This window comes from Mesoplodon bidens, assembly GCF_964165515.1.
Source record: "Mesoplodon bidens genome assembly, chromosome: 17".
In the NCBI taxonomy this organism is placed as follows: Eukaryota; Metazoa; Chordata; class Mammalia; order Artiodactyla; family Ziphiidae; genus Mesoplodon; species Mesoplodon bidens.
In genome coordinates this window covers 17,101,929-17,390,286 of record NC_138174.1, presented here as the reverse complement: position 1 = coordinate 17,390,286, position 288,358 = coordinate 17,101,929, and the positions used below count along the sequence as shown (strand labels likewise).

The window sequence follows — 288,358 nt, the reverse complement described above, 5'->3', positions numbered from 1 at the left end:
GTGCTTTTCACTATACCACATAGTTTATAGCATGTTTGCATGTAGAGAAATATGGTTTACAGCCACTTCAGAACCATGTCCTGCCATGCAGCCAGCCACACCAGGACCCAGTCTCACCTGCCAACAGGCTGGCAGCCACCACATGTAGCAGGGCCTGGCAGCTAATTGGCCGAGGGTCAGCCCCACCTACCAACAAGCCCACAATAGTCAGGCCCACCACAACAGAGGGGCCCATGCAGCCCACTCCTAGAGAATATAGCTCTGTTGACCAGGGGAGAGTGTGCTGCTAGGTCCCAGAGGACATCTTCTACATAAGGCCACTTCTCCAAGATGAGAAATGTAACTGACCTATCTAATACGTACCTACCTAATACATAGAAATAAACAGAACTGGGCAAAATTAGGAGAAAAGATAATGTTCCAAATGAAGGAACAGGATAAAGTCCCAGAAGAAGAACCAAGTGAAGTGGAAATAAGCAATCTATCCAATAAAGAAGTCAAGGTAGTGGTTATAAAGGTGCTCAATGTACTTGGGAAAAGAATGGATGAACATAGTAAGAAGTTTTATAAAGAGTTAGAAAATATAAGGAAGGGCCAAACAAAGCTCAAGAATACAATAACTGAAATAAATAAGATACTAGAAAGAATCAGCAGTAGATTAGATGATTAGATTAGATGATACAGAGGAATGGATCAGCAAACCGGAAGACAGAGTATTGGAAATCACTGAAGCTGAACAGAAAAAAGAAAAATGATTAAAAAAAATGAGGATAGTTTAAGAGACCTCATCAACATCAGGTGTACTAACATTTGCATTATAGGGGTCCCAGAAGGAGAAGAGAAAGAGAAAGGGGCAGAAAACTTATTTGAAGAAATAGTAGCTGAAAACTTCCCTAACCTGGGAAAGAAAACAGACATCCAGGTCCAGGAACCACAGAGAGTCCCAAACAAGATGAACCTGAAGAGGATCACACCAAGACACATTATCATTAAAAAGACAAAAATTAAAGATAAAGAGAGAACCTTAAAAGCAGCAAGAGAAAAGCAACTAATTACATACAAGGAACTCCCATAAGGCTATCAGGTGACTTTTCACCAGAAACCTTATGGGCCAGAAAATTTAAAGTGATGAAAAGGAAAAATCTACAACTAAGAATACTCTACCAGGCAAGGCTATCATTCATATTTGAAGGAGAGATAAAGAGTTTTACAGACAAGCAAAAGCTAAGAGTTCAGCACATTAAACATGCTTTACAAGAAATGTTAAAGGGACTTCTTTAAGTAAAAGAGACCATAACTAGAAATACGAAAAGCACAAAAGGAAAAATCTCATTGGTAAAGGCAAATATACAGTAAAGGTAGTAGATCACTCACTTATAAAGCTAGTAGAAGGGTTAAAAGGCAGAAGTAGTAAAATCATCACTATCTATAATAAGTAGTTAAGGGATACACAGAACAAGAATATGTAAAATATGATGTTAAACATAGTAAACATGGAGGGAGGGAGTAAAAATGCAGGATTATTAAAATGCATTCAGACTTAAGAGATTATCAATTTAAAATAATTATATATGTATGTGTGTTGCTATATATGAACCTCATAACCACAAACCAAAAATCTAAAATATATACATACAGAAAAAAGAGAAAGGAATCCAAGCCACATTAAAGATAGTAATCAAAAGAAGAGAGCAAAAAAAGAAGAAAGAAACAAGAAAGAACTACGAAAACAACAAAATGGCAATAAGTACATACCTATAGATAATTACTTTAAATGCAAATGGACTAAATTTCACATCAAAAGACATGGAGTGGCTGAATGAATAAAAAACAAGACCCATGTATATGCTACCTACAAGAGACTCACTTCAGATCTAAAGATAAACACAGACTGAAAGTGAGGGGATGAAAAAAGATATGAAAATGGAAACAAAAAGAAATCTAGGATAGCAATACTTATATTAGACAAAATAGACCTGAAAACAAAGACTGTAACAAGAGACAAAGAAGGATATTACATAATGATAAAGGGATCAATCCAACAATAATATATAAAAATTGTAAATATATATTCACCCAACAAAGGAGCACCTACGTACATAAAGTAAATATTAACAAATATTAAGGGAAAAATTTATAGTAACACAATAATGGTAGGAGACATTAACACAGCACTTACATCAATGAACAGGACAGACAGAAAATCAGTAAGGAAACACTGGCCTTGTATGACACATTAGACCCCATTAACTTCATAGATGTATAAGCATCCAAAAGCAGCAGAATACACTTTCTTTTCAAGTGCACATGGACCATTCTCCAGGATAGATCACATGCTAGGCCACAAAACAAGTTTCAATAAATTTAAGATTGAAATATGTCACGTATCTATTCAACCACAATAGTATGAGACTAGAAATCAACTACAAGAAAAAAACTGCAAAAAATACCACCATGTGGGGGCTAAACAATATGCTACTAAACAACCAAAAGTCACTGAAGAAATCAAAGTAGAAATAAAAAAATACCTGGAGATAAATGAAAACAATAACACAACAATCCAAAATCTAACTGCAGCAAAGCAGTTTTAAGAGGGAAGTTTATAGTGATATAAACCTACCTCAGGAAACAATAAAAATCTCAAATCAACAATCCAGACTTTCACCTCAAGGAACTAGAAAAGGAACAAACAAAACCCAAAGTTAGTGGAAGGAGAGAAATCATAAAGATCAGAGCAGAAATAAATGAAATAGAGACTAAAACTAGAAAAGATCAATGAAACTAAGAGCTGATTCTTTGAGAAGAAAAACAAAATTGATAAACCTTTATCCAGACTCATCAAGAAAAAAAGAGAGAGGGTTGAGATAAATAAAATAATAAGTGAAAGAGGAGAAGTTAATACTAACACCACAGAAATACAAAGGATCATAAGAGATTACTATGAACAATTATGCACCAATAAAATGGACACCCTAGAAGAAATGGGTAAATTCCTATAAATGTACAGTCTCCCATGACTAAATCAGGAAGAAATAGAAAATATGAACAGACTGATTACTAGTAATGAAATTGAATCACTAATAAAAAAATTCCCAGGAAACAAAAGCCAGGACCAGATGACTTCACAGGTGAATTCTACCAGACGTTAAAAGACTTAACACTTATTCTTTTCAAACTCTTCCAAAAAATTGAAGAAGGAACACTTCTGAACTCATTCTGTGAGCCCAGAATTCCCCTGATCCCAAAACCAGACAAAGATACTGCCCCCCCACCACTGAAATATTACTTATCCATAAAAAAGAATGAAAACTTGACATTAGTGACATGTATGGACCTAGAGGGTATTATGCTAAGGTGAAATATGTCAGAGAAAGACAAATACCCTATGATTTCTACTGTATGGAATCTAAAAAACAAAACAAATGAACAAAGATAACAAAACAGAAACAGACTCATTGACACAGAGAACAAACTGGTGGTTGCCAGAGGGAGGGGGGATCAGTGAAATAGGTAAGAAAGATTAAGACAAATTTCCAGTTATAAAATAAAGTTACAGGGATGTCATGTACTGTATAGGAAATATAGTCAATACTATTGTAATAACTTTGCATGGTGATGGATGGTAGCTTGATTTATCCTGGTGATCATTTTGTAATGTGTAAAAATATCAAATCACTAGGTTGTACACCTGAAACTAATATAATATTGTAAGTAAATCAATTATACTTCAATAAAAAAGGAAAAAAAACAAAGTACTGACACATGCTACAACATGGATGAACCTTGAAAACATTGTGCTAAGTGAAAGAAGCCAGACACAAAAGACTACATATTGTATGGTTCCATTTGTATGAAATACCCAGAATTTACAAATCTATAAAGACAGAAAGTAAATTACTGGTTGCTTACACCTGGGGAGGGGATGGGAGAATAAGAAGGTGATAGTTAAAGGGTGATGAAAATATTCTAAATTTGATTGTGGTGAGGGTTACAAAACCCTGTGAATATTCTTAAAAATCATTGAATTGTGCACTTTAAATGGTTGAATTGTATGGTATGTGAATTATAGCTCAATAAAGCTGTTACCAAGACAACACACACACACACACACACACACACACATGACAATAGGACTGCACTAGACCTGATTTGCTTTTGGGGTAGTGGTGGTGTCTTTTACTCTGATTCCTGGGAATCATTGTGTCTCTTCCCTGCTCAGTATGTGAGCCATTCTAATAAAAGTTTTTGACCTGTGGTGTTTACAGATGGCGTTAGTTCTTTGGTTTAATCTTCCAAGGTAATGTCTACATCTTCAAAGGGATTTTTCAGAATTTTATTCCAAAGGGGAACGTGATATGGGAATTTCAGGCTGTTCAGGAGAATGGAAGAAGTAGTTTGTGGATAAGGGACTTTCAAGCCACAAAGTCATTCTTGGCTTCTACTTTGAAGAAAGCATTCTCGGGGTAGGGCTGCTGATGGTACATCCTCTTGCAAAAGGTGGTCTTTATTATTCAGAACACAGGAATTCCCCTTACTCTACAAGTCTGTGTTCCTTGATGACCATAAATTTAGTTTAATGAAATCTTTTTGTGCATTTTCAGAAACCTCCAAAGTTTGGATTATGTTAGGGTGTCAGCTTTTTTACATGCTGAAGCTGAGTTGGGATTGGGCGATGGCCCTGAAACAATATCTTTATCTCTGTTAGCACCAGGCTGTCAGTCTTCAGATCCACTGTTCACAGCCACATGGACCACTGAGAAGGTTCACATCTTAGTATGGTTTGGTGGCCCTGTCTGGGCATCCACTGAGTTCTACCCACTGGTTCTTGCAGTGTGTCTGAGGTGTGCTCCCATAAGGGGCCCTGGACTTGCAGAAATTATTTTTGCAGCCAGAGAATTTATAATTTGCAACATATGGCGAGTCATTTTTAGCAGCTTTCCTTCTTTCTTTTGCATTTTCCCACACCCACTCCCACTTACTGTTGGCTGCCCTCCCAGTACCTTCTCACCACTAGGGACTTATATTAATAGGCAGATTTCTGTAGGCTCTGCGAGAGCCACAATTGCATTATTTGTCTCTTGTTTTCTTTTAATTATCATTTTTCACATTACTGTTCCTTTATGCTTATAGATTACACATTAAATAAGAGTCAAGGATACAGACATTGGGCCAGGAAGAGGAATCTACATGTCTTGACTGCTGTAGGATGGGCGGGGGACAGAGCGGCATGGTAGGGGTGAAAGTTGCAGTCTTTGGCTTCTACAGAGAGGCAGTGTGGAATGGAGGGCTGGGGTGAGAGGCTGAGTGATAGAGATGAAAGAGCATGGTGTTTTGGAGTTGCACAGACCCTAACTGGAATGCTAACTCATCCACTGATTGGCTGTGTGATTTGGGGCAAGTTACCTGAAGTCTTCAGCTTCAGTTACCTTTGCCTTGTCTTGTCACATGAACTTGCAAGGTTGTTATGATAATCAAACAAGGTGATGAATATGAATATACTTAGTGGCACATATAAAGCACTTCATAAATACTATTTTCCCTTTCCTTTCATTAAGAGAGAATGAGAGGGCTTCCCTGGTGGCGCAGTGGTTGAGAGTCTGCCTGCCGATGCAGGGGACACGGGTTTGTGCCCCGGTCGGGAAGATCCCACATGCCGTGGAGCGGCTGGGCCCGTGATCCATGGCCGCTGAGCCTGCATGTCCGGAGCCTGTGCTCCGCAACGGGAGAGGCCACAACAGTGAGAGGCCCGTGTACTGCAAAAAAAAAAAAAAAAAAAAAAAAAAAAAAAGAGAGAGAATGAGAAAAAAAAAGCCAAAGACATGAAAATCCCCATGTTCTATTAATAACAGTCCCCATTTTTCTTTTCCATAATATTTTCATAATGCTTTAAACCATGTGGGTAATTGTTTCAACATTTAATTTTTCCACTGAATTATTTAACTGCATTTATGACAAGCACGTATTTATTTTGAGTATGTCAGTGGAACCATTAATTTATTATAATGGATTTACAACATGCCCAGATATTTTTTCACTATTATCTTTGTGGTGATAGAAAACTATGCAGCCTCCCATAGATTTATCTTGCTTCAATCACACTTTAATCAAAATGAATTCCTGAAAAGTCTAGATAAGAGTCCCCCAAGAGCAAAGGAGTAAGAAGATTTTCTCCAAAAACTGTATTTAAGCCTGATAGTTTATCAGTCCGGATGACTCCCACTTTTGTCCTCAAGTTTTAGCAGAGGAAGCTTTGTGGGCATTTTATCTCGGGAGGGGGCATAGTGATGGAAGAGAAGTAATGAGATTAGAAATTTCTTTTTCTAAAGAAAATGGTTATTTTGCACATCTGGAGAGTGGTCCAGTCGTTTGTTTGGTTCCCAGATGCTTCTGCAGCCCACACTTCTGTAAAGATTCTCTGCCTGGCATGTCTTCATTGCCTTCAAAGGGATTTCTTTTTGAGCAAGGTAATAAAGTTCATTTCCACAGCCTTCCCTGATTGATGCCTCCAGACTGGACCGCCAGTCCTGATGGGCAGATGAGTACTGAATTCCCCATTTAGCACTCTCAGGCTTTAAACATTCAGAATGACAGTACATAAAACACATGCCTTTCATCACGTTTATTTTCCCATCAGCTCGTGGCTTGAGAGTTTAGGTTAACCTTTCAGTTATAACCAGGGTTTGAAACGAACAATGAAAGCTTCCTAACAGCTCTTTCTTGAAATTTGTTCCTTATTAAATTTTAAAAATTTTCCTTTATTTATTGGCAGGGGGTGGGAGGCACTGAGGTGTGAGGCTTGGTCATGAGGCTTAGTTGCAAAAGAGGATTGTAAGCATAGGTAGTTGCAGATTAAAAATATGTTAGCAATTAGTGTTTTCCACCTAATGGTTTAAAACTGAAAAAAAAAACCTCCAGCCCTTAAAGGTATTACAAAATAAGGACAGGCTGAACAATCTTGCATTAAAAAAAGAAAATCTCAGTCTGGGAAAAGCTTTGCCCTTCTCATTCTTAGCCATAATTAAGATGAGGCAATAACTATTTAAATTTGTGTGCACAATGATACAAATTTCTCCATGAAAAATTTACAAAAGCTGCTAAATAAACACGTGGAGAATGTATTATTTACTAATCCTAACCTCAGCTATCAAACACACAATTTAGATCTACCTGTTCTATAAATCAAACATTCCCCAGAAGGAACACTGACAGCTATGTTTAGAGCTTGAAATGGGCCTGTTTATTTTAGGATGAGATAAAGATCGACATTAAAAGGTTATTAACCAATATTTATTGCCCTTTCTATGGACTTTACCTAAGAATGGTTTAATACTTAAAATTTGAGGAGGTAATTTGAATGGTGCTAGCTTTTTTTGATAGTTATTAATGCTTTGTCACAAATGTTTCATTTCTATAAATATATGATTTCAAATGGTTTATCATATTTTTTAATCTAACTGTATGTCTTAGGTACAAAATGTTTATTTTATGAGAGTGTAACTTCATGAAAATCAAGGATAAATGTGGTTTTATTTATAAAAATTTGCTTTTCCCCCAACAGCTTTGAGTTCTACTTCTGCATATTTTATTCACTCCCAACTAGGGTGGGGAATGAGGAAAGAAAAACTGGCCTTCTGGGTTCTTGAAGATGAAAGCTACCACTTGTGTGAGGGTTTTTTCCCCACTCAAGCTAGGAGGGACTTTACCAGCAAAGGCCCAGGACACCACTGACAGCATAGAATACCCTTCTGTGGTTCTTCCATGAGACTACAGCTGGAAGCAGGCCCAAGGGCACACTAACCCTGTCCACTCTGTGTCCTGGTCAGACACCTGGCTTTTTCAAGCCTCCAGAGTAAACTCCCAGGAGATCCACAGTGAAACCACAGGCTGGGAGTAAGACCACAACCTACATGCAAAATGGTCTTCACAGATCATGTATGTACACAAATCTGAAAGCTTAGGGAAAGAACAAAATAAAAGGCAAGCATGCAGGCAGTTTTCATCAAGCTAAAGCTTCTAGATGTATTCTAAGTCAGCCTGAGCTAGCGAAGTGATTGGGCCACTAAAACAATTTATTAAAAAATTTTTAACATCTTTATTGGAGTATAATTGCTTTACAATGGCGTGTTAGTTTCTGCTTTATAACAAATTGAATCAGCTATACATATACATATATCCCCATATCTCTTCCCTCTTGCGTCTCCCTCCTACCCTCCCTATCCCACACCTGTAGGTGGTCACAAAGCACTGAGCTGATCTCCCTATGCTATGCGGCTGCTTCCCACTAGCTATCTATTTTACATTTGGTAGTATATATAACTCCATGTCACACTCTCACTTCTTCCCAGCTTACCCTTCCCCATCCCTGTGTCCTCAACTCCATTCTCTACGTCTGCGTCTTTATTCCTGTCCTGCCCCTAGGTTCTTCATAACCACATTTTTTTTTTAGATTCCATATATATGTGTTAGCATATGGTATTTGTTTTTCTCTTTCTGACTTACTTCACTCTGCATGACAGACTCTAGGTCCATCCACCTCACTACAAATAACTCAATTTTGTTTCTTTTTACGGCTGAATAATATTCCATTGTATATATATGCCATATATTCTTTATCCATTCATCTGTCGATGGACACTTAGGTTGCTTCCATATCCTGGCTATTGTAAATAGAGCTGCAGTGAACATTGTGGTACATGACTCTTTTTGAATTATGGTTTTCTCAGGGTATATGCTCAGTAGTGGGATTGCTGGCTTGTATGGTAGCTCTATTTCTAGTTTTTTAAGGAACCTCCATACTGTTCTCCATAGTGGCTGTATCAATTTACATTCCCACTAACAGTGCAAGTGGGTTTCCTTTTCTCCACACCCTCTCCAGCATTTAGACTTTGATGTTGGCCACTCTGACTGGTGTGAGGGGATACCTCACTGTAGTTCTGATTTGCATTTCTCTAATGATTAATGATGTTGAGCATTCTTTCATGTGTTTGTTGGCAATCTATATATCTTCTTTGGAGAAATGTTTATTTAGGTCTTCTGCACATTTTTGGATTGGGTTGTTTGTTCTTTGATATTGAGCTGTATGAGCTGCTTGTAAATTTTGGAGATTAATCCTTTGTCAGTTACTTCATTTGCAAATATTTTCTCCCATTCTGAGGGTTCTCTTTTCATCTTTATTATGGTTTCCTTTGCTGTGCAAAAACTTTTAAGTTTCATTAGGTCCCATTTGTTTATTTTTGTTTTTATTTCCATTTCTCTAGGAGGTGGGTCAAAAAGGGACTTGCTGTGATTTATGTCATAGAGTGTTCTTCCTATGTTTTCCTCTAAGAGTTTTATAGTGTCTGGCCTTCCATTTAGGTCTTTAAACCATTTTGAGTTTATTTTTGTGTATGGTGTTAGGGAGTGTTCTAATTTCATTCTTTTACATGTACCTGTCCAGTTTTCCCAGCACCACTTATTGAAGAGGCTGTCTTTTCTCCATTGTATATTCTTGCCTCCTTTATCAAAAGTAAGGTGACCATATGTGCGTGGGTTCATCTCTGGGCTTTCTATCCTGTTCCATTTATCTATATTTCAGTTTTTGTACCAGTATCATATTGTCTTGATTACTGTAGCTTTGTAGTATAGTCTGAAGTCAGGGAATTTGCTTCCTTCAGCTCCGTTTTTCTTTCTCAAGATTGCTTTGGCTATTCGGGGTCTTTCGTGTTTCCATACAAACTGAAATTTTTTTTCTAGTTCTGTGAAAAATGCCATTGGTAGTTTGATAGGGATTGCATTGAATCTGTAGATTGCTTTGGGTAGTATATTCATTTTCACAACGTTGATTCTTCCAATCCAAAAATATGGTATATCTCTCCATCTGTTTGTATCCTCTTTAATTTCTTTCATTTAGTGTGTTATAGTTTTCTGCATACAGGTCTTTTGTCTCCTTAGGTACATTTATTCCTAGGTATTTTATTCTTTTTGTTGCAATGGTAAATGGGACTGTTTCCTTAATTTCTCTTTCAGATTTTTCATCATTAGTGTATAGGAATGCAAGAGATTTCTGTGCATTAATTTTGTATCCTGCTACTTTACCAAATTCATTGATTAGCTCTAGTAATTTTCTGGTAGAGTCTTTAGGATTCTCTATGTATTGTATCATGTCATCTGCAAAGAGTGACAGCTTTACTTCTTCTTTTCTGATTTGGATTCCTTTTATTTCTTTTTCTTCTCTGCTTGCTGTGGCTAAAACTTCCAAAACTATGTTGAATCATAGTGGTGAGAGTGGGCAACCTTGTCTTGTTCCTGATCTTAGTGGAAATGGTTTCAGTTTTTCACCATTGTGAATGATGTTGGCTGTGGGTTTGTCATATATGGCCTTTATTATGTTGAGGTAAGTTCCTTCTATGCCTACTTTCTGGAGGATTTTTATCATAAACTGGTGTTGAATTTTTTCAAAAGCTTTTTCTGCAACTATTGAGTTTATCATATGGTTTTTCTCCTTCAGTTTGTTAATATGGTGTATCACATTGATTGATTTGTGTATATTGAAGAATCCTTGCATTCCTGGGATAAACCCCACTTGATCATGGTGTATGATCTTTTTAATGTGCTGTTGGATTCTGTTTGGTAGTATTGTTTTGAGGATTTTTGCATCTATGTTCATCAGTGATATTGGCCTGTAGTTTTCTTTCTTTGTGACATTTTTGTCTGGTTTTGGTATCAGGGAGATGGTGGCCTTGTAGAATGAGTTTGGGAGTGTTCCTCCCTCTGCTATCTTCTGGAAGAGTTTGAGAAGGAGAGGTGTTAGCTCTTCTCTAATGTTTGATAGAATTTGCCTCTGAAGCCATCTGTTCCTGGGCATTTGTTTGTTGGAAGATTTTTAATCACAGTCTCAATTTCAGTGCTTGTGATTGGTGTGTTTATATTTTCTGTTTCTTCCTGGTTCAGTCTTGGAAGGCTGTGCTTTTGTAACAATTTGTCCATTTCTTCCAGGTTGTCCATTTTATTGGCATATAGTTGCTTGTAGTAATCTCTCATGATGCTTTGTATTTCTTCAGTGTCAGTTGTTACATCTCCTTTTTCATTTCTAATTCTATCGATTTGAGTCTTCTCCCTTTTTTTCTTGTTGAGTCTGGCTAGCGGTTTATCAATTTTCTTTAACCTCTCAAAGAACCAGCTTTTAGTTTTATTGATCTTTGCTATTGTTTCCTTCATTTCTTTTTCATTTATTTCTGATCTGATCTTTATGATTTCTTTTCTTCTGCTTACTTTGGGGTTTTTTGTTCTTCTTTCTCTAATTGCTTTAGGTGTAAGGTTAGGTTGTTTATTTGAGATTTTTCTTGAGGTAGGACTGTATTGCTTTAAACTTCCCTCTGAGAACTGCTTTTGTTGCATCCCATAGGTTTTGGGTCATTGTGTTTTCATTGTTATTTGTTTCTAGGTATTTTTGGATTTCCTCTTTGATTTCTTCAGTGATCTCTTGGTTATTTAGTAGCATATTGTTTAGCATCCATGTGTCTGTATTTTTTATAGTTTTTTGTTCCTGTAATTGATATCTAGTCTCATAACATTGTTGTCAGAAAAGATATTTGATACAATTTCAATTTTCTTAAATTTACCAGGGCTTGATTTGTGACCCAAGATATGATCTATCCTGGAGAATATTCCATGAGCTCTTGAGAAGAAAGTGTATTCTGTTGTTTTTGTATGGAATGTCCTATAAATATCAATTAAGTCCATATTGTTTAATGTATTATTTAAAGCTTGTGTTTCCTTATTTATTTTCATTTTGGATGATCTGTCCATTGGTGAAAGTGGGGTTTTAAAGTCCCCTACTATGACTGTGTTACTGTCAGTTTCCCCTTTTATTGCTGTTAGCATTTGCCTTTTGTATTGAGGTGCTCCTATGTTGGGTGCATAAATATTTACAATTGTTATACTTCTTGGATTGATCCCTTGATCATTATGTAGTGTCCTTCTTTGTCTCTTGTAATAGTCTTTATTTTAAAGTCTATTTTGTCTGATATGAGCATTGCTACTCCAGCTTTCTTTTCATTTCCATTTGCATGGAATATCTTTTTGCATCCCCTCACTTTCAGTCTGTTTGTGTCCCTAGGTCTTAAGTGGGTCTCTTATAGAGAGCATATATATGGGTCTTGTTTTTGTATCCATTCAGCCAGTCTATGTCGTTTGGTTGGAACATTTAATCCATTTACATTTAAGCTAATTATCAATAGGTGTGTTTCTATTACCATTTTCTTAATTGTTTTGGGTTTTTTACTGTAGGTCTTTTCCTCCTCTTTGTTTCCTACCTCGAGAAGTTCCTTTAGCATTTGTTGTAAAGTTGGTATGGTGGTGTTGAATTCTCTTAGCTTTTGCTTGTCTGTAAAGCTTTTAATTTCTCCATCAAATCTGAATGAGATCCTTGCTGGGTAGAGTAATCTTGGTTGTAGGTTTTTCCCTTTCATTACTTTAAATATTTCCTGCCACTCCCTTCTGGCTTGCAGAGTTCCTGCTGAAAGATCAGCTCTTAAACTTATGGGGCTTGTATGTTATTTGTTGTTTTTCCCTTGCTGCTTTTAATATCTTTTCTTTGTATTTAATTTTTGATAGCTTGGTTAATACATGCCTTGGCTTGTTTCTCCTTGGATTTATCCTGTATGGGACTCTGTGCTTCCTGCACTTAATTGACTATTTCCTTTCCCATATTAGGTAAGTTTTCAACTATAATCTCTTAAAATATTTTCTCAGTCCCTTTCTTTTTCTCTTCTTCTTCTGAGACCCCTATAATTCAAATGTTGTTGCATTTAATGTTGTCCCAGAGGTCTCTAAGACTGTCCTCAATTCTTTTCATTCTTTTTTCTTTATTCTGCTCTGCAGTAGTTATTTCCACTATTTTATCTTCCAAGTCACTTATCCGTTCTTTTGCCTCAGTTATTCTGCTATTGATTCTGTCTAGAGAATTTTTAATTTCATTTATTGTGTTGTTCATCATTGTTCGTTTGCTCTGTAGTTCTTCTAGGTCCTTGTTAAATGTTTCTTGTATTTTCTCCATTCAATTTCCAAGATTTTGGATCATCTTTACTATCATTACTCTGTATTCTTGTTCAGGTAGACTGCCTATTTCTTCTTCATTTGTTTGGTCTGGTGGGCTTTTACCTTGCTCCTTCATCTGCTGTGTGTTTCTCTGTCTTTTCATTTTGCATAACTTACTGTGTTTGGGTTCTCCTTTTTGCAGGCTGCATGTTCACAGTTCCCATTGTTTTTAGTGTCTGCTCCCATTGGGTAAGATTGGTTCACTGGGTTGTGTAGGCTTCCTGGTGGAGGCAACTAGTGTCTGTGTTCTGGTGGATGAGGCTGGATCTTGTCTTTCTCGTGGGCAGGACCCTGTCTGGTGGTGTGTTTTGGGGTGTCTATGACCTTATTATGATTTTAGGCAGCCTGTCTGCTAATGGGTGGGTTTGTGCTTCTGTCTTGCTACTTGTTTGGCAAAGGGTGTCCAGCACTGTAGCTTGCTAGTTGTTGAGTGGAGCTGGGTCTTAGTGTTGAGATGGAGATCTCTGGGAGAGCTCTCGCCATTTGATATTATATGGAGCCAGGAGGTCTCTGGTGGACCAATGTCCTGAACTCGGCTCTCCCACCTTAGAGGCACAGGCCTGACATGTGGCCGGAGCACCTAGACCCTCTCAGCCACAAGGCTCAGAAGAAAAGGGAGAAAAAAAGAAAGAAAGAAGGAAAAAAATAAAATAACCTAAAGATATTAAAATTAAAAAATAATTATTAAAAATAAAAAAATGAAAAAGTACTAAAAAAAGAAAGAAGAGAGCACCCAAACCAAAAAACAAATCCACCAATGAAAACAAACGCTAAAAACTATACCAAGGGCTTCCCTGGTGGCGCAGTGGTTGAGAGTCCGCCTGCCGATGCAGGGGACACGGGTTCGTGCCCCGGTCTGGGAGGATCCCACATGCCGCAGAGCGGCTGGGCCCGTGAGCCATGGCTGCTGGGCCTGCGCATCCGGAGCCTGTGCTCTGCAAGGGGAGAGGCCACAACAGTGAGAGGCCCGCCTACCGCAAAAAAAAAAAAAAAAAAAAAAAAAAAAAAAAAAAAAAAACTATACCAAAAAAAACCCCGAAAAAACCAAACAAAACGGACAGACAGAACCCTGGGACAAATGGTAAAAGCCAAGCTATACAGACAAAATCAGACAAAGAAGCAGTCACATACACACTCACAAAAAGAGAAAAAGGAAAAAATACAATATATCATTTCTCCCAAAGTCCACCACCTCAATTTTGGGATGATACGTTGTCTATTCAGGTATTCCAGAGATGCAGCGTACATCAAGTTGACTGTGGAGATTTAATCTGCTGCTCCTGAGGCTGCTGGGAGAGATTTCCCTTTCTCTTATTTGTTTGCACCACTCCTGGGGTTCAGCTTTGGGTTTGGCCCCGCCTCTGCATGTAGGTCGCCTGAGGGCGTCTCTTGCCTATCCAGACAGGAGGGGGTTAAAGCAGCGGCTGCTTCGGGGGCTCTGGTTCACTCAGGCCGGGGGTTGGGAGGGGTATGGAATGCGGGGTGAGCCTGCGGCGGCAGAGGCCAGCATGAGGTTGCAACAGCCTGAGGTGCGCCGTATGTTCTCCTGGGGAAGTTGTCCCTGGATCACGGGACCCTGGTAGTGGCGGGCTGCACGGGCTCCCGGGAGGGGAGGTGTGGATAGTGGTACCTCTGTTTGCTCACAGGCTTCTTGGTGGCTGTAGCAGCAGCCTTAGTGTCTCATGCCCGTCTCTGGTGTCCGCGCTGATAGCCGCGGCTCGCGCCTGTCTCTGGAGCTCCTTTAAGCAGTGCTCTTAATTCCCTCTCCTCGCGCACCAGGAAACAGAGGCAAGAAAATGTCTCTTGCCTCTTCGGCAGCTCCAGACTTTTCCCTGGACTCCCTCCCAGCTAGCTGTGGTGCGCTAGCCCCCTTTAGGCTGTGTTCACGCTGCCAACCCCAGTCCTCTCCCTGGGATCCGACCTCCGAAGCCTGAGCCTCAGCTCCCAGCCCCTGCCCGCCCAGGCGGGTGAGCAGAAAAGCCTCTTGGGCTGGTGAGTGCCGGGCGGCACCGATCCTCTGTGCAGGAATCTCTCCGCTTTGCCCTCCGCACCCCTGTTGCTGCGCTCTCCTCCATGGCTCTGAAGCTTCCCCTCCCTCCGCCACCCGCAGTCTCCACCCGCGAAGGGGCTTCCTAGTGAGTGGAAACTTTTCCTCCTTCACAGCTCCCTCCCAGAGGTGCAGGTCCCGTCCCTATCCTTTTGTCTCTGTTTATTCTTTTTTCTTTTGCCCTACCCAGGTACATGGGGGAGTTTCTTGCCTTTTGGGAGGTCTGAGGCTTCTGCCAGCGTCCAGTAGGTGTTCTGTAGGAGTTGTTCCACATGTAGATGTTATTTCTGATGTATTTATGGGGAGGAAGGTGATCTCCACGTCTTACTCCTCTGCCGTCTTGAAGGTCTTGGCAATTTATATTTTCATAGGAGTTTCTTTTGAAAAGTCAAAATTCCAAATCATTGCTGAAGGCAGTCTAGGGAGCCTAATGGTTCTGTCAACAAATTGTAAAACACTGTAAGCAGTCAGTGTAAGCATGTAAAACAAAGTGCTTTTTGAATTATATCTGGATCTTCAAAAACAGGGTTTTCTTGGGGGGGTGGGGTCAGGGAATATTCTTCCATTTTGTTTCAGTGGGCAAGGAGAAAAGAAATGTTGTCCAAGATACCTAAAGATGGAAGGAAAGGGGGAGGGAATGGTTAAGGACATGGAACTGCAGCTGCCTTGAGGAAAGGGAAACATTAATAAATTGTTATAATAAGTCCATATTATAAATAAATAATTGTAATAATTACAATATAATAGTATAATAAAATAACATAAGAAAATAAATTATATATGTATACATCTTTGTATGACTTTCTCCTATATACACCTATATCCAAAAATGGTTTGAGATGGATTATCTTTATCCAGGCCAGTCTTGGAGTAGGGTAGGACATGGATGACCAACAGGGGTCACAGTCTGATGCTGTTCTTTTCTACCCAGAGGCCAATAATTGGACTGAATGATGAGTCCAGGCCTGAGGTGGGGGTGAGGGTCGGGGGTGGGGAGATGAAGGAGATGGTACCACCTGCTGTTACTAAAGGTGCTCAATTACTAGCCCCACAGAGTTGGTGTGTGTGTTGGGCAACGTAAGATAGGGTGGTTGGTGGTAACCAGCTTCCTCCTTCTCTCCCTCCACACATTCTCCTGGGACTTTAAGCTGCCATTTTTGACAGTGGCTCACCTTTTCTTGTTCTTCCTCCCTGTAGAATATCTCTACCTTCTGTTTATTGTTGTTTTCTCTGGTTAAAATTTTGACTCCATCGAATGAGATTGGTCTTAATGTTCATTCACATGAGATGGTACCTGTATTTGCCTATGTGTGCATGTTTGGATGGACACACTCACATATGTTTGCGTTTGTGTTGGGGAAAGACACACCTAGTGATTTGCTCTGTATTCGACATCCTTTAGAGAGAATGCTGATTGTTTCCTAGCTTAAATTTATCAAGGAAGTAAAATAAACTAAATAATATTTATCAAGAAAACAAACAGATGTTGTTTTCTCTTTTATAACTTGTCATCAATCTTCTCTCATTAGGAGCTGGAATAAAGTCATGAGAATTTGTTCTTGTCTTGCATTACTGATAAGGAGAGTCATAACAAAAATGCTACCCTTAATTTTTATAGTATATAAATTATACTATATTTGTATACAGTATTGCATTCAGTAGAGGTCTTTGAGAATCTCATACCTTAATCCAAAGGAATAACTCTTATAGTAGAAATGTTAGGCTAAGTGAAGGGGCTTTCAGCATCCTTCAAATCACACATAGTAGTTATCACCTGCTGGCTCCAAGAAACTGGTGTGATTTTTTTTTGAGAGAATGCTTGTCATGTTGAATTTGAGCTGTCTGTGAGACATTCAGATGAATATGTGGATGGATAATTAGAAGTATAGTTTTGAAACTTGAGGGTCAGAGGTGTGAAATTTGGGAGTCATTGGTCTGTGAGTGGTAGTTGAAGTTGTGGACATATGTAAGATTACTGGAGGAGAAATGAGGAAAGAAGCTATCTAGGACAGGCTAGGACAGAAGTGTGAGCTGCACCAGTGTGTGGGCTATACTCTTAGTGACCTTGCAATCTTCTTAGGCTGATAGCACATATACAAGAACTTATTGCATAGCACTGCAAGTTTAAGGGATGAAGTTTAGTGGAAAGTTAAGGCAGGCTGTTTAAATGTTGCTGAAAATAAATTCATTAGATTGCCTCTTTCATGCAAAGATGGAAGTTAATAGAAGTCAACCTACGAAAAATTTACTAACTGTAAAGAACTGTGTTCCATGCCAATGGAGAAAAATCACAGATGAATTAGAACAGTTCTTACTCCCAAGAAGTGAGGGAGACAGATGTGGAAACATCTAACTGTAATATAAGGATGAATGAAATAAGAGCTATAATAGTTGAATGAAGTGGGAACTTAACAGAAAGAACAATTAATTTCAAAGCGGGTTTGAGGGATGTTTCACAAAAGAAGAAGGATGACTAAGCTACAAAAGGCAAAGAAGTGAGGGGTGAGACTCAGTGTGACAGCCCCTGTCATGCCCAGGCAGGAGGCACCACAGGGTTGAACAGGGCTGACCCTGCTGGTGGAACACTGAATATTCGGGAGTTATCTGGTCACTCACCATGTGCAACTTCTCTACCCTCCACATCCCAGACCCTACACAAGAAAACAAGAGCCTCCAAAATACAAAGCCCTCTTCCTAACCAGCAGTTAGGAAGTTAACAGTGCCTTCCCATGATACTCTCAAGCAGTTAAAAATGGGTACTTAACAGTTTCCCACACATCGGAGAGAAAACCCCAAGCAAACAGTGCACTTCACATAATATTCCTATTGAAATATAGTGGGAATCACTTTAATAGCACTGAGAAAATTTCAGCAAGATATAGTCTGTTTAAAAGATAAAAAAGGGGCTTCCCTGGTGGCGCAGTGGTTGAGAGTCCGCCTGCCGAGACAGGGGACATGGCTTCGTGCCCCGGTCCGGGAAGATCCCACATGCCGCGGAGCAGCTGGGCCCGTGAGCCATAGCCGCTGAGCCTGCGCGTCCGGAGCCTGTGCTCCGCAACGGGAGGGGCCACAACAGTGAGAGTCCCGCGTACGGCCAAAAAAAAAAAAAAAAAGATAAAAAAGTATTGCTTTAGTGTTACCAGTCCTCCCGAGTCTGGCCCCAACAAGGGTCCTTCTGCCTGGTGTCACGCAAGCCAATAGAATGAGGCAGTGTTCGGTTCAGAAACAAAGGAAAGCTTTCTTCTTTGATTAAAGAATGGAGAGACGGGAGCTTGCACACTAGAGCACACCTTCTCTCCATGGGCGGGGCTGCTTTATACAGTCTCGTCAGCTGGCGGGTGGGGCACAGAGGAAGCGGAGTTCTCGCGGGGCTACCGCAGCTGTGCTGCTCACGGGGCAGATCCAGTGCCGGGGTCAGCGTCTCTGCGCACCGCCCACCTGCGCCGTCTTGAATCGTGGTGTCCGGTGCAGCTCTGCACACGGCCCGCCCAGCTGAGGTGGAGACGCAGCCATTTTGCTCCAGGAACGCTGGTCTGAAGTGCTGAGTGAAAGACCTCTACACACGGTACCCTATAGGCAAGTGAGGTTAGTTCCATCTTATTTTTCCCAGGGACGCCAGTGGGCTCTGCCGGTGCCATTAGTATCTGAAAAAGAGCAAACAATAATAGACCAAAGCCGGCCAGTTTGAGGGGAGTTTATTCTGATGGAGACAAGTGCCTGGAAGCATAACCACTCGGTTTTTGAAGGAGAAGGAACAAAAATGAAAGAGAAAGGTACTACTTTTCTTACACGTCAGTCTTTCCCTGGTACACTCGGCGCTGTCAGTTCATTTCTGAGGTCTTCATGTGTGAAGAACTTTGCAGGGTGGATGCTGAAGTTTAGCCTTTACTTCATCTCTTTGTTATGTGAGATTTATTTTAAGTGATTCTCTCAGTCTTATATATGGTTCTTGCCTCTTTGTTATGCCTTGAGTTAGTACTTGGGCTAAGTTGGAAGTTCACCTCAGCAAAGTCTTGATTTCTTTTCATGCTCTCTCCACAAAAGTGAAAAGCTAGTTCGGGGCTTCCCTGGTGGCGCAGTGGTTGGGGGTCCGCCTGCCGATGCAGGGGACACGGGTTCGTGCCCCGGTCCGGGAGGATCCCACATGCCACGGAGCGGCTGGGCCCGTGAGTCGTGGCTGCTGAGCCTGTGCGTCCGGAGCCTGTGCTCCGCAGCGGGAGAGGCCGCAGCAGTGAGAGGCCCGCGTGCCGCAAAAAAAAAAAAAAAAAAAGTTAGTTCGTTTGCTGGCCTAACAAAAGAAGCGCTCAGGGTATGATATAAATATAAGTAGGATATCCTTTCCTCTCTGAAGCCTCTTTGGCTGTCTTAGACATAATACCTCCTGTCATTTTACTACTTCTTAGTCCGTTCGGGCTGCTATAACAAAATACCATAGACTGGGTGGCTTATAAAAAACAGAAATTTATTTCTTTTAGTTCTGGAGTCTGGAAATCTGGGATCATGGTGCCAACATGGCTGGGTGAGGGCCCAGGTCACAAACATTTTGTATCTTCACATAGGGGAAAGGGTGAGCTAGCTCTCTGGGGCCTCTTTTTTTTCTTTTTTCTTTTCTTTTTTTTTTTTTTTGGCGGTACTCGGGTCTCTCACTGTTGGGGCCCCTCCCGTTGCGGAGCACAGGCTCCGGACACGCAGGCTCAGCGGCCATGGCTCACAGGCCCAGCCGCTCCGCGGCATGTGGGATCTTCCCGGACCTGGGCACGAACCCGTGTCCCCTGCATCAGCAGGCGGACTCTCAACCACTGCGCCACCAGGGAAGCCCTCTGGGGCCTCTTTTAAAGGACACTAATCCCAGTCATAAGGTCTCCCTCCCAACCCCTGCCCCCAACATAGTCACCTCCCTAAGGCCCCACCTCGTAATGCCGTCACCTTAGGTATTAGGTTTTCAACATATGAATTTTGTCGGGGGACACAAACATTCACACCACAGCATGTACCTTCTAAATACAACTACTGTGTATCACGATGGATAATAAGAATTCAGATATTGACATCATTGTCTCCTCCATTGAACTGTGAGTGACAGGAGGGCAGGAACTGTCTTGTTAAGTAGTGTCAGCACCACACACGGTGCAAGGCACATGGTATAAGCTCCGTAAACACTTTTCAAACTGAATGTATGAGTATTATAGAAATGATTGCATCCTAAAAATTCTATTTGGATTCTCCGAAGCCATTCTTTTCTATATGGGTCAAATTGCTGAAGAAAATTTGTGAATACAAATTATGTTCCTGAACACATTCTACTCCTAGATAAGACAATGCCAAAGATGGCTTGGAAGAACTATAATATAGTGGGGAAAATCAGTGGTCTAGGTATAACTGGGTCTTAGCCCTGGCTTTGCACTATAAACCTTGTAATGGTGGGCTTTCTGCAAGTGTTGTTGCCATTTTTAAAATCATACCATGGCACCCAATCAGTATTGCAACCTGCTTGGGGGTATGCTCAGTGAAGACAAAGTAGGATTATTTTATCCTGTGGTCTGGGCTTTTGTGAATTTATTTATTAATGCAGTCTCAGAATCTCCCTCTCTCCTAATTTTTTAGAGTCGGCATGATGTATTACTGCATTTTAAGAAGCTTCTGGTTAATTAGAATTTTTAGATTATTCAAATGGGACAGCTGGTAATATTCTACAATTTTGAAATTTATTTTTGGGACCTGAAAAGGTCTTTACAGTAACTCTTAAGTTTGTTTTAGCTTAACATTTGACTAGTTGTGTTACATTTGAATACTGATTCTGTATTTAAACATATTAGTTATCTTGCTCATTTCCAGGTCATCTGTAGATCTGATAAATGTACTTGCTAAGTGTTCATATAAATCATTAGCTTAAACTATTAACTAGAACAGATTTAAGGACAGAGGCCTGTAGTACTCTGTCAGAGACTTTCTTCCATGTTGCTAACAAGTGATTAATTAACAGTCTGAATATACTTAACTATAACTAGCTGTAAATCTATTCTACTGAACTATCATTCAATCATATGCTTATAAAGATTCTACTTCCTGCTTGACCCTAAAATTTCAGAGGACTCACGAGGTTGGGATGATTTTAATTTCTACTACCTGAAAGTCCAAAACAAATCTAAATGTGGACTCCCCCCTACCACTCACACGGGAGCAACCAAGATTCCCACGGGGGCCCTGGAGCCCCTCCCTGCCCCCAGTAGAGGTTTTACAAGTTTGAAGCTGTTTGTTCAGAGATGGATCTTAAAATTGGTATATGTAGGCCCTTGAAAAGCTCAACTATCTAGTTCTGTCCAGTGATTTTTTTTTTCCTTGTAGGAAAGATCCTTTTATTGGGGTGGACACAGAGCACACACTAGTCCATGATAAAATAACTTAGAAGAAATATCTTGAAGGGCTGACTTCTCCCCCTTACGCACTCTCGGAGCAAGGTCTGAGCACAGAATAGGTTCCGGTGGAACTCAAGATGAGGCAAAGTCTTTAAGACCCCACCTGGCAGGTGAGAGCCAGGAGAGGGGCCCCTGCCACCCAGCCACTGCAGGGCCCCATCCTGAGACCTTTGCAGACTCGCTCCAGTTTTCCAGAGGAGAACTGTGGGGCATGAGCAGGGGGAACTGGAACCGGGGAGGTGAATAAAAATGTTGTTTTTTGAAAAGGCATCTACCGACATCACACTACTGGGTCTGACGTCCTCTTTAACCATTGCTTGGTACATTTTACAGCATAAATAAAAACTCAAGGAAAATAAATACGTCGGCTCCTATGAGGTTGGAAGTTGGAGGTTGGAGCAAAATTGGCTTTAGGGCAAATTAGAAAGTAGACTGTAATTACTCTCCCAGTTTGGGACAACTTTCCCTTTTTCTGTGACACATATTTTTGCTACTGGAGGTTGGTTAGTCTTCCTGGTTTCTCCCAGCTTCCCTTGCTCTGTCTCTCACCAGCCTGGACACACCCTCTTCTCTGAGATTCCTCTTTCCTGTTCAGATTGTCACTCTATGGTGACCATTGCATGCTGCTAGGTAATGGAATGGAGATATCTGCTTGCATGAGTGCAACTCTCTCTCTCTCTCTCTCTCTCTCTCTCACTCACACACACACACACACACACACACACACGTCAGTGATGAGCCAGGAAACCTCTGGTCTCCCAGCTACACACAATTTCGGAGAGCTACTTTTCTGACTAGTGTCTATACCACCGTGCTTGGCCCAATTTACTGTTGTGGATGAAAGAGCAGGGCCAGTGTCATGGGCAGGTGAAACATGGCCCCATATTCAGAAGGGCCCTGCATTGTTTGAAGGCTGTGCTGTTGCCATCTTTAAATTCTTAATTCTTTTTGAACAAGTAACTCTGCATTTTTATTTTTCACTGGGCACCACAGATTCTGTAACTAGTCCTGATAAAGGGTTAAGTGTCCTGCTGCATGATGTACCTGTGTCCTATAGCTGGGGAATCTGTTCTCCATGCCCGCAGCTGCTCACAGAATCTACTTCACATTTATTTTCTAGCTGCATATTTTCCAATAAACCATCTTTTAAAATGATTAATGGGTGTTTTCTAAGAAAACGATTTCACCCAGGCATTCATCTAATGGAACTATTTGTTTTACTATGCTGAGGTCGCAGTGGTCTCCAATCTTGACTTTATTTAATTTTTATGTCTGTATGTTCTCTAAATTAAAAAAAAACCCAATCAGAACAAGTCTGTGTACCAGACAAGAGGAGATGTAACATATATCTGGGATTCAACGAAGATTTAATTGGTACATACTATGTGCTGGACCCTGTTCTGGAGGCTGGAGATGGAGCAGAGAATGAGAGCATCCCTGATGTTGTACAGACTACATTCTAGTGAGTGGAGACAGACAATACGCTGTTAAATGAATACGTAATAAACTAGTAAACACATAATCAAGTGTGATAATTTCAGGTACAGATAAGTGCTAAGCAGAAGGTTAAATTGGGTCATATGTTAGAGAGTGACTAAAGGTGGCTTTAGCTTTGTGGTCTGAACAGGCCTCTCTGAGGAGGTGACTTCTGAATTGAGACCTAAATGATTTACAGTGTAAGTTTCAAGTTTTGGTAAAGCTTTAAAATGTTAACTGTAACTCATACATTGTTCACTGTTTCAGTGAACTGTGAAATCCATTTAATATTTGTTCAAAGGGGAATGGTATGTGTTCTCAGTGAAAACAAACATGTCTCCAGAAGGCATCAATCCTGAACTCTGTGGATGGAGCCTTAGAATGGTTCTACTCCAGGGAATTTCCGTGTTCAGTGGCAAGTTCTGCTTTATTTCACTTTGTCGTCAAGGCTTTTGGCCTTGTTTACGTGCCCCATATGTGGGGAGCACTTTATTAGCAGTTGTTTGTAGTTTTAGAGGAAGTAGAAGTTACAGAACCCACCCTTCCAATTTACTGGAGAAGGCAGGGCAGAACCAAGGAAAGGTAAATAAAAGCACAAAGCACAGAAATCCAGGCATCACCAGTGACAGCTGTACATGCCCAAGGGCCACAAGGGATGCTAGAGTCACTGGGACCAGATAGGATCACTCACCATGTACACTGATTTTTCCTACACTGTTTCAAGCTAACCTTTTCCCCAGCTTCTCCATTTCAGAACTCCAGATTTTTCCCTTCTTTAGGTTGGGTAGGTGTAGTAACAAAATTTTAGGTCTTCCCATAGCTCCATGTTATTAAACTTTTCTGTGGAAAATAATAAAGTTTGGGGATTAGAGATAAAAAAGAGGAGGAGGAGGCATCTTTCTTTACCTGATGGCCATGTTACCATAATGGTTTTCTTCTTGTTTGACCAATTTTGACAGTGAGACATCTTTGGCGAGACTTATGAAGCATTTGCAAATTGTTGCAAAACTCCAGTCCTCCAAGCTGCTGGATTTTTTTCCTGTTTAATTTTGTGGCTTTGTGACAGAATTATAAGGAAGTAGAAGTTAGATTTTGCTTTTGAAAAAAGGAATAGTTTTATTCACACGTGCACACATTTGAAAAAAGTAGTGTGGAGGGTCTGACCGAGATACTCTAAACCAAACTGTTAAGAATGTTAATGGAATTAAATGGGAGGATGCACCTGTTTTATAAGAGGTGCTGGAAAATGGACTGTCTGTCACCAGTACTGGATATTCAAGGATGGAGACAGGAGGATAAAAGAATTGTGGTGTGTAAAATGAACAGGAGATTTTCATTCTGAAGAAATAAGATAGAGTAGGTCAGGAGTGTTATTTGTCTTGTCTCAGATGGGGGACATCACGAGGTAAAGCCAGAAATGTCTCAGAGACTTACAGAGGTGATCTTTAAGGCGTACGACACCATCATTTTCTTGCTCTGGACTCAAAAGAATGGTCAGTGTTGAGAACAGTCACCTCTGAGAGTAACTTGGATTTCAGGTTTCTCCCTTCCACCAGTCTATGGTGATATGAAAAAACTAGAGGTGGCTTTTCACCAGTAATAAAAAAGAAAGATCTCTTACATTTATTTCTTCAAGGACAGGTTTATACTTCTGCTTTTCTGCTTATTAGGACAAAGATGATGAACGGCGGTTTCCAGATATATTTCTGAAAAAGATGAATAAGAGAGCTGTGTTTGATTGACCCTCCTATTCCTTGTAGCAGGTGATTGAATGGGAAGTAAAGGGAGATGTGGATCATAGAATGAGCCATGTGAGCAGTTGCTTTTACCATCCCTGTGTTGCATGTATTGTGCTTGTATGTGTGTTTAATCTAGGATGTTAACTATGCTTAACCTAGGATTTAATCTAGTGGAATTTCAAAATTAAGCCTTCAACAATATATGTGAATAAATCATCCTTCAAATGAGTTTTCTAATTTACAAATTTTAAGTTTGCTTTCTTTGGCATTATAGCTGGACTGTTATACCCCAAATGCAGATCCAAGCTTGTTACCTCCCTGATTATGGTCCTGATGTGGCTGGTCCCCAAGCTCCTAAGCAACAGGATATGAGCCCTTTGTGCATTGCTTTCTCTCTGTCTCCACAGCCTCATTTCCTGCCCGCTCCCCACTTCACACTTGACCTCTTATACTCTAGTGATCCTTTCACACTCTGTGCTGCTCTACATTTCACAACAATCCTTCTCTCTGGAATATGCTTCCTGTTTTCCTCTACTTGGCTGACTCTTACTGGATAAGCCATCATTCTCTCCAGAAAGTCTTCGCTTAAAATATGGGCCCCTTCTCTAGGTTCTTTGGCTTCTGGTTTACTACTGAATATATTAAAATTTTTGTTTCAGATGTAATTTGACCTTTTAGCCTATAAACATCTTATGGGAGGAGACTATGCCTTATTCATTTTTGCATACATTGAATGCAATGCCAAACACATAATATGTGCTTAGTGTTTGCCAGCCACTTCTTAATATTAGGCACTCAACTCAACTAGTATTTCAGTTACTTCCTAGTTAGTAGTAAGATTGAACTGAAAAAATGCAAGAAAGTTTCATAATGATAAGTGGTTAATAGCAGTTATGTCAGGAAGTGAGTAACAGATTATTTTTTCCTCTCAGTGGTAAGGTTGCAGTATTTTTAATGAGTTTAGGTTAATCCACCACCCATGTAAAGTATACACACACACACACACACACACACATATAGCATGTGCAGTAGGGATCACAGGTAATACTTAGAAGTAAGGGCTATGAGAATTGGGAAAGGTCCTTAGATGTCTTCCAGGCTAATCATCTGTGGTACAGGAGTCCTTTTATAATATTTCTGACAAATAGTCATGTAATTTCCACCTAAACACCTCTTGGTAATGGCCCCTTTTTATCTCACTAGGCAGCTCATTTCATTTTGGGGCCATTTTAATTTTCATAAAACTCTATACTAACCCAAGTCTCCTTTCTTATAACTCCTATCTATTGGTCCTAATTCTTCCTATTGAAGAAAAGGAAGATATGGTAAATCTGGTCTTTCTTCTTCCTTTGTAGACATTATTGGTGAATCATCAGGTGTCCCACAGAACTTCTCTCCAGGTTAAGTTTCCTTAAGTCTGGAAGTTGCTCTTCATATTTTGGGGATTCTGTTCCCCTCACCATGCCAGTCACTTTACTCTGCTGTGCTTCAGGTTTTCCAGAAGTAAGCATGTTAGTCCAGGTTCCCTTATCAGTACAAATTTGAGTAGTACTCTGCTGGCAAACATTAGACTGAACACTGTATTTTGATTCCTGACGCCTGAGATTACATTAACTTTTTTGGTAACCATGACACTTTGCTGACACTAATGGAACTTTCAATCAATGAAATCCTTTAGGATTGTCCTCATACTGTTGCTAAGCCTTTTTGGGATCTGGTCTTCTGAATGATGCTTATGTCTTCTGAATGATGCTACCCAAGAAACTTTCATATCCACAAACAGTGACCAACTACTGATAATGTGTGTAGACCAAAACCAGGATGAGACAATGCCCATGCCTGAAGGTCTAAAAAGTACTTTCTAATAGTTTTTATTTTATTTATTTATTTTCCTTTAGGCATGGAGACAGAGATTGTAAAGTCATCAAACCATTTAAAAACTAAGATTTCCAGAATTTATCTATTCAAATCAGTATTGCTCTTTAAATCAGTGACCTTGCAAGATTATGTACTTAGTCCAATGATGTCTCATTATTTGAGTTATTAGGACAATAAAATATTTTTCAATTACCTACTCTGTGCTTAGTGCTCAACTAATTTTTTAAACTTCTACCTTTGAATAGTTTTTAAAGCCAGTGAATGAACCACACAGGAAAATATTCTATTTTCAGTGGAGGTTTTTTTTTTTAATCCCAAAGTTCTAGTTCAGCCAACTTGGTTCCCTAGGACCTTTAATAATCTCCAAAAATCAAATGTACTCAAAAATGACAATTTAACAGATTAACAAACATCCCCATGCAGGCCCCTGGAGCAACTGACTGCTGGGATGGCCAAAAAAAGCTTCACCAAGGCCTTGCCGGCACCTTCTCTATTTAAAAACAGGACTCCTAGAAAATCTGTCTGGAGATCCTAGCTCCTGCCAAAAAAGATTTTTTTCCTCCTCTAGTCTCAGACCAATTACCAAATAAAGCACTCTACAGAGAACCCAAATGAAATATTACTCTACCTAGTTGGTCAGAAAAGTAATTAAACCAACCTGCCATGGTGAGCAGGCCTCTAGCCACTGTTACAGTTAAAGCAACTGCTGTGGATTCCAACTCAGATGAAAGCTGGTGTTAGACAGGTCTGTGCATTTCACAACTACAGTCCTTAGCAGTGGTAGCAAAGGACCCTGTCTTAGATTCAGAAAGGCAGCTCACAGCCCTTGTGGGTATGGTTTGAGCTAACATTACAAAGCAAAAATTAAAAAAACCCACACATTAAGTATGGCTGGTGATGGTTGTTCAGAGAACTGAGAGAAACGGATTTAATTTAATCCTAACTGAATCTAGGATTTGTTTGCTCTTAAGAGTTGGAGTGATCCCAAACTCATTCTATGAGGCCACCATTACCCTGATACCCAAACCAGACGAAGATACTACAAAAAAAGAAAATTACAGACCAATATCACAGATGAATATAGATGCAAAAATTCTCAACAAAATGCTAGCAAACAGAATCCAACAGCACATGAAAAGGATCATACACCATGATCAAGTGGGATTTATCCCAGGGATGCAAGGATTCTTCAATATATGCAAATCAGTCAATGTGATACACCATATTAACAAATTGAAGAAAAAAAATATGATCATCTCAGTAGATGCAGAAAACGCCTTTGACAGAATTCAACACCCACTTATGATAAAAACTCTCCAGAAAGTAGGCATAGAGGGAACCTACCTCACATAATAAAGGCCATATATGACAAACACACAGCAAATACCATTCTCAATGGTGAAAAACTGAAAGCATTTCCTCTAAGATCAGGAAAAAGACAAGGATGTCCACTCTCACCACTATTATTCAACATAGTTTTGGAAGTCCTAGCCACAGCAATCAGAGAATAAAAAGTAATAGAAGGAATACAAATTGGAAAAGAAGAAGCAAAACTGTCACTGTTGGCAGATGACATGATACTATACATAGATAATCCTAAAGATGCCACCAGAAAACTACTAGAGGTAATCAATGAATTTGGTAAAGTTGCAGGATACAAAATTAATGCACAGAAATCTCTTGCATTCCTATACACTAACAACAAAAAATCAGAAAGAGAAATTAAGGAAACAATCCCATTCACCATTGCAACAAAAAGAATAAAATACCTAGGAATAAACCTACCTAAGGAGGTAAAAGACCTGTACTCAGAAAACTATAAGACACTGATGAAAGAGATCAAAGATGACACAAACAGATGGAGAGATATACCATGTTCATGGATTGGAAGAATCAGTATTGTGAAAATGACTATACTACCCAAAGCAATCTACAGATTCAATACAATCCCTATCAAATTACCAATGGCATTTTTTACAGAACTGGAACAAAAAATCTTAAAATTTGTATGGAGACACAAAAGACCCTAAATAGCCAAAGCAGTCTTGAGGGAAAAAGATGAGCTGGAGGAATCAGACTCCCTGCCTTCAGACTATACTACAAAGCTACAGTAATCAAGACAATATGGTACTGACACAAAAACAGAAGTATAGATCAATGGAAAAGGATAGAAAGCCCAGAGATAAACCCACACACCTATGGTCAACTATTCTATGACAAAGGAGGCAAGGATATACAATGGAGAAAAGACAGTCTCTTCAATAAATGGAGCCAGTGGGAAAAGTGGACAGCTACATGTAAAAGAATGAAATTAGAACACTGTAACAGCATACACAAAAATAAACTCAAAATGGAATAAAGACCTAAATGTAAGACCCGACACTATAAAACTCTTAGAGGAAAACATAGGAAGAACAGTCTTTGACATAAATCACAGCAAGATCTTTTTTGACCCACCTCCTAGAGTAATGGAAATAAAAACAAAAATAAATAAATGGGACCTAATGAAACTTAAAAGCTTTTGCACAGCAAAGGAAACTATAAACAAGAAGAAAAGAGAACCCTCAGAATGGGAGAAAATATTTGCAAACGAATCAACAGACAAAGGATTAATCTCCAAAATATATAAGCAGCTCATGCAGCTCAAAATCACAGAAACAAATAACCCAATCAACAAATGGGAAGAAGACCTAAATAGACATTTCTCCAAAGAAGACATACAGATGGCCAAGAGGCACATGAAAAGCTGCTCAACATCACTAATTATTAGAGAAATGCAAATCAAAACTACAATGAAGTATCACCTCACACTGGTTAGAATGGGCAGCATCAGAAAATCTACAAACAACAAATGCTGGAGAGGGTGTGGAGAAAAGGGAACCCCCTTGCACTGTTGGTGGGGATGTAAATTGATACAGCCACTAGAGAGAACAGTATGGAATTTCCTTTAAAAATGAAAAATAGAATTACCATATGACCCAGCAATCCCACCACTGGGCATATACCCAGAGAAAATCATAATTCAAAAAGACACATGCACCCCAATGTTCACTGCAGCACTATTTACAATAGCCAGGTCATGGAAGCAACCTAAATGCCCATTGACAGATGAATGGATAAAGAAGATGTGGTACATATATACAATGGAATATTACTCAGCCATAAAAAGGAATGAAATTGGGTCATTTGTAGAGATGTAGATGGACCCAGAGACTGTCCTACAGAGTGAAGTAGGTCAGAAAGAGAAAATCAAATATCGATTATTAACACATGTATGTGGAATCTAGAAAAATGGTACCGATGAACCGGTTGCAAGGCAGAAACAGGTATACAGATGTAGAGAACAAACGTATGGACACCAAGGGGGGAAAGTTTGTGGGGGGGTGGTGGGATGAAATGAGAGATTGGGATTGACATATATACACTAATATGTATAAAATAGTTAACTAATAAGAACCTGTTGTATAAAAATAAGTTGCACACAAGCACAACTTTTTTTAAACTAAAGATAGCTTTTGCTCTTATCAGCCAATACTTCTGGGCTTTGTTAACATCATCAAGTTCGGGAAGTATACGACTCCTCTTACTACTAAAAATCCCTAGGTGTCCTGTAACCTACAGTCAGTATTCAGGACAATCTGAATTTCTGTAATTTCTTTTATTTACCAGATTTTGCTGAAATTCTGCAAAACTACAGAGTATCTTCAGTGTTTGAAAAATGAAGCAACACACATTTTGTTTCAGATGGCAAACTGAACAAATTAGATATAACTCGTCCTACGGCACTGCATAAAATTTGGTTAAAAAGTATGTTCAATCCTTCTCAGATTATTAGGAAATAAACAAAAATGAAAAAAGAAGAAGAAATGTCAAGATGCCTAGCTGAAACAAGGACCATATTTCAATTAATAATAATAATAATAATTGTGCTGTTCTAATATGTTATGTTACAGCATAATGAGACCATGGATTTTTTTTTAGCTGGGAAAATTGGCCATAGATCAGCAGTACTTAAGAAGTTAGTCGGAGTAACATAATTTTAAAAACTAGTGAAGTAAGGATTTTAATGCTTTCAAAAAGATTAATACTAATAGCTTGTATGCACATAGCACTGTGAAATTTATGAAGCATTTTCACATTTCAATAAAGGATTTTGTGGAGGAGGTGGCCGAGCTCAGATGTTTAAGTGGTAGGACCTGGATTTGCTGTTCTGTGTGCTACCCATTATTGATTCATTAAAACTCACTCAGTCAATCCAAGTCTTCCTGATTGAATGGATTTATGAAAGCCTGGATATTGTGTTCATTTGTGGCATGTAGATTCTTGATCCTAATGGTGACACAAGTATTTGTAATGTACATGATATATTAAAATTTTTTTCCAGGTGTATTTCCATCTGTTGTAAATCTTGATATTTGGGGGGTTTCCTACTTATTGAGATGATGAGCTCAATCGACCAATGAAAGAGGCTTTTCTGAATATCTGAAGCCTATCAAGAATATGGTCCGGTGGGCTCAGATCATTCAGTTTCCTCCTGAAGTGTTCAGAAGATTCCTGTTCTGCCTCTGTAGGCTGATCCAAGGGTCTTGCTGCCCTCGGGTGGGAGGAAGATATTATGCAGAGAGCAGTACACAGAGCTTGCCCTTCCAGTCTGGGATGATTATGGGAATAAGGAAAAGTTAGATGTCAGCGTCCTTGTTTCTCTTCTTCCAGGGCCCAATGTGGGATAGGGAAGGGGATGGAGCTTTAGAAAGTGTCATTCATACTGGGATGAGGGAGCCAAAGAAACCCTTTGCTCCTTTGGACTAGTGTGGTGAAGACTGAAGCCCTGCAGGAAAAATGCAGCTGTGGGCTTGGTACCGTGACCAGTGTGGCATATGAGCAAATGGTGTTGGGAACCTAAGTCAGCAATTCTGGATCCCCTGGGCCTATGCATGGTACATAGAGGACTTTTAAGTTACTTTATGCCCATGGAGGGGAGGTTGAGATACTGAGGGTCCTGGTGAACTAACAGAGGTCCTGATAGAGGACAGAATTCATTTTTGGTGAGATCTTAAAGATGAGGATAAACAGCTTAAATCATGGGTTCCAGCAGTGAGCCCTAGCATGTGACCTCAAATGGCCAGGCAGACTCATTTGCACCTCTGTGGTCACCAGTTCAGGGAGAAGCTCAGTCCAGCCACTCCGCAGAATCTAGATGACCCCATATGGCTCTGAGGACCCGCTTTCCCTCTCTGTCAAATAATCATGTATGATCATTGCTGTTCCCTCCAACAAGCCATCATCTTGGATTGGAGAATGAGGAGGGAGAGGAGATTTTACCAAAATAAATCAAGCAGTTAATTAAAGGGACTGCAGTAATTGTTGCATTGAATTAAGTTTGCTGGATTGGAAAGACCTTTAATTTTTTCCCAGGCTTGCTCTAGAGGATAGGGGCTTATGAGCGTGATCATATGGGTTACGGAATGAAAGTAGAAATTCCTGAATTTTATCAAAGCTAAGATGCCATTGATTAATAGAAGAACCGTTATTTTATGAATTACTAAGAAAAAATAGAGCTACTATATCAGTCAGTGTTCAACTAGAGAAGCAGAACTAGTAGGAGATATATATTAAGAGATTTATTACGAGGAATTGGCTTTTTTTTTTTTTTTTTTTTTTTTTTTTGCGGTACGCGGGCCTCTCACTGCTGTGGCCTCTCCCGTTGCGGAGCACAGGCTCCGGACACACAGGCTCCGCGGCCATGGCTCGCGGGCCCAGCCGCTCCGCGGCATGTGGGATCTTCCGGGATCGGGGCACGAACCCGTGTCCCCTGCATCAGCAGGCGGACTCTCAACCACTGCGCCACCAGGGAAGCCCGAGGAATTGGCTTTTGAGATTGTGGGTATTAGGGAAGTTTAGGAAGAGCAGGATGCAAAACCTGGGCATGAACTGAAGCTGCTGTCCACAGGCAAAATTCCTTCATCAGGGAAGTCTCAGCTTTGTTCTTAAGGCCTTTCAACAGATTGAATCAGTCCCACCCAGATTATCTAAAATAATCTTTACTTAAAGTTAACTGATTTTGTAAATAAGTTCAACTGTATTATTTTTTTTAGATTCCTATACACTTCACTTTCTCTGTCTGACTTACTTCACTCAGTATGACAATCTCTAGGTGCATCCAAGTTGCTACAAGTGGCATTATTTCATTCTTTTTAAGAGCTGAGTAATATTCCATTATATATATGTACCACATCTTCTTTATCCATTTCTCTATTGATGGACATTTAGTTTGCTTCCATGTCTTGGCTATTGTAAACAGTGCTTCAACGAACATTGGGGTGCATGTATACTTTTGGACCATGTTGTTCTCTGGATATACCCGGGAGTGGGATTGCAGGATCATATAGTAGCTCTATTTTTAGTTTTTTTTTTTTTTTTTTTTTTTTTTTTGCTGTACGCGGGCCTCTCACTGCTGTGGCCTCTCCCGTTGCGGAGCACAGGCTCCGGAAACACAGGCTCCGCGGCCATGGCTCGCGGGCCCAGCCGCTCCGCGGCATGTGGGATCTTCCGGGATAGGGGCACGAACCCGCGTCCCCTGCATCGGCAGGCGGACACTCAACCACTGCGCCACCAGGGAAGCCCTATTTTTAGTTTTTTAAGGGACATCCATTCTGTTCTCCATAGTGGCTGTACCAATTTACATGCCCACCAACACGTAACGTGGTGGGAGAGCTGTGTAAGAGAGAGCATGTGTAGGAGAGCTCCCTTCTCTCCACACCCTCTCCAACATTTATTGTTTGTAGACTTTTTGATGATGGCCATTCTGACCGGTGTGAGGTGATACCTTATTGTAGTTTTGATTTGCATTTCTTTAATAATTAGCAATATTGAACATCTTTTCATGTGCCTCTTGGTCACCTGTATGTCTTCTTTGGAGAAATGTCTACTTAGATCTTCTGCCCATTTTTTTGATTGGGTTGTTTGTTTTGATGATATTAAGCTTCGTGTGCTGTTTGTAAATTTGGCGACTAATCCGTTGTTGGTCACATCATTTGCAAATATTTTCTCCCATTCTGTGGGTTGTCTTTTCATTTTGTTTATGATTTTCTTTGCTGTGCAAAAGCTTTTGAGTTTAATTATGTCCCATTTGTTTATTTTTTAAATTTCCATTACTCTGGGAGATGGATTGAAAAAGATATTGCTGCAGTTTATGCCAGAGAGTGTTCTGTCTATGTTTTCCTCTAAGGGTTTTATAGTGTCTGGTCTCACATTTAGGTCTTTAATCCATTTTGAGCTTATTTTTGTGTATGGTGTTAAAGAATGTTCTAATTTCATTTTTACAAAACAGAAAGAGACTCAGAGACTTAGAGAAGGAATTTATGGTTAACAGGGGGAAAAGTAGGGGGAAGGGATTGTTAGAGAGTATGGGATTGACATGTACGCACTGCTATATTTAAAATGGATAACCAACAGGGACCTACTGTGTAGCACAGGGAACTCTCCTCAATATTCTGTAACAACCTAAATGGGAAAAGAATTTGAGAAAGAATAGATACATGTATAGGTATAACTGAATCATTTTGCTGTGCACCTGAAACTAACACAACATTGTTAATAAACTCTACTCCAATATAAAATAAAAAGTTAAAAAAAGATAGAAATGAGCTTATTTTTTAAAAAAGTTTACAAAAAAAACTCAACTGATTGTGTATGTTAATCACATCTATAAAATACCTTATAGTAATACCTAGATTAATGTTTGAGTGAATAGCTGAGGACCGTAACCTAGTCAAGTTGATGCATAAAACTGACCATCACAGCTACCAGTTAAACTATGGCAGGTTATGGTATGGCATATCTCAATTTTAGAGATGTTAAAATACAAAAAAATTTACATTTTAAACTCTATGAAATATGGTACATTTTCTAGGTAAGTAAATTTAGAACTCTGCTACATAATTTCATTTAGTAACTCTGGAGATTAGTAGTGATTTTGTAACACTATAATAGCTTGTAATTCTAGAGATTAGTGGTGATTTTTGACTACTCATTTGCAAACAGGAAATCTGAGATACAAAGAAGGGGAGGGTCCCTTCAGGCAGGGCTAGATTTAGGAAGCAGTTTTCCCCCTCACTGTTCTTTGAGTCTAGATCTCACCATTTTATAAGAATCACATTCAAAACAAATTGGTGAAATGTGAATTTTGATTCCCAAACTGGTGTCCCTGATCACCTGACTGTTCCAAAAGGTATAAAAACAATTTTAAGGAGCCAAATGGAAAGTGTACACTTAATCTGAGGCCAAGTGTCATGGGCTAAATAAGATGTTAAGTTGCTTTGCTTTTGGCTAGAGTTCTTTCTAGTCCCTTGGGGCACTTTGTTGTCATATACTGATCAGAAGCTCTGATTACCAATCAAATGGGGGTAATGTAGATCACTTACCTTTCTGCACTCAAATTCATCGTCCACCTTTCCTTGCTCTGCTCTGTATCATAGGGAATTATATTTCCCAGGTTTACTTGCAAATTTACTTATGAGTAAGTTCAGCTAATGGAAGACATCAGAGAAAGTCTAGAGGGTGGAAGAGGGGGAGAAACCAGGGATCTTTCCCTTCTGCTCTGCCTTGGGCTGTGCCTCCTTCATTGGCTGTGTTTTCTCAGTGGCTCTAACGTCCACTGGACAGTCCCTCCCTTTATGGTCCTGTCCCACTAGGCAGCCTCCACTGTGGTTCAGGTACCTGCTGGATGCCCGCAGCTTTCAACTCTTAACAGCAACACCCCCTCTTATTGTTTCTTCAGCCATAGGAATGGCCGTGGCTTTCTGCTCTTGCTGTGTTCTGGGTTGTCTCACCATTTCCTGGGTGCTCCTTCAGCTCTCCTATCATCTGTGCAGTAAATTCCTTATGTTGAATCCTCTCTGTTTGGAATACCTTGAGTGGTTTCTGTTTTCCTCACTGGACCCTAAATGATGCATAGATTTTTTTTATTATTAATTACAATGGGAAAAATAAATCAGTTATTCCTTTAGAGATACAAATTTGGGTAGATCCATCATTCTAAGGATGGCTTCCAAGAGGAAAAATACAAGAAAGAAGAAAAGGTCCTTGGTAGTGGAAGGGTTGGGAACCCCCGTGAAGTGGGGGCATATGAGATAGTGCTGAAGGGAGGCTTGGGAGCCACCATTTCCATATGAGGAAAACAAGCCCCAGAGAAATAGGGGGACTTGTCCATGGTCACTCAGTGACTTGGTGAATGAATAACCAGAACCAGCACTTAGTTGCTTCTACATTTTGCATAGTAGAATTGTAAGGGCATTTACAATCAGAGAGAGCCAGTTAGAACCCCAGCTCTACTGCTCATTTGCTCTGTGACTTTGGGCAAGTCACATACTATCTCTGATTCTCAGTTTTCTCATCTCTAAAATGGAGATAAACTTCACAGGGTTTGTGAAACTGAAAGCGGTTACTGTAAACATACTTGGCAGAGTGCTTGGGCAGAGTAGTTACTAAATATGATATCTTTCCTTCCTCCCAAGCATGATTTTTCTTTAACACTATCCAGTAATAATAAAAATTTCCAAGAAGGTGTTTTTTAAAAAAACTTTCTTAAATTTTCTCTTTTTCTTTTACTGACTTGCAACAAATTTAAGTAAAGGAGCCAACAAAATGCTTCAATAATGTAATTCAATGCTTTAAAAAAATACTTGCACTTGTGTTCTGAACATCCTTCTCCATGCTATCTTTAGTTGCTGTTTGACCCTTAAGACATCAGAGTGACAATTACATCTATATGAAGTTATAGTTGCTGTCGACCTGCTGTATGACAGTTGGCGATCAGTAATCACTTAGGCCTGCTTTCCTTCGTTTTCTGATTGATTACAGATGAGAAATAGATCTTGTTACCCCAAAAATGATTCTTTCAGATATCTGCTCCTATGCGCCCATAAGCTGGACATTCCCATGCTTTGGCCCAGTTGGAAAGCTGAGCTGTATGAAAAGATGTCGGCTCCATAGTCACAAGTGCTCCAGTCCCAATCTTGTCATCTACTGCTGCAGGGGTGAAAAGAAGGAGTTATACTCCTCAAACTTCTTCTCTTTTGAGATCCTACTGGATTAGAGAACATCTGAAAGAGCAAGGTTGCTTTTGCTTTCAGAAGGCCAGTGCCTGGAGCACAGGGAGCCATCTCCTCTTCCACCACCCCTGCTTGCCTACCAATCCCATGTTTTGGAGAGTGTGATTGCACTAATCTCTTATTTATTGCCTTTGAATATTGTTGTCACTCATATATTGCACCTTGATATTCTTGGTTGCATATGGGAGCTTCTTCATTTTGAAGTGAGATTGGATTTAGGAGGTTATGGTTTTTCTCACAGTTTCCTTATGTGTGACTATGATGCAAAGCAGGCAGTGAGCTGGCTTAAAGCTTTAGAACGGAGCAGAGCTATGGAAACAGATCTTCCCCTGGTTAATGCTTTAGATTTGCTGTTATTGAAAAAATGGATGAAATAGGCTGAGGAGGGTAGGTTATGGAGTCCATTCTTGCCTAACCAAGGCCACTAGAAAAGCTGGTGGATATGGTTATGTTTAGAGGGTTAATCAGAGGGTTTAAATTCTATGCAGACTGCATTTCAACTCTCCATTTTAAAATGCTCTTTATTTTTTGCTTGCAGAGTACCAGAAACAGGGGCCTCAGGAAAAGCAGTTCTGTGCATGACCTGGGGGTGATGGGACACCTCTATTTATGGCAAATGGCTTTGACTTCTGTGGGATTGGGTCATATTGTTACAGCTGCAAGACTAAAAAGGATTTGAATGATTATATTTTGACTAGTATTCTTCCTACACTTTAAAGAAACAGGGAAACTTTAGTTTCTCTCTTTCTCTCACTCAGTCTTTCTTTACTTTTCCCTCATTCCATCTCTCTTCCACTTCCTCCAAATCCCCTTTTTGGAGATGTGTTGCAGTAGTCTTTTCTTAATTGTCATGGAATATCGTGTGCCACTCAGAGTGTGCACCTTGGTATTCTCAGCTATTAGATATGGAGAACTTCTTCACTTTGAAGTGAGTTTGAGTTTAGAAGATGATTGCTTTCCTTGTGGTTTCCTTTCAGGCAACTCCATTGTATGTGATAATGATGCAAAGCAGGCAGAGGATTGACTTAAGGCTTTAGGGTGGGCCAGAACTATGGAAACATATTCTTCTTTAGTTGTTACTATAAGTGGGCATACTTCATTGCCAGCCCAATGACACAACTGATTGTTGTCAACAAAGACAAAGAGTAAACAAAAGAGAATGACAAGGTAGCATATAGTTAAGAACAGAAAGAGAAACAGTCAGTGTCTGTAATCATTAGATGCCAAGAACATGTCTAAGCATCCTGACTTTCCATCATAGTTATTATTTTTGTTTGAAAAAACTGGTCATTGCAGTTCAGTGTACTTTATACTCAGTAGTAGTAAAGAGAACTTACATTTACCCATGTTTGCAATTTACCAGACACTGTACTGAGCACTTTATTTCCATTATCTTATTTGAGCCTTGCAATAACACTTTGAGATAAAAATTTATACTAGTACATGGATCACGTGTTTATCACACATGCACACACACACATATATGCAGGCACACATATGTTCCCAAGCCCCTGTTGGAATTTTTCAGTTCAAATAACTGGGATGGTAGTGAAATGGCCCCAATTTTAAGCCTATTAAGCTACTAAGGAATTTGGTTCTGACATGGCCACCTCTCAATACAACCATCTCTCCCATTCATACAATTAAAAACACTGGACAAAATACAAGCCAAAAAACCACCACAAAAACATGCTATTTGAGGATTCTGAAAACTGAATCAAAGCAGACAGATTGTTGAGGAGGGGCAACACATGGATAAATCACCACATGGTGGTGAGATTCCCTTTTCTCCCTCTTCTTTCTTACAGCTTTACCCCAAGGTTGGGTACCATTATGGAACAGTGAGGGAGTGATCGCAGTATAGGCAGATAAAATTGTAATGGAAAACCAGTCCTTCTGGCTATAGAAACCAGGAAAAGGAGCCCTTGGGGGCTGGAGGCTGAGAGGAAAATACTAGAGTGGAGAGGACCAGAAGACGGATCCCTAATTCTGTATATGAATCTGCACGTCTCAGACTCATTCTTGAAGTACAAATGGGAGTGACAGACTCAACCAGCATAGCAGGGGCTTTGATGACTAAACTGAAGTTTGCACCAGTGCCCGTAGATGGCAAGATAGAACCTGCAATGTGAGCCTAAGCAATTGATTGCTACTGAAACAAAAACATCAACATTGTCCAGACAATGATAACAGGACGCAGTGTCTACAAAATATAACATTCGTAATGCCCAGATACATTTCAAAAGTTACATAAATATTTAAAAAAACCAAGAAAACGTATCCACATCTTTGCCCCAACAGAAAAGATAATCGGCAAAAGCCAAAGTCAATGTGACTAGATGTTGGAGTCATCAGACAGGCTTTAAAGCAGCTCTTATAACTGTGTGCCATGAGGTAAGGAAAACATGCTTGAAACACATGGAAAAAAAGGAGCTCTTAACAGGGAAATAGAAAGAGAACCAAATGGATATTTTAGAACTAAAAAATAATATAATGGAAAACGTAGAACTGAAAAAATACAATTTCTGAAAACTGGATGGACTCAATAGCAAAATGGAAATGATAGAGAAAAGAGTCAGTGAGCTTGAGGGTAGATCAATAGAAGTTATCCAATCTGAAGAACAGAGAAAAAAATTGAAGGAAAAAGAAAGAACATAACTTTAGGGCTCTGTGGGACAATATCAGTATGTGTGACTGTAGTCCCAGAAGGCAAGGATAAAGAGACTGAGATAAAAAAAAATTGAAGAAATAATGGCCAAAATACTCCCCAAATTTGGTGAAAAATGTAATTTATAGATTCAGGAAGCTCAGTGAACCCTAAATAGGAGAAAAATTAAAAAACAGTATGTTAGAACTCATCAAACTCAAACTTCTAAAAACCAATGATAAATTAAAAAATCTAGAAAGAAGCTAGAGAAAAATAGCACATTATGTACAGGAGAATACAACTTCAAATGACTGTAGATTTCTAATCAGAAGCTAAGGGAGGCCAGAAGATATTAGAACAGCATAATGTGCTCAAAGAAAACAACTGTTAACCTGGAATTCAACATCCAATGAAAATGTCTTTTAGGAATGAAAGCAAAATAAAGGCATTCTCAGATGAAGAAAATTTAAGAGAATTTATCCCCAGGAGATGAACATTTCAAGAAATGCTAAGATAAATTCTTCACACTGAGGAAAATGATACTAGAGGGAAGCTTGACTCTTTAAGAATGAGAGAAGAACAACAGGAATGGTAAATGTTTTTCTTCCCTGTACTTATGTATGACCACTGAAAAGAAAATTTATAACATTTTGAAGGGATATATATACATATGAAGACACAATACATATGACAACTTTATCGTATAGGTCAGTTAAGGTGGTAAAGGGCATATGTGGTTGCGAGACTTCTACATTTTACATTAGTGGTGTCATATTAATTCTATGTAGAATTAGAAGATCAGGTATGTATATTGTAATCACTAAGAACAAAAAAATTACAACAAAATAACTCCAAAATGAACAAATAAAACGAGATATAGCCAAAAAGCCAATGACAGGTTAAAATAGAATACTAAAAAATATTCAAATAATCCAAAAGAAGGCAAGAGAAACGGAGCAGGTGTAAGAAGATTACCACAGCAATAACAACAACAGAGACAAACAGAATACAAATTAAAAAATGGTGCATCTAAATTCAGCCACAGCAATAATTTCATTAAACGTTAATGGCTTAATACTCCATTAAAAGACAGAGATTGACAGAGTGAATAAAAAAAGCAAGACTCTGCTATATGCTGCCTCTAAAAAATACACTTTAAATATAAGGACACAAAAAGGTTGAAAGTAAATACATGGTAAAAGACACATTATACAAACAGCAAACATTACAAGATTGGAGTGGCTATTTAAAATTTTTTTTAAAATTAATTTTATTGGAGTATAGTTGCTTTACAATGTTGTGTTAGTTTCTACTGTACAGCAAAATGAATCAGCTATACATATACATATATCCCCTCTTTTTTGGATTTCCTTCCCATTTGGGTCACCACAGTGCATTAAGTAGAGTTCCCTGTGCTATACAGTATGTTCTTACTAGTTATCTATTTTATACAAAGTATCAATAGTGTATTGTGCCAATCCCAATCTCCAAATTCCTCCCACCCCTCCTTCCCCCTTGGTATCCATACATTTGTTCTCTATGTCTGTGTCTCTATTTCTGCTTTGCCAGTAAGATCATCTATACAGTTTTTCTAATTCCACATATATGCATTAATATTGATATAGCCACTATGGAGAACAGTATGGAGGGTTCCTTAAAAAACTAAAAATAGAACTACCATATGACCCAGCAATCCCACTACTGGGCACATACCCAGAGAGAACCATAATTCCAAAAGACACATGCACCCCAGTGTTCATTGCAGCATTATTTACAATAGCCAGGTCATGGAAGCAACCTAAATGCCCATCAACAGACGAATGGATAAAGAAGATGTGGTACATATATACAATGGAATGCTACTCAGCCACAAAAAGGAATGAAATTGGGTCATTTGTAGAGTCGTGGGTGGACCTAGAGACTGTCATATAGAGTGAAGTACGTCAGAAAGAAAAACAAATGTCTTATTAACGCATATATGTGGAATCTAGAAAAATGGTACAGATGAACCAGTTTGCAAGGCAGAAATAGAGATACAGATATACAGAACAAACGTATGGACACCAAGGGGGGAAAGTGTGGGGGTGGGTGGTGGGATGAATCTGGAGATTGGGGTTGATATATATACACTAATATGTATGAGATAGATAACTAATAAGAACCTGCTGTATTAAAAAAATAAATAAAATAAAATTACAAAAACCCCCCAACAACTTATGGTTACCAAAGGGGAAATATGGTGGTGGTGGTGGGGAATAAATCAGGAGCTTGGGATGAACATACACACAGTAGTATATGTAAGATAGACAACCAAGAAGGAACACAGGGAACTCTACACAATATTCTGTGATAACCTATATGAAAAAATAATATCAAAAAGAATGAATATTTGTATATGTATAACTGAATCACTTTGATGTACACCTGAAACTAACACAACATTGTAAATCAACTACAAAAATTTTTTTAAAATGTTTAAATTTTAAAAAATAATAAATAAAAGAAGATGTGGTACATATATACAATGGAATATTACTCAGCCACAAAAAAGGAACAAAACTGGATCATTTGTAGAGAGGTGGATGGACCTAAGAGTGTCATACAGAGTGGCTATTTTAATATCAGAAAAAATATACTTCAAGGCAAAGAGTATTTCTAGAGATAAAATGGGAAGAATATCAGAATGATAAAAGGGTCATTTCCTCAGGAAGACTTTTCAATTTTATGTGTGTATGCACTTAATAAGAGAGCCTAAAAATACATGCAGTAAAGATTGACCAAACTGTAGGGAGAAAAAGAAGTTCCACAATTGTGATAGAAGATTTTAATATTCTCTCTCAGCATTTGATAGAACAAGTACACAAAAAATCTGTAAGGATACAGTTATGTTTAACAACACTATCAACCTTCCTGATTTAATTGACATTTATAAAACACAACATTCAACCACAGCAGAATACACATTCCTTTCAAGTGCATATAACATTCACCAAGATGAAGTGATTGATAATGACCAAAAACCGGGTTATGGGCCATAAAAAGCATACTTCTAAACATTTCAAAGACAAATGACGAGAAATTAGAGAGTATTTTCACTGAATGATAGTGTAAATACACAAAGTTTGTGAGACAGAGCTAAAACTAGTCTAAAGCTGGTACATCAGAGTGAAAACTATGGTTTTAAGTGCTTCTGTTAGAAAAGAGGAAAGACTTAATATCAATGACTCAAGGTCCCACCTTAAGAAACTAAAAAATGACAAGCAAAGCCAGCCTAAAGTAGAAAGAAGTGAATAATAAAGAACATCAATAAATAAATAAATAAATACCAGACAGGTAATAGAGAACATCAACAAAGACAAAAGATGTGTTTTTGAAACCCTGAACAAAACTGACAGATCTCTAGTAGGATGGTCAAGGAAAAAGGAGAGTCAAAACCATTTACCAATATCAGAAATAAAAGGGTTCTAACCACAGGCTCTAGAACAGGGTAATAAGAGAATACTATGAATAACTTTATACCATCAAATATGACAACTTAAAGTGGACATATTTTTTGAAAAATGCAACTTACTAAAATTGATGCAAGAAAAAATAAAAAATTCTGAATAGTGCTATATCTATTAAAGAAATCAATTTTGTTACAAAAAAATTTTCTCCAAAAGAAGTTGTAGAGGTCTTGAACATCTTTTGTAAGATTTAGTCATAGACATTTTATGATATGATATTACTGTGAATGGGATTATTATTTATTTGTTTGCTTAAAATAAAAAAATTATTTTTCCAGCTTTAACAAGATGATGTAATTGACATTTAACATTGTGTAAGTTTAATATGTACAATGTAATGACTCTCTCTCTCTGTCTCATGATTACCACAACAAGGTTAGTTAACACATCTGTCTCATTACATAGTTACAATTTTTTGGTGTGTGGTGGGAACTTTAAAAGCCTACTCTTTAGTAACTTTCAAATATACAATACAGTATAGTTAACGTTGTACATTACATCCACAGAATGTATTCGTTTTATATCTGGAAGTTTGTACTCTTTGACCATCTTCACCCATTTCTCCCATCCTCCACCCACCCACCCACCCACCCACTCCACCACGACCAATCTGTTCTGTCTCTATGAGTTTAGTTTTTTTAGATTCCACATATAAGTGAGATCATACAGTACTTGTCTTTCTCTGTCTGACTTATTTCACTTAGCATAATGCTCTCAAGATTCATCCATGTTGTCTCAAATGGCAGGATTTCCTTCTTTATTATGGCTGAATAATATTCAGCTATATATCTATGCCTATACCTATACCTACATACATATATAGCATATCACATTTTCTTTATCCATTCATCTGTTAATGTACACTTAGATTGTTTCCATGTCTTGGCTATTGGAAATAATGCTGCAGTGAGCAGTGTGGTCTAGATATCTCTGAGACAGTGATTTCATTCCTTTCAGGCCAGAAGTAAAATTGCTGGATCATAGGGTAGTTCTATTTTTAATTTCCTGGGTAACCTCCATACTATTTTCCATAGTAGTTGTACCAATCGATATTCCCATCAACAGTGCACAAGGGTTCCCTTTTCTCTTCATCCTTGTCAGCACTTATCTCTTGTCTTCTTGATAATAACCATTTTAACAAGTGTGAGGTGATATTGTTTTGATTCTTCATTTCACTGATGATTAGTGATGTTGAGTACCTTTTCATGTACCTGTTGTCCATTTAAATATATTCTTTGGAAAAATGTCTATTCAGGACATTTTCCCAATTTAAAAATGGATTATTATTATTATTTTCTGCTATTGAGTTCTATGAAATCTGTGTATATTTTTGAATATTAACCCCTTACCATTGAAAATATTTTCTGCCATTCTGTAGGTTGCCTTTTCATTTTTTTGATAGTTTCCTTGCTATGCAGAAGATTTTAGTTTGATGTTTGTTTCTTTTTCTTTTTTTTAGAAAAAAAGATTTGATGTTTATTTGTTTATTTTTCTTTTGTTGCTTGTGCTTTGGGAGTCATATCCATAAAATAATTGCCAAGAACAATGTCAAGGAGCGTTCCCCCTATATTTTCTTCTAGGAGTTATTGTTTCAGGTCTTACATTTAAGTCTTTACTCCATTTTAAATTAATTTTTGTGAGTGGTGTAAGGTAGGGGTCCAGCTTCATTCTTTTGCATGTGAATATCGAGTTTCCCTAGCACCATTTATTTAAGAGACTCTTTTCTCCATTGAGAATTCTTGGCTCCCTTGTCAAAAATTATTTGACCATATATTCATGGGTTTATTTCTAGGTTCATGATTCTGTTCCATTGATCATGTGTCTGTTTTTATGCCAGTACCATACTCTTTTGATTACTATAGCTTTGTAATATAGTTTGAAATCAGGAAGTGTGATGCCTCTAGCTTCGTTCTTCTTTCTCTAGATTGCTTTAGCTATATGGTGTCTTCTGTGGTTCCATACAAATCTTGGGATTATTTGTTCTAGTTCTGTGAATAATGCCATTGGAATTTTGATAGGGATTGCATTGAATCTGTAGATTGCTTTGGGCAGTATGGACATTTTAACAATGTTAATTCTTCCAATCTGTGAGCATGGAATATCTTTCCATTTATTTGTGACTTCTTCAATTCCTTTCATCATTGTCTTATAGTTTTAAGTATACAGATACTTCATCTCTTTGGTTAAATTTGCTCATAGGTATTTTATTCTTTTTGATGCAGTTCTGAATGGAATTTTTTAAAAATTTCTCTTTCTGAGAGTTCATTATTAGTATATAGAAATGCAACTTATTTTTGTATATTGATTTTGTATCCTGCAACTTTACTGAATTCATTTATTAATTCTAACAGTTATTATTATTATTTTTTGGTGGGAGTCTTTAGGGTTTTCTATCTAATATCATGCCATCTGCAAATAGAGACCATTTTAGTTCTTTCTTTCTGATTTGGATGCCTTTTATTTTTTCTTATGTTACTGTTATGGCAAGGAATCCCAGTGCTATGTTAAATAAAAGTGGCAAGAGTGGGTATGCTTGTTTGTTCCTGATTTTAGAGGAAAAGCTTTCAATCTTTCATCATGGAGTATGATGCCAGCTGTGGGCGTGTTCTATATGGACTTTATTATGTTGAGGTATGTTCCCTCTACACTCACTTTGTTGAGAGATCATGGATGAATGTTGAATTTGTCAAATGCTTTTTCTGTGTCTATTGAGATGATCATATGATTTTTATCCTTCATTTTGTTAATGGGGTGTATCAAATTGATTGATTTGCACATGTTGAACCATTCTTGCATCCTGGGAATATATCCCACTTGATCATGGTGTATGATCCTTTTCCATGTGTCATTGAATTAAGTTTGCTAATAATTTGTTGAGGATTTTTACATCTATGTTTATCAGGTATATTGGCTTGTAATTTTCTTTTCTTGCAGTGTCTTTGTCCAGTTTTGGTATCAGGGTAATGCTGGTCTTGTAAAATGAGTTTGGAAGGGTTCTCTCTCCTATTTTTTGGAAGAGTTTGAGAAGAATTAGTAATAATTCTTTAAATGTTTGGTAGAATTCACCAGTGAAACCATTTGGTCATGGATTTTTATTTGTTGGGAGATTTTTGATTACTGATTCAATCTTTTTACTAGTAATTTGTCTGTTGAGATTTTCTTTCTTCATGATTAAGTCTAGGTAGACTGTATGTTTCTGGAATTTATCCATTTCTTCTAGGTTGTCTAATTTGTTGGCATATAGTTGTTCATAGCAGTGTTTAGAGATCCTTTGTATTTCTGTGATATCAGTTGTAATGTCTCCTCTTTCACTTATAATTCTATTTATTTAGGTCCTCTCTCTTTTTTCTTTGGTGAGTCTAGCTAAAGTTTTGTCAACTTTGTTTTTCTCTTTGAAGAACCAACTCTTGGTTTTGTTATCTTGTCTATTGTTTTCCTATTCTTTATTTTATTTATTTCGGCTCTAATCTTTACTATTTCCTTTCTGCTACTAACTTTGGTTTTAGTTTGTTCTTCTTTTTCTGGTTCCTTGAGGTCTAAAGTTAGGTTGTTTTTTGAAATCTTTAGTTTTTGATATATGTGTTTATCACTACAAACTTCCCTCTTAGAACTGTGTTTGCTGTGTTTTTAGTTTTGGTATGTCATGTTTCCATTTTTATTTATCTCAAGACATTTTTTGATTTCCCTTTTTCCCTTTTCTTCCCCTATTCTTCTTTGATTCACTGGTTGCTCAAGAATATGTTGTTTGATTTCCATGTATTTGTTAATTTTCCAGCTTTCTTCCTGTTATTGATCTGTATTTTCATTCCACTGTAGTCAGAAAAGATATTTGATATAATTTCTATCTTCTTGAATTCATTGAGACTAGTTTTGTGGCCTAACATATGATCTATCATGGAGAATATTCCATGTGCACTTGAGAAGAATGTATATTTTTCTGCTTTTGGATGGAAAGTTCTGAAAATGTCTCTTAAAGTCCATCTGGTCTATTGTGTTGTTTAAGACCAATGTTTCCTTATTGATTTTCTGTTTGGATATCTACTCATTGATGAAAGTGGGACATTAAAGTCACCTACTACTATTGTATTGCTGTTTATTTTTCCCTTTATGTCTGTTAATATTTGCTTTATATATTTAGGTGCTCCTGTGTTGGATGTATACATATTTACAAACGTTATATCTTCTTGTTGGATTGACCAATTTATCATTATATAATGACCTTCTTTGTCTTTTACTACAGTCCTTGTCTTAAATTATACTTTGCTTATTATAAGTATAGCTTATGCTTTTGGTTTCCATTTGCATGGAATATCTTTTTTCAGTCTTTCATTTTTAGTTGCTATGTGTCCTTAAAGCTGAAGTGAGTCTCTCTTGTAAGCAACATATATATATATATTTTTAATTTAATCCATGCAGCCACTCTATGTCTTTTGATGAAAGAATTTAGTCATTTACATTTAAAGTAATTATTGATAGGTATGGACTAATTGTCATTTTGTTCACTGTTTTCTGGCAGTTTTGTAATTTTTTTGTTCCTTCTTCTCTTGCTGTCTTTGTGATTTGATAGTTTCTTTAATGATATGCCTAGATTTCATTCTCTTTCTCTTTTGTGTATCTACTATAAGGTTTTGCTTTTTGGTTACCGTGAGGCTTACTTAAAACAACTCATATTCATAACAGTGTATTTTAAGTCAATAACAACTTAAGTTCGAATGCAGTCTAATACTCTATATTGTGTAAATGTCACAATTTACGTATTTTTTATCTTGTGTGTACATTAACACATTATTGTAGTTATAGTTATTTTTTACTGCTTTTGTGTTTTAACCTTCACATTAGATTTATAAGTGATTAACTCACTTTTGTTACAACATTATTCTGATTTTAACTGTATATTAACCTTTACCGGTGAGATGTATACTTTCATATGTTTTCCTGTTACTAATTAAAGCCCTGTTATTTCAGCTTATAGAAATCCCTGTAACATTTCTTATAAGGCTGTCTAGTGGTGATGAACTCCTTCAGTATTTGGTTGTCTGGAAAACTGCTTATCTATCCTTCAATTCTGAAGTACAACTTTGTTGTGTAGAGTATTTTTGGTTGGCAGTTTTATTTTCCTTGAGCACTTTGAATGTATTATGCCACTCTCCTTTGGCCTATAAAATTTCTGCTGTAAAATCTTCTGATAGTCCTGTGGGGGCCCTTGTATATAATGAGTTGTTTTTCTCTTGCTGCTTTAAAGAATCTCTTCTTAAAAAGGGAGGGGGGAAGGGCAATATGGGGTTAGGGGAAAAGAGAGTTAATATGGGATTATATGAAATCATGTATGTGAAACTTTTGAAAATTGTAAAACACTATAGAATTTAAGGAATCATTTAATAAAAAATCTCTTCTTTAATTTTGACAATTTAATTGTGATACGTCTTGGCATGGGTCTCTTTAGATTCATTGTATTTGGAACTTTCTGGGCTTCCTGGATCTGGATATCTGTTTTCTTTCCCAGGTTAGGGAATTTTTCAGCTATTATTTCTTCAAATAAGTTTTCTGCCCCTTTCTGTCTTCTCCTTCTGGGATCCTGATAATGTGAATATTGGTCCACTTGATGATATCCCATAGGTCCCTTAAACTCTCTTCAGTCTTTCTTCATTCTTTTTTTCTTTTTGCTGCTCTGAATGGATGAATTCCACTACCCTGTCGTTGAGTTTGCTGATCCTTTTTTGTGCCTCATCTAGTCTGCTGTTAAGCCCCTCTATTGAATTTCCCAGTTCAGTTATTATATTCTTCAGCTCTGTGATTTCTCTTTGGTACTTTCTGTCTACTTCCTCTGCACTGAGCCCTGGGGGTGGGGGGATAGGTGGTTAAGAACTATTTCTTTCTCTGCTACCATCCTGTTGAGCCTGTGAACACAAGCCCCACTTGCCATGCTGTCGAGGCATTGCCAGGCTATCAAGGAATATGTCCTCTGGGCAGCAGCCATAAAAGCTGGGGCACCACATGTACACACAAGCTCCTTATTCAGAGACACCGCTGAGCTGGAGTAGACAGAGGGAAAGCACAATGTTAGAGTCTCCGCCTCCCTGGTCTCTGCAGAGGATTGCAGTCAGCTTCTAGATGTGTGTTGAATTAGAAGCCTACCCCTCAGGCCCCAGCTTTTAATATAAGCACACAGGCCTCTTTCAGGGAAAGGCTGGGTGTTTCTGTTTGCTGCCTCTGCATTGTGGCCTGGAGTTATAGCCAGTAAGAACTGTTTCTGTTGGTTACAGTCCCAAGGACCCATGAATGTAAGCCCTACTGGCTACCAGAGCCAGGAGATCAAGATGAGTCCTCTGGGCAGCAGCCACAAAAACTGAGGTGCCAGACCTGTGCACAAGCTCTTTTCCAGGAGATATCAATGACTTGGAGTGAGGCAGACGGAAAGTGGAAAGTTGATGCCTGCTGTCCTCTGTGGTCTCTGGAGATTATTGCAGTCAGGTCCCTAGATGTGCTTTAAATTAGAAGGCTACAGCTTTTTTTTTTTTTTTTTTTTTAATCTTTACTGAGGTATAATTGCTTTACATTGTTGTGTTAGTTGCTGCTGTATAGCAAAATGAATCAGCTATATGTATACATATATCCCCATATTCCTTCCATCTTGCCTATCCCTCCCACCCTCCCTATCCTACCCGTCTAGGTGGTCACATAGCATGGAGCTGATCTCCCTGTGCTATGTGGCTGCTTCCCGCTAGCTATCTACCTTACACTTGGTAGTGTATATATGGCCATGCCGCTCTCACTTCATCCCAGCTTACCCTTACCCCTCACTGTGTCCTCAAGTGCATTCTCTACATCTGTATCTTTATTCCTGTCCTGCCCCTAGGTTTTTCAGAACCTCTTTTTTTTTTTTTAGATTCCATATATATATATGTTAGCATACGATATACCACATCTTCTTTATCCATTCGTCTGTTGATGGGCACTTAGGTTGCTTCCATGACCTGGCTATTGTAAATAGTACCACAATGAACACTGGGGGTGCTTGTATCTTTTTGAATTATGGTTTCTCTGGGTATATGGATTGCTGGGTCATATGGTAATTCTATTTTTAGTTTTTTAAGGAACTTCCATACTGTTCTTCATAGACGCAAGAGGGAAGGGATATGGGAAGAGATGTATATGTATGACTGATTCACTTTGTTATAAAGCAGAAACTAATAAAAAAAAGTGCTTGTAAATATTTGAATGATTATATAATGTTAAAGAATTCACTCACCTGCTGGTGCAAAGTTTCTCTTTGATGGTGACCAAGAATTCTAAAGAGATCATGGTTTAAAAAGCCTGTGTCAGAAAGTACATATAGTTAATTTATCCATAAAACCTTATATGACAAAATTATGTTCAAAGGAGCAAACTTAGATTTCACATTAAAAACCTGAAAAGATCTTATTTGGAAGTTTTAAGTATTTCAGTACTTATTATCTTCCCTAATACTTTTAGTTTATTTTCAGATCATAAATATATAATACAAGGAAACTCTAAGGATTTTCCTCCAGATGTCCTCCAGTTTACCCCATTGTGCCATTTTCTCTGAGCAGCATGGCATGACAATGTGGGGAAACAGTGATTTAAAGATGAGTGCATCATGTAGTCGTTGGCTACCTATCTTGTTGTCAAGTCTCCAGTGAACTGTCTAGTATCTTGCCTTCATCAGCTTAACCCATTGCCAAGAATTCTTTATGTCTGTTCTTTGTATTATGAACAAATTTTGCTCTAAAGCTCTTATGTTCTTGTAAATCAAAGTAGGTGTTAGGGTGTATGAATGCAGAGATTGTGGATAACAAATGTGAGTTTCTTAATTCATTCCAGCCTCAGCTCTACCCTTGGAAAAACAGCTCAAGCCACATGGCCCTTAGAGTGAAAGATCACTGCTGATCAAGAACAAAATTCTTTTCCCACTAGCTGTTTTTTCAGAGGCTCCTCTTGTAGTAAATGGAGGTGGTTGCCTTGCAACCAGAACTCAGAGCTCTCCTGGCCCTGAAAGAGATGGCATTTGGCTGGTGGCATATGCTTCCTTTCCAAAGTTACTAGAGTAACTTTGGGGCTTCTCCTTGGGGCTGGAGAAGTTGTATGGTGGAAATTACAGGCATCTTTCTGCCTGAAGTAAATTACTTCATACTGGACTTCAAGTTCTTAGGCCCAACTTTTTAGGTTCTAAAATTGGTAAAGGTAAATTTAATAAATTACTATTTCTTATGACCAATAAACACTCAACCCTGGATTGCACGGTTTTATGATGACCTTAGCTCTGGCACTATGATATAGCAAAAAGAGCACAACCTTTGGAACCAGGCAGGCTTAAGTTCAAATCCTAACTCTGTCACTTAGTAATTGGCCTTAACCTCTCTAAGTCTCAATTTCCCCACCGGTGTAATGGAAAAGTACTTTATAACTCATGTAATTGTGACACAAATTAAAATGGGAAAACATATGGCCAGCACCCAGTTTAATGCTTGGCACATAGTATTCAGTAAATGATGGGTATTATTGTTATTATATCCTATAATTACATTCAAAAGGACAAATATTCAGACTAAGGTTGCTAGCAGCTTGAGTGAGGGATAGCTCATTTAACTTTTGTGCTCATTGAAGACTTAAATGTTAATTACATCACCTCAGAACTAAGTCAGAACTACTTCTTTCTTCTCCCTCTTACCCTGAGGTGGGGGTAGGAGGCAGTTGACTAACTTTCTGTGAGTTAAAAACTAAATGGAGATTTTTAAAAATGAGAATGCTAATAGTGGTTCTCTCGGCTAGTGGAATCCCAGGTGCTTTTTTGTTTCTCCTTTTCACTTTTTCTGTATTATTCTGAAGTCTGTAAAAACTAACCTTTTTTCGTTTTGTAAACATAATCCAGAACAACCAAAGTAAACGAGTTTTACAATGTAAAGATTTCTTTTATTTCACTGAAAACGCACTGGCAGCTGGACACATCCCACCCCACTGCGCTCTCCCCAACCAGGAGTTGTGTGCTGCAAAAATCTCCGTCATCCCTCCATCCCTTGTTCCTTTCAAGTGGTGGCTGGAGCAGCCCTGATAATGGTGCTGGAAAGGTTTTCTCTTTTTCCTCCAGGCAGGAGGGAACACGATCCGCATGGCAGGTGATCAGTGAAAAGCAGCAGCAAAACAATATGGTTAATGTTAAAACATAAAGCAAAATAAAAGAAAAAACCTAATGCAGGTTTAAGAATCTGGGAGACCAACTAGAAAAGAGAGGAAAGGAAGCGGGAGGTGGGGTGGGGGTGGTGGAAGCAGGATGGATAAAACTACGGTTACAACAAGAAGGAAATGGAAAATAAATAAAGGAAATTCCTTAACCCAGAGTAAGCCCCTTGAGGGAGTTTCGTTAGAGTGGGTGGTGGGGGGATGGATAAAATTCATATAGGACTGTATAATTTGTTGGGGATTTCTCTAAAATCAATTAAAAAAGAACAGCTTAGAAGAATTCAGGTAGGACTCATTTGAGTTTATTTCCCTCTCTGGCAGTCTACACTTTCTGAATGTGTGGATTTATGAGTTTTAAATCATTTGTTTCCAGTCCCACTGAGGTAAATAGCTCAGTGCAGTTGGTGCATTTATGACTGTTGTACAGAAGAATGCAGCTGATGAATTACTTCCTTTTATTTGTCTCTTGACCAGAAAAATGTATGGTTTTCTAGCAATTTGACTTTTAATTTGTAGCATTTTTCTTTTCATTTTCGTTGCAGGTGTAGTACAGTTGCAGTTTGTAATCCAGGGATGTACAGCAGTCTGGTAGGGTGACCCAGAGGTTATAGATCGGTGTCGTGCAGTATGTTAGCCACTAGCCACATGGGCTATTAGCCCTTGACATGTGGCTAGTCCAAATTGAGATGTCCTAGAAGAGCACATCGGGTCTTGGAGACTTAGCATGAAAAAAGGAATGTAAACTATCTCATTAATAATTTTCACTTTGATTTACATGCTAAAATTATATTTTGGCTCTATTGGGATAAATAAGATACGTTATTGTAATTAATTTCATCTGTTTTGTCTTACCTCTTACTTTTTAAACGTGGCTACAAGAAAACTTAAAATTGCATATGTGGCTCGCATTTGTGGCTTGCACTGTATTTCTGTTGGATGGTGTTGAAGTAAGAGCAGGCACTTAGGAAGTTCAAGTCCTTGCACTGCTGTTTCCTGCCTCATGACTTTGGGTAAATCATTAAAAATTTCTAAGCTTCAATTTCCAATACCCAGTTAAATGGGGGTAATAATACTTATCTCACAGGGTTGTGAGGAGTATTAGCTGAAATAATTGTAATACCTGGCACATAATATGTGCTTGACAAATGTTCTCTTCCTTGTGCATTTTATTTACTGCTAGTAAATGTAGCCACGTTATTTACAAAGAACTGTTTGGGATCAGGATAAAGTAGCCTGTACCTGTGTGATACTTTTCATCCAAAAGGTTAAAGTGCTTGGCAAATATCAGTCACACGAGGTCTGAAAAGGGAAGACCCCATTTTTGGCTCTGTGGAGAATGAGACTGTGGCTGAGCTTTGTGCCTGCTGGCATCTCTGTATCATTCAGGCTGACCACTGTGATTGTTAGACATACTCGGAGGCACTGGTTAGTGGTCTGTTAAGCTGCTGAAGTCCCTTAGGTTCTATTTTAAAGCCCCCAGATACGTTTCTGATCTTGCCAGAAGGGCATACCTTCAGCTTCCTGTGCTAACAAGTAGAGTATTCCTGCAGGCATTTTAAAGCACACAATTAAGAAACAGGGTCAGTCTCTTCACAAGCCATATTTCTTTTCCTCCTCCTTATTCATTTTCAGCCTTTGGAGAGTAAAAGCATGAAGTATGGAGTTGGCTTGCCTTTTTGAGTGCTAAGCTACTATAACCCTTGGTTGTAGATTATCTTCTTTTTTTTTTAACATCTTTATTGGAGTATAATTGCTTTACAATGGTGTGTTAGTTTCTGCTTTAAAACAAAGTGAATCAGCTGTACATATACATATATCCCTGTAGGTTATCTTTAAGGATGGCACTTTGTCAAAAATCAACCCCCATCAAGCACTTGTGAAAACACACCCTTCTGTACTGCCTGCCTGTCCTTCTCTACTTGTAAGCTCTGTGACCCCAGTTGCTAGAACCATGAAATGTGAATTTTTGGTAGCCCCCAAGGTGGCTTTTGCCCACAAAAGGCAATTCAGGGGACTTTGGTTTTAAAGCTAATATTCAATTTTTAAAGTTGCATTTGAAAACTTAGTTTTTCCTTTAATTTTAAAACTTAGCTTACAGATCTTACCACTCTATTTATGTCAGTAAATTTTAACAATTACTCATAAGATGGCCTTTGAATGAGGTTTTAATTTACAAACTTAAACTCCTCCCTTTATTTACTTATTTTAAAAATTAAATACCTTGATTTTTATAACTATGTCAGTTGTCTGACTTAAAACTTTTCTGAAGATTTAAGTAATGCTTATAAATCTGTAAAATAAACATAAATATGCTGATTCCTAAGTTCTCTTAAATATTCTAATAGTGCACATAATTATAGTAAGATTTATATTTAAAAATCACAAGTCTATGTCAGTTACTCAATTAACAATTTTAAATTGGAAAAACAAGGCCGACCTATTGCTTTTTTAGGCCAAAAATTGCTTAAACATTACAAGAATGCTCAGACTCCGCCTAATTCTGTTGGGGAAATGACCTTGGAAGTTGTAACAAGGTAGACAAATAAATGAGATATATCCAGAATTCAAAGGAGTATCATTTTAATATCTATTCAGGTTGTATGGTCCTAAGATGTAGGAAACATGTGAAAAGAATGTAGGAGTACTTCAAGGTTCTTTAAATGGAAAATATTTTTCTATAATGTACAAGACCTTCTCATGGACATTAAAAGGATAATAAAGGAATATTATGAACAACTCTATGCCCACAAATTTGTTACCTCAGAAGAAATGAAAGCTAGTTATTTGAAAGACACTAACTATCCAAACTCACAAAAAGAGAAACAGATAAATTGTCCTATATTTACTAAAGAAATTGAATCAACAATTAATAACCTTCCAAAAAAGAAAGCACCAGGCCCAGTGAATTCTACCAAATATTTAGGGAAGAAATGATACCAATTCTCCTTAATCTTTTCTAGAAAAATAGAAGCATAGGGAACACTTCCTAATTCATTCTAGGAAAGCAGCATTACCCTAATACCAAATCCAGGTAATGACATTACAAGAACAGAAAGCTACAAACCAATATCTCTGATGAACATAGATGTAAAAATCCTCAACAAAATGTTAGCAAAAATTCCCAGCAAGCTATTTTGTGGGCATCAATAAATTGATTCTTAAAGTTTATATGGAAAGGTCAAAGACCAAGCATAGCAAACATACTACTGAAGAAGAACAAAACTGGAGGAATTACACTCTCTGATTTCAAGGTTTATTGTACTGTTAAAATAATCAAGACAACACATCATGGTACTGGCAAAAGGATAGCTGTGGAGCAAAGCAGAGAACTCAAAACAGCCCCACACAAATATAGTCAACTGATCTTTGACAAAGGAGTTAAGGCAATTCAGAGGATAAAGGATATTCTTTATCTTTTCAACAAATGGTGCTGAACAATCAGAAGTTGATATGTTGTAAAAAGTGAACCAAGACACAGATCTTACATCTTTGAATAGCTGATTTTTAGCTGTGATTTTTTAGTGTGAAATTTTAATTAGTTTATAGTATTGGAACATTTAAGAAAACTTAAGATTCACCATATTTGTAAATTTAATTTATCAGATATATAAGAATTACTTAAAGTTCATAGGATAATTTGTTGGCTAAATATAATTGAAGTACTTTAAAAAGTAAATTGAATATATAAAATTTATAAATTTAATTTTAAATATTTGAACATTAGAATCAGTATCATCTAAAAGTCCTTAAGAGTGACTGCTAAAATTTGTTAGCATTACAAATATAGAAATATTTGTAAGCTAAACTTAAAAGTTTAGGGAATAATGAGGTTTATGTCTTTTTTTTTTAATCAAATGAATATCAGGTGCTCAGAATTGGGTCAACTGGAATCCTTGGCTCATGACACATTCTCATCATTGGTCAATGCCTAGTGTTTATTTGGTTGGTAATGTTAATAAATTTAACACATTTAATATTAGTTTTTAAAACCAAAGCAAACCTCTGAATAGTCCCTTCTTTATGCCAAAACTTTCTGTGAGCACACATTCATAGGATGGGGGTGGGATGTGTAAAGTGTCTAAGACGTGTTTTTATGTATAAAAATGACTGTTCAGAAATAGTAGCATTTAACTTGTTTATTAAAGGTAGGACATTTGAGCAATAAAAAAACCAGATAAAATGGGAAAACAGTCTGCAGATGAGTCTCTATTATGAAAGGCCAAAGGATAAGAAATTTAAAATAAAGAGTTCTATATCTGGAATTAAATGGATAACTAATAATTAGTTAGATCCAATGACCTAAAGTAACTGCCATATTTTATAACTAAAAATAAAGCAGTTTGCCCCAAAATTAATACTTTCAGTGATCCCAGTCAATGCTAGTTAATAATTTTCATCATTCTTCAATGAGGTAAGTGTTATCTTCATTTTAGATACATAACTGGAATCCTGCAAAGTTACTAGATGACTCCTGATACCTGTCTAAGTACTGTAGTGGGTGAGGTAGTATTCATGATATTTTGCTGAATGTACAAATAAGTTTTTGTTGCACAGGATATAATTTCTTTTAACATCTTTATTGAGGTATAATTAACATACAATAAACTGCACATAGGTATGGTGTACAATTTGATATGTTTTAACATTATATACTCACATATATGTGCGCACACACACACACACACACACACATATATGCTAAAACTGTCATCACAATCCATCAAGATAATAAATCCGCTATCTTCAGAAGTTTTCTTGGGCCCTTTTGTAATATCTCCTTCATTCCCCTCATTCCCCAGCTAACCAATGATCTTTATGTTATTGCACTTATTAATTTGCACTTTCTAGAATTTTATATAAATTGAAATACACAGTATGGGCTATTTTTGGTAATCTTCTTTCTTTCCCTCAGAATAATGATTTTGAGATTTATTGATGCTGTTAATGTATAAGTAGTCCATTCCTTTTCATTGGTGAGTAATATTCCATTTTATGGTTATATTACAATTTGTTTATCCATTCACTTGTTGATGGACATTTGGGTTGTTTCTAATTTTTGGCTATTATAAAAAAAGCAGCTATGGACATATGTGTACAAGTCTCTGTGTGGACATATACATATTTTTCCCTCTGTGGCAAATACCTGTGAGCAGATTGGTTGGATAATATGGCAAGTGTATGTTTAACTTTTAAGAAATTGCCAAACTGTTTTCTAGAGTGACTGTACCATTTTACACTCACACCAACAGTGTATGAGAGTTCGAGTAGCTTCACCTCCTTGCCAGCCTTGGATATGATCAGTCTTTTAAATTTTAGCCATTCTGATAGGTGTGGCATGGTACCTCGTTGAATTTTAATTTGCATTTTGCCAAAGACTAATGATGTTGAACATCTTTACATGTGCTTATTTGCCAATTGTATATCTTATTTTGTGAAGTGTCTGTTCAAATCTTTTGCCTACTTTTAAATTGGGGTTTTTGTTTTTTATTATTGAGTTCTTTATCAGATGTGTGATTTACAAATATTCTCTTTCAGTTTGTAGTTTGTCTTTTCATTCTCTTCAGTCTTTTAATAGCAGAAGTTTAAAAACTTTAATGAGTTTTATTTTATCATTTTTTTCTGTATGGGTTGTACATTTGTTGTTATATTTAAGAAATCTTTGCCTATCCTAGTGTCACAAAGATTTTCTCCATTGTTTTCTAATAGATGTTTTATAGTTTTAGGTTTTATATTTAGGTCTGTGTTTCATTTTGAGTTAATTTTTGTATATGATGCAAAGTATAGATAAAAGTTTATGTTTTTGTATATGGATATCCAATTGTTCCAGCACCATTTGTGGAAAAGTCTATCATTATCATCCACTAATTTGCTTTTGTAGCTTTGTCAATAATCAATTGTTCATATACGTGTGGATCTATTTCTGTACTCTCCAGTGATTTATCTGTTCTATTGATTTATCTGCCTGTCTTTATGCCGATACCACACTGTATCGATAACTGTGACTTTATAATAAGTCTTGAAACCAAGGAATGGAAGTCCTCCAACACTGTTCTTCTTTTTCAAGGTTGCTTTAGCTATTCCAAATCCTTTGCATTTTCCATGTGAATTTTAGAATTAGATTCTACAGAAAAGTTTGCTGTCACCCATTACAGAAAATTGGATTTTGATTGAAATTGCATTGAATCTGTAGGTCAATTAGGAGAGAATTGAGATCCTAACAAAATTGCATCTTCTGAGGTTGCTCACAAATCTACTTAATTAGACACAATGACAGAGAATCCCACTGCCAAATGCTCTGTGTCGTGGAACTCCCACTCTTCCCTCAGGCAACATGTGGCATCTGATGTTCAGACTGAGTAAGATGTCAGTGCTGATTTGTATAGTAAATTCAACACCAGTAAAGCTTAATTCTTTGTCTTTTAAAAAAATAAAAATAAATTAAAAATCAACTTCTAATATTTTCTTCCCATACCTCAATGGATCAATACTGGGAACAACGTTCCCTGCTTAGGAGAACACTGGTAAAATTCCTTTCTACCTCTAAGGTGCTACAAAGAATACAACATGGCACCCTGTTCATCCCAATGATCAGAATTTTTTTGTGGGGCTTCCCTGGTGGCGCGGTGGTTGAGAGTCTGCCTGCCGATGCAGGGAACACGGGTTCGTGCCCAGATCCGGGAAGATCCCACATGCTGCGGAGTGGCCGGGCCCGCGAGCCATGGCTGCTGAGCCTGCACGTCCGGAGCCTGTGCTCTGCAACGGGAGAGGCCACAACAGTGAGAGGCCCGCGTACCACAAAAAAAAAAAAAATTTTTTTTTTGTGTGTTCTGTGATTACCGAACTTGTTCTCCAGGGGAGCAGCCACTTAGCTCTTAGTCTCCGTGACTTGGGGGAGAGAAGGGATAATAGACAGCAGTTGGCAGCCTAGCTTGGCTAAGCGTTAGAAACAAAACACAGCTATTACTTCTTAGCCATATTGCTCTGATTGCTATTTGTTGATGAAAGCTGTGGGAAGAAATGGCAATGCATATAAACAGGAGAAATTTAGTCATAATTTATGCTTCTTTAGAAAATGCCAGCAGCAAAAATCACTACCAAAATATTCAAACCACCTATGACTAATCACACTAATCACAGGATGACCTGTTACCCTTGTGAGGTGGTAATCAAGTGCGTTAAAGACATTCCCCCTAATTTTGAGCATTTTAAAGCAATATGATGCCACGATTCAGATTTTCCTAGTGCAGGTGTCCACAATGTTTCCAACTTTATGATATTTTGGAACCTGAACATTTTTCCCTCTAGGCGTTGATGGCACACACTAAGTAGAACTAGCAAAATGAGGCCTTGGGTTGCTAGGCAACCCTTAGAGTCACTCCTGGCTGGATCCCTTTCAGGTCTGCTACAGTGGCTCTTCCAAACTTTTACATGCACTGACATTCAGTAAATTTTGACTGAAGTCTTCTCTGTAGCAGGCACTGTACCCCGACCTTTCCCCACGTGTTCTTCATTCTTAGCAGATAAATAAAAACGACAACTTTTCAATGAAACTTTCTCTTTACTTCCAAATATGTCCATTTCCTCACATCTTTACCTCTGCCTTCCTGTCTCTCAGGAAGAGGCATCCTTTCTAAATTTATCCTCACCCCCTACTCGCATTCCGTCTGATCCTCCAGCGTCACTTGGAAATTTGTTCAGATATCCTGCTTCTGGTATATCTTCAACCACTCCACCTGGACCTATCATGCCAGAAAGCAAATCTGATATCTCCGTGCCTGCCTCCCCACCCCCAGATACTTAAACACTTCAGGGGCTGCTGTTACTCTTAGTAGATCCTAGGGAAAAACTCTTCTTTGTGACCTCTAAAGCCCTACATAGTCTGGCTTCTGCCTGCCTCTCTATTCTTACCTTTCACTTGCTCTTCCTTTCTCTGCTCTAGACATACTGGACTTTGAACCCCTCAAACACATCTTGGGCTTTCCCCTACTGTACGGCCTTGCATGAGCTCTTTCCTCTTTACTTATCTCTGCCATCTTTGTTCATTTCTATAGGGAAATCTTACCTGACAAGCATCATTTCTGTAGGGAAACCTTCCTGGCAAGATCCAAGTCTTCTGCTATAGACTTCTATGGCCTGGCATGGGTCTTTTCCTTGGCCCTTATTATAATTCCCATTTTACATTTAGTTTGTGTTATTATTTGATTAATGTCTGTCTCCCTCACTAAGTTGTAAACTCCATGAAAGTAGGAGCCTGTGTGGTTGTGCTCACCATTAAAGACCAGAGGCTGACCCAGTGTCTGGTACTTCAGAGATGTACTTCAGAAAATACTTGTTGGATAAAGAGAAGTGGGTATTTCTTGTCTCAGAGGTCACTTGTCACATTCAGATTGTCACATTTGACACCTCCCCTTTTCCTGATTTTATCCTATTTGAACTCTGCCGTATTTGACACTGCTAACCACCCTATCCTTGAAATTCCTTCTTCCTTTCTTTGTGACTTAATTCACTTTTTTCTTTTATTGCTCTTCTCCCTTCTTTGTCTCTTTTACTATCTTTTCTTTCTTTTTTTCTATTTACAACTTCATTGTAGATAATAAATAAACACTTGTTGGAGGAATGAATGAAATGTTAGTTTTTTTTAGGGTTCTGTCATTGGTCTTTTTCTCTTTTTCTCCTCCCCTCTTTTCCTTGGTGATCTTATCCAACTCAGTGGCTTCACTATCATCAATATGCTGGTCCAGACCTGTATTTCCAACTGATCATCTTCATGGAGCTATCCTAGAGGTATCTTAAAATCAACCCAATTAAAACCAGAGGGATTCTCTTCCTAAATGTTCTTCTCCTGTAACCTGCTCTCAGTAAAGTTCCCCACTACCCAGTCGGGAGGGTCTAAGCCCAAGACCTAAGATCGTCCTCGACTCGTTTCTTCCCCTTCCACTAATACCAAATGCTATTAATGCATGTGAAATGTCCCTCCCTGCTCTCTTATTTATATGTTCCTAAATACTACGGCCTAGTTTTGTAGTTCTCAAACTCTTTTTTTAAGAAAGAAAACCCTTTTAAAAGATGAACTCTTACATAGGCAGTTATTATATAAGGCAGATGAAGAGGAGCTACTTTGGTTGAAGGTGAGGGAAAGGATCTTGGAGCCACTCCCCTTGCCACATGAGGTGGTACCAGAAGATGCTGTGGTTTGAAAACCACCAGCCTATGTGATTGCAGCAGCCTTTAAAAAATGCTTTAAAATTTTTCAGGCGTAAAACACAGAGATAATACTTACCCAAGAGAGTTACTATGAAACTTAAATTAAATATAAGGCCCTTGGCATGTGGTACACACTCAGCAAGTGACAGCTGAAATCACTATTATTCCTTGTAATCTTTCCACAAACTAACTTCTTAATTAGCCTTTGCTGTTTTTCTTAGATATATTCAGTTAATCACTCTGTCTGGATACTTCTTAATATTTTCTCTTTTTCATTTTCATTCTCACCTTTTCAGTCCAGACCCTCATGGCCTCATTGCCTTATGACCAAACTGTCTCCTAATTGGCCCTCATTCTGCCCATCAGTCCCCCTATAGCTCATCTGTACATTTTATTACCAGGTCAAATATACTTCTTGGCTGTATACTAACCACAGGACAAAGTTCAGCCACCTTAGCTTGGTAACTACCATGCTCTGGGACTGGTCCTTACTTTCATGCCAGCATTTTCTCCTTTTACTCCCTCACACAGACCCTCTGCTGAAGGCAAGCTAGGTTTGTCATTGCTCTGGAACACACCAGGAATATTCCTGCTGCTACTCCGTGTTTTTTCCTCATTTACAATGGAAGAAGCACTCTGATTCTTTAAGTTCTAGGCGTCATTTATTATATAGTCCATTCTATCTCACCAGTTCCTGAAAGACTCCAACTGGGTCCACTTTTGCCTGTTAGGAGTTTTCTTTCTTTCTTTCTTCCTTCCTTTCTTCCTTTCTTTCTTTCTTTCTTTCTTTTTTGGAATTGATGTTCTTTTTTAAAATTAACTTTTATTGGAGTATAGTTGATTTACAGTGTTGTGTTAGTTTCTGCTGTATAGCAAAGTGAATCAGTTATACATATATCCACTCTTTTTAAGATTCTGTTCCCATATAGGTCATTACAGAGTATTGATTAGAGTTCCCTGTGCTATACAGTAGCTTTGAAGCTTTCCTAAATGCAGACCAAACCCCAAGCAGTTAGGAACCAATTTATTTATCTATTTATTTTTTTACCTTTTAATTTCTTTTTTATTGAGGTATAATTTGTATACTGTAAAGTACATAAATGAATTTATACATATGTATACATTTGTGTAAACATAATATATGATATACAGAAGATATAAGATATTGATATATAAGATATAGAATGTTTCCACCGCCCTAGAATTCTCCCTTTAACCCCCAATCAATTGATACTCCCCCTCCCCCCAAAGCTAACCACCGAGGAACCACTTTATTAATTGGTTCATTCATTTATATAATAGGTGTTTATGAAACACATACTATGGACTTAGCACTATGGTAGGTGCTGTGAATACCATAGTGACAAGATAAATACAGCCCTTGCCCTCAAGGAGGTTATATTGAACGAGGATGGCAGAGGAAAAAAAGCAATTATGACAAAGCAAAGTAAGTGCTCTGATGGGGGATGTAAGGAGCTGTGGATGCATACAGGAGAAGATCTAATATAGTGCAGGGGCATGTCGAGGGGTATGTCAAGGATGGCTTCCTATAGAGAGAGACTGTTAGACTGAGGCCAGAAGGATGAGTGGAGTTGAGTGATGAAGAGGAGGGAAGATGTTCCAGGCAGAGGAAACATTGCTATTCGTGTCTTAGGGCAGGTCAGTTACTGGGAGGTAGAAGAACAGGAAGTATTCCTGGCAGGGCACATCTTTAGCTTAAAAAGAACCAAGGAAACTCTGGAGAGGCTGATTCAGGGTGTAATGCTTTCTCCATCCCTTCCTTGGCCCCTCTCACCTTCCCTGCCCCTTAAATGCACACACACCTCCTTCTTTCAGGTTTGGCCCTCTTAGGGATTATTTCCTCACTTCTAAGCTTGAAGCCAATCTTTGATCTGAAGCAGATGACTTTCAGCACACCACTAGGAGCCTGCCCCTTCCCTACCTCTATGTGACAACCAAAAATAATGCGGACACACAAATCATGAAAGCACCCAAGCCCCGCCTAGAAGCCTCATAACTCTTAAAAAAAATCTTCCTCAAATAGAGGAATTTTGTGGGTTTGTTTGATCTTTTTATGTTGCTGTTTTCAGGATGTAACTTTTCTCCTTTCCTCTCAAGCCTGGGCTCCAGGCAGTTATCCAAGAGAGGAGAGGTCTGGAGTCCTTGGCTGGTCCCAGGGCACACATCAAGGCAGAGATGAAAATATAGGCAAATAGTCTGGGATGTCTTTATGAACACCATTCAGATGACTTGGCTGAAATCTTCCTCTTACATCAGAACTCAATGGTTTTAACAACACAGTTTGATAAAAACATTTTCTTTAGCAGTTGTGTTACCATCATTAAGATGTAACCTTGGGAACTCTATGCATGATTTAATTCCTTTTTGAACTAATTGCTCTTGTTTTAGAGACATTTACTGGGTTTCTTTCCAGGTTCAAAAGGAGTTTTAAAATTGACAGTCATATGGATTCTCTGCTTAGCAGAATTCTCTACTAGTTTTTGAATGTCCTTACCTAGAGATAATTATTACACACAAAGCAAAATAAAAATTAATTTGAGATTGAACCACTTTCCAGTTTTAAAATGGAGATAATAATACAGGTCTTCAAATTCTTGTCTGAAATTTCTGGGGCCAGATATATTTAAGAATTCAACTTATGGTGGTTCATGGAAAATAAATTTTTGGTGGTGAGGCTGTTGTAGGGTGTACAGAAGTAGAAATGTAATGTTGTACACATGAATCTTATGTTATAAATCAGTTTCCTCAATAAAATATTTTTAAAAAGAATTCAAGATTTTGCAGATATTAGAGAAATAATATGCTGGCTTTATTACATAGTATCTCAGTCAGGGTCTCGGGTCTAACCTGATGTGGAACATCTGAATACTCACAGCACATCAGATAACCTCATGTTATTTCACCAAATGAGGTTTTGGTGCCAAACTTAGGAAATAAACTTTTGGTTTTCAGAGCATTTTGGATTTTGGAGTTACTGATAAGGAATTCCACATCTTGCTTCACTGAAAGAGCTGTATCAAGTGTGGTGTTAATCGAAAAATGTTTGCAACATAAAATATTATTTTAGAGCCACTGGAGCATCTTTGTCCTTTTTGACACATATGTTCTTGCAAAATCCTTTTTGGTTATAAATACAGTAATTCCTGTATCTGGAAGTTCCATATACTGCTCTCTCATCTCACTTATTACCTTGCTATCTGTTGCTCTTTGTTGAGCAAGCTGGCTTTCCAATACAAATTTCCGTTACTACAAATGGCAGTGTTGTTCTTTCCAGACATCTTATTGTACAAGCCATAATTTATGTCTCTGTCACCTGTTTTGAGAACCTTTTCTGAAATTAGTTGTTTAGTTGACTGTGGCGGTCCAGTGGGTAGCTCAGATTTATTTATCTAGAAACCATGCTACTTGGGGGCATGGAAAGAGTAAAGTACTTAGAATACTCAGAACTCCTAGAATTTCACTTTATTTCTGCTTTTTTCTATCCATGGTGATGATGGCACACAATTCGTCTGATTTGTCTGAATCTTAATTTCTCAACTTCAAAATACGTGCCTTTGCTACTTTTCAGGCATGACGTGAGGTAAAATGAGAAGATGTTGCTGCAAGCAAGGAGATTCACTAAAATTCAAATTCAAGGAAAGGGAACTATCTATTTTCAAGGTCTGTACATACTTAAGGTAGTATCTATTAATAAATGTTGGGTTATACAGCTTTATTCTTGCTTAGATCTGGATACGGGCCATTTATTGAGTGTCTGCTGTATCAGGAACTGCAGGAGGCATTCTTATTTAATCCTAACAACACCTCTTTGAGGCGGCTGCCATCATTCTCCATTTGAGAGATGGCAGAGACTCGGCCAAGGTCACACCACTATCTAGTCCCTGAGCCAGATTGAAAACCAGATTTGTTTGATGGTTAAGTCAGCACCCCTTCTACTTGCAAAGACTGTTTTGCAACAGTGAATGTTTTGGGGTTATCGTTTTGTGTTTTGCAAATTGAGAGCAAGATGGGATTCATAAAAATTTAGATAATCTTTTTCTCTTGAATATAAATTCCAGACAATATCAATAAATCACACACTTTGGAAGCTCAGGGGAAATTAATCATTATTTGATGCATTGGAAAATCTTCATTTTCTCTCCATTCACTCATTCTTTGTGATAGAATTTATTCTCATCATGCAATCCTCATAAACAAGCAGAAATGTTTTACTAGTTTAAAAAACCTTTATCAGTCCAGTTTTCCCTTTTAAGTCTCAGAAACAGCAAAACAACATAATTTTTCTTTACTGTCTTCTTGGCCTAATTGTTCGCTTGCCCTGAATGAATTGTTGAATTGAGAAACCCAGATGAGCCTCCCAAAGCATACTTCTTTCTTATTTCCAATAAGTGGCCAGTTTGCAATGCTTTCTTAGTTATCAGTGACTGCATTTACTGAGACCCTGGGTGTCGTCACTCAGAGATGAGGGCCTGGGGGAAAGGATGGGTTGGAGGTGGGAGATTGGCTAATAAAGACTGCGGAGTCTCTTTATTTTTAGTCTCTCTCTCTCTTTCTGTCTCTCATTTAAGATGATCAGAGAAGGTCTTGCTGGCTGTGAGAAATACAGCCCAAGGGATGTTGGAAGGCCTATGGCTCACAAAGACCTTCCTTGCCCCATCGTTTTGCTAACTGGGGTTTCATTCTAGAGAGTAAGAGCCTCTTGATGGATTCAGACACCTCCTGGCTGCATCCAGCCAAGTGTTAATTAATGTCTAAGTGCCAGTGGCTCTAATTAGGTAAAATATCTAGATGGAATTAGTCTTTGTGAAAAGGACTTTAAGTGAGAATAAACTTGAGGAAAAGAGAAGAAAATTAGGATTCCAGATTTCATATGATTTCCTTCTGGGTGGTGACTGTGGGGACAGGGAAGTAGGATGTGAGATAACTAAGAGTTTTACTGGCAAATGTCACATTCATTTAGAGGCTCCATGACCTGAGATGTCCTTGATTTTTTTGTCTGTCTTTTCCATAATTGATTAAAAATCAGTTATTGAGCACCTCATATGTGTTCAGACATACAGCCCTAGACCACATGCTAGTGATCAAGCATGCAGGTAGCCCTTGCTCTCCTGGAATTCTTAGTCTAATAGGGGAGATGGATGTTAATCAAATAAACTACACACAATATTGTAAAATTGTGACTGAAGACATTTATGGTGCTGTTAGAGAAGACTTATTTTTTGTGTGATGGATTAACCAGTGGTGGGATTACTATACCCTATTTTCTTGTAAATGTCAGGAGCCTTAGATACTTTTATTAGGTATTAAAAGGAATATACTAGTTTAAAAAAATGATTAGTTATGTAGTTTGTAAATGGACTGCTGGATTGAGCTAGTTTTTAATCACATGCACAGAAAAGAAATATATATCTGTGTGTGTGTGTATACACTCAAATGCAAATATTATATACATATAATTTGTTTTGTTTTGTTTTTTTAACTACCATCTTTACCTGATTATGAAAGCAATGTAAAGTTATCATAGAGAGTTTGGAAAATCATAAGAAGTACAAAGAAAAAAATCAAAATTCCCCAGAAATAATCAGTGTTAACTTTAAAAAAAAATAATAAATTTATTTATTTATTTATGGCTGCATTGGGTCTTTGTTGCTGCGCGTGGGCTTTCACTAGTTGTGGTGAGCGGCAGCTGCTCTTTGTTGCGGTGCACGGGCTTCTCATTGTAGTGGCTTCACTTAGTGCAGAGCATGGGCTCTAGGCTCGCAGGCTTCACTAGTTGTGGCACATGGGCTTAGTTGCTCCGTGGCATGTGGGATCTTCCCAGACCAGGGCTCGAACCTGTGTCCCCTGCGTTGGCAGACGGATTCTTAACCACTGCACCACCAGGGAAGCCCTAGTGTTAACATTTTGATGTATATCTTTCCAGTCCTTTCTCTAGACATATGTATGTTTAAAAACATAATTTGGATCATATTGAAAAATTATTTTTCACTTAAAAAATATTTTTCATTGAATTATAAGCATTTCTCATGTCATTTATTTACTGCATTATATTCTACATTTGTATCATAATTTATTTTATTATTCCTTTATTATACACAGTGATGTATCCCATTTTGCTACCATAAATGATACTGTGAAGTACAGGTTTCTATAATTTATGACAGTTTTCTCAGGCTAGATTTTGAGAAGGAAAAAAAACCCAAAAAAAACAGAGTCAAAGGGATGAAATTTTAAGGTTTGTGATATGTCCTACAGAACTGCTTTCCAGATAGATAATATAAATCTAGTTCCTATTAAAAAAGTATGAGTGATTATATTGCTGATTACACTTATCATCATTGAATGTGATAATTGTTATAAATAGTTGAAAAATATTATTTTCTTTTAATTTGCTATTTTAGTCTACTAATGGAATTAATTTTTAAAGATGTTTGTTAGCCATCTGTACATCTTTTATGAAACTCAGTTCATGTTCTTTGATCATTTCTTTAATGTGATTTTTAGTGTTTTTCTTATTGTTTGGTAAGAGTTTTGTTTATTAAGGATACCAATCTTTTGTCATCTGCAAAGTTTTCCAGGTCTTTTTGTTTAAAAGAAGTTTCTAATTTTTATGTAGTCAGATCTACTTGTTTCTTCTTCTTGATTTCTGTTGCTTTTATGCTGAGAAAGTCTTTCCTTAACTTATTAATCAGAAAACATTTTGTCTATGTGTTTTAAATCTCGATGAATTTTCATTGTGGGGCTCATAATATACTTCAGCAAACTGGTCCAGTGCCTACTTAACATGGCACATCTGAATATGAGATATGGTCACTTCATGTTTGACTAATAGTTTGATCTCAGTAGAAATTGGTCATTGGGGGCAGTTCTTTAAGCCACATCTTGAAAGAGGAGGAAGTATTACCCAGTTAAACAAAAGGGTGAAGATCATAAAAGATGGGAAATCATCACAAGATTTTAAGCAGGAGAGGAACATTATCAAACTGACAATGGGAAATTTAGGTAAATTATTCTAATTTACTCTAAACAGCAGAGAAAAGGATTGGAGAAGATAAGATTTGAATCTGGGTAACCATTAGGAAAGAAAACGTTACATTTATCAACAATATTTAAGAAATGGGGAAGGTAGTATTGTATGGGCTAGAGATAAACAGATGCAAGAAATATTTAGATTGTAGAATTTGTCCATTCCACCTCTGGCCTTTTATTGACCTTAAATATGGACAAAGAAGGCAGTACAGCATAGAGGAAATATATTGTGGTTTGGGAATGAGGGCCATGGCTCTGACACTAGTACTGTCATCTTTACTAGTTACTTCTCCTCCGAGGGCTTCTACTTCTTTATTATTATAAGTGCTTTCTGGACTTATTTCTGGGCTTTCTATCCTGTTCCATTGATCTATATTTCTGTTTTTGTGCCAGTATCATACTGTTTTGATTACTACAGCTTTGTAATATAGTCTGAAGTCAGAGACCCTGATTCCCCCAGCTCCGTTTTTCTTTCTTAAGATTGCTTTGGCTATTCTGTCTTTTGTGTTTCCATACAAATTTGTTTGTTCTAGTTCTGTGAAAAATGCTATTGGTCATTTAATAGGGATTGCATTGAATCTGTAGATTGCCTTTGGTGGTATAGTCATTTTGAAATATTGATTCTTCTGATACAAGAACATGGTATATCTCTCCATCTGTTTGTGTCACCTTCGATTTCTTTCATCAGCATCTTATAGTTTTCGGTGTACAGGTCTTTTGTCTCCTTTGGTGGACTAGATGATTCTTAAAGTCTCTTACAGCTTTAAAAATTCTCTGTTCTCATAGTTTTAGGTACCAGTTTAGTGTTTTGAAACTGCAAAGTAGCCTGAGAAATCTTGTGAAAATAGGAACTTGTACTTTTCTAGGATTTTTACTTCCTGTTTTTATAAAATTTGAGCTAGAGAGGACTCTAAGGAGTGTCAGAATGAACCCCTGCCTGCTGCTTGGCCAGCTGAACAGAGGCGGTTTCTGATGCCCAGGGGTGAGTGTTGTTTAAGGGGAATTGACAGCAGAAGCACAGCCCTCTTACCTCTCCAGTGTGTCTTGTAGTTGGCATCATTATTATATCCTGATGTCTTGGGACCAAAAACGAAAATAAAGACATGCACAGAAATGACAGCCATGTAGTAAACGAAATACAACGATTAGAAATTCAAAAACTGAAGTTCAAATTCGTTGGCAATTTAGGTAAAATTTGGGGTCTTGTTCATTCAACTTGGAAATGCTTGCCCAGCTCTGTGGCTTATTACGTACTGAAACAATTTAGCTTACTGTCGTTTTAGTCTTTAGTGCGGGCAGAAAAACTGAAGGATGTAAAAGAGACATGCCTTGCATTTTGGGGGTTCCTTGTTAATTATACAGTACTCAATTCTTGTTCGTCAGAATTCATACTATGTGAAATACCTTAGAATAAAGCTAGTATACGAAATTTTAAAAAAAGAAATTTTTCCCCCCCTGCCGGCCGTACAATTTAATCAGTGTGCTCTTTGGTATTTAGTTTGCTATTCTCTGTCATTTTTGTCTTGAGGCATTAGAATTGGGTCTATATTCTGCTGTCTGCTTTCCAGTCTTATCTAAGGAATGTATAAGCAGCTTAACCCTGTCAAAGGGAGAGTGTACTAAAATGGCCTCTTCAGGAAGGACCAGAATTCCACTCCTGAAGCCATTAGCTGTGTCTTGCTCACATGAAGCTTATCATGCTACCCTCAGAAAATTTCCATCTTATCATGGGCTGCATCGTAAATAATGGAAAAAACTGTCTGAAGCAGTTTGAGTGTTTTCTTAGATTGTTTGGAAATTTCCAGCTTCATGTACTTGACAGAAGACCTCTGACCTCAGGGATAACAGCATGAAGGCGAGGTATGGCTCCTCATCAGCCAAGGAGAGCCCATAATTGCTCTGCAGATGCTTTCTATTATTTCTGTCGTGAAATTTCTGACTGTGGTCACTAAGAGCATGGGAAATGAATTCACTTTAGGAAAACAAGCCTAGCAGAGAGAATTCGTTCCTCAAATGGAAAACTTTTAAGAGCCTTTTATTTATGTGCCTGTAATTGTAAGAAGGAGTTTTAAATTAAATGTTGCTATTGAAAATTTATTAGTTCTTATAAGAAGCAATTTTAGGGAAGGCTTAGGTTAATATCTAATTTAATGTATTTTAAATTCTAGGTAAATTTAAAAAGATGAGGTCTATATTAGTTATTACAAGTTGCTGAAGGTTTAAAAATGAAGTTTTCTCAGTCCTCTCATTTTTTGTTTCTAAAATTCTTTGCACACAGTAACAAACAATCTTTACATATTGTGAAGGCACTGTTTCTGCCTTTGGTCTAAAATAGAAGCAAAGGGTTGGTTAACTCATAGCTATGCACTTTTGTTAGCCCTCAGTTTTGTTCATTCTGTCATCTAACCCAAAATGTCCTTTCCTCTCAATTTCTGACTGTAAAAATTTTGTCTTTTAAGATTCAGATCAAATGTTACCTTCTTCTATCTCCTAAAACAGATTTCTGAGCAAAGACAGGTCTGTGAACATTTAGGAATGGAAGCAGTAACCTGCATGGATTTTTTTTTTTTTTTTTTGCAGTACGCGGGCTTCTCACTGTTGTGGCCTCTCCCGTTGCGGAGCACAGGCTCCGGACGCACAGGCTCAGCACGCACAGGCTCAGCGGCCGTGGCTCACAGGCCCAGACGCTCCGCGGCATGTGGGATCCTCCCAGACTGGGGCATGAACCCGTGTGCCCTGCATCGGCAGGCAGACTCCCAACCACTGTGCCACCAGGGAAGCCCACCTGCATGGATTTTTGATAAAGAAGTCATTCCACACTAACCTCATCTCTTTTTTACATTATTTTTTACATTGTTACTCATTTTTACATTACTCATCTGATAAGTATATTTTACATTATTACTCATCTGATAAAGAAAATGCAATAGACATGATCTTTGGATTTCAATAAGTCTTTGATAAGGTCTCTCTTGATAGCTTTGTGATCCATGTGATAGTACAGTTAGGTGGATTAGTAACTGGTTAAATGGCTGAAGCTAAAAATGACTGATTAACGGCTTTTGGCCTATGAAATACTTCCTGTGGAATGCTGTCAGGCTTTGTCCTAGGAACTATCTTAGAGAAAAATTTTATTAATGATGAATCAGTTGGGATGGGTTTTAGTCCATGCTGTAGTAACAAACAACGCCCCTCCTCCCAAATTTAGTGGCTAAAAATAATAAAGGTTGATTTCTCTCTGACACTACAAGTCCATCCTGGGGTGATGGGGATGGGTGGGAGGTCTTGATCTGTGCCTTTGTGTACTCATCATTTGGAACATTGCTGGCCACCTACAACCACACCTAATCTCAAGTGGGTGGGTGTGCAAGTTGGCAGGTGCCTACAAGGAGAGCTCTGCCATATTTGTGAAAACCTCTAGTGACTATCACACTGATTGGACAAACAAAAACATAAAATAACAGTGGATGACATGAAATTGGGGGTATAGTAAATGGGATTTTGGTCAGAAGACCTGGTAGTGGGTTCTGAACTCTTCCACTTATTATTTGTATGGCCTTGGGCAAATCATTTAACTTTCCTGTTTCCTTATCTATAAAATAAGACCGTCAATGATGTTAACATCCCAGGTTATTATGGGGTGTACTGGTGTCTGGTACTGGCTGGTATTGGTGTCTCTGAGTTTGGAATCAGCTTTATATATTGGTACTTTATTCTTGGATGTATAAAAGATTTCTGTTGCAAAAGAGTATTCATAATATTATCTTTATCCATGTAAAAATTTTGCTTCTTTCTAAATTTAATGTAATTTGTTTTGAATTGCATCTTGCATCTGCTTACCTTGCCAATCTTAAATGATATGTGAACTCACTTAAAGATAGCTCATTGTTATTTATCTAGTCTGAAAGCCTTTTTTTTAATTTAAAAATTTTATTTACTTATTTATTTTTAACATCTTTATTGGAGTATAATTTCTTTACAGTGTTGTGTTAGTTTCTGCTGTATAACAAAGTGAATCAGCTATATGTATACATATACCCCCATATCCCCTAGCTCTTGCGTCTCCCTCCCACCCTCCCTATCCCACTCCTCTAGGTGGTCACAAAGCACTGAACTGATCTCCCTGTGCTATGCAGCTGCTTCCCACTAGATATGTATTTTACATTTGGTAGTGTATATATGTCAATACTACTCTCTCACTTCGTCCCACCATACCCTTCCCCCTCCCTGTGCCCTCAAGTCCATTCTGTATATCTGCGTCTTTATTCCTGTCCTGCCCCTAGGTTCATCAAAACATTTCTTTTTTTTAGATTCCATATATATGTGTCAGCATACGGTATTTGTTTTTCTCTTTCTGACTTAGTTCACTCTGTATGACAGACTCTACATCCATCCACCTCACTAAAAATAACTCAATTTCATTTCTTTTTATGGCTGAGTAATATTCCATTGTATATGTTTGCCACCTCTTCTATATCCATTTATCTGTCAATGGACACTTAGGTTGCTTCCATGTCCTGGCTATTGTAAATAGTGCTGTAATGCTTTGGCTATTTGGGGCCTTTTGTGTTTCCATATAACTTGTAAAATTTTTTGTTCTAGTTCTGTGAAAAATGCCATTGGTAGTTTGATAGGGATTGCATTGAATCTGTAGATTGCTTTGGGCTGTATAGTCATCTTCACAATGTTGATTCTTCCAGTCCAAGAACATGGTATATCTCTCCATATGTTTGTATCGTCTTTAATTTCTTTCATCAGTGTCTTATAGTGTTCTGCATACAGGTCTTTTGTCTCCTTAGGTAGGTTTATTCCTAGGTATTTTATTCTTTTTGTTGCAGTGGTAAATGGGAGTGTTTCCTTAATTTCTCTTTCAGATTTTTTGTCATTTGTATATAGGAATGCAAGAGATTTCTGTGTATTAATTTTGTATCCTGCTACTTTACCAAATTCATTGATTAACTGTAGTAGTTTTCTGGTAGTATCTTTAGTGTTCTTTAGGTATAGTATCATGTCATCTGCAAACAGTGACAGTTTTACTTCTGCTTTTCCGATTTGGATTCCTTTTATTTCTTTTTCTTCTCTGATTGCTGTGGCTAAAACTTACAAAACTATGTTGAATAATGGTGAGAATGGGCAGCCTTGTCTTGTTCCTGATCTTAGAGAAAATGGTTTCAGTTTTTCACCACTGACAATGATATTGGCTGTGGGTTTGTCATATATGGCCTTTATTATGTTGAGGTAGGTTCCTTCTACGCCTACCTTCTGGAGAGTTTTTATCATAAATGGGTGTCGAATTTTGTCAGAAGCTTTTTCTGCACCTATTAAGATTATCATATGGTTTTTATCCTTCAGTTTGTTAATATGGTGTATCACATTAATTTTTTTGCATATATTGAAGAATCCTTGCACTCCTGGGATAAACCCCACTTGATCATGCTGTATGATCCTTTTAATGGGCTGTTGGATTCTGTTTGCTAGTATTTTGTTGAGGATTTTTGCATCTATGTTCATCAGTGATGTTGGCCTATAGTTTTCTTTTTTGTGTGACATCTTTATCTGGTTTTGGTATCAGGGTGATGGTGGCCTCATAGAATGAACTTGGGAGTGTTCCTCCCTCTGCTATATTTTGGAAGAGTTTGAGAGTGATAGGTGTTAGCTCTTCTCTAAATGTTTGATAGAATTTGCCTGTGAAGTCATCTGGTCCTGGGCTTTTGTTTGTTGCAAGATTTTTTTTTTTTTTTTTGCGGTATGCGGGCCTCTCACTGTTGTGGCCTCTCCCATCGTGGAGCACAGGCTCCGGACGCGCAGGCTCAGCGGCCACGGCTCACGGGCCCAGCCACTCCGCAGCACGCGGGATCCTCCCGGACCGGGGCACGAACCCATGTCCCCTGCGTCGGCAGGCGGACTCTCAACCACTGCGCCACCAGGGAAGCCCTGTTGGAAGATTTTTAATCACAGTTTGAATTTCAGGGCTTGGGATTGGTCTTCTCATATTTTCTATTTCTTCCTGGTTTAGTCTCAGAAGGTTGTTCTTTTCTAAGAATTTATCCGTTTCTTCCAGGTTGTCCATTTTATTGGCATGTAGTTGCTTGTAGTAATCTCTCATGATCCTTTTTATTTTTGCAGTGTCAGTTGTTACTTCTCCTTTTTAGCCTTTTTTTTTTGTATAGGCACTTGATCCATTTACATTTATTCCCCTAATTTTTAAACTGAAATTTTCTTTCGGACATTGTGATTTATACTTTCTGTTTAAATATTTCCCTTTTATTCTGACTTATGCTATATATACCATTTGCTTCGCATTTTCCTCTGAATGTAAACATCCTATTTTTCATTCTACTAATATATACCTTAAAGAAATAAAACCCAACCCCATAAATGCTGTCTTTTTTTGAAATATCAAAATCAAGAATGAAATAATTACTTATGACCCCAGACTTTGAACACTGGTCTTTCTTTTCATCTGTGTGCTTTAGATTATTTTCATATGCCCAGATTTATTTCTCTTTACTTGTCCTTGAAGGACCAATCTTAAAGTACAGACAAGACATGGAAGTTATTCAGTGGTGCACAGCCTCACCTAGGTAAGTTACAAAGGGTCGTCTTTGGGGTTAGATTAAAAGACTAAAAAGGACATATAGCAGGTGCTGAGTTGACAACCAAGTAGTGGTAGTGCTGGAAAAAGTGTCTCCCATTCTGGGACTTCATTTCCTGGAAACTGCTCCTGAGTCTCCCTGGCACAGATTCCAGTGGCTCCTTGGAGAAAAGACACAGTGTTATGCTCCCAGTCAACAAATAAGTTTTCTGGACCCACAAGCAAACTGGATCAGCTGAGAGTAGGCAAAGACAAATGCATAGGTAGAAGGAAATCAGTATAAATGTAGTTTCCTGTGGTAATGTGGAAAAAAAATTGTCTCAGGGTGACGCAAGATGTAAGACCCACTCTAGAGCCTGAAACACTGAAGTGGAATAAGCACAGATGCTGGTCGCCTGCTGTGGATTAAGGAGGATTATTTAATTTTGCATTGGAATCCAGAGTGCTATAATTTCTAATGTTCCATGTTATTGCATAGACGGTTTTTCTTATTTCACATTTTCTTTGTTCATGTAAGTGGTTTTGGAGGAAGGTTTTTAGAATGTTCTCTCATTTCTTAGCCAGAAGCCCAAGGGCATTTTTTGTCTTAGAGGACAGAGCTCCAACTGAAAGGATTTGTGCTTAGGAATTTCAGGCACCAGTTGGCAGACAGGGGCTTGTGTCAACTCTCCAATCTGAATTCAGGATGGATCTAAGAAGCCATTTAAGGCACAAACTTAGGTGAGACCTCTGAGTGAGTTTCTGAGAAAGGATTGGGGCAGTCCAACTCAATCCCTGCAGCCATGCAAAACATTTGCAAAATTCAAGCACTTTAGTGAAACACAAATACACATTATGTAGCAAACAGAATTGGGATGGGTCTTGCAGAGCTAAGGCATTACCAAAAAACAAACAAACAAACAAAAAATTCCAGGATTCTAATAGCTAGGCACAAACAAGTTTAGGATCTGTGAGTAGCAGCTGCAGCGTTTAAATAAACACCCAGCCTCTGCACGTGCATACGTGGAAAGGCCTGTCAGTATCACTTTTCAACCACACCTGCACTCCCAGATGACGACCACTGCCAGCAGCCTTGGCTTCTCAAGAAAGGATAGTCCCGGATTGTTTCACAGAGGTTTACTGACGGGAAAATAACTACCCATAATCTCAGGCCAACACTGGGAACATTCCTGTGCATTTCCTTTATCACGTATTAGAAAAGGTCCCACTTTTTTTTTCTACCTCCCCGCCCCCGCCAAAAGACACCAGTTTTGAGAATTCAAGTCTTTTGCAATGAGTCTGGAACACAAGCCCATTCAGTGGTATGAAAGTGGTTTTGCAGAGTCTCCATGAAAACTGCCAGGGGCTAGGTGGGACCCTGATGACCCAGGGCCGAGCCACTGAACCAGAGTTGGCTCTGGGATTTGAAATGATAGCCACTTGCTGAGTTGCTTGGGCTAAATCTGAAATGATAGCTCAGCTGCCCATGTTCTTTGACTTCTGGAAACTCTCTTCCCTCATGGCTTTCCCAGCATAGCCCATCTGTTTTACCTCCTCTTTCTCTGTATTCTTTCTTAGTCTCCTTGATGCTTTTTCTTTTCAGGCCCTGAAATGTTAACTGTCTTCAGAGCCATGTCCTTGGCCCTTAACCTTTCCTCCTCTGCATGTCGTCTGTGGGTCTTCCAGATTCCTGACTTCAGCCCCCCACCCACATGGCCATCCCCCTTTGGGACATCTCCTGGGTCTCTCTGAGCTCCTCAAACGTCCCTTGTCCTAACTGTCTTGGCTACTAAGTGCCTCTCCCGCTCCTGAGATTATCTATCTTTCCTCACACCACCCTTGTCCTCTCTCTCTCTTTGATTTTTCTCTGTTTGCAGCACATTGCCTCTGCTCTCTCATTTGGAAAAGTCTTTATTAAAAAAAATCCTGTTCATAGACTAAAAGCTCTGTGGAACTTTACCCAACCCTCCTGTCTCTCTGCTGGAATTAATTGCTGCCTTCATTGGTAAAATAAACATTACTGAGGACCTGCTGGGCGCGAGGCACAGGGCAGGTACTAGGGACCCTCAGGAGTCTGGTGCAAGAGACAGACTGGTCAGTTAGCATTTGAAGTGGTGCAATAAAGACATGTGCTAAGTGCTGTGGGAGCACAAGGGAGGGCGTCACTAACACACCATTTTCAGAAATCCCCAAGGTAGGGAGCTGGGAGCAGAGGGCAGTGAGTATAGAGCACACAGCTGGACTTGCTGGACGATTTCTTCTTGACGATCCCTCCCAGCCTCTAACCTATCTTTCTTCCTCCCAACTCATCTATTGTCTATTACTCCCATTGGGAAGCTCCACAGAGTGAAGACAGTTTCATTTCTCCCTTTTCCCCATTCCAGATCTCAGAGTGAACTCATGACTTTAATGTTTTTAACTCCTTCAGTGAGACATGGTGATGTTGGCAAAAATACACCTGCAAACTGAAAGCAAATTTTAAATGGTGCCCACTTATGATGAACCTCCATTTTCTGTTCCCTTTAAAACGGTCTCATCAGAAATCATCCCCTGCCCTGTGGCTTGTTTATTTCTTCCCTGTGGGCTTTGTTGTTTGACTCATGCTGTACTGATCATGCTGTCCTTCTTTTTCCTGGTGAAAATGATCCTGGAGGTGCTCTATGTGTAGCATATCACTACATCATGCTTCACTGTTTAACATGTCCTATCAAATTGTTATTCTAGATGAGTGGAGAGACTAGACCCCATTTGGGAGCTAGGACAGCAAAGGGAATTAGGCATCTTGGTCACTGCCCCATCACGTGGAATCTGGCATGGAGTTGATACGTAGGATGAACTCAGGGACGATGAATTTGAGAGATAGAAGAGAGTTTAGCAATCATCTAGTTCAACATGCTTATTTTACAAATGGCAGAATGGAAGCCCAGAGAAGTAAAGTGATGTGTCCATGGTTCACAGAGAATTAGTGGCCAGTTTGCCTAATGTCCTGTTCAGTGGTGCTCTTTCTACTTCACTGTCATACCTGGAACTCTGTAGTTGCTTATAGCTCTAAGCCTTAATCTAATTAAAATAGTCCTTTGAGGTAGGTTTATCCTAATTTACAGAGGAGGAAACTGAGGCATATAGAGGGTAAATAATTACCCAAGATCACATGGAACCTTTTTAATAATCTACATTCTCACATACAAAATGGGAATTAAAATATCAATCTATGGAATGATAAGAAATTAGGGAGGTAAGATTTGTGAGATAGTATATCATGAGCTATTAATTTATGTGTTTCTTTCCTTCACTTTCACTCCCTTTCACTTTTTGATCCTCTTTTATTTAGGCAGCTAGATAAGAGGGAATCAGAGAATTGACCCAGATATCAAAGACTAAAATTCTTAACTCTTAGTTTAAAAAAAGTCCTTGCAGTGAATATTTACTTTTTTTTTTTTTGTCTGTTAACAGTTCTGAAGCCCCTCTTATGTTAGGGATTCTTCAATCACACAGGTCTTGGTGGAAGGCAGTCTCCTGCCACTCGCTGTGGAAATCTATGGTGGTTGGATGTTCCATCTTTCTGCTCCCTGGCAGCCAGCTTGCGGATGTGTGAAGTCCTCTTGGCTCCCACCAAGGACTGGGTGTGAAGGTGGGGATCCAGGGATAACTGGTGGTTAGTCACAGTGGTAACAAAGGCATGCTCAGGGGTGGCAAGGCGCTAACTATTCAGTGTTTGGTTTCTGCTGTCCAGCTCTTTGTATTCTCAGCTGATTCTCCAGCCTTCCCAGTGATTCTGTGAACCACCCGGTATTGGTTCAATAAATTCCTTTTCTGCTTAAGTTAGTCAGAGTTGTTCACAGCAAGAGCCCAGACTGCTACAATCCAAGTTTAAGACAGATATTTGAAACCGAACCTGCAGAACAAATTTTCTCCAGCAGAGAAGTGACAGAGCCCTTGATGACAGAGAGCTGGATAAGTAGGGATTTCAGAGAAGGGACTGTGTGTCTTGCCTCTCCCTCTCCCTCTGTGTAACAGAATGGAGAAGTTTGTGTTCCAGAAGCGAAAGGATATGTGCCCCATTCTCCTTGAACCCTCGGCGGAGGCTGCCTCCTACAGGTTCCTCATGCTGCCAGTAGTGGAAGCTGAGGGTTAGGGTGGCTTCACTGGGTAGGGTACCAGGTAGTGAGGAGGCCCACAGCTGCCCACCTGGTCTTCTGTTACTCTCAGAACAGCTAAGTTTTCCTGTGTCCTGCGGAAGGTGTGGAAGTTGGCTGAGGGAAAGAGGAAGGATGAAACTAAATAGCACCAGAAAGCAGGAGGGCCAGTGGAACAGAATGGGTCTTAGGATTCTACCTAGGGGTTTGCAGCAGAGGGTGGTACTGGTCGCATAGTCAAAGACAAGGTGGATATACAGATACCTTGGTAGTGCAAGCCTGGAAAGATGGCCACACATGGAGACCAGGTGAGACTAAACAGCTCAGGTATCCTGCAGAAGAGAGAGGACAATCCCAGACCAAAAACACCTCTATCCCCAATGCTGACACTAAGACATTCTGTAAAGCCCCTGGAACTCAGGTCAGTCCAGGGAGGGAGAAAAGGATAGAAAGAAGAAAACCTGGAACTGACTTAAGAAAAGTAGCAATGATTGAGCAAACCCCGAAGGTTGGAGTTTATCCGGAATCGATGAGATTATGTTTTCTGCCACTGGTGAACTGGAGTTCAAGATAGAAAAGCAGAGTCGTATTTTTGCAAACCTGAGATATGCGCTTTGATTCAGAAAAAATTGCTTTTAGTAATTCAGGCTTTGGGCAGACATTATGATTAGGAAGGTGTCCAGTGCCGTCCTGGTCAGGAGGACCACACAGCTAAACAGTTTCATCTCTGAGCCACTTCTCTGTGGTGATGGAAACAAGGCAGTCCTCAGCTTTCTGGAAATGTATTCAGTTCTGGTGCATGCAACTTTACACAGCTGGGATGTAGCCACATTGGTAAACAATTCACAGGACTGTCTGAGACGCGTGATGAAAACCATAGTCAGAACACCAGCATCCCTGATACACAGTGGAGCCGCTTGCAGAGAGCACCTGGACAGCCACATGGGATTCCATTCCTTTTTTTCTTGACATTTCATATTTAAAACAGTTTTTAAAAAATTTTAGAGACCTTTCCAGGGTAGCAGTTGCAAGCTGGATATTGAGAATATCTATTACTCTGTCATGGATTTGAAGTACTGGTTAACTAATGATCTGTATGGGTCTGGCAAATGGAAAAATTTTAGAGATGCTTAGCATCACCTGCAGTTTTCCATCACTTTCTATTGTTCTTTGAGATTCAGTTTTCTCTAAAGCATAGAGATTCAGATGCCTGTGCAGGAAGTTGCATCCTCATATGACTGATGGTAAAGATTCAGCTTTGGGCCTTTGCCAAACACTCACAATTGAGAACTGCCCAAGAGAAGCCAATGTGGTAAAAAGAAAGAAATAGCAGGACTAAGGACTATTACTAACTTTTACTGTCCGCACTTACACACACGGACCAGTTCCTTTTCAACACAGCCCTGGCTGTATCACTTGAGAATACAGGCTGTCTTAAGTGTACACTATCCTGCACTAACTTTGCAGTTTGAAGGTGTTTGGTACATGTGTTGAGGGGTGGGAATGAGGTGAATTTGGAGTTAATAGAAGACATGAAAGTGAGTCCTGGGAATCTGTAAGGCTGATTTTTTTCTGATATTGAATGTGGTGCTTTGGTGTGTGCTGGAGTGGAAATAGGAGTCGGGCACAGTCCAGACCACATTGAAGTAGATTAGTGTCCCTCTTCGAATGAGGCTTAGAGGATCTGGTCATTTGTGGGAACCTTCACACTGAGGGTGAGCAGGTGTGGGAAGGACCTTTGAAAATGCCTCTGAAACACATGTAGGGTGTGATTCCACCTCGAGTGGGAAGGTGAAAAGCCAGAGTCCTGCTGGTCATCTGTGATGAGATTGGAGAGGTGCCTCCACCTAACTAACCAAGCCTCGCCCTGAGCTTGGGGCAGTGGGAGGCTTAATCATAGCTCTGAAATTAGCCTTTTGCATGGGATCCCGATCAGTCCCTTCACCTCTTTATGCCTCAATTTCTCCTCATGGACAGGAGATGACTTACTAGTTCCCTCCCTCCTAGAGGATTAACTTCAGAAGGAAAGAAGAATGTGTTGTGGACCATTTATTTTGTGTGTGGCAGTTAAGTTATTAGTTTTTAAAATCAGTACTTTTTAATGGAAACAGCTTAACCAAAAATCTGTCACAGAATTTGAGACCCATTAAAAAAGTTTAATGAAAAAAAAAAAAGAGCTTCCCTAGTGGAGCAGTGGTTAAGAATCCGCCTGCCAGTGCAGGGGACACGGGTTCGAGCCCTGGTCCGGGAAGATCCCACATGCCACGGAGCAACTAAACCCGTGCGCCACAACTGCTGAGCCTGTGTGCCACAGCTACTGAAGCCTGTGCGCCTAGAGCCCGTGCTCCGCAACAAGAGAAGCCACTGCAGTGAGAAGCCCGCGCACCGCAGCCAAGAGTAGCCCCCGCTCGCTGCAACTAGAGAAAGCCCGCGCGTAGCAACGAAGACCCAACACAGCCAAAAATAAATAAATAAATTTATATTAAAAAAAAAAAAGGAATCCTCAGCATTTTCACACATCAAATGCTTCATGAGAGCTTAAGAACACTGTTATCTCAGCGGCATTTCATCTCTAAATGTTAGTTTAATATATACGCTCTCTACTGGCCATGATAATTCTTAAGATATCTGTGTGGTAGGTTTAATGCAATAGAAAAAGAGTGTCAGCCTGCGCGCTTGGACTTCTGAGGCTGGGTCAGCATATGCCCCAAAAGTGAGACACAAAGAATTAAGTCAGTCATCTAGATTCTGGCTTCTTGGTATTGTGCAGACAAATTATCTGGATGATGAAACTGTGGGTGTCTCAACATCGTGTTTTGGAATGTGTCTGTGTATGTATGTTTGTGCATTGTGTTTCTGTCAAGTGCGTGACCTAAATCATTCTTCTTGGAGATGTGTTCAGGTTCAAAGCTCAGCTTTGTGGCAAAGTCCGGTTTTCTTGCTCGAGTGTTCCAGGTGCTGATTTCTGTTTCTCATTTCCTCCTCTGATGCCTTATCTCTTCTGTTCTTGTGCCTCTCACCATGTAGCTGGAGGCTGATGGGCTGAAGTGATTAGGCCCACAGACCCCTGAGCACCAGGCCTGCTTCAGCAGCACCTGCTACCCCTTTATTTCTTGTTTCTCTCAACCTCAGATCCTGCCCTTTTATTCATCTGCTATTTGGCAGTCACCCTACATTTCATTCCATCACCATGGGGATGAGGCCAGGGGCAAACCAGAAATGGCAGTTGCCTTGTTTGATAGACCAACTTTCCAGGAGGCCACGGCCCAGAAATGCAGGCGATGGTGCAAGAAGAACAGGTCAGCTGTGCATTACTAGGCCATGTCTAGATATCTAGAAAGTAGCCTTTTTCTGTGCCCTGCCACTAAATTCCACTCGCCTTGATTAATATTCACAGAAGGGTGTACAACTTTAAAAAAAATTGTGGTTAAAATGCACATAACACAAAATTTACCATTTTTATAATTTTTAAATATACAGTTTGGTGGCCTTAAGTACATTCACAGTTGTGCAACCATTACCATCATTCATCTTCAGAACCCTTTTCATCTTGTAAAACTGCAACTCTATACCATTAAACAATAAAGATTTCAAAGATATCCATTCTCCTAGTTCCTGGCAACCACCATTCTACGTTCTGTCTCTGTAGATTTGACTACTCTAGGTACCTCGTATAAGTGGAGTCATGCAGTATTTGTCTTTTTGTACCTGGCTTTTTTCACAGGGCATAATGTCCACAAGGTTGTAGCATGTGACAGGATTTTCTTCCCTTTTAAGGCTGAATAGACCATATTTTGTTTATCCATTTATCCATCGATGGACATTTGGGCTAAGGTTGTGCAACTTGTATGTGAGGTGGTAAAAACAACACAACCTTTATGGTCAGACAGATTTGGGTTCCACTTGTGGCTCTGTTACTTTTTAATATGACCGTGACAAAGTTACTTAGCCTCTCCTTGAAAAAGTACTTATAAAAATTTAAAGTATATCTTACATACAGAAAAGAGTATAACTTACATGTCCAGTTTGAAGAACGATAACATAATATATAATATAATGGTAACACAAAAATAGAACAAGCAGCCACATACTAGCCACACAGACTAAGAAACTGAACATTACTCCAACCTTTGAAACCCTTCAGTGCTCCTCCTTGTGCCCCTTCACAGCTTTTTCTTGACCTGAAAATTTGTTCACATTATTCCTTTGTTTTTCTTTATTATATGTGTAGATCTCTAAACAGTGTATTATTTAGTTTTGGTGTGATTGTTAAACTTTATGTAAGTGTAATTCCACTGATTTTTTTCCTCCAAGCTTTAAGTTTTAAAATTCATTTATGCTGAGTGTGTCACTGTAGTTGATTCATTTCCATCATCATAAAAGTATCCCGCTCCCATTCTATGGGCATTAGGTTTATTTCCTCCCTTCCTTCCCTCCTTCCTCCCCCCTTCCTTCCTCCCTCCCCCCCCTCTTTCTTTCTCTCTCTTTCTTTCTTTTCTTCCTCCCTCCTCCCTCCCTTCCTCCCTGTCTTTCTTTCTTTCTGCTACTAACTTCTGCTCTGAACTTTGATGCACATATTTCCTAGTACACAGGTGCAAGAGTTTGTCTAGCGTATCTACATAGCAGTGAACTTACCTGAGCATAGGGTATATGCAAGTTTCTAGGTAATATTCAATTATATTCTGAAGTTCTGCTCTCCCAAGTTGTGCTTCCACTGTCAGTATATGAACATCTCCGTCAGGTCACATCTTTGCCAACATCTGGCAATGCCATTAAACAATTTTCTTGCCCTGGTGGGGACACCTGGTGGGTGTGAAACAGTCTTACACTTTCTTTTCAAATACTTAATCTTAGTTATCTTTATTGAGCACTCTCTGGTGATAAGTGCAATGTATATAGTGCACAAATGAGAATTATTTTAAAACAAGATTTTTCTTCCATGAATATGAACCTGGTTGAACAACAGAACAACATAGATACTTGCTAACTCTATGTAGAGGTGACCTATTGTTGCTGAGAATCAATACTGATATAAATATTGATTAATCCCTAAGTTGACTTCTTACCTTCATCCAAGGAGGAATGGAGACTTTTTCCAAACCATTGTGTCAGTCATCCAGAAATATCTATCAGGCTTTGACTAGGGACATAAGAAAGCATGTAGAAAATACATGCCTTAATTTATTAGTAAAGGGGAAGAGAAACACAAGGGAGGGTCTGCTGAGTTCAAGACAGCGTGATAGGTACTTTCGTATATGTTAATCCCCACAATATACTCTTCAAAAGAGGTATAACATCTGAGTTCTTAGAGATGGGGAACTAGACCCAGAGAATTGTCAGTCAACTGAAAATATATTTTAGTTCTGAGTGTGTTCCAAACACTGTCCTTGAATACAAAATGAATATACAAGGTTCCTGCCCTCAAGAATTTTATACTCAACCTGGCAAGGAAAACAGATGTGAATACAACTGTAATTGCATTTTCATGTGTTAAGAGGTATGATAGGGCTTCCCTGGTGGCACAGTGGTTAAGAATCCGCCTGCCAGTGCAGGGGACATGGGTTCGAGCCCTGGTCTGGGAAGATCCCACATGCTACGGAGCAAGTAAGCCCGTGCACCACAACTACTGAGCCTGTGCTCTAGAGCCCGCGAGCCACAGCTACTGAGCCTGCACACTGCAACTACTGAAGCCCACACGCCTAGAGCCTGTGCTCCGCAACAAGAGAAGCCACTGCAATGAAGTCCGTGCACCGCAGCTAAGAGTAGCCCCCGCTCACTGCAACTAGAGAAAGCCCGCGCGCATCAACGAAGACCCAATGCAGCCAAAAAAAAAAAAAAAAAAAAAAAAGAGGTATGATAGAGGTATACTCTATATACAGTGAAGGCTTCTCAGGGAAGAAGACACTTGAACCAAGCTTTGAAGGGTTAATAAAAGCTGGTCAGGTAGCAAGAAGGGACACTCCAAGTAGAGGGGACAGCATGAGCAAAGTCATGGGTATGAGAAACAGCATTCCCTTTCTCAGGAAAGTGCAACAGAGGGCAGTGTCTGATGTGGGGAGATTATAAGGGGTGGGAGCAAGGGTAAGAAAGAGGATTTTTGGAGACAGGCCAGGGTTAGATCTTGTAGGACTAGTGGGAGTCCTAGAAAGGAGTTTCAACTTTATGGGAGCCTTCAATAAAGCAGGGGAGTAACATGATTGGATTTTGGTTCTGGCAAAATCACTTGGATGGCTATATAGATTGGTGTACAAGGCTGGGGGCAGGGAGGTTAGGATATGGTAATGATGATTCAAGTAAAAGAAGAGGAAGGCAGAGGCAACAAAGGTACATTTCGATTCTGTTCAGGTTTTAGTGACTAGTGGATGCAATGGCTGAGAGAGCTGTCAGTATTTAGGCATCATTCACCGAGATAGTGAATAAAAGGTGAGCAGGTTTGAAATGAATGGATAAAGAACATGTGGTATATACATACAATAGGGTACTACTCAGCCATAAAAAAGAATAAAATTTTGCCATTTGCAGCAACATGGATGCATCTGGAGGGTACTATGCTAAGTGAAATAAGTCATACAGAGAAAGACAAATACTGTATGATATCACTTACATGTGGAATCTAAAAAACACAACAAACTAGTGAACAAAACAAAAAAGAAGCAGACTCCCAGATACAGAGAACAAACTAGAGGTTACCAGTGTGGAGAGAAGGGAGGAGGGGCAACACTGAGGGTGGGGAAAAAAGGGTTATTATGGGATTATATAAAATCATGTGTGTGAAACTTTTGAAAATTATAAAGCACTATAGAATATAAAGCCTCTTTCATTCAGTAAATTAAAATTTTTTGATTTCAAAAGGTTAAAAAAAAGGTGAGCAGGTTTGGGGTGGAATGTGACAGTGACTTCAGGGATGAACATGTTCACTTCGTGGTGCTTGTAGGACATTCAAGCAGAATGTCTAGTAGGTGCTTAGAGTTTCTAGGCTGACGGGCTCATTTTACTTTACCTGAGATTTTCTCAGTCTTAAATCCTGAGTCTCAAGAAGTCCTTCAGTCCCAAGGAAGATGGGATGGCCTAAAATTCAGTAGAGTCTGGGCTAGAGAAACCGGTTTGGAATTTATGGAAGCCAAATGCACGGGTGAGCATCCATAGGGAATGCGGAGAGTGAGAGGAGAATGGGGCCAAAGATGGCTCCTGAGCAAACCAACCTTTGATGAACAGCTAAGGAAGAGGAATTCATGAAGGAGCTCAGCAGGGAAGTCCAGGGAAGCAGCAGAAATCTGAGGTGGTGAGGTTGTGAAAGCCAAGGGAGAAAAACATCTGTAAATGAAGGAATCGTCAGCTGTACTGAAGACTGCAGAAAACTGACTATCGGATTGGATTTTAAAAGTAGTCAGGACTGTTTGTAATAACAGATTCATTTTGTAATAGGAATGAAATAAGCAGAGGGGTGACCAGCAAGCAAAGAAGGGGGCACAGAAACTATATGGTGAAGTGACAAAGAGAGAAGAGTTATATAGTATAGGACACAGTGATGAGAGAGAGTTTTGAAAAAATTAGAGAGAGAGGACCTTGATTATATGATAAGAGAAAGAAGTCAGTGGAGAAAGAGATGGAAGGCACAGGGAGGATAATTGCTAGAGTAACTGGGCGGGATGGGGTCAAGGAATGGCTTGGACCACAGCAGACTCCTCTTTTGAGACCAAAGATATCAGTGTGTGGAGGGAGTTTGCGGCAAGGTCATGTAGCCACTTAGCCACAGAGTTGGGATTTGAATCAATGTGTGCCAGACTTCAAAAGCCATATTATTTTCACCTCATCACAGAAAAATATATTCAAGCTCAATAAAAAGTGTCTACATATATGCTTAATCACTTAGTGCTACACACAGATATGTGTGAAATTGGGGAAGTGATTAGAGCGATTGGAACCAGGTATAGTTCATCTGGGGCGCTTAACAGGAAGGGTGAACTTTGAAGAGAATTCTTTGAGAATAGAAGAATATGGTGAGGCAAGAATTAGTTTAACATTTAAAAAAATTAAGTTCTTCAAACCATACTTCCTTTTAAGAAACTTGCCTTGACAAAATAAGAAATTTGCTTCTTGTCCTTACTAGTATGTAGATTCTCAGTAGATGAAATGGATGTAGAAATGTATTTATTCCATGTAGCAGCAGGATTACTAGTCCCCACTTCTCCCATTTCCATGTTTCCTCTTCTTCCATAGTAATAGAATTTTAAAGTGAGATCATGAATACTCAGCTAACCACTACATTTCCTACATTTCCTTACATGTGGAATCTAAAAAACACAACAAACTAGTGAACAAAAAAGAAGCAGACTCCCAGATATAGAGAACAAACTAGAGTTTACCAGTGTGGAGAGAAGGGAGGAACGTTAATTCCTTGCTAATGTTCTTGACCAAGTTGTGGCCAACTGAATGTGATCAGAAGTGACATGTATACAACTACTGGTTGTGCTTTTAAAGGGAGAGGTGTGTCATTTTGCCCTCCTTCCTCCACCCTGCTGCCTGGAATGCAGAGTAGTAATGGTGAGTCATCTTGGACCAGGCAGGTGAAGGCAATATCCTAGTGATGGTAGAGCAGCAATATAAGTGGAGTGGGGTCCCTAACACTGAGGGGCTACCATATATAAGCCATTGGTAATTTGCATTATGTTACAGCATTTGAGCTATATACCACATTGCTAGTTAATAAGACGAACATAAAGTTACTTATTTTCTTTTCAGGATTCATATACATTTACAATATTATACTGATGTCTGAATTCTTTGCCTATTTCAGCGCTCTCTTAAAGGCTTCCAGAGAGAGCATCCCTATGAATTTAAATTCCTTTGCCTGGAGACTAGCTCAGAGTGATACTTACGTACAAAAACACCCAGGAAGGATGGGGCAGGCTCAGACTTGGTCCAGATCATCCTTGTTCACAATCTTTACCTTTGGTCATCAGGTGCATTATATATTTTCTTTTTCATCTACCTCATTTTTTTCGGAAGCTGCTGAGAAACTGGTTTATCGATTAGCACTGCATATAGCTGTGAATAACAGAAACCTGACTAGTTAGTGGCTTAAACAAGTTACGGTTTTAATTTTTCTTGTGGAACAAGAAGGCAGGAAGTGCTTCACAATGCACTCAAGGATCCCCTAGGCTACCTCTGTTTTCTGCCCAGCAATCTTTAGCATGTGGTTTGTGTTCTCATGCTTGTCACTTCATAGTTCCACGTCAGGCATCACAACTGTGTTTCAGGCAGGAAAAGGGTTAAAGGTGAAGGAAAGAGTGCAAGCTAAATGAGTTGGCTCCCTCATTTTCATAAAACCTTTATAGTAATATAACATACATACAGAAAAGTTTACAAATCACAAGTGTGTAGCTTGGTGAATTTTTACAAAGTGAACATGTCAATGTAACTGGCACCCAGAGCAAAAACCAGAGCACTCTCAGTACCTTAGAGTCTTTTTTACTGCCCCCAAAGTCCATCTTCTACACCCAAAGGAAGAGCATAGATTATTTCTGCCTGATCTTGTACTTTAAGGAAGTGTATATAGCATGTAATCCTTTGTGTCTGGCTTCCTATGTTTAATATGTTGTTTGTGGGATTCACCCATATTGTTGCATGTAATTGCAGAACATTTATTCTCACTGCTATATTATTCCAATGCATGAATATAAATTTTTAAAAATCCACTCCAGTATTGGTGGACATTTGGATAGCTTGCAGGTTTTAGCTATTATAAATAGTACTTCAATGACTATTCCAGTGCAAATCTTCTGGTGAACAAATGTCCACATTTCTGTGGATATATTCCTAGATGAAGAACCTCTGAGTTACAGATTATGCTTATGTTTAGCTATGATACTGCCAAACAATTTCCCAGAGTATTTGTACCGATTTACTAACCCACAGCAATGTGTAAAATTTTCGGTTGCTCCACATCCTTGTCAACACTTGGTATTATCTGTCTTTTAGCCATTCTGGTGGGTGTGTAATAGTCTTATATTGTGTTTTTAGTTTTTATTTCTCTGATAACTAGTGAATCAACTAAAGTTGAACAACTTTTTCTATGTATAAGTTTATTAGCTTTTTGAATATTCTCTTTTGTGAAATACTTGTTCACAATTTTTTGTACTATTCTCACTGGGCTTGTCATTTTGTTTTGTAGAGCTCTCTATATCTTCTGGATGAGAGTCTTGTATTAACTTGCTAGGGCTATGGTAACAAAATACCACAGACTGTTTGGCTTAAACAACAGAAATTGATTTCTTTTTGCTGTAGAGGCTAGAAGTCCCAGATGATGGTGTCAGCAGGATTCGTTCCTCCTGAGGCCTCTCTTCTTGGCTTGCAGGTGGCCTTCCTCTTGCTGTCTCTTCACATGGTTGTCCCTCTGTGCATGGGTGCCCCTGCTGTCTCTCTGTGTGTCTTACTCTCCTCTTCTTATTAGGACATCAGTCAGACAGGATTAGGGCCCACCCTAATGGCCTAATTGTAACTTAATTACCTCTTTAAAGGCTCTGTCTCTAAATATATAGTCACATTCTGAAGTATTAGGGGTTAGGGCTTCAACATGTGAATTTTGTGGGTGATATAATTCAGTCCATGACAAATCCTTTGTTATACACATGTATTATAAATATTTCCCTCACTGTTAGTTGCCTTTTTATTCTCTCAATGGTGTCTGTTTGATGAGCAGAAGTTCCTAATATTGTTTAATTTATCAATTTTTTTCCTTATGGTTAGTGCTTTTTGGGGCCTATTTAAAACTCTTTGTCCATTCCAAGGTCATGAAAGTGTTTGTTCTCTTGTGTTTTTTTCTAAAAGCTTTATTGTTTTACCTTTTACATTTGGATATACAGTGTTTCTGGAATTAGTTTTTATGTATGGTGTGAGGGGGCAGTCAAGATCTATTTTTTTCTGAGTGGAACCCATGCTGTTTATTGAAAAAAACCATCCTTTCCCTATAGCACTGCAGCGTGTTATTGTAAATTAGGTGATATCTCATTGTGGTTTTAATTCTCATTTCCCTGATGATTAGCGATATTGAGCACCTTTTCGTGTACCTGTAGGCCATTTGAATATATTCTTTGGAAAAATGTCTATTTAGTTCTTCTGCCCATTTTTTAATTAATATTTTTGTTATTGAGGAATGTGAATTCTTTATATATTTTGGATATTAACCCCTGATCTAATATATGACTTACAAGTATTTTGTCACATTCTGTAGATTTCCTTTTCATTTTGTTGAATATTTCTTTTTTTATATTTATTTATTTTTGGCTGCATTGGGTCTTAGTTGCAGCATGTGGGATCTTTGTTGAGGCATGTGGGATCTTTTTCATTGTGGTGCGTGGGCTTCTCTCTAGTTGTGGTATGTGGGCTCCAGGGTGCGTGGGCTCTGTAGTTGTGGTGTGTGGGGTCCAGAGCATGGGGGCTCTGTAGTTGAGGCATGTGGGTACTCTCGTTGAGGCACGCAGGCTCAGTAGTTGTGGTGTGTGAAGGCTTAGTTGCCCCGTGGCATGTGGGATCTTAGTTCCCTGACCAGGGATCGAACCTGCACCTCCTGCAATGGAAGGCAGATTCTTTACCACTGGACCACTGGGGATGTCCCTGTTGAATCTTTTTTTTTGCTACTCAGAAGCTTTTTAGTTTGATGTAGTCCCGTTTGATTATTTTTACTTTTGTTGTTTGTGCTTTGGGTGTAATATCCAAAAAATCATTGCCAAGACCAATGTCAAGGAAGTTCTTCTTTATGTTTTCTTGTAGGAGTTTTAAAGAATCAGGTCTTATGTTTCAGTCTTTATTCCATTTTGAGTTAACTTTTGAGAGTAGTTTAAGATAGGAGTCCAGTTTCATTTTTCTGCATTAGGTTATCCAGTTCTCCCAACACCATTTGTTGAAGAGACTATCTTTTCTCTATTGAGTGTTGTTGGCATCCCTGTCAAATGTTAGTTGATCATATATGCAGGGGTTTATTTCTGGGCTCTCTCTTCTGTTTCATTGGTCTATGTGTCTATTTCTATGCCAGTACCATACTGTTTTGATTACTATAGCTTTGTAGTATAGTTTGAAATCAGGACGTGTGATGCTTCTGACTTTGTTCTTCTTTCCCAGAATTGCTTTGGATATTCAGGATCTTCTGTGTTTCTGTACAAATTTTAGGATTGTTTTTTCTATTTCTCTGAAAAATTCCATTGGAATTTTGATAGGGATTGCATGGAATCTGTAGATTGCTTTGGGTATTATGGACATTTTAACAATTAATTCTTCAGATCCATGAACATGGAATATCATTTGTTTGTGTCTTCTTAAGTTTCCCTCATCAGAGTCTTGTTTTCATTGTATAATCTTTCACGTCCTTGGTTAAATTTATTCCTATGTATTTTATTGTTTTTGCTGCTGTTGTGAATGAGATAGTTTTCTTTATTCTTTTCAGATGTTTTGTTGTTAGTGCACAGAAATGAAACTGATTTTTGTATGTTGATTTTATATACTGCAAGTTTAGTGAATTTATTGATGAGTTCCAACAGTTTCTTGTTTGAGTCTTAAGGATTTTTTATGTATAAGATTATATCATCTGCAAATAATGACAGTTTTACTCCTTCCTTTCTGATTTTGATACCTTTTATTTCTTTGTCTTGCCTAATTACTATAGCTAGGATTTCCAGTAATATGTTGAATAAGAGTGGTGAGAGTGGGCACTCTTGTCTTTTTCCTGGTTTTAGAGGAAAAGCCTTCAAATCTTTACCATTGAGTATGATGTTAACTGTGGGTTTGTTGTATAAGCCACATACATTTTAGAATCAATTTATCATTTTACATACGCAAAACCCTTTAGTTGACTCTCTTTTAAAGAGGTTTCCTATAAGCCCCGACCAGTGACTTCTCATCACATCTCATTGGCTAGAACTATGTCACATGGCCATCTCTAGCGGCAAGAGTGACTGGAAAATGTAGTATTTTTAGCTGTATATATTGTACCCTGAATAAAATTGAGATTTTCCTTATAAGAAAAAAGGTGAGAATGGACATTGTGTAGGCAACGAGCAAGTTCTGACTTAGTTGCTAATTCTTCTAAAACTAGTGGAGATGAAGGAATAAGATAGGAAGTGATAACCTTCCCCACTTATCGGATGAGCAGAGCTCCATGGCTTTTGCTGTCACAGCTGGAATTACATTGGTGCAACTCAGGGAAATTCATGGTTCCTCTTATTCCCTTGTCTGCTAGAATTGGACTGAACAGGAATGAAGGTCCTAGTAACTCTTCTAGTGAGATCATCTGTTCCTTACTACACTGGTTTTGTCTGTTTCCTCTAGACTGTGCAGAAAGTAAGAAACGTATATTTGTATACTAATACCCCAGTTTTTCCATATTTATTGTAAAGGACCAAGAATGAAAAATCAAGCTGCATTAGCCAGTGTCTCTGAGAAGTAGCCACCAGGATGGTGCAAGGATTTTATTAGGGGAACACCTGTGCGAGAGAAAATGGAGAAGGAGCTGGCAGAGCCGTCAGACTATGATGCAAGTCTAACCACAAGTGAAAGAGAGAAGGAAGGACGGTTGGGTGGAAGAGTACTTGCAGCCTAAGAAAGGTTCAGCATAGCCACTGGGGAGCCCTTGAGCCAACACTGGCCATCAGGGGAGTCTGCTTCCCCAGAACAGGACTACCTGCCACACCTAGTCATTGACTGGGAGCAGCCTGTGGCAAGAGTGGCCTTGGTACAGATGTGACAGTGGGTAGCAGAGTGCAGCAGTTAGAGACCTTGGTCAATGACATACATTCCTGTAGTTGGAGATCAGCAAGTTACAGTCTCATGACAGCCTCAAAACCGTAATAAGCTTTTGCTGGAAATTAAAGAGAGAGCTGGATGCCCCTTACTTTTGTGAAATACAGAAATCCAAACTGGTTGACATCTGTTAACATGAATGACTTTAGGAAAGGAGTGAAATAATGGTGAATCAAAAGAGAAGGGATAAACTATATTGGATGTCCCCAGAAGTCTGTAATATTAGAACTGAGTTATTCTTGAATTATTTTCTTAAGTTCTACAGAGTCTTCTTGATTAGGTGCCATTAGCTTTCTTAAAAATTTAAACAAAAACTTTTCGAATAGGTTGACTTCTCAGGTCCAAAAAATTTGCACCAGACATTTGGAGTGTAATGACAGAGCAAAACAAATAGAGGGCAGTGTCTTCGACCTATGAATTGTTGACAGATTCACAGGTGAGAGTGCTTTTGTTTTAAAAACAGACAACCTGGGCATATAAACAAGATATCAGACATGTGAGAATCAACTTTTCACTACTTGTTTTATTTTTATATTTCACACTATCAAGTCCTAGCATGGGCAAGAAGAAGAAATCACCAACACTAATAAGTTTGCCAAAACGCCCAGACAGGCATGTGACATCCACAGCAAAAGGGCCTTCAAACCTGATTTATTCTTCTGTCTTCTCCTAAGTCACAATTTGTGCTGATAAGGTGACCTAATTTACTTAAAAGTGAAATGGAGAAGCTCAAAGAAAATTGAGTGAATCCTAGGTTTATGTGAATCCCACATAAACATCTCCATTAGCAGAAGGGCCATAGGCAAAAAGGGTGGGGGAAATGCAACCAGAAACAGGTTTTCACTCTGAACAAGATTAAGAGACTAGAAGGTGCATGAGATAATTTCATTTAACTCCCCATTTTGCTGCCCGAAAGACCTGGAAGAAGAGGAGGAGAATGTTCTAAATAACCTATTTTCTGATTCTTTCTCCCTCTTCATTATACATGGTTTAGCTGATGGCTTTCCTGCCATTTCCCTCAGGGAGATAGTGTTCAAAAAAAAAGCCATTGGTAGCAAGCAATTTTCTCAGATGATTTTCATTTTCTCAGATGATTTTTTAAATTAATCTTCTAGAACAACCCTGAAATTCTTTTTGTCCTCATATTCACTCTCCTAAGATACCTATGAACCACTATTCATCACTTTAGTCTTCCCATCACCTGGCTGTGGCTCTTCTTCCTTTTCTGACTTGTGGGCAAGTCAAATCCTTTGAGAGAATTTACCACACATATAATTTTGTCAATGGCTGTTGGACTCTTCTTAGCTCTTGAGAGGTCCCACAGCTTGTGACCAAATGACGAATTTTAGTGATTTCTTCCCAAAGGAACTTATTCAAATGCAACAGAATTTCCTTGCACATTTGAATCTTTTCCTGCAGCACTTTGAAGCTGTTGAACCCCAGCTCTGTGAAAAGAACTATTAGAAATCACCAGAGTCTATAAGGCTTGGAAATATTACAGAACATTTCGTAAATTAAAAAGCAGTCTTGGGATTCTCTTCAGCATACAGGGGAAGTTTCAACACATTTTACAAGAGGAAAAAGTAACGCAAAGAGTAATTTCAGTCTTCTCTGCTGATTACCCCTCTTAGAACTCTCCCTCCCCTCCCTCCAAGGGGGTTAGCAAGGGCAGCTGGTTGCAAGGCTGCAGCTGTTCTTAATTGTTGATTTTAGCTTTGCAGTGGTCCCTGGAGGGAGAGGATGCCATATCTGCCCCCTGGAATGGACTTACAGGTGTTTGAAGAATGTTTTCTTTCCTATGGGTTATTTGACACTCTTAACAGACAAGCTATTATGATATATATACCAGCTGACGTTGGGAGACGTGGTCTTAAATAGCGCCTGTCTTCTCCTTCCCCCATTCCTCTCACATATAGACCTGCTGAAAAAGATCTGCTTTCTGTGCATTTCCCAGTCATTCTTCTCTCCATGCTCCCTGCAAATGGGCAGGGTACCTCAACAGCAAAAGAGAACGTCAGGTATTAAGATCTTTATGAACTTGCTCAAAGCAGGGCCAGATTAAAACGGGTTCCAAACTGAAATGCCTTGTTTAAAAAAAAATGAGTATATGAGAAATATTAGCTTTTTTTTTTTAAAAATAAAAATGCTACTTGGGCAAAAACAAATCTGGTTTTATTTTTGTTTTGTTTCCTAAGAGTTAATATGCTAGAACTTGGGTTCTAAGTTAGGGCTGGGCATGCCTTCATGCTTGCTCTGTTGATGTCATGATAGAGTTTCATTAGCTGGCTGTGGATGTCACATGTGAAGATAGTAGCACATTGAATGCATTAGTTTGAATGTATTAATACTAGTACAGTAATTGCCACTCCTTCCTCCCTTAGGTTTTGGGCACCTAGGGCTCCTTCCTTGGACCCCATGCCTATTCTGGCCCACCTCTGACCAATCCCTCACCCCTACCCTGACAACCCACTTCTAGACTATGCTCTGAGACCAGCACCTAGACTTCTATGTCTACCCTGGTGTGCGCACACCTAGGTCTGAAGAGTGGCTGTATTTGGAAGTGGAATGAGAGGGGACAGAGCCTGCACGTGCTGGCTACAGTGTCCACATGCATGTAATCAATGACCCTCAGGTGCAGCTCAGAGCTGGGTGAGCAAAGAAAGGGGCTCCCTGGGCCTGGTCTCCACATGTGTTCTTGCCTGGATCTTATACATATTAGGGATGGACCTGCGTGCTACCTCTCCTACTGGCTGATGCAGTACTTCAAAAAAGGCAAACAAACATGGGTTTTAATTTCAAAACTAGGTTAAATTTCTCACTCATTCTAGATTTTAAGGCAAGTACACAGGAAAGTAGTCTCAATGTAAATAGAAAGTGAAACTAACCAGTTTGAGTCCCCCCCCCCTTTTTTTTTTGCGGCACGTGGGCCTCTCACTGTTGTGGCCTCTCCTGTTGCGGAGCACAGGCTCCAGATGTGCAGGCTCAGCGGCCATGGCTCACGGGCCCATCTGCTCCGCAGCATGAGGGATCTTCCCGGACCGGGGCACGAACCCGTGTCCCGTGCATCGGCAGGCGGACTCTCAACCACTGCACCACCAGGGAAGCCCTAGTCCCCTTTTTAAGATACATGAATTGCTTCCTTTGGCAGTCAATGAATTATTCTGACATTGATTTCAATGTTTGAAAGTTATTGATATTTTAGTAAAGTACATCCAAAGGATCAATAGTAACATTTTGTTGCAGTGCAATGAATGTTGAACAGTATTTAAAAAACCCACAAATTTTGTCAGGGTCTTGAGGGCTGTTCAGGTTCAGAGCTATAGTAATTAGCATAACCACACCTCTGAGTTCTGTTAGTTCAATCAAACACCTGGATTATCAATCAGGTAAAAGGCTCCACAAATTTATTACAGGGTTTAGCCTAGTAAGGGCTCAGTAAATATTTACTGTATTTTAAAAATTGACCCAATGTCTGAAAATGTTTGGTTACAGTAGTTCGTGCAGTAGTCCAAGATAGAGTCAATGTAAATCTCATGGTGTTTCAAGGTGTTTCAGTAGCACTGAAAGCCAACCCTAGCTTCCAAAGCCAACAGCCCTGACGACTGGTTATAGATACTTTAAAGTGAGAAAGTGGAGCTAACTTTTCCATTTACTGTCAAGTAGGTATAAGAGTGCACTCGCCTCAGTGTGATTTGACTCGTATCCAGAAAACTGGCCCACTTCAGTCTCAGCTTCATGATGGTTTCAGTCCATTCATTGGTCATTGTCTCTTTGATCTTCAGTTCGCTGGTTTGAAGTGGTTTAAGATAAACTATGCACAATGATTTCCGTTAGGTTCTATGCAGGAGGGTGCATTATCTTTCTGTGATTGTGGATGAATTTGGGAATGGATGAATAGAGGAGGAGTTATGTAGTCAGAAGATTGATGGGCTCTGAAGAGGGTGTCCACTGGGAGCCCAAGGTAATTCATGACGTGGTCCCAGCCTCCCACTTCCTGGCTCCCACTTTGCCTTAAAGCATTGTGGGGTTTCCCCCTAAGGATCCTATTTCCTTACCGTGAACACCTTAATTCGTATTTTATCTGTTATGTTCCTAAATGGCCTTGAATTTCAGTACTTTTCAAACTGTGACTCTTGACCCATTTATGGTTGTTAAATTAAATTAATGGATCAGACCAGAAGTGAAAAATGAAATAGAATGAAACGGGGTAGAAACTATCAGCGCACATCTTAGGGAGTGGGGAAAGTGTTGGTTTTGCAGAATTTCTGTTTCGGTTGTGTATGTAGGAGATGGTACTGAAGAGTGCTGTAAAATTTGTATTCTTTACATGGGTGGTAATGAGAAAAATGTGAAAAGCACAGACTTAAGGCAGGTTGTTTGATTTTTAGGCACATGACAGGCATTAGGAAGGAGAGAGAGGTATAGGGGAAGGAGACTTTCTGTGCATAACTCCCACCACTCCACGTAGGCAGTCATGCTCCCAGTTTGCCTACTCATTCAGGTCATACTTTTTTTTTAAATAAAATAATAACTTGGATTATTTAAAAGTAGATTCAGTTGCAGGTCATACCGTTCAATGTTGCTTCCTTATCCTTGCTTTGTAGAGGACCATCACAATATCACAATATTCTTCAGTGAATACTTTTCTGATTGTAAGGTGCTTTTGCCCATTCCATCCCACTTTATTATGGATTCTAGATTCCAAAACCTAGGTTCATCCCTAGGTTCAACCTCCTGCCTCTGAAAATCCTCCAGCAGATTATTCTCTAGCCTGTTTTGATGACTCAGTGTTAATATAACCACTGCCTAGAAGGGGGTGCATTTATCTGAAGGTATTTCCTGTGTCTGATTAACTTGTAACTTTTGCAGTTATGTTGCTATTACTTAAGTAAGGTGTGATTGCCCTTATGACATCTCCAGTAGCCAAGGGGTAGTATTAGAAGGGCGTGAAACAAGCAAGTGACACTGGTTTTCAAGAATGAGGGTCACAAGTAGAAGAGGATGACTCCTGGATGCTAGGCAACTCTAGGGGGTCAGGGATGGCCCAGCATTTTATTGCTCACTGGCTCATGGAGAACTCCACTGAGAGTCACAGACAGACTCAGGCAGCCAGCTGTTTTTCAGAGAGATGGTTTTGTTGTAATGTTATCCTACTACCATTCTGGGGGCCCAGCTATTCCATTCTGGGAACCTGCTGTTGTTAACAATCCACCCCCTCCAAATCAGTTGCTATTTATTAAAAGCCTGCTAGTACTATTCCCCTGGGGATCTATCCAGAAAAGGTAGAACTCTGGGATGAAAAGATGGGGGCTAACCTCTAGGGCATTTGGTTAGTGGAAGCTATTTGTTTTCAGACCTCTTCCATTAAGTGACAGTGGCTGATGCCAAGGCGAGTGAGAGCCATATTGGCTTTGTGTCTCTGTTGAAAGCTCCTCACATTCACCAAAACAAAATGCCTCCTTGGAGAACTCTTAAGACCAGAAAGAGTTAAGCTGTGTGTCTGCACTGTGTGGCTTTGTTCTGGCAGCGTCCCATCAGTTTAGGTCATTTCTGATGACTTCACTCTCCTGGTGACATCAGCCTCTAATCTCCTGAAGGTGAATTCATGTGCGATTGCTTCAAAATGCTCACTCCCTGAGTTCCAGGCCATTCCTGTTGATATATGGACAGAGCCTGTCTTTGGCAGGCCACAGTCTGTTCTGTTCACCGCATTTGTGCTTACCATATCATATTACCGTGTGGACATTATGTCACTAACTGGCACAGCCCGGCTCAAAAATGAAATGTGCTTTTGCAAGCAAAAAACCAAAAGCTAACATCACCTCTCCCCGTGCCCTACCCCAGGTATAAAATAAAAAGGTTAGAAGGATGGCTTGACTATGTTTTGGTTGGATATTTTTCTAACTGCCCTCTCTTTCTGTACCCTCTATGTGGTCTGAATGTTGATAGTATCTTTGTCTTAGTTTTCAGTTCATTATACCCGCTAACTCTTGAAAATGTTTGGTTACTGATGGCACAAATTAAATCTAAGACCTTGAAATAATTTAGTTTAGCCTTGTTCTAAAATATCAATCTATAAATGAAAGTAGCCTGTTTACCTTCTAACACCATTTCCTTTCCTTTACCATTCACATGTCATGAAAGAATAAAGAGTTGTCAGGAAAGCAACCTGGGCTTATTGGGTGAGTGCCCAGGGTCCACTTCAACCAAGATGATATAGGCGTTCACTTTCCCAAAGCTGACAGGGACACGATGCCTCTGGGGATTGTGGGACATGGCCTGGAAGGGTCCCTGGAGTTTGCCTAGTCTTAGGCCAGTGTAAGCACATATTATGCCCCTTTCTGCCCTTCCTCTGCTATCCACAGGCTGTGGTGACACCCAGTTATGTCACTAGGGATTCAGAATGCCACAGGGTCTCCCTGAGCCCTGCTGTCCCCCCATGGCTCCCACTGCTGCTGGGAGGGAGTGTGCTTTGTTTGGGGTTCTGTGTCCTCAGATGGGACCTGGATGGAAATGGGGCAGAGGAGGGGGGCCTGTCTGCACAGCAGCAGAATCCCCACACCATTTCCAGGACGCTGTGCATCCATTTCTTCTGATTAATGGCTCTTGGCAGTCAACAGTACCTTCTGGTGTAGAGCTAGCGGGGTACACCCTGGGGTTTAAAATCATGTCAGGAAAATTTCATACTAACAGTATTTTTAAGAGGAGAGTCTGATGTTTAAACAAGCCAATACAATGCCACTTTCACTGTTTATCTTCATTTCATATTGAAGGGAAAGAAAGACACGAATAGAGCAGTTCACCCTTACAAGTGTCACAGTGCAATTTTCAAATAGTCACGACCAAGTATATTCAGTTTTGGGGTCGTCCACAGACTGCAGGGTACTGAAAAGATATTCTTTTTTTTTTTTTCTTTGCCTCTTCACGGAATAAATTTAGAGGCTCTTATTTTTTTGAGGAAGGAAATAAAGTCCTTGGACGGCTTGAAAATATATTTTTAAATGCAGGGATTGTTAGCCTTTCTGAGTTTCAGATCTGTTTTAGTTGAGGGCGGGGGTGGGGGTGGGAGATTGGCTGCCTCAGAGGAAACTGGGGGAATCTTAGTCCAGGATGCTGGAACCATCACCATTCACATCTGCTCAGGATATACGAAGATATTGGACCTTTTTAAGGTCTAGTATGAAGTAAACCAACTTCCTTTCTCCTCCTGCTGCATCTCCAAGAAGGTGGAAATATTAGAAAAGCCTCTTTATAAACACATTCTCAATGCCATCCTCTTTCTTGGTTCATGTAGAGAAGAAAATAGAAAAAAAGAATAATACAAAAACCCAGAAACCTAATTGAAATAAGTGAAATTTTAAAATTTGTGTTTTGTACCCAAATTCTTACTTGTCCTCTTCTAGCAGCATGACTATTACACACGCACACAATTTATACGTGTACATGCTTTACACATGGCCTTGCTTACTCCCTTCCCCCCAAATAAGTACTCCTCAGGAACTGAAGTTTCCCATTTCCTTGCAAGCTCCTGGAGAATAAGAAGGTAAAGCTGAGAAGACTGGAGGAACTCCTCATTCCTAGCAGTGAAATGTCTCACATGGACAGTTGGGCTGCAGCCTTATTTGGGGATGAAAATAGTGGTAGTTGTCTGGCTATTCAGGAGGGAGGGTGTGGGTGGGTTGTAATAAGGAGCCCTGGATGAGCTGAGCCCTGTGTCTTTCCCACATGCAGTATTGTGGTGGTCCCTGTAGAGGGAATGCTTCCTATCTGTTTCTGAGGAGGTTGAGACATGTTTGCGTTTGCAGCTGGAGAGGAAAGGCAGGCAGTAGCAAACTAGGTAGTTTGCCCATAGTATCATTACTTTGGTGACGGCATAAATCACCAATCCTGCAAACTAACGGGTTCTTTGATGAGCATGCCCTGTCATCAGTTTGCTGTGCACTTGTTCTCCGGGTGGGATTGCTAAGCCACCAAAGGGGCACACTCCTCCCCAGTTTGGGATCCGAAGTTGACTGCATAGTGTCCACTGTCTCACCAACTTCTCCTGCATCCCAGTGGGGAAAGCCTCCCACTCCCTACCTCCCTCTTGGAGTCTTGATATTTTGCTTAATTAGGCTCAGGCCATGCCCAGCTGCAGCAGCACCATCAGCTAGATACAGACTTGGGAAGATGCTGGTAGCTGGAGGTATAGAGGAGAGGGAGCCTGTCACCAAAAGGCTGATGTGCACGTGTACATCCACCAAAGGCTGTGATGGACGCACTCACATCAGCAGATCTTTCAGTGAAGCTCTGCCATCTACTGTCGGCCTGACCCTGAGCCAGAACCATAGCCCCACACAAGATATTTATCATTTGTCCTGGGACTCTGGATCAGAAGGGAAAAAGTTCTCACTGGAGCCATCAGTGCCTGCAGCCAGTGGGATGATAAACACTGACGTAGTTGGTGCTGAGTATTGGTTTATTTAATGAAACAACCAATACAGCCAAAAAGGTTTTTGAGGAGTCTACCCTATCTAGAAGCCAGCTGAGGGAGTCCTGATAATGTGTGCACAGTCATTGCCTGACCTGCACCACCCCATTGAGATCCTTTGAGTTTGTGATCTGATGTGACATTCCCACTCGGGACCAGTCACCCCAGGAGGACCTCCTTTAGCCCCGGTGATCACCAATGCCTGTAGTCTCCTTGAATGCTGGGGCACTCACGTCTCAGTATGGCACCTTCATCTTTGTTTCCTGTGCCGAGAGCAGAGCCTGGCATACACAGGTCCTTGGGAACTACTTGATGAGTTGAACTGTTGAAATAATTAAAAATTTGCTGTCTAAAATAAACCGTGAACACAAAAACAGTCTATAGATGAAACATTAAATTTCAGTGTCCCAAGAATGCAAAACATGTAGTTCTTTGAAAGGACCCATCTTGATATACGTATACAAATCCACCAACTTTTCTTCCATTTGACATGTTTTAATAGTGTGGTCATGGAGTGGGCTTCCAAACAGGGTTAAATCTAAGGATGGGGATTCACGGTTTTCTCCAAAATGGGAGGTCTTAATCTAGCATCTTGTTGGTCTGCTGTTTAACTTCTCTGTTAAGGAATTCAAGGAGGTGTTTTCCATAGAGGTGGCTTCTCAGATGATCTTTTCCCTTTAATATCCTCATCCAGCTTCTTCTTGACAAAGATGCAGTAACACTTGTTCACGTCACACAATTTTTGTCATTAACTTACCCACCCCTGCCACCCATTGGGTGGCACTACATTGGGAGAGCTCCATGGTGGCACTACATTGGGAGAGCTCCATGAGGACAGTGATCATGCCTGCCACCATAGCATCTTGCCCAACACCTGGAGCATAGAAGATGCTTAATATTATTATGTTTAACGAATGAATTGGTAGGAATAAATGATGGCTAGTGAAAACAGAGGGGTTCCTGCCCTGGCTTGGTATATTGCCCTGGATCCTGACAACTATTAGCACATGTGAAAAAAGAATTGGAAGTCAATTCTCTGGTGAATCTAGTTTTGGCAGTGCATGATAGGTGTTTGGCCAACAGCCTCTCACTGTAGGCATTACTCACACATAAGCCATAGAAGCCTTCCCAGAGAAATTTGGGATTTTGTTTGTATGTGTCTGTGTGTCTGTGTATTGTTGTTGCTGTTAATTTAGCATTGTAAACATTGTGGAATATTACATGCATAAAAACTGCACATGACAAATACATACAGCTTAATATTTTATCATAAAGCAAATAATTGTAGAACTACTACTCAAGTCAAGAAATAGAGTATCACCAGCATCCTGGAAGGTCCCTTCATGCCCCTTCCCAGTCACCAATTCCTTTCTCCCTGCAAAGGTCAATACTGCCCTAACTTTCATCGTAATAACGTCCTTGTTTTTCTTTATATTTTAGCACCTGAAAATGTTTGTGTCCCTAAATGCTAGAATTTAGTTTGGTTTATTTTTTTGTTGCTGGACATTATATAAATGGAATCATGTAGTGTGTGTTTTATTCTGTGTGTCTGCCTTCTTTGGTGTACCGTTACATTTTGGGAGTCATCCATGCTGTTGTGAGTAGCTATAGTTCATTTATTTTTTTATTGCTGTGTTGTACTCCATTATAGTACAAATATACCACATTTATTTATCTATTCTACTGTTAGACTTTTCCCATTTTTACCTATGCAAACTTTTTTTCTAAAACATTCTTCCTAACATTTTTGCATGTGTATCTTGGTGGAATTGATGAGTTATGGGACATAAGTATCTTCAGTTTTAGTAGGTAATGGCAAACTGTTTTCCAAAATGATTGTACTGAATTTTTCTCCCACCAGACATACAGAGTTACCAATGGCCTACATATTTGCCAATATTGGTATTGTCAATCTTTTTAAATTTAGCCACTCTGTTGAGTATTTCATTGTGATTTTATTTTGCATGCTCTGATTACCTATTACCCATGCAGTGGAGTATTTTTTCACATGTGAGTTAGCCATTTGGATATTAACTTTGGGAGGTGCCATTTCACATTTCTTCCTCGTGTTTTCTATTGTGATATTTCTTTTTCTTATTGATTTGTAGGAGTTGTTTATATATACTAGATATAAGCCCTTGTTAGATATATATGGAAATATCTTCTACTCTATAACTTCTTAATGGTATCTTTTGAAGAACAGAAGTTCTTTTTTTAATTTTTTTTAAACTTTTTTTTTTTTTTACAAATTATACCAAACACTTAAAACATTTGGGAACATTAAACATTAATTCTTAATTCAAAATAATGACATTCATAGAATATATCTTGGTGTTGGCCAATATGAAGTTTACTTAAATTCAGTATTAAAAAATTTTTTTTATTGGAGTATAGTTGATTTACAATGTTGTGTTAGTTTCAGGTGTACAGCAAAGTGCATCAGTTATACATATACATATATCCACTCTTTTTTAGATTATTTTCCCATATAGGCCATTACAGAGTATTGAGTTGAGTTCCCTGTGCTAAACAGTAGTTCCTTATTAGTTGTCTATTTTATATACAGTTGTGTGCATATGTCAATCTCAATCCCCCAATTTATCCCTCCCCCTCTTACTCCCTGGTAAAAAAATTTTGTATCATGCAACTTTACCAAATTCATTGATGAGCTCTCTAGTTTTCTGGCAGCATCTTTAGGATTTTCTATGTATAGTATCATGTCATCTGCAAATGACAGTTTTACTTCTTCTTTTCCAATTTATATTCCTTTTATTTCTTTTTATTTTCTGATTGCCATGGCTAGGACTTCCAAAACTATGTTGAACAGAAGTTCTTAATTTTAACAGAATCAGTTTGATCTATATTTTCATTTACAGGTAATGCTTTTTGTGTTCTGTTTAGGTAGTCTTTCTCTACCTAGCGGTTATGAACATATTCACCAATATTATCTTCTAACAGGTTATTGTTTTGTCTTTTACATTTGATCTATAGTACACCCAGAATTGATTTTTTGTGTATAGTGTGAGAAAGGGAGTTGACTTTCAATTTTTTTCCATATGGGCATCCTATCACACCATCTTTTTTGAAAATTTATCGTTCTGGATTCTTCCATCTATTTCATCATATTCGTCTATTCTTGGGCTAATATTATATTGCCTTATTTAGTATTTTTTTAGCTAGTTTTGTTATTGAGTAGATGGAGTCTTCCAAAATTTTTCTTTTTTAACAATATCTTTACTATTTGTAGGCCTTTGCATTTTACGTATAAATATTGAAATAAGCTTATCAAGTCTGTCCTCATCTTAAAAGTTGAGATACTCATGAGGATTTCATAGACTCTATAGATCAGTTTACAGAGAAATTATCTCTTTACCATATCAAGTCTTCAAATCTAGGAGCAGCTTCCCTCTGGTTTATTTGACTTTTATTTTTTTAATTAATGTTTGGGTTTTCTGAGTTAACTTTTTTTTTTTTTTTTTTTTTTTTTTTTGCGGTATGCGGGCCTCTCACTGTTGTGGCCTCTCCCGTTGCGGAGCACAGGCTCTGGACGCGCAGGCTCAGCGGCCGTGGCTCACGGGCCCAGCCGCTCTGCGGCATGTGGGATCCTCCTGGACCGGGGCACGAACCCGTGTCCCCTGCATTGGCAAGCGAACTCTCAACCTCTGTGCCACCAGGGAAGCCCCTTCTGAGTTAATTTTTTTTTTTTTTTTTTTTTGCTGTACGCGGGCCTCTCACTGCTGTGGCCTCTCCCGTTGCGGAGCACAGGCTCCGGACACACAGGCTCCACGGCCATGGCTCGCGGGCCCAGCCGCTCCACGGCATGTGGGATCTTCCGGGATCGGGGCACGAACCCGTGTCCCCTGCATCGGCAGGCGGACTCTTAACCACTGCGCCACCAGGGAAGCCCTGAGTTAATTTTTATATGTGGTGTAAGTTCATATCAAAGTTCATTTTTTGAACATAGCTATCCAGTTGTTCCTGTACAATTTTATAAAAACATTTATTATTTCTCCATTGACTTGACTGTGCCTTTGTTGAAAATCAATTGTCCATATATGTTTGCGTTTCTTTTTGGACTTTCTGTTCTGTTCCAGTGATCTATTTGTCATCCTTATGTCTATCCCACTCTGTTGGTTATTGAATTTTTAGGTAGTGTAAATCATCCAACTTTGTTCTTTTTCAAAATTGTTCCAGTGACCGCAGGTCCTTTGCTTTTCCACATGAATTTAAAAATCATTTTGTCGATTTCTACAAAAAAGCCTACTGAGATTTTTATTGGGATTATGTGTTGCAGCTATAGGTCAGCTTAGCAAAATTTGACATCTTAAAAATATCGCATCCTCCAGTCATGAACAACATATATGTCTCCAATTATTTTTTATTTTATTTTATTTTAAAAAATTTATTTATTTATTTATTTATTTTTGGCTGTGTTGGGTCTTGGTTGCTGCACCCAGGCTTTTTCTAGTTGCAGCGAGTGGGGGCTACCCTTTGTTGTGGTGCACAGGCTTCTCATTGTGGTGGCTTTTCTTGTTGCAGAGCACAGGCTCTAGGCACACAGGCTTCAGTAGTTGTGGCACGAGGGCTGTAGTTGTGGTGCATGGGCTTAGTTGCTCTGCGGCACGTGGGATCTTCTCAGACCAAGGCTCGAACCTGTGTCCCCTGCATTGGCAGGCAGATTCTTAACCATTGTGCCACCAGGGAAGTCTCTCTCCTTTTATTTTGATCTTAAATTCTTTCTTTTTAAAGGTTTGGTGAGCCTTCTGGAAGCTCATCACCTACTGGCTGCCTTTCCCTATCTCTTTCACTTTCTCTGAAGTAATTGCTCTGTTTTTTTTTAAAAAAAAATATTTATTTATTTATTTTTGGCTCTGTTGGGTCTTAGTTGTGGCACGCAGGATCTTTCATTGCGGTGCGTGGGCTCTTTGTTGCGGCACATGGGCTTCTTTCTGGTTGCAGCGATGGGATCCAGAGCATGCGGGCTCAATAGTTTTGGTGCCTGGGCTCTCTAATTGTGGTGTGTGGGCTCCAGAGTGTGTGGGCTCTGTAGTTGTGGCACATGGGCTCTCTAGTTGTGCCCCATGATATGTGGGATCTTAGTTCGCCAACCAATCGAACCCACATCCCCTGCATTGGAAGGTGGATTTTTAACCACTGGCCCACCAGGGAAGTCCCAGATCTTCTTAAATTCTTTCAGCAATGTTTTCTAATTTTCCTAAGTTTTTCATGTTTTTTGATGTTATTATGCATGTTATTGTTTTTTAAATTTCATGTTCTGATTGTTCATTGCTTGTATGTAGAAATACAATTAATTTTTGTATATTGGTATTGTAATACTGCAGCCTTGCTGTGTTAGCTCACTTTAGTTCTAATAGCTTCTTTGTACAGTCCATCAGATTTTCCATCCTGATGATCATGTCATCTTCTTCCTTTTACTTCTTGCTTTCCAATCTTTATGCCTCTAATGTCTATTTATAACCTTTTTGCACTGGTTATAACCTTCAGTGTAATGTTGAATAAAAGTGGTAAGAGTAGACATCCTTGTCTTGTTCTTGATCTTAGAGGGAAGTGTGATGTTGACTCTAGGTTTTCGGTAGATATCCTTTGTCCATTTGAAGAAGTTCCCTTCTTTTCCTGGCTTGCTGAGAATCTTTATGAGAATGAAGGTTGGATTTTGCCATATACTTTTTATACATGTATTGAAATGATATATGTTTTTTCTTTTTTTAATTAATATGGTGAATTACACTGATTGATTTTTTTAACATCTTTATTGGAGTATAATTGCTTTACAATGTTGTGTTAGTTTCTAGTGAATCAGCTATATGTATACATATATGCCCATATCCCCTCCCTCTTGCGTCTGCCTCCCACCCTCCCTATGCCACCCCTCTAGGTGGTCACAAAGCACCGAGCTGATCTCCCTGTGTCATGTGGCTGCTTCCCACTAGTTATCTATTTTACATTTGGGAGTGTATATATGTCAGTGCTACTCTCTCACTTCATCCCAGGTTACCCTTCCCCCTCCCCGTGTCCTCAAGTCCATTCTCTATGTCTGTGTCTTTATTCCTATCCTGCCCCTAGGTTCATTAGAACCACTTTTTTTTTTTTTTTAAGTCAGCCTTGCATTCCTGGGACAAATTGCACTTGTTTATGATGTTTTATCCTTTTTATATATTGTTGAATCTGATTCCCTTAAAATGTCTGTGGTTTTGTTTTAAGTGTAATGATGGCCTTGCAGAATGAATTGGAAAATAACCCCTCTTCTTTAACTTTCTGAAGAGTTTTTATAGCAATGGTATTATTTCTTCCTTAAATATTTAGTTGAATTTACTTGTGAGTCTTTCTGGCCTGGAATTGTCTTTGTAGGAAGGGTTTTAACTATGAATTTAAAATTTTTGGAAATATAGGACTATTCATTAAAGTAACCTATTTAATTTTGTGTGAGTTGTGGTAATTTGTGTCTCTCAAGGAATTTTTCCATTTCACTTATGTTATCAGATTTATTGGCATAAGGTTTTAACATATATTTCATTCTTCTCCTTTTAGTATCTGTAGAATCTGTAATGATTTTACCTCTCTCCTTGCTGATATTCATAAATTGCATTTTCTCTCTCTTTTCCTTATTAATCTGGGTAGAGGTTTGTCAGTTTTATTGAACTCCTTTTGGTTTCATTAATTTTCTCTATTTTTTTCTTTTTACTATTTCATTGTTTTCTCCTCTGATATTTTTACTTGCTTACTTTGGTAATTTCTTTAGTTGGAAGCTTTATGCTAGTGATTTGATTCCTTTTGTGACATAGGTGTTAGGGCTATAGATTTCCCTTTAAATTATTGATTTAGCAGCATCTCACACATTTTGATATATTGCATATTCATTTTCATTCAGTTCAAAATAGTTTCTACTTTCCCTTTTGGTTTCTTTTTTGATCTATGGGTTATTTGCAAGTATTTTATTTAGTTTCTAAATATCTGGGAGATTTTCCAGAGGTAATTCTGTTATTGATTTCTAAGTTAATTCCACGGCGGTCAGAGAACATACTTTGTATGACCTGCATCCTTTTAAATTTATTGAGACTTCTTTTACAGCCAAGAATATGGTCTATCTTGGTCATGGTCAGTGTAAGATTGAAAAAAAAAAGGGTATTTGCTGTTGTTGAGTGGAGTTTTCCATAAATATCAATTAGATTGAGTTGGTTGATTGTGTTTTTCAAATCTTCTATATCCTTACTGATTTTCTCTGTCCTTATTCAGTCAGTTATTGAGAGAAGGTTTGAAATCTCTGATTATAGTGGGGGCTTCAATTACATGTATATTAAGGTGTTTGAAGTCATACCATAGCTAATGCTCTGTTAATTATTTTTTAGTCTCTTTCCTCTTTGTGATATATTTATTTTAGTGTTATTTTCTTCTTCAATGTCTTATCTACTGTGAATTCTTTCCAGTGGTGCCTTCATCTCGACAAGTTTGATATGGTTCTTTTTGTCATATCTTCTCTCTCACTACTTAACTTTCTGAACATTTGGAATACAGTTAGAATATCTTTTTAAATGCACTTGTCTGTTCATTTTAACATCTTTGTGAGTTTTGGGTTGGTTTTGATTGGTTGATTTTTCTCCTCAATATTTTCCTGTTTTTTGCATGTCCAATAATTTTTATTTGTTTATTTGTTTGTTTTTGCGGTATGCGGGCCTCTCACTGTTGCGGCCTCTTCCGTTGCGGAGCACAGGCTCCGGACGCGCAGGCTCAGCGGCCATGGCTCACGGGCCCAGCCGCTCCGCGGCATGTGGGATCTTCCCGGACCGGGGCACGAACCCGTATCCCCCGCCGAGGCAGGCAGACTCCCAACCACTGCGCCACCAGGGAAGCCCCCCAATAATTTTTGATAGAATGGCAGCCATCGTAAGTTTTACATTGTTCGTTCTGGTTATTTTATTCTTATAAATTTCTTGAGCTTTGTTCTGGGCTGGGATTTCATTAAGTTACTTAGAAACTGTTTGACCCTTTAAAATCTTACCTTTAATATTTGTTAGGTGGGAGTAGAACGCTGTTGGTCTAGAGCTAATTGTTTCCCACTGCTGAGGCAAGAACTTTCTGAGTACTCAATTCTCTGTAAATTATGAGGTTTTCCAGTCTGGCTGGGGGAACCATCACTTTTCCTGTCCTTGTGTGAGCTCTAGGAATTGTTCTTTGTAATTCTTTTAGATACTTCTTCCCTGGCTTCTGCTTGTTTCCCCCCATGTGTGCACTGATCAATACTCTGCTGAGTACACAAGGGAGACCCTCTACCAATGTCCATTCTCTTTCCCTACAGCTCTTTCTTCTCCCTCTATCCAGCCAACTTTAGCCACATTGGTCTTTCCAAACTCTTAGCTGCATCTCTTCACTGTAGGGAGACTACATCCCCCTTCCTCTGTCGTGGTCTGGAAACTATTTCATGGCAGTATGCTGGTACTGTTGTAGGGCTCTTCTCTTTCTTTTTCTGTCCTATGCTTTCTCTTGGGTTCTGTTCTGATAATTATTCACTATCATTTTAACTTTCTTATGCTGTCAAACATGTTTTTTATATTTTATCTAATTTTTCTAGTATTCTTTTGTAAAAGGTTTGGTAGTCATTACTGTTTCCACTTGTTGGAATAAGAAGCCCCAAACCTTTTAATTTCAATGAAGTTTTTTCCAGAGGAGTGAGCAGTTATTTCAGGTCTGGTGGGGTCCCCAGGTAGATTCTAAGTGAGATTAAGAGATGGTCATCTGGCATGTCTGACAGTTCTTGAGGAAGAGCCTAGTGGAAACGTCTTCTCTGGTGAGGACTGAGCAGACAATTGAGAGGGTGCTGATCCTGAGGGGAGAAGCAGCCAGACAGAATGAACTTCACCCAAGAACTGAATCTGAGTTATTAGAGAAGAGGAGTAAGTATGATGTCAGTCATTCATATTTCTTTTCTGTCCAGCTCCCATTAGATTTACATAGAGTTGCCCAGAGAGAGTTGACTGTATGTTAAAACAGAAAGGGCACTTTTACTAAAAATTCTGCCAAAAAAGAAAAGGAGCCAGAGGCCCTCCATCAGCAGCTGGGAGCAAGAACCAGTGAAATTTGAGTTATTACTGTTAATATGACCCTTTAAGAACACCCTGGCTGGTGAGGCTTGGAGAAATCAGGTTACATACGGGCCAGGTTAGCCTGGAGCCAGCTGAAATTTTATGGAGTTTCTTTAATAAAAAGAGTCCCTGGAATCCGCCCCCCCCCCATAAAATAGACAACTAATGAGAACCTACTGTGTAGCACAGGGAACTCTACTTGATGCTCTGTGGTGACCTAAATGGGAAGGAAATCCAAAAAAGAGGGGATATATGTATATGTATAGCAGATTCATTTTGCTGTACAGTAGAAACTAACACAACATTGTAAAGCAACTATACTCCAATAAAAATTAACTAAAAAAAAAAAAAGTCTTTGGCACAAACCCATTGTCCATCAGAAACTAGCCTGAGGCCAGAAACTCATTTTACCTTGACCTCAGAATGTCCATCAGATGGTGAGGCTCTTGCCTGGCACTAATATTTTTCTGGGCTGGTATTCAGATTGACTTGAAGTCCTTAAAATTTTTGCAATGAGTCATACATAGGTCCAGGTTTGCTGAAACTTAATATGGCAATTTGTTGCTAAACTGTAGGCATTGTGAAGATATAAAATGATTAATATGGGGAATTCCCTGGTGGCACAGTGGTTAAGAATCTGCCTGCCAATGCAGGGGACATGGGTTTGATCCCTGGTCCGGGAAGATCCCACATGCCACGGAGCAACTAAGCCCGTGCACCACAACTACTGAGCCTGCACTTTAGAGCCCGTCTGCCACAACTACTGAGCCCGCGGGCCTAGATCCCGTGCTCTGCAACAAGAGAAGCCACGGCAATGAGAAACCCGCGCACCGCAACAGAGAGTAGCCCCCACTCACCGCAACTAGAGAAAGCCTGCGGGCAGCAACAAAGACCCAATGCAGCCAAAAATAAATAAAATAAATAAATTTATTTAAAAAATGATTAATATGATTCATAAAATGAAAGACAGGTAGTGGAGGTGGGGCGTGGGGAAACTATTTCCAGTGAACATAGCTCTGGTTCATCAGATGAAATCTATATTTCACTCAGCAGAAGGTACAAATCTGTATTGCATTAACTCTGCAATTCTAACAAAAACAAAGACAGGATGGCAAATATTTAAACAGTGATTAAAATGTTGCCCAGGCAATAGGAAATGTCTCCTCTTGCCATCTGTTTGCTTGGACAAAATAAAATAAATGAGGGGCACACAAACCATGTCTTCCTGGTTGCTCTCTTCCTGGGACCCTTCTCTGGCACAGGGGCAGCACCCTCAATCATTAATTTGAGTCCTGTGGATCCCACTGGAAAGACCCTATTGAGAAAGAACTCTGACATCTGTTAATGGCTAAAAGGGTCTCCAATATATATTTTTCTTTTAACATATTTTACTTATGTAAATGGCAGGGTGCAATCAGAGCAGATTTCTCTACCAGAATTTTGAATGCTTGATTCAGAACAAACCCATATTTGATTTGGTAGTATAATTTTTCCCTCCAACTCCCTCATTTGGCTCTTTGCCAGCTGTTAGTCTAATTGTAGGGGTGGCAGCCTGAGACTCTACAGCCCTCCAGGGCAACTTGAAGAAAATGTTTTCGTTACTAATTATGGTGATGCTGTGATGGAAAGTAATTCTCTGCTTTTGAAAGACCTAAAATGATGACAGCACAGAAGACCTAAGTACCCCTCACAAGTCTATATCCTGTTAAAGTTCAACATTGCATTCATGTCAGAAGTGACCCTGAAACAGTCTCCGTCCAGCTTTAGTCAGGATGACCACAACTTTGATCCAGTCCCACTCAGCGTTTGCTCTAGTCATCTTGACAGCGGAGCTGTTTGGTGTGTGGGCACAAAGTTGTCACAGTGCTGCCATGCTCTTTTGCAGGTGGACGGATGGCCTGGTGACTTAATTCACATTGGTAAATAGCATTCACTGTCACATTCTCAGCTCTGGACTAAATACTGCAGGTGAGCAGCCAAGGGAAGAGGCCGTGTTATGAAGTGAATTGTGTCCCCTCACTGCCCCCCCCCCCAAAAAAAAAGATATTTTGAAGTCCTAACCCCCAGTACCTCAGAATGGGATCTTGTTTGGAAATAAGGTCATTGCAGATGTAATTAGTTAGGATGAAGTGACCCTGGAGTAGCGTAGCCTCCTAATCCAGTATGACTGTCTTTATAAGAAGATGACCATGTGAAGACAGAGACACACATGGAGGACGGCATGTAACAATGAAGGCAGAGATTGGAGTTACGAGGTTGCAAGCCAAAGATTGCCAAACACTGCCCCAAACCACCAGAAGCAGGAGAGAGATGGGGAAGGATTCTCACCTAGAGGTTTCTGCAGGAACGTGGCCCTGTTGACACTTTGATTTTGGACTTCTAGCCTCCAGAACTGTAGACAATAAATTTCTGTTGTTTTAAGCCACTTGGTTTGTGGTACTTTGTTCCAACTGCCCTAAGAAACTACTACAATGTGGAATGCCTTGTGTCCTTGGGCAGCATGGGACTGGTGATGGATCTGTTTCATATGCACAGTGTAGTAAGGATGACATGTGGAATGGACAGGGACCAGTGGAGACAGAGTTACTAGAAGAGGCAGGTTTTTTTTGTTTGTTTTTTTTTTGTTTTTTTTTCCGCCACGTTTTGCGGCATGTGGGATCTTGGTTCCCTGGCCAGGGAAAAAACCCGCGCACCCTGCAGCGGAAGCATGGAGTCTCAACCCCTGGACTGCTTGGGACGTCCCTAGAGGAGCACATTTTAAGCTGATTTCAGGGTGTCATCATGCGAGTCCTCAAACTCATTTGAAGTGATTTTGTTTCCCCCCTGTGCAGTCTGGACCCAAGAGAAGGCAATCTGTAATCTGGGATGAAGTGGCCAAATCTTTCTCCTCCCACCACAAAGAGTACACTCATTTGAATAACATGAACTAGTCCCAGCTTAATAGACACCCTCTTTATTACTAGTGGGTCAACAAAAGTATAGGGTAGCCTAATTGCATAGATAAAAAGGAATTCGGAATGTAGAATGTTAAAGCCAAGGGTCCAGTGGCTAATTATTCCACATCCAGTATAACTTATCCTAACCCAAGTAGCTGGTCTAAAACCCAAATGACTAGAACCCTGATGAAATTTCCTTTTAAGGTGCTAAAACAGAGATTCAGACTTTGAATTTGTTGAATTAGTGCAAATTTGGATCCAGCGCCAGTCTAGCAGCCCATTCCAGCCCTCATAACGTGAACGCAGCTCGCTTGGTTCCATGCCCATGCTGGGAGCTCCAGGAAGCTCTGGTGCTCCCGGCTGGCTTCCTCCCATACCAGAGCCATGTCCACTCTATAAAATGAGTATCTCACCATGTTGCTTCCCGTGTACAACCTTTTGGTGGCTCTGACTGCCTATGGATCAAATCGAAGCATGCTGTTTTAACAAGCCTCTATGATCTGTGCCTGCTCTGGACTCCTCTTCTGCCATCCTCTCCTTTTAATTTTACATCTAGCTTCACAAAATTACTTGTTGTTTCCACAGTGCATCCTCATGTGTCCTGCCCCTGTGGTGGTAACTTACTATCCCCTAAACATACAATGTCATTTCCTTCTTTTCCTACTAGGAAGACGCTAGATAATCTTCAAAACCTTGTAAGGAACCCTTTCCTATGAAAGGCCTTCCTTGACCTCTGCCTCCAAATAGTCTTAAAATAGCTTCTTTCTTTGTATTATTTTTTACATATTTACTGTGCATCTCACACTGTATTTAATGATTTGTTTATAAATCATCTCCCAATTAAACTGTAAGGGAAGGAATTATGTCTTATTTATATCAGGATGTGCAGTAGTATGCTCAGTGCCTACAGAAGGTGATTAGTAACTATTTAAATGCTTTTGTTCACTCAACAAATATTTATTGTGGCATTTAATGTGCCAGTCATCGTTCTGGACCTTGAGTAAACAAGACAGATAAGGAGATTGCCTACAAGGAGCTCACATTCCGGTAGAGAAGAAGGATAAACAAGTAAACAAGCAGAAATGATATATACTTTCAGGTAATGATATGTGCTATGCAGAAGAACAAAGGGCTGTAAGAAGTTGTTGGTCATTGGAGATCCTCTTAGACTCACAAGTCAATGAAACTTACTAAAAAAGGCAGACATCTCTCTAATCAACCTTGATTGCTGATAGCTTTCTTATCCATATCAGCTTAACGTTCTGGTAGAATCATGGTGGAGGGATGGGAACATATGAGACATACCAGGCCAGGAGCTTTGCATACATTATCTTGTCAGATTTTATAATGCCCTTGAGACAGGTGCTGTTACAGATGAGCGAATAACCTGAACTTCAGGGATGTCAAATAATGTGTCCACGGTGTAGTGTCTGAAGGTATAAACCAAGATTCAAATCCAGGTAGTGCTGGGCTACTTGGTTAACACCAGTTCTACAAATGAATTCAATAAACAAACACAATAAAGGGCTGACTTTTTGCCAACCCTGTTTAAGTGCTTGGCATATACTAGTGAATAGAACAGACAGAAGTCTCTATGTTTACAGAAAATAACAAGTGTTGGTGAGGATGTAGAGAAATTGGAACTCTTGTGCACTGCTGGGTAAGAAAGTAAAATGGTGCAGCCACTCTGGAAAACGGTGTGGTATTTCCTTAAAAAATTAAAAATACAATTAACATATGATCCAGCAATTCCACTTCTGGGTATATACCCAAAAGAACTGGAAGCAGGATCTCAAAGAGACATTTGTGCAGCCATGTTCACAGCAGCATTATTCACAGTAGCCCAAAGATGGAAGCACCTCATGTGTTGTCCATCAGCGAATGAATGGATAAACAAAACGTGGTCTATACATAAAATGGAATACTATTCAGCTTTAGAGAAAGGAAGGAAATTCTGACATAGGCTACAACATGGATGAATCTTGAGGACATTATGCTAAGTGAAATAAACCAAAAGACACATGCTGTATGATTCCCCTTATACGAGGTACCTCAAGTAGTCAAATCTGTAGGGACAGAAAGTAGAATGGTGGTTGCCAGGGGCTAGAGGGAAGAGAGAAAGGGGAGTTGTTGTGGGTACAGCGTTTCAGTTGGAGAAGATGAAAAGAGTTCTTTGGATGGCTGGTGGTGACGGTTGTACCACAATGTATATGTACTTAATGCTACTGCACTGTACACTTAAAAGTGGTTAAGATGATAAATTTTATGTTATGTGTATCTTCAATTAAAATCCCTGCCCTTGTGGGACTCATATTCTACTTGGGGGAGACAGACAATGAACACTGAAGAGATCAAAGATGTATATTATAAACTTTTTTGGGAAGAGAAGAGTGATATAGAACAAAACAGAGAAGGTTAGGAAGAGTATTGGGAGGGCTGGGGGCAGGGAGAGACTATTTTCAGTTTTTGAAAAAGGTGGCTAGCTCTATGGTCTTTTTCAGCTAAAGTTAATACGTTGTCGATAAGTGTGTCAGCCATGAAACTGTGATATTTTCCTTGGCATCTGTGTTTTGCTCAGAAATCTCTGGCTTGTTGGAGCCTTGAGTTGCAGTTTAATGTCTCAGAAATAACTTTCAAATACCACTGGGAGGAGTCCTGCCCTGTAAGGCTGGTGGAATCTCACATGGGAACACCCAGAGGGGCTTGTTTTCTCATTTGTGAGGAAGACAGCCAGGAGGGGCATGCGCATCACATTAGGGAATAATAATCAGCAAGAGGGAGCGTTAGGAGCAGAGGTGGAGCAACTTGGTGGGATGGGTAGTTTTAGGCAGGGTAAGAGGCTCTAACACTGGTAGGCTAGATGATGGTAAGTAAGTGCAGGGTTTCTACTGTTAACTATTTACCTAATCCACTGACTCCTTCAGCAAGTGTTCTGAGGGCCACCTCTGCATGTGCCTCTGGGCTGGTTCCTGAGGGTTGAGATAGAAAGAGTCGTGCCCTCAGGGAGTGCATAATCTAGTAGGAAAGTCAAAATATATGCCCATGGTGAATAGTTAAATAACAACAGCATACTGTTTATGACAGAGTACCCAGTTGAGTGATAGAAACAATAAATGCTATAGACAAGAATGGAAGTAAAAATATTTAACAACTGCTACTGCACAGGCATCAGAAGAGCTTAGAATGGATGGGACCCAATCAGAACCTACTCTAGGAGTGAACAATCCATGACCAGGAATATCAGTCCTGGTTATGGGAGCTTTGAGGAGCAAGGGATGGGGCTACCACAAGACATTTCAGGAAGGAGATGGAACTCGGACTGAGCCTGGAGTGGTGGGAAGGGAGAGAGGAGCAGGAGTAATTAAGTCAGTTTCATGATGTAAGTGGGATTCGTGGAAGATGATTCTGACAGCTGTGTGTGGGATGGAGTCACGTGGGGAGAATGAAGGAGGAAAACTGGTGAGGAGGTCTGAGATTTGTGGTGAGGAGAGTGGAGGACAAGATATTGGATAGAGAAAGGCTCACCCATGAGAGAGGGAGAACTGAGGGGTGGAGAGTATGTAACTCTATATCATACTGACAAGGGCCAGTGCATTTCTTTCTTGCAGTGAATTTTTCAGATGTGACTAGGAAGTGTAATGAAAGCATAATAAGGTGTCAACTTAAGCCACTGACACTCCTCCCACTCCCCTCCCTGAAATTCCTCTCTTATGACACAACAGGGAGTTGGAAAATAATATTTGTGAAGATGGCTTGCAGAATAGAGTTGGGTTCCCCACAGGAGTAGCTTTGTCAGCAGGAATTACTCTGAGGTCTTCAGTATTTGAGGGCACAGAGGTGGGCATCTCAACCTTAGCCTCTGGCTTGGGTCTGGAACAATGTTTAAAATTCCTTGAAGCCTCCAAACACTGGAATCTCTATCCCAGGAAGTCTCACCTTAGAAGCTATATCTGGATATCCAGAACCATGGGAAGTGTCCTGACCTGCAAAGCCCAAGATTATTTTCTTCTTAAAACTGGACTTTGGGCATGCAACTCTCTGACTCTCCACCTAGATAAGCTTTATGTGGAATTTAGGAGGCCCTAAGAGTTGTAGGGCTTCCCTTCTATAGTTTTTTTTTCCCCCCAGTGTTTTCTTTTTTTTTAAAATTAATTTTTATTGGAGTATAGTTGCTTTACAATGTTGTGTTAGTTTCTGCTGTACAGCGAAGTGAATCAACTATATGTATACATATATCCCCTCTTTTTTGGATTTCCTTCCCATTTTATGTCACCAAAGAGCACTGAGTAGAGTTCCCTGAGCTGTACAGTAGGTTCTCATTAGTTATCTATTTTATACATAGTATCAATAGTGTATATATGTCAATCCCAATCTCCCAATTCATCCCACCCACCCCTTTCCCCCATTAGTGTCCATACATTTTTTCTCTATATCTGTGTCTCTATTTCTGTTTTGGCAATAAGATCATCTATACCATTTTTCTAGATCCCACATGTATGTGTTAATATTGATACAGCCACTATGGAGAACAGTATGGAGGTTCCTTAAAAAACTAAAAATAGAACTACCATATGACCCAGCAATCCCACTACTGGGCATATGCCCAGAGAAAACCATAATTCAAAAAGACACATGCACCCTAATGTTCATTGCAGCACTATTTACAATAGCCAAGACATGGAAGCAACCTAAATGTCCATTGACAGAGGAATGGATAAAGATGTGGTTTATATATATCAATCAATCAATCAATCAATAAACACACACACACACAATGCAATATTACTCAGCCATAAAAAGGAATGAAATTGAGTCACTCGTAGAGACGTGGATGGACCTAGAGACTGTCATACAGAGTGAAGTTAGTCCCTTCTATAGTTTTAATTTGAGTACTGATCAAAAACTCATCAGGCAAGTGGTAATGTTTGTATAGATCTCTTTGAAAGGAGGACGAGGAAGATATATGACTGAGTGCATTTCAGCCTCCAGAAAAACTACTTAAAGAGGATGAGAAGTAAAAAAAGAAGTAGTAGGTGGGTGGGGTGGCAGACCAGTTGGAGCTCACGAACTTTAGCTATGGGAGTTTTAGCTAAGATGACTTCAGAAAACTGCTAGATACTTTATATCAATCAGAAGTACATTTGAGTTAATGTGCTAGTGGATTACAGCATTAAACATAAGCACCATCACATTTTTTTTTCTTGTTAAAATTTTTTTAACGTCTTTATTGGAGTATAATTGCTTTACAATGGTGTGTTAGTTTCTGCTATATAACAAAGTAAATCAGCTATACATATGCATACATCTCCATGTCTCCTCCCTCTTGCATCTCCCTCCCTCCCGCCCGCCCTATTCCACCCCTCTAGGTGGACACAAAGCACTGAGCTAATCTCCCTGTGCTATGCAGCTGCTTCCCACTAGCTATCTATTTTACATTTGGTAGTGTATCTGTATCCATGCCACTCTCTCACTTCATCCCAGCTTACCCTTCCCCATCACATTTTATTATGATTTACTATGTAGCCAGGAAAGTCAGCTGGGATCCTCAACTCAGGGAATAGACTTGATTGAGCAGAGAAGTCAGGAGTAGGAGGATGTGGGGATGGGAGGGATTTTGAAGCTGTGAGCTACGAAGACCAATTTAAGCAGGTCAGATGCAGGCAAGAGAGGGTATCTGAACAGTGAGAGGGCAGCATGGAACGTCAGGATGGGTGTGAAGCAATTGGGAAGGAGCAGAGATTGACACGAGCCATGATGTAGAGGTGAGAGCCACTAAAAAACAAAGCAAGGACCACATACGAGATAGTGTGAAAGAGGAATAAAACGTGGTTCTTGTCCTTGGGTGTTCACAGCCAAACAGGCAAACAAACAAATAATTTGTGTGGGAAGGTTTTTAGTTGAAATTTATAAAAACTTCCTTGTTCCTGGGAACAAGGAAGAAGAATAACCACGAACATCCACTGAACACTTCTATGCCAGACAGTTTTAGATGCTCTGTACATAACTATCCCAACACCCCTATGATGGTCACTATCATTATCTTCATGTTTATGGGTAAAGAAACGGAGACTTCTGAGCAGAATAAGTAATTTGCCTAAGCTGGTAGGTGGCAGAGCAGGTCTTCTCTGTATTTAACATGATCCCAATAAATTCTGGGATTATTACTTATTAATAGGGTGTAAAGTTAAGCTGCTGATACTCCTCTCTCTCCCTTCTCTAAAAAAAAATGTTTTGGTGGCAGGGACTAGATTTTAAAGTTCATATTAAAATGTTCTGAAAATTCTGAAAAAGAAGAGCAATAAGAAGAGAATAGAACTACTAAACATTAAAGCATTACATAAAGTTATAATAATTTAGATATTATGATGCTGGTTCTATGAATAAATAAATTAATGATACAGAATAGAGAGTACATCTGGAAATGTCTGATACTTATGTGCTAGGAATGTAGTGTATGATAAGGATGTACATTATGTCTAATGGGCAATGGTGGTTCTATAAATACAATGAGATAATTGGGTAGCCATTTGTAAATATATACACACATATACACACACTGCATACAGTCACAACCCTACTTCATTTTGCACACCAAATGCACTCAAGATTTAAATATAAGACAACAGATATCATAAAAGTACTACAGGAAAACATGGTGGTATTTTAAAATAATTTACCACAGGAAGGCCTTTCTAAGCCTGGTAGAAACTTCTGAAGCTGTTCAAGGAAAGGTTAATAAAATAAGCAGCATAAAAATAAATTTTTGTCATTAAAACACCATAAACAAAGTTAAAAGACAAACAACAAACTGGAAAACATATTTGCAATGTAAGACCTAGATGAGGCACTACTATTTTGTTCTTACATGGTAGTATGAGATATCTATGTGTTTAAAGTCACTGGGGTTTTTATTTTATTTTTAAATATTTTAAGAGTTTGTGTTATGTGCGTGTATTTAATTCCATTGAGTATTACCACATGTTCTGTGTTTTATTTGTGTATGTATCACCACAATCAAGATATAGAGCAGTTCTATCACCACAAGGAATTTTCACATTACTCTTTTATAATCACATCCACCTCCCTCTTGCCCACTTTCCCCAACTCAGACCCCAGACAATCACTAATCTGTTCTTCATTTCTATAATGTTGTCATTTAATGAATGTTATATACATGGAATCATACAGTATGTAACCTTTTGGGTTTGGCTTCTTTCACTCCACATAATTCTCCGGAGGTTCATTCATTCAGTTTGTTTCATGTATCAATAGTTTGTTTCTTTTTATTACCGAGTAGCAGATCATGGTATAGATGTGCCATGGTTTTTTAAGCCATTCACTCATTGAAGAACATCTAGGTTTAGTTTTTGGCAATTACAAATAAAGATGTTATGAACATTTGCATGCAGATTTTTGTGTGAACATAAGTTTATCTCTCCGGGATGAATGTCCAGGAGTGCAATTGCTGGATCATATGGCAAAACATGTTTAGTTTTATAAGAAACTGACAAACTTTTCCAGGGTGGCTGTATTATTTTACATATATATGTATATGTGTACATATATATATATATATTTCAAAGATGTGAATGTGCTACTACCCAGACATCACTGGATCATTTTGTCAAGAGGGTAGATAGAATTGAATCCAGCAAGGAACCAGAACCTGTGCCATCAACGTCAGGCATGAGTGAAATTGCAACTTGCCCTCCATCTACTACTGCTGATGATCCTTCAGCTTTACCATCTCCCACCTCCTCTCCCTCCTCCAGTCAGTAAATCTTTTTGCCTGTTCACTCAATGCCAGCCCCTGTGTGCCAGCTGTTGTACTGTACTACTGTACCTTTCAAGGTAATGTACTGTAGGATTTAAAATGTTTTCTTTATTTTTTGTTTGTTTACTTTTTATGTGTTATTTGTGTGAAAAGTATTATAAACTTATTATAGTACAGTACTATATAGTCAATTGTGTTAGTTGGGTACCTAGGCTAACTTTGTTGGACTTACGACCAAATTGGACTTGCGAACATGCTCTTGGAACAGAACTCATTCGTATGTAGGGGGCTTGCTGTACTATATATGTAAATATATAATGTATAATACCAATAATTAAAAGATTAACAACTGCAAGGAATTAGCAAAGGGCAAGAACAGGTAGTTCACAGAGAAATAAGTACAAATGGCTCTTTAACATGAAAATGTACCTAACCTTACTCATAATATGAAATGTAAAAACTAAAATTATGGTAGATACCATTTTTTCACCTACCCAACTTGCCAAGGACAAAAAGTTTGAGAACACATTCAGTGTTTGGGGAAACAGATAAATTCGTACGTTATTGATGGGGATATAAGCTAATAAAGCTTTCTGAAGAACAACTTAACAATATTTTTGGAAAATTTTAATGCCAGTACCCTTTATTATTATTTTTTATTTATTTATTTTTTTAGCGGTACACGGGCCTCTCACTGTTGTGGCCTCCCCCATTGCGGAGCACAGGCTCCGGACGCGCAGGCTCAGTGGCCATGGCTCACCCATGGCTCACGGCCCAGCCGCTCCGCGGCATGTGGGATCTTCCCGGACCGGGGCACGAACCCGTGTCCCTGCATCGGCAGGCGGACTCTCAACCACTGCGCCACCTGGGAAGCCCCATGCCAGTACCCTTTGATTCAGCAATTCTACCTCTAGGAAACTTTTCAATAGATATAGTTATATATGTGTGAAATTTATCAATTCACTCAACAAGTATTTATGTGCCAGAATCTGTTCTAGCTGTTTGGGATACATTGTGAATAAAACAAAGATCCCTGCCTTTGTGGAGGTTATATTCTAGTAAGGGGAGATAGACAATATATAATAAACACAGTAGATAGTGATAAAATACAGAGAAAATGATAGGTGCTCTGGGAAAACAGAGCAGGATAAAGGAGATTGGGTGTGCTGGAGGTGGATATGGTTTGCAATTTTATTTTAGTTTTTTCTTCCAGTTTTACTGAGATATAATTGATATACAGCACTATATAAGTTTAAGGTGTATAGCATCATGATTTAATTAACATGCATCATGAATTGATGACCACAGTAAGTTTAGTGAACATCCATCATCTCATACAGATACAAAATTAAAGAAATAGCAAGAAAACTTTTTTCCTTGTGATGAGAACTCTTAGGATTTACTCTCTTAACAGCTTTCATATATAACATCAGCAGTGTTCATTCTATTTATCTCTAGTACTTATTTATCTTGTAAATGGAAGTTTGTACCTTTTGACCACCTCCATCCAATTCCCCCTCCCACCCCCACCTCTGATAAACACAAATCTGACATCTTTTATATGAGTTTGTTTTTGAAGTATAGTTGACCTACAATGCTGTGTTAGTTCCTGTTACACAACATACTGATTTGATATTTATATACATTTCAAACTGATCACGAAGATAAGTCTAATTACGGTATGTCACCATACAAAGCTATTACATATTTATTGACTATATTCTTCACACTGTACATTTCATACTCATGACTCATGTATTTTGCAACTGAAAGTTTGTACCTCTTAATCTCCCTCACCTATTTCTTTCCTCCTCCTGACCTCCTCCCCTCTGGTAACCACCTGTTTTTTTCCTCTGTATCTATGAGTCTGTTTCTGTTTTGTTATATTTTCATTTGTTTTATATTTTTAGGTTCCACATAGAAGTAAAGTCATACAGTATTTGTCTTTCTCTGTCTGACTTATTTCAACTTAGCATAATACTCTAAGTCCATCCATGTAGTCACAAATGACAAGATTTCGTTCTTTCTTATTGTTGAGTAATATTCTATTATATATATATATATATATATATATATATATATATATATATATATGTACTGGCAGCATATGTAAGGGTTTTTTTTTTTTTTTTTTTTTTTTTTTTTTTTTTTGCTGTACGCGGGCCTCTCACTGCTGTGGCCTCTCCCGTTGCGGAGCACAGGCTCCGGACACACAGGCTCCGCGGCCATGGCTCGCGGGCCCAGCCGCTGCGCGTCACGTGGGATCCTCCGGGATAGGGGCACGAACCCGTGTCCCCTGCATCGGCAGGCGGACTCTCAACCACTGCGCCACCAGGGAAGCCCTGTAAGGGTTTTTATATCCATTCAGCCACTCTGTTTCTTTTGATTGGAGCATTTAGTCCACTTACGTTTAAAGTAATTATTGATAGGTGTGTACTTATTGCCATTTTGTTAATTGTTTGGGGGTTGTTTTTGTACTTCTTTTTTTCTTCTTTCATTGTCTTCCCTTATGATTTGATGACTATCTTTAGTGTTACATTTGGATTCATTTCTCTTTTTTGTGTGTGTATTTCTTATAGATTTTTGGTTTGTGGTTACCATGGGGTTTATATATAGCAGTCTCTCTCTCTCTCTATATATATGTATATATGATTATATATACATACATATATACATATATATATGATTATTTTAAGTTGCCAACCTCTTAAGTTCAAATGCATTTCAACGACCCTGCTTTTTTACTCCCCTCCTCCCACGTTTACTGTTTTTGACATAATATTTTACATCTTTTTGTTTTGTGTATCTCTTAACTACCTATTGTGGATACAGGTGATTTTACTCCTTTTATCTTTTAACCTTCCTACTACCTTTATACACAGTTGATTCACTTCCCTTACTGTATGTTTGCTTTTACCAGTGAGACTTTCCCTTTCATAATTTTTATGTTTCTAGTTATGGCCTTTTCTTTTTCACTTACAGAAGTCCCTTTAACATTTATAAAACTAGTTTGGTGGTATTGAACTTGTCTGTAAAATTTTTGGTCTTTCCATTAAATCTGAATGAAAGTCTTGCTGGGTAAAGTATTCTTGGTTGTAGGTTTTTCCCTTCCATCACTTTAAATATATTGTGCCACTCCCTTCTGGTATGCAGCATTTCTGCTGAAAAGTCAGCTGATAGTGTTCTAGGAGTTCCCTTGATGTAACTTGTTGCTTTTCCCTTGCTGCTTTTAATATTCTCTCTTTATCTAATTTTTGCCATTTTAATTACAGTGTGTCTTGATGTGATCCTCTTTGGGTTGATCCTGTTTGGGAATCTCTGTGCTTCCTGGACCTGGATGTCTGTTTCCTTTCTAGGTTAGGGAACTTATCAGCTATTATGTCTTCGAGTATGTTCTCTGCCTCTTTCTCTCTCTCTTCGCCTTCCTGTACCCCTATAATGAAAATGTTAGTATGCTTTACATTGTCTCAGAAGTCTCTTAAACTCTCCTCATTTCTTTTTATTCTTTTTTTTCTTTTTTCTGTTCAGCTTCAGTGATTTCCACTACTCTGTCTTCCAGTTTGCTGATCTGTTCCTTTGTGTCATCTAATCTACTGTTGATCCCTTCTAGCCTAATTTTTATTTCAGTTATTCTTCATCTCTGTTTTGTTCTTCTTTATATTTTCTAACTCTTTATTAAAAAGTTCTAACTCCTCACTCTGTTCATCCATTTTTCTCCTGAGTTCTTTGAACATCTTTACGATCCTTACCTTGAACTCTTTATCAGGTAGATTGCTTACCTCCACTTCTCTTAGTTCTTCTGGAGTTTATCTTGTTACTTTGTTTGGAACATATTCCTTTGTCACCTCATTTGGCCTAATTTGCTGTTTTTATTTCTATGTATCAGTAAGTTGGTTATGTTTCCTGGCCTTGGAGAAGTGGTCTTTTGTAGGAGATGTCCTGTGTGTCCCAGCAGCACACTCCCTTCTGGTCACCAGACTTATGTGTGCCTCCTATTTGGGCTGCGTGGGTCCCTCTCTTATGGCAGGCTGACTACTGTGGGCAGTTTGGCAGATATGGCTGACCCTCTAGTTGGTTGCTTGGTTGCCAGGCCCTTTCTTATGTGGAGGCTGCCTGCAGCTGGTTGGCGGGGCTGGGTCATGAGGAGGCTGAGGATCTTTTTTGCCAGTCTTGTGGTCTTTTCCATCAATAGTTTCTCTGTAAATGGTTGTAATTTTGGTGTGCCCAGGGGAGGAGGTAAGCTCAGGGTCTTTTTATTCTGCAATAATGGCCACTCCTGGGTTGCAATTTCAAATGTATGGTTGGAGTTAGCTTCATTGAGGTGACTTGAGAGCAACAACTTGAAGAAGATCCAGCAGAGATATTTAGTGATTACAGAATATTGTGCTTCCCTACATTTTCCAGACCCCTGCAATTAGGCAGGGCCCTGTGACTAGTTTTGATCAATAAGCTGTAATTGGAAATGATTTGGGCAGAAATATTTGAGAGTTGGTACATGACCCCCTCTTTTCTTCCCTGCTGTGGCAACTGCAGAAGCCTCATATGATGATAGCAGAGCCCTAAGATGGAAGCAGCCCAAGTATTTGGCTACCACTTGAAAGAATACCATCCTTATGAATAGTCTACATAGGAATTTTATGTGTTTAAACCACTGAGATTTTGAGGTTTGTTTGTAGTTGCAGTCTAGCCAAGCCTCACAAATTCAGGAGGTAAGGGAGTTAGCCATGTGGATATCTGGGGGAAGGGCATTTTAGGCAAAGGGAACAGCCAGAGCAAAGGCTCCAAGACAGGAGAATGCCTAGATGGTCTAGCAATTTATGCACAAGTTTATTTATGAATCATTGTTTCAGTAGCAGAAGGTTGGAAAGAAGCTAAATGTTCTTTGATAGAGGACTTTTAAGTAGTTATGGCACATCCATTCAAGGAAATACTAAGCAGCTAATACTATAATGTAGCTTTGTAACTAATTAACAATATAACAACATAATTTGTAACTGATATTACAAATAATTAAGTGGCCCTTTATGCAATGATATGTAATGATCTCCCAGCTATGTAATTAAGTAAAAAATGCAAGACTAGAATAGTGTGAATAACATAACATGGTTTTAAACAAATGGTCTATTTATTTAAAAATATGTGTGTACACATCTGTATATGTTTATTTAAGAACAAGTTTATGAATGTTAGAAACTCATCTCCATGGAAATATTAAGATGTGTCACATGCAAAGAGTGGAAGAGTGTCAAGGTTCTCAGCTGGGGGTGATTTTGCCTCCCCAGGGTCTGGAGACATTTTGGGTTGTCGTGAGAGATGCTACTGGCATTTAGTGGGTAGGAGCCAGGGATGCTGCTAACATCGTACAATGCACAAGGACAACCCCCATAACAAAGAATTATCTACCCCCCCCAAAATCAATGATGCTGAAGTTTAGGGGGCCTTGAGTAAAAGGTTTCAACTGGACTACTCTGAAATGGTGAAATGTACTAGTGTGTATTACCAATGCTTCAGAACGTCTACTTTTTCATCTGTAGCGTATGAGCTAAGGTCTTCATAAGAGCCAGCTGCTGGGCAAAGAACAATTGAACAAGAAATTCTCATCAGCTTTCTTTCTTTTAACCAATCCTTTTTTTTTTTTTTTTTTGGTCTGGTTAGAAGAAAAAAATGACTTTCTATTTTCTACCGAAAGCTCCATCTGTATTTGAATATACTCTTATGGTTATAACAAATAATGTGCTTCAACAAATGGAAAAAGCAGCATAAATGGCAACAGATGTAGCTTAGTGCTGACTTTAGATGGTGGCAAGCTCTCCTATAGGACAAGTGATGCTGCCTTCTTCCCACTCAGAGCCATCAAACACAATGCTTACAAATAAGAAAGTAATGGCCATTGCTTTGCTTGTTATGATCAACCAGAAAAACAGGCTTTGGCTTATTGGATCTATTATTGAGCCCTAATTAACTGTGGTGTTTGGACATTCTGAGGCCTATGGTAAGATAAATAATATTTATGGTTTCTTCAATGTATCAAATCATTGTTTATGAAATACAGTGTAGGATAAAATACTCGCCTTTCTCAGAGTTTAGACCACAGAGTGACCAGGCTCTCATTCTGGGGTTGTGATGGAAACACTGGAGCCCAGCATGGGTAATCTTCACGTAGACACTCTAACCACACATGTCACAGTGCTCAGCAGCATCTCAGGCCCATGCAGACTCCTCGACGGGTCCTTAACCAATGCCCTTAACATCTCCATGTGAGCTTTGGGTGGAATTGAGGAAGGGTAGCATTAAATACACTGAGTAATCTGAAAATGAAGGGTGGGGGAATGAAAAACAAGTTCAGTTGAGTTCAAAGAAAATTTCTGAGAATGTCAGCATTTTCCATTTTGGAGAAAAAAAGATGTCTTTAAAAACTTTTCTGTAGGAGAACTTGCTAGAATCTCATCAGTGCATATATGAACTGAAATAGTATGCAGAAAAAAGTAAACAAAAAAGTAAAGTCTTAAAGACCCAAAATAAAATACCAGGATAATATCAGTGACGACAAATAGACCTCAGTTTCCTTATCTGTAAAACAGGGAGAAACAATTTGAAATTCTTGGAGCCAGATGAAGTTTCAGAGTTCAAAGTGTTTAGTATTTTAGAAAAGTAAAAATAAAGTAAACATGTCATTTATTGTCTGGAATCCTGAGAGGGGTTTGGGACACTATACCCTAATGAAATACACTAATATTTCTGTGGTGAAATGTGCATCAAATGGGTTAAATAAAGACTATAAGCTGCCTCACGTTGGGTCAAGTCAGCTTTTGCTGCCAAGTAAATTTGCTCTAGACTTAACGAAAAAACTTTAAGTTTTCCGAACTTTTGGATTTATGAATTACAAATGAGATAGAATTTTAAAAATGCTATAATGGATAAACTGTGTATAAACTGTGTACAGTGCTGGGATACAGTAAGCATGAAACAACAATGGCTATTGTTGTTATTAGTAGGTTGAGCCACATGAAAGTTTTGTTTTTATAGGTAAAAAATAATCGGATACTTTAATTATAATATTATTGTCACCATTGGAATTCTTTGGATTGATATATATTTGGCTCTATTACTATTCCATTTCTTTTCTTTCCTTCCTTTACATACCTTTCCCTCATGCCCCCTTCCTAAAATCCTTGCATATAAAATGTGATGTGAGTAGTCATCTTTGGTTGGGTTACTAAACAGGCTCTTTAAGCTTCATCTACTTGTATAGGGGTAGAAGGCATGCTTAAAGAAGACAAAAACCAAGACCAAAACAAAAACAGTAAAACAGGCAGCAGGCATTTTATTTGTCTTAGATTTCCATACCCTTCTTTCTCAGCAATTCCTAAGTGTTCTAACCACAGTGATTCTGATGACCAGCATTTCCAGAGCTGGTAGTCTGGGCTGAGTCAGAGAGATTTGAGTTGCATCAGCACAGAGTCCAGGCCAAAGTCATGGTGAACTGGCATGAAAAAAAAAAACAACACAACACAAACACAGAGCAGCCAGCTGCCAACCACCTCAAAATTGTACCTAAATGACCTGCTGTTCATAACTCCATTTCTTTGCATTCCTTTCTGACTGTAGACCTCGGCCACTCAGATCATTTTCAATCTTAAATAATGTGATGGACCATCCACAGGAGCAGAAAAGCCAACAAACTCACGAACTACACTCTGTTTACAAGTTCACTTCCAAGGCTGATTATTTATTTGTTTGATTAAGAATTTCTGTATCCTTAAGAGGACCTTAGTAATTGAAAGCTGCTTTTATTTTACTAATATGTAAATACTCCTGAGTTTTATAGTAGGAGTCTCGTCAAATATTTTCATGGTAATTCCTCTGATGAAGATAGAAGATCTTAATTAACCAAATAATTTATTATGAATATAAAGGCATAGAAAAATTGAATAAGTATCATTGTTAATTGTTCCTTCCTTCTGGAAGATTGTTTGCTCTGTAGCACTAATTCTTAAACTGGGTTTAAGAATTAAACCATGGTTAACTGGTATTAGTAGGTATTTTGGGAAAAAGAAAAAGGATGCTGTGCTCAAATAACTTTGGGAGACTTTGCTTTGAGCAAAATCAAGAAGGTGTTATTACTGTAGAAACCATCATAGCTTTATTATTTTTTAAAAGTTTTATTTGGCCGTGCCCCACGACTTGCAGGCTCTTAGCTCCCTGACCAGGGATCAAACCTGGGGCCCCTGCAATGGAATCATGGAGTCCTAACCACTGGACCCCCAGGGAATTCCCCCATCATAACTTTTAATATACTAGTTTACATTATGAATCTCCAAGAGGGGACTGAGTTTGTAGGAACTCCTAAGGCTGTTTGCACATGAAAACTTTCCTTTTGCCAACGAACTTAATATCCTGTGGGACACCAGTGTTGCAGGCAGTACAGTGTCTGAAATATTGTCCCTGGCCTATACTGGTAGGTCAGTTGTGATGCCTTGATACCCACAGATTTAACTGAGCAGTTAATAAGCCACTGATCATAAGCAGCCATAATTTGACCTTTCATGTCCTCATGGCTGTTTGGAGTAGAAGTGGACACCTGATCCCAGGTGTCTGGGACTGGCCAGAACTGAGAAGCATGAAAAAGGCCAGCCACTTATTCAACATATAAAGAGGCTGCTATGAGAGAATAGGGTTCTTAAGGTCCCTGAGTAAATCATAGACATGCATAGGTAGGAGTTTTGAGAAAGAGGCAGGAAAGATACGCAGAGTGGAGGGTGAGATGGTTGATGGGCCGTGTCAAGAGCTGTGGAAACAGAGACAGGGCATGTGAGTTACCAATGAGGAGGTAAATTTTGACTACCTGCCCTGGAGGGGCAAGGAGGTAACCTCATCCCTAGAGCAACTTGGGACCTTCCCATTGCTTTTGCCAGACTGGGTCGTGCCCCTTCCTGGGTTCCTCAAGATAGTCTTGTACTTGTTTCCAGTGACTTACGGGTATAAACTTTCTCATTGTCCAATACATTCTCATAAGAAATCGCATCAGAATTTGAAGTAAACTGAGAACTCTGCACCCTCCAACTTAAAAAAGTCCGACGAGCACTTCTGGTGTATTCCAAAGGCTACTTTTTTCCTATTAAAAATACTTTTTTTTTCTTGCAGCAAAATTGATGCATAGAAAAATTAAAAGCTCAATAAAGTCCAAAGCAGACAATAAAAATTACCTACAATTCCCCCCAACCTGGATAAATCACTGTTAAATTTTAATGTATATCAGTGCAGCGCTCTCTTTCTCTTTCTAATTACAAAAGTGGGAGCACTCTGTTTATGCGATTTTGTGTTTTTTTCACTTAACTGTTGTAAATATCTTTTCCTTTTTATCACAACGTATTTAATGGTTAAACCATATTCTATTGTGTGTACAATTAATCACCAATGTTGGACATCTTGGGTGTTTATTTTTTCACTACTATAAACACTTCTGTGATCAGTAACTTCGTAGTTAAATGTTTGCACACATATGTGATTATCTCTCTGATAAAGTCTTAAAAGTGGAGTTACTGGATCAAAGTGTAAGCACAGTTTTAAGGATTTTAATTCTTAGGGGCAAATTACCCTCCAGAAAATCTGTGCTAATTTACACATCAAATCCAGCAGTCTCAGACAGTCAAGCTCTCTTTTCTGTGGCTTCTCTCTGGGAGCTTTTCACTGTTTCTGCATCGATATTGCTTGTCCTAAACTTGCAGCGCTGGCTCTGGCCACTTTGTCTCAGAACACTACCCCAATCTTCTCTTTCTTTTTCTGCCACTGGATCTCCCTCGATCAAATTGCCTATTGAGCAGTAGAGGAGAAAAGTGAACCCGAGTTCTTTTTGCACCCCATCCAGCCTGGGGGACGCAGCAGTAGCAGCAAATTAAACTCACGCCTTACAAGATTTGCTTTCCACTGGGAAATGAAAGACCCACAGGGTTCAAGGAGCCCATTAGTGGCAAGAAAATTAAGAGCATAAACCCAAAAAATGCCCACAGCTTGCAGCTTGGTATTACATGGTTGCTTATGGTTCATATAATCCCTCATTTCTGAAATCTGTTTAAAGACAATGACAACTCTGATTGCATTCCTGATATTCTACCTAGCTCCAACCACCTGTGGCCCTAGCCAGCAAGCAAAGAAGGTTGTGATAAATGCTACATGAGACAGTAACAGAGGGGAATAAAAGCATCAGTGCTGATTTTTATTCTGGAACTTTTCTTCTTAAGTGTCTAGGGGAACAGGGACTGACAAGCCTATTTATGGGCTTCAGGGTCTCTCCTACTTCCTGAGGAGCATTCTTATTTTTGCATGGCCTTCTTCCATACTGCATATCACCTCTTTTTCTTTACTCCCCAAAACACTACTAGTATAAGACTGTTGCATGAAGTAGATTTTTCTGAGGGTTTGGGGGGCATTTCAGGGTAATTACAGTGGAGTTTGTCAAACTTGCAAGGTCTCGGGGAACAGTCCCCACACGACTGTTCTCATTTCTGACACCAACTATGATTTCAGGGGGCTCCAGAAGGAGTCACAGTGTTACCAAACCAATCTTGGGTCCACTCGCCCATGCACAGTAAAGCCAATCTACTGACACCAGGTCGTGGTGAAGGAAAGTGCAGCTTTATTGTAAGGCACCAGACAAGGAGAACAGGTGGCTTGTGCTCAAAAACCCCCGAACCCCCAAAGGGTTTCAGCAAAGCATTTTTAAAAGCCAAGTGAGGGAGGACGGTCGCAGGAATGTAATCAGCTTGTGTACAGTTCTCTGATTGGTTGATGTTGAGGTAATAGGGTGGTATCACAGGGCTTAACATCAGTCCTTAGACCCCAGTAAGCCTGGGGGCTACATGCTTATTGTCATCAAGTAGTTAGGTGCGGGTTTTCGCATTTGTAAAACAACTCAGGAAATGTGTATCAGGTATCTAGGTACTTCAAAGAGGAGCTAAAGCAGAGGATATGGGGGAGGGTTCTGCCCTGGGAAGGCCCCATAGGTTCTTGCTCAGTTATAACAGAACCCATTGAAAGGAGAGGGATACAGGTTAACATCAGCCAAGGGAAGAGATGTATAGGGAAGAGTCCAGGAGGAGTCCCAAAGTCAAGCTTCCAACTGTCCTTTCCCTGTTGAGTCATGATGCTGATTACCTCCTTCTGACCACCGTGTGTGACAGTATGCAAAGTATTGCCCACCAGGGAATCCCACTCGAGCCTTCAGTGTCCAGACTTTTTATTGGTGCTCATTCACACACTGCTTGTGTGACTACCATTTTATTTTTATTTTTATTTAATTTTAACATCTTTATTGGAGTATAATTGCTTTACAATGGTGTGTTAGTTTCTGCTGTATAACAAAGTGAATCAGCTATACATATACATATATTCCCATATCTGTTCCCTCTTGTGTCTCCCTCCCATCCTCCCTATCTCACCCCTCTAGGTGGTCACAAAGCACTGAGCTGATCTCCCTGTGCTATGTGGCTGCTTCCCACTAGCTATCTGTTTTACATTTGGTAGTGTATATATGTCCATGCCACTCTCTCACTTTGTCCCAGCTAACCCTTACCCTTCCCTGTGTTCTCAAGTCCATTCTCTACGTCTGCATGTGTGACTAAGTTTTAGTCTGCAGACCTTCTCAGAGGTTCAAGCTAATACCTTTAGTCTCCAATTTCTCTGGACCTGGGAATTTATACATTTCCCAAAGCCTCCATTATAAATCACATTGTTAGACCATTCAGTGACCAGAGCCCCCTGAATGGCGTTAAAGAACCTCACAAAGACACTCCTATCACATAAAACATTCCAGGGGCCTACAGATCACCTCCTAGTAGCCAATGGGCAAAAGCCAGATCTCTCTTTGGGTAAGGTTAATTCCTCACTACACAGTTACATTAATGAGACATTTCTAGAAACTTACTGGTCAATCTTAAATCTCAGTAACTGGGACCACACCCCCTATTAATTATGTTTTTCAAGGTTCTCTCTTTCTCTAGACCTCTTAATGTCTCCCTTTTGCCTCATTTCTGGATGTATATGCTGTTTTTGTCAGGCTGCCCTTAAAATGTAAAGTTCTCTCTTTACTATGCAGAAAAATCCCTCTCTTTTGGATTTGCCCCAGTACAACCAGATTGAGCCCAGGAAGGCCTTTCTTGTCCTAAAAGCGCTTCAACCAATGAAGGTATTTTCCTCAACAAAAGAACCGTCTATTCTTGATTCATGCCACTGTTTAAGAAGGCAAATACTGAATGAAAGTAGATTTCTATACCCAGTTAAACTGTCTTCAAAAAAGAAGATAAAATAGAGATGATTTTAAACAAACAAAAGTTGAAAGACTTCACTACCAAAAGTCCCTTACTAAAGGGACTTTCAAAGGATGTACACTCAGGAAGAAGGGAGGTGGTCCCAGAAGGAACATCCAAGACACAGGAGAAAAGTTGAGTAAACAAACTAAAAGGTTAACAAGTGGGTTAATATTTTTTTATTTTTTTCTGTAAGATTTATGTATTTATTTTATAAATTTATTTATTTATGGCTGCATTGGGTCTTCATTGCTGCATGTGGGCTTTCTCTAGTTGTGGCAAGCAGGGGCTACTCTTCGTTGCGGTATGTGGGCTACTCATTCAGTGGCTTTTCTTATTACGGAGCACAGGCTCTAGGCGTGCAGGCTTCAGTAGTTGTGGTGCACGGGCTCAATAGTTGTGGCTTGCGGGCTTAGTTGCTCTGTGGCATGTGGGATCTTCCTGGATCAGGGCTCGAACTGTTGTCCCCTGTATTGGCAGGCGGATTCTTTTTTTTTTTTTTTTTTTTTTGCTGTGCACAGGCCTCTCACTGTTGTGGCCTCTCCCATTGTGGAGCACAGGCTCCAGACCCGCAGGCTCAGCAGCCATGGCTCATGGGCCCAGCCGCTCCACGGCATGTGGGATCTTCCCGGACCAGGGCACGAACCCGTGTCCCCTGCATTGGCAGGCGGACTCTCAACCACTGTGCCACCAGGGAAGCCCTGTTGTGATATTAAATGGGATTGTTTCCTTAATTTCCTTTTCTGATCTTTCGTTGTTAGTGTATAGGAATGCAAGAGATTTCTTTACATTAATTTTGTATCCTGCAACCTTACCAAATTCATTGATTAGTTCTAGTAGTTTTCTAGTGGCATCTTTAGGATTTTCTAGTATAGTGTTATGTCAAGGGCAAACAGTGAGAGTTTCACTTTTTCTTTTCCAGTTTGTATTCCTTTTATTTCTTTTTTTCTCTGATTGCCGTGGCTAGGACTCCCAATACTATGTTGAATAATAGTGGCAAGAGTGGACATCCTTGTCTTGTTCCTGATCTTAGAGGAAATGCTTTCAGTTTTTCACCATTGAGAATGATGTTTGCTGTGGGTTTGTCATATATGGCTTTTATTATGTTGAGGTAGGTTCCCTCTATGCCCACTTTCTGGAGAGTTTGTATTACAAATGGGTGTTGACTTTTGTCAAAGGCTTTTCCTGTGTGTATTGAGGTGATCATATGGTCTTTATTCTTCAATTTGTTAATATGGTGTATCACATTGATTGTTTTGTGTATATTGAAGAGTCCTTGCATCCTTGGGATAAATCCTACTTGACGATGGTTTATGATCTTTCAGATGGAATGTGCTAAAAATATCATTTAAGTCTATCTGGTCTATTGTGTTATTTAAAGCTTGTGTTTCCTTATTGATTTTCTGTCTGGATGATCTGTCCATTGGTGTAAGTGAGGTGTTAATATCCTCCACTATTATTGTGTTACTGTCGATTTCTTCTTTTATGGCTGTTAACATTTGCCTTATATATAGAAAAGCTCCTATGTTGGGTGCATAAATATTTATAATTGTTATTTTTTTTCTTGGATTGATCCCTTGATCATTATGTAGTGTCCTTCCTTATCTCTTGTAACAGTCTTTATTTTAAAGTTTATTTTATCATATGAGTATTGCTACTCCAGCTTTCTTGTGATTTCCATTTGCATGTAATATCTTTTCCAACCCCTCACTTTCAGTCTGTATGTGTCCTTAGGTCTGAAGTGCGTGTCTTGTAGCCAGCATATATAAGGGTCTTATTTTTGTAGGCACTCAGCCAGTCTGTGTCTTTTGGTTGGAGCATTTAATCCATTTACATTCAAGGTGATTATTGATATGTATGTTCCTATTACCATTTTCTTAATTGTTTGGGTTTGTTTTTGTGGGTCTTCTTCTCTTGTGTTTCCTGGTTAGAGAAGTTCCTTTAGTATTTGTTGTAAAGCTGGTTTGGTGGTGCTGAATTCTCGTAGCTTTTGCTTGTCTGTAAAGCTTTTGATTTCTCTGTTGAATCTGAACAAGATCCTTGCTGGGTAGAGTAATCTTGGTTGTAGGTTTTTCCCTTTCATCACTTTAAATATATCCTGCCACTCCCTTCTGACCTGTAGAGTTTCTGCTGAGAAATTAGCTGATAACCTTGTGGGGATTCCCTTATATTTTATATTTTGATTTTCCCTTGCTGCTTTTAATATTTTTTCTTTGAATTTAATTTGTGTTAGTTTGATTAATATGTGTCTTTGTTTGTTTCTCCTAGCGTTTATCCTGTATGGGACTCTCTGTGCTTCCTGGACTTGAGTGGCTATTTCCTTTCCCATGTTAGGGAAGTTTTTGACTATAATGTCTTCAAATTCTTTCTCAGACCCTTTCTCTTTCTCTCCCTCCTCTGGGACCCCTATAATTCGAATGTTGGTGTGTTTCATGGTGTCCCAGAGGTCTGTTTTCATTCTTTTTCCTTATTCTGCTCTGAGGTAGTTATTTCCACTTTTTTATCTTCCAGCTCACTTATCCGCTCTTCTGCCTCAGTTATTCTGCTATTGATTCCTTCTAGAGTATTTTTAATTTCAGTTACTGTGCTGTTTGCTCTTTAGTTCTTCTAGGTCCTTGTTAAAGATTTCTTGTATTTTCTCCATTCTGTTTCTGAGATTTTGGATCATCTTTACTATCATTACTCTGAATTCGTTTTCAGGTAGCTTGCCTATATCATCCTCATTTATTTGGTCTTGTAGGTTTTTACCTTGCTCCTTCATCTGTAACATATTTTTTTGTCATTACATTTTTTTTTTTTGATGGATGGGGTGTGTTTTTGTCTTACTGGTTGTTTGGCCTGAGGTGTCTAGCACTGGAGTTTGCAGGTAGTTGGGTAGAGCCGGGTCTTGGTGTTGAGATGAGGATCTCCAGGAAGCCTCACTCCGATTAACATTCCCTGGGGTCTGAGGTTCTCTGTTACTCCAGCAGTTTGGACTCGGCACTCCCACCACAGGAGCTCAGGCCTGACCCCCAGCCTTGGAACCAAGATCCCTCAAGCAGAATGTCACCAGTCACTGGGGGTTCCTCCCATCCCCTTAAGTGTCCGTAGTCCCCCACCAGTGTCTGGTAGGTGCCCTAGTTTTTCAGAGATGTGAATTCCATGTCCTCCTAGTCCACCATCTTGACTCTGCGCTAGAACTTAGGGCAAAAGTTCTATGTCCAAGATGGACAGCAAGAAGGAAATGGCATCCTCTGCTGTTGCAGCAAGGCCCCTGAAGCCTCTTTTATTTCAGTGCATGGTTCTCTTGTTGCCAGCGATGGCTGCACAGCTGTTTTCTTTCCAACAACAATACTTTTTTCCTCCAGAAAGTTTTGTAATCAGGTGACAGTTATATCTGGACAAAAGCATTTGGGGAAACTTGAAGCCAGGACAAATTTATCTAAGATCGTTGTTGTTGCTTTTAAACATGTGGCCAGCCTTGCAAGTTTATGGATTGGCTTCCAAAGTTTGTGCTCTGTGACTACTCTTTCTTGACAGGTTAGCAATGGAGAAGAAGAGAGACGAAGGGCACAGTCCTGGGAAGAGCCGTGGGGGTGTTGGGATATTGAGGGGTGTGTGTGTGTGTGTGTGTGGTGGGGTGTGTGGCTGTTGCTGGAGAAAGATGATTAAGTATAGGAGAGAAAGGAATGGCTGCCACACTTTTATATTTGGAAGCAATTTCAAAACCTGTATGTAGAGATTGCTATGCATGGGTATAACTGGGAAAAGCCTCAGAAAGTTGAATGCCTTAGACCAGTTTCTATTTCTTCCAAGAGAATGCCTGTATGGGTATGGTAGGTGGCCTCTGGATGTTCATGAATATGGATGTTGTATGTCTTCTCTTCCTGGGGCTAGAACTCAGCCTGAGTGTGGCATTGGCCTCAACTGTGTGGATGGTGCAGGGTTTGTGCTGATGTAGGAGACCTTCATGACTGACCTAACCTCTGTCATTGCCAAAATGTTCATAAGGACTGTGCATCCTTTGCTCCAGAACAGCTGCTTTCATATGTCAGTAGTGGTGTATCTAAATAGGTGGAAAGTCCCAGACACTCACCTGTCACCAAATCCTGGTGAGCTTTTCTAGGGCCCTTGTCTGTCTCCCTCCCCTGGGTGACAAAGGTGTGAATTGTGTGGGGTTCAACTGAGGTGTTTTATTGAAATAGAGGGTTGTATTTCATTAGCCTCTATTTGGAAATGGGGATTGCAGAGGTCTTTTCTTATTGTTTGGTGTTATAAACATATGCAGGTGAGGAAGAGCAGAGGAAAGCAGTTCAGGAACTTAAAAAGGGTGGACAAATTCCTAAAATGTTAGCTCTGTGGTTCCATCTCGTAAGCTAAGTCTGACTGGCTGAGACACAACCAAAAGAATAGTAGGAAATTTAATTAGAGGAATGAGTAAAAAAAAATGAATGAATATGAAAACCTGAACCTCCGAACACTTAGAGACTTCTGGAATTAAAAATACCTCAGAAATAGTTTTTTTCTGACACTGGCTTGCAGATGAGCAAATAGAATGACGATGTCCCAACATCTAGCCTGCTTTCTAGCTTAGGACACATCATTAGAGAGCCTGGGAACTTGGCCGTGAATCTAGGACCTTTGACTGGAAGAGATGGGGGTTTGCTTAAGATCTTCCAGCTTTGTGCTCCTGCCTTGGGGACATCTTCATTCAGTATCATCCCAGCTTCTCTGCCCAGATGATCCTAGTGATATCTAGGCAGAGATGATATGATATCTAACTTTTTATGTAGTGAAAACTTTTTTTACTGTGTATTTTTGCATTGAGGCTATTTTGTTATAGTGATTCAAGTTCTTTTGTCTTTTTCTTTTAAATCATTGCCCTGTATAGTATTATCTTCTCTTTTTTTCTCACATTTCACATTTTCTGCTTTAACTTTTGCTTTCCAGTATGTTTCATGTGGTGATGATGAGGGTGACAATGACAGAAAATGGTTACATAGCAATCACTGTGTACTAAGCACTGTTCTAGGTGCTTATGTATGTAACCTATGGAGGCCTGTTGTTATCCCCCTTTTATAAATGTACATGTACTCGACATTTTCTTTTGATTAAAATAGATTTTAATTTTGATTTTTATTCACTTTTCACCCCAAGTTTTAGTTCCTTTCAAGTTTATCATTCTTAAACTTTTATTGCTAAAATTCTTTCTATTTTAAGGTCTATTGTCCATTATTTTCCATTTTCCTCTTATTTTTATATTTTATTTGCTGAACTACATTTGATAATGATTTTCTTTTTTTGCTGCCTTAGGTTTAATATTATTTGTGTATTTTAGCCCATCTTTTAAAAATTCTTCCTTCCATACAGGAGACTGAGAAAAAGTTAAACAGTAGCATGAGGTCATGTTCAGACAAATCCAGGAAAGAGCCAACATTATGGGGGTGGGGAGGAAGATGGGGGTGAGACTGTCCCAGGCTAAATAAAAGAGACCAAAGAGAGTTACCAAAATATAACTTGTGAACCTTGATTAGATACTGGTTCTAGAACAGTAACAACAACAACAAAATCCAACCCAGCTAGCAAAGACATTCTTAGGGCTATTGGGAAAATTTGAATATGGACTAGAATGATTGTTTATTTTGGTAGGTGTAATAGTGGTGTGAGAGTTATGTAGGAGAATCCTTACCCTTAGGCCATGCATGAGAAAGATGGATAAAGGAAATATGGCAAAATGTCAATGATTATTGAATCTAAACAAAAGATGTATAGCTGTTGACTTTACTGTTCCTCAAATTTTCTGTATATTTGAAACTTTTTGTGATAAAAGAAAATACAAACTAAGCAAAAGGCCCTTGTTGATTATCTATTTTATATATAGTAGTATGTATATGTTAATGCCAAACTCCTAATTTATCCCTCCCCCCACCTTTCCCCTTTGGTAACCATAAGTTTGTTTTCGAAGTCTGTGAGTCTGTTTCTATTTTTTGTAAATAAAGTTCATTTGTATCATTTTTTTAGATTCCACATATAAGTGATATCATTTGATATTTGTCTTTCTCTGTCTGACCTACTTTACTTAGAAGGATAATCTCTAGGTCCATCATGTTGCTACAAATGGCATTTTTCATTCTTTTTTTATGGATGAGTAATATTCCACTGTATATATGTACCACATCTTCTTTATCCATTCATCCATTGATGGACATTTCGGTTGCTTCCATGCCTTGGCTACTGTAAATAGTGGTACAGTGAACATTGGGGTGCTTGTATCTTTTTGAATGATGGTTTTCTTTGGATATATGCCCAGGAGTGAGATTGCTGGGTGATATGGTAGTTCTAGTTTTAGTTTTTTAAGGAACCTCCATACTGTTCTCCATAATGGCTGTACCAATTTACATTCCTACCAACAGTGTAGGAGGGTTCCCTTTACTCCACACCCATTCCAGCATTTAATAGACTTTTTGATGATGGCCATTCTGACCAGTGTGAGGTGATACCTCATTGTAGTTTTGATGTGTGTTTCTCTAATAATTAGCTATGTTGAACATCTTTTCATGTGCTTTTTGACCATATGTATGTCTTCTTTGGAGAAATGTCTATTTAGATCTGCCCATTTTTTTTAATGGTGGGCCCATTTTAATATGAAATTCAAAACAAATTCATGACAAAAGGACATAATACAAAATGACAACATAATCATTACACTCCCCTCTCCCCTAGAAGTAAAAATCATTATAATCCTCTCTCTCTCCACCATGAAAGGATGAGATAAAGGCTCAGCAGCAGCCCCCGTGAAAAACATGGTCAACACTGTGAAGAGGTGTTAGTAAGACGATTTGGTCCAACTCAGAGAAGGAAAGAGACAACTCTACCCTTAGCCTGATCAGGCCCACAGGAAGGAACCACATGCGGGGCAGCCTTTGATAGTGTAGATCTGCCCATTTTTTGATTGGGTTGTTTGTTTTTCTGATATTGAGCTGCATGAGCTGTTTGTATATTTTTAGATTATAAAAGTAATGCATGAGTATATGTTTATTATTAAAAAATACATTTTTTCCCTCCAGTGAATCTTCCACTTGGAATTCCAGTACTAATTCTACTCTTTGTGCAATCCCCTTGAACACGCTCCCTCATTCGTCTGGATCCCTCAAAGCAGCTCTACTACGCCCAGCTAAAAGGACTGAAAGGAAAGATAGGACCCCCATCACAGAATATTTGAAGTGGTTACTTACTAGGCCTGTATATGCATATTAAAATTCTCTGAGTTGTTATAGCAGCTGTTGCAACTGAAAATAATTCAGCAAACAGGATCATTTTCTGTGTAGTTTATGGGCTCAGCAACAGTCCAGAAGCATTGGTATTTGAGTTACTGTTAGCCTGCTCAGCCAATCTCCACATGTCACAGGCTGGTAATTTGATCTATAGCTCCCTTGAAGTGAGTTTGCACTAAACATAGAAAGCTCTTTTTTTTTCCCCTTTTTGCCAAACATTAAATGGACTTTTATGTGCGTCCTTTTTTCCCCTTACAAAATCGTGATTTGATTCAACAAAAATATTACACACCTTCCTGAGGGTTTTGTGTCCTTTTCTCACAGCCACACATTTTCTGCAGCTGCCTGCCCTCTGTTCACCAGAAGGCCTGAGTCCCTAAGATGGGGGACACTGGCTTTGAATATAGCTGGGCCTAAGAAAGCACAGATGGCAGTGAGAAAAATATCTTCCAATGACTTTTCCTTTCAAGACTCAGGAAGTCTGCTGCTTCTCAGTGCTCTTATCATTGCTGTGAAGTTTTGATTTTTACAATTTCCAGGGGTGGCTTTCCAGGTGAATTAGAGCTGAAGCTGAAAGAGCCTCCTCTATTTAGAGAGCTCGAGGACCCCTCCTCAGGATGGAAGCAGCCCCACCTGGCCTCTCATGACCACCTTCCAGCAGCCAGGGCCAGGGCCGTGTCTGATGATGGAGCCATTTGGAACCACGTCAGCAATGGAAGCTGGCGCCGTGTGTATTCCATCTGCAGATATGTCGATTGTGGTTGGTAGGGCAGAAGGCCTGGTGATGCCACTGACTCACCACCATGCAATAGGTAGCCTGCTTTCCAGCCACTTTGCATGATATCCAGACTTCCTGGCAGTAAGACTGGTGGTTCATAGAGCCTGAAGCAGCACCTCTGAGCTCAATTGCTTCCAGTTTTTAATGATACCCTAACCAGAGGTTGAAATACCTAAGATAATAGTAGTCACAGCGATGTGCTATTTTGGGTTACTGAAAACTGAAATTTGTTTTTTGCTGAAGACAGTTTGTCAGACAATTTAGTAACTTTTATATCAGTAATATGAGGAGTCCTGTCTATCTAATTAGCCAGTTGTACTACAAGGAAAGATTAAATATCTGTCTTCAGAGTCACTGAGTTCTTATAACATTTTAAGTTAAAATCCAATACTTTCTTCCTTAGAGACATCTAAACTTATTTGATCCAAGTTCAGGGATGCCAAAAGCCATTGTCGTTTAGATGATACATGTTTATGATTGACACAAATAAATAGTCACAAGTGTACATAATCTTGAGTTGTGGGATCTTGCTGTCCATCTGAAAGGCCATTGCATAAATCAGAAATCTGTGCTTGTCTGGGGCACCCAAGCTGGGGGAAGTGGGAGTTCAGGTGGATGAACTTCAGGGTTCAAGCCACATACACACGATATCCCAATAAACAAAAGCACCAGCAACTGTAATCTACTTCTTGATTTTTCAAGACAGAGATTGATTATGAAGAAGGCAAAAAAAAAAAAAAAGAAAGGAAGGAAGAAAGAAAAAATCAACTCAGAAAACCAGCCAAACAAAAAACACAACCAGATATTTGCTTATAACATTAATTTTGTGATCATTTCAAAGGGAGTATATAAGAGACATTAACTGGGTTCTAACTCTGGAACAGACAAGTCTCTGGCTTTGAACCCAACTCTGCAGAATGATGTCCCCCAGAAAGCCTTGCTTGTGCCTTGACACTTGACAGCCAATACCTGAGGAGTAGGTTTTTCTGAAGCTTTCCATGGACAGATCTTGGAGGGCAGGCTCAGTGATCCTGGCCTTGCTCATGCCCTTACCAAAAGGAAGAAGGCAGATTGAAGGCTCCCCCAAACACTTAATGGAATTTTGGGATAAAATATTTAAAAGGTTAAAAAACCTTTTTATAAGTGGGGAACTTCGGGTCTTCCTGTGGAAGATGACCAAATGCTATTAAAATATTCCCATTTCTGGTGAGTTAATCAATCCCCAAATATTTATAGCATGCCTTGCACAGGCAAAATCTGGATCCAAAATTGCTCATTAGAACAATTTCATCTGCAGAAAGAACTTACCTACATCAAGTGGCAAGGTCATAACTACACAAAAGAGCAAACTGCACAGCCCCATTTTAGCGAAGTGCCCGTTTGCAGCTTGCTGTGGGAAGGAGTGTCCTCCAATCCAGACACTATACTAAGAAATTAGGTAATTCAATGACAATAATTTTAGCTGCAGCTTAAGGGAACTTTACAGCTTTAAAACAGGAAATGGAAAACAATAAGTAAGAAACTATAAAATAAATTGAGCAGACAGCTTTCTGTTACATTTTTTTTTTTTTTTTTTTTTTTTTTTTTTTTGCTGTACGCGGGCCTCTCACTGCTGTGGCCTCTCCCGTTGCGGAGCACAGGCTCCGGACACACAGGCTCCGCGGCCATGGCTCGCGGGCCCAGCCGCTGCGCGGCATGTGGGATCTTCCGGGATAGGGGCACGAACCCGTGTCCCCTGCATCGGCAGGCGGACTCTCAACCACTGCGCCACCAGGGAAGCCCATCTGTTACATTTTATACCCAGTGGTACATAGCATTTACTTTAGGAAATGACAGGCTTATTTAGAAGGCCAGCAACTTCTGGAGTTTCCCTCTTTTTTTTTAATTGAACTGGAAGTGGGAGCAGTGTTGGATACACTTAAGGCTTAGTTTTTTATTTCTTTTTAAGTTTCTAATTAGGGAGCTTTAGTATGTGTCTAAGAGTTTTTTTTTTTTCCTTTAATATTTATGTGCCATCTTATGGCAAAATAAATCTTTACTGTTGATTTGAATCTGGGTATTATTAGCCATGTTTTATTAAATGATTACAGTTAGCCAGGTCCTATATTAAACACTACAATGCATTAGCTTATTTAATTAATTTAACATTATGATGTAGGTATTATTATTATCCACATTTTACAGATGAGGAAACTGAGGATCAGAAAAGTTATGCAGTTTGCCTAGGACACAGCTACTAGCAAGTATTATACCAGGAACTCAGATCTACTTGTCCTCAGAGCCCAAGATCTTAAATCTATTCTGCTTTTATTCTATGTCATGAATTTCACAATCTAAAGTTTGGGAACTCCTGAGAAGCCATGGGACAATGTTTAAGAAATATTTAAGGGCGCTGTATACATTGCAACTCCCATGTTGAATCATGATTTCTTTTAAATAAAGTTTCTTTAAAATAAATGTGAGAGGGGTCTCTGACTAATGAACTCAGATCTCCAAACTGGCTGAAATTGTCATGTGCTATTCCTCCAACATTTGGGCTTTAACAGACAAAGTGTGAGTGACCACTCCCTTCCCTGGGCTTCAAGGACTTTAAAAATGTCCTGCCTGCCCTTAAAGTTAGAGAACTCTGATTTTCAGCATTGGTGGTGTGTGTTGTCTGAATGGCAAGGGTCAGGGTGTAGGGGGAAGATGATAGGATCCATAGTCTAAAGAAGATCTGGGAATCCTAGTAAACCCATTTCCATAGAGTCTCAGTATTCTCACCTTTAATGGAAATGATATCAATACCTATTAAATCAGAGTGTTGCTAACATTAAATTAGACAATGCATGTGAGTGAAATTTATGGGTTACTGTTTTTAGAGGTATTGAAGGTCTCCTCTACTGTTTGACCATGTGTGGGCTGGTACTTAACATCCTCTCTTTCTAAGGCCTGTTAAAGTCTTTTTTTTTTTTGTCTGGGAATGCTCTATCCTTCAGAATCCTGGCAGGAAACAGATGGTGCACTCACACTGGGAAGAATTTAATAAAGGGACTTTCTACAAAGGTGTGTGCTGGATTTAGGAAAAGCACTGAGGGATGTTGCAGTACCCCAGCAGGGAGCCATTACCAACCCTAAGTCTGAAGGGGCAAGCAGAAGGAGTGTTTACCAGAACCTAGAGTTTTTGGAGAAAACCGTCTGACAGGAACTGTGGCCTTTGGTGGAAGGATGCAGTCAAGCCACAGAAAGCTACCAGGGAGAGATCTTGGGAAAAAAATTTCCTGACCTCACTTGTTTCCCTTGCTTTGATCTCCTGCAGGTACTCACCACTGGCTGAATCCAAATGGAAGCCAGAAAGGAAAGGAACTCTTGATGCATCCGTACAGGTCGGTCCCCAAGGCAGAGAGCAGAGAAGAAGAGTGGAAAGTGGATCTGGGCAAGCAGAAGGTATGGAGCACAGCCTCATGGCCTTCCAAACGTGTTAACCAATAACCTTTATCACTCTGGTCAGATGTGGCTGAATCCACGGTAACGCAAAACTATGTTGTCTTTAGTGGTTCTACCTCCCCTTCTGTATTTTCTCCATTTTTAGAAACGTTCACTCTTCACTTCCAATCTGTCTTGTGTTCTTTTACTCCTCTAAGTCTTCTTGTGAAAAAAATGAACACAAGAAATTAATTCACACACTTAAATATCTTCTGCCTAATTTTTATTTTTAAAAATGGCTACTGATTTTCACTCCTGGGATGGCTAAGTTGCTACCAAACTGACTTCAGATGAAAAATACAAAGAACTACCTGAAGGCACTGGAAAGTGAATAAATGCAAGGAGATTATGGAGGGTGGTTGGCACTTGAAAGGACAAGGCAAGGAATTCCTTCCCTTATTTATAGTTTTTTTAGCTTAAGAGTAGGCTGTAGGCAATGTCCATAGTCTTTCTGGCCTGAAGAACTAGAGGAACGAGTTGAGAGCAGCTACAGCCATTGAAAAGTGAGGGGGAAATCTCTAAAAGGAGAGAGCCCGAGAGGCGAGCCCTAAATTCTGTGTATAAACTTCCCAAATTCTTGGCTGCTCCCTGAACCATGAATGTATGTGGCAGACTACAAGCAGCTTTGTAAAGGGTAAATGAACTAAACTGAGATAAAAGCTGTTGCTCAAGAAACAGACTACTTTTTAATTTATTTTTTTGCAATTTTGCCAAAACAAAAATATCTTACTCTTTGGGAGAAGTATAATATAATTCAGAGTCCTCACAAGAAATCATCCACAATATCCAGGATACCATCCAGAGTTACTAACACACACAAGAACAAGAATGGGGTTCTTGACCTCTTCTTAAGAGAAAATATAATCAGTATAGATCAATCCTCAGGTATTAGAATTATCAGACATGGATTTTAAAGCAGCTATTCTAACAGTAATTAGGGGAAAATTTATATCTTTAAGGGCTTGTATTAGAAAAGATGAAAATTATAAATTAATGATCTAAGGTACTAACCTTAGAAATCTAGAAAGACAGAGCAAATTAAAACCCCAATTCAGTAAAAAAGATGGAACCAATTAAGATAACAAATCAATGAAACTGTGTTGGTTACAGGAGATGCACTTTAAATATAAAGACAGATGTAAAGTTGACTTTTGAAAAGATAGAGAAAATTAATAGACCCATAGCTAGACTGACTAAGAAAAAATGAGCGAACACAAATCACCAATATCAGGAATGAAAAAGAGGATTAACTACAGATCCCATGGAGATATAATAAGACAATATGATGACTACTCTTTTCCTCTGTGATTCCTGGGCTCTAGGATGCCAGAGTGCCCTATCAACAGTCATAACTTATAGTTCAGTGGGACTCTTGCTCTGTCTTCTGGCAAGAATGTACTCTTCAAGGGCCAGTGCCTCCAACTCTGCAGAGCCCAGAATTGTGGGGATGGGAAGGACAAAATCCCCCAGTGAGTCATTGGAAGCTATGGCAAATGGGGTCTCTCTGGTTTCCCCCCTTGGTTACACATTTGGAACACAGAAACATTTCAGAGCTTTTTGGTTGTGGATATTTGGGTACAGGGATACTGTCATTGAGAACTCTTCTCTGAAGTTCCTTCTGTAAATACTGATCCATCTCCCTCATCACTATAACCTGATTTCCATGTCTTTTTTCCCTCTGTCCATGTAACATACCTCAAAGCAGACCCTTGGCTTAAATAGTTTATCTACTTGCTCCCCTACCACTTCTGGAGGGGAGAAAGTGAGTAGAGTGAGGGAAAGAGCTGGGTTTATCTGCAGGAATATAGTTAATGCTCACTACATGCTCGTTCCCCTGTATTCCCCAGTCATTTTTGCAGTTAGTCTGGCCCGTGTGATTAGTTCTGCTCAGTGGACTGTGGGTGGATCTTCTGAGCTGAAGCAGTTAATAGCCAGTGTACCTCCTCTGTGGTGCTCTTGCCCTGGTATGGCCACACTGGAGGCCACATGTTAGAGATAGTGCAGCTATGAGATGAAGGAGGCCTACCTAACAGGTATCAACTAAACCTTTATTATGCTAAGCCTCTAAGATTTTGGTTTATTTGTTGTGGTTGTAAGTGTTAATTACCTTGATTAATAAATCTATTCTCTCCACACCCACCAATCAATAAACATTTTAGGACCCTAATTGTAAAACTTGGAAAAAGATTAGTCCATCAAGACTTTATTGAGGGTTACATGCACTTAGGATTATGCTGGGTGTTTCACTATTGAGTGCCCACTCTGGGTATGTGGAAACTTCTTTCCTGGTGGTTGTGGCCACTTCTATCTGTGGACCAGATAGAAGTTAAGATATTTTAAAAACATGCCAGGTCAGCTTATTCAGTTCTTACCAGGGCTTGGAGAAGGTTATAGCCTGCCCAGATATGCAGAGAATGTACAGTGCTACATCTTCAGAGTTCTTCTTTGGCGGACTTCCTAATCCCTTCTAAGTCCCATTCCTAAAACTGGATCATCACCAGTTAATCTCTTAATGTATGTGCATGTACATGTGCATGTACATGTGCATGTTACTACGTATTCATTGTCCAGCCATGAGTATTAATTCTGCTGTCATAACAGTCTTGGGGTTAGTTTATGTGCAGTTCCTACTGCTGTGGTCTTTGGCTCCTTCTTTAGTCTCTATCTTATCAGTCTTTCACTTTGAATCCACACTTTGTGGCCTCATCCTTACAACTTCTCTAATTTCCTCTTTATCCTATTATTAAATAAAAGTTAATAACTCTATAATCAGGCCAGTGGAATCCAGCAACAGGCACAGATGTTGGGTGGTTTACATGTGTGATTTTGTGTCCAACTGTGAAATAGGGTTTTTTTTCCCTCTTCAAAGATGAGGAAATGGAAGCTCAGTGAGGATGCAAGAGAAATGTGATGTGATTCTCATAGATACAATCTAGGTAGAGAAACAATATGGATATGAGAGAAGTTTTTAATAACAGCAATATTTGTATACTGTAAACAACTAAATCTTGCTAAGAGAAATTAAAGAACACCTATATAAATGTGGAGATATTCTGTGTTCCTGGAATGGGAGACTCAATGTTTTTAAGTTGTTAATTTTCCCCAAATTGATCTATAGATTCAAAGCAGGCTTTTTTTTTTTTGAGTAGAAATTAAAGAAGCTGATTCTAAAATTCATATAGAAATGCAAAAGATTTAGAATAGTCAAACAACTTTGAAAAAGAACAAAGCTGGAGGACTCCCATTACCTGATTTCAGGACTTACTATAAAACTACTATGATCTAGATAGAGTGGTAATGGTGTCAAGATGGACAAATATGTCAATGGATATAATGGAAAAACAAGTCCACATGTATATGGTCAGTTGATTTTTGATAAAGACACAAAGGGTTCAGTGGAGTAAGAGTGGTCTTTCCAACAATTGGTGCTGGAACAATTGGACATCCATATACAATAAAAGAAAAAAAACCTTTGATCTGAACCTTGCAACATGTATAGACCAAAAAAGGATCATAGACTTAAATGTGAAATCTAAAAGAATAAAATTTCTGGAAGGAAACATAAAAGAAAATTTTGGTGCTCTGGCATTAGGCAAACATTTCTTAAATTTCGTATCAGAGACATGATCCATAAAATAAAAACATATAAAATTGGACTTCGCCAAAATTAAGAACCTCTACTCCTTGAAGAGAATAAAAAAGCTAGCTATTGGAAGAAAATATTTACAAATCACATATCTAAGATTTGCAAACAATACATAAAGTAGTAAGAGAAAAAGCAGTTCAATTAAAAATAGGCAAAAGATTTAAACTGGCACTTTACCAGAGAACACATCAGATGGCAAATAAATATATTAAAAATGCTCAATATCATTATTTGTTACAAGCAAATTAAAACCATAATGAGATACTGTTACACACCTAGTAGAATGAAGACTGACCATGGCAAGTTGAGGATGTGGAGCAACTGGGAACCCTCATACACTGATGATGGATATGTAAATTGTGCAACCATTTGGAAAATAGTTTGGTAGTTTCTTAAAAAGCTAAACATATACCTACCATATGACCCAGCCATTTTACTCCTGTATATTCACTGAAGAGAAATGGAAGTATTTGTCTATATAAACACTTGTACATGATTATTCATAGCAGCTTTACTGTAACAGTAAAAAACAAGAAGCAACTCAAATGTCCATCAATAGATGAATGGACAAATTACAGTATGGTGTATCTATGCAATGGAATACTTAGCAATAGAAAGGAATGAACTATTGATACATGCAACACATGAATGAAATTCGACATAACAGATGAAAATGAGTCTAAACTGTATGACTCTATTTATGTAAAAATCTGGAAAATTCAGGCTATACCATAGTCACAGAAAGCAGATAGGTAGTCACCTGGGGATGTGGGGAGTGGGGAGTGGTGGGAGGGAAGGATTACCAAGGGGCTTGAAGAAACTCTTGGAGGTAATGGATATGTCATCCATCATATTGTGATGGTTGTGGTGACAGTTTCACAGGTGTATAATATGTCAAAACTTATCATATTGTACATCTTGAATATGTACAGTTTATTGTACATCAATTGTACTTCAATAAATGTGTTACAATAGCAATAACAGTAGGGAATATTGAGAGGCAGGAGATGATAGTAGAGAGACTGAGTCTGGAGCCAGAATGCCTGAGGTACCAATGTGGCTTTTCCACTTGTTAGTTGTGTGACTTTGGATGAGTTAGCTCTGGACCTGTTTTTCTGTACACAAAATGGAGAAAGTTCCTGCCTTGGTGTGTTGTTTTGAGTCTTGTTAGTTCATTAATGTAAAGCCCTTATGGTATTCCCTGGCATGTAGAAAGTACTTAACAAATATTAAGAAATCATGTGCTGGGCACTATGCTGAATGCTTTATAAGAATTATCTCAGTGGGAAGCAGCCGCATAGCCCAGGGAGATCAGATTGGTGCTTTGTGACTGCCTGGAGGGGTGGGATAGGGAGGGTGGGAGGGAGGGAGATGCAAGAGGGAAGGGATATGGGAACAGATGTATATGTATAACTGATTCACTTTGTTATAAAGCAGAAACTAACACACCATTGTGAAGCAATTATACTCCAATAAAGTTGTGAAAAAAAAAGAATTATCTCATTTAAACTTCACAGTCCTATGAAACGAGTACTAATATTCTTATTTTACAAGTGAGAAAACTGAAGTACCAAGAGGATGTATAACCTTGCACAGGAGGCAAGTAGCAGAATCCAGATTTGAATAAAGGCAGTCGAATTCTGCACACTTTTAATCCTATGAATAAGTGTGAACAGATGGGGCACTGACTCAAGTGTTAATAAGAAAGTTGTCCATACACTCTCCCTGTTTTCTAGGATGTTATTATCTGAGATATGTGAAACTATTGAAGACCAACATATTTGGGCAGGTTTCTGCGAGTTCCTGATGTAATTACTCCTGGCAACTGGCTCAGTGCCCACCAAACCTGTTTCTTCTTCCTGGGCACATGGTCAAACTGTATTTACCACTCCTCCTGTATCTAGTAAGGTCATATGACTAGTTCTTGCCAATGGAACATGAGCAAAAGTGGTTGTGTCACTTCTAGGCCAAGGCAGGTAGGAATGTGTGGGCTTTCTCCATTCTCCACCTCCCTTATTCCTGTCAACTAAAGCATGACCTGCAATGAACCACCTTTGATGTGTTAAGCCACTGACATTTTGAGATTTGAGACTGTTTATTATAGCAATTAGCATACTCTGACAAATGCATTACTCTTGTGCAATATTACCTTTGCTGACATATTCCATCTCTACAAATTTCTGAAATATAGGTCAAATACCTAGATCAATTCTATTGCTAGGAGATGGACCACAGAGAAGTTAGAGTAGAAGTTTAGTTAATAAAAATAATATATAGTTAATAGGAGATAATAGATATATGAACAGTACATGGAACCTAAGTGTTGCAATATTTAAATTCTTTCCAAAATTCCAATATTTAAATGTCCTTTATCTCATTCATGGTGGTTGAGTGGTGGCATGTGTTCTTGGTTCAAATTCCCTATTGGCTTTTGCCGTGTGTGCTCCCTGTTTCTTGGGGCTTCAGTCATGGCATCAACTCTAGCTATTCCAAGATTTACAAAAAATGGAATCATTCCTGGCCCTCTCAGATGCATTAATTGTCTTCCTCGGTTATTTTGAAACCTTCCATTCACATCTCAAAAACCTATTTAAAGGGACAGGTTGCTACCATCTGTTTTTCAACTGCCATTTCCCACCCCCCCCTCCTTCTTGCTCATTGGAAGGTTTGCCTTCCACTCATTTTACCAACTTCCCCATCTGTGGTGTGTCTTCTTTCAGACCGTATCCTGTCTCAACTATGACAATTCATGGTCTGCTGACAGTCTTCTGGTTCCTGGCCAATTACAGCTGGTTCATGACTCCATTAATCTCCTGGCACAAGAGGCTTCTCTCTGTTTCCTAGGGCTTCCGAATGAGAGAAAAGAAAAGGAACACTTACTTACCCTGGCTTGAGGACCATCTGTGACAGCCTGAACATGTAGCATTACTTTTATGTTCCATCTCTCCCTTTTCTAGTTCTGGATTAGGAAAAAAAAAAAGCCCAGAGACAATACCTTTTGTTCTGCTTGAATTTGGGAGGTTTTGGGAGAGAACAGCTGTTCACAAAGCTGGACAGTGAGTATCTCATGCCATTGTCATGGAGAAGGGGCTTGGTTCTGGGCATCTGGTTCTGCAAATCTGCTGTTTTTGGCAGAAGGTGATCACTTACGATAGCATTCCAGGGGCTATCTATGAAGGAACATGCATGGGAGATTTGATCCTCTGGTCTCATACTCTCATTTTACTGATGAGGAAACTGAGTCTTAGAGTCAGATGGAGAGCTCCTCAGAGTGTGGTCCTCAGACTGGTGCCGGTCTGAGAACCACTTACTACTGGTTGGTATAGGTACAGAAAGCAAAAGTAAGAAGCATTTAGTTAAAATAAATAAGCTACAAGGATACATTGTACAGCACAGGGAATATAGCCAATATTTTATAATAACTTTAAATGGAGTATAATCTATAAAAATTCTGAATTACTATGTTGTACACCTGAAACTAATATAATATTGTAAATCAATTATACCTCAATTGAAAATAAAGAAAAGAAAAATGGAAAAAAGAAGCACGTAGAAACTTTTATAGTGATTTGAGAGAGAAATTTTAAGTCGATTGACACTAATAGTTTAAAGAACTAGGCTTATATTATATATACCTCTTAAAAATTCTTGTATATTTAATGTATTTTATTTTTTATAACAAAATTATTTTTAGAACAATTTTAAATTTACAGAAATATTGAGAAGATAGTACAAAGAGTTCTCATAGCATCTGTCCAAGTTTCCCCTATTATTAATATATTACATTAGTATGGTGCATTCATTACAATTAGTGAACTCATGTTGATACATACTTAACTAAAGTTCATATTTTATTTATACTTCCTTAGTTTTTAACCTAATGTCCCTTTTCAACCCCAGGATCCCATCTAAGCTCCCACATGACCTTTTGCTGTCATGTCTCCTTAAGCTTCTCTTGGTTGTGACTATTTTTCAGACAGTTGTTGGTTTTGATGACTTTGACAGTGTTGAGAAGTAGTGGTCAGAAGTTTTGTGGGGTGTCTTTCAGTTGGGATTTGTCTGATGTGTTCTCATGATTTAATTGGGCGTGTGGGCTTTTGGGAGGGAGACCAGAGAGGTAAAGGGCATTTTCATCACATCATGTCAAGACTACATATTGTCCACATGACTTATTACTGTTGGTGTTGACCTTGATCATGTGGCTGAGGTGGTGTTTGTCAGTTTTCTCTACTGTAAAGTTATCTTCTCACATCTCCTTTCCATATACTCTTTTGAAGGAAGTCACTATATGCAACGCACACTTAAGGAGTGGAGAGTTGTAATTTATTTTATTGTACTTTATAAAAATATAGTTTGTGATATATATTAAATATATATAGTGTGTGATATAAAAATATAGTTGGTTTGTGATAGATTGAAAACGAAAAAGGTCTTTCACCACTGATCATTTGAGAGGCACTGCTCTAAAAACCTGCTTAAGGGCACACAGATGAAGCACTGGAACTGAGCCCAGTGCTCATGGACATGTTGGCTCCAATCCCAGCTCTTTTCAGTCCCCAGAGCCCAACTTGAGTATCCATCTTATTGTGGAGCCAAGAGCCAAGCCGGCTTTGTAATACCATAGACTACTTACTCCATGATATTTCCATGGATCTTAAGAAGGGCTTCAAGTCTTAGTGAAGTTTCTGGAATATCAGTCTCACTGTGCCTTGAAATGTTACCTCTGAGCTATTGTTTATGTCAGGTTCAATGGCAAACAGATACTGAGATGGAGATTTGTACTCAGGATATTTATTAAAAGTGAGGGGAATGGTATTGGGCAGAAGGAGAAGTTGAAGGGCAAAGCAGTCCAAACAAAGGTTCTCATCAGTGATGTGGGGAGCACCGGATCTGGGATGGCCATTCAGAGTTGCTCTAAATTTAGGCAGAGAGACCGGGCTTTGAACACCCACACTGACCAGGTGTTGAGTGCTGTCTGTCTTTGGGAAGGAGGTGTAACCTTGGGAGAGGTGGCTCCCTTAGCCCAGGGGCATAACCTAGAAAGGGACTTAGCTGTGCCATCAGCAGCCTATACTTCTGGCAGCTAGGGGAATGAGCTAATGGGGAGATCTGGATGGCACCCCACAGCACTTGTTATAGATACCATTACTGTTTTTATTTCTTTTGCCTTTGTGTTGTGTTTAGATTCTAGGAATCAGAAGGTTGTTTGCTACACTCCTCCTTGCATTGTTAGCTGTCTCTAGTGCCTGAATGCACTAATTGTACTTTGGCTATGGATGAGGTAATCCAGCAAAGGAATGCTGGGAAGAGAGGCCATATGAGAAGGTTAGTGTGGGTGTAAACACAATGCAGAGGATTTGTATTTGTGCAATCTGCCTGCTTCTATGATTCATCTGGGGCTGTGCACCCTCATAATCAGCAGGCTCCAGTGAACTAAGTGTTGCTTTCTAAAGAAAAATTAAAGCTGGAATTTCAGCAGGGAGGAAGGCATATGCCCAACAGTAATGAGTGCAAACAAATACACAATACCAGGGATGCCATATAGAATAAAGCTACGGGAAGATTTTTATACTTTTTTTTCAGGGAAAGGGGTGTAAGTGACAGAATTGTTTTAATTGGTCAAGAATTTGTCTCTCCAGTCAGTTGTCTCTCATAGGTTCTCAAGCTTGCTCTTTCCCACCCATTTTGAATGGGGGTGAGACCAAGGGAATTTTAATTACAGGGCAAAAGATGGAATTTGAAAGCAGAGCAAATTTGGTACAAGTAATTCTTATGTAAAAAAACATGCTTCCTGTACTTGGCATCTTGCTTCCCCAACTCTGCCTGATGTTCATTTCTTTTATTCCTTGCAGTTTGAATTTAGACATACATCTTCCCTTTCAGCTTCACCCTGGATTGGAGGATGCTTAGCATGAATGAACTCAACCTGGTTGATAGGATAATCTTATACTTAGATAAGGGGACTCAAAAGAAAAAAAAAAAACCTTTCCCTCAAAGAGCCTTTTCCACCAGCAGCCTCAGGACATGGCACCCACCATTTGGATTATATGTAACTGTGGGGCAGAAAAGGGTTTAAAGGACTCAGAAAGCATTGCAATGGATTTTTTTTTCCTCTTGAGATAGCAGAATGTGAACCACCATTTCTGCATAATAACCACAGACCATATTACCTAACTGAGCACTTTCTTGGTTCTGGGCACTGTGTTAAGCACTTTATAGGCATCATCTGATTTTACGTTCATAGTGTTGTGGCTATTATTACAAACCCCTCAACACAGATGATAAAACTAAGAGTTGCAGAGCTTAGGTAAGTTGCCTAAGTGTGGAGACGGGATTCAAATCTAGGTGTTGGATACCTTTGCACCACTTCCTGTGTTGCTTCAGTAGCCATGAAATTAGGAAGGGGGAGTGGTTTGAATAGGAAAACAGGAAGGGTGCTCAGAATGGCTTCCTAGGAAAAAGGTCTTCTGAGAAACATCCTACTGTAAGCTCCTTCTTTTAGCTCAGGCCATTTTCTTTTAGTCCTAAAAGGAGAGACCAAAGGGACAATTGAGATCTGAGAGTCAGGACCTTAAGACTGAATTTGGGGCTTCCCTGGTGGCGCGGTGGTTGAGAGTCCGCCTGCCGATGCAGGGGGCGCGGGTTCGTGTCCCGGTCCGGGAGGATCCCACATGCCGCGGAGCGGCTGGGCCCGTGAGCCATGGCCGCTGAGCCTGCGCGTCCGGAGCCTGTGCTCCGCAACGGGAGAGGCCACAACAGTGAGAGGCCCGCGTACCGCAAAAAAAAAAAAAAAAAAAAAAAAAAAAAAAAAAAGACTGAATTTGGAAACTCTTATATTGATCTGTCAGTTTGTGACATGAAGGTGGTGTTGGAGGCCCATAGGTGTGGATAAGATTGTCCAAGGAGAGAAGGTACAGCAAAGAGGTTAAAGGGCACAAGCTGGATTCCTAGAAACCAACATATAAGGGCAGTGTAGAGGAAGACAAACCAATAGGAAGGTCCAAAAGGAAGAGCCAATTTTGCTGCAATCATCTAGGACAGGGTGGTGTGTGGTCATTTAGGGAGAGGGTGGTGTGTGGTCATCCAGGAGAGAGGAGCCATCAGAGTGGAATGATGCAAAGCTGTTAGGTTAGGTGACATCTCATCTTCTAATTGAGGAGAGAAGGAAGGGAAGATGGGAGGAAAGGCAGATACATTAGAAAGTGCAGAGAAGGGCTTCCCTGGTGGTGCAGTGGTTGAGAGTCTGCCTGCCAATTCGGGACAGGGGTTCGTGCCCCGGTCCCGGAAGATCCCACATGCCGCGGAGCAGCTGGGCCCGTGAGCCATGGCCGCTGAGCCTGCACGTCTGGAGCCTGTGCTCCGCAACGGGAGAGGCCACAACAGTGAGAGGCCCACGTACCGCAAAAAAAAAAAAAAAAGCGTAGAGAAGACAAAGTTAGGGAAGGTTATGTCAGTGCCCATATATTCTTAAGGAAGTATTATAGAATGTTCTTTGGGTTTTTCTGGCTCAATTCCTTCCTTCCCAAAGCATCCTTTCAGTAGTTCCTCTCATGCTGTGCATGAGCAGGAGCACCTCCACCACAGGGTAACCCTGCTGCGGACCTGCCAAAGTAATGATGCCTTGTCAGGGATAGGTGCATCTGAGCCTTTGTTAGACCACTTGTGACTGTGGTTGCACCACATTGTCCTGTTGGGTGGTTTTTCATCCCCTGAGGATGTTCTCCAAACTTTCTTGGAAAACTTTCTCAGAAAACTGGGTGATTTCACCTTTTGTCTTTTGTCTTAGATAGAGCTCATTTCTCTCCAAGTTTGTGTTTACTGCCAGTGGAGCACCCAGGGACAGGTGGCATGTGGATATTCAGCTGACTCGTCTTTTAACTAAGAACTTGGGCTGAAGGAAACTCTTGTGAATGCTAAACTGGTCAAGTGTTGGCAAATGCATGGTAAACTCTGTCTAAGATCAGACTCTTGTGAGATATTCGAGATCTGTGCTTCCTGAGTGGTCACCTCCCAGAGGTCTTCCTTGCTCTTCAATGTGCTGGTGCCTACTAGAACTTTCCTGCTTCATTTGTGTGACTGCTAGTTGAATATTCTGTTCTTTGAAAAGATATGAAACACATAAGTCGGTGTAGTAGGATCTTTCTCATAATGTTTACCAGATTTATATTTGTTGCTCCCAGTAATTCAGGTTATAACTGACTTTGTCTTTCCAGGGAGGTATACCCATAGCTCCATCCCCAAGGCTAAAACAAGTCTATCCCATGAGTCTTTCCTAATTACCATGTGCCTCTTGAAGTTTTAAAATTTGTGAACAAAGCTCTTCTTTCCACAGCTAGAGATACACCCATAAGACAGCTGTCTTGGAGAAATCTGATTTAAATTTGAAGCAAATTATAAAATATCAGTATAAGATGTTTTCCTGGGAGCAGGCATTTAATGGAGGTGGGAAGAGATTACAGTAGTGGCTCAATGTTGGGTATTTTGCATACTCTATTCTAAGTCTGTAACAACACTGGGCATTGTTCCATTTTATTGCACAGGAAACTGGGTCACAAAGAAGTTAAGAAATTAACCCGGGTCCCCTAGGGTTAATTATGTTAATTAAGTGGCAGTGCTGGATTTCAGATCTTGGTTTATCTGCCTCCAGTATCTGTGCTCTTTCTATTACCCAACAGTTCTCCAACTTGACATAAAATCTTTTGAGGGATTTGTTTAAAAAGCAGATTCTACCCGATCCAGGGGTTCTAATTCAGCAGGACTGGAGTAGGGTCAGGAATCTGTTTTTAAAAAGTGCCTTCAGTGATTCTGTTGTACAGCTTGTTGGGAAAACAAGAAAGGGGGGCAACAGGATAGATGGTGGGCTCCCCTCTTTGATAGTTTGGGCACAAGCCCGCACACCCCCTGAGGCTCACAGCCTCTCTAGACCTGGCCAGTGTTCTCCGACTCCAAAGGTGGGGGGATTCTCCTTGAGCTCTGCTAGAGGAACTTGCACTAAGGCAAGGCTTGCCAGCATGGAGGTCCAAAACTGGCCCAGAAGTTTTCAAGTTAGAAATGTAGTTACTGTTATCTTCTTCCAAAGGAAGGACCACTTACAACCACACTCTAAGCCCAGAAATGGGATCTTTCTCATCTCTGTGTTCTTATAAGTATCTGGCACAAGTACCTGGCACGTGGTGGGTGCTCAGTGTACATTGGGTCATGCGGGGTGGTGGGTGTGCTAGTATCCAGTCCTGGTAGGTAGGGCTGAGGGCTTACATTTTTAAATCCAGATGTAGCCAGTTTTCTAAGGTACACAGTGATGAGTGTGTGATAGCCTTTTTTTCCTTCATAATGTTTGATAAGTTGAATCTCATTTACTTGTGGGAAAGCCCCATGGAGATTAAATTTCTAATCTAGTCAGCCTGTAATTATTTCTTTACTTTGGCCGATTACTGATATTTCAGGTGGCTCCCTCCCAATTCAGAGTCAGCAGTGAGTATCATTAACTTGCCTTCTAGTATTTCTCCCAGATCATTAGTATGAGATGAACAATCAGGAGATTCCAAGAGCCTGAAGCTTAATCAAAGAATCGTGTCTTCTTGTTCTGAGGTAGCGTCACATGTTCCACAGCTCTAATTTCTCATGCCTGCAAACCTCGAGTGCTCAAGTGAAGGCCTTTGATGATTTTCGATAATGTGATTCCATGTTTTATAGGATCCCATGCCTGCCCCCTGGCTCCAGCTGTACACTATATTTAAAGTAAACCACTCATGCAGAGGAGACACGAGAGAACTCACCAACCTGATATTCAAAACTTTATCATACGTACAAACTCCAGGTTTTCCTCCTAGTCCATGTTGTCCAGAAAACTGAAAATGATCCAGGCACAACTTAATGAAAGAGTTGGATGGAAGGCATCAGGAAGTTGTAGTTGCTACAGTGGCCTGGCAGGGCCCCCAAAAGAAACAGTAGTAATATTTTAGCAAAATAGGGGCTCCAAGGAGACTGGACGTCTTCCTCCCTCCTTCCCTCCCTCCCTTCCTTCTTTCTTTCTTTCTTTCTTCCTTCCTTTCTTTCACAAACACTTCTTAAACTCCCCCCCCCCCACCGTATTCCAGCCACTGCACTAGGCCTCTGAGAATACAAAGAAGCAAATGACATGCCTTTGCATTTTGAGAGCTTAAGGCTCACTAGAGCTAATAGTTTGTCCAAGTGGAGCTGTGAATGGAGCGCCCGTTTTCTGAGCCATCATTTCTGCATCATTGACCCCTGACCTGGAGGCTGCTCTGATGCAGAGTGAAGTGGCAGGAGGTGCTTGAGTGCTGCTCTCCTGTACCGCGTGCCACCCTCCCTCCAGCCCTCCCTTCTATCCAAGAATTTCCTCATTTAGATCAGAACTGGTTCTTGGTTTACGGGAGCGTGGCAGAGGGGAGGGGGTTCAGAAAGGTCTCATTTCAGAGTCACTTTTCTTTGGGAAGATTGGACCATGATTGCTGTGTAGTCAAAACAACTGCAACTCTGAGTGCTCATGGGTTTGAGGATGTGTAGCCACTGATTCTGTAACTTGGCTACTGGTGGCTGGTGGTGATAAAGACAAAGAGAGAAGAAACCTTCATGTTGGAGAAATGCAGTGTTTGTAATGAACAAAACCTTGTAACATTTCTAGGAAATATCCAGATAAGTAAAATATTCAGTACACTGTGTGCTAGTTTGGTCCACACAATGCCTGTTTGTTCATTCACTCATCCATTCACCCATCCATCATGGTGAGCATTGGGTTTGGAGCTGGGTGGACATGAGCTGCAGGCCCTGCTCAGTCCGGTGACTGGGAAACAGATGTTTCCAAACACTGGATCTGAGTGTCTTGGCATCATGAAGAAAAGGACTTGTGACTGCAGATGTCTGGTGGGTAGAGAAGGTGGCTCTTGGCATTTAATCTATGTTAAAAAACACTTTCCAATATCATTTTACCAACACCTCAGAGCTGTAAAATATGTTATGAAATTAAAAGAGAAAAATCAGAGAAGAAACTGTTAAAATGTAGAGTATTTTAGCTGAAAAACTCGGACATTAAAAAAAATTTTTAATTTGGGACAACTTTGTGTCAAAGGAGGTTTAAAAAATCTTAAAAATAATAGGAGCTTCAAAGTAGGTAGTCACTTACTATATACAGGGCTTACTGTATGCTTATGTTAAACTTATGATGCTTGGTAATTTTAAAAAGTTAATTATTTTGGCACTCTCTCACTTCGTCCCAGCTTACCCTTCCCCCTCCCCATTTCCTCAAGTCCATTCTCTGCATCTGCGTCTTTATTCCTGTCCTGCCCCTAGGTTCTTCAGAACCAATTTTTTTTTTTTTTTTTTAGATTCCAGAAGGGTAAGCTGGGACGAAGTGAGAGAGTGGCATGGACATATATACACTACCAAATGTAAAATAGATAGCTAGTGGGAAGAAGCCGCATAGCACAGGGAAGTCAGCTCGGTGCTTCGTGACCACCTAGAGGGGTGGGATAGGGAGGGTGGGAGGGAGACACAAGAGGGAGGAGATATGGGGATATATGTATATGTGTAGCTGATTCACTTTGTTATAAAGCAGAAACTAACACACCATTGTAAAGCAATTATACTCCAATAAAGATGTTAAAAAAAAAGTTAATTATTTTGGGGTAGAAAGAAAAAGTCTTATTTGTTCCTCAACTCCAGTCACTCCAAAGCAGGGGATGGATTCTGCTTCCATCTTCCAATGCAAGCGAGTTTCCATTGGGTTGAGACCAAACTTGCACAATTTCATCCTGAAATGATTACTTTCTGGAAATTTTCAGTGAGTGGAAACAGTCATGTAGAGGTGTGGATCTTGCTACCTGGATCAATAACTTTAGCTAGTTAAGATTCTCGCTGAGGAAAGTCAAGGAAGATCAAATTTCAAAGACCTAGCAAACCACTGGAAACTTCTTGCATGTGTATGTTCAAGGATCACTTTCATGATTTATAGAAATCAAAGCACTCATTGGAATATGAATAATAGCTAACATTTATTTGTCATTTATTATGCTGGCCACTGTGCCAAGTACTTTATATACATTGACTCATTTAATCCTAATGACAACCCACGGGCAGGTACTATTATTTTTCCTCCTTTACAGATGAGAACATTGAGGCACAAAAAGCCTAAATTACAGAGTAGGATCAATGTGTCATTCACTTAGAAAATGAGTCATGCACCATATGTGTGAATAAATGTAAACATTCCAATTTCCTTGTCATTTCATTTTCCTTCTCAAGTTTGGTGTGTTTTCTGTGTCTTCAAAGGATGTTGGTGACTTCTAAGTCCTTTGAAGAAAAGTCAAAATTTGAATGCAGAAGACGGTTTTGAAACCCACAGCATGAATTCATGAAGCTAAAAGAAAATCTAACTTCACAAATAGGATACTAACAGCTTGGAAAAATCCATTGCTTTTGCAGGGTTTGTTCTTGGGGGCCTTTATCTTTCTCTCTGAACACCTCTTACATTTTCTTCTCAGATAAGAGGTAACAAGATGCTACCAACTAACTCATTTCCTAAGCAAATGACACATTTACCTACTCTTATAAGTCTAAGCTTTCAGCAATTCCCTAATGCTTAGGACACATGAAATGTAATTTTCTCTTCCTAAAATGTCTGGCCTTCTCCACCATGGCTTCCCACAACTCGTTCCTGACGATGCTCTGCCACCACCTCTCTCCTGTACTGAGGAAGTTTTCTGGAATGTTCTTTGAAAACAGTGTTCAGTCCATCCTCCACTGATGTCTTAGCTCCAGCCTTTTCCCCTTATGTTCTCCTCACGTCCATTCTTCTGAATGACTCCAGTACTGGGCTATTCATCACTGCATTTTATTACTGAATCAATTCTGGCCACAGGTGTTCCAGTCAGAATGCCTCCAGAGCCTCGACCTGCAGGAAAAAGTTTGTGTAGCTTCTGGCTCTGGCACCAAGCCAGGGAATCTTGGTGAATCATACAATTTCTCTGAGGCTCGAAGAAGGCACTTTGTAAATTTTAAGGCATTAACCAAACGAAAGGAGAGATCAGGGGGTTCTGTTCTACACTTACAGGTAGGTGTCTTACTTCATTGTGATAGCCATCATCCCTAGAAACGTGTCTGAGATACATGCCTCTGGACATACTTGGGCCTTAGGGAACACGTGTCCGAAGCCAGTGTCAACAGGGTCAGCTGGACGAACACGTTTCAGTGGCTAAGGCTGTTGGAAATTACCACTATGTTACATTTCCCTTTAAACTCCTCCCCTTGTAAAGAAGTAAAGTCAGGACAGAGAACTGGATGGATTTGCCCTTGGCCACAGGATCAAGCAGTAGAGTAAATGGAAGGAGAGGAATCGTGTGTTAAAGACTGTCAGCATTTGCCAAACCATTGTCTTTTAAAAATATATACATGTATTGCACAAAGAGTTTGGCATTATAAAACAGATCTTGTAAGTACCATAGTCTTTTATCCAGAACATTATTAAGAACTTTTTATTAAAAATTAAGATGCCTTAGAAACCACATAAAATTTTAAAAGGCTTTTCAAGGGCACCTCAGGAGATATGGCAGAATTCTCAAGCAGTTGGAGAGGTCTGCAGAGGGACACTCCACTCAGCCAATTTGTCTCCATACTGGCCCAGGGCAGCCATTCACCAACTTGTTTTTGGTTATTTCAGCTGCTGTTAGGAGTTCTCCTTTACACACACCTGCATCATAGCAGGCAGGATGCGGTGTGTTCCTGTGAGCTGTTGATGTGGGCCCTGCAGCCCGTGTGCGCCTCTGTCTGACCTCACCTAGCTCTCCTGAAGTTTTCTGGGTTTTGTGGGAATTCTCTTATATACTGTGAACTTAAGTACAGGATCGGCCTCCTATTCATCAGTGCAGTTTTCTTTGTTGGACTCAACTCAGCACAAACGGGGTCACTTCATTTTGAGGGCCTCGAGCAATCTGCCGTACTGCCCCCTTCTTTGCTTGCCCTCCTTTCCTCCTGGACTAGCATAAGGACAGTCTTTCTAAGTTTTTCCTGGACCAAGAGACCCTTCTCATGTCCAAGGAATGCTTTGCCATTCCAGGATACTGTAACTTGGCTAATAAGTTACACGTTCCTTCCCACCCTTGCGCATCCCACTTATCCCCTTCCTGAGTTCCTCACCTTGGTCCTGTCCTTTCAGCTTTTGCTTTTTTCAGAGGACAGCACCCACCGTTTTGTCTGCTGTTCACTGTGACCCCTTAAAGTCCCTTCTCTTGGGTGCTCTTCCATGTCTTTTTTGTATCGCTCTAACAGCAAGCTTGTAGGCTCAGCCTGTAAAGGCATCTGTCTCCCTCCTTCAGCTCCATGTGATTAGTCGGACTTGCCTTACTGCCAGCTCCTTGGGTTGAAGACCTGAAAACTCTGAGTTTGCCCTCTCCTGAGATTCTCTCTTTTGCTCATGGAGTACCAACAGAAGCTGAATAGAGTCAGGAATTTTCAGGCCTCCTGCAATTGTTCCTTCACGTAGGAAATATTTGTGGAGTCCCTTCTTTATGCAAGAGTGTCCTCAGTGCTGGGTATACAGAGGCCCTGTCCCAAAGGGGGCTTGCATGCTTGTGTGGAAGATAGATATAGTGACACATCCTACTCTCTGTTGAATACCAGTATGCTACGGTAGAGCTGGCGGAGGGTTGTTATGGGATGCTCCATCCCACACAGAGAATGGACCAGCTAACTCAGCAAGGGGAGAGGTGTCAGGGAAAGTGTCACCCAAAAGTCCTAGTTGAACTGAGTTCTGAAGCATGATGAGGTGTTCACCAGGCAAAGTCAGCCAGGGCCTTCTTGGTGGAGGGAGTAGCACAGGCAGAAGCTCAGAAGTATGAAAGAGGATTGATGATGTCCAGTCTGTTTATGAACCTTGTTAAAGATCAGATAGTCTTGCTATGTGCATTTCTTGCCAGCCCTATAAGCAGAGTGTGCTCTGAGTGGGTTATCAGGAAAGGTTAAAGCCTGTATAGCTGGTGTGGGGCTTGGGTGGGGAAGGGTGAATCACTTGGAAGTTTTGTGCGCTGTGACAAGGCTCTTAAAGGATCCCCAGGGTTTTTGCAGAGAAGAAAGTGCTTAAAGGCAGATTTCGCAGCCAACGGTGAGACAGGAAATGGTTTCACTGGGACCAATACTGGGACATTTTGACAGCCCTCTTTATTGGGCTTGGGGCTCTTTGGCTATCCAGTACCTTTGTGACTCTCCTTTCAAATGCCCAAGAGGGGTTAAGGTGAAAATATAGAGCTTTTGAGCACTTTAATGTGATTTCAATTGCTTTTTAATTTTTAAGAAAACTTTTAATAAAGTTGTGCTTTAAGAGCCACAGGGATCAAAAGATTCCATTTAATAGGGAGTCCAATATTATAGTACCGGGAGATAGATGGGTTTAACAAGCCTGTGGTACATCTCTTCAAATAAGTGCAATAAGTGGTTCTGTTGGAATGGGAAGAAAGGGAGGGTGCCTACATACATGCATATATCTTTTTATTTTTCTGTGTAGCCAGTAATTACACTCTTTGGAAGTAATTGCTGAGCTTCTGGCATCTTTGACTAATACCCTTTTCATATGATAGTTACAAGGCTCCAAAGACAGTACAGACATCTGAGCCAAACATTTTTCTCTTTCGTTTGCAAGAAATTGAACTGACAGATATACCTGTCTCTTTTGGTTCCAAGAAAATGTCTTGTTAGAAATGTGTGAAAATATATTATATGACAGTTGCTGAAAATGTTTCAGATGCAGCAATAAATTGATTGTGGTTTTGGGACCAGATGTGCACCATGTTTAGAATTTATTGTGTGTCTCCATATTCTAGCTCGGTGCTTAAGTAAACAGAAAGAAGTACTTTGCTTTTCAGTGGAACTCCTTGTGTGAATGGATGACATTCCCCCCCCCCATTTAGTGATAGGAAATGATAGAAACCATGCAAATTAGAAATACTCAGTCTCCTCTCATCCACTGTGTAACTGACAGGACTCAAATTAAGGGCCTGTTGTTTTGTTCTGACTCCTGAGGCTAAACAGTGAGACTTAACCAGCAAATGACCATAGCTTAACTGTGCAGCGTTTTTGAGCTCACATACAAACTAAAGAAATGTTTTTCTTATCTTATCATAGTATTTTATATTCCTGTCTTGTGATTTAATGTGTGATAGGACCTAATCAGTTAGTTAGAAAGCCTGAAGGAGACATCTTTTTATTGCATATCTCTGCAAGACTCAAGGAAGCCTCTTTTCAAGGTGTTAAGACATTTGATTTTCTATGTGTGTTCAATAAAATATCTTTCTCATATGGGAATGATCTGTGTGTTGTGACTGGTCGCTTTTTTTATGCTATCTCATTTTCCAATTCAATTCTAGAGGCACGTTGTCTTGAATGGTTAAAGATGTCTCTCATTTCCTCACCAACTGAGATTATGTGTCGAGCTTTTTGTTAATTCTAGACATTTCAACAGTTGCTGCTGATCACGTCCCAAGTCACTGTGCTAGGCAATCAGTGGGCCTGGGAACCAGTGTAGGAAATGGTCTTGCCCTCAGGAAAGCCATTAGAGGGTTCACGGAGGACAGGAGGGCCAAGAGCTTCACATTTGAGACCTCATTTAATGGATGACAACCCTCAACTTGGTAAGGGGGTGTTTATTTCTTCATTTTACAAATAATAAAACTGGGCCTCACATAGCTCAAAAATTAAGCTCCAGAGCCAACAGATGCTTGACCTCAGAGCCCACACCCTCTCTCCATCTCACTGGCTGTCTGGTTGGAGAGTCAAGACAACAGTGAATACAGGCTAGAAAAATTTTGAATAAAGGCTAACAAAGGTGCTATAGCATTAAAATACCACATGGATTAAAGAAAGATCTCTGTGCACCCCCTAGTCCGTGAAGGCTTTCTGGAAGAGCATCTGAGCTGTGATTGGAAGTCTGGAAAGATGAGGGTGAAATCACGGATGCAAAGATATTGAGGGTATGAGCTTGCTGTGGTGTTGACAGGCTACATCAGATAGCTGTAGAGCTGGGCTGCAGTGGGCAAGCAGGAAAGGTATAGGTGGGAGCCAATGATAAAGGACCCTGGATGCAGAACGGAGGTGTTTAGACCCTTGTGAGAAACTCGGTGTGTGTGTGTGTGTGTGTGTGTACATGTGCATTTCCAGAGAAATTTTTTAAATGTGGAGGTAAAGTGCCATTTAACTAAAAACTACAGCATCTGGGGGCTATACAATGTTAAACTTTTCCTTGCAGCAAGAAAAATAGTGTTTTAATAATGAGGAGAATGTCACGTTTCTTTTTCCCACCAGGGAATAAAATAAGTCAACCTCTTTGCTGAACTGAAAGCGTCTGAGAATTATTGGCAAAATGAACAAATTTTCTTTGAGTCTCAGTGAGAGAAAGAGGAAACTGGAGAGGGGGCAATGGAGCACATGAAGGAGGACAGGAGTGCAGACCACCCTAGTCTGGCAGTTCCTCTGATGTTCTGGAGATGCCTGGACACTAGGAGGCAGATGAAAATATAAAAGAAAGAAAATCCAAAGGGAAAGGCTGATGAGCCCAGAGAGCAGCAGGGAGCATGTGGGTCTGCTCTTTGAACCTGGGGGAAGAACTGGCATTTGGGAGGGGCTTATCTTCCCTCCCAGAGAATATAACTTTTTAAATGTTTCCAACAAATATTTTTTGTGCCAGTCAGGCACTACAGCATAAAGCCCCCCTTTTCCTTTTTGTTTATAGAGAGATACAGAGCAATATTCTGTACAATTTTAACGGCGATTATGACATGTGAGAAAGACGTGTGGTTTTATAACTAGGCAGAAGAAAAAAATCTAAGAGGTACGTGACTTAAGAATTCCTTTGTAGTAATCACGTTGCCTATCTATTGATAACCCTGTTTCAAATATGGAATCTAAATTTAAGAGAAAGGGGCACACAAGTCACACCTGTATTTTTCTGGTGGTTTGAAAGAAGGTATGGGAGTTTTGTCAAATGTTTGAAAACTCAATGTGAAATTTTCAGTGCATACATGATCATTTATGTGGTGGAAGATTGGCTAGATGCTGGGGACACCAAGAGGAAGTCCAGGGAGCTTTCAGTCCCTTGAGGGAGGCAGAGAAATACATATACGAAGTGACTGGTACTACAATATATATATATAAAGAGAGGTGAAAATATAGAAGAGGAGTGATTCACACAGTCTGGGTAGATCAGCGAAGGCACTATCAAGAAGATGACAGTTGAGTGGGTTTTGCAGTGTTGATAGGAGTTTGGGTGAAGAGAAGTGAAATAAAGGAGAATGGTGAGGAGCATCATAAGCAGAGAAATATACAAATAAAAACTCAAGCAGAAAAACATGGTCCTAAAGGATACATGCACCCCAGTGTTCATTGCAGCACTGTTTACAATAGCCAAGACATGGAAGCAACCTAAATGTGCACTGACAGAGGAATGGATAAAGAAGATGTGGTACATATATACAATGGAATATTACTCAGCCATTAAAAGAATGAAATAATGCCATTTGCAGCAACATGGATGCACCTAGAGATTGTCATACTGAGTGAAGTAAGTCAGACAGAGAAAGAGAAATATCCTATGTACGGAATCTAAAAAGAAATGATACAAAAGAACTTATTTACGAAACAGAAACAGACTCACAGACTTAGAGAAGGAACTTACGGTTACGAGGGGGGAAGGATGGGAAGAAGGAATAGTTAAGGAGTATGGGATGGACATGTTCACATTACTGTATTTAAACCAACAAGGACCTCCTGTATAGCACAGGGAACTCTGCTCAATGTTATGTGGCAGCTTGGATGGGAGGGGAGTCTGGGGGAGAATGGATCCATGTATATGTATATATGGCTGAGTTGCTCTGCTGTGCACCTGAAACTATCACAACATTGTTAATCAGCTGTATCCAATATAAAATGAAAAGTTTTTTTAAAAACTCAAGCATGTTAAGATGTACCATCTACTTAGAGAACTAACAGGCAACAAGGGTGGTGCATGATGTACAAGAAGGAAAGAATGATAAGAAATAGGGTCACAAGGATAGATTAGAGACAGATTTCAACAGCCTTAAATACCTTGCTGAGAAGTTTGAACTTTATTCCTTAGAGTAGTGCTTCTCAAGTCTTTTTGTTTGTTTGTTTGGTTTTGTTTTTTTGCATGGGGTTCCTTCCTTCCCTCCCTCCCTCCTTTCTTTTCTTTCTTTCTTTCTTTTTTTCTTTCTTCCTTTCTTTCTCTTCCTTCCTTCCTTCCTTCCTTCCTTCCTTCCTCCTGCAAGATGCTCTGGAAGAAAAGGCTTCTATGGTCATAAGTTTGGGAGAGATGCTGTAAATATGCACCCTTCCTCTTGGATATGCACAATATTTTCACTACACGAACACATTTTAGCATTGCTAAAAGCCAAATAAGCTCAAATAACAAGCCCTGAGAATTCCTGAAAAAACAACACAACCAAATGATCTAACTCTGTTTTACCCTTTGCTTCCCATTTATGTTAACACAAGGTCCCCTATTCATGTAATACCTTCTCAGATTCCCTGAAACTAATATCCCCCAAACTAGATCAGGAAATGACACTGGGGAACCACTGAGATTTTTTAGCAGGAGGGGCATTTAATCTGGAATGCACTGGAGGAAGGGAACTGGTGCCAGCTTGGAGGCTGGAAGGGTGGTAGACCCAGCACTGGGACAGAACGCGGAAAGCTGCACCTAATCCCAGTAAGTTCTCTGTCATAAGAACTTACTTTGTGCTGTGATTTCCATCTCCTCCACTGACCTATGACCTCCTTGTGTTAGTTATTTTGCATCCCATGCCCAATACACAGATTCAGAATAAGTCTATGTTAAAGGAGTCAAGGGAAGAGTGAGCTACTGGAGTTGTTTAGTTAAGAGATATTGATGAAGGTATGAGCCTCTTAGAAAAGGCAAGATTCTTTGAGGCTAGAAAATAAGAAAAAGCAAATGCCCAAGTCAGGTTTAGACATAGCTCTCACTCTTGATATTGACTCTGATAAAGCAGTATGACTATTTTTTCTTAATTTTTATTAGATGCGGTATTTCACATGGATGTATTTTCTCTAAACCACCAATAAGTTCTTTTGTCCCCATTAAAATGTTTTACCTGTTCTTATGAGAGAATAAAATATAAAAGGGAAAGTGTTATTTAATATACTTATGAAGATGGAGAAGTACAACAAGGAAGATAAATTATGAGCCTTTTGGTGTGGACTGACAGTTATTTTAGCAGGTAAAAAACATGTTTTCTTAATGTTTATCACAACTTTTATAGAAAAGGCAAAACAAGGAAAGAGGGCAAATGTCCATTAACAATTTACTTTCTCCCAGATTTCACAATGTGAGACTTACTCTAAAGGCAAATCTTAAAGAAAACGAGATAACTGGTTCATCATACATCATCACCATTATCACATGTGAAATGGCAGAATCACAGAGCCATCAATTTTGCTGAACATTAGAGATACCTCTCTGCAGCTTGGCCAACATCATCTGGAGGAAATGGACAGTGAAATCAAGGCCTATGGCCAGAACAAAGCTTTGTGAGGCTATAGGGTCCTCATGCACTGTGGTGGGGCAATATTTTGAAATATCAGCTGAGGATTTTTCTAGTATTTCCTTGTGTTGCTTGGTTCTGGCTTCCATTTAGTACACTAGGCTGGCCTAGTTTTATTGCCTTAGAGAAGGTAGGTTGTAGAGCAAGCACAAGATATAAAGTCAGTCTTGGCTTTTGGGTTCTAAAATCCTAGCTCCTTCAGGAGAGAGAAGAACCTCAGGGCATGAGTAATAGATGAGCTAGAATATTACAGGGAGGGTCAGCTTCCCACCATGAGGGGGACAAGGGTCCATGGAGCAGGAAGCATCAGGGAGTTGTGGGAGCACATTTGGGAGCTTTGGCATGGATAGCCCCTGAGAAAGAGGACTGGCGCCCAGTCCTTACCCAGGTCAAGCCCTGGGTAGGTGTGACTACAGAGCCCCTAGATAGATTTGTCGGAACTGGATGCACACAGGATGTGCACCTTGCTGGTGGTGCTCAGAGGGGAAATGACTGTAGGGGAGGAAGAACCTTAGCATCAGTTTCTCATGGCCCAGTGGGGCGGGAAGAATGATTCTCTGAGCAAAGTGGATGAGTTCTTGGATGACCTCACAGTTTCTCTCTGCCCAGCGTGGTATGGAGCAGTAAGTGAATTCCTGGGCACAAGAGAGGAGCACAGAAGAAGCAAAAGCAGAGGCATCGATGGGAATGTGGGCTGGGCAGCAGTGAGCTTGTTGCATGGTAACCAGGGCCAGGGGCCCAGGGGGCATCTCAACAGATGCCGCTGTGGACAGCAAATGACGATGACTGGGAACTCCATGTCCACCCCCCCCCACCCCTGCCTTCTTGTTACCACTCAAGCTCCCCCCACCCCTCTAGAATCCAGAAATGAGTGGACTAAGCTGCTTCCACCCCTTCAACAGGGGCTCTCAAAATAGAAATTCAGTTGTGGTATAGAAAAATAAAGTCACATTGCTTACACACATGACTCTAGGGAGTGAGATTCAAGCCTGCTTTTTGTATAATGAGAAGAAATTCCATTTGATGATGTCTAGTCAAGAATGGGCACTTCTCTGTCCTGCAGAGATCAGAATGCCCTTAAACTCAGGCCAATACAAAGAAGGGTTTGTTGAAAGGATACACAAAAAATCTCTTAGAAACCAAGCGCAGAGTAGTATAGATGGGTCTGAGGGGATTCTTGGAAACTGGAAAATGAGGTTCTACTTTAACTTAGGGGCTGCATGAGCTCTTTAATCTCTCCCTGAGTGCCCTTCCCCTCCCTCTTCTTTCCTTGCTTTGCCTGCCTCCCCAGCCTGGGCAGTCTGTGACGGCCCTGGCCCAGGTCTCATGCCTGTGCAGCCACCCCACTAAGGAGCTGACAGTCTACTGTCCACACAGCAAGAATCTGATTGGTTCTCTTTGGTGAGGTGTCTGCTGTTGGTCCAATCACTGGCCGCCTGTTGGTGAAGTCACAGCCACATTTAGATCATCAAGAGCAGGGATGCCAAATCAGATGTTCATGGTGATCAGAAGGAGATTACCTTGTCAACTTGGGTGGTTCCTGGTTAGTACAGTGGTTTAGAGGATGTGCTTTGATGTTCAACAGACTGCATTCAGATCTCAACTCTGCTTATAAAGTGCGACGTTGGTAGAGTTACTTGATTTCTCTAAGTCTCGGTGTCTTCACTGATAAAGTGGGGATGATCCTTTCTATCCTACAGGGATTCTTATAAGGATTACAGGATTCAATGCATTTAAGGAATTTAGGCCGGTGTCTGGTGCTCCACAAGTACCTTATAAGTGCCAGATATCATCAATTCTATTATTAGTGATAATAAACCATGTAAATTATGCAGTCATGAAATGTTGACCCATTATATGAAAAGCATTTATTTATATGCATTCAAGGTAATTACTGTGTGTTTAGTTAAGATCTATGGAGTTAAAATTAAAATCAGAATCACGATGTTATGCCAAATTGATACTGGTAATAATTAACGACAATTACAATGACATTGATGATGAAAGAATAAACCTGGATAAAATTTCGTGCGGTGTAAGTATGCACATATGTATTATATCTAATTTGGATTTTATTTAAAAATCTTTGTCCTAATGGCTTTTTCCTTATCGTCTTGACCCTATTGTGACATCTAGCAAGATGTGATCTTTTTCAGGATACATGTTTCATAAACAAAATGTATGTTTATATCTGACTGTACCCAAGCTGCTAATTATGGGCATCTCTTTCTATAGCTCACTATTAATCATTCATGTCTTTGGGGTTATATAGAAAGCAATTTATGTTACAAAATAAAATCCTCCCTCAAAAATGTTTGCCCTGGGAGTGAGGAGAGAGGAAATCACAAACTGTTATTATTTTCCCTTAGATGGATCTAAATATTAACATTCCCTTAGCTTTAAAGATTATTTTTATGCCGCTCCTTTATAAACAATCGAAGTACACTCACTCTTCTGTTGTCTGGGGTTCTGTCTGCAGCATACCCAAACAACCAAGCTAAAAAAAATGAGAAAATCAATTCAACAGGTTATTTGGCATTGCATGCAGAAAATAAATATGTTCGAATAGCTTAAAACATTTTAAAAAGCACAGCATATAGTAAACTGATTTGAATGTTAAACACAGACTGAGGATCCCTTGCACAGTGGAGAATTTTCTAGGTTTCATTGCAGCTGTGTTAACTACCCAGCTTCTAGGAGCACAGCAGCAGCATAATAGGAAGAACTGGAGAAAGAGGAGGAGGAAGCTGGTATGTTAATAATAGCAGAAGTAGCTGTAGTAGTAGTAGTAGTAGTAGTAGTAATGATAATGGTTAATGCTTTGGGCAGACAATGTTCTAGGCACTTTGTATATTGTAGCAGTCACTCTTTACAGCAACCTTAAGAGATGGCACTGTTATTTCCCCATGTTCCTGAAAACTGAGACTTCAAGGAGTGAAGTACCTAGTGGAGGAATCCAGATCAGAAAAACAAGAACAATGATTGACACTGATGGAATGTTTCATGTTTCTTAGCTATTGATGTGCATAACCCCACTGAATTCTCACAGCAATCCTAGGAAGTAGCCTTCTTTATTATGCCCAGTGAACACAGGAGGACACTGAAGCTTGGAGGCTTGACTAATCAAATGGCAGACAAGGGACTGAGACCAGGGATCTAAAGCTACAGCTGGAAACTGGCCTTTCATTTTGGGGTTTAGAAGTAGTGTCTTGCTGGTTCTGCTTGGACTGATTTGTTGAGAGAGAAGGAGAGTCCTGTGCCTAGAGATTCCCTCAGGACACCACTCTCCCTGACAACAGGTTTTCCTTGAGCTGCTCTCTCCTACTGCCTGGGTGGAAACAGGTGCTCTTCTGCTGAGGACCCTGATGGGACCCCCCACTGCTGGAGGGGAGGCAGTGGGGTAAGGCAAGTGAGGTGCTTGCCTGGGGCACAAAATTTAAGGGCCCACCAGAACTTCAATAATCAAGATAAATAACATTTTAATGTAGTTTAAACTATGTAAATAATAACTATTTAAGATAAATCTTTTTGAAAAATCTATATCTGAACAAATTACCAATACTTAAAATAAAGACAGGATCAGTGTGGCCCTGGGTCATCTGGTACCAGGCCCCTGGATGGAGACAGACAGGAGGGTGAGCCCGATGCTGGCCGTCTGCTCATGGCCACCCTGGCTGTCCTCACTCCCACAGGGCCTTCTTGGGCCCTTTATAACATTTTGGCCCCTCAGTCCACCTCTCGACACCACTGCACACGCAGGCCTCCTGTACAGAGTCACCATGAAGGAGAGGAACCTGTGTGGTGGTGCTTCTGTAGGCAACACCAAAACAATATGCCTTTATTCAATACTATTTTTAAAGTTGAGGATGGCATTTTCCAATGATATGCTAAAAATGTTAAGCCTCTTTTCCAACTTTTCTCTCCAAAACTCAACTAAGGGAGCTGTTTTAGAAAGAGACAGTCAATGCCTTTCCAATTTTAGATCTGTGTGTTGGACCACTCTTAGTTTCTCTTTTCTTATTTACTACTTGGGGTGTCAACTTAAGAAAACACTGGCTCTCCTGCTGGCGCGTCAGCTGGGACACATGTGTCCTGCTGATCTCTTCCAAAAGCATTGAGGAATTGTCTGGTTCCAGTGGCCTTGGGCTTTGAGGACTCAACCCAGCATTCATGATTTTGAATACGAATATGACTGCTTCCCACCCCAAAAGACATTTTATTTATTATTTTAAAAATATTTTCTTTGGGCTTCTTTAATCCTAGGGGACATTTGCTTGATGAATAGCAAGTAAGTTCCCTAACCAGACTGTTGTTATAAATACCCATGGCATTAATTCAAACCATTCGCATCGGAAACTTTTTTTTTTCTGGAGGAAAAAGGGTGGCTGACTTAACCTCAACATTTGGGACATGATTTTCCCTAAAATAACCACAACATCCATCATTTTTTTTCCTGCTGGTGTGTCGATTTTTTAATGAGAGTCTGGGTCCCTCCAGTACCTTTGGTCTCCATAGTAACAATTCCATGTGTTTATTCTGGCTTACTGAAATAAAACACTGAGGAAAAGGTCAGTGACTCATTTTTGATTGGGGGTTGCTCTAATTAGAGGATGATTATTTAAAAGCTGATCTCTAACACAAAGATACTATGTGCTTAGAAATAAGATCCATGGCAAGGATTTTAAATGACAAATTATAAAACTTTTAGATAGTGAGATGCTTCCAAACTCTGGCTGTTTCTTCACAGGTGCAGGTGTTTTCAAGATTATTATTGTTTCACCCATGTATAACCAACCTTGACTTCCTGCCATTCCGTCCTGGTACCAGGATCTGAGTAATGCATTAAGTAATGGATTAAAGTGTCTAGAATGACTAATGCAGTTATAGGAGTCTATTTGGACCTATAGTATATGCATCTGAGATGAGCTGAATCAATACAATAAAGTTTTTCTGAGGTGGCCACTGGATGGCCAGGAGAGGTGGAAACATTGCTTGAGTCCCAGTCTTTTCATCTCCCCTGTCCCTTCAAGTTGGGTTTTGAATCTGTGGGAAGGCAGAAAGGGGCCTGCCATGCTTTTTGATTGTTGCCTTGGGTTGCCATTGTTTGATTTAGTAGGTATTATGCCTCTCTTTCCTCATCTGTAAAATGGGAGCAACAGCAGAATCTGCATCATAAGGTGTTTGAGGGGATTAACAATAATAAGGATGTATGTGTGGTGTTTAGCAAAGTGCAGGCTCTTATTAAACACCAAATTAGTGTTAGCTGTTATAATTACTCTTTTACTTTCATTATTAGATCAGCACTCTGGCCTTTGGATTGAGTTCTTTTGTTCAAAATTTATTTAAGACTCTGAGTGGCAAATGAAATGCTCACTTCAAGAGGCAAGAAATCATTCTGAGCAGGTGTGGATATGTTCGTCTGTGAGGAATTCTACTCCTTTAAGCCTCCGTGAAGCTCACTTAGCTCTCTCACGTTTGAGAAGTATGGGGTATTTTGTCCTCTTGAACCCAGGCTCACGTGGACTGGCTCCCAAGACTACGTATGGGCAAGGCTCAGGTGGAGAACCTGGCCCTCATGCCCCAGATGGTTGAATCTTGATCAGTATATACAATATAAAAATATGAGGAACCTAAAAAAGTCAAGCTCCAAAAGTAGAACCAGAGAATACAACAGTTGTTGCCAGGGCTGAGGGTGTTAAATGGGAAGATGTTGGCCCAAGTGTTCACTTTCAATTATGAATTGAATAAGCTCTAATGGTAACTATAGTTAATAAAACTGTATGTGTTCTTGAAGTTTTCAAACAGTAGATCGTAAGTGTTTTCACCACATGCACACACAAAAGTAACTAGGTGAAGTGATGGATGTATCCATTAACTTGATTGTAGTAATCATTTCACAATGTATGCATATATTAAATCATCACATTGTACACCCTATTTTAATCTGTCAATTATAACTCAATAAAGCTGGAAAAATATAAAACATAAAGAGATCCAGTCTTAGCTGACAGAATTGGAAGTCAGTTGCATCCCTGTGATCCCTTGTCAGTGACCTCACTTGAATGAGGCACCGTGAGACCAGCGTGGACACAAGTTGGGTGGGCTCTGAGAGAAGTTGCAGAAAAAAGCTGGTATCTTTTAGATAGAATTTGGGCATTTGCATGAGGTGTTTTTCTGGGTACTTGTGAAAATCCATCCCTTTGATGACTCTTAGTAGGCCCTAGAAGCCAGGTCTTTATCAGGGAACTTCAACCATTCACCTACTTAAATATTTATGCCTATGATGTGTCAAGCGTATGGCTAGGTCAGCTGTTACTACGAATGCCATGATTCTCCTCTCGGAGCTTTCATTCTAAGTCGAAGAGATAGTAAACAAGTAAGAGAAAAAGAAGAAGATAATTGCAGATATTAAATGCTACAAAGGAAGGGAAAAACGTGTGCTAGAGAGCATTTATGCTCATCTCCGTATTGCTCCTAGAGGAGCATTGTGTCTTCCTCAGCAATGAGGATGGATAATGTTCTGGTTGCTTCCTCTGTGCTTAAGACTGTGGAATGACTCCTCCTCCTTAAGTGTTGATACCAGTTTGGTCTTTCCTGTCGGGTTGTGCAGTTGGACTGAGCAAAGTGATCGCTATTGCTGTTCTTATTTTTTTTTATTTTTTTTATTTTTTATTTTTGCGGCACGTGGGCCTCTCACCACTGTGGCCTCCCCCGCCGTGGAGCACAGGCTCCGGACGCGCAGGCCCAGTGGCCACGGCCCACGCGCCCAGCCGCTCCGCGGCACGTGGGATCCTCCCGGACCGGGGCACGAACCCGCGCCCCCTGCATCGGCAGGTGGACCCCCAACCACTGCGCCACCAGGGAAGCCCCTGTTCTTATTTTAGTTGTGAATAATAATGTTGCTAGGGCCCTGAGTCTCTGTTAAATGCTGTAATTACTCTTTTTATCATCATTCTAAGAAAATACAGTTTTGCAAACTTATTTGCTCACTATTTGCTTTTTTCTTCACAAGGCATCTCACGGGCCTAGTGCTTTCCAGAGCACCTTTTGGGAAACAGTGTTTTAGAAAGTGCAGTTTGGATGGTCCTGTGTTAATGTATTTCTGAAGAGTAATATGTCTCTGAAGAGAAATACTGCAGATAAGGCATCTCTACTTGTTGGCTATCTTAGGGGTCTGAGTGCCTGGATAAGGCCACTATTTTTGGTTCATCTTCCAGATCTCAGCCACCTGTCTACGATTCTTTGAGATTCAGAGCCCACCTCCACCCACCCTTGTCAATGTTATTGCAGAGAAAACTAAAAGTAGCCCCCCACGCAAAGCAAAGCAAAACAGAACAAAACAAAAACAGCCAGTGTTTGATGGCACACATATAAGGAGATTCCATCTTAAAGGTTAATGCAAAATAGATGGATATAAATCAGGCTTGTTTCTAAAGTTTACAAAAGGATAAAATGACACAGGCATTTCTTGGGGAAAACATTATACATGCCAAAAAATGTGCTGTGCTTCTCTTTTCCATCCTTAGATCATCGTAGTTCTTAAAAGATTTTTAAAAATTTAAAACTATCATGCAATTCTTCTTTGCTTGAAATATTTTAAAATATTGTAGGTGTAAAGGGAATTCACTTGCATATCCATTGGGTTGTCATATCCATCAGAGAGAATGCAGTAGCCTGAGTCTAGTTTGCTGCTCTGGGGACCCAAACAGTTTCCAGCTTCTCCTGACCACCTCCAGCTCCACAGAATCTAGATGCTAATCATCTGGGGTCAAGTTTGAGGCCTAGAACCATGGTAATAGGTCTGAAGAAAAACTGTGATATTTTTCTGTGGTATTTTTCTGTGATGTACTAGAAACAGATTTTGGTGAGATTTTTTGGAAAAAATTTTGTTGTTGCTTAAAAGTATTGAGAATTATATCCAAAAGACAGTGTCCATACACATGCCAATAGATGACCAAATGGTTCTATTAGGGGAAACCTCTCCCACCTCCTACCTCCACTATGGTCAAGATAACACTGCACCTTATAGCTAACTGATTAAAAGAAGGGATGCCCGGCTACTGGATAGAGTAGAGAAGATGGCACTGCTTCACAATAGCCACTTTTGCCTCATGAGTTTCAAATACATTCTGGAAGGAGACGCTTCTTTACAATTCAAGGCACGAAGCAGTAAGTCCAAAAGAGATTACTATGGTCGGGGTCCCACTTCCCATACTCTAGCCCTATAATTACCCATTGTTTGTGTTACCCCTCATTTAGTTCTTCCTGTGCCTTCCTCAAAGCAAACTCTCTTCCCCACATTGTTGGCTTTTTTATTTTGGGGCTGTTCCTTCAAATGTGGAAATAGTTCTTAAACATTAATGTGTATCAGAATCAGTTGCAGAGCTTTTAAAAAAATGCAAAATAACAGTAAAGAATATATAACTAGAAAGCAGTGTTGACCACTTAGTAATACTAATACTCATGTTTGGTAAGTATAATGTCCATGAACAATACTCTTGTACAATTTGAATGTTTCCCTATTCCAGCATCCATGGGCTGCTTATTGCTTATGTGCCTGTTGGGTTATTAAACCTAATATCATAAACTTCCTCCACCATCCCCCCCTTCTTTAATGATAGGAAATCACATTTAATAAATTATCCTTTTCCTATTTCTGGCCTCTTTCCACTCAAGGCTTTCCTCTCCATAATTTATGCTTATTTGTTCATTCATTTTTTCATTCAGCCAGTCAGAAAACATGTGCTGTCTGCAAAGAATCAACCACTCTGCTAGCTATTCTATTCTGTCATCTCAAATTCTCACAGAACTCTGAAAGGTAGATATTTTTATAGATAAAAGCAGTGAGACAGAGGTAGAGTAACTTCCCTGAAGTTTTGTGCAGCTGGACTGTAGCAGAGCCAGGAGTTGAACTCCTCACAAAAAAGCCTCTTTGGTTTGTGGGCTTCTCACTAGCTAGAGAGGAGTTTTCTGGTGATACTGCCAACTCTGTCCTGGAACAATAACCCTGAAAGTTTACTGGTGCCCCAGAGAAAAAAGAGAAGGGAAGGAAGCACAGAGCAAACACCCAACTTTATGAACTAATAAAACCCGAAAACAACCTTGGAGTGTCTGATGTGGAAAGCCTGTTTTTGATAACTGATAGAGCACATGAGGTGACTTTTATTTTGATCTTGCTGAATTTGAATACAAAGCAAAGAGAAGGTCCATTCCACCTGAATGGAAATAAGAATGATACGGCCTCTGAGAAGATTCAATCCATGGTGGATTTTAAGTTATTTGGGCAGTTTTCGTCAAAGTTTCAAGTGCACAAAAATCACCAGGAGTCTTGTTAGAAAAAATCTTATTTTCTAAGTCTGGGAGGAGCCTGAGAATCTGCATTTCTAACAAGTTCCCGGGTGATGCCCTGGACTACACTTTGAGTGCTAAGGTTGTAATGTGCTGGGAACTAATTGCACCCTGACACAGACTGGGTCGTGGGGTGCTATCTCTCTGAGGCTGACAGCTGTGGTCTCAGGGTAACTAGATGCAGAGTCAGGAGAGTTGGAATTGAAGCCAATTTTGTAGCTTGAAACAAGACACAAACTTTCTGAGCCTTTCTCTTACTTGAAAGGAGGACAACAGCTCCCATTTTACTGGGATGTTGAGAAGATCAAAATGAGATAATGTTATGTGAAAGAACTTTGCAAACTCTGAAGTGTTAGGTTATAACTTGGATTAGTCTGTGACTCAGTTATCCTTGCGTAATATTGGGAGAATGCTATTAATGAACCTCAGCTTGACAATTAATTCCCTAAGTTTGAGAGTAAGGAATGAAGGATCTCTGAAACACGGAAGAAGGAAAGAAGGATGGACCTGAGTGAGTACCAGTATGGGAAGGGAGGGAGTATTCATGTGAAGTATGGCAGTTTGGAAAACAGGCAGTTTCAGTGAGCTAGGAGGCAGGACAGAATGTACCTTCACTGGGTACAGTTTTTCAAGCACGCACTGAAGGAAGGGGACCCTAGGTGAGCAAAGTTAAGGGAAGTACGTGGAGTAGAATTCTTTTATCCCTGAAAAACATATTAAAAAGAAATGAGACGTGGATGGACCTAGAGAGTGTCATACAGAGTGAAGTAAGTCAGAAAGAGAAAAACAAATGTGTATTAACGCATATACGTGGAATCTAGAAAAATGATATAGATGATCTTATTTGCAAAGCAGAAATAGAGACACAGACGTAGAGAACAAATGTATGGATACCAAGGGGGAAAAGGGGTGGTAGAAGGAATTGGGAGATTGGGATTGACATATATACACTATTGATACTATATATAAAATAGGTAACTAATGAGAAGATACTGTATAGCACAGGGAACTCTGCTTAATGCACTGTGGTGACCTAAATGGGAAGGAAATCCAAAAAAGAGGGGATATATGTATATGTATAGCTGATTCATTTTGCTGTACAGTAGAAACTAACACAACATTGTAAAGCAACTATACTCGAATAAAAATTAATTTAAAAAAATACAGGTCCATTTTCAGTAGCACAGACAAACCAGATAATCTGAAGCCCTCCTGCTGAAAAACACTTGGAAATGCTGGATAAAATATAACAAACATCCTTTTAAATGCATATTTAAGCTCTCAAGAAAATAGGGGAAATACATAGGTATATAAAACAAAGAGGAATCTGACAATTAGCTGTTGTTTCAGTTACCTTTTATTTTGTAAACTTGTTTTAGTAGTTGGGAAGTTTGGGTTTAACAGTAGCCTTACAGGGTCTGAGACAAGGCATGAAGTTGTCCAGAGGTGGGTTGTTGGAACTGAGATCCCTCCCTGCACAAGCCTAAAGCTGAGACTCTCGAATTCCTGTTCCCAACTCTGACCCTCACTCTCCTTTCACCCATTCTGTAGTTTATTCAATAAATATTTATTCAGTGTCTCCTTTGTGTCAGACACACAGTGCTGGGCCCTGTAAAGAGAGGATTCTGGTTATTCTGAGGTCACACTGATACGATGCATTAATGCAAAAAGAGGGTTCTGAAGACTGTGAATTTCCATACCAACATGTCATTAAGGTCCTATGAGAGTCACCTGGAGGAAGGAACTAGCTCTTTTAACACCGCCCCCCAACCCACCTCGGCATGCACCCTCTCATCCCTGAGGGCAGCAGTAAAAGCCTTGAAGATGCTGGCAGAGGGTGGACTTGCCACAGAGGTTGGCTCCGGGGCTCATCCTGTCTCATCCTCTGAGGAGTGGCCCCCTCCATCCACTCCAGGGTCTGGTGGATATCATGGAGACCCTCCAGAAAGCCACCTCCTGAAGTAGTTTCTTAGACCCCTGAACAGTACCACACATAAAACTGGAGGTAGAATGAAGCCATGAGATGAAGGAAAGGGTGGGGGCAGGGAGAATTCCAAGAGCCAGGGGGTTTGCACGGCCACCCCCAGGCAAGGCCTAGTCGTCCTCAGGTTGATGCTTTACAACAGGAAGAGCTGGTGCAGTGGGACACACAGCCTCCCACTGCTGGAAGTCTCACAGTCCTGAATACAGTCCAGGGCCTGCGGTTCTGGGGGCTGTGGGGCTGCTGGCTGGGATCCCAAGTGCCTGCTTTGCTTTGAGACGGAGCGGAGAATGAGGAACTTTGGGGAGCGGCTGACTAACCACCCCGCAACCCCCACCCCGCCTGCCCCAGGGATGGAGCTTCTCCCATAGATGCCTTGCTGTTGGATTCTCAGACTGGCAAACAGAAATTCTAGTTTCTGAGTCATTTAATTGGTAACTGTAAGTTCACTGAGAGCTGTACCCAAGGGCACATTTTCCCTCTGGTGTAATTACTCAAGAGGCACTATTTGTTGGTAAAAGTATAAAGGGCAGAGCTTGCCTCTTATTTCTGGGGCTGCTGTGTGGTTGGAGCACCTCCTTCTACAGCCTATTTTCAAAGCTTAGGAAACTGAGCTGGTTGATAGGCTTAGTTGAAGTTTGGGTCATTGGGGGGGGGGCATTGTCAACAGCTATTTACTGTCCAGTCAAGAGTATGTTTTCGGGTCATTTGTTGAGCAAAGTGGATCCCCTTTGAGGCACGGTCTACTTTAAAAGTTGATGGGAAAGTCCATTTTTCTTTAAAGACTGGCATCCTCCTTTTTTTTTTTTTTTTTTTTTAGAAAATAGCATATGATTTTGGTGACAGAGAGATGTGGCTCTCTAAGTCTGGGCATTACCACTTATTAGTTAATTGAACATAGACATGTCCATTAAACTCTCAGAGACTCCGTTACCTCACCCTGATGATAGGAATGCTTGGCTTGCTCTGGTAGACATTGGATGTGTTGGTATTTTGGTGACTTCTATTTGTGTGTGTGTGCTTTTCAGGACATTTTTGTAAAAAGTGCAAAATCAGGTTTACTTTTAGTCCCTTGCTCATCTCTGGTTACACATACACAGAGATAGAGTTCAAAGGTGGACGAGGACCCTCGAGCCTGTGCCATGAGGCTGGGGGAAGTTCTCCCTAGAGAATCTCAACTGTTGGGAATCCATAGAGTTTGGCTTAGAGACATTGCCCACTGATCATGTTCAGTACACCTACAAAGTAGGACAGCAGTCAGAAATAAAATGTAAATTTGGTTTGACAGTGTAAAAGTAGCACTCATCACCATCAGCACTCGTTTTCATCTACAAATCACTAGCTCAGGCAATGCTCAACACAAACCTGGAGTGAATGAATATTAGTGGGGTGGAGCCAAAGACTCATTCATTCATTCATCAGAGTTTTGCGAAGCTACTGCCAGGTGCCAGGCGAGACTCTCAGAGGTGGGGGCGTGTTAGTGAAGACAGCAAAGTGCTGCCCTTTCAGAGACAGACAAACTAAGAAATTAAAATGTGACATAATGTTAAGTAGTGAAAAAAAGTAAAGCAGGGAGAGAAGATAGAGTCATTTTCCAAGAGCGAGATCAAGGAAGACCTCTCTGAGAGGATGATGTTTGATCAGAGACCTGGGTCAAGTGAGGGCATGAGTCATAGGGATATGAGGGGAAGCACCTCATTAGCCATAAACCAGGATTGTCCCCCCCCACCCCCAGAACTAAAACCTTTGGTTACTCTCGAGGCCCCAGTGAGGACTTTGGATTTTATTCTAAGTTCAAAGAGTAGCCATCATGGAGAGACATGATCTGATATTTTTTTAAAAAAGATCACTCTTGCTGCCATATGAATGTGGACCTTAGGAAGGCAAGAGTGGAAAAAAAGAGACCAGTTGGGAGGCCATTGCAAAAGCCCAGATGGGAGATAACAGCTCATTTTTAAATGGGGTTGGCTTACCACAATTTTATTTGACTCCACCCTGAACTCATCCTGAGCATTCAGCCCTCTTATTCATTCATGAAGCAGGATCACTTGCTCTCAATATTAAAGAAAATCGGAGAGATCTGTGATCCTCATCATCTCCCTTCCAAGCATGGTGCTGGGCTGGTGGATGTATCAATACACAGAAGCTCTCTCCAGTGTTTCACTGTCTTCCCTTCTTTGCCCTTCCCAAGGAGAATGGAGATATCAATCCCTCTTCTTGCTCTTCATTTTTTCACAGATTTTTGGTTCCAGAACTGAATGTCCTCTCCTTTTCACTTTCCATCTTTGAATCAAAAATTTCCATTAGTCTTCTGAAGTAATTTTGGGCATGCACCAATTGCATCCATAAACAGTCCCATCAGGGATATTTTGTATTTCGTTGAAGTTGGTCCAAAGGTTATGATATATGAATTTGGAATTGTCAGTGAAACTTGGAAAAGTTTTATTAGGTACATGATGGACCTGGGAAAACATGTTGGAACTTGTATGTTATGTAACTCTAATAGCATAATTGCTAGAATGCTTGGGACTCTTACCAATGACTTCATTTCTCCTGAATGTGGGTTTCATGCATCTTGTTGCTTGGCTGTTTTCAGAAAGTAAGGGTAATAGCCACATTAATGTATCATCTGTTCCATGATTAGAAAAGAAACCTGAGAATGCTTTCCTAGCAACTATGTAGACACAGTTTCCTCCAACACCTGTTCTCTCAAGTCATGAGATGTTTGAAAATAACCACACAAGTTCCTGTGTCTGATCCAGTCTTTTGAATACCTACTAGGGCAACATAAAAATTTTGCTAGTGTGAGCAAGTGTCATCATGGCCCTTCTCTTGCACCCCTGCCCATGGATTCAAGGAGAGTAAATACCTATTAATTTATAATGACCAGTGGATGGGTTATTTTGGTTCCATGTAATTAATCAGCAGATGAAAAACTATGTTTTTTTTTTTTTTTTTTGCGGTACGCGGGCCTCTCAGTGCTGTGGCCTCTCCCGTTGCGGAGCACAGGCTCCAGACATGCAGGCTCAGTGGCCAGGGCGCATGGGCCCAGCCGCTCCACGGCATGTGGGATCCTCCCGGACCGGGGCACGAACCCGTGTCCCCTGCATCGGCAGGCAGACTCTCAACCACTGAGCCACCAGGGAAGCCCGAAAAACTATGCTTTTTAAAAGTAAAATGCCTAATGTTATATTGCTTTTAAATTAAGGAGCTGGAATTCCATATTCCAGATACTTATCCACCCTACTACACTTTGAAAGTTTAAAAATTATGCAAAAATACTTTCTAATTGTGGAAAAATTAGGAAACACAGATGAATTTAAAAAATGAACCTCAAAAAATATTTCCACCATTCAGAGATAACCACTGTTAAAGTTTTGGTTCACTTATTTCCAGACATTTTTCTATACAAATATAATTACAAATATCTTTTCAAATGGATACTGCTTTACAACTTCACTCCCCCTTTAATAATATCTTGTGCTTTGTTAATGTCTTTCTATGGCATAAATATCGATCTGCACTGTCATTTTTAAAACTTGTGTTGTTCTCCATTCCAGGATGCTAGTACTATTTATTAAATATTTCATTATTTTTTTCCTCTTCTGAGTTGGACTACTACTTGATTAACCAATCCCCCTGTCTTAGGACACTTATTGAGTGCTAATGATATTCTAAGTGTACAGTAGCACTTTACATGTTATTTCATTTATTTAACTTGTTTACAATTTCTTGGTATTACTGACAGTGCTTATTCTTTACATACATTTCTGTATGATTATGCAGTGGTTATTTAAAGGTTTTGTCTTAAATATTGTCAAAATAAGCTTCAGAAATGTTCTAACAATTTATGCTCACAAAGCATCGAAAGTGTTTAGCTCTTCATTCACATCCACACAATCAGTGGGCATCACCAATTTTTAAAATCTTTTCTAGTCTTGTAGGAAAAAATGGTATCATTATTTTTTGGTTAGATTTCTTTGATCACTAGAGAAGCAAAATATTTTTCTATTGGTGTATTCATCTTTTTCCTTAAAATATTTTAAATTTAACATTTTAAATAATACATATTTTAACTATATGTACCCACATATACATAATTTGGTCAAACGCAAACCTTTAAAATTATGAAGTGCTCTTTTTACTGCAAGTTTTTCTTTTTCTATTTTGTTTGCTTCATCCTGTTCCTTCCTTTCACAACAGCCTCTCTACCTCCCAAGTAGCAACTAAAACAGCATCGAATGCGTCTTTTTCTGCATGTTTTATCTATCCTCCATATAATCTTCATATAATGTATAATATACATGCATACACACAATATCATATTGTTTTATGTGTTTTTTTAATGGAAGTAGGATCATATGTTACATGCTTTTCTGCATCTTGCTTTTCTCACTCAACAGTATCTCATTTGAAAATCCTCCAAGTCATCTGGTAGAGCTCCAACTCATTATTTTTAATGACTGGAATTTTTAAAAAGGCATTTTCCTATTGATGGGCATTGCTTTTGTTTCTCGTTTTTCTTTTTTCCTACCACAACTAACAATGCTGCAATCAATATCTTTTTACATATGTCTTTATAAAGAAATACTTTTATTTTATTGGAATATCCATGAATGTTATTGCTGGATGGGTCAAAGTGGGAGTATGTGTTTTACTTATAATACATGATGCCAGATCGCTTTCCCCAAAGGCTGTACCACTTCACATTTCCACCAGCAATATATGAGAGTATCCTTTTCATTATATCCCAGCCAGCAATAGATATTGTGGCTCTTTCTATTTTTTCTCAGTCTGATGGGTATAAAGTGATAATCATGTAGTTACTATAATTTACATATTCATGGTTACTTCTTGTGAATTTGTATGTCTTTTCATTTGCAACTTACCACAGGATTTATTTGTCTGTAAATTGTCTTTTTCCATTATTTTATTGGGTTACATGTCTCTTTCTTGTCTATTTGTAAAAGATTTTTGCATATTATTAACTTAGAATTTTATCATCCATGTTACAAATTTTTCCACATTTATTATTTGCCCATTATATTTGTATATGAGATTTGTTGTCATACAAAAGCTTTTCATTTTTATTTAGTCAAGTGCATCAAGCTTTAGCTTCTGGGTTTCTAGTCAGAGTTAAGAAGTCATGAATTCTACACAACACTGGATTGTGAGGTCTCAGATTTTTCATGTTTATTTCCTTCCAGATATATATCTAAGATATTAATACCAATTATTTTTTTCTTCCAGTTTTACTGAGATGTAATTGACATACAGCACTGTATAAGTTTAAGGTGCACAGCATGACAATTTGACTTACATACCTTGTGAAATGATTATCACAATAAGTTAGTGAACATCCATCATCTCATACAGATATAAAATTTTTTAAAAATCTTTTTTTCCTTGTGATGAGAACTCTTAGGATTGACATTCTTACCAACTTTCATGTGTAACATACAACAGTGTTAATTATTAGGTTGGCCAAAAAGTTCATTAGGGTTATTCCATAACATTGTATGTAAAAAGCCGAATGAACTTTTTGGCCAACCCAAGATACTAATCGTGTTGTACATTACATACATAGTACTCACTTATTTTATAACTGGAAGTTTTTACCTTTTGACCACCTTCATCTAATTCCCCTTCTTCCTACCTCTTGCCTCTGGTAACCAAAAATCTGATCTCTTTTTCTATGAGATATTAGTATCTCATATACGAATATTAGGATATTAGTACCAGTCATTAAACAATCTATAATTTTTCTATTGATAATATTCCATGTTTATATTAACTCTCATCTACACTGGGATTTATTTCTGGAGTATCTATCATGTTTCCCTGCTCCATTTACTTGCTCCTATTTGATTATAATGACTTTATAATACATTCCGATAATTGTTAAGGCAAATCTTCTCCTGTCATTTTTTCATACTTTTCTTAGATACATTTTGTTTCACATACAATTTTAAAATCATGTACCCAATTAAAAATTTAATGGGATACCAATTGATACTGCATTTAATTTGTAGATTAATTTTTGTAGAATTCGTGTTTTTCTATTAATTATTCCCTTCTAAGAGCATGGAATGCATTTTCATATTTTCATGTATTACATATTTTAATAAGATTCTATATATCCTATGACTTTTTTATGAAATTACTTTAAAAGTATTTTATAATTTTTGTCACTATTGTAAAAAGATTTGATTTTTCATTTCTTGATGCTAATTGTCAGAAAAAAGCTGTTAATTTAAAAAATATTTGTTTTTAATCCAGAAATTAGAACAAATTATTTTATTAGTCTTAGAATGTTTTGTACTAGAATTTCTTTTTTTTTTCTTTTTTTTTTAACATCTTTATTGGAGTATAATTGCTTTACAATGGTGTGTTAGTTTCTGCTTTATAACAAAGTGAATCAGCTATACATATACATATATCCCCATATTTTCTCCCTCCCACCCTCCCTATCCCACCCCTCTAGGTCTTTGCAAAGCACCGAGCTGATCTCCCTGTGCTATGTGGCTGCTTTCCACTAGCTATCTATTTTACATTTGGTAGTGTATATATGTCCGTGCCACTCTCTCACTTCATCCCAGCTCACCCTTCCCCGTCCCTGTGTCCTCAAGTCCATTCTCTACGTCTGCGTCTTTATTCCTGTCTTCAGAACCTTTTTTTTTTTTTTAAGATTCCATATATATGTGTTAGCATACGGTATTTGTTTTTCTCCTTCTGACTAACTTTACTCTGTATGACAGACTCTAGGTCCATCCACCACACTACAAATAACTTAATTTCATTTCTTTTTAGGGCTGAGTAATATTCCATTTATGTATGTGTGATATCTTCTTTATCCATTCATCTGTTGATGGACACTGAGGTTGCTTCCATGTCCTGGCTATTGTCAATAGAGCTGCAATGAACATTGGGGTACATGACTCTTCTTGAATTATGGTTTTCTCAGGGTATATGCCCAGTAGTAGGATTGCTGGGTCATATGGTAGTTCTATTTTTAGTTTTTTAAGGAACCTCAATACTGGTCTCCATAGTGGCTATATCAATTTACATTCCCACCAACAGGGCAAGAGGGTTCCCTTTTCTCACCCTCTCCAGCATTTATTGTTTGTAGATTTTTTGATGATGACCATTCTGACTGGTGTGAAGTGATACCTTATTGTAGTTTTGATTTGCATTTCTCTAATGATTACTGATGTTGAGCACACTTTCATGTGTTTGTTGGCAATCTGTATATCTTCCGTGGAGAAATGTGTATTAAGGTCTTCTGCCCATTTTTGGATTGGGTTGTTTGCTTTTTGATATTGAGCTGCATGAGCTGCTTCTAAATTCTGGAGATTAATCCTTTGTCACTTGCTTCATTTGACAATACTTTCTCCCATTCTGAGGGTTGCCTTTTCTTCTTGTTTATGTTTTCCTTTGCTGTGAAAAAGCTTATAAGTTTCATTAGGTCGCATTTGTTTATTTTTGTTTTTATTTCCATTTCTCTAGGAGGTGGGTCAAAAAGATTCTTGCTGTGATTTATGTCATAGAGCATTCTGCCTTTGTTTTCCTCTAAGAGTTTTACAGGGTCTGGCCTTACATTTAGGTCTTTAATCCATTTTGAGTTTACTTTTGTGTATGGTGTTAGGGAGTGTTCTAATTTCATTCTTTTACATGTAGTTGTCCAGTTTTCCCAGCACCACTTATTGAAGAGACTATCTTTTCTCCATTGTGTATTCTTGCCTCCTTTATCAAAGTATAAGGTGACCATATGTGCATGGGTTTATCTCTGGGCTTTCTATCCTGTTCCATTGGTCTATATTTCTGTTTTTGTGCCAGTACCATACTATCTTGATTACTGTACCTTTGTAGTATAGTCTGAAGTCAGGGAGCCTGATTCCTCCAGCTCCGTTTTTCTTTCTCAAGATTGCTTTGCCTATTCGGGGTCTTTCGTGTTCCCACACAAATTGTGAAATTTTTTCTTCTAGTTCTGTGAAAAATGCCATTGGTAGTTTGATAGGGATTGTACTGAATCTGTAAATTGCTTTGGGTAGTATAGTCATTTTCACAATGTTGATTCTTCCAGTCCAAGAACATGGTATATCTCTCCATCTGTTTGTATCATCTTTAATTTCTTTCATCAGTGTCTTATAGTTTTCTGCATACAGGTCTTTTGTCTCCTTAGGTAGGTTTATTCCTAGGTATTTTATTCTTTTTGTTGCAATGGTGAATGGGAGTGTTTCCTTAATTTCTCTTTCAGATTTTTCATCATTAGTATATAGTAATAAAAGAGATTTCTGTGCATTCATTAATTTTGTATCCTGATACTTTACCACTGATTAGCTCTAGTAGTTTTCTGGTAGCATCTTTAGGAATCTTTAGGATTCTCTATGTTTAGTATCATGTCATCTGCAAATAGTGACCGCTTTACTTCTTCTTTTCGGATTCGGATTCCTTTTATTTCTTTTTCTTCTGTGATTGCTGTGGCTAAAACTTCCAAAACTATGTTGAATAACAGTGATGAGAGTGGACAACCTTGTTTTGTTCCTGATCTTAGGGGAAATGGTTTTGGTTTTTCACCATTGAGAACGATGTTGGCTGTGGGTTTGTCATATATGGCCTTTATTATGTTGAGGTAAGTTCCCCCTATACCTACTTTCTGGAGGGTTTTTATCATAAATGGGTGTTGAATTTTGTAAGAAGCTTTTTCTTGCATCTATTGAGTTGATCATATGGTTTTTCTCCTTCAGTTTGTTAATATGGTGTATCACATTGATTGATTTGCGTATATCAAAGAATCCTTGCATTCCTGGGATAAACCCCACTTGATCATGGTTTATGATCCTTTTAATGTGCTATTGGGTTCTGTTTGCTAGTATTTTGTTGAAGACTTTTGCATCTATGTTCATCAGTGATATTGGTCTGTAGTTTTCTTTCTTTGTGACATCTTTGTCTGGTTTTGGTATCAGGGTGATGGTGGCACCTAGAATGAGTTTGGGAGTGTTCCTCCGTCTGCTATATTTTGGAAGAGTTTGAGAAGGATAGCTGTTAGATCTTCTCTAAATGTTTGATAGAATTTGCCTGTGAAGCCGTCTGGTCCTGGGGTTTTGTTTGTTGGAAGATTTTTAATTACAGTGTCAATTTTAGTGCTTGTTATTGGTCTGTTTATGTTTTCTATTTCTTCCTGGTTCAGTCTCAGAAGGTTGTGCTTTTGTAACAACTTGTCCATTTCTTCCAGGTTGTCCATTTTATTGGCATAGAGTTGCTTGTAGTAATGTCTCATGATCCTTTGTATTTCTGCAGTGTCAGCTGTTACTTCTCCTTTTTCCTCTCTAATTCTATTGATTTGAGTCTTCTCCCCTTTTTTTTTATGAGTCTGGCTAATGGTTTATCAATTTTGTTTAACCTCTGAGAGAACCAGTTTTTAGTTGTATTGCTCTTTGCTATCATTTCCTTCATTTCTTTTTCATTTATTTCTGATCTGATGTTTATGATTCCTTTCACTAACTTTGGGTTTTTTTGTTCTTCTTTCTCTAATTGCTTTAGGTGTTAGGTTGTTTATTTGAGTTGTTTCTTGTTTCTTGAGGTAGGATTTTATTGCTATAAACTTCCCTCTTGGAACTGCTTTTGCTGCATCCCATAGGTTTTGGGTCATCGTGTTTTCATTGTCATTTGTTTCTAGGTATTTCTTGATTTCCTCTTTGATTTCTTCAGTGATCTCTTGGTTATTTAGTAGTGTATTTTTTAGCCTCCATGTGTTTGTATTTTTTCCGATTTTTTTCCTGTAATTGATATGTAGTCTCATAGTGTTGTGTTCGGAAAAGATACTTGATATGATTTCAATTTTTTAAAATTTACCAAGGCTTGATTTTGACACAAGATATGATCTATCCTGGAGAATGATCCATGAGCACTTCAGAAGAAACTGTATTCTGTTGTTTTTGGATGGAATGTCCTATAGGTATCAATTAAGTCCATCTTGTTTAATGTATCATTTAAAGCTTGTGTTTCCTTATTTATTTTCATTTTGGATGAGCTGTCCATTGGTGAAAGTGGGGTGTTAAAGTCCCCTACTATGATTGTGTTACTGTCGATTACCCCTTTTATGATGTTAGCATTTTCCTTATGTATTGAGGTGCTCCTATGTTGGGTGCATAAATATTTACTATCGTTATATCTTCTTCTTGGATTGATCCCCTGATCATTATGTAGTGTCATTCTTTGTCTATTGTAACAGTCTTTATTTTAAAGTCTATTTTGTCTGATATGATAATTGCTACTCCCGCTTTCTTTTGATTTCCATTTGCGTGGAATATCTTTTTCCATCCCCTCACTTTCAGTCTGTATATGTCCCTAGGTCTGAAGTGGGTCTCTTGTAGACAGCATATGTATGGGTCTTGTTTTTGTATCCATTGAGCCAGGCTATGTGTTTTGGTTGAAGCATTTAATCCATTTACATTTAAGCTAATTATCAATATGTATGTTCCTATTACCATTTTCTTAATTGTTTTGGGTTTGTTATTGCTACTCTTTTCCTTCTCTTGTGTCTCCTGCCTAGAAAAGTTCCTTTAGCATCTGTTGTAGAGCTGGTTTGGTGGTGCTGAATTCTCTTAGCTTTTGCTTGTCTGTAAAGGTTTTAATTTCTGTCGAATCTGAATGAGATCCTTGCTGGGTAGAGTAACCTTGGTTGTAGGTTTTTCCCTTTCATCACTTTAAATATGTCCTGCCACTCCCTTCTGGCTTGCAGAGTTTCTGCTGAAAGATCAGCTGTTAACCTTATGGGGATTCCCTTGTATGTTATTGGTTGTTTTTCCCTTGCTGCTTTTAATATTTTTTCTTTGTATTTAATTTTTGATAGTTTGATTAATATGTGTCTTGGTGTGTTTCTCTTTGGATTTATCCTGCATGGGACTCTCTGTGCTTCCTGGACTTGATTGACTACTTCCTTACCCGTATTAGGGAAGTTTTCAACTATAATCTCTTCAAATATTTTCTCAGTCCCTTTCTTTTTCTGTTCTTATTCTGGGACCCTTATAATTCGAAGGTTGGTGCATTTAATGTTGTCTCAGAGGTCTCTGAGATTGTCTACAATTCTTTTCATTCTTTTTTCTTTATTCTGCTCTGCGGTAGTCATTTCCACTATTTTACCTTCCAGGTCACTTATCCATTCTTCTGCCTTATTTATTCTGCTATTGATTCCTTCTAGAGAATTTTTAATTTCATTCATTGTGTTGTTCATCATTCTTTGTTTGCTCTTTAGTTCTTCTAGGTCCTTGTTAAATGTTTCTTTTATTTTCTCCATTCTTTTTCCAAGATTTGGATCATCTTTACTATCATTACTCTGAATTCTTTTTCAGGTTGACTGTCTATTTTCTCTTCATTTGTTTGGTCTGGTGGGTTTTTACCTTTGTCCTTCATCTGCTGTGTTTCTCTGTGTTCTCATTTTGCTTAACTTACTGTGTTTGGTGTCTCCATTTCGCAGGCTGCAGTTTCATCATTCCCATTGTTTTTGGTGTCTGCTCCCAGTGGGTAAGGTTGGTTCAGTGTGTTGTGTAGGCTTCCTGATACAGGCTACTGTTGCCTGTGTTCTGGTGGATGTGGCTGGATCTTGTCTGTCTGATGGGCAGGATGATGTCCGGTGGTGTATTTTGGCATGTCTGTGAAGCTACTATAATTTTAGGCAGGCTGTCTGCTAATGGGTGGGTTTGTGTTTCTGTCTTGGTACTTGTTTGGCAAAGGGTGTCCTTCACTGTAGCTTGCTGGTCATTGAGTGGAGCTGGGTCTTAGCGTTGAGATGGAGATCTCTGGGAGAGCTTTTGCCATTTGATATTACGTTGGGCTGGAGGTCTCTGGTGGACCAATGTCCTGAACTCGTCTCTCCCACCTTTGAGGCTGAGGCCTGACACCCCGCCGGAGCACCAAGACCCTGTCAGCCACACGGCTCAGAAGAAAAGGGAGAAAAAGAAAGAAAGGAAGAAAGGAAGAGAGAGAGAGAAAGAGAGAAAGAAAGAGAGAAAGAAAGAAAGAAAGAAAGGAAGGAAGGAAAGAAATGAAGGCAAGAAAGGAAGGAAGGAAGAAGAAGAAAGAAAGAAAGAGAAAATAAAATTATTAAAATAGAAAAAAATTATTAAAAATAAAAAAATAAAAAGTGTTAAAAAAAAAGAAGGAAAGAAGGAAGAGAGCAATGAAAGCGAAAAACAAATCCACCAATGATAACAAGTGCTACAAACTATACTAAAAAAAGAAAAAACAAAAAACAGAACCCTAGAACAAATGACAAAAGCAAGCTATACAGAGAAAAATCACACAAAGAAGCATACACATACACACTCACAAAAAGAAAAAAAGATATATATATATATAAAGAAATAAAAAAAGGAAGAGAGCAACCAAATCAATAAACAAATCTATAAATGATAATAAGCTGTAAATACTAAACTAAGATAAACATAAAACCAGAAACAAATTAGATGCAGAAAGCAAACTCCAAGTCTACAGTTGCTCCCAAAGTCCACCACCTCAATTTTGGGATGATTTGTTGTTTATTCGGGTATTCCACAGATGCAGGGTACATCAAGTTGATTGTGGAGCTTTAATCCACTGCTCCTGAGGGTGCTGGGAGAGATCTCCCTTTCTCTTCTTTGTTCACACAGCTCCTGGGGTTCAGCTTTGGATTTGGTCCCGCCTCTGTGTGTAGGTCGCCTGAGGGTGTCTGTTCTTCACCCAGACAGGATGGGGTTAAAGGAGTGGCTGATCAGGGGGCTCTGGCTCACTCAGGCCAGGGAGAGCAAGGGGTACTGAATGCAGGGTGAGCCTGTAGTGGCCAAGGCTGGCATGACATTGCAACAGCCTGAGGTGCGCCGTGTGTTCTCCTGGCGAAGTTTTCCCTGTATCATGGGACCCTGGCAGTGGTGGGCTGCACAGGCTTCTGGGAGGGGAAGTGTGGACAGTGACCTGTGCTCGCACACAGACTTCTTGGCTGCAACAGCAGCCTTAGCGTTTCATGCCTGTCTCTGGTGTCCGCACTGATAGATGTGGCTGAAGCCCGCCTCTTGAGCTCGTTTAGGTGGTGCTCTTAATCGCCTCTCCTTACTCACCCCCGAAACAATGGTCTCCTGACTCTTAGGCAGTTGCAGACTTTTTCCTGGACTCCCTCCCGGCTAGCTGTGGCACACTAGCCCCCTTCAGGCTGTGTTCACGCCGCCAACCCCAGTCCTCTCCCTGGGATCTGACCTCTAAAGCCCGAGCCTCAGCTCCCAGTCCCCGCCCGCCCTGGCCGGGGAGCAGACAAGCCTCTCGGGCTGGTGAGTGCTGGTTGCCACCGATCCTCTGTGCGGGAATCTCTCCGCCTTGCCCTCCACACCCCTGTTGCTGCGCTCTCCACCGTGGCTCCGAAGCTTCCCGCCTCCGCCACCCACAGTCTCCACCCGCGAAGGGGCTTCCTAGTGTGTGGAAACATTTCCTCCTTCACGGCTCCCTCCCCGTGGTGCAGGTTCTGTCCCTATTCTTTTGTCTCTGTTTTTTCTTTTGCCCTCCCCAGGTACGTGGGGAGTTTCTTGCCTTTTGGGAAGTCTGAGGTCTTCTTCCAGCGTTCAGTAGGTGTTCTGTAGGAGTTGTTCCACATGTAGATGTATTTCTGATGTATTTGTGGGGAGGAAGGTGATCTCCATGTCTTACCCCACCGCCATCTTGAAGGCACCCACCCCATTTACTTTTAATGTGATTATTGATTATGGTTAGAAGTATAGCTGTCATATTGCTGTTTTTTTTCTGTTTGTCCCATCTGTTTTTTGCTCCCTTTTCCCTCATTTTGATCATTAAGATACTTATAAGCTTTAAAAATCTTGTCCAGTCAAAATGAGAAGTTCATTTTTATGTTGAATCCAAAGCTTCTCCCCTCTCTCTGCCCAGGTCTGACCCATGGTTCCAGGGTCCTTTTCTGTTCTTCGTAGCTCTTTCACTTCTCTTCCCTAGCTCTTTCTGATGCTTTTGCCCTTCTCCAGGTTTGAGGTAGTGTGAAGCTAGATTCGAGTTAAAAAGACCATAAGTCTTTTTATTCAGTGGTAGCAGTAGCAACCAAAATCTTTGTTTTTATCTTATTTATAGAAGCCTCAGGTGTTTAGCCCATAGAAAGCTTTATATATTGAAAAGCAGACCTTGGTATTAGTGTATTTTCAACTTTTGCAAACCTGTTGGATTTAAGTGCAGGAGACAGTGGATGTTGGAGCTTGGTGTACAATTAATTGCTTACCTTAAATAATTATTAGTAACTTAATTACTCATTGTGTTATCATTCTGAACTAAGATAGGATGTCTGCTAAGGTAATGTGAGCTACTGTAACAAAAAATTTTAATAAGGGTTTATTTTATCATCTAAATTTGGTTCCCTTTCAAAAATTCAAAAGACAGCTCTCTTCTCAGTAGTGATTCAGGGCTCCTTCCATCTGTGGCTCTGCCACCTTTGACATCTGTCTTCTAAGGTTGCCCTAGACATCTACATCAAGCTGGCAATCCTTGGGGAGATAGTTTTATATGCTAAAGCCTAGGGGTGGCATACAGTACTTCTGCTCGCATTCCGGTGGCTAGGGCTCAGTTATACTTACCTGAAGTGTGGCTGGAAATATGGTTGTGTGACAAATGAGGACAGAAAAGGTTTGGTAAAGAGCTAGTAATTTCTGTGTACACGTGTTCCATATATTTAAATTTGGAATTAACTCTCAGTGAACATGGCTCTTTTTCCCCTCTTCTGTGGCAGTATGTTGATATCATACAGCCAGGTCACTCACCTCTAACTCAGCCCTCAATAGGACATTTCTTTGTGGGAGGAAAAAAAGATTACCCATCACACTAACACTAAAGTTCCCAGAAATGTCTAAATTTGAATTTTTAAGAAAATGTTTTTGAGGGACCAGGTCTTTATAATGATAATTTTAAAAGAACACTTATCAAGGCCAAGCAGTGATGTCTTCATACTTCATCCTGAGAGGATTTTCTTTTTAAAAAGTAACTCTTGAATGTCTTTCTAAAGATATTTTTCATTTAAAAGTAAGAACTTAAAATTCTATTTTCTGGAGTTTTGATTTCGGACAAAAATGCATTTGTATAAAGAGTCTTGTAGAGTGTTTATGATGTCTCTGTGTTTAGTATTTTTCTTACAAATCCCAATCCTCTGGAGTCATGGGGTACTCTGGGCACAGGGACTCCAGTTTAACATTAGTTTAATGGTTCTGACCCCTGCTCTGAAGTGGATTTATACAGAGGAGTCATGCCTTGCATGTCCTGAAGTCATTAGTTGGGCATGAAATGGTCCTGCTGCTTGTGTTGTCTTACACACAATTATTTCTGAGTTGGGTTTCTGTAAAATGACCATGTCTACTTGAAGACCTAAATAATTTAGGAGCAAAATGCTTGTGGGAATGACAGCATTTGAGGCCCAGTGACTATCTGATCCTACATTTAGGGCAACTCTCTCTTCCCATTTAGTTACCTAGGTTCTAATCACTTAATAATTTGAGTGGTATCCCTTTCTGAGAATGGTGAATATTTCCCAACTTGGCCATAGAAATGGTTCTGCACATTTGTCAAACCAGCTGTGAATAGTCTGTTGGGAAATTAGTATGCTTACTTTATCACTGAATATGCTGCTTATGAATTTGGGGTCCTAACTGTATCTGTTTTTTAATGTGTGGTCTTCAGATACAATAGCTGTCAACTCATGTGCCAGGAGTCAAGGCTTTTAATTGCTACTGTTTTCTCAGTACGATATGGAGGAAGGTTATAATCTGGGGGTGGGAATGGGAAAGGACTTTTGGAGCTTTGAGGAGAGAAGGTGTGATGTGACTGTCTAGGAGAGAGGAGGATGGAATGGGGCAGGGAAGAGTACTGTGATTGCTGGGTAGCATTTTGCTGTCATAGATACAGAAGACTTGAGAGGTAAGAATTGGGGTCTGTGAGATGAGTGGGGGTCAGACCTAGTAGAGCCTTGCAGGCTGTCATAATGACTTCGGATTTTGTTTGAAGTGAAATGTACAGCCATTGGAGGGTTTGCACAGTGTCATGACACTATCTGACTTAGAGTTTAAAAGGATCACTTCAATCACTCTGTGCAGAATATTCTGCAGAAGGAGGAAGAGGTTTATTCAACAGTGTAAACAAAAGATGCTAGTGGCTTGAACTATGCTGGGAGTGGTGGAGGTGATGAAAAGGGGTTGGATTTGAGTTATATTTTGAAGCTAGAGCTTACAGGATTTGCCAATTAAAAGTAGAGTGTGATAAAAAGGCGTCAAGGATGAATTTAAGGTTTAATCCTGAGCAATGCATGGATGCTAGTGCCAATTATATATCAGGTTTCTCAGCCCCAAATAAACATACAAGATCAATGCCAGCTATGCTGGTATCCTCAGCCAAGCAGCAAAATAATCTCCATGTTATTCTGGAGATTTATTTAGGTTAATGTTGCGAATAGCCTCACATTGCAGACAAAAAGGAGGAAAATTTCAGCATGAACCACCAATCAGGAGTTCTAAGATGTGTAGTTTTTCTTAGTATTTTAGCATATTTTCTTTTAATTTTATATCCAAGATTCATTAAGTAGATATCAATTTAACCTAACTTCTGGAAATATGCTGGAAATTTCTTCTTTCAAAAAAATGACAGATACAGAGTGAAGTTAAGTCAGAAAGAGAAAAACAAATACCGTATGTTAACACACATATATGGAATCTAAAAAAAAAAAAATGGTTTTGATGAACCTAGGGGCAGGACAGGAATAAAGACGTAGAGGTAGAGAATGGACTTGAGGACACGGGGAGGGGGAAGGGTAAGCTGGGACAAAGTGAGAGATTGGCATGGACATATATACACTACCAAATGTAAAATAGCTAGTGGGAAGCAGTTGCATAGCACAAGGAGATCAGCTTGGTGCTTTGTGACCACCTAGAGGGGTGGGATAGGGAGGGTGGGAGGGAGACGCAAGACGGAGGGGATATGGGGATATATGTATACGTATAGCTGATTCACTTTGTTATACAGCAGAAACTAACACAACATTGTAAAGCAATTATACTCCAATAAAGATGTTAAAAAAAAATGACAGAATTCAGTTAGTAGTCTGGAGCTTGTTAGTTTTCCAAACAATAAAACAAAGTGTATTTATTTTAATGGGAAACTCTGCTCTGTCCATTCAGTGTTTTAATATTTTTAACTTTTTCTTCTTTAAAACTGAAATAAAACTATAGAAGTCTGAAAAATGAATATGCCATTAACTTTAAAAAGAGAGATGACACTTTGTTCCTCCCTTTTAAAGTTTGTCTCAAATTTTCCCAGTCTGTTTTTGTTCTTTAATTTTACTAGCTTTTTGACTGGGCTAATCTCATTTCATACCCTCTTACTACTTCAGCTACCTCATTCCTTTTTTATCAGCTCATCAGCACCCTTTCTGGACAACTGAGAAACAAATGTCTTCATTTCCGTCCTTTTATTTTTTTTTTATTTTTTTTTATTTTTTGCGGTAGGCGGGCCTCTCACTGTTGTGGCCTCTCCCCTTGCAGAGCACAGGCTCCGGACGCGCAGGCTCAGCAGCCATGGCTCACGGGCCCAGCCGCTCTGCGGCATGTGGGATCTTCCCAGACCGGGGCACGAACCCGTGTCCCCTGCATCGGCAGGCGGACTCTCAACCACTGCGCCACCAGGGAAGCCCTCCGTCCTTTTAAATGTAAGGACTTCAAAAGTAACTGCTCACTAACCAGAGAAAACCAAAGGATGCTAAGACATTTCCCCCCAAAGTGCAGTTTATCCATTTTCTTTATTGTGTTTACAAATGATGCCACTGGGACTGAGGGAGGAAATGAATGTATTGCACAGGAATCTTTGTTTTGGGGAGATTTTTTCTTTTGCGATTTGGGGAGATCAAGAAGAAAAATAGTACCTGGATCTTTTAGTTACTTCTTCAGTTTGTTTCTTCTGCTCTTCTTGTTTGGTGAATGATTAATTTCAGGTGAAAGGAGGCAAGTCCTTTAGGGTCTTTCCCCTTAATCAGAGAACTTGATGGCTCTAGTTGGTGCTTTAAAGTGTAAACAGCTGTCAGGTTTTTGGATTGGTGCTGCAGTGGGAAGCCCACTCTGATTTCAGAGGTAAAAGCAATGCAGAGCTTGGGTTTTGGAATTCGACTTGGGTACAGATTCTAATGTCGCCACTCTCTAGCTGGCCAGGTCATTTAGCCTCTCTGAGGCTCAACTTTCTTGTATATAAAACAGAGATAATAGTAGTTACACAGTAGTTGCGAAGATTAAAATGAATAATGTATCATGCAATTACTATAGTGCCCTGCATATAATAAATACTCAGTAGTTGGTAGCTATTATTATTTTTTCAGTTTTATTAATTTGTAATTTAAGGAGTATAGTAAGATAAGAGTATTATAGATATTATATTTTTTATTTATAAGATGTATTTTGTTTTAAAGATATATCATACCTTATCATATAAATTAATATATATATACATATTTGTATATATATATGAATGTATGTATGTGTATATATATGTATGAATTATATATATATATGAATAAGAAAAGGTTCAGATTAGAGAAAATAGTACTCTACTTTCTCTAGGTGCCTCTAAAGATCTAAACCAATAGTTATTAAAATGTAATCTCCAGACCAGTCGTATCAACCTCACCTGGGAACTCGCTAGAAATGCAGTTTTTTGAGCTGCACTCTAGAAACTCAGCAATCTATGTTTCAGTGAGTCTTCCCAGTAATTCTGATGTCCTGTAAAGTTTGAGAACCACTGGAATAGACATGTTGCAATTCTAGGTTAATGATTTTCAATCTAAACCATACTTGGTTTAGCTGGTGTCTTGTTTCATGTAGTAACTTTTAAGCAACCTGTAAATGCTGAACTAAAATCAGATGGTAATATTACAACCACAAATGCTTTGTTCAATAAATGTTTACTGAGTGCTTACTAGGTACAAGGCATTGTGGTAACATGCTTTAATGCACATTTAGTATCACTGTGTTTGGCACAATGGGCAAATATAAGACCCAGAAGTACCACTTCTTTTTGTTGTTTGAAGGGTATCATGGTAAGACTTTCTCCTTCCCATGTCAAGGGATTGACTGAAAGTATTTGGGGCCAGCACTGTCTGGTTCCCCAAAATTCAAGGAATGGGACAGAAAACTGATGATGGTGTCAATCCTGTTAGGCATTTACTGGTTGGACAGCAAGGGGACACACCGTAGGAGGAGGAGCATGGGTGCCTGCCAGTTCCCCCACCTACTAGTGGCATCCTTTATGACCTCACCAGGTTGCAGAAGGACACTCCTCCCCCACCAAAACCTTAATTCAGTGAAATGTAAAACTTTTATGACCTCTTGGGAGGTGTTGGTTCTGTATCATTGTTTTTAGTATGACTAGAATGACTAATGTTCCACTATATCATCTGTCAGATTAAATAATGACTACATATGTGAAGGGAATATTTGGAATAAAATAGAAAGCACAGAGAATAATATAACATACTCCTATACAGTCACTATTTAGATTTAACAAACATTAATGTTTTGCCATTGTATTAGCTCAGGTTGCTGTAGCAGAATACCGTAGACTATATGGCTTAAGAACAGAAATTTATTTTTTCACAGTTCTGGAGGCTAGAAGTCCCAGATCAGTGGGCTGGTTGATTGGTTCCTGGTGAGGACTCTCTTCCTGGCTTGCAGACTTCTTGCTATGTCCTCACCTGGCCTTTCCTCAATTCGTGTTCATGGAGAGAAAGTGAGATCTCTGGTGTCTCTTCTTATAAGGACACATTTTATTGGAAGGCCCTGACCTTATGACTCACTTAATCTTCATTACTTCCTTAGAAGCCCTTTCTCCAAAAACAGCTATACTGGGGATTAGAGCTCCAGCCTATGAATTTTGGGGAGACACAATTCTGTCTATAACCACCAGGCATCTGATTTTACCCTCCTTGACCCCATTCCCCCTTCTTCCTCCCCACAGACAGATTTTTTGAAGTTAGCATGTGTTCTTCCTCTCCTGACATTATACATTTACTGTACACATACATGCACAATTTATGTCAATAAACACTATATTAATTCATATAATGTGCTTCACATTTGAATGATATTTGCTTTTTTTATCTCACCATTTTATTTCTAACATTTATCCATGTTGATGCTTTTGGATCTAATTAACTCATTTTAACTGCTAATTGATGCATTATTGAATGAATCTATCATGATTTATTTACCTATCTAATAGTAATAGACATTAAAAAGTAGTTTCCATTATTTTCACCATTATAAGTGATGCTGCATTAAGTATCCTTGTGCATGGTTCCCTGTGGATATGTTCTAGAGTCTCTTTAGGGGATATACCTAGGCTTGGAATTCCTGGGTGGTAAGGTATGTATATACACAATCAGTTTTATTAGATATTGCCAATTTACTCTCAATAAAAGTTTACACAAATTTTAACTTCTACCAGTAGAGTTTTAATTTCTACACATCCTTCATAACTCTTGTCAGGTGTCTTAATTTTTGTTTATCTCATGAGTATAAAACACTATTTTATTGTTATTTTAAATCTACATGTCCCTGATAATTCATGAGGTCAGTAATCTTTCATATGTGTATTGGTCAGTCAGATGGTTCCTTGTGAATTGACTGTTCATGTCTTTGTCTACTTTCTATTGGGTTGGTTGTCTTTATGTAAGTTCCTTATATAATTTTATTGTTAAAATTTTGTTTATTTATAATGATTGCAACTATCTTCTCCTTGTCTGTAGCTTGATCTTTTTCACTGTAAAAAAATAATGTTCTAATTAAATAGAAGGTTTATATTTCAACATAGTTGAATGTATCAACTTTTTTCTTTGATGGTTTGGGCTAATTATGTATTATTTAAGAAACTATTTCCTACCCAAGGCCATTAAGATATTTTCTTTGACAAGTTTTAATTTCTGAGCTCTCCATTCTTTTCCATTGGTCTGTCAGTCTTTTTGCACATTGTTTTAATTATTATAACTTTATAGTAGCTTTGGTATCTGATGGAGCAAATCCCTTTTCTTTAGTCTCCTCTAAAAAGGTCTGGACCATTTTTGACCTTTATTCATCCAAATAAAATTCAGGAAAAGCCTGTCAATCTTCATGAAAAAGTACAATATTCACTGAGATTTCCTTGAATTTGCAGATTAATCTGAGAGGGATTGACATCTTTATGATATTGAGAGCCTTCTGGTAAAAGAATATGGCATATCTTTCCATTTACTTGAGTGTTCCTTTAGATTTTTCATTAAAGTTCTATGATTTCATTCCTTCAGGTAATATAAAATTTTGTTAGATTTATGCCCAAGAAATTTACAGATTAAAAATAATTCAATTTATTATGGAATTAATATTTTAATTTGTCATCCATTTTCTAACTGGTTGTTTCTTATGCATGGGAATGCCATTGATTTTTTAAAATTAATTGATCTTGTATTCAGCAACCTTACTGAACTCTCTTATTCTAATAGTTTGTGAATTCCTTTGGATTTTCTGTGACAATAATATGTTCTACAATTAATGCCAATTTAGAATCCGTCTTCTCTTTCCTCTTATATCTATTTCCTGTCTTATTGGATTGGAGAAGACCTCCAGTTACAAGCTGAATGGTTGTGTCAAGAACAGCCATGTTCTATTTCTGACTAAATTTGTAGCAGATCCTTCTATCACTGATCACAAAGTAGGAGGCTCATTTTTTGTGGATACTTTTTCTAGATGAAAGAAGTTTTTTCTTCTTCCTACTTTGCTAAGACTCCAAATTATGAAAGAATGTTGACTTTTTTCATCATGTAATTTTCTGTATCTATTTTTTCTTAATCTATTAATACCGTATTTACAGTAATAAATTTTACATCCATTAAATCATCCTTATATTCCTGTTTAAAGCTTGTTTGGTTGGCTAATATTAGAATGAAGAACTTTTGCATCTGTGATCTATAATCATGAAAGTGATTGAGGCTATAATTTCACTTTCTCATACTGTTTTTGTTTAGTTTTGATATTAAGGTTTTGCAAGCCTCATAAAAAGAACTGAACAGCTTTTACTCTTTTCTGGTTTCTGGAATAGTCTGAATAAGAATGAGGTTGTATAATATTTAAAAGTATGGTAAAATATACCTGAAAACCTGTCTGGTTTGGATGCTTTGGTGCTTCTTTATGGGATAGTTTTTTATTTTCAACTACCAATTCATTTTCTTTAATGGGTATTTTTTTTTCCAGGTTTTTCTGCTGCTTCTTGAGTCAGTTTTGCAATACTGTTTTCCAGGAAGCTGTCTATTATATTTAAGCTTGTAAAATTTATTGACTAATTTGTTCATGGTATTCTTTTATAATTTTACAGATTTTTACTGTAGCTCTATTTTGTCTCTTTTCATTCCTAACTTTGTTTATTCTGCACACACAGTCTTCCTCTCTTGTATTCTCTCGCCAAAGGTTTATTTATTCATAGAAAGAGCATTTGATTTTGTTGATGCTATTTTTTCTTTCTTTTCTATTTAATTAATTCCTTCTCTTACTGTTATTCTCTTTGTTTTTATCCCCTCTGGGTTTACTTCATAGTTTTTAAAATAATGTCTTCAGTTGAATACATTAATTATTAATTTTGAAAATTTCTTTTCCTACTCTAAGTCTATATATTTTCCTGTGGGTATCACTTTAGCTGTATACTATAAATGCATTGTTTAAGTCTATTATTGTTTATTTCTAAATAATTTCATAATTTCCATTGCAATTCTTCTTTGATCCTTGAATTATTTAGAAGTATATTTTTAGCTTTAAAGTAAATGAATTAAATATTTTTATTGATTCCTTATTTTATTGCTTTATGGTTAGAGAATGTGGTCTATATGATATCATATCTTTGATATTTGTTGAGACATCCTTAATTTACTTCAATAATATTTTTGAAATTGTTTCATATATACTCAAAAAGAATGGCATTCTCTATGCTCATGCTCATTAGATCAAGCTTGTTTATTCTGTTGTTTGAATCTTCTATAACTTTGTTTATTTTTTTCCAATCTGTTTTAGGAATGTTACAGTCTTTCATATCGATGTGATTTGTGAGATTCTCTTTGTAACTCATCAACTTATGGTTTATATAGTTTGAAATTATCTTGTTAAGTGAATGTAGCCAAGTGTCTATAGGGATGGGTATAGAATTAGAGCATAAAGATTTGGCAGATATCAAATACCAGAGATAAAAAACAGAGGAGCTGGAGAAGAAATGCTTTTTTCCCAAACTCTAAGCCAAGAGTTGACATAAAAGTGCCAGGCTATGTCTGCCAAGTTCATGGGAAAAAGACTCATATCAGGGACCATGTACTGGATGAGGAGTGAAAACATAAAAAGGGGGTCCAAGATGAAGTCAGCTGGATGTAACTCACAGCCAACTGTTTTTAACTGCTGCCATACCTGTGTATTTGTTTGAAAGAGACTAGAATTGAAAGTTGTTACCTGTCACTGAATGCTGGCAGGAAGAAATTCTTTTGGTTGAATAAAACATATCAGAACAACTTCTAACATTTAATCAATTACCACCCACACTTTCATTTTGGAAGGATATTCCTGACTTTTGTATACTTCTTTTTAAAATCTTAATATCACATTTCGTATAGCCCTTTGTGTTTTGAACTCCAGGAGGATGAATTATTCCGTTTGTCTTACTTAACTGGCTATTATTGTCTGGAGGAAACTTTAGTGAGTTCAATTTACCTGGTAGCCTTTCCTGCTGAGATTTTGTTTCTGGTAGACTTCACCACTGAGCAGAAATACTCCTATTACAGCACTCGGTTTATCTGTAGATGAAAACCTTTGCATCTTAAATAAAACACTCAGCTAGTGGGGTTATGTTTGGCTCTGTTTCTCTTCATCAGTGCTTCTAAGTCTCTTTGCCAAGTCTGAGGTCCTGGACTTAGACATCTTGGAGGAACACTGGGGGTAAAGGTGCTTTCCATTTAATGTGCAAAACAGCATTTTGTTTTAGGCTATTTTGCTCAACTGCTCCAAAGTAATTTACCTTGGGGAGCAGAGACCAAGACTGAGACATTCAAGTCTAAAAGGAAACTAATTTTTTAAAAAGTACGTATAGTTATAAGCAATCAACAAAGGGGAGTTTATGAAAATTATTCTTCAACCCTGACAGGGACATTCTCTGTGGTAAAAGATGTAGCTTTCTCATAAACACAAGGAATATGTAACCCCTCTCTCCTCATTCCTTTATTACTTTCACGTCTCTTAATTTGGGGTGAAGAAACCAAGCAAAGTTTATGGTGAGATTCATTTTAGTAAAGCAGACAACTTCTCAGATGATTTAAGATTCTGCCCTTCTCCAACTCCATACAAACATTTATCTCCTATGTTTAGCTTATGCAAATAAAAGGGACTTGTCGGGGGTGGGAGTGTATGCCAAATACCCTATAATTGCACAGTCTTAAATTTTAGTTTCCTAGTACAGACTGGTATCTAAGTCGGTGTGACATTTTCAGTCTCCAAAAACCTTACAACAATCTTTACAAATTCTGTAGTTGAGTCTGAGCATTTTCTTCTTTGGTCATTAGATTATACTGCTCCAAATTCTACATGGTAGGTCTGGCAACAGATCCCTTCCATGAATAACTATTGCTTTTCCAAATACAAAAATATAAAAACAAAATAGCTACAATAAACAGTAGATGATCTGAGAGTTAATTTTTCAGGAGGGAAAAGAACAAGAGTCCAATTAGACAGCATTCACTTCAGGACTAATGTTTAATCACAGTAGTTCCAGAATTATCTAACTCAACTGTAGCCTCCAGACTTTGATTATGTCTCTTTGCTAAATTAGTCAGAATTAATTTTGAACTTAGATCCTTTACAGGATAGATCCTAAATGCTGGGTCTTCAGGCCACCTTTCTGTTAAAATTCCCTTCACTTGACTTTTTTTTTTAATTTTTTTTTTTTGTGTGGTTACTAGCAACTTTTCTCCTTCCCAGCTAAAGGTGGTATACTTACCCTGCTTATGTTGGTAGAGTGTGGACCTACTTAGATTCTTAGCTTGTCTGTATACACTCACTAGGGAAAACCCATGCTGCTTCTCTACCCCCTGTCCATTGGACAGAAGGTAAAAGAGCCCACAGGCTGCCATACATTGACAGTGGACATCTTTACCTGATTAGAGGTTGACCAGGTAAAAGGAAGTCCTTGTCCATTATAATCACAAAGAAGAATAATTTGTGCCACACTTCTTTTCCCAACAACCTATGAAGTTGAAAGCAAGAAATTTATACAAAAGCAGAGGTTAAATTTTTTTTGATCTAAACATACTATAAATATTTCAAAAATTGTTGAAAACCTGTAGTTTGCATGGGACTTTACTCAACAATGTGTGTGATTCCACATTTTACAAATTAGGAGGAGAGATGAACATGTATACTAGCAACTGTAATTTCGAGTAGTTATAGAACAAGGATACTATGTACAATACAGACAAGCAGTGTTTACACGGTGATCCTTTCTGGCCAGGGAAGGCTTCTGGAGAAAGTTGCATTTGTATTGGGCCTTAGAGATGGGTAGGAATTATCAATGGGCAGACATATTTCAGTGGTACTAGGACTACTTTAAATGGAGCATGATTATAAGTCCAACAAACTGCATGAATAAGACCAAGGAGTAGGAAAGAATGAGTCACTCTCAAAAACAAAGAAACTCAGTTACATTGGGTAGAAGGGGGTATTAAATGGCACTGAGAATTTAAGGGGGTGTCAGACTGTATAAAGACGGAAGAATGATAGAAGACCCAAGATGTAAGTAGAAGCCAGATGATGAAGAGTCATTGATGACAGGGCTTTGTAGGCAATGGGAATCACTGAATTTGGGCAGGGCAATAGTATGATGACAGTGTATTCACAGGACTTTTCCATGGTGCCTGTGGTAGGGATTAGAACCAGCAGCCTGCAGGTGAGGAGACCAGCTAGGAAGCTCTTGCATTATTAGTCTGAGAGTCAGAGTCTTGAACTGAGAACAGATTACATCTCTACCGATCTTGTAAGGGACAGATCCAGGTTTGGTGGAGCATAAAGCTTGTATGATTTGGGGGAGTCCTCTTTAGGAAAAATAAAACAAATTTACAAGTAAAAATTGCTGTGTTTCTTCTTGGGCCTTCAACAGGGACATGTAAATGAGGGGCGTGGAGCCCCGCTTCATGGTAAATCAGCCTCTGGGTGAAAACCATGAGAGTTTTTGAGTTAGAATGATTTGCCCCTCTCATTATTGTTAAATGCATCTGCTTGTTCCAGAGAGGGAGGTTTTATGACAATTGGCTCAAACAGACAAATGAAACAGTTTAGGCCATAAGCAGAAACTGCCTATTTGTACAAAGCCTGGGTCAAGTGGAAAAAACTTGTTTATTTCATCTTTACAAATTTTAAGTTAGTCATTTGCAACATCCAAACCACTTCTAAAATTTAAGAACATTTGTACGATTGAAAGTGGAAAATAAGGATTGGCTGTGCAGCACGTTTGGTTCAAATCCTATGTCATCTGTTTCACTATGAAAAGTGCTTAGAATAGTGCCTGGCACATAATCAGTGCTGAATAAAATATTAGATATTATTTCTATCAATGGGCAGTTTAAAGATAAAATGAATGAAAATGTGTTGAAAACAAGAGGCAGGTTAACTGCTTTTATTTTTTTATTTTTATTTTTGGTGGTACGTGGGCCTCTCACCGCCGCGGCCTCTCCTGCCGCGGAGCACAGGCTCCAGAAGCGCAGGCCCAGCAGCCATGGCTCACGGGCCCAGCCGCTCCCGGCATGTCGGATCTTCCCGGACCAGGGCACAAACCCGTGTCCCCTGCATCGGCAGGCGGACTCCCAACCACTGCGCCACCAGGGAAGCCCTTAATTGCTTTTAAACAGATCACTTGCCTTTGGGGATTGTTACCATTGTCACCTAAATTTAGATTTGCAAAATAAGTTCCAAAGAAGTTGCTTATTTCCTTGTGATTTTAGGTTCAGGTAGTTCTTAGCTGGCCGCATATTGAATTACCTGGGACACTTTAAAGTCATACCTTTGCCAGGGCCCCAACCTGGTCAATTTGACCAAAACCTCTGTGGTTAGTGTGGGCATCAGGATGGATTACAGGCTCCCTGATGACTTTATTAGACAGCAGAGTCAGAGCTGGAAGCCAGGGTGTGCGACCTCCCCGTGTTTTGTGATGACCTAGCTGTTAGGCCCAGAGCAACCTGACTTCAGCCACAGGTGAGATTACCTGAGGAAGGTTCAGATTTTCTTTCTTCTATGTTATTATTCTATCAAAATAAACCATAACTCATTACTAAAATAGGTAAATGTTGAACAATGAAGAAGATACTCCCAAGAGTAAATTTAAGAAAAAATCTTTCACACTCATTCTTAACTATATTAATTTATTCCAAAGCCTAATTACCTCACAAGTCTCCATTACAATGGTTCTTGTAACCCATTGCTATTTCTTTTAACTTAAATGTAAAAGCCCTTCCTGGAGCATTCATAAAACCCTGAAAACAGTGGTCCTTACATCAAAAATCACATACTGAAAACTTCCTAGGGATTGGGCCTTGTGTTGGCTCTGTATGTGCATTATCTCTTTGTCCTTATAACCCTCCATATGAGATAAGCACAAGTATCATCCCCATTTTACAGATGGGAAGTGAGTTTCCTTGGTCATACACCTGGTGTGAGGAAGAGTTTAAGGGCATGCGTACTAGAAGGGATGAAGAACAGAATAGTGGCTAAGAGCCCCAGGTAGGGGTCTGACAGAGCCAGCAGGTTGTCAGCTTCTACTCTCTGCACTTTGGTTTCCTTATCTGTAAAATGCGATAGAAGTACTCACCTTGTAGATTCATCATAGTTATTAGGAGGATAATAGAAGTGGTAAGTGCTCAGAAGTGACAGCTATTAATAATTTAATGAATCAGATGTGCTGCTATGAGAGAGTCCTACTTTTCAAATGCACTCTAGGTTTTTAGTAAGTTAAAATTTTTATTGTTATTTATTATATCACAAAGAAATGCATGTAATTGTAAAAAAAATAGGAAATCAAGTAAACAAAAATCTAAATCACCGTTAATTCTCCAACTGAGAGAGAACTTATTTTTTTCTATCCTTTGTATTTTTTCTGTAATTTACACACACATTATTTAGAATGTGATGGTATACATTATTGTTCTTTTAATGCCCTTTCATTCAGTAATGTTTATGTTTTCTGTTTTGCGTATAGTCTTGCTATTATGCTTTCACATGGGTGCTTATGCCCATAGATGGTTAATACCATTAAAGATAAACCTTGCCACAGGATCATGCATGATTCAAGGACTTGCTGTTTTATATAAGATAATTTACTTGTTTTTAGTGGGCAAGGCTGGTTCTCCTTACCTTACACAGAGTGGAGTCAGTGCAAAGAGGCAGGAAGGAGCTTGCCTGGAGGAAGTCTGTCAGGCATTCTCCTTGTATGAAGGCCAGAAGTTGAGCATGTTGGGAGACACTAAGGAGATCTAGGTGGCAAGTTCCAGAGATGCTCATACTACAAGGGGGAGTTAATGTCAAATGGAGTCCTAGGGCCAGGACACAATTGAATCTTAGGCTTGTGAGAGACCTAATATACAAATGGACAATTGCTGGACCATATATAAGAATAAAACTCTGACATACAACCTGCAGCATCCAGTCCAGGATACCAACCCCTTATCTACGATAAATAGCCCAGAAAGCCAGCCTGCTAGATGTCAGGCTTGCAGGAAGTCAGATTGACATCTCTAGTGACAATACAGGAAGCTAAGCAATTGGCATCAAGGACTTGATTAATAACTGACGGCTTCCTACATTTTTGTCCCCACTTCCAGCTTAGGACCAACTAAAGGAAGACAAACATGCACCCTGACCAATCACATCGGATGCCCCGCTTCTAGTTAAACCACCTCCAGCTTTCTCAGGCCAACATCCTCCAGCCAGGGCATACCTGGAGGCTTCCTTTTATCCCACTATCAAGCTTTCCCATTCCTGTGCCTGCCTTTGAGTCTCTGCTGAAACACAAGTGATTGTGGCTGACAACCTTGCTACAGCAAGCTCTGAATACATAGCCTTTGCTCTTCTCATTTGCTTGGTCTTCATTTATCTCCACACTTGCTTGATGCCCAAGATAGGCTGCTCATGTGTGACCACTGTCAGATAGGGCCCTGTGCCTTTGACGGAACTATATTTGATCTCTTTTTGTGAGGTAAAGCCTATTTTTCTGGAAGGCAGTGATCATAACTTACTCACCTAGTATTCCTAATGCCTAGCACTGCTGGCTCATAGAAAAGACTGCTGAAAGGAGAGGGAATGAGGTCCCACTCACAAGGATTAGGCCCATTCTTTTCCAGTATGGAACCAGGAAAGCCCAGTGTGACTAGTCTGTCTTGTTTTGATAGAATTAAATATCATTCCAAATTCCAGCTTAAATATAAACCAAACTGGAATTGACCTGGGAATGAGGGGAATTTCACAGCCTGAGGGATTTTGTAAAATCTCTAGAGCACTATTTTAAAACCTTTTGGGCACAACTTGCCCCTTTTTTGTTTAACACCTTCTCAACCTGCATGAATTTTGAGGGAAATTGAATTTAAAAGATTTTTTTCCTTAGCTAAATGGAAACAGGTGCTATTCAGACAGTAAAGAAAACCATGGCTAAGTTAGTTTGGCTTGCTTGTTATCCCTGTTTTCCAGGAAGATAACTGAAATGTGACCTGTGGCCAGTTAATTGTCATTGAGATCGAGTTTCATGAGGCTTCTCCGCTGATACACATCTACACCAGAACCCTGACCAGAAGCCCCACATCTCAGTTATGGCCCATATCAGCTCCAGGCTCCCTTCTTCAGAACAGAAATACCTGTCCAGCATTAGCACCGGGGCCTGGAATACTACACTTGGCCTATATATTAACCTTGATTGGTATGTTCTTCCAGAAGACTCTCCACATTCAGACACTGAAGAAATTTTATTGTGTAGCTAAAGCTACTTCACATGTGGGAACAAAATCCAAAGGGAGTAACTCTAGAGTGATTCATCCTCAGAAATTCTACACAGATTTCAGGACTGTAATGTTATTGCTTTCTGTGCTAAACATCTTTTTAGAACTCGTCACTAGACTATAAGCCCTACCAGGGCAGGGACCTCGTCTGTCTTATTTATTTCTGTGTCTCTTGTACTTGACATATAATAGCACCTAACAGGAATTTGTTCAGTGTGTGATGGGACCTTGGAATTCTGAGTCACTTGACAGAAGGTGCTGAAATACAGCAGACAGCAGAGACAGAGAACAAAGACCCTGTTGTAAAATACATGCAAGCAAGAACACTACAGCAACTCTCATTGCACAAAGAAGACTATTTTGGCTAGATATTTATTAACAAATAGACAATTTTCTATTAGTAGAGCTCTCTCCTGTTAGAGTCTTTGGTGAGTCTGGAAGTTCTGCCTAATAGGATTAGGTGAATCTCAGATGAGTAATCTGATTGCCTCATTCAGAAGAGAAGATTTAAAATAATGCCAGGTTACCCTATAGTGGCTTGTGGGTAGGGCATATAACAGAGTGGCCTCCGGTGGGAGGAAAGCAATCCTGTGTCCCCTGAGGGTCCTAAGGGGAACAAAACTTTTTCTTAAATGTTGCTGGCTAATGGAGAGAAAGTTTCCTCAACTTAGTTGTAACCTCTCCCCGTAAGCAGCCTAGTGTGAACAGCTGTGCCAACTCTGAGCCATCTATTTGTACAACCAAATCCTTACTACATTTATCACCTAGTTTTCCCACATCTCTCTCAGCAGTCTTGGTGGGTGGGTGGGGAGGAGAAAGGATTGTGAAAAAGATGAGTCTCTTAACATTGACTTATGTGGTGGGGCATGAGGGGTTGTAATGCAGCATCTGTTTCAACCTCCTTTTACTGTGCCTTCCTATACGGCAGGGCCTGAAAAGCAAAAACCTACATTTCCCAGGCACCCTTGCAGCCTGAGTTTTGGGTGGGGCTTAGGTACTCTTATTTGAAAGGCAGAAGATATGTTGCTCCTGCTGGCAGGAAGGATTGAGGAGCTTGTGTTTTCTCTGTAGCCTTATTCGTAAAGGCTCCAGGGCGCGGCCTCTAGTATAGTGGGTGTTGAGAGGCGCGTCATTCGGCACGCATATTGCCAGTGCACATGGTCCTCTGGTGGAGTCCTGGAACCAGCAGCGATGGCAGGGCATGAGGAAGTCTCTTCCTCCTGGCAGGGGTGTGTGTTTGTAGACCAGCTTCCCAACCAGCAGGCAGCAACCTAGGTGGCCTGGTTCTGCTGTGTGGCTTGGGAGTTGTTTCTACAAGAACCTAGAGTTTGTTTCGTTAACCCTCCCAATGTCCTGTAAACCATTTAGCTCACTGTAATAAACCCAGTTCTGCTTAAACTAGCCAGATTAAATTCTTTTCTCTGCAGTGGAACCCTGACCACTGAGGGGCTGAATCAAGCTTTCTGAGTTAGATATTACTGAGGGTTGCCCTCCCCCATTGCTATTGGCTTGGTTTTAGACAATTATTTGCAAAACCACTGATGTGTTACTTTTGGTTCCTGAATTCTAAGCCATTGTGCATTTGTCCACTGTATTCTAGTAAGTGGTAAGCAATTAGAAATCCAAGGTTATGGGGTTTATTATGTTTAATAAAATATTGAATCTGTTACATGTTAAATTCTGTTTTGTTCAGAAAAGTGTTGAGCCTACTAACTTATCTATCCAGGGGCCTGAGCTTAGAATTGCCTTGTCTGTTGTTAATGAGCCTTTGTTCCTGGGTGTCTCAGAAACCTCTAGATGATGTATAATATAAAAGCAATACCAATAACCATTATAATAAAGCATTATGTTTGTGTCCTTTATTATATTATGGTTTTTGAAAACATGATCTCTTATATCAGAGTTAAGGGAAGATATTGCAAAAAAAGAAAAGTTCTGAGATGTATGATAGTTTGTTGACAGTCACGAGGTTAGTTAATAAATAGAGGAATCAGGCCTATACCAGATCAGAAAAGCTTATCTTTGACAACAAGAAAAGCAACTGCCTGATGTAACAGGTTTCCTCCAATAACCAGCCAAGAATAGCCTGATATAGCTAAAGGAGCTAGGTCCCCTTAAAAAAATATTAATGGGGAAAGGTTCATTGGATGGTACGAAAAATTGCTGGTGCATTTAGAGCTGTCACTTTGGGTGGAAAGGACTGTGTTATTGACAGGAGTTGGGGGGTGAAGGGCTAGAGACAGGAGTCAAGCTGAAGTGGTTCCTTGCAATATCTATTAGTGCTGAGGTAAGCTTGCATTACAGCTTTATTCCACCAAAGAAGGATGTGAAAAGTGGCCTTAAGGAAAAGACATTAGGGTGGGCTGAGGCAAGAGAGGAGGAGTGTAGGGCGACTTGTGGAGAAGGAGAACAGACTACCTGCTGGGCTTAGTACCTCGGTTAACGCATTTTTGTTTTGTTTTGTTCTTGCTATTAATTCCTATTATTAAAGGGTTCTTCAAAAGAACCCTGTGGGTTTGAAACAGAGTGAGAGTAAAACATTCTTTTCTGCCAGATATCTCTTTGTCCCTTCTGGCTAAAACTTTCCTGGACTTAGTTTTAATGTTCCTGGTACATGAGGAGGTAGTTTTTTTTTTAATTTTTATTTTTTATTTTTTTTTGTGGAAGGATTTACGTGTAGCCAAATGTTTCATGGTCCTATCTGTAATGTGCTTTAAAGCCTTTTCTGAAAGTGAAATTTGTTTAAAGGAAAGGCTGTTTCCTACCAGTTGGAACAGCATCTAGAAGTATGACTCATGCAGCTGGTCCCAAGGGTTCTGATAGTAGAAGCTTGCCACAGAGCAAGCAGAAAGACGTTAACCTTTATAATGCTGCAGATCTGTCTTTGGCAGCCCTGCCACCAAGAACCTAAGCATAGCTAGTGCCTTGTGTTGTTTTGTTTCCATTGGGAGGACAAGGCAACTGACTGATATTAGTAACTAAAGCCTGAGGTAACTTGATGGTTGGGAGGAAGGTGAAGTGGCGGCTCAGCTCCCCAGTTCCAGGACTTGCCTTAAAACCCCTGCCTGGTCCATGTGTGGAATCCACGGGCTGGAAAGGGGCTCTGGCCATATCCTTATATCATGGAAATCGGGCTTTGCACACAGATAGACCTGGGTTTGAGTAACTTTACTAGATGTTTGGTATTGGGCAAATTATCACTCAGAGTTTGGGTTTCCCCATTTGTAAAATAAAGGTGATGTGAGCATCAGAAAGCTGTTGGGAGCGCTAGAAAAAAATGCTTTAAAGGCACAAGCCACGCTGCCTCCTGACACATAATATGTACTCAGCGAATGGCAAATGACCGTTCTGATTATGCCCAGGTTATTTGCTAGTTAATTCCTTAACCTTGTGCTGAATTTCTCTTTTCTACTTGTTTCTAAGTTTCTCAGTTTCCTACTCAAATCTGTCCTTTCCTCTTTCTCTGTGTGTTATGAGCATGAGGTTTACATATAGTGTTTCTATTTCTGTATCTCAGAACTCTTATATATATTAAAAAACAATCCTGATAACAATCTGCAAAGCAGGCAGCCAGGAGGGTGCATGTCCTTATTTCAGAGATGGGAATAATGAGTTGAGACACTAGAAAAAAAAGAGGTAAAGAGAGAATACAACAGGAGCCCCTTATTCTGGGGTTTATCGGCTTTAACTCCCTGAAAATGAATGCAAAAAAAATTTGTGGTGCATTTTGATTAAGAGATGGTCTTTGGCTTTCATTGGATTCTCAGAGGGTCTGGGATCCGTCCCCCCGCCACCAAAGCTTATGAACTACTGTGGTTAAAGACATCCGAGTCTAGAGAACTACTGGAAGGCATTTCCTGGTTTCTGCATTGATGCAGGCAGAATAGCAGTGTGTGGCTGGTGTACCACTTCCATTAGAGTCCCCTGGGCTGCTTCTAAGATGCAGATTCCTCACCCCAGCTCAGACCTGCAGAATCAGAGTCTCAGGAACTGGAGCTGGAGAATCTGGCATTTGAACAAGTTCTCCAGGTGATTTTTATGTCTTCTAAAGTTTGAAAATCCATTATGTGGTAGTAAAACCTGCCTTTGGAGTCAGATCCCCATGCATGATGGACCTACCACATGCAGCTGTGGGAACCTGGGGCTGTTACTTCAGTTTTCTCAACTGCAAAATGGGGAGAATAATCATACCTCCTTCATAAAACATGTGTGAACATTGAAACAGATGTCTGTACAGTGTTAAATTAAGGGCTTACTGTGATAATTACTCAATAAATTTTAGCTGAACTGATAATAATGATTATTACCAGTGTTATTATTATCAGTACTATTATTTGGAAGGTAGGAGCAAATTGAAGGCCCTGACTCTGTGGGAAGTTAATGGATGGATCCAACTGAGTGTTTACTTCAGTTACTTTTGCGAGTCATCTGGTTCAACCACATAATGTTTGTCAGTGATCAGTTCTGTATTATGAAGACTACTGAAATGAATGAATCAGTTAGATTATAGTTAATGGGAAATTTCCTTTCCTTCTTTCCTAGTTTCCAATTCTCTACTATAAGTATGTATGATTAAAAAAACAAACAAACTTTTGTTTCAAAAGAGAGCCTTTTGTACAATTTACTGAAAAATAATTTATTGTTTATTATCTGTGACATGTGGTAACTTCTTTAGTTAATTGGTCAGAAATTTCACCCCTTCTATTATGTTGTTTGAAAAAATTAAATTGTACCTAAATTGCTTGGGCTTAAAGGGCCTTTTTCAGGAACCGAAACATATTCTTAGTAGGAGGCCCATCTGGGGAAGCATGATATTCTTGCTGCAGGTATTAGAATTCTAAAGGATGTTTCCTGATGTTGGAATTGTTGCCTGTCTTCTTGAAAGACTGGAAAATTCATTTAAGTGTCTCCTTCTGAAAGAGCTTACAGAGAGACTGAGAAAACCTTTTAAAATGCTCTCATTCATCTTCAGAAGGGCATACAGTACTTTCCATATATGTTAGGCTTATTTTTTAAAAGATAAATGAATTTTTTAAAAAGAACAGGTAAAACACATCATTATAGAATTACATATATACACACACACACACACACATATATGTGTGTATCTCATATGTACATGGATTATAGATTGAAAATCACACAGTTCAAATCAAGACCAGGAGCAAAGACAAATGAAAAAATACAAACTATTAATAATGCTACTATCCAGCATTGAACCTTGGGCTTAGTATTGGTTGTTAAATTTTTTAATGAGTTGCTCATGAGAGGAACAAGTGGCAAAGTCCTCTGGTGACAGTAAACTACTCACGTAAGAAAGATGCAGCAAAGGACAGCAAAACCCAGGGACATAAGCCAACCAGGAGGAACAGCATGCAATTTAAATTCAAAGCAAATTCACAAGTCTCACAAGGAATATTTCAAGGAAACACAACTGTGAGGGTGAATTACAAGTTTGTGGCAACTGGTGAGGAAAAATAAAAGATAGTGAAATGGAAACAGAAGAATCTTCTGAGAAAAGTCTCTGTTTCTCTTTTCTCTTTTGTCTTCTCTTGGACAATGAATTGTCTTCAGGTTGCCCTTGAGTTCCTTATCAAGTACTGCTCTTGGCTTTATGCTTTTGTCTGGATATGGCTGCAGCGTGAACTCATTCTTCAAATGATACTCTGGCATTGTGAGGTTGTGTGTCATTGCCAGACATTGTCATGGCCCCATTCATTGCAGGAACAACTCAGCAATGTGACTGAGTGTGAAGGAAACACCCAGTGGGTGTCAGGCAGCAGTTTAGGTGGTTTGGGCCCATGAGATAGTGGGTGAGCATGATCCAGCTGCACAAGTTGATAGAACCACTGTGTCCCCCAGTCATCTCCTCATGCAGAGCCAAAAATTAAAACTGCCATGAGCAGGAAAATGCCTGGGCTGAGCCTGCAATCAAGCCAAGTTGGTCCCTGGTCAACTGAGAAGAAAATGGCCTAATCAGAAGCCCAGGTCATCTGTCTTCTTCAGATCTAATGTCAGTCACCATAACGTCCACTGTGCCTTGACCTGAGGGAATTTCCTCTGCTCCATGTGTGCCCAAATCCTCTCAGATCTCCCCTCCCAGTCTCTAATTTTTCAGTTCAGCAGCTACAGCCAGTCTTCATGCTGTGGTGCATTCTGTACTCTTGGTTTCCAGACCTGTTCTCATCTTCAGCTCCTAATCTTCAGGAGTAGGACTGGAAAATTGCTTCATTGTTTCACTCAGGTAAACCTCTAGAAAGAATTGCCTCTGCAAGTCAGGCTCACTCTCTTATGCATCTCATTCTCTGGGTCTCTGTCTCCAAATCTCTCTCTCATATACACATTTATGATGTATGCATTCCATGTTTTCTCTGTCTTTGCTGTCTCCTTATTCTTACAGGTTTCCTCCTATCTTTCACACATAAGATTCCTGCTAACTGTAATTATTTCCCTTGCATTAATAATAACTTTTATTATGGGTCCAATTCTCACGATCGTCTTCTTTTATTGCCTCAATCCATTTTCAATTTTGCTGAAATTATATATGTATATGAAATTATATACATATACATATGTATATACATATACATAATGAAATTAAAAGGGAGAGCACCTTCTCTTCTGAATCAGATGTCTGTGGGAACCTTTACCTTTCTCAGCTCTTTTGTTATAGAGTGATGTCTCTCAGCCCCATGCAAACAACAGTTGACATAGTACTTCTAGGCTGAAGATCGGACTTAGCTGATGGTATACTTGAGGTTATCCTGCTAGCTCTTGAATGATGTACAAACTTTATTTTTAAAAAAATTGAAGGTTTGTAAGGAATATTTCCAGGCATTCATTTCCTGTTGGAGCATTTTCTTTTGACAGAGTCAACTCAAAAGTATCCTTGAGAGACAGTGAGGTGGGCTGCACCAGAGGAGGGAAGGGCCATGAGCATCAGGGTTCTGGCCTCCCATAAATCCGGTCATCAGGCTGGCTTTCCAGGCACAGAGACAGGCACGTGAGTTTCCCACAGAGCCTGAATAAATCAAATAAGGAAATGGATGAAGGTGTCGGTTTCCAGCACTTAATTTCTCCTGTGGGCTACTAGGCAAAGCCAGGGACCATTTCAAACTTGAGTTTCTGCAGCACGCAGGGTTGCATGAATAAAAGTAACAGTTAAAAGTTGGCAACTTCACGCAGGGGCAATCAATCTTAACATCTCAAGGGAATGGTTTGGTGAGGTCGATCCAAAAGTATTTAGGAATGAAGTTCATGGGCTATAATTTTGGTCTGCTTCCAGGCTTGCCGTTAGTATGCTGTGTGACTGGGTCTGTGCCTCAGTTCCACTCTCTTAATACACTGGAAGTTCCACTCTCTTAATACACTTTGTTCTATAGATGTACTGTCCTATGAACTTATAGCATAGCTTGGATTCTTAAAGTTTTGAAGCCTTTATTTGGGAGGAGGAGCAATGAGTAGATGACAGCTTTATTTGGGAGGAATGTGTTGAAGACATTTTCATTTGGGAAGATGATGAGTAGAAGGCACCTTTATATAAGGGGAGTGACGAGGGGAAGGTACCCAGTTCTAGGGATTGGGGAAAAAATGGTGAACTAAAGATGAAGGCTCTTAGGTGGCAGGTGGTCCCTTTTGAACAACCGACTATGTGCTCCAGGTTCTGAAGGAAGACAGAGAAACCTGCCTGAAACTAGTAGATTGCCTAGATGCAACATGGCTGATGGAGTCAATCTTATAAAGGTCCAAGGACATAGGGGGTCAGAAATTGTGGCCAGACAGGAAATATGTGCCTTGCATGGTTATTTGTTCTGTTCTGTTCTTGATGTTCCTTCTATATTCTGTTAAAGAAATAGTTTTATTCCATTATTCTATCTCTCCCCATTATATATATCTCTCCCCATTAGGCTGCAAAGTAAAAAGGAGAAAATGAGGGGACACTCTTACATCAGTACAAAAATTAAAAGCAAACTATTATCAAAGTGAACTCCACAATATATTTTAAAAATACATCATGACTAAGTATGATTTTTCCCAGAAATTTAAGGATTATTTGATGTTGAAAAAAGATCTATCAATGTAATTAAAAATTTTAACAAAGCAAAAAAGATAAAATCTATCTCATTGGATGTAGAAAAAAGGAATAAATAAAATTCAGTGCATTCATCATTTTTTTAAAATGGTCTTTAAAAATTATATCAGTTTCCTATGGCTGCCATGACAAATTATTGCAAACTTGGTAGCCTAAATCAACACAAATTTATTCACTTATAGTTCTGAGGGCCAAAATCCAAAAACAGTTTTAAGGGGCTAAAGGTATTGTCAGGTCTGGTTCCTTCTGGAGAATTTAGGGGAAACTATTTCCTTGTCTTTTCTAGTTTCTAGAAGTTGCCTGCATTCCTTGTCTTGTGATCTCTTCCTCACATCACATCATCTTTCTTCCCCTGCTTTCATCATTACATTTTTTTTCCTTTAATTTCTGTACTCAAATCTCCCTTTACCTCCCTGTACCTTAATTACTTCTGTAAAGTCCCTTTTGCCATAAAGGGTAACATTCACAGGTTCTAGGGATTAGGATCAGGGTAGCATTGGGAGCCCTTACTCAGCTATAGAAAGTTAAGATTAAGAGTATAAATTGGTCAGCTACTTTGTAGAGGCCAATTTTGTAGTTTCTTATAACACTGAAAGTGTACATATTCTGTGAGCTGGGTTTATGCTTCTGGCACATGTGCAAAGGAGACATAGCCAAAGATGTTCATTGTAGCATTGTTTACATTAAAATAAAAACCCCATAATATTATTATAATAGAGGGGCAGTAAAGTGCAGTGCTGTAGTTAGAATATAGTCTTTGGAGCCAGCCTGATGTAGATTTGAGTCCTGGTGCCATCACTTACTAGCTAAATGATTTCATGCAGATTAGTATCCTCTTGGGTTTACTTTCTTCCTTTGTAAAATGGAGATAGTAACAATAGCCACATCTCTGGGTTACTGTGAGAATTAAATAAGTAAATCCATGTAAAATGGTTAATTACACACTGCTTAATACATGATACACTCTAAAAATGTGTATAACAACACCACCACTAACAATGATAATAGTACAGTTGAAGGATTGACTTAGTTCATTGTGGAACAATTAAATGCTTAGGGGACCAAAGAAAAAATCCTCTTTATACTATGTTGCTCCAGAAGACAGGCGCAGGACCTGAGTGGATATTAGAGGCTGACATATTTTAAACAAATGTAAGAAAGAGCCTTCCAGCAATTACAGCTCTCCAATGATAAAGCAGGCAGCAGAGCAAAAATAAGAGAACTCCCTGTCTCTGGATGTTTTTAAACAGTATAAAAGACTATCTGGCAGAGATAGTGCCAAGGAGATTCCTGTTTGGGTAGGAGTTGGAAGAGATACATTCTCAGGTCTCTTCCAGCTCTAATAATGAAATTATATTTTATTTATTTAAAATATTTAATTAGGTTTTTCTCTGAAACTAGCATACCTGTAACAAGCCAAACCGCAAAGCAACACAACAACAGGGTGGAGAAGGCCGATCTCTACACCTAATTCCATTCTTCTGGGGTAACTGGTATTGACAGCTTGTTTTGATGCAGATGTACATCACTCCTCCACTCTCTTTTCCCGTCCCAGTGTTTCCTATTTTTTAGGCCATAAGATCATACTATGTATGCTGTTCCACAGCTTGACATTTTTTACTAAACATATCATGGATATAACTGATTTAAAGTTCGTGTAGAAGAATGTGTTCTTGAAACACTAAGACAGTTCTGAAAATTGCCTTATCAGATATTAAAATTTATGATAAAGCTACTTAATCAAAATTTTGTGGTATTAGCACAAAAATAGATAGATAAATGATAATAGGGAGTCCAGGAATGATTGTAAATTCCTATGGGAATTTGGCCTTTTAAATTAGTAAGAAGGGACTTCCCTGGTGGCACAGTGGTTAAGAGTCTGCCTGCCAATGCAGGGGACATGGGTTCAAGCTCTGATCTGAGAGGATCCCACATGCTGCGGAGCAACTGGGCCCGTGCACCACAACTACTGAGCCTGTGCACCACAACTACTGAGCCTGTGCTCTAGAGCCCGCGAGCCACAACTACTGAGCCTGGTGCCACAGCTACTCCATGCCTGGAGTCCGTGCTCTGCAACAAGAGAAGCCACCGCAGTGAGAAGCCCGAGCACTGCAATGAAGCATAGCCCCCCGCTTGCCACAACTAGAGAAAACCCACGTGCAGCAATGAAGACCCAACACAGCCAATAAACAAAAATAAATAAATAAATAAATTAGTAAGAAAATGATTCCCACTCCTCCCATCTGTGTGGATGCTTACTGTGCACCAAATATAAAGACGATTATATAAAAATAAAAGAAAATTTAAGGTATTAAGTGAAAAATATTAAAAATATTAGAAGGCAACATAGGACATCCTTTGTATAACCTTGGGGGGCTGTGTGTGTGTATTGAGGTAGACTTCTAAGCAATGTAAGAAATCTAGAAGCCAAGAAGATTGACAAATTTAACCATATAAAAAATAAAGACATTTTCTTGGAAAAATAAAATAGACAAAAGTTGAAAGCAAATCATGTAGGGAGAAAATATTGTAATACATGTAACAGTCGAGGGGTTAATGTCCTAATGTTCTTATTATATTTTAAAACCCCTACAATTGATAAGGAAAAAATAAGTAACCCAGTTTTAAACTGGACAAAGAATATCAACAGGTAATAGATAAAAGAGGAAATCAGGTGTGCAATACACAAATGAAAAGATGCAAACATCACATGTTTTGAGGGAAATGCAAATCAAAGTAGCAACAAACTCTCATTTTCATGCATTATACTGGCAAAAATGTAAAAGACTCATAACATCTAGAAGTAAAAAGAATGTGGGGAAATAACTCTCATAAATTGCTCTTGGGAATGTGAAATATTCTCTTTGGAAAGTGATCTGGCAAATTAAAGTAAAAACTAATCATCTTCTTTGACCTGTCAGTTCTGCCTTTAAGAATCTCTCCTAAAGAAATGAAGTCATCAGAGTGTAAGACTATATATTCAAGGATTCTCCCTATAGCATTGTTTGAAGTGGGAAAAAGCTGGAAAAATCATCAATGTGTATAATTAGGGCATTGAATGAATAAATCATGGTACGTTTGCACATATTTTAAAGAAGAGATTGACTTGGTGGTTAGATCATAATTTTATTGATTAACGAAACATTTTTAAATTATAAAAGTAGCACATAGTCAATATAGAAAATTCAAAAAATAAGTATTAAAAGTATAAACTTCTAATTTATGTTTCTTAGAGTTATGTTTTGGCTAGTTTTCCAGTTCTGTGTGTGTGCGTGTGTGTGTGTGTGCGCACATGTACACGTATGTACGCAACAAACATTTATATAGTTATATTTATTCCTACTTATGTTTGAATTTTTAAACTTAACATTAAATGGTATTTTCTTCCCATAAAGATGCATTAAATACTATTTTAAATGCCCTAATATTAGTCCATCCTGAGGCTGTAGCATTACTTGTTTTTGCCATTAGAAATTGAGGTGGTTTACTGTTTTCAGTGTTTAAAGTAATACAATGGATTACTCATACATTGCGGGTGGGAATGTAAAATAGTACAGGCACTCCGAAAACATTTTGGCAGCTCCCTAAAAAAAATAAATATGCAACTACCATATGACCCAGCAATTGAACTCTTGGGTATTCCTCCCAGAGAAGTAAAAACTTATGTTCACAAAAAGCCTGTACTCAAATGTTCATAGCAGCTTTATTCATGAATCTCAAACTGGAAACAACCCATGTATCCTTCAATGGGTGTATGGTACATTTACACCAGGGACTACTACTCAGCAATAAAAAGGAATGAACTATTGCGACATGCAACTTGGATGAATCTTCAGGGAATTATGTTGAATGTAAAAAGCCAATCTCACAGATTTCGTACTGTATGATTCCACTGGTACAACATTCTTGAAATGACAACATTATAGAAATGGAGAACACATTGCTGATTGCCAGGGGTTAAGGAGAAGGTGGGAGAGAATAGGAAGGAGGTAGGTGTGGCTATAAAAGGGCAATGTGGGAGAGCCTTGTGATGGAAATGTTCAACATCTTGACTTTATCAATGTCAATACCCTAGTTTTGATATTGTATCACAGTTTTGTAAAATGTTATTATTAGGGAAAATTGAGGAAAGGGTATACAGAATCTCTCTATATTGTTTCACAGAACTGCATGTGAATCTACAATTATCTGAAAATTAAAAGTTCAGATTTAAAAATATCAACGCAATGAGCATTCCTATACATGTGGAGGCTGCATTTTGTTTCTCTAGGCTGTATTCCTGGAGGTGAAATTTCTCCTGCAAATTGTACTATCACTTTTTTTTTTAAGTTTTTGTTTTGTTTTGTTTTTTTGGTGTGGACCATTTTTTAAAGTCTTTATTGAATTTGTTCCAGTATTGCTTCTGTTTTATGTTTTGGTTTTTTGGCCGCGAGGCAGGTGGGATCTTAGCTTCCCAACCAGGGATTGAACCCGCACCCCCTTTGCACTGGAAGGTGAAGTTTTAACCGCTGGACTGCCAGGGAAGTCCCTGTACTAACGCTTTTAAGGATTTCGAAGCACATTGTCAAATTGCTTTTCTGGAAGCTTTATACAGTTTGTATGAGCCTGTATTTTCAGATAAGGTAGATTGTGGCTACAGTTTTTCTATTAAAATAGCCAACATTATTAAAATCTTGCCATTTGTGGGACACTATATTAAGCAATTTGTCTTTTATTTGACTCCCCAAAAGGCCTATGGGGCAGGCCCGATGTTGCCCTCACTAAGTGGATGAGGAAACAAACTCAGACAGTTGAGGAACCCCTCCAAGTTTCCCTGCTGGCAAGTGGCATGGTAGAGACACATACTAGGTTCATTTAATGCCAAAGCCAGTGTGCTGATCACTGTACTATCTTATGCTCTTATTTATTACACTACCTGTTCGTTTCCAGGCATGCAATCTAGGGATGAAGAGAATACCGTGCAGAGATAGGAAAAATAATTTCTGTCTGAATAGCACTGGGACTTTAGAAGACCTAGCATTGTGTGACACAGATGACACTTCTAGAATCAGTATTCACTGAAGTCAGGCTTTTCTGTGGTCTGTGGCTCTTTGGAGCTCTGCAGAACTAAGGCCTCATAATGGTTTTTTTTTCCCCAAGAAGTATTCTGCTTGCTTTTAAAGCATAGAGGTAATGATGGTTGCCTGTTGCTGGTGCATTTCTATTAAAGACAGTCCTAATTTTTTAATCACTGCATCTATAACACATGTAGTTTTGTTCTCATTTGTAGGCCACATGGAATGTTAAAATAGGGAAAGGTACATTATACATGGTGTCGTGTGTACTCCATCTATGTGAGGCCGCTCATCCTAACTCTCATAAATGTACCAAATCTTTCATCCTCTAGTTGTTCTAAGTAGGAGTTAATCGTTTTTATTAAGTGTTTCCCAGAAAATGTAAAGCTTCTTTTTTTTTTTTTTTTTTTTTTTTTTTGCGATAACGCGGGCCTCTCACTGTTGTGGCCTCTCCCGTTGCGGAGCACAGGCTCCGGACGCACAGGCTCAGCGGCCATGGTTCACGGGCCTAGCCGCTCCGCGGCATGTGGGATCTTCCCGGACTGGGACTGGGGCACGAACCCGTGTCCCCTGCATCAGCAGGCGGACTCTCAACCACTGCGCCACCAGGGAAGCCCCTAAAGCTTCTTTTTTGTTGTATGATTTTCAAGTTTCATTTTATGTGCTGGGTTGAGTCCTCCAGGAAAATGACATTTTCATGGCAGTCCTTTGTTTATGTAGGTTTATATTTCACTTGAAACTACTTAATTTGATCTATTTGTCTAATTTATTAAAGTGTAGCTGATAACATTTAAATTAGAGGTTGATAGTTTTTCTAGTACAGAAAAAGTCAGAAACCAATTTGTTTTGCTAGTCTTTTAAGACTTGGAGTTTTATATGATTTTATATAAAAAATCATTGCCTTTAATTCAATTTAAATAAATGCTCTAAATCAGTTAATAAAAATTGGGTTGAAATGTTTGAATTATTGTTATAATTGTGGCTATGTAGGTTCTGATGAAAGTGACTTGGTTAATTTGTATAGCATGCCATTCATTCATTCGTTTTACTCATTTTGTTCCCCATTACACATTATTTCACATTTCCCTAATTACTCTGAATTACTGTCCTCCTTTTCAAAAAACAAACTTCCAGGCTTTTCAGTTCCTCTGTATGTGAAAATCCTCACCCTGCCTTGCTTCTTTTTTATTGCTCTTTTGTGGAAATTTTGTCCCTTTTGGGAGAAGATGGCCCTAAATGATAAAGATAAGTTACAGATGATTTATGAAATAGAATAATAATATATCCCATATTTTTTCCAAATCCTTTTGCTTCTACTGCCTTTTTTTATTTTTTATTTTTTGGATTACCAATCTGTATTGAGCATACATCTTCATCGAGCTGTCCAGAAAGACGACTAAGTCTTTTTACAGGTCTGGAAGCTCTCCATGTCTTTTTCAGGGCCAATGTTAAGAAGGATTGTAAATTGCCAAGAAAGCAAAAATAAAAATTCAGATGTAATGAACATCTTATGACAGAGGTGATTGAGTTCTTGGAAGTGAAAAGTAATTGGATCTAATTGTGAATCCCAATTGTTTATAGCAGGAACATGTGTAGAATTTATGAGTTTGGATGGTCTACTCCACACTGAATGTAAGTAGTATTAGCTCCAAGTAACTATATAAGTAAAGTGTATTACTTCAAATCATGCTCCTTATTGGGCAAACCAGATGACAGTAATGCTGTTCCAATGATGTTTCAGGCTTTTCCACTAAAAGGAGGTCTGGAGCAAGAGTGCCCCATGGTGGTTCTCAGCACTTTTTTTATGACTTCATGCCGTTTGTATGTGTAATCTTTACCTCTCACTAGTTGTTCTCACTAATTGTTCACTTCAGTGGTTCTCAACAACGGCAGGGCCAAGAGTGGGTGGCAGTAGGGTGCACTGGGCACATTTGGTGCAATGTTGGGGCATGTGCTCTTAAAGATGCCCCCAGGAGATTATGATCCACTACTCCCATTGCTACCTGCCCTACTCCTGTTGAGAATAACAGAGCAAGGGATATAAGGCAATACTACTTTAAACTCTATGCCCATAAAATGGAAATTTCCAATATACTGCTTTCTTAGAAAATTGTGAACTATCAAGATTGACTATAAAAGGAAAAAATATTATAAAGACAAATATGAAAAAATTTTAATGTCAAAGATTTATATCCAAAAATGTTTTAGAACCATAGGGTTCTATGGATAAGTTCTTTCAAACTTTCAAGGAACAAATAATTCTAATGATATAAATAAACTGTTCCTATATAACCTTATATGATTCCAATATTTTTTAAACAAAATGCATATGTATGCTATTACTTGGAGGAAAAAAAATGGAAACAAAGACTCCTAAACATTAAAGGCATTTGTATCTGTTTGGTGGAATTTAGGGTTTTATATTTTTCCTCACACTTTATTTTCCAAATTCTCCACGTTGAACACGGAATATTTTTTAAATTTTGTCTTTATAATTTTTTTTTTTTCGGTACGCGGGCCTCTCACTGTTGTGGCCTCTCCAGTTGCGGAGCACAGGCTCTGGACGCGCAGGCTCAGCGGCCATGGCTCATGGGCCCGGCCGCTCTGCGGCATGTGGGATCTTCCCGGTCCGGGGCACGAACCCGTGTCCCCTGCATCGGCAGGTGGACTCTCAACCACTGCACCACCAGGGAAGCCTTTGTCTTTATAATTTTATAATTCAAAAATCAGTGCATTAACCTTTCTTGAAGAAAGAAAGTAGATATGACTACAATGAGTGACAGGTCACCTGAACAAGGTGTGCAAAGCCTGTGACAAATACCCACCTTACACTGAAGAGGCCTCCACAGAGCAACTTTTGTCACTGTTGTTCACAGGTCTTCAGCGATTCCCCTAGCCTGGTGGCTGTTAGCCCTGGCTGTATGTTAGAATCATCTGGGAAGCTTTGAAAATTATCTCCCAGGCACTGGTATATATTTTTTACACTCCCCACGTGATTCTAACACACAACCAGGTTGAGACCATTGTCAGAGGCTCACTGTGTATGTGTTAGAGAGTTCTGACATTTTGGTTCATTCTAGCAGCCAAGGAAGTGGAAGCCAGGGGTCCCTCTGGCAGGATAAGCTGAGGCAAGTGAAAGCTCATCCCCACCCCCAGTCTGTTTTTTGGCCCTTTGAGTATAGGGAAAGAGCCTGCACTTCACCACTGTGTTTGCCAGGTATTCAGTCTGAATATCTGTCCTTCACTGAGATACCATTTGGGATAATAGCTCTCTAGTGAATATTACTCACTATGAGGCTATTGTTTACATGAAGTCTTCAGTTCAACCCTTCTTAGGGAACGAGAGGTTTAGTTTAGTTCCTGGTGATGTGCAGTTCTAAGAATTTCCATTACACCTGGCATGGATGTCAATTCTATTTCTTATCACTCAATAAAATAATTTATTAGGAAAATAAGGTTTAGAAGTGCCAGACTACATACAGTTCAGCCCTTGGAAATCATAAATGTCCTAAATCTTGTTGGACATCAGGAGAGGCAACTTAAGATATGTCTTTCCTTACGGCTCCTGGCTGGGAGCTGCGTCCTGAGGTCTGCACTAGGCTGGGGAATGAGACTGTGCAGATGGTTGTAGGCCAAGAGAGAAGGGCCTGGACAAAGCCTGTTGGCTATGGTCTGAAGTCTGGCTACGGGCTTTGGTCTTGTCCACTCTAGATACACTTGGTTATTATCACAAATAGTTTTGGGGCAGTAGCCAAGGATGAGGAGCCAGGTGGGCTTAAGGAATGTGACACTAAACAGGGCTTTATTATGCAGTTCTTGGTTTTTCCATTGAACTTTAAAGGAGGGGGCATAAGGATAAATGATCAGGGAAAGAATGAAGAACAGAAAATTTTCTGTCTTTCCCAAACATCCTGTAAGTCCTGTTATGTCCCTGCCCATTTTAGGTAATTTATCTTTAAAATATACAGCCCTCTCGAGCAGTAGGAAAATCATTACTATATCTATCTAGCTGCAGGAACATTTAAGCCTTCGTAAAGCCCAATCTCTCTTCCTTCTTGCCCTCATCATCCAGTGAATCACAAAGATTTTGTAGATGCAAGTATTTTCCATCAAGCTTATGAATAACACCACTTGGCAGAAAACCCTGAACAAAGAAGCAGACTGCAATGTTTTGTAGTGACTTTACATACAATGTGCCTTAATTACTGGCAAGCCTGTCAGGAGCTTATTCCCACATGTGTCAACACTTTCTTAATACACTGTAAATCATCATGTTATCATGGCAGAAATAAGGTACTCTACGTCCTTGAACTCATCTTTCTTCAAGTGCTGGTCTTGAACTGTGTATCCCACTGCAGTGTCTTCGTCTGGTGAACAAAGACCAGTATATAGCACTGAAACAGTAAAATCCCTGGAGTCCATCACCAAGCGCTTTTGCCTGTGCTCTGCAGCACACTACATCCAAGAAGCACTGCTTTACTGTCAAAAGGACATTATCTTAATAGTGGCAGTAAATCCTGAAAAGCAGTCTAATTTTAGACAGACAGCTTGGCTAAGAAGGAATCCTATCATTTACCCCTTTTGACAATTTTATTCATTGAGTTAATTTTCATGCTAGTTGTGTGGTTAAATTAAGATAGAATTTATTTCTCTTTATTAAAAAAAAGAATGCCTTTTGAATTGGGGGAAGGAGGGAAGGATGGGGAAAAAAGAATTCTCAATAATAAACACTGCATTTCAATTGGAAATAGAGTAATTTGAAAAGCTATATTATACTTTCTGGATCATCTCTTAACCCTTTGGCTTTTTTGAGTGAATTTAGAAGTGGGCTCTGAGCCTAATTTTAGATGGTTTGGAGAAGGAGTGATGAATCTGAGTCTTGATTCAGGGGAAAATTGGCATTGAATTCCAAAGCAACTTTGTGTTTAATAGTTATTCAGGTTGCTTATTTAACTTTTGCATTTCATTTTCATAGCTTAGGAGAGAGAAGATACATTTATCTACCCAAAGTTTAGATTGCTTGATGTATGCTTCATATTATCTCTTGGGTAAGACAGGCATTTTAGAGAGTTCAGGAGGAAAGCCCAAGGATCTGAGTATGGGAAGCAGAAGCTTTCTTTCTGGTACTGCTGAGGCTTCAAGGAACGTTCTCTCAGTGTGTCCATCTTGCCATTTCTTTCTTTCTTTTTTTTTTTAATAGATCTTTATTGGAGTATAATTGCTTCACAATACTGTGTTAGTTTCTGTTGTACAACAAAGTGAATCAGCCATATGCATACATATGTCCCCATATCCCCTCCCTCTTGAGCCTCCCTCCCATCCTCCCTATCCCACCCCTCTAGGTCATCACAAAGCACCAAGCTGATCTCCCTGTGCTATGCTACTGCTTCCCACTAGCTAACTATTTTACAATCTTGAGAAAGAAAAATGGAGTTGGAGGAATCAGGCTCCCTGACTTCAAACTATACCACAAAGCTACAGTAATCAAGACAGTATGGTGCTGCCACAAAAACAGAAATATAGATCAATGGTACAGGATAGAATACCCAGAGATAAACCCATGCACATAAGGGCACCTAATTTACAACAAAGGAGGCAAGAACATACAATGGAGAAAAGACAGCCTCTTCAATAAGTGGTGCTGCGAAAACTGGACAGCTACATGTAAAAGAATGAAATTTGAACACTCCCTAACACCATACACATAATAAACTCCAAATGGATTAAAGGCTTAAATGTAAGACCAGACACTATAAAACTATTAGAGGAAAACATAGGAAAAACACTCTTTGACATAAAGCACAGCAAGATCTTTTTTGACCCACCTCCTAGAGTAACAGAAATAAAAACAAAAATAAACAAATGGGACTTAAGTAAACTTAAAACCTTTTGCATAGCAAAGGAAACCATAAACAAGACAAAAAGACAACCCTCATAATGGGAGAAAATATTTGCAAATGAAACAGCAGACAAAGGATTAATCTCCAAAATATACAAATAGCTTATGCAGCTCAACATAAAAAAAACAAACAATCCAGTTAAAAAATGGGCAGAAGACCTAAACAGACGTTTTTCCAAAGAAGACATACTGATTGCCAACAAACACATGAAAAATGCTCAACACCACTAATCATTAGAGAAATGCAATTCAAAACCACAATGAGGTATCACCTCACGCCAGTCAGAATGGCCATTATCAAAAATTCTAGAGACAATAAATGCTGGAAAGGGTGTGGTCAAAAGGGAACCCTCCTGCACTGTTGGTGGGAATGTACATTGATACAACCACTATGGAAAATAGTATGGAGGTTCCTTAAAAAACTAAAAATAGAACTACCATATGGCCCAGCAATCCCACTACTGGGCATATACCCTGAGAAAACCATAATTCAAAAAGAAACATGTACCACAGTGTTTATTACAGCTCTATTTATAATAGCCAGGACATGGAAGCAACCTAAGTGTCCATTGACAGATGAATGGATAAAGAAGATATGGCACATACATACAATGGAATATTACTCAGCCATAAAAAGGAACGAAATTGAATTATCAGTAGTGAGGTGGATGGACATAGAGTCTGTCATACAGAGTGAGGTAAGTTAGAAAGAGAAAAGCAAATACTGTATGCTAATGCAGATATATGGAATCTAAAAAAAACGGTACTAATGAACTGAATGGCAGGGCAGGAATAAAGATGTAGACATAGAGAATGGACTTGAGGACATGAGGTGGGAGGGGGAAGCTGGGGCAAAGTGAGAGTAGCATTGACATATATACACTACCGAATGTAAAATAGTTAGCTGAGTGGGAAGCAGCAGCACAGCACAGGGAGATCATCTTGCCATTTCTTAAACCTATTCTTTGATGACCATTTCTTATCTTCAACTGTTGAAATACATGTGTGGGGTCGATGGTGGCATCTTGGTCAACAATGGAGAGACCACCTGTTTTGCATCAATTTTTTATATTAATTCACATGGCATTTTTCAATAATTGGAGCAAATTACATGTGGTAGAGGTACATTAACAGTCCTTAAATTTTAACATTTGTCAAATATGGTGCATAAGAATGCCATAGTATAAAACATGAATAATAAGCAACTCTTCTGCTCATCATAGCAACGATTTCATCTCTCTCTTTAGGCACGTAATCATGACACAGTTATGATGAAGTTAAGGAATAAAAAGAAGCATACATTTTCTCTTCTAGAGACCTGTATTCCAGGTATGTGGTTTGTGTATGGTGAAGTGCCAGTAGGAGGGATCCTGATGGTAAATGTAAAGGCTGTGGAGGGAAGGGATGTAGGGTAGTTAGTTTAGGTTCTAGGGAGGAGTTGTCGCTGGAGTTAGACGCCGACTGATAAGAGCATTTAGGAGAGCAGAAGAGAGTGAATTCCAGGAAAAGAGAAAAACAACATACAATAACTTTTCTGAGGATGCAATGCAGACAACTCTAAAGGAAGTTTTCTAAGTTTCTAGTGAGATGCAGCATGTTAAAATATACATTGAATGACTTGAGAGGATGATAAAGCTTAATATATAGGTTTTTTCTTCCAAACTTGCTTCTTTTCTTGTGTTCCTTTGTGTATTCGTGGAACCAACATCCCATCTGTTTTCCAGGTTCTAAATCTCAAAAGGATCTTTGCTCCTTCTCTTTCACTTTTGCCTGCATCTGAATGTGCAGCAAAATCCTGTTGGTTTTCCGTAATATCTCTGCAAAGCCTTCCTCTGCTCACTACTCCCTTATCCCTGATCTCATACTAGCAATAACTTCTCCACTGGGCTCTCAGCCTCCAGTCTCCCTGCCTAATATATTATGCTTCAGCTGTCAGGTTAGGTTTTTTGGAAGCACAGTCTTACACTCTCCTGCCCAAAGCTTTCAGTAGTGCTCACTGCTTAGAGAAAAGTTTCCAAATTCCCTTTCCTATATGCAATAATTTCTCCATTTTGGCTCTGTAGAACTTTTTATCCTATATAATGCAATTGAGCAAATGCTACTCCACACTTTTCTCCTTTCTTGATTGTTCTTTCTACTTTAAACTCAATGCCTGTACCATCTCTGCCACAGAAAAGAAAGTTAGTGAGAAGTATGCTGGTGGAGCCCTAAGTATTAATGTAGAGGATAATCATTTGCTTACTACTAGCTGTGTGACATTTGGCCTTTTGTTGAACTCTCTGTGCCCCAGTTTTCATATTTATGTAAAATGTATATGATAATATTTAATAATAATAATAATGACTATCATGTAGGGTTGTAGTGTTTATAATTCCTGTACAGCAGTTGGAAGAGTGCCTGGAACATTTTAAGTCTGAGTTGATGTTAGTTATTATTATTATTATTAATATGGAAAACTTGGGATAGGAGATAAAAAGAACCATGACTTGGAATAAAGTTCTTAAAAATAAGCTTAGTGGGAAAAATAAAAGTACCCTTAAGCCTTCACAAGCTTAGGGGAAATAATTACAGTGGCCAATTTGTCTATGAGGATTTGGGATACAGGAGAAATATGGTTGTTTTGCTGTTATTATTCTTTTAAGGGAGTCTTTCTGAAAATTATGCTCAGAAGACCACATTTTAAACTTAAGGCATAAAGAGGCTTTGGTTGATAAGACCAGCCTTTTAATCATCAGATAGCAGAATGAACTGGAGGATGGTCTTTTTTTTTTTAAGTTTTATTGAAGTATAATTGATTTACAATGTTGTGTTAATTTCTTCTGTACAACAGAGTGACTCAGTTATACACACACATATATATATTCTTTTCCATTATGGTTTGTCACAGGATATTGAATATAGTTCCCTGTGCTATATAGTAGGACCTTGTTATTTATCTATCCCATATATAATAGTTTGCCTCTGTTAATTCCAAACACCCAAGGCTTCCCTCCCCTCCCCCACCTTGGCAACTGCAAGTCTGTTCTCAATATCTGTGAGTCTGTTTTTGTTTTGTAGATATGTTGATTTGTATCGTATTTTAGATTCCACATATAAGTGATATGTATGGTATTTGTCTCTCTCTTTCTGACTTGCTTCACTTAGTATGATAATCTCTAAATCCATCCATGTTGCTGCAGATGTCATTATTTCATTCTTTTTGATGGCTGAGTAATATTCCATTGCATATGTATACCACATCTTCTTTATCCATTCATCTGTCGATGAACATTTAGGTTGTTTCCATGTCTTGCCTATTGTAAATAGTGCTGTTATGAACATAGGGGTGCATGTATCTTTTCAAATTATAGTTTTGTCTGGGTATATGCCCAGGAGTGGGATTGCTGTATCATATGGAAAATCTATTTTTAGTTTTTTGAGGAACCTCCACACTGTTTTCCATAGTGGCTGCACCAATTTACATTCCCACCAACAGTGTAAGAGGGTTTCCTTTTCTCCACACCCTCTCCAGCGTTTATTGTTTGTAGATTTTTTGATGATGGCCATTCTGACTGGTGTGAGGTGATACTTCACTGTAGTTTTGATTTGCATTTCTCTAATAATTAGAGATGTTGAACATCTTTTCTTGTACCTGTTGGTCATCTGTATGTCTTCTTTGGAGAAATGTCTATTTAGGTCTTCTGCCCATTTTTCAGTTGGGTTGTTTGGCTTTTTGTTGTTGAGTTGTATGAACTGTTTGTATAGTTTGGAAATTAAGGCCTCGTCAGTTGCATTGTTTGCAAATATTTTCTCCCATTCTGTAAGTTGTCTTTTCATTTTGTTTATGGTTTCCTTTGCTGTGTAAAAGCTTGTAAGTTTGACTAAGTCCCATTCGTTTATTTTTGTTTTTATTTCTATTGCCTTGGGAGACTGACCTAAGAAGACATTGGTACAATTTATGCCAGAGAATGTTTTGCCTATGATCTGTTCTAGGAGTTTTATGGTGTCATATTTTATGTTTAAGTCTTTAAGCCATTTTGAGTTTATTTTTGTGCATGGTGTGTTCTAACTTCATTGATTTACATGCAGCTATCCAACTTTCTCAGCACCATTTGCTGAAGAGACTGTCTTTTTCCCATTTTACATTCTTGTCTCCTTTGTCGAAGATTAATTAACCATAGGTGTGTGGGTTTTTTTCTGGTCTCTGTATTCTGTTCCATTGATCCGTATGTCTGTTTTTGTGCCAATACCACAATGTTTTGATTACTGTTGTTTTGTAGTATTGTCTGAAGTCTGGGAGGGTTATGCCTCCTGCTTTGTTCTTTTTCCTCAGGATTGCTTTGGCAATTCTGTGTCTTTTATGAGTCCATGTAAATTTTAGGATTATTTGTTCTAGTTCTGTGAAAAATGTCATGGGTAATTTGATAGGGATCACATTAAATCTGTAGATTGCTTTGGGTAGTTTTGCCATTTTAACAATATTAATTCTTCCAATCCAAGAGCATGGGATAGCTTTCCATTTCTTTGAATCACCTTTAATTTCCTTTATTATTGTTTTGTAGTTCTCAGTATATAAGTCTTTCACCTCCTCAGTGAGGTTTATTCCTAAGTATTTTATTGTTTTTGGTGCAATTTTAGTTTTTTTATTTTTGAGTTTTTGTGGTATTATATTTAGTTATCTTGGCTGGTTTAATCACATGGTTGTTGTTTTTATTTTTTGGCCATGCCACGCAGCACATGGGATCTTAGTTCCCTGACCAGGGATTGAACCCACGCCCCCTGCATTGGAAGCATGGAGTCTTAACCACTGGACCACCAGGGAAGTCCCTGATGTGATTTTAAAAAGAACTGTTTGTTTACACTCCCTTTCTGGTATTTCATTGTTAGTGTAAAGAAATGCAACCAATTTCTGTATGTTAATCTTTTATCCTGCTACCTTGCTGAATTTGTTTATCAGTTCTAGTAGTTTTTGTGCAGAGTCTTTAGGGTTTTCTCTACATAGTGTCGTGTCATCTGCATATAATGACAACTTTACCTCTTCCCTACCAATTTGAGTACCTTTTATTTCTTTTTCTTGTCTGATTGCTGTGGTTAGGACTTCGAATCCTATGTTGAAGGTAAGTGGTGAGAGTGGGCATCCTTGTTCCAGATTTTAGCAGGAAGGCTTTCAGCTTTTCACCATTGAGTATTATATTGGCTGTGGGTTTGTCATTAAAAGCTTTTATTATGTTGAGATATGTTCCTTCTATACCCGTTTTGGTAAGAGTTTTTATCATGAATCGGTGTTGAATTTTATCAAATGCTTTTTCTGCATCTTTTGAGATGATCATGTGGTTTTTGTCTTTTCTTTTGTTGATGTGTTGTATCACATTGATTGATGTGCATATGTTGAACCATTCTTGTGACCTGGGATGAATCTGACTTGGTGGTTGTGTATGACCTGGAGGATGGTCTTTATACTCCCAGCAACAGAAGATGGTAAAGGCATTCATTTATAGCAAAAAACTACACCTGTGGTTTCCCGATGAACCTGTTGATGCAGTATGGGGGCATGGTTGGTTACAACGTACTCCCTGGAGCTGGGCAGTAGGGCTCCAAGTCCAGAGTCTGCCTCTTACTAACCATGCTGCCTTAATACTCCTGTGCCTCAACTTTACTGTCTGTAAAATGGGATTAGTAATTGCACCCAGCCAACCAGTATGGTCATTGTGAGGATTCAAGACATTAATATATGTAAAGTACTTTGAAAATGCTAGCTCCATAGTAAATGCTCATTAATTATTAGCTGTGCTTATCTACCTGAGGACTATGAAGTAATACAAATCGTAGTAAAGATGCTCAGGAGAGTAGGACTAAAAATCTTGATGAAAAGTGGAGAAAAATGTCAACAACACTCAGCAAATACTGACAGTGAAATATGTGAAATTGTGGAACAGAGTCACCAAGGATGAGGGGGAATGTCTATAGTTTAACTCATGTAAGCTCAGGCAAAATAGGGGGGAAGTATGCCACAGGAAGTGTTCTTATGCTTGCAAGATTATGGACAAGATGACCTAATAAAGTACTTTCACCATGAATTTCTCTGGTAACTTGATTAGAAGGGTGGAGAGACTGTTCTTTTCAGGGAGGGAACTACTTTAAGTGTTTGTGCCAGGTGAGCCTGTGCTGATTTAGTCAGAAATGCTGATATCTGAGCTTGGTGTTGACATGCATCATCACATTAAAAGGTAGTGACTCTTCAGGTTCCAAAGTCCAATGCAGAATGGAGTCATCCACCTGACTAATTTGGGCTAAAATGCCACTGCAAAATGAGGGGAAGGAAGATTTGAATTTAAATTATCTGGAAAATTACTTTAATTCTCACTACCATTTTGCATGTTACAAACATTCCTGACTTCTAGATATTTTGGAAAACAAAGTTTGTGGATTAAGGGGTTTTTGATGTGCTTTCATAAAGAATGTTTGATGTATTTTGATATTTCTTGGCATCACTTTCAGTGTGTCAGACTAAACACAGATGCCATGTACATCTTCAGATAAGTAGTCTCTACTTTCAATTTTCTTTTTTCTTAGGAGGAGGACACTTAGGTTCATTTGTAGAAGTAATGGAGATAAAGTTTAGCATTCCCCACAAAGTCATAATAGTATATGGGGGTTGGGGGCATAGTGCATCGTTAAAAAGCCTTTTTAAAATAATAACTGTAATAATATATTTTCAATATTATATTATTTACATTTGAAAATAAATGAAAACTTTCATTTTTTTAGTATATGCTACTTGAAGATTGTAAACATTTTGGCAGATATAGAGACGATGCAATGATTCTTAGTGGTTTTCAAGAAGGGATATCATAATATAATAAAGGGAGCCCTGTGTGTGTGAACCTGGTTCACTAAAAAATGGTTCACTTATTTTTTAGTGAACCAGTTCAGCATCTCAACAGAAGGAAGACCAAACTTTTTGACTGGGATAATCTCAATTTACATACATGTTAGGAAAAGTGAGATGGTGCAGTAGAAAAGTTCTGGGTCAGAAGTTCAAGAGCCGGGTTCCTGTTGAGCTGGGGTTCCAATTCTGAAACCCTGAGCAAGTCACTTAATCTCATCAAGCTTGTCTACTCATCCATAAAATGGGAGTAATAATAATATTCTTTTATGATCTGTAGAGTTAAAATACACACATAATAAATGTCAAAATGCTTTTCCAACTGTAAAGTGCTAACAAATGAAAATACTGTTATTATTGTGATACCATCACTGCCATACCTGAACTTAACTTAAAAAGACAACAAAGACCCACTTACTGTCAGTACATGCACACACACACAAGTGTTGTTAAACATGCCATGATTTTTCTATTTCTGGTTAAAGTATTCCTTTTTTTTTAAACAAATGTTCTTTCTACTCTCAATTTAGAAGAAAGGAGGACAAGAGGTACTTTAAAAATAGATGAAGGAAAGCACAGTAACCATCTCCTTTATCCTAAATTTATCCAGCCCCTATGCTTGATAGTGAGTGATCTGTACGTGAATACACGTTTGAGACCATAAAGAATTATTTTAACTTTAGCCTCTTCTCTAGGGGAATGGGAATACTTAATATTCAGGTCTAAAACAATTATTTCTCTGAAAATAACATTCTTCAGATTATTCAGACTTCATCCTCTTGCTTCTGATGTCTTTTTGGCATGAAACAGACAGCTGGAAACTGCAGACCTTCTGAGATTTTGACTTCTCCCTTGAGAACTCATGATTGGACTCTTGACCTTTGATCTTCTCCATCCTGCTCTCCTGGAGAGCCCTCATCTGACAGTCGTGGTGAATGAAGGCAGAGATAACTATAGAACATCAAGTCATTGTACAGGCTTGTGTCTCTATGGTTAAATACTGGGTTTCTGTCTCCAAATTAGTAGTTTACTATGTTTTCTTAAGTGCTGGAAATTTATGGAGTTATCATAGTTGAATTCTTGTTCCTAAAACAAAAACAAAAGAAAATACCACTTGCTGATTTCTTTCTATTTTTGTGTCTTTGGATGGCTTATATTGCCTTGCAGTAGCAATCAAGAGTGTTATAGAGTTGTTTTCCTCAGAACCAAATTGTTTTGTGGGGGGTATTTCATTTATATTTTTTATGAATGATGCTGTCCTCAGATCCAGGTAATTACTGATAGAGAGAGTAGTGTTTACATTATGTTAAACTGCTAGCTATTTCTTTGACTTTCTAATATTTTGTCTGACAGTAGAGGTAATTGGTGATATGTGAAATCTAGTGTACACTGACAAGTGCCTAGAAGACTTAGAAAATATTTCAAATTGTTTAAAACTAGGGACAAAATCTGTGGAGGGGATGGGATTCCTAAAGCTAATTCACAGTATCATAAAAACTCAAGTTAAAAGGCACTTTGGCCCCAAATAACTTATGTAGATATTCCCTCTGCCTTAAGGAAGGGGAGCATAGCTCCCATTCCTTATGTATGATATGCACAGAGTGACTCCCTTCCAAAGTGTGTAGTATGGAAATTGGGGGGTGGGGGAAGGATTGGAAGGAGAGGAAGAGAAACTTTAGAGAACTTTGCCGCATACTACTTCAGCTGGGTGATCAAGGCCAACACTGAGAGTCACAAATCATATTGATAATATGTGCCTTTGATGTGATGTGATGAAGATGGCACCTTATCTTGAGAAAAACAACACACAAATTCCAATACTGGGGCATCCTACAAAATACCTGACCAGTACTCCTCAAAACTGTCAAGGTCATCAAAAGCAAGGAATTCTGAGAAACTGCCACAGCAAAGAGGAGCCTAAAGAGACAAGACAACCAAGTGTTACTATCGTATCCTGGATGGGATCCTGGGACAGAAAAAGGGCACTAGGTTAAAACTAAGGGAATCTAAATAGACTACGAACTTCAGTTATCAATAACATATCCATATTGGTTCATTACTTGTAACAAATGTGTCACACTAATGTAAGATGTTGATAATGGGGGAACCAGATGTGAGGTGTATGGGAAGTCTCTGTACTATCTTTCAATTATTCTGTAAATCTGAAATTACTCTAAAAAATGAAGTCTACTTTTTAAAAGGCGCTTTGTCAACTGTTCAGCTGATATCCTTCTAGTGATCAAAATTATGTCAAGACTCAATTTTCAGTTCAGTTTTCCTGAATTCTTTGAATAACAGGCAACTCATCATTTTGAAAGTGGTACTTTGATTAATGCACAACTCTTTGTATTTTGTCTTGTTTGTTTGTTTGTTTTTCAGTAGGTAGGAATAGCTACCAAAGAAATTTGAGGTGGCTAAGGTTGGCTGCTCCCCGAAGAACTTCCCATGTGGCTGTAATAAAAATGTCTCAGAAGAGATTCTTCCCCTGTACATTTATTGCACTATCATTCATTAGCAAGCAAGCACAAAGCACTTCAAAGGATCTGTTATGTGAGTTTGATGAAGTCTAAGCTCTCTTTCCTTTTCAGCACTTACCAGATATTGTTTAAAATATTTACTCCAAGGAGGCATGATATTCCAGGGTCAGGATTTTGTGCCCTCCCTCCAGTAGGTACCATGAAATCAGAAATCCTCTTAAACCAATGACTGGAATCAGGCATCAATCCTAATCATTCAGGTTGTAGGATTCATTGGATTTTCAAATTCTCTTCATGCAAGAGTATTTCTAAACTGTTTTGGCCAGTTCACATATCTTGGCATTTCTTATTTCATCAGTGAGAGCCCAGTTCTAATATTCATTATGCTCAATAGCCAGTCACTCATTTAACCAACAAAACCCATTTTTAACATTCAGGATGCAAATTAGTAAAGTAGTTTGTTCATTGAGATGCTGGGAGCTGAAGGACTTCTAATACATACTCTGGAGCATAGCCTTTTCTGATGTAATGTAGGTGACTCCCCATAAACTATGCATTCTGGGCATCATAGTAGCTAACCATCCTTAGAATTAAAGCTTTAGCTGGTCAGACATTATATTACATTGATTATATGGAATGTTTTGAAGTAAATTACAGACATCTGTACAAGTAAATTCTATTATTTTTGAACAACTCAACCCAGAAATCTCCTTCTATCCATTCTTTCATTTGAAGCAGAGAAGTATGCTTAAGTTTGCCTCTGAGATGAATATGATGCTTGGGTACAGTATTCCTGAGAGTAAACTCCAAGTGTTAATACTTCTTGGGACAGCATGGTGGGAAGGAGGAGAAGGGAATAAGGTAGGGTGAACACAGTGACAGAGAAGTGCTTTGGATTCACTGTCAGAGAACTACAGTGGTCTAGGCAATCTTATTTTCCCTTAATCTAGAATGTTCTATTTTTTGGACAATAGAACTAGTTTTGAACACAATGTTTCTTAATATTCCACAGAAATAATATTCTATATAATACATAGGTCACTCCCTTATCAACGCTATAGTAGAACGTCAAGTGGGGAAGGACTGGAACATGTATTCCCTTGATAAAAACAATACAAATAAGAAACATCATAATAATAGTGGCTAACGTTTATGTAGTATTTACCATGTGCCAGGTATAACTTCTATTAATGGTTCTAAGTACATTATATATGTTAACTCATTTAATCCTATTCTAGGAAATCTAGGAAATCTATATATGGGAAACTATTACCAATCACTGGGTAGACTATCTCACATTGTATACTGGAAAAAGTTATAGTTCTATGACAAAATGGCAAGACGGAAGAGTTAAAGAAAATCTAAGGCAATTAAAAAGAATGGATGGGCTTTCCTGGTGGCGCAGTGGTTGAGAGTCCGCCTGCCGATGCAGGGGACATGGGTTCGTGCCCCGGTCCGGGAGGATTCCACATGCCGGCTGGGCCCGTGAGCCATGGCTGCTGAGCCTGCACGTCTGGAGCCTGTGCTCCACAACAGGAGAGGCCACAGCAGTGAGAGGCCCGCGTACCGCAAAATAAAATAAACTAAAATAAAAAGAATGGCCACGTAGAGAACAAGCAATTTAATACCATCAGTGTTCATTGAACCCCCACAGAGTGCTTGTCTCTGTACCTAGAATATTGAAAAATTCCTAGAAGATAACTCACAGTCCTTACAGGTACTGGTGCAAAGCATATTTTATTTAAATTTTTATTATCTTCTAAGCTTTTATTATCCCTTACATGTCCCACAGATGTAAAGATGAGGTATGATTTGTAGAAGAAAGAAAAGTGACTTATTTTCAAGCTCTGTTCTATAAGAAATTAGGAAAACAAGAATTCTGGGAAGATGGCAGCAGTGGCTTTTTATGGCTGAGTAATATTCCATAGTATATATGTGCCACATCTTCTTTACCCATTCATTTACCCTAAGCAACTTAGGTTGCTTCCATATCCTGGCTATTGTAAATAGAGCTGCAATGAACATTGTGGTACATGACTCTTTTTGAATTATGGTTTTCTCAGGGTATATGCCCAGTATTGGGATTGCTGGGTCATATGGTAGTTCTATTTTTAGTTTTTTAAGGAACCTCCATACTGTTTTCCATAGTGGCTGTATCAATTTACATTCCCACCAAGAGTGTTCCCTTTTCTCCACACCCTCTCCAGCATTGGTTGTTTGTAGATTTTCTGATGATGCCCATTGTAACCGGTGTGAGGTGATACCTCATGGTAGTTTTGATTTGCATTTTTCTAATGATTAGGGATGTTGAGCAGCTTTTCATGTGCTTCTTGGCCATCTATATGTCTTCTTTGGAGAAATGTTTATTTAGGTCTTCTGCCCATTTTTGGATTGGGTTGTTTGTTTTTTTGATATTGAGCTGCATGAGCTGCTTGTATATTTTGGAGATTAATCCTTTGTCAGTTGCTTCGTTTGCAAATATTTTCTCCCATTCTGAGGTCTGTCTTTTCTTCTTGTTTATGGTTTCCTTTGCTGTGCAAAAGCTCTTAAGTTTCATTAGGAACCATTTGTTTATTTTTGTTTTTATTTCCATTTCTCTAGGAGATGGGTCGAAAAGGATCCTGCTGTGATTTATGTCATAGTGTTCTGCCTATGTTTGCCTTTAAGAGTTTTATAGTGTCTGGCCTTACATTTAGGTCTGTAATACATTTTGAGTTTATTTTTGTGTATGGTGTTAGGGAGTGTTCTAATTTTATTCTTTTACATGTAGTTGTCCAGTTTTCCTAGCACCACTTATTGAAGAGGCATAGCACAGGGAGATCAGCTTGGTGCTTTGTGTCCACCTAGAGGGGTGGGATAGGGAGGGCGGGAGGGAGACGCAAGAGGGAGGGCATATGGGGATATATGTACACGTATAGCTGATTCACTTTGTTTTACAGCAGAAACTAACACACCATTGTAAAGCAATTATACTCCAGTAAAAATGTTAAAAAAAAAAAAAGATAACCAACAAGGACCTACTGTGTAGCACAGGGAACTCTGCTCCATATTCTGTAATAACCTAAATGGGAAAAGAATTTGAAAAAGAATAGATACAGATATATGTATAACGGAATCACTTTGCTGTACACCTGAAATTAACACAACATTGTTACTCAATGATACTCCAATATAAAATAAAAATTAAAAAATAAGAATTTGGGAGATAATTAGGAAATTATTAATATAAGTAAAATAAGTTCACTTATTCCCTTAAAGTAAAATTGAGATTAAAATGACATTATTTCAAGTTAGATACTAGAGAGGTGGAAACAATGGGAGTTGTATTTACTGGCTGATTTCAGTCATGTATATAATAGGGAACCAAGAGACTGTAGCAAACAAAACAAAACAAAATAACACAAACAAACACACAGTTGAGGGAAACTAAAGAGGAAAAATTTTCAAATTTATTTTTAAAATGAGATAATATTGACCACCAAACCTGGTCAAAAGCTGCACCAAAAAGACAAAATTACAGAATAATTTCAATATGAATAGTGATAAAATTTTTTAAATAAAATATTAACAGCATATTAAAAATAATACATCATTACCATGTGGGATTAACTCCAGGAACACAAAGTTCATTCAATATTGGAAATCCAAAGAAGTAAGGAAAAGATTATAATTATCTTTGTAGGTGCAGAAAAAGCATTTGACAAAATGCATTGTCCTTTCATGTTATGAAACAGCCAATAAAACAGGACTCATGGATATTTTTAAAACATTATAATATACCTCAGTGTTAAAGCCTTTTACTTAGTAGAGAAATACTGGTGTGTTTTCTTCTAAAGGCAGATTCAGGAACGAGACAAGGATGCCCACTATCTCCACCACAATTTAGCATTGTGTCGGAGGTATCAGCCAAAGCAATTAGAGGAAAGAAAGCAATTAGCTGTAAGGAATTGGAAAGGAAAAAGTAAATTATCTTTACTTATAGATTATATTGGATTGAATGTCTAGAAATCTCAAAGGTATCAATTGAAAAGCTACTATAAATAATAAAAGAATTTCATAGAGTGTCAGATTATGAGATCAGCATACAAAATAAGTAGGTTTTATACATAAAAAACAAAAACTGTTCAATTTATATAATGGAAAAGAAGACTCCACTTAGCCAATAAAATAAAATAAAAAATAAATAAAATGGAATGAAATGAAATGAAGTGAAATAAAATTCCTAGGTGTATATTTAAAAAGATATTCAAAAACTATGTGAAGAAAACTATAAATGTTTCCCCCAAAATACAAAAATAAATGTGAACAAATAGGAATACTATGCTCTTGGACAGAATGATTCAACAATATAAAGTTGTCAATCCTCCTTATATTAATTTACACATTTAATGCTGGTTTTTAATTTTTTATAATCAATTATACAAGTTGATTAAAAAGTTTATTTGGAATAACAAATAAAGAAGAATAGTCAGGAAAAGGACAAAAATAGAGAATGGAGCAAGTGCAAGCTGATAATAAAACACATTATAAAGCCTTTGTAATGAAAAGACAGTGGTTTATGTACATGAATAAACAGATCAATGCATCAGAATAGAAAATCCAGAAATAGATCAATTACCTATGCAAATCAGTAGGGAAAGAGATGGACTTTTAAAAAGTGTTGTTGGGAAAGCTGGATGGACTTATGCAAAAAAAATAAAATTGCACTCATTCTTCACCCTGCACATCAAGGTAAACTTCAAGTGTATCAGAGATTTAAAGCTAAAAAATGATACCCTACAAGTGCCAGAAGAACATACAGTGGAGAAAACTTTTCTAGAACTCAAAAATCTGAAACAATAATAGAAAAGATGGATACACTTGATAATATAAATACAAAGAAATTTTTCATGGCAGAAAAAAATCTACCATAAGAAAAGCAAAAAGACAAATGACAAACATGGAAAAAATATTTGAAATTTATGTCATGAACAAAGGGTTGTATCCCTTACATAAAATGAATACCTAAAAACAGAAGGGTAAAAGATAACTCTACTGAAAAATCAGTTAGAGATAATTCACAGAAAAAGAAATGCAAATACCCTTGGCCATATGAAGAGATACTTAGTCTCATGTATAGTGGGAGAATCATAAATTAAAATTACATTGAGATAGTACTTAACTGGCAGATTGATTGTCATTAAGAGCCAGAATTTTTGACTGGGAAAAGGAAATACAAATGTCAGGTGAAGGAGGTTAAGTAAAAATGCAGTAGTCTTAAATTGAAATTTATTTTATCTCAAAAAATACCAAACATGCTCAAAAAAATACCACCATCTTTTCAATGCAAAGAAATAAAAACAATTACCAATCCAGTGATAATGAGGATTCAGATTGTGTTCTTTAAATCTCAATTCCTGATAAAAAGAATCAGGACTATAGAGAAATGACTGATTCTAGGTCTGAGTCAGGAAATGTACCATCTTGTCATACAAGAAAGCAAGGAAGCTTTAAGATTACTGGGATCTGTGCAAAGGGAACCATTATGAAGTTGCTCCTACTGGCTAAATTTTGAGCATTAATAAGGACAGAAATGTCAATGAATTGTGATACATACATATATTTAAACCCATGAGTTCTAATGGTTCTAAAAACATCACTTTGTATTTTATAATAACTATAGAGTACATATAACCTTTAAAAGTTATGAATCACTATATTTTATACCCATAACTTATATAATATTGTACATCAACTATACATCAATAAAAAAAAACCAAAAAACCCCTATCACTTTGGTCACCTTTGGAACACTTAGGGATCCAATTCAATATTTTGAGGAATAGAAAAGAAATATCAGCATTTATCCTGCCTCTCCTATATTAAAAATACTTCAGGGTAAACCAGCAGTTGATGAAGAGAAATTTCTCTTGGCGATGAGTTCTAGGTAATACATAAGACAAATAAGAGAATTGAAACATCATCATTTTGCAACCCATAATGAATGAGTGAACCTAGGCAATAATCGTCAATAGCTGCTCACATCACCAAAAGAGAGACAATTAGACATTATATGTCCTTCCTGATCAAATTTCACATTACCACTATGAAGTATTCTGGCCAAAAAATTGAACCTGAATCCAATTGTCTCTAAGTCTAGTTACAGTCTTACAGGATCAGAAGGAACGGCAGAACATATTCAGTGGGGATGCAGTCAGCAAAACTTGGATTGAAGAAAACTCTGTAGGATAAGCAATCTGATATTCTCAACAACAGAAAAAAATGGCAATGGAAAAAGGAGAAAAGAGACCTACAGTAAAGAAACATGTCAACCAATAATAATATATGGACCTTATCTGAATCTCGATTAAAAAAAAACCAAAACTCCTCTAAACATTAACAAGATATTTGATACCACTAAGAAATCACTGTTAAACATTTTTTTGTTTTGTTTTGTTTTTTGCAGTACACGGGCCTCTCACTGTTGTGGCCTCTCCCGTTGTGGAGCACAGGCTCCACAGGACGCGCAGGCTCAGCGGCCATGGCTCACGGGCCCAGCAGCTGCGCGGCATGTGGGATCTTCCCGGACCGGGGCACGAACCCGTGTCCCCTGCATTGGCAGGCGGACTCTCAACCACTGCGCCACCAGGGAAGCCCTAAACATTTTTAAGGTATGATAATGGTATTGCAGTTTTATTTTTAAAAAGAAATTTTATCTTTTATCTAAAAAATCCTTAGAAATATTTATGGGTGAAATGATATTTTCTTGGATGTGCATCAAATAATCAGGGGATAGGGGAGTGGCTTGTGGTACAGGTGAAACAAAACTGTCAGTGAATTGATAGCTGTTGAAACTAAGTATTAGATACTTGGGGATTTTTTATACTATTCTACATTTGAATATGTTTGAAATTTGCTGTGATAAATGGTTTTAGAAAAATTAGGGAATGTCTCTTTTTTTAAAACACAAGTTAGAGTTTAGGTGTAGAAAGTGTTAACCAAGCATATAAGAAGTTCTTGAAAACACTTTTTGGAATCACTGCAGTCCTAAACACTATGCCAAATACTTTCCCTCTTATTTGACAAATCATTTATATTTTTAAAGTAATTTAATTTAGATGTTTCTACTTAGCTCATTCAAATATTGCATGAGAACTATTGGATGTTCAATTTCCACTCATCCAGTAAAGCAAAAACCCCAAACCAAAAACCAAACAACAAATGCTTCTCTTTTAAGTTGTGAATAGACCATAAAAATAGACAAAAATAGACAAAAGAGACCAAAAAAAAAAAAAAAAAAAAAAGCAGAAGCTGCCAGAACTTCTTAATATCTGGGCTCGGAAGTCCCAGAACACTCTTCTACATTCTGTTGGTCAGAGCAGTCACAGGCCAGCCAACATTCAAGGCAAGGAGGAAATATACTCCATCTCTTGATGAGAGGAGCAGCATGTACACGCAAGGGAGAGTGGGTCTGTTTGGGGTCATCTTTGGAGACTAGCTACCACAATTAGCTTATGTGCAAAGTCAGAGCATGCCTACTTATCACAGCCTGCCTCCCATCAGCTGGGATGATATATATATTTCATATCTCTCTACATATATAATATAATATATAAAAATAATCTATACAATATAGTATATTGTATATGTATATATACAAAAAATAAAGTATGATTTGGTGCCAGCTCAGCCAGGTAGGCCCACGTGAATGACACATACCTCTATTTCTGCTTGAAAGGAAAAATTACATGGTATAGGAAGGGAGTGTAAGGACCTGAATGGGAGTCTAAGAAAGCATACAAGTTATATTTTAGAGCTCTTCAATCCACTACATATCTCACAGATATGGGTACAATTTCTAAGTCAGCTACTATCTTGTGACTGATGCGATATATGGCTTTTCTTGGGGGAAAATACTGTATCTTTGCTTTAGGCATTCCTTCTCTGATTTGCCTTTTTGGTTGTGGGGACTATGTTTTTAAACCCACTAAATGCAGGGAAACAATGGATGTCTTTCTTAGCTACTTGTAAAAGGTCATATGGAAAACGAGCTTGGGCAGAGTGGGTCCAACTAGACATGCAAGCACATGCATAAATGAACACATTTAGAACATTGTTTGTCAGTGTTAACCCTTTGCTTACACAGAAAAAAGGAGACTGTTTCCCTATCTTGAGATGGTTTTAAGCTAAATTTGTGTGAAGTAGAAAACAGAAGTGAATCACTAAAATTTTTACTGATCTTTTTAATGCTAGAGCTCTGGGAAGACCAAGTATGGAAGTGGGAGGATGCTCAGGACCTTTCCTCTCTGGTCTAAATTAGGACAATAAGCAGACCAGAGCTTCAGGAAAACTTTTAAAGGCCTCTAGCACTATAAAGATTATGCTCCTCCAACACACATCAAAAGAAAACTAGCAATACACTGTAATTAAGTAGAAGATAGTAGAAGATATAAATAAAATATTCTGACTTTTATTCTGATTTTTCCCGTGTGATTAATAATTTTTGTAAAACAAAATCATGTTCTTTCAAAGTTTTTTTTTTTTCTTCTCATGATGTAGTGTTCTTGCTTTATTGGGGCCTCCATACCTGCATTGCTTTGGGGCAATATAGCACTGGCCCAGATCCATCTTCTCAGGAAGCCCAAATAATTACCTGTCAAGAAACCTGGTAGGATGGTCTGCTCACCAGTGTAGTTTATTGACTGATACTTTTGCACTGATCTAAGAGTACTGTTTACTTTTGGTTGGAATATGGCTCCTTTGGGGAGAAACTGATGAGGTTAGGCCATCCTCAGATTTCTGGAAAATATTTTATTATAATAGACCTAGCCATACTAAGAAGGATTATAATACCTCATGGATCACCTGCGGGGAAAAACCCTGGTCTTCAATGCCATTATTTCAGCAGCAAACATAAAAATATTTTAATCCATTTCCCAGAATGTAGGTTTCTAAATTTGTAAAATTCTGCTTTATGATTGCCGCATATAAAGAAGAAGGGACTTGAATGTATGCAGTGCTGAAAGAAACTCTTTTGTAGAGGAGTACAACTAATGGGTTTAGATAAATGCTTTTGGTAGAGATATTGAACATATATGCAAAAAGAGGATTTGCTTCTTTAGTAAGGGATATAGGAGAATCCTGTGTGAGATGCACACATGGGAATAAACAATAGTAATAAAAAGTTTTATAAAATCCAGCATGTCTTTCTATCAAGATGGGGCAAAAGAGCAAATACCCATGGCACATCAGTAATGTCTGAAAGGTTGAGAGCTTGTATGATCTGAATTAAATTTTATGAAAATAGTGTAGGAATTGATGATTTCATTTTGAGTGCACAAGTCACTTTTCTGCTTATATTTTTTTCTTCTCTCTTCTTTCCTTCCCTCCCTCCCTGTCCCAGCACCCCTCCTCCTCTTTACTTCTAAAAGAAGAGAGCACTGTTCCCAGAACTCTCTCAGGCTTTCTTAATTGAAAGCAATGGTTCTGAGTCACTCCTTTACATTAAGTGAAACACTTTACATGAATCTCCAGGGATGAAGTGATTAGCACAGCAAGAAGCCGGTGGACTCTGGTTGTCCCTGCAAGTGGTGGAAAGAATTAAATACAATTTTGCAAAGATAACACTGAAAGAATGGTATTTTCTTTCAAAACATGTTCCTCTCTGAAACATCAGTGCAGACATACATCGAGATAGAAACCAGATCGTATTTCTAACAGTTGAAGACTCAGATTTCGTCAAACCAGACTGTTTGTTCTCATGCCCAAACTGTATCCTACACTGTCCCCTTGTCTGGACTCTAATGGAATATAACATTAACTTCGGACAGTGGGGGCTGAGTTGGTGCCAACCTTGCTAATGAACATGTGGTTTCAATAATAATGTGGCTACTTGTGTGTTAGGTGGCGAGGCGCCAGGTACTTGATGTCGAGGGGGCAACCGATGTAAAAAGTACCATCTCCTGATATGATTGTATTTCCAAAAATGCTCTGGGCCCAGAGTGAGACTCAGCGAATCAAGGGGTGTCACTCAGTATCAGGGAGCTTAAGGCACTGACAGATGAGGAGGAGGCCTGCAGATCTCTCTGCGAACCTGAAGCATCTCAGTCTTGGTGATAATGAAATGGATAACACTGTAGTGTGGAAAAACTTATCCTGCCCCAGGAGGGAGGTGGGAGGGGAAAGGATTAGAATCACTCCCTGCTTCAAGTTCTTGGTGTTCTGGACTCTGGGACTTGAGGGTCTGAAAGCTAGAAGACAGTGAAATGAATTACAGTTTAATGATATTCCCACTACACTGACAAAATGGATTCAATTACATAATGGTAGCATTAAATGTTATTAAGAAGGGTTCCAGAGTCTTGAGGCCAGACTCTCAGAAAATCACGATAAGCTGCTTAAAACAGCTGAAATAGCATATTTATAGGCTTTCCTGCCCTCGGTTTGTTGAAGAGGAAAAGAGTTACATTTACTCAAATATTCTGTAGTGCTGGTCTGTTATCAGGGCCCTAGTACATGGTGAGGGGGTGTTAGGATATATCTGATTTGATTATTCTATTTTAAAATGCACTTTTCCCCCCAAAATGCTTTGTGAAGGGCAGAGCTAAATGGCTTGCCTGAGGCCCTGGTGGCCTTGGATGACTTGGTAGGGCAATGATTTTTCTTGGAGGCAGGATTGCTTCTATAGGTGACCAGGTTTATAGAGGATGGACAGTTTTTCTTCAATTCTATCTTCTATGAATGAAAGACTTTTTATTCTTGTTTTACTTTAAAATTTGCATACTATAAAATTCAGTCTTTGTGGTGTACAGTTTTGACAAAAGCATAGAGTTGTGTATCTACCACCATAATCAACAGAGTATTCCATCACTTCAGAAAATGTCTCTGTAGTCAGTTTTCGTCTTCACCTCCAACCCCTGGCAACCACTGACCTTTCTCCATCTTAAAGTTTTGCCTTTTCCTGAACATCACATAAAGGGAGTCTATAGTATGTGGTCTTTTGGGTGTGACTTCTGTCACTTAGCAAAATTCATTTGAGATTCATCCATGATGTTCATGTATCACTGGATTATTCCTTTTTATTTTTGAGTAGTATCCCGTTGTATGGATGCACCATAGTTTATTCACCTGTAGGACATTTGTGCTGTTTCCAGTTTTCCGTGATTATGAATTAAGCAGCTATAAACGTTTGCATACAGGCTTTCTGTGTAGACACAGGTTTTTACCTCTCTTAGGCAGTATCCTGGGAGTGAGATTCCTGGGTCATATATAGTAAATATAGGTTTAACTTTACAAAAAATGGCTAAATTGTTTTCCAAAGAGGCTATAACAGTTTGTTCTCATTGGCAAAGTATGAGAGTTCCAGATGCTCTGCCTCCTTACCAACTCTTGGCATTGTCAGTTTGTTTCTTTAATTTAAATCATTGTGGTAGGTAAGTAGTAATAGCTCATTGTGATTCTAATTTGCATTTCCCTAATGATTAATGATGTTGAGCATCTTTTCATGTGCTTATCTGCCATCTGTTTGTTTTATTGGTGAAGTGTCTGTTCAAATCTTTTATGTGTTTTTAAACTGAGTTATTTTCTCATTGTTAAGCATTGAATGTTCTTTATATGTTCTAGATACAATCATTTGTCAGATATGCTAACTGTAAATATTTTCTCTCAATATTTGACTTGTCTTTTGATTTCCTTATGGTATCTTTTACAGAACAAAAGTCCTTAATTTTGATAAAGCACAATACAATAAATATTTTCTTTTATTGATTGTCTTTTGATATTATATCTAAGAATTCATTGGTTAACACAAGGCCACATTGATTTATCCTGTTTTCTTCTAGGAGTTTTCTAGTTTTATGTTTTACATTAGGCTTGTGATCAACTTTGAGTTATTTTTTGCATAGAGGGCAATGTATGGTTTGAGTTTCTTTTTTGTGTATACATATTCTAATGCAATTTGTTAAAAAGACTATTCTTTATCCTTGGAATCACCTTTGCAAATTTGTCGAAAATCAGTTGGCTATATTTGCATATGTTTTTTCTGGAATCTATTCTGTTTCACTGATCTGTGTGCCTATCCACACACGGAACATGTGTTCTTTTTACTGCAGCTTTATAATAAATCTAGAGAACAAGTAGTGTGAGTCCTCCAACTTTGTTCTTTTTTTTTAATCCCAAAATTGTTTTGGCTACTCTGTTTGATATTTATTAAAAAAATTTCTGTTGAGATACTGATTGCATTTGCATGGAATCTATAGATCAATTTGGGGAGAATTGACATCTTAACTATATTGAATCTTTCAATTATGAACTTGATATATCTCTACTTATCTCAGACTTTACTTTTTTTATCAGTGTTATAAATTTTATAGCATATATATTCTATATGTATTTTGTTGTTTATAACTAAGCATTTTTTGGTGCTGTAAATGGCACAGATTATATATTTTGAATTCCACTAACAATTGTATTTCTATATTGCTGCTATATAGAAATACAGTTGATTTTTTGCATTGACTTTTTAGCCTATGACCTTACTAAACTCACTTATTAGTTCTAGGAGCATTTTGCATGTGTGTGTGTGTGTGTAGATCCCATGTATCTCCTTAGAAAAACATTTGATCTATAAATAGAGGAATCTTCACTTCTTCCTTTCCAACCCATATGCCTTTCTTTTATTTCTTTTTCTTTCCTTATTGCATCAGCTGGAATTTACAGTGTGATGTTGAATATGAGTAGTGAGAGAGGACCTTCTTGCCTTGTTCTTGACCATTTGAGAAAAGTACTCAGTCTTTTACTGTTAAGTATGTTATCTGTAGAATTTTTGTAGATGCCCTCAATCAGGTTAAGGAAGTTCTCTTCTGTTCCCAGTTTGCTGAGTTTCAATGGTAAATGGTTGTTGAAACGTGTAAAACGCACTTTGTGTCACCATTAAGAGGATCATATTATTTTCTTCTCTACTTTATAATATGGTGAATTATATGGATTGATATTTGAGTACTGAACCAGCCTTGCATTTCTGGAATAAATCCTACATGTAGGATCTTTTAAAATGTATCTTTATATATTGCTACCTTAAATTTACTAATATTTGTGACTATGTTTATATAAGGATTTAACGTTAACATTTACCTCTAAGCACTGCTTTTGGTGCATCCCATAAATTTTTATACTCCAGTTTTTAATTTTCATTCAGTTCAAAATATTTTAAAATTGACCTTGAGACTTCCTCTTTGACTCTTGCATTATTTAGAAGTGACTTAATTTCCAAATATTGGGGATTTTTAGATACTTTCTGTTACTGATTTCTAATTTAACTTCAGTATGGTCACACTCTTAGTATGATTTATTTTTTTTTAAATTTGGTAAAGTTTGTTTTATGGAATAGAATATGATCTATCTTAGTGAATATCACAAGTGCACTTGAAAAGAATATGTGTTCTGTTGTTGGGTGAGGTGTTTTTAGTATTTCCTCAATTTGGATCTGTCTGACAGTTTTCTCATGTTTATTATTTTTTTAAATTTTAATTAATTAATTAATTAATTTATGGCTGCGTTGGGTCTTCGTTGTTGCACATGGGCTTTCTCTAGTTGCGGCAAGCAGGCTCTACTCTTTGTTGTGGTGCGCAGGCTTCTCATTGCGGTGGCTTCTCTAGTTGCAGAGCATGGCTCTAGGCGCACGGGCTTCCATAGTTGTGGGACACAGGCTCAGAAGTTGTGGCTTGCAGGCTCTAGAGCGCAGGCTTAGTAGTTGTGGTGCACGGGATTAGTAGTTGTGGTGAACCTGTGGCATGTAGGTTCTTCCCAGACCAGGGCTCGAACCCATGTCCCCTGCATTGGCAGGCAGATTCTTAACCACTGCGCCACCAGGGAAGTCCCTCTTTCTGTCCTCTTTAGAAGCAAGTGAGTGTGCACAGCTCAGGCTTAAGGAGTGGGGAGTTATGCTCCACCTCCTTGAGAGTGGAGTATCTGCATATTTTATTTGGAATTCTTCTGCAAGGGAGATTTGTCTCTTTTCCCTTGGTGACTTATTTATTCAGTCACTTATTTATATCAGTACTAATGCATCTTTTATTTTTGTCTGCCTTCAAAATTTTCTTCTCCTTTCTTTGTTTTTTAGTAGTTTGAGTAGGATATGTCTAGAGTTTGTTTGTTTTGTAATTGTGTGTATCCTCCTTGATGTTCTTTGTGTTTCTTGGATCTGCAGTTTGATATAGTATCATTCATTTTGGAAAATTTTTGGTCGTTATATCTTGTTTCTTCTGGGCTTCCCTGGTGGCGCAGTGGTTGAGAGTCCGCCTGCCAATGCAGGGGACACGGGTTCATGCCCCGGTCCGGGAAGATTCCACATGCCGCGGGGCGGCTGGGCCCGTGGGCCATGGCCGCTGGGCCTGCACGTCCGGAGCCTGTGCTCCGCAACGGGAGAGGCCACAACAGTGAGAGGCCCGTGTACCGCAAAAAAAAAAAACAAAAACAAATGTTTCTTCTGCCATATTCCTTCTCTATTCTTGCAGGATTCGAATTAAGCATTTCATAGATATTTGTCATTGTCCTACATCCTTTGGATATTCCATTCTGCTTTTTTCACTCTTCTTTTCTCTTGTCTTTCTATTTGGTTAATTTACATTGAACTATATTCAGGTTTACTGATTCTTTCCTTGACTGTGTCAAATCTACTGATGAACCGCTCAGTGGCATCCTTCGTCTCTCTAACTGTGTCTTTTTTTTTTTTTTTTTTTTTTTTTTTCTTTTTGCGGTATGCGGGCCTCTCACTGTTGTGGCCTCTCCCGTTGCGGAGCACAGGCTCCGGATGCGCAGGCCCAGCGGCCATGGCTCACGGGCCCAGCCGCTCCGCGGCATATGGGATCCTCCCAGACCGGGGCACGAACCCGTATCCCCTGCATCGGCAGGCGGACTCTCAACCACTGCGCCACCAGGGAGGCCTAACTGTGTCTTTTATTTCTAGCATTTCTACTTGAATCTCCTTTGTAGTTGCCATCTAGCTGCTGAAATTACTTGTCTGATTCTGCATGCTGTCTCCCTTTCCCTTAGAGAATTTAACATATTAATTACAGTTATTTTAAAATTCCTAACTTACGGTTTCAACATGTGTGTCCTATCTGAGTCTGGTTCTGTTGATTGACTCTTGACAGTGTGTTGCTTTTCCCTTGCTTTATTTTTGTATGCTTTGTAATATTCTGTTGAAAAAGCTGGACACCTTCTGTAGGACAGTAGACACTAAAGTATGTGTTTTGTGTGCAGAAATGAATACACTTCTCTCTGCTAGGATTTAATGTGGATTACTGAGTCACTCTAGTTATGAACTGAGCTGAGATTGGGGAATCTTATTGTTGCTGTGGTTACCCATAATGAACTATAGACTTAAGATTCCTCTAGGGATACTTGGTGTTTAGTGTGGAGACTGGTTTGCCAGAAGGTTTTTTCTCCATGTCCATTCTCAGCTTTTGGTCTTTCCCTTTGCACTATGCTTCACACAGAGTCTCTTTCCACACATATAATTCTTCCAGCACTCCTGCAGTGTTGCTTGCTACTTGATGCTTGTTATCCTGGTGATGTGGAGTCAGGAGTACATTCTCTGTTGTTCTCATTAAGCCTGTCTTAGGCAGGAACTGCATCCCTGCAGACCTTTTTCAACGTATTTTTCAATTTTTAATTTTTTACTTTAAAATATATGGTGTTTATTCTTAAAGATCTGGGGAGAAGTAAGGAAGTATCCTGATGCAGTTTAGTCCAAAAAACATATTTGAACACCACCTGTATGCCAGACACAGTGCTGAAGGCTTGAGATGCAAATGTGACTACAACTTTACTCATCCCATTCAGAAGCTCTGGGGCAGAGAACCACAAACTGGTAAATATTACAACCTAGTGTGTGTCACGATAAGAGTAAACTCTAGGTGCTTTGAAACCCAACAGAGGGCCTTTTAGCTCAGTGTGGATAAGGGTGAAGTTCAGGGAATTCTTCCTTTAGGAAACCCAGGCAGATCATCATCTATCTAGGATATCTTATTATACTTTGTGTTTCTTCAGTCAAGTGACAGTGGATTTGGGATGAGAGAGGGAAAGGCCTGAGGATCTGAAGTAAGAATGCGAGAGGTAGATGATTGAACAATGGAGAAATACAGCACCTGCTGGAAGTCATAGTCTCTGCATTACTTCAGGTATCTTCACGGTGTCATCTCTAGAAAACTCGAGAGTTATTGATTCAGACAAATCTGGGCTTGAAATCTGGCTTTCTCACCTACAAGCTGAGGAACCTTGGGCAAAACACCTTCCCAAGTTTCAATTTCCTCATATATAAAATGGTTAAGGTGTTTCCTATCTCATAGGATTGCTGTAAAGATCATGTGAAGTACCAGCATCTAGGAGAAAATTCATAATGAGTATTGTTACTATTTTTGTTGTTGCTATTTGCAGCCATTAAATTTAATGTTCTAAAATTCTTTAGGTACCTAATGATTGGCTCAACCCAAGGTAATCTAAGGAGTCTACTTGAAAATGAGAAGCACATGTCCTTCCTGTAGAAGTTCTTCCCAGAATGGTTGATTCTATGCCAATGGTGAAGAAGCAGCTTGCAAATAAGATCCCATAAAAGTATATCTAAAAACTCAACTCTTATGGGCATCTTGTCCAAAAGCTTAAATCTCAGAGTTTTCTTTAGCAAGCATATAGGCCCCATAGAGTTCATAACCCTGCAGTGTCTTGGCCATGTGTACCCATCTGGTATATTCAGCCACCAAACCGGGCTATGATATTGTGTTTTCTGGACAGGATTAAGACTGAGTTCTCTTGGGCTCAAATGACGCCTGCAATCAGGGGCAAGAGGGCTGTAATCGAAATGTCATTCAACAAACATGCCAAAAAAAACCAGAAATGGAGATGACTACCTTGCCTTGTGGTGAGTTGCCTCCTTTGGTGGATTAGCAAGATGGTCAGAGGATGAACAAAGGCAGCACTACATCTCTAGCCCTGCTTCTTCCTTTAGCATATAATCTAGTTTTTTTAGAAACCGAACACCAGTGATGTGGCTATGACAACTTCTTCCTTAGAAAACTGAGATTTGTCTTCTTCACAAATAGAGACTCTAGTTAAGATTATGGGAGCTGGGTGGATAAGGGGTACTTCTGTGCCAGTCTTTTTTAAATTTGTTATTTATTTATTTATTTTTGCGGTACGTGGGCCTCTCACTGTTGCGGCCTCTCCCGTTGTGGAGCACAGGCTCCGGACGCGCAGGCTCAGCGGCCATGGCTCACGGGCCCAGCCGCTCTGTGGCATGTGGGATCCTTCCGGACCGGGACATGAACCCACATCCCCTGCATCAGCAGGCGGACTCCCAACCAGTGCGTCACCAGGGAAGCCCTGTGCCAGTCTTAATTCCCTCATTTTTTCATTCATCAGAAAGATATTCAGTGCCTTTGCCTGCGATTGGCTGACCTTCAGGGGATAATACTGGATTTTTTTCTTTTCTAATGGAGTTTATTGTCTGGTGGAGAGACATAGCTACTAATCAAATAATTGCAAAGATAAGCGTATTTCAGAGATAATTACGCTGAAAGAGAGTTTACTGATTTGGGGTTTCTGGGAAGTCTTCCCTGAGTGAGATGATTTCTGAATTAGGTGAGCTGGTGAGGGATGGGGAGAGGTGTATAGAAAGACACATACAACTGGTAACTGGAACAGCATGCACAAGGGTCCTGGGGACAGAGGGGAGACTAGAGCAAAAAAATTTCACAATTTGTATGGAAACACAAAGTACCCCGAATAGCCAAAGCAATCTTGAGAAAGAAAAACGGAGTTGGAGGAATCAGGCTCCCAGAGTTCAGACTATACTGCAAAGCTACAGTAATGAAGACAGTATGGTAATGGAACAAAAAAAGAAATATAGATCAATGGGACAGGATAGAAAGCCCAGAGATAAACCCACGTACATATGGTCACCTTATTTTTGATATAGGAAGCTAGAGCATACAATGGAGAAAAGACAGCCTCTTCAATAAGTGGTGCTCGGAAAACTGGACAGCTACATGGAAAGGAATGAAAGTAGAACAACTCCCTGACACCATACACAAAAATAAACTCGAAATGGATTAAAGACCTAAATGTGAGACCAGACACTGTAAAACCCTTAGAGGAAAACAGAGGAGAACACTCTATGACATAAATCACAGCAAGATGCTTTTTGACCCACCTCCTAGAGAATGGAAATAAAAACAAAAATAAACAGATGGGACCTAATGAAATTGAAAAGCTTTTGCACAGCAGCAAAGGAAACCGTAAACAAGATGAAAATACAACCCTCTTAATGGGAGAAAATATTTGCAAATGAAGCAACTGACAAAGGATTAATCTCCAAAATATACAAGCAGCTCATATAGCTCATTATCAAAAAAAACAAACAACCCAATCCAAAAATGAGCAGAAGACCTAAATAGACATTTCTCCAAAGAAGATATACAGATTGCCAATACAGATTGCCAACAAACACATGGAAGGATGCTCAACATCACTAATCATTATAGAAATGCAAATCATAAGTACAATGAGGTATCACCTCACACCTGTCAGAATGGCCATCATCAAAAAATCTACAAACAATAAATGCTGGAGAGGGAGTGGAGAGAAGGGAACCCTCTTGCACTGCTGCTGGGAATGTAAATTGATACAGCCACTATGGAGAACAGTATGGAGGTTCCTTAAAAAACTAAAAATAGAACTACCATACAACCCAGCAATCCCACTACTGGGCATATACCCTGAGAAAACTGTAATTCAAAAAGAGTCATGTACCACAATGTTCATTGCAGCACTATTTACAATAGCCAGGACATGGAAGCAACCTAAGTGTCCATCAGCAGATGAGTGGATAAAGAAGTTGTGGAACATATATACAATGGAATATTACTCAGCCATAAAAGGAAGCGAAATTGAGTTATTTGTAGTGAGGTGGACGGACCTAGAGTCTGTCATACCGAGTGAAGGAAGTCAGTAAGAAAGAAACAAATACTGTATGCTAACACACATATATGGAATCTAAGGGGAAAAAAAAGGTTCAGAAGAACCTAGGGGCAGGACAGGAATAAAGATGCAGTTGTAGAGAATGGACTTGAGGACATGGCAGGGGGAGGATAAGCTGGGACGAAGTGAGAGAGTGCCATGGACATATACACACTACCAAATGTAAGACAGATAGCTGGTGGGAAGCAGCCACAGAGCACAGGGAGATCAGCTCAGTGCTTTGTGACCGCCTAGAGAGGTGGGATAGGGAGGGTGGGAGGGGCACGCAAGAGGGAGGAGATATGGGGATGTATGTATATATATAGCTGATTCACTTTGTTATAAAGCAGAAACTAACACACCACTGTAAAGCAAATATACTCCAATAAAAACGTTAAAAAGAAAAAAAGATACAATAGCAAAAGATGTAGGATAATACAAAAAAAAAGAGAACTGTAGGCATATAGCAGTTACTATTCCATAGCAATTCTGGATCTCAGGCAGGCACATAATGCCAGTTGCTATATTAGGGCTTAGTCTTGCTACCTGAAAACATTTCTGTATGGCTCTTATCTCTGGTTTTTGAGTCATTTTTACCTATCCATAAGAAATTATCTTTCTTTGCAACTGAGTGGCTATTTCATTCTGCTTCCTATGTGTAGAATGTTGGGGCCCTGAGAGCCCTTTTTATTTTGAACTCTCTTTGTTCCTTTCAGTCCAAGCCAGTGATGTTTCTCTAAACACTGTTCTCTTAATTTTGTGCATTGCCTATGAATCTTATTGGGGCTCATTTCATTGGACAAAAGCAGGATTCATAAATCTCTAAGAGATTAAATAAAATTAAAACCTATTGTGTGTGTATAACATGTATGTGTAGTATTGTTTCATGTATGTGTTACATTTCACAAATTGCTCACAGCTACATCTTTTTTTTTATCTTTATCCTGAGGCCATATATTACTTTGAGACCCTTTTGCTGAATAGACATATTATCTTAGGCCCTCTATAGTTTCCTTAAATTCTATTTAAAAACGGAGCAGTTCTGTTCCTAACTCATCTCTTTTTATCCGTACATTATCATATGTTACTAAAAGAAACTATTTGGCACTTTCAGTGTTCTGCCTGGTATTCTCTAGCCAAATTCACCAATTCATTAGGAATATTATCTATTTCCCATGTTATCATGGCTGACATATTGCCAAACTTTTCACCACTACGTAGCACTAGTCCTCTTTCTTTCAGCCTCCAATAACATTCTCCTCATTGTCTTTTCAACTTTCATTAAGAGTCTCATGGCCTTCTGGCCTCTGCCTGTTGCCTGATTCAAAGCCAATATCTCACTTTTTGGATTTTGTTACGGTAGCACTATAGTTCCAGGTACCAGTTTCCTTTGTGATTATCTATGGCTACAAAACCATCCACTCCAAAACTTAGTAACTTGAAACAACTATTTTGCCCCTCACAGTTCTGTGGTTTTCCTGAGCTTGGCCGTGTAGTTCTCATTTGAAATTACTCAGGGGGTTGCATTCAGATGGTGGCTGGGACTGGAATCCAAGGCTAGACTGAGTTGAATATCTAAGATGATTTCTTTATTTGCACAGCTTTGGTTCCTCAGAAAGGATGACTGGAACAACTTGAGACTAGCTGAGCATTTCTTTGCTTTTCCATGTCCTCTCCATGTACGTACCTTGGGATGTCTCATAGCAGGAAGGTGTCAGGGTATCTTGACTTCTTACATGGCAGCTGGTTTCCCCCAGAGCATGTGTTCCCAGTGACCAAAGTGAAATCTTCAAAGCTCCTTAAGGCTAACTTTGGATACTGTACAGCATTATTTTTGCTACATTCTGTTGGACACACATGCCAGCCTTGATTCAATGTGAGAAGGATCTAGATAAAAGCATGCATCCCAGGGGTAGGGGTCATTGGTGGGGGTGGTGAAGTGGGTTAAGAGGAATCTTCTCCATGGTGGTGTGGATTATTCATACAGAGTAACAGGAGGGAAGTAATGGTCTGGAAGCAGAGAGATGGGTATTTATGGAAGTTTGTCTTCTGTATCCTTAGTGACATAGGAAGTCAATCTTCGGCTGAAAAAGAGGATGGGTGAGGAGGTCTTTTCTGATACTCAGGATAAACCACAGGGTTTGACAAAAGCTACTTTACTGTAGCTTGCTTATAAGAGCACAAGGGACATTACAAGGTACTTTCTGGGTCGACAGGTAGTTCATTACTGAAGACATAAAATGTAATAACCCAAGGGAGAACTCGTACCACTTGGTCATCTTTTCTCTTTTATTTCTTGGACTCAATTTCTTTTTTTTTTTTTTTTTATCAAATCAGAAATTTAAAAATCCACCTTCGGCTCCCTTGGTTTTGTTTTGTGTTCAACACAGTTCCTCCTGCTGTGGGCAGTATGGTTGTTGTTGTTGTTGTTGTTGTTGTTTTACACTTGAGTTGCCACAAAAATATTTGAATCCAGAGCCTTAAAATTTCCAACTCATCCTTGTGTGTTTCTTGTTTTCCTCCTTCTTTTCTGCATTCAAGAAATAAGCAAGAGGACACCCCTGCTTGTCTCAGCCATTCTAGAGGAGGCTGCAAGGGTTGGGGAGGCAGCTTCCCCCTGAACTTGGCCACTCCTGGCCTTGCAGCAGCCAAACTCCAAAGAGAAACCACCACTTCCTCCCCCATCCCCAACACCGGCTTCACAGGCAGCTGGGCTGGTTAAACATTTAAGTTTCACTTTGGGCTACTATAAACATTTGCTTTATTCCAACAAGCTGAACTGGGGGTTATTTTCAGGTGTTCCATAGGGATATAGGCCATTTTTACGCCCCAGTACATTGCATGGTTTTGAACCCTTTCTTCGTAGTTGCAATGCCCAGAGGTCAAAAATAAGGTTGAAGTAAAATCCTTACACTGACCCTTGGGTTCCCTGGATGAGATGCTAGTCAGTGTCAAGACTATTAGACAACCAGCAAAGCTGTGCCAACTTGTGATTATGCTCTGGTGGGGAGGAAAGTGAAAGGGGGCTGAGGTAGCCTAAGACGCAGATTTGGTTTGAGTTTTGGCTGGGATCAAAACTTAAAAATGGTAGTGTGCTGAACTCTTTTGTCTTCCCTTGCTCTCTTGGATCAAGGATCAAGGATCACATAAAAATACTCTGAGTTTATTTTCTGTGAAATAGTTGCAGTTCACCTTTGAGTTGATGAGTATTTGCACCTAAAAGACCATAAAAAATGGAAGCGTTTGTAAAACTCTGTGAGTTGGCACAGACCAGCAGGAGAGGAGAAAGCACTTAGGACAAGTAAATATTTTACAGCACCTACATTTTCAGACTGCATCTGCTTTAAAGGGCAGCCTCCTTTCTTTCTCCTGGCTCTCATCTCCTCTCCCTTCCCTTTCATTTCGCTTGCTTTCTTTCTGTCATTCTTTTATTATTTTTTTCTCCCTCAAAATTAAGTTTTCCGTTTAATTCTACCTGCTTCCTCCAAGAGTTAACTTGTTAGTTAGCTATTTAAACATTTTATAAATTTCTCTGAGCTTATCATACTTATTTTCTTGGCTGACCATCTGGAGTCTTTCCATGTAAGGAGTCAGTCTGAACTAGAAAGACTCGAAATTTAGAGTGGGTTGAGTTGGGTTACACCTGCTGCTACAAAGCCAATCTTTATGAAAAAAAAAAAAGAGAAAAAGAAGAACATGCTAAACAAAACAAAACAAAAGACTGCATATAGGCAGCCTTAGTAAGCTACATGCCTCTCTCTACCTGTTGTCATTGTTTTTGTACATGAGATTTGTTTGGGTTTTGGAGGGGATACCTCAATTTACAACCTCCATAATCCTCACTGAATTAGTTTGCTGTGAAATAAATCATACCAAGAGGGGGCTCCTAAGTCAGAGAGAATGAATTCTTTTGGCTCTAAGGAGCATTTGAATTTCGACAGCAGTTTGTTCCAAATAAATGCTCATTTTAACAATGAAAGGTATAATGGAACAGAACATGTTTCTAGACATTGTTTGTTTTTGTTTTTAGTGTAGGGTTGAGTATTAGGCTCAGTTAAATGTTTTTGCAAATGAATGAATTTTCTCAATTTTTATAATGCTGAAAAATTAATGACCAGATGGTAAAATACTCTGACTGTGGGCATTATATAAGGCATTGAAGGACACTGCCGAATGGAGGCAGACGTGGTTTTCCTCTGACTCCATAAAGGATGTGGATTTTAAAATGCAATTGGGCTTAATATTTCATCTTAATCAGCATTCCTTGGCATCATGTCAATTCACCATAAAAATTAAGGAAAGTTTCTATTGGTTAAGGAAAAGAAAGAAAGTAAAGATGTGTTTGCTCTGTGGAGCAGATTAATCAAGTTTATGAGGGAATAAAAATATTTTGTACATATGTGGCAAAGCTTCTCACATGAGAGCTCTCACATTCTGCCGAAGGGTGTAGACAATTTATGATGAAGTCATATCAGGTGAGAGTGAGAGATTTGCCCTTGGACAATAAGAAGAGTTTTCTTTGCACCTTCTGCAAGAGGCCTAGTTTTTCTAGAGCCTGACACAGAAGTCTGAGGGCAACTGAGAAAAGATTCAAACGTGATCATCAGAAAGCTATTTCCCAACATTTAGTGAATATTAGCTTAACTTTTTCTCATTTAACTCTTAAATAGGGGTAAGGAGAATTAAAAGTGGTGGTGGTTGGGGGGAGTTCTCTGAGTATTTAGTCAAAAGTTTCAGTTATGCAAGATGAGTAAGTTCTGGAAATCTAATATACAGAATGATGACGATAGTTAGCAATACTATATTGTTACTTGAAATTTTCTAAGAGGGTAGAACTTAAGTGTTCTGACCACAAAAAAAAAAAAAAAGAAAGAAAGAAACATAAAACAAAATGGTAACTGTGTGAAGCGATGGATATGTTAATTAGCTGTGTTGTGGTGATTATTTTACAATGTATACATGTATCAAAATACCTTAAATATACACAATTTTTATTTGTCTATTACATCTCAATAAAGCTGAAAAAAGAGATACGAAAATTTAAAAATACAAAAAAAAAAAAACAACAACTCATTGCCAAACCCAAAATCACCTAGATTTTCTCTTATGTTATCTTGCAGAAGTTTCATAGTTTTGCATTTTAAATTAAGGTCCATGACCGACTTTCAATACATTTTTATGAAATATGAAAAAAGAAATGAAATTTAAAAAAAGAAAGACAGACAGTCCTTTGCAGCTGTGGGGCTTTATATTGGAGTATGGCCATTTTAACTCATCTTGAGCTCCTACTGGCTTTACCCTGCACAACAGGATGCTGCGCTGCTCAGGCAGCCAACTCTGCTACATTGCTTGATCATTTCCGTGATGTGGGCTAAAGTCCACAATAGCTAGGTTGGCATCTTTGCAATTATTTCATTTGTGTCATATTGTAGGTTGTGTCAATCTAGCACTTCAGATGGTCCCCTACACTCCAAATTTTGGTCTCACTCTGGTGGGAGTCATTCCCTTGCTTTATAACATGTATCTGGATTGGTGATACCAACTCTGGAATTTTTTAAAATTATTTTTCATTGTGTTAAAAAATGCATAACATGAAATTTACCATCTCAACCATTTCTAAGTGTACAGTGCAGTAGTGTTAAGTACATTTGCATTGTTGTGTAACCAATCTCGAGAACTTTTCCATCTTCCAGAACTGAAACTCTATACCTAATAAACAACAACTCCCCATTCTCCCTTATCCCCAGCCCCTGGAAACCATTCTACTTTCTGTTGCTATGAATTTGATTATTCTCGATAACTCATATAGGTGGAATCATATAGTATTTGTCTTTTTGTGACTGCCTTATTTCATGAAGTATAATGTTCTCAAGGTTCATCCATGTTGTAGCTTGTGTCAGAATTTCCTTCCTTTTTAAGCTGCATAATATTCCATTGTGTGTATATACCAAATTTTGTTTATCCATTCATACTTCAATAAACGCTTGGGTTGCTTCTACCTCCAATCTGTATTTCTTAGGATTCAACATAGTTTGAGTGGCAATGGTGTTCTATTCGTATTTATACAACATTCTGTCCCAAAGCCTTAATTTGTCCTCCTATATGAAACATCTTTCCCCAAAAAGCACTTTACAGATGTTAAGACAAAGTTTCAACTTGAAATAAGGCTGCATGTTCTTTCACTATTTTACTGGAGAATTTTCCAACAGGTCCATGTAAGGATTATCTGATTCTCTAAGGAAATGCACCATATTTGACATACTGTTTGCTGTTGACTAATGCTCAGACCCTATGAAATGTGAATTCATAGGTTTTGTCCAGTAGTGATGCATGTGATTTATATCCAATAGAAAAGATGATCCTATAGGTTGTACTTTTATTGCTGTGTGTGACATTAACCAGTATTCTATCTTATCTAGCAATCTTATTCAAACATTCATTCTCCACTGATATATATATATCAGTGATATTAAATGAATCTTTGCAACATGCTTATGTTATATGCATATGTGAGCCGTATTTGTAACTAAAAAAATTTAATTTGAATTTCTTTCCTGCCAGAGAAGCCAGTGTAAATGACCACATTTCTTCATTTTAGTGAAGTTTTTGTTGCCAAACTATAGAGGAGCCTGACTGTGTCTGAACAGTAAGCAAGAGACCTATACTAGTATAAAGTAGCAAATGGCTTCCCACTGAATATAATTATAGACTGACTTTTCTTTCTTTTTCCTTTTTAAGGAAGCTGACCAACAATACAACAATAAATTTATCCTATTTGTCCAAGTGTTTTATTTTTATTTTATTTTTTATTTTTTTATTTTTTTATTAGTTTCTGCTAAGGACAAAGTAAGCCTACATGTTGCTCTTGTGCAGAGAACTACCAGGCTTCTGTCCATCACAACTCAACTATGCAATATGAGTCAGGAAGCTAACGGGGCCTCAAGGTGTGTTTTCCAAGTCAGAGTAGGAGGGCTGGCTAAGCTCATAGGTTTTAACAAAGATATTAAGAATAAATATATACAAGGTGAAGTTTCCATAAACTCTGCATTCTCATACCTACCTGCAGCCAAGCCTCCCTAATTTGGAGATGTGCCCCCTCTTTTTTGCAAAGGGTTTACTATAATGGTTCTGCTCTGCATTGGCAAAGAGCAAATAACTGTGGAAAACAGGTCAGAGACACAATCAGCCCATGCTGATTCCTTTTCCTTTCTACCTAGGTGCATGCGTGTGTGCGTGTGTGTGTGTGTGTGTGTGTGTGTGTGTGTGTTATTGCACCACACATCCACAGCCACGCAGCATGGAATTTTAAGTGTTCCAGAGATCCGTTTATTTGACATTTAGTGAAGAGCAAGTGGCCCATTTTAAATGTGTATCCCTAAAGATCAGGGATTTATTCTTAAGGATGGAGGTAATATATTGGTTGCCTTCCTTTTTAATATCCGGTACCTAGAAGACAGACCAGCATGAATTAATCAATGCCTCATTGAATTCTGAAATCCTGTTTCTTCTTTTGCCTCTTGTGAGAAAGAATACTAAGAGAAATGGTAATTTCTAGACTAAAATTAAAAGAAGATTAGAAAAACAAATGATATATTTCAATTAGTTAGTACAAGGGCAGAGTGAACTCTGTTAAAAGCCTCCCCTACAACTTAATCATTGTCACATTGCAAACTCTACCTTGATAAAAAGAAAAACTTTAAACTATGGCCTTCCTCAATTTTCTCCATTTATGTGTGGGAGCTCTCCTGTGTGAGAGTATCTGTTTGAATTTGACTCTAAATTATTCAATCAGCCAATGTTCCATTCTAGTTTGGTAGCCCTTTGGCTAGAATGGAAGAGTTGGTGGTCCCACCCTGGGAATACACAGATACCTCCCTGGCATAGTGACTTTACCCTGTGGAGTCAATGGGTGACAGATGAAGAAATTTCTCTGCTGAAGTTGATGAGTCTCTGTCCATTTCTAGGAAATCTTTCTTAATTCTGATTTTATAATTTTATGAACCTCTGCTTTACAAGCAATACTTGAGTTTCAAGTTATTCTAGTCTTTTAAGCAAAACTTGTACCCAGCTTTTTCTGTGTGTGGTGGTGTTTTGAATTCTTACTTTGATGTCATAATATTTCAGGAATAACCACAAGCGATTCTGTAATTCTTCCAGACATTTTATTTTTAACCTGAAGAAGCCATGGTCAGTGTCAATAAATGTTTATTGAGTGTCAGCTGGGTATGAGCCCTGTCCCTGGCATTTAAACAAGTCTGTTTCAAGTAGTGTGAGTTTCCAAGATGTTCCATTATCTGACTTAGGAGTCAGATATTTCCCCAAAGGGGTCTTCATTGTTTCCTAAGTTTTAAAATTGTTTCCAGTTTTTAAAGACATTCTCTGTAAGACAAGAGTGTCCAGCAGTTTTCATTTATTAAATGCTTACTATGAGCCAGAAACAGTTTTACAATGTATTTCCTAATCTTAATCCGCCCCCCCCAGATTCACTAAATTGAGGGATGACTCTTATGATTCCTATTTTAGAGGTGACAACACAGAGGTTTAGTGAGAACATATTTGTTCTGGGTTGCACTACAATCGTGGAATTCAATTTGAGTCCAGGTCTGTCTGACTCCACAGCCTCTCTGCTACACCATATCCAGTTTGATATTTGTAGCCTTTTGTAAATTCATACTCAGTGCCATAATATTTCAGAAATTATGAGTCATGTGGTTATACATCTTAAATCTTAGGAAACCAGGTCTGCATCAGTGCATGTTTACCAAGTGCTGAATATTCGACTCTGTACTTAACATTGTACATGACTCTTTTGCATGCTCTGGCTTTCCAAGTTATTTCATTAACTGATTAAGGTTAGACATGTTTTGGAAGGGGACTTTAAGAGTGAAACTGACTTTAAGTTCCCAATTATCCAGGATATTTTGTTTGAAGATGAGAACAGCTGGCAGTTTTAATTCCCTAAGTGTTGAAATATTGTGGAAAAGAGAAACCCCAAACCAGCTTGCTAACAATGGCTTAGTGAATGAATCAGCAGGATTGAGCTCTCTCTGGTTCTTTTTGGATGTTTTCTATGTGTCCCCACAATCTGGGTGTAGTGTGATGAGCTGATCTGCTGAGAAACCAGAGTTGAAAGAATAAACAGGGTTGACAGAATAAACAGAGTAAACTCTGATTGTGGAGGAAGGTTTACAAGTCAGCTTCCTTCTGCAGCTTTAACTCACATGCCTGGCCTTCAGGGAATGCACCAAAGCTTCCCCTTTGTGAACGGGTGGAAATGGCTTAGTGCCTGCGATTTGTTTGGTTTCTCATTGACTAGTGCAGGGTTCTAGGAAGGCCCCAGTGGACAGAGCCTGCCATTGGAGGAGCCCAGAAAGCTGGACATCGCACAGTGAAAAACACATGCAGGGATGTGCTGAGGAAAGAGAGGGAGAGACTGGGACACAGTCACACACACACACACACACAACTACTTAACGGAAAATAAATGAATTTATTAATGTTGATTATTTGGGCTGATACCTCAAATTAAATGTCATATTTGTCAAGTGCTCTCCTCTAAGGAGCTTTAAAGGCATGTGCTGCTCCATAAGAGCTGCTCAGTGAGCAAGTTGGGTGGAGGATGGGCAGCTAAGGGATATTGAAGAGGGAGTTGAAAAGAAAGGGAAGAACAAACCTCAAGTGCCCACGGTGGTCACTCAGCATCGGGAACAAGAACAGGAGGAGCACAGCGAGCCAATAGCAGAGCTCCCTTTATCAACAGGGCTGTATTGGCACCGGAGGGCCCTGGGCAAACTCCCTTGCTGAGAAAAGCTGTCATCTGGGAGTGAGTTCTTAGGCCTGAATGTCCTTGTCAGTGCAGTCCTGTGCTTTGAGCATGTTCCAGATGGTTCAGGAAAGATGTAGAACTTGTTCATAATTTGTGTAGCAGAACAGCTGCACTTTGGAGCCTAGGTGGTGACATCCCAGAGGTGGGCACGAGGGAGAAGGGGGAGCTGGTGGTTAGTGACAGGGACGCATGTGTCTCCTGGGGTGCTTTGCGCATCTCAGGACTGACTCCCAGTGACCCCAGCCCCCTATCGTGGGCCACCAGTGTGCACTTGTAACATGAGCTCAGGCATATCTGCTGACCCCCCAGGACAGCTGCAGCTTGAGTTAATAGCACATAATACAGCCCCTCACTGAGGCTTTCCTAGAAGTACACCATGTACTCTATATGGATTCAGTCCAGGAACTCCCTTCCTATCTGAGAGAGCAAAAATGCATCTTTTGGCATTTGCAGCAGTTGGATGAAGCCTCAGTCACCGTTGTCTCTACTTCTCTTCTTCTTCCGGTCCTGTGTGTCCCCACTGCTCTTCTTAGAGCACGGTTTGTGAGACATAATAGGGACATCCTGCCACATTCAGGATTCTTAGCTGTAGGATTTTCCCTTGCAGTATAGAGAAGAGAATCCGGATTTTTAGTCGTCAGGAAAGAGAGGCACACCTGAGACACAATGAAATTTGAAGGTTACGGTCTGGGGGAAAAGGATGGAACTGCGAGTTAAGACCTTGCTGACTCAAGAGTTCTTTCTCCTCTTTAGGTGCACACATTCTTTTGATTGCATCTCCTGAAAAGGCATGAAATTTTCAAGGTGACATTTGTCTCCTTGGCACTGAAACCCAGCCTACTGAGCGTGATGCTATTAACTGAAGACCCTGGAACTGAGGAGGATGTCTTCTTGTACAGAGTGAACGGAAATGGAGAGAAGCAGGGTAGGCGGAGCTGCTCTTTGCATCTTTTAAAATTAGTTTCATAATTTTCCCCTCCATTCTTATTCCCTTAATAATGTGCTTTGCCCTTTGAAGCTGAGCCTCCCTGTTCCATTTGAAGTCAGAATTTCCTTCTGTCCTTATGATAGCCTTAGAGAAGTTCTCCTGCAGGACATAGATGGATTTCACATTATGAAAGGAGAAAGCAAAGCCACTCCAGAACACGGTAGAATGGCCAGGCACTATTTATTTATTTTAGAGGTCGTGGCAGCTGGGGAGGAGGGTTCAAAAGACCCAAAGTTGTGTATGAATTATGATGTGATGTGTTCGCTTTTAGCTCACCACCGGGCAGACCTTCAAAGTTAGTTCTCAATGGGTTTTTCTCAGGGGCCACACCATCATCTTCCAAATGTGAGTCTGAAGATGCTTCCCATCTTATATCACTCACAAATAACTGCCAGAGCAATAAGAAACAAAAACTATACAATTTACAGCTCACCCTCTCTGATGTGAGGTGGGATGGGGGACACAAAGCAAGGGCCTCTGAGTTGATTGCTTATTTCCCTAAGAGAGCAAACGCACTAGCACATTAAAATTATTAGAAAGCCTTTACACAGATTAAATGGGGCTTGATTTGGGTCGAGGTGGCAGAGGGGAAGAGGAAAGAAACCAAACAGCATGCGCCAAGGATTGGCTGAACATGTTTTTTTTTGAAAAAAATGCTGATGGGCATTAAATTAAGTAACAACCAAAGATTACACAAGAGTAAACACTGCTGCTAATGTTTGATTAAAAGCTAACTGAAGGCTCTAAGAGACTCCAGTTAATTAACAGATCATGCAAATAACAGCCCCAGGCGACTGGGACTGCTAAGGGTAGGGGAGAAGTTTTATAGGCAGAAGCCACATTTTTCATTGTAGAAAAAGAAAACTAGAGCTGAAGGAACTGCTTTATAAAGTTTTGGGAAGGAGAGAAAGAGAGAGAGAGAAAGAAAGAGAGAAGAAAGGGAGTGGAGGGAATAGAAGGGGGAATTGTGTCTGTGCCTGCTGGGCTTGGGTAATAAAAAAAAGGGATGTGTAACTTTTAAATAACTCTTCTAGGAGGAGAGAGTGTGCTAGGATCAAAAAGTTAACTGTTCCTGTGGGACAGGAGTCTTAATAAGTTCTAGACTGTGCCAAGGGTTCCATATACCCCAAGTGAAAGATTGTAAATTCCCCCATGTGATCAAATAAAATTGATTTAACTTTGCAACATTTCGCTTCAGGTTAAAATTTAAGTGTAGAGTCAAGGAGCAAATGATAAAATTATAGTCCCTGTTCAGCACAACCTCTTTTCATACAGTTTTAAATGCTTTTATAATGGGATGTGTCATTTATTTAGTAATATAGCAGTCATATAGCAGTTGATAGCCTTAGATTGGGGTTTCATCATGTATTTTAATTTTCTAGGGCATGGGGGATGACCGTAATTGCTGAACAATCCAATGGAATGGAATGGGCTAATTCAGCACTTTTTTTTCCCTGCATTTTTCCACAGAATATCTAAAATCTTCTTTCTCCTCCATCATAGTATGTTTATGAAAGCTAGGCATTTAACCCTCATATTTCCTGGGCTTGAATAGTTTTCTTACTAAGGCATAAAACATTTGCAAACTCGACCCATTTAACTGAGCATGTCATTATGAAGGAGATGGCAGTGTTCAGTGTGTCCGGGTTGGATCCTGTCTGCCTGGTGTTTGGCTACCCTCAGCAGATACTCCAGGAAACCCAGTCTCTCCAAAGATCCTTCTTTTTTTTCAAGTTTTGTCTTCTCTCAGACAAAGGCAAAAATATCTGCTGTGCTAGGCCAGTCTTTAGTTTAATCTTGGGGTCTGAAAAACAAACAGTGGTAAGATCTGGATAACATTGATACACATTTCTGTGTTTGCCCAGATGAAACTTTAAAAATGCTAAAAGCCACCAGACTCTCTGCTTTTTCCCTTAATTGCCCTGGATTATCAGGCTGGAGAAATAGCATGGGCGGGTATGTTCCAGTGCTATTAAATCTTGTGCTAACTTTACTGATACCGGCAGCCTCGTCTGCTTTCCAGCATTCTCCAGGGACCCTCCCAGCATGTCAGAAACCAAACCTGTCTACAGGGACAGAGCTGATGCCAGAACTTGTGCTCTGCGAGAGGCTAGAAGAGAAAAATCACGCTGTCTCATCCCTTCTGCACTGTCAGTTGACTCCCTTTATGACTTTTATTACCAATCCAAAACTTGATGGCCAACCTGACTAAGGTCACTGGCCCCACGAAGACATTTTTAAAAATTGAAAATCACTTGGCATTTTCAGTTCTTACCATTTACGAGTTTGCTCAAATATTCTGATGAGCAATTCCAAACAGGAAGGTGTATGTGCCAAACCAGAGCAAAACTGAAAGTGACACTTCAGAGTGACTGGAATTAGTAGACATTTGTTTGGAACCCCTTGTCCTCCATACTTACTCTCTGTGTCTTCGTTATCCTGCCTCAAATACAACAAACAATAGCCTCTTTTATTGGTGTGATTTTCCAGTTTACAAAACAATTTCTCACATATTGCCTCCTGTGATATGAGCCTCACCATGTTTCTATAAGGTGTGATTATTCAGTTAGGACCTTCGGGAACCTATAACTCAGAGATACCCAAGGCTGCAAAACTCATCAAAAAGAGCTAGACTTGAAACCTGACTATCTGATACTAAGCCAAAATGTGTTTCAACCATATCCCCAACTCTTTCTGCAGAAGAAATAACCTCTTAGAGCAACTTTCCTGTCACATGGCAGTTTCAGTGGGAGATCTTATAAAACCTTCTCCTAGTTCCTTACAGCAAGGCTCCATGAAGTGGTCCAACCAGCTGCCCGAACTGGCTGAAGACCACCCACATGCTGCTCACACTGTATTTTGTACTTGAATCCACTTCTTGTGGTAGACAACTTACAGTGGTCAATGAAGACATTAGAACTAGTTATGCTTATCAACACGGGCTGGGGCGGAGCCCACAGACAGGGCAACAAGGTCACCAACCACACAGAGGTGAGAAGCATGCTTAAAATGTGCTGGGCTTTGGGTTCCACCCTCATGATTTTAGTGAAGTGTTGCTTTATCTTAAAGAAATGAGCAAGACCCGTTGTCAGTGAGTAGGGGAAAGTCCCCTATGCTCCCCTCCCTCCTCCATTCCCTTGGGCCTGGGATGCTGACACAGATCCGATTAGGTGGTTGGCCTACTTATTCATGGCAACTTGCATAGCTTAACTGGAGGCAGGATACTGGACCCTCAGCCCAGAATTTCGGAATAGTCTGGGCAGTTTCCAGAGATCTGAATCTGGAACCTGGAAGCAGGCTCTTACAACATACTCTCAGATGGTATGACTGGCTGGCTTATAAACTCTTCCTCCTCCTTCCAGCGGAGGGAAGGAGTGAGGGGAGGAAGAGAGAAGAACCTGGAGAGAAAAAGGCAAGAAGAAAAAAAAAGACTTGTAGAAGGAAAACTCACAAAGCCCCTTTCCTAAGAAGCCTTTAAGCTGGAGCCGACCAGCAAGGCACTAGCAGACACATATGGGCAGGTTAATGTCCCTAAAATCAAGCAGGAGCCAGTAATAACAGGGTCAGGCAAATAGAAAGTTCCAGCTGGTAAGGTAGTCTGTGCAGCACCACACCATTACCCCAGCAATTACTGTAGATGTAGGACTGGCTCCCCAGCTCTGGGCACGCACACTGGGGCTGGAGAAGCAGGCTCTGCTTCTCATAAAGCAGCCTCCTCTCTGGGACAGATCCCTGGAGAATTAGGACAGCTTTACAGTAAAATCAAGCATTATCTCTACCGGGTTCTGGAGGCCGGGTTAGAAGCTGATTATTGCCAGTAGCTGGGATGATTTGTTGGCAGGGACCTGGGTGGAGGAGGGAGAGCTGTGTGTGTGTGTGTGTGTGTGTGTGTTTGTGTGTGTGTGTGTTGTGACTTTGCAAGTTGCGTGGCAGTTGTGAGATACAGCAGTGTTTGCTGCTGTGACTGAGGGCCCAACTTGCAGAACTATTTGTTACCACTTACCATCCTTGGGTGGTTTAGGTATGAACTTCTTTAGGGGAACAAACTAAATATGACAAGTTTCCGAGGTTGGTGGTACCTGCCAATTTCTTGCCTGTCTGTTGCCCAGCTCTTTCTTTTTTCTAAAGCAGTAGAGTACCGGCTTCTGTTTCACTGGTTTCTATTTCTGTGAAAAACATTTCAGAACCACTTTCCTCATCGTTCCCACTAAAAATCAACCTTCCCTTCCTTTTTGCACTGGAAGGCCTGACCCCCATTCACCCGATCCGCTCCCTCCTCAGCTGCTGCCAGCACCAGACGGGTTGCTGCCATCAGATGATATTCTGCCCTGGCCAGGGGAACCCATACTGTATCCCTGAATAAGTTCTAGATGAATTAAATACAGAAACATTAAATAAATTTTTAAAAACACAAAGGAATAAAGGAAATTATGGTAAATATTCATCAATTCCTACTGTGTGGAAGCACTTTTAAAGAAAAAAGGTAAAGAAAGAATTTATGAAAAGGTCAGTTTTTTGGTATAAAATTGAAAGCTTGTATACATCAAAACTCATGACAAAAAAAACCATAAAGCAAAGAAAAACCTGGAAAAATGGCAAAATATAAGGCAAAGGTATAAACATGATAATCATAATACATGAAGAGCTTCTAGAAATCAATAATTAGAAGATAAATATTCTAAACAAAAACATTGTCAATGTTCACAAAAAGGCAATTCGTACAAGCAGAAAAAAATAAGGCAATAACTCAGAAAAAATTTCAAGCTTACTATTTATTTAAAAACAATTAAAGGAAGACTGATTTTTGTCTATCTAACTGGCAAATGTTTTAAAACAGATAATATTTGGAGAAAAGTTCAGGAAAAAGTATCATACAGTGCTGGGGGAAGTATAAGGATTTTTCAAGTTTTCCAGTTGTAAATGTGGCAATATGTATCCAAAGACTTAAAACTGTAAATAATATTTGACCTAATAATTCCTTTTCTAGGAATATATCCTTAGAATATATTTTTTGAGAAATATAAAGATTTAGGTTCAAGGATGATTATCACAATGTTATTTAAAACAGGGAAATATTCTAAAAATAGGTTTAATTAATTACAGTACACTGTAAGCACTGAAAATCACGTTCTTGAAAATATTTAAGGCTTTGGAAAAAACATAAAAAATAATATGAAGTGGAGAAAATATGATGTAAAGCCACATGTACAAAAGCTTCTTTTTTTGTAAAAAACGTGTGTTTGGTTATATATGTATATACATACATAAGTACACAGAAAAAGGACTGGAAGTATTTGCACAAATGAAATATTAATAGTGGTTCTCAGGATAGTGGAATTATCAGTGGTTTTAAAATTATTTTTATTTCGTATTTCTCCAGATTTTCTGCAAAAAGAGTGTATTAACTTTATGATCAGAAGCATAAATATTATTTTTGTAATTTTCTTTGTTATCAAGGGCTCCCCCTGCTGCTCACCTAAAAAATCATGGAGGCTTGGCCTCCTACTTGTTTCTCATTTTCCTCATCTTCTAAAAAGCTCTGTTCTTGATCTTGATGACCACTCTCTACTTCTTATTTGCCTTAGGAGCAAACTCTACTAATTTGAATATTTAGAATGATATATCAAGCCTTTTTTAAAAAATTGAGATATAATTCACATACACTAGTCATTCATTTAAAGTGTACGATTCAGTGGTTTTTTAATATATTTATAACATTGTGCAACTGTCACCAATATCTAATTCCAGAACAGTTTCATCACTCAAAAAGAAACCTCGTACCCATTAGCAGTCATTCCCCTTTCCCTGTCCATGGTAACCACTACGCTACTTTCACTGTCTATGGATTTGCCTGTTTTGGATATATCATATAAATTGAATCATACCATATGTGGTCTCTTGTGTCTGGCTTCTTTCTCTTAGCATAATGCTTGCAAAGGTCATCTATGTTGTAGCAAGTACTGTCAGAACTTCATTCCTTTTATGACTGAATAATATTCCATATTTCATTTATCTATTCATCAGTTAATAGACACTTGTGTTATTTCTACTTTTTAGCTATCGTAATTAATACTTTGGTGCATATTCACATATAAGATTTTTGTGGAGATATGTTTTTGATTCTCTTGGGATATATACTTAGAAGTGGAATTGCTGAGATATTATAACTCTATATTTAACTTTTTGAGGAACTGCCCAACTCATTTTCAAGGTGACTATATCATTTTATATTCCTATTAGCATTGTATGACAGTTCCAATCTCACCTAGTCTTCACCAGTAAGTATATACTCCCTTTCTAATTAAAGCCATCCTAGTGGATGTGAAGTATTGTCATTATTGTTTTGATTTGTATTTCTCTAACAACTAATGTTGAGCATCTTTCCATGTGCTTGCTGGCTATTTGTATATCTTCTTTGAATAAGTGTCTATTCAAATTCTCTGCCTGATTTTTAGTTGGGTAATTCGTCTCTTTATTGTTGGCTTATAATAGTTTTTATATGTTTTGGATGCTAGACCCTTATCAGATACATGGTTTGCAAATATTTTCTCCTATTCTGTGGGTTGACTTTTCACTTTCTTTTTTTTTCTGCGGTATGTGGGCCTCTCACTGTTGTGGCCTCTCCCGTTGCGGAGCACAGGCTCCGGACGCGCAGGCTCAGCAGCCATGGCTCACGGGCCCAGCCGCTCCGCGGCATGTGGGATCTTCCCGGACCGGGGCACGAACCCGTGTCCCCTGCATCGGCAGGCGGACTCTCAACCACTGCACCACCAGGGAAGCCCGACTTTTCACTTTCTTGATGGCGCCCTTCAAAACATAAAAGTATTTTGTTTTGATGTGGTCCAATTTATCTATTTTTTTTCTTTCATTGCTTGTGTTTTTGCTGGTGTGTTTAAGAAACATTAGCTACTGTTTATTCTAAGATCTTTGTAGTTCTGGCTTTTGCATTTAAATCTTTGATACTTTTTTTTTAGTATGTAGTGTGAAGCAGGGTCTGCCTTTATTCTTTCCAGTTGTTTTGCACCATTTGTTTAAAAGACCATTGTTTCCCCCATTGAATTGTCTTGATACCCTTGTCAAAAGTCAATTGATCATAAATTTATTGGTTTATTTTTATACTCTTAACCCTATTCCATTAAACTATATGACTATCCTTATCCTTATGCCACAGTCTTGATTGCTGTAACTTTGTGCTGTAGCTTTCAAAATTGAGCAGTGTGAATCTTCCAACTTTGTTCTTTTTCAGGTTGTTTTGGTTATTCTAAGTCCCTTGAATTTCCATATGAACTTTAGGATTAGCTTGTCAATTTTTGCCATAAAAAGGCATTTGGGATTTTGATAGAGATATTGTGGAATCTATAGATTAATCCAGGTAGTGAGTATTCCTATCTAAATAGTTTTAAGTGTTCCAGTTCATGAACACTGGATGCATTTATAGTTATTAAGATGTTTAAAATTTCTTTCAGTGATGTTTTGTATTTTTCACTGTACAAGTCTGACACATGTTTGTTAAATTTATTCCCAAGTACTTTATTCTTTTTAACACTGTTGTAAATGAAATTTTCTTAATTTCATTTTCTGATTGTTCTTTGCCAGTGCATAGAAATAAAACTGATTTTTCTAAATTGAGCTTATATCCTGCAAGTTTGATGAACTGGTTTATTAGCACTCATAGATGTTTCTGTATTCCTTAGAGTTTTCTGTTTACAAGATCATGTCATCAGCAAATGTAGACAGATTTACTTCTTCCTTTCCAATCTGGATATGTTTTATTTCTTTTTCTTCAGTAATTGTCCTGATTAGAAAGTCCAGTACAATGTTGAGTAGAAGTAGCTAGAGACAGCATTCTTTTCCTGATATTAGTGGGAAAGCTTTCAGGCTTTCAGCATTAAGTAGGATGTTAGCTGTGGGTTTTTCTTAGATGCTGTTTATCAGGTTGAGGAAGCTCCTTTCCATTTGTTTGTTGTGTGTTCTAACATGAAAGCATTTTTAACATGGATTTAGTCAAATGCTTTTTCTGTGTCTATTGAGAGGATTCTGTGATATTTGTTCTCTTTTTCTATTAATATGGTGCATGACATTGATCAGTTTTGGTGTGTTGAATCAACGTTGCATCTCAGGGATAAATTCCAACTCATTATTTTGTATAATTCCCCCTCTTTTTCTGTTTATGTTGCTGAATTAACTATCCTAGTACTTTGTTGAGAATTTTTCCAAGTACATTCACAAGGCATATAGGTCTGTAGTTTTCTTGTAATGTCTTTGTCTGTTTTTGGTATCAAGGTAACACTGATCTCAGAGAATGAGTTGGGAAATATTATCTTCTATTTTTTTGGAAGAGTTTGTGAAGGATTGGCATTAAGTGTTCTTTAAATACTTGGTAGCATTTATCACTGAAGCCATCTGGCCCTGGGCTTTTCTTTTGTGGAGAGTATTGATTACTAGTTCAACCTCTTTCCTTGTAAAGGTTTATTTATATTTTCTACTTCTTCCTGAGTCAGTTTCTGTAATTTCTCTTCCTAGGAATTGTCTGTTCATCTAGGGTATATAATTTTTTGGCATATAATTATTAAAATAGTTCCTTTTTAAACCCTCCTACACTGTTGGTAGGAATGTAAATTTGTGCAGCTACTATGGAGAACAGTATGGAGGTTCCTTAAAAAAACAAAAATAGATTTACCATATGATCCAGAAATCCCACTCCTGGGCATATATCTGGAGAAAACTCTAATTTTAAAAGATAAAAGCACCCCAATATTCATAGAAGCACTATTTACAATAGCCAAGACATGGAAGCAACCTAAATGTCCATTGATAGATGAATGGATAAAGAAGATTTGGTATATGTATACACACACACACACACACACACACATACATGAACAATGGAATACTACTTAGCCATAAAAAATAGGGAAATATTGCCATTTGCAGCACCACGGATGGGCCTAGAGATTATCATACTAAGTGAAGTAAGGCAGACAGAGAAAGACAAATGTCATATGATATCACTTACATGTGGAGTCTAAAATATGATATGGAAAACATAGGCAGAACACTCTCTGACATAAGTCACAGCAAGATCCTTTTTGACCCACGTCCTAGAGAAATGGAAATAAAAACAAAAATACACAAATAGGACCTAATGAAACTTAAAAGATTTTACACAGCAAAGGAAACCATAAACAAGATGAAAAGACAACCCTCAGAATGGGAGAAAATATTTGCCAACGAAGGAACTGACAAAGGATTAATCTCCAAAATATACAAGCAGCTGATGCAGCTCAATATCAAAAAAAACAAACAACCAAATCCAAAAATGGGCAGAAGACCTAAATAGACATTTCTCGAAAGAAGATATACAGATTGCCAACAAACACATGAAAGGATGCTCAACATCACTAATCATTAGAGAATTGTAAATTGAAACCACAATGAGGTATCACCTCACAGAGGTCAGAATGGCCATCATCAAAAATTTTGCAAACAATAAATGCTGGAGAGGGTGTGGAGAAAAAGGAACCCTCTTGCACTGATGGTGGGAATGTAAATTGATACAGCCACTATGGAGAACAGAATGGAGGTTCTTTAAAAAACTAAAAATAGAACTACCATATGACCCAGCAATCCCACTGATGGGCATATACCCTGAGAAAACCATAATTCAAAAATAGTCATGTACCACAATGTTCATTGCAGCACTATTTACAATAGCCAGGACATGGAAGCAACCTAAGTGTCCATCGACAGAAGAATGGATAAAGAAGATGTGGCACATATACACAATGGAATATTACTCAGCCATAAAAAGAAATGAAATGGAGTTATTTGTAGTGAGGTGGGTGGACCTAGAGTCTGTCATGCAGAGTGAAGTAAGTCAGAAAGAGAAAAAAAATACTGTATGCTACACATATATATGGAATCTAAAAAAAAAAAAATTGGTTCTGAAAAACCTAGGGGCAGGACAAGAATAAAGACGCAGACATAGAGAATGGACTTGAGGACATGGGGAAGGGGAAGCGTAAGCTGGGATGAAGTGAGAGGGTAACATTGACATATATACACTACCAAAAGTAAAATACATAGCTAGTGGGAAGTGGCCGCATAGCACAAGGAGGTCAGCTCAGTGCTTTGTGACCACCTAGAGGGGTGGGATAGGGAGGGTGGGAGAGAGGCTCAAGAGGGAGGGGATATGGGGATGTATGTATACATATAGCTGATTCACTTTGTTATACAGTAGAAACTAACACAACTTTGTAAAGCCATTATACTCCCAGAAAGATATTTAAAAAAATAAAATATGATACAACTGAACTTGTGTACAAAACAGAAACAGACTCACAGATATAGAAAACAAACTTTTGGTTACCAAAGGGGAAAGGGGCAGGAGAGTGATAAATTAGGAGTTTGGGATTTACAGATACACACTACTATATATAAAATAGATAAACAGGGCCTCCCTGGTGGTGCAGTGGTTGAGAGTCCGCCTGCCGATGCAGGGGATACGGGTTCGTGCCCCGGTCTGGGAGGATCCCATATGCCGCGGAGCGGCTGGGCCCGTGAGCCATGGCCGTTGGGCCTGTGCATCCGGAGCCTGTGCTCCGCAGCGGGAGAGGCCGCAACAGTGAGAGGCCCGCATACCGCAAAAAAAAAAAAAAAAAAAAATAGATAAACAACAAGGATTTACTGCATAGCATGGGGAAATATATTCAGTATCTTGTAATAACCAGTAATGAAAAAGAATCTGAAAAAGAATATATATATATATATATATATATATATATATATATATATATATGTACTTTGCTGTACACCTGAAACATTGTAAATAAACTGTACTTCAAGAGACAAACCAACAAAAACCTAACTTGAGGGTTCCAAATTTTGTATTTTGCATTCAAGTGTTCTCATCTTTCACTTTGTTACCTAAAAAACTAATATAGCTCCATGAAACAACCCTTCATGAATTACTTACTCTCTGAGGAAAGAGAATATTCCTAGTCCATCAAAAAGTCTACAAATAATAAATACTGGAGGGTAAAGGGTGGGGAGAAAAGGGAACCCTCCTAAACTGTTGGTAGGAATGTAAATTGGTGCTGCCACTATGGAAACAGTAGAGAGATTGCTTAAAAAACTAAAAATAGAGTTACCATATGATCCAGCAATCCCACTCCTGGGCATTTATCGGGAAAAGACAATAACTCTAATTTTAAAAGATAAATGCACCCAGTGTTCATAGCTGCATCACATAAGTTTTGATATGTTATCTTTTCATTTTCATTCATGTCAAAGTATTTTCTAATTTCCCCTGTGATTTCTTCTTTGACTCATTTATTACTTAAGAACATGTTGTAGAATTTCTATATATTTGTGAATTCCCCAAATTTCTTTCTGTAATTGGTTTCTGATTTTATTCCACTGTAGTTGGAGAACATACTTGTGATTTTAATCCTTATAAATTTATTGAGACTTGCTTTATGGCCTAACATATGGTGTATCTTGGAAGACCTTACGTGTGTACTTGAGAAAAATGTGTATTCTACTGTTGTTGTGTGGAGTGTTCAATAGATGTCTGCCAGGTTTAATTGTCTGCTAGGTTTATAGTGTTTTTCAAGTTTTTAAAAAATGAGTTTTACTGAGTTATAGTTGAAGTAAAGATTAATACAAATTTCATTTTAACAGTATATAAAAACTTTGCCCCTGTAGAGCTCCATACCTTCTTGTCTCCTTTGTGTTGATATTGTCAACAAATACAAATTCGTACATTGTATGCTTATCAACACAGGTAATTATTACCTTATAGTAAACATAGATTATTATTACTTTATAAACTTTTAAGAATAATCTCAGAGAAAAAAAGAGTTATAAGCAAAAAATATGTTTATACCATGTTGTAATAACCTTTACCAATGCTCTTTATTTTCATGTGAATTTGAGTTATTGTCTAGTATACTTTTATCTTAGCCTAAAGGATTCACTTTAATAACTTCTATAGGGAGGTCTGCTAGTGACAAATTATCTCAATTGCTTATTAGGAATATCCTAATTTCTCCTTCATTTTTTGAAGGATAGTATTGCTGGTATAAAGAATTCTTGGTTTACAAACTTTTCACCCCCAGCCCTTTGAATATCTGATTCAACTGCTTATGGCCTCTACAGTTTCTGATGGGAAATCAGCTATTAATCTAGTAAGATTAGAACATCCTCCAGTAGAGGATCCACTGTAACTGATGAGTTTTTTCTCACTTGCTGCATTCCAGATTCTCTATTTGTAGTTCAACAGTTTTATTATGATGTGAGTAGGTGTGGTTCTTTTTGACTTTATCTTACTTGGAGTTCATTGAGCTTTTTGGATGTACAGACTAATGTTTTTCATCAAATTTGGGAAGTTTTTGGTCATTATCTCAAATATTCATTTTGCTCTTTTCTCTCTCACTGCTGCTACTGGGTCTTCATTTATGCATATATTGGTATGCTTGATGCTTTCTATGTCTCTGTTTATTTTTCTTCTTTGGTATTTCAGTTATAGAGACTGGATAACCTCAATTGATCTGTCTTAAAGTTCACTGATTCTTTCTTTTGCCTGCTCAGTTCTACTGCTGAGCTCCCTACCCCCAGTGAATTTTTCATTTTTATTATATTTTTCAATTCCAGAATTTATATTCAGTTCATTTTTATAATTTTTACCTCTTTACTGATATTCTTTATTTGTTGTGAGATCATTCTTGAACTTACCATTAATTCTTCAGATATGATTCCTTAGTTCTTTGCCCATATATATTTATTTATTTTTAACATCGTTATTGGAGTATAATTGCTTAACAATGGTGTGTTAGTTTCTGCTTTATAACGAAGTGAATCAACTATACATATACATATATCCCCATATCTCCTCCCTCTTGCATCTCCCTCCCACCCTCCCTATCCCACCCATCTAGGTGGTCACAAAGCACCGAGCTGATCTCTCTGTGCTATGCGGCTGCTTACCCTTCCCCCTCCCCGTGTCCTCAAGTGCATTCTCTACGTCTGCCTCTTTATTCCTGTCCTGTCCCTAGGTTCTTCAGAACTACTTTTTTTATTTTTTAGATTCCATATAAATGTGTTAGCATACGGAATTTATTTTTCACTTTCTGACTTACTTCACTCTGTATGACAGGCTCTAGGTCCGTCCACCTCACTACAAATAACTCCATTTCGTCTCTTTTAATGGCTGAGTAATATTCCATTGTATATATGTGCCACATCTTCTTCATCCATTCATCTCTCCATGGACACTTAGGTTGCTTCCATGTCCTGGCTATTGTAAATAGAGCTGCAGTGAACATTGTGGTACATGAGTCTTTTTGAATTATGGTTTTCTCAGAGTATATGCCCAGTAGTGGGATTGCTGGGTCATATGGTGGTTCTATTTTTAGTTTTTTAAAGAACCTCCATTCTGTTCTCCATAGTGGCTGTATCAATTTACATTTCCACCATCAGTGCAAGAGGGTTCCTTTTTCTCCACACCTTCTCCAGCATTTATTGTTTGTAGATTATTTGATTGATGGCCATTCTGACCGGTGTGAGGTGATATCTCTTTGTAGTTTTGATTTACATTTCTCTAATGATTAGTGATGCTGAGCATCCTTTCATGTGTTTGTTGGCAATCTGTATATCTTCTTTGGAGAAGTGTCTATTTAGGTCTTCTGCCCATTTTTGGATTAGGTGGCTTGATTTTTTGATATTGAGCTGCGTGAGCTACTTGTAAATTATGGAGGTTAATCCTTTGTCAGTTGCTTCATTTGCAAATGTTTTCTCCCATTCTGAGGTTGTCTTTTCGTCTTGGTTATGGTTTCCTTTGCTGCTGTGCAAAAGCTTTTAAGTTTCATCAGGTACCATTTGTTTATTTTTGTTTTTATTTCCATTTCTCTAGGACAGTGAGTCAAAAAGGATCTTGCTGTGATTTATGTCATAGAGTGTTCTGCCTCTGTTTTCCTCTAAGACTTTCATAGTATCCGGCCTTACATTTAGGTCTTTAATTCAGTTTCAGTTTATTTTTGTGTATGGTGTTAGTGAGTGTTCTAATTTCATTCTTTTCCATGTAGCTGTCCAGTTTTCCCAACACTACTTACTGAACAGGCTGTCATTTCTCCATTGTATATTCTATGGGCTTTCTATCCTGTTCCATTGATCTATATTTCTGTTTTTGTGCCAGTAACATACTGTCTTCATTACTGTACCTTTGTAGTATAGTCTGAACTCTGGGAGCCTGATTTCCTCCAGCTCCGTTTTTCTTTCTCAAGATTGCTTTGGCTATTTGGGGTCCTTTGTATTTCTCTCCTGTTCCATTGATCTATATTTCTGTTTTTGGGCTTTCTATCCTGTTCCATTGATCTATATTTCTGTTTTTGTGCCAGTAACATACTGTCTTCATTACTGTACCTTTGTAGTATAGTCTGAACTCCGGGAGCCTGATTTCCTCCAGCTCCGTTTTTCTTTCTCAAGATTGCTTTGGCTATTCGGGGTCCTTTGTGTTTCCATACAAACTGTGAAATTTTTTTGTTGTAGTTCTGTGAAAAATGCTATTGGTAGCTTGATAGGGATTGCATTGAATCTGTAGATTGCTTTGGGTAGTATAGTCATTTTCACAATGTTCATTCTTCCAATTCAAGAACATGGTATATCTCTCCATCTGCTTGTATTATCTTTAATTTCTTTCATCAGTGTCTTAAAATTTTCTGCATACAGGTCTTTTGTCTCCTTAGGTAGGTTTATTCCTAGATATTTTATTCTTTTTGCTGCAGTGGTAAATGGGAGTGTTTCCTTAATTTCTCTTTCAGATTTTTCATCATTAGTGTACAGGAATGCAAGAGATTTCTGTGCATTAATTTTGTATCCTGCTACTTTACCAAATTCATTGATTAGCTCTAGTAGTTTTCTGTTAGCATCTTTCAGATTCTCTATGTATATGATCATGTCATCTGCAAGCACTGACAGCTTTACTTCTTCTTTTCCAATTTGGATTCCTTTTATTTCTTTTTCTTCTCTGATTGATGTGGCTAAAACTTCCAAAATTATGTTGAATAATAGTGGTGAGAATGGGCAACCTTGTCTTGTTCCTGATCTCGGAGGAAATGGTTTCAGTTTTTCACCATTAAGAACAATGTTGGCTGTGGGTTTGTCATATATGGCCTTTATTATGTTGAGGTAAGTTCCCTCTATGCCTACTTTCTGGAGGGTTTTTATCATAATGGGTGTTAAATTTTGTCAAATGCTTTTTCTGCCTCCATTGTGATGATCATATGGTTTTTATTCTTCAGTTTGTTAATATGGTGTATCACATTGACTGATTTGTGTATATTGAAGAATCCTTGCATTCCTGGGATAAACCCCACTTGATCTTGGTGTATGATCCTTTTAATGTGCTGTTGGATTCTGTTTGCTAATATTTTGTTGAAATTTTTTGAATGTATGTTCATCAGTGATATTGGCCTGTAGTTTTCTTTCTTTGTGACATCTTTGTCTAGTTTTGGTATCAGGGTGATGGTGGCACCTAGAATGAGTTTGGGAGTGTTCCTCCCTCTGCTATATTTTGGAAGAGTTTGAGAAGGATAGGTGTTAGCTCGTCTCTAAATGTTTGATCGAATTCATCTGTGAAGGCATCTGGTCCGGGGCTCTTGTTTGTTGGAAGATTTTTAATCACAGTTTCAATTTCAGGGCTTGTGATTGTTCTGCTCATATTTTCTATTTCTTCCTGGTTCAGTCTTGGAAGGTTGTGCTTTTCTAAGAATTTTTCCATTTCTTCCAGATTGTCCATTTTATTGACATGTAGTTTCTTGTAGTGATCTCTCGTGATCCTTTGTATTTCTGAAGCGTCAATTGTTACTTCTCCTTTTTCATCTCTAATTCTATTGATTTGAGTCTTCTCCCTTTTTTTCTTGATGAGTCTGGCTAATGGTTTATCAATTTTGTTTATCTTCTCAAAGAACAAGGTTTTTGTTTTATTGATCTTTGCTATTGTTTCCTTCATTTCTTTTTCACTTATTTCTGATCTGATCTGTATGATTTCTTTTCTTCTGCTAACTTTGGGAATTTTTTTGTTCCTCTTTCTCTAATTGCTTTAGGTGTAAGGTTAGGTTGTTTATTTGAGATGTTTCTTGAGGTAGGCTTGTATAGCTATAAACTTCCCTCTGAGAACTGCTTTTGCTGCATCCCATAGGTTTTGGGTTGTCGTGTTTTCATTGTCATTTGTTTCTAGGTATTTTTTGATTTCCTCTTTGATTATTCAGTGGTCTCATGGTTATTAAGTAGTGTATTATTTAGCCTCCATTTGTTGGTGTTATTTACAGATTTCTTCCTGTAATTGATATCTAGTCTCATAACATTGTGGTTAGAAAAGATACTTGATACGATTTCAATATTCTTAAATTTACCAAGACTTGATTTCTGACCCAAGATATGATATATCTTGGAGAATGTTCCATGAGCACTTGAGAATAAAGTGTATCCTGTTGTTTTTAGATGGAATGTCCTATAAATGTCCATTGAGTCCATGTTGTTTAATGTATCATTTAAAGCTTATGTTTCCTCATTTATATTAATTTTAGATGATCTGCCCATTGGTGAAAGTGAGGTGTTAACGTCCCCTACTATGATTGTGTTACTGTTGATTTCCAATTTTATGGCTGTTAGCATTTGCCTTATGTATTGAGGTGCTCCTATTTTGGGTGCATAAATATCTACAATATATCTTCTTCTTGGATTGATCCCTTGATCATTTTGTAGTGTCCTTCTTTGGCTCTTGTAATAATCTTTATTTTAAAGTCTATTTTGTCTGATAAGAGAATTGCTACTCTAGCTTTCTTTTGATTTCCATTTGCATGGAATATCTTTTTTCCATCCCCTCACTTTCAGTCTGTATGTGTCCGTAGGTCTGAAGTGGGTCTCTTGTACACAGCATACATACGGGTCTTGTTTTTGTATCCATTCAACCAGTCTTTTTCTTTTGGTGGGAGCCTTTAATCCATTTACGTTTAAGATAGTTATCTATATGTATGTTCCTATTACCAATTTCTTAATTGTTTTGGGTTGTTATTGTAATTCTTTTCCTTCTCTTGTGTTTCCTCCCTAGACAAGTTCCTTTAGCATTTGTTGTAGAGCTGGTTTGGTGGTGCTGAATTCTCTTAGCTTTTGCTTGTCTGTAAAGTTTTTAATTTCTCTGTCAAATCTGAACAAGATCCTTGCTGGGTAGAGTAATCTTGGTTGCACGTTTTTGCCTTTCATCACTTTAAAAATGTCTTGCCACTCCGTTCTGCCTTACAGAGTTTCTGCTGAAAGATCAGCTGTTAACCTTATGGGGATCCCCTTGTATGTTATTTGTTGTTTATTCCTTGCTGCTTTTAATATTTTTTCTTTGTATTTACTTTTTGATAGTTTGATTAATATGTGTCTTGGCATGTTTCTCCTTGGATTTATCCTGTATGGGACTCTGTGCTTTGTGGACTTGATTAACTATTTCCTTTCCCATATTAGGGAAGTTTTCAACTATAATCTCTTCAAATATTTTCTCAGTCCCTTTCTTTTTCTGTTCTTCTTCTGGGATCCCTATAATTCAAATGGTGGTGCGTTTAATATTGTCCCAGAGGTCTCTGAGACTGTCCTCAATTCTTTTCATTCTTTTTTCCTTATTCGGCTCTGCAGTGATTATTTCCACTGTTTTATCTTTCAGGTCACTTATCCGTTCTGCCTCACTTATTCTGCTATTGATTCCTTCTAGAGTATTTTTAATTTCATTTATCATGTTTTTCCTCATTGTTTGTTTGCTCTTTAGTTCTTCTAGGTCCTTGTTAAACGTTTCTTATGTTTTCTCCATTCTATTTCCAAGATTTTGGTCATCTTTACTATCATCACTCTGAATTCTTTTTCTGGTAGATGTCCTATTTCGCCTTCATTTGTTTGGTCTGGTGGGTTTTTACCTTGCTCCTCTGCTGTGTATTTCTGTGTCTTCTCATTTTGCTTAACTTACTGTGTTTGGGGTCTCCTTTTCACAGGCTGCAGGTTCGTAATTCCCATTGTTTTTGGTGTCTGCCCCCAGTGGCTAAGGTTGGTTCAGTGGGTTGTGTAGGCTTCCTGGTGGAGGGGATTAGTGCCTGTGTTCTGGTGGATGAGGCTGGATCTTGTCTTTCTGGTGTGCAGGACCATATCCTTTGGTGTGTTTTGGGGTATCTGTGACCTTATTCTGATATTAGGCATCCTCTCTGCTAATGCGTGGAGTTGTGTTCCTGTCTTGCTAGCTGTTTGGTATAGGGTGTCCAACACTGTAACCTGCTTGTCGTCGAGTGGAGCTGGGTCTTAGCGTTGAGATGGAGATCTCTGAGAGAGCTTTCACTGTTTGATATTTCATGGAGCTGGGAGGTCTCTGGTGTAGCAGTGTCCTGAACTTGGCTGTCCCACCTCAGAGGCACAGACCTGAGACCTGGCTGGAGCAGCAAGACCCTGTCAGCCACATGGCTCAGAAGAAAAGGGAGAAAAAAAGAATGAAAGAGAGAATAAAATAAAATTAAAGCTATTAAAATAAAAATAATTATTAAAAATTAAAAAGTTTTCATAAGTAAGAAAAAAAAAGGAAAGAAGAGAGCAACCAAACCAAAAAACGAATCCACCAATGATAACAAGCACTAAAATCTATACTAAAACAAACAAAAGAAAACGGACAGACAGAACCCTAGGATAAATGGTAAAAACAAAGCTATACAGACAAAATCACACAAAGAAGGATATACATACACACTGACAAAAAGAGAAAAAGTAAAAATATATATATGTCTATCTATAAAATATATAAATAAAAAGGAAGAGAGCAACCAAATCAATAAACAAATCTACCAATGATAATAAACTCTAAATACTAAACTAAGATAAACATAAAACCAGAAACCAGTGTATCACATACAGCAAACCCCAAGTGTACAGTTCCTCCCAAAGTCCACCGCCTCAATTTTGGGATGATTCGTTGTCTTTTCAGGTATTCCACAGATGGCAGGGTACATCAAATTGATTGTGGAGATTTAGCCCACTGCTCCTGAGGCTGCTGGGAGAAATTTCCCTTTCTCTTCTTTGTTCTCACAGCTCTTGGGGTTCAGCTGTGGATTGGCCCCGCCTCTGCGTGTAGGTCGCCTGAGTATGTCTGTTCCTGCCCAACCGGACGGGGTTAAAAGAGCAGCTGCTTAGGGGGCTCTGGCTCACTTAGGCCAGGGGGAGGGAGGGGTATGGAATGTGGGGCAAGCCTGCGGTGGCTGAGGTCAGTGTGACATTGCAACAGCATGAGACAAGCCATCTGTTCTCCCAGGGAAGTTGTCCCTGAATCACGGGACCCTGGCAGTGGCGGGCTGCACAGCGTCCTGGGAGGGGAGGTATGGAGAGTGACCTATTCTTGCACACAGGCTTCTTGGTGGCTGCAGTAGCAGCCTTAGCATTTCATGCCCATCTTTGGTGTCTGCGCTGATAGCTGCGGCTCGTGTGCCTCTCTGGAGCTCGCCTAGGTGGCACTCTGAATCCCCTCTCCTCACGCACCCCGAAACAACTGTCTCTTGCCTCTCAGGCAGTTCCAGACTTTTTCC

The 288,358-nt window shown here is 39.0% G+C and overlaps 1 long non-coding RNA gene across 1 annotated transcript; it reads left to right on the top strand.

The window, feature by feature from the left end:
* Positions 1–144,778: 144,778 nt before the first annotated feature.
* On the top strand, positions 144,779–268,652 carry LOC308604853. The gene is made up of 3 exons (XR_014013563.1): positions 144,779–144,894; positions 230,859–230,940; positions 268,526–268,652. It is a non-coding gene; the product is annotated as an uncharacterized lncRNA (long non-coding RNA).
* The last annotated feature ends 19,706 nt before the right edge of the window (positions 268,653–288,358 follow it).